Source organism: Pseudophryne corroboree, chromosome 2 (assembly GCF_028390025.1).
Source record: "Pseudophryne corroboree isolate aPseCor3 chromosome 2, aPseCor3.hap2, whole genome shotgun sequence".
Lineage (NCBI taxonomy): Eukaryota > Metazoa > Chordata > Amphibia > Anura > Myobatrachidae > Pseudophryne > Pseudophryne corroboree.
Genome location: NC_086445.1, coordinates 985,665,341 through 985,909,133, shown reverse-complemented (window position 1 = coordinate 985,909,133; position 243,793 = coordinate 985,665,341). Strand labels below are relative to the sequence as shown.

General features: G+C 46.2%; 1 protein-coding gene and 1 long non-coding RNA gene across 3 annotated transcripts; one reads left to right on the top strand and one right to left on the bottom strand.

Moving 5' to 3' along the window:
* Nucleotides 1–267: 267 nt before the first annotated feature.
* Nucleotides 268–79,660, bottom strand: LOC135050180 (uncharacterized). The gene is made up of 3 exons (XR_010241564.1): nt 79,590–79,660; nt 564–629; nt 268–398 (listed from the first exon to the last, which is right to left on the bottom strand). It is a non-coding gene; the product is annotated as an uncharacterized LOC135050180 (long non-coding RNA).
* Nucleotides 60,717–147,747, top strand: HUNK (hormonally up-regulated Neu-associated kinase). 2 transcript variants are annotated; one of them, XM_063956400.1, is made up of 11 exons: nt 60,717–60,874; nt 80,780–81,020; nt 118,564–118,856; nt 121,681–121,736; nt 122,301–122,436; nt 123,883–124,010; nt 131,295–131,430; nt 134,513–134,681; nt 134,889–134,972; nt 137,753–137,915; nt 142,692–147,747. In XM_063956400.1, the coding sequence occupies exons 1-11, from the start codon at nt 60,771–60,773 to the stop codon at nt 143,357–143,359; spliced, it is 2,178 nt and encodes a 725-aa protein (XP_063812470.1). In that variant the 5' UTR covers nt 60,717–60,770; the 3' UTR covers nt 143,360–147,747. The 2 variants fall into 2 exon arrangements, with proteins under 2 accessions (XP_063812470.1, XP_063812471.1); XM_063956401.1 differs by lacking the exon at nt 60,717–60,874 and adding an exon at nt 80,171–80,185.
* Nucleotides 147,748–243,793: the final 96,046 nt, after the last annotated feature.

Genomic DNA, 243,793 nt, shown 5'->3' with positions numbered 1-243,793 from the left:
AAGGGGCACTACTATGGAATGGCATAACATGGATGGGCAATACTGTGTGACATAACGTGACTAAGGAGCACTTCATTGTGGTGTCATTTGAATTTTGGGTACTATGGTGTAGTCACGCCATTTCCCAGTGAGTTATATCAGTGTCCATCCTGCCCGTAACCTCCAGCCACTGTCACGCCCTGCCCTGTCTCTGGTTTTCTGACCCCAATCACCTAAACCCCCACCCCCCCACACTCCCCATCACTCTCGCCCTTTCCAAATCTTGCTATGGGGCCCATAGAGATGAAGTTATGCCCCAGATTCTTCGCCTGGTATAGAAAAGGTTACAGTAGATTGCCCCTTGCCAGAATCCTCTCTGAAAAAGTGTGCATGAGGATCATTCCTTGGAACGTAGATTGCTGTGAAAGAAGAAATGTATTACTGTAAAAGCCGTCCAAGTTGCTGATGCTATGGAAACAATCTGTTTTTTAATATCACTTGAATGTTTATTTATAAGACATAAAACAAATATTGTCTAGACCAAATCTTTGGACAGCGGAGTAAAGGCTTCGGAAACATCTTACCTGTGCATTCGTGTCCATTATTCCACCTCTAGTTATTTCCTCTGTATTGTACATTTGAGAAAGGCTCTTTTGAGGACCAAAATTAGAAAGAAAGAAAAATTACTACATCTAGCCACCAGAGGGTGCTGTTGTACCATAATATATATATATCAAACCTTTTATTTTTTTATTTATTAACAGTTTCTTATATAGCGCAGCATATTCCGTTGCGCTTTAGAATTAGAACAACAGTAATAGAACAAAACTGGGCAAAAACAGACAGGCATAGAGGTAAGAAGGCCCTGCTCACAAGCTTACAATCTATATAATCCTCTTTGTACAGTACACATAACATCACATATCTTGTCTCTTTCTTTACTCTCAGACCCTCCTGACACTTGGCAACATTGTGGGGTGATCATATCATACAACCCATTAAGAACCTAGCAATCTGGTGGACCATTATGCAATAGGTAGCATCCATCCTTGTGTATCAATGCCTATTTCCCTATAGAGTGTAAGCTTGCGAGCAGGGCCTTCCTACCTCTATGTCTGTCTGTTTTTACCCAGTTTTGTGCTATTACTGTTGTTCTAATTGTAAAGCGCAACGGTATATGCTGCGCTATATAAGAACGTGTTAATAAATAAATAAATATACCTTAACTTTTATTTGCCTTTTACTGTATATTGCCAATACAGTAAATATGGGTGTGGTATACAAGATCTACATGCGATAGGGTGAACCCATATGGTAGACCAGGCATTCCCAACCGCGGTCCTCAAGGCACACCAACAGTGCAGGTTTTAGTGATATCCAGGCTTCAGCACAGATGGTTAAATCAAATAACTGAGGTACTAATTAAGTCACCTGTGTTCAAGCCTGGATATCACTAAAACCAGGACTGTTAGTGTGCCTTGAGGACCGTGGTTGGGAAACACTGTGGTAGACAGACAAAAGGTTAACATGAAAGGTCGATACTGGAAAAGGATCCTTCACAAGTGTTTTCCAATGCTAGCCTTTTGGTGGTCAGTTGCTGGTGAAGGGTAATCACTAGGAATTCCAGCTTAGAACATGTTGTGTTGGTCAATTTGTATCAGTAGTTTTTGGGGGTTTTGTTGTCCACACTCCCCCATTTAAATTACAGTGGGACAATAAAGAAGGAAAGGAGATTTATGTTACAACATATAGATAAAGACAAATGACTTTTAAAAAATTAAAAAACTTTTAAAAAATTGGATTAAATAAACCAAAACTGTATTAAATTAAGCTTTAGTTCAAATTTGTGTTGTTTGTCTACTTCTTCCTTCTTCACCATGTGGCAAAGTTTCCATCCCTAGAATCTCAATTTTGGTTACTACCCAAAATCAACAGACCACATAGCCTGGCATGGTTGGGAAATTACTTGTTGATTTCTAGGCCACCCCATTACCAAGAGCGGCACTTACAGGGGCACTAAGGGGGAGGGGGTGCTGGGCCTGCTAGGGAATATTCCACACCCGCAAAATAGTACAGCCTCGCCCCATCAGTGTAAGCGACAGCCGCAGTTTCTGCAGTGTTCATGTGACAGAGCGAAACCACAGCCATGTGCTTAGCCTACACGGTTCCAGACCATGTTTGCCAACTCTCCCAGAATGCCTGGGAGAGTCAGGTAATTTGAGGGGCTCTCCTAGACTCTCAAAAGAACAGTTGATTCTCCCAAAGGCTGCTGAAGATAATGGAACTATGGGGGTTGTAGCACAATAGAGGCAGGCTGCTGGAGATTCTGGAACTGGGTGCTGTGGCACAATAGACGTCGGCTGCTGGAGATACTGGAACTGGGTGCTGTGGCACAATAGAGACAGGCTGCTGGAGATACTGGAACTGGTTGCTGTAGAACAATAGACAGGCTGCTGGAGATCCTGGAACTGGTTGCTGTAGCACAATAGCGGCAGGCTGCTGGAGATACTGAAACTGGGTGCTGTAGCACAATAGAGGCAGGCTGCTGGAGATACTGGAACTGGTTGCTGTAGCACAATAGAGACAGGCTGCTGGAGATCCTGGAACTGGTTGCTGTGGCACAATAGAGGTAGGCTGCTGGAGATACTGGAACTGGGTGCTGTGGCACAATAGAGGCAGGCTGCTGGAGATACTGGAACTGGTTGCTGTAGCACAATAGCGGCAGGCTGCTGAAGGTACTGGAACTGGGTGCTGTAGCACAATAGAGACAGGCTGCTGGAGATCCTGGAACTGGGTGCTGTGGCACAATAGAGGCAGGCTGCTGGAGATACTGGAACTGGTTGCTGTAGCACAATAGCGACAGGCTGCTGAAGATACTGGAACTGGTTGCTGTAGCACAATAGCGACAGGCTGCTGGAGATACTGGAACTGGTTCCTGTAGCACAATAGAGACAGGCTGCTGGAGATCCTAGAACTGGGTGCTGTGGCACAATAGAGGCAGGCTGCTGGAGATCCTGGAACTGGGTGCTGTGGCACAATAGAGGTAGGCTGCTGGAAATAATGGAACTATGGGGGTTGTAGCACAATAGAGGCAGGCTGCTAGAGATACTGGAACTGGTTGCTGTAGCACAATAGAGACAGGCTGCTGGAGATCCTGGAACTGGGTGCTGTGGCACAATAGAGGCAGGCTGCTGGAGATACTGGAACTGGTTGCTGTAGCACAATAGTGACAGGCTGCTGGAGATACTGGAACTGGTTCCTGTAGCACAATAGAGACAGGCTGCTGGAGATCCTGGAACTGGGTGCTCTGGCACAATAGAGGCAGGCTGCTGGAGATACTGGAACTGGTTGCTGTAGCACAATAGCGACAGGCTGCTGGAGATACTGGAACTGGGTGCTGTAGCACAATAGAGGCAGGCTGCTGGAGATACTGGAACTGGGTGCTGTAGCACAATAGAGGCACGCTGCTGGAGATCCTGGAACTGGGTGCTCTAGCACAATAGAGGCAGGCTGTGTGCCTGATTCAGAGCAAGGCCAGATTAACAATGAGGCGAATGGCGCTCCAGCTCCAGGTCTCCACATAAAAATAGGGCCATCATCATGATAGCATTTTTTTGTTTTTATATTTCAATTTTTTATCACAACACCAAATTTCCACGATGTACATAATAACCCTGTTGTCAATAAAGTCAACATTTACAAACATTGTTGCAGAACATTTTATCTTCATTCAATCGAATATATATGAATACATACTTTGAATGTTATTTATTATCACATATTTTACAAGCTCACAGTCATTGGGGTATATTTACTAAGCTCCCGATTTTGACCGATTTGGTGTTTTTTCTTCGAAGTGTCATCTCGGGAATTTACTAATCACAAATCTCAGCAGTGATGAGGGCATTCGTATTTTTTTTGCGACACAACTTCACAAATACGAATGAATACACCATCGGTCAAACGCAGCTGTGTAGGTATAATAATTTACTATTCATTCGGATTTTTAATCTCTACCGTGAAAGTGCATTTGCGGCCGTGAAAAAAAGCGAACCGTAAAAAAACACAGGAAAAAAATAGACCTGCTTTTGAGAAGCGTGTTTACATGTGTTTCAAATTCTACATTAATCACACCTGCATTTTTGGCCCTTTAAAAGGGACCCAAGCACATTTTACAAATCTCTCACTCTGAGATGGCTGCTGCCGTGTGTAGTACTGATTTTTTGTTTGCTGGGGGATACCTGAGACTGCTCCATCAGGCTAGAAGAAACCAGGGCCAGGAAACTGAACATGGTCAGCAGGTTGTACAGGTGCCGCGGAGGCTGCGCAGGCCTTGTTTGTTTAGGGGGCGTTTAAACTTAAACGCATTGGCCGATGACCAGGTCATACAGATGTTCCGGCTAAATAGAAACAACATTTTCCGTCTGTATGACCTTGTCAAACTACACCTTAATAAAGACATACAGTCAAAATGCTCTGCTGGACAGATTGAGAATGGCAACATACCATCTTGTAGGAGTAGCAGTATTGCTGTGGGTTCCATAAATCCCAGGAGGGACCCAACGGTTTCATTTTGAACATCTATGACTTGCATGAAAATCCTTCTAAATCCCCATTGGGAGGTTGAGAGGACCAGAAGCAACCCATACAAGTGTAAAAGTTAGAACGTCAACTGACTATAATCGCATTCTGAGAACAGAGGAGTGGACTAAATAGACGACTTTGGGGGTCATTCCGAGTTGTTCGCTCGTTATTTTTTTCTCGCAACGGAGCGATTAGTCGCTAATGCGCATGCGCAATGCCCGCAGTGCGACTGCGCCAAGTAAATTTGCTATGCAGTTAGGTATTTTACTCACGGCATTACGAGGTTTTTTCTTCGTTCTGGTGATCGTAATGTGATTGACAGGAAGTGGGTGTTTCTGGGCGGAAACTGGCCGTTTTATGGGTGTGTGCGAAAAAACGCTACCGTTTCTGGGAAAAACGCGGGAGTGGCTGGAGAAACGGAGGAGTGTCTGGGCGAACGCTGGGTGTGTTTGTGACGTCAAACCAGGAACGACAAGTACTGAACTGATCGCAGATGCCGAGTAAGTGTGGAGCTACTCAGAAACTGCTAAGAAGTGTCTATTCGCAAATTTGCTAATCTTTCGTTCGCAATTTTGATAAGCTAAGATTCACTCCCAGTAGGCGGCGGCTTAGCGTGTGCAAAGCTGCTAAAAGCAGATTGCGAGCGAACAACTCGGAATGAGTGCCTTTGGTTGAACTATATTACGGAGTTTAAAGTGACATTGGATGACCTGTGCCACCAGCCTTGTGGTTATCCATAACTTTTTACCCCACAGGAGAGCTTGTTTCATGTTTGGTTTATTATGAGCTTCTTTCATGTTTGGTTTATTATATGTTTCTCTGACGTCCTAGTGGATGCTGGGACTCCATCAGGACCATGGGGATTAGCGGCTCCGCAGGAGACAGGGCACAAAAATAAAGCTTTAGGATCAGGTGGTGTGCACTGGCTCCTCCCCCCATGACCCTCCTCCAAGCCTCAGTTAGGTTTTTGTGCCCGTCCGAGCAGGGTGCAATCTAGGTGGCTCTCCTAAAGAGCTGCTTAGAAAAAGTTTTTAGGTTTTTTATTTTCAGTGAGTCCTGCTGGCAACAGGCTCACTGCATCGAGGGACTTAGGGGACAGAAGTGAACTCACCTGCGTGCAGGATGGATTGGCTTCTTAGGCTACTGGACACCATTAGCTCCAGAGGGATCGAACACAGGCCCAGCCATGGAGTCCGGTCCCGGAGCCGCGCCGCCGACCCCCCTTGCAGATGCCGAAGATTGAAGAGGTCCAGAAACAGGCGGCAGAAGACTTTTCAGTCTTCATGAGGTAGCGCACAGCACTGCAGCTGTGCGCCATTGTTGTCAGCACACTTCACACAGCGGTCACTGAGGGTGCAGGGCGCTGGGGGGGGCGCCCTGGGCAGCAATGTATTATACCTTTCTTATGGCTAAAAATACATCACATATAGTCCTTGAGGCTATATGGATGTATTTAACCCCTGCCAGATCTCACAAACTCCGGGAGAAGAGCCCGCCGAAATAGGGGGCGGGGCTTATTCTCCTCAGCACACAGCGCCATTTTCCTGCTCAGCTCCGCTGTGAGGAAGGCTCCCAGGACTCTCCCCTGCACTGCACTACAGAAACAGGGTAAAACAGAGAGGGGGGGCACTTTTTTTGGCGATATTACTATATTTAAGCTGCTATAAGGATACAACACTTATATAGGGTTGTTCCCATATATATTATAGCGCTTGGGTGTGTGCTGGCAAACTCTCCCTCTGTCTCCCCAAAGGGCTAGTGGGGTCCTGTCTTCAATAGAGCATTCCCTGTGTGTCTGCTGTGTGTCGGTACGTGTGTGTCGACATGTATGAGGACGATGTTGGTGTGGAGGCAGAGCAATTGCCGGTAATGGTGATGTCACCCCCCAGGGAGTCGACACCGGAATGGATGGCTTTGTGTATGGAATTACGTGATAATGTCAGCACATTACAAAAATCAGTTGACGACATGAGACCAGTTAGTACCTGCCCAGGCGTCTCAGACACCGTCAGGGGCTGTAAAACGCCCTTTACCTCAGTCGGTCGACACAGACCCAGACACGGACACTGAATCTAGTGTCGACGGTGAAGAAACAAACGTATTTTCCAGTAGGGCCACACGTTATATGATCACGGCAATGAAGGAGGCTTTACATATCTCTGATACTGCAAGTACCACAAAAAGGGGTATTATGTGGGGTGTGAAAAAACTACCTGTAGTTTTTCCTGAATCAGAGGAATTGAATGATGTATGTGATGAAGCGTGGGTTAACCCAGATAGAAAAGTGCTAATTTCAAAAAAGTTATTGGCATTATACCCTTTCCCGCCAGAGGTTAGGGCGCGCTGGGAAACACCCCCTAGGGTGGATAAGGCGCTCACACGCTTATCAAAACAAGTGGCGTTACCGTCTCCTGATACGGCCGCCCTCAAGGATCCAGCTGATAGGAGGCTGGAAACTACCCTAAAAAGTATATACACACATACTGGTGTTATACTGCGACCAGCCATCGCCTCAGCCTGGATGTGGAGTGCTGGGGTGGTCTGGTCGGATTCCCTGACTGAAAATATTGATACCCTGGATAGGGACAGTATTTTATTGACTTTAGAGCAATTAAAGGATGCTTTTCTTTATATGCGAGATGCTCAGAGGGATATTTGCACTCTGGCATCGAGAGTAAGTGCGATGTCCATATCTGCCAGAAGAAGTTTATGGACGCGACAGTGGTCAGGTGATGCGGATTCCAAACGGCATATGGAAGTATTGCCGTATAAAGGGGAGGAATTATTTGGCGTGGGTCTATCGGATCTGGTGGCCACGGCAACTGCCGGGAAATCCACCTTTTTACCTCAGACCCCCTCCCAACAGAAAAAGACACCGTCTTTTCAGCCGCAGTCCTTTCGGTCCTATAAGAACAAGCGGGCAAAAGGACAGTCATATCTGCCCCGAGGCAGAGGAAAGGGTAAGAGAGGGCAGCAAGCAGCTCCTTCCCAGGAACAGAAGCCCTCCCCGGGTTCTGCAAAGCCCTCAGCATGACGCTGGGGCTTTACAAGCGGACTCAGGAGCGGTGGGGGGTCGACTCAAGAATTTCAGCGCGCAGTGGGCTTGCTCACAGGTGGACCCCTGGATCCTGCAGGTAGTATCTCAGGGTTACAGGTTGGAATTCGAAGTCTCCCCCTCGCCGGTTCCTAAAGTCTGCTTTGCCAACGTCTCCCTCAGACAGGGCGACGGTATTGGAAGCCATTCACAAGCTGTTTTCTCAGCAGGTGATAGTCAAGGTACCCCTCCTACAACAGGGAAAGGGGTATTACTCCACGCTATTTGTGGTACCGAAGCCGGACGGCTCGGTAAGACCTATTCTAAATCTGAAATCTTTGAACCTGTACATACAAAAATTCAAGTTCAAGATGGAGTCACTCAGAGCAGTGATAGCGAATCTGGAAGAAGGGGACTTTATGGTGTCCCTGGACATCAAGGATGCTTACCTGCATGTCCCAATTTGCCCTTCACACCAAGGGTACCTCAGGTTCGTGGTGCAAAACTGTCATTATCAGTTTCAGACGCTGCCGTTTGGATTGTCCACGGCACCTCGGGTCTTTACCAAGGTAATGGCCGAGATGATGTTTCTTCTGCGAAGAAAAGGCGTATTAATTATCCCTTACTTGGACGATCTCCTGATAAGGGCAAGGTCCAGAGAACAGCTGGAAGACGTAGTAGCACTAACCCAAGTAGTGCTGCAACGGCACGGGTGGATTCTGAATTTTCCAAAATCTCAATTGAACCCGACGACACGTCTGCTGTTCCTGGGAATGATTCTGGACACGGTTCAGAAAAAGGTGTTTCTTCCGGAGGAGAAAGCCAGGGAGTTATCCGAACTTGTCAGGAACCTCCTAAAACCAGGAAAAGTGTCTGTGCATCAATGCACAAGAGTCCTGGGAAAAATGGTGGCTTCTTACGAAGCGATTCCATTCGGCAGATTCCACGCACAAACTTTTCAGTGGGATCTGCTGGACAAATGGTCCGGATCGCATCTGCAGATGCATCAGCGGATAACCTTATCGCCACGGACAAGGGTGTCTCTTCTGTGGTGGTTGCAGAGTGCTCATCTGTTAGAGGGCCGCAGATTCGGCATACAGGACTGGGTCCTGGTGACCACGGATGCCAGTCTGAGAGGCTGGGGAGCGGTCACACAGGGAAGAAACTTCCAGGGAGTATGGTCAAGCCTGGAGATGTCTCTTCACATAAATATACTGGAGCTAAGAGCGATTTACAATGCTCTAAGCCTGGCAAAACCCCTGCTTCAGGGTCAGCCGGTGTTGATCCAGTCGGACAACATCACGGCAGTCGCCCACGTAAACAGACAGGGCGGCACAAGAAGCAGGAGAGCAATGGCAGAAGCTGCAAGGATTCTTCGCTGGGCGGAAGATCATGTGATAGCACTGTCAGCAGTGTTCATTCCGGGAGTGGACAACTGGGAAGCAGACTTCCTCAGCAGACACGATCTACACCCGGGAGAGTGGGGACTTCATCCAGAAGTCTTCCACATGATTGTGAACCGTTGGGAAAAACCAAAGGTGGATATGATGGCGTCTCGCCTCAACAAAAAACTGGACAGGTATTGCGCCAGGTCAAGAGACCCTCAGGCAATAGCTGTGGACGCTCTGGTAACACCGTGGGTGTTCCAGTCAGTGTATGTGTTTCCTCCTCTGCCTCTCATACCAAAAATACTGAGAATTATACGGCAAAGGGGAGTAAGAACGATACTCGTGGCTCCGGATTGGCCAAGAAGAACTTGGTACCCGGAACTTCAGGAGATGCTCACGGAAGATCCGTGGCCTCTACCTCTAAGACGGGACCTGCTTCAGCAGGGACCGTGTCTATTCCAAGACTTACCGCGGCTGCGTTTGACGGCATGGCGGTTGAACGCCGAATTCTAAGGGAAAAAGGCATTCCGGAAGAGGTCATTCCTACACTGGTAAAAGCCAGGAAGGAGGTGACTGCACAACATTATCACCGCATTTGGAGAAAATATGTTGCGTGGTGTGAGGCCAGGAAGGCCCCCACGGAGGAATTTCAACTGGGTCGATTCCTACATTTCCTGCAAACAGGATTGTCTATGGGCCTCAAATTGGGGTCCATTAAGGTTCAAATTTCGGCCCTGTCGATTTTCTTCCAGAAAGAATTGGCTTCAGTTCCTGAAGTCCAGACTTTTGTAAAAGGAGTACTACATATACAGCCCCCGGTTGTGCCCCCAGTGGCTCCGTGGGACCTTAATGTAGTTTTGGATTTTCTCAAATCCCATTGGTTTGAGCCACTCAAATCGGTGGATTTGAAATATCTTACGTGGAAAGTAACCATGCTACTGGCCCTGGCTTCAGCCAGGAGAGTATCAGAATTGGCGGCTTTATCGTATAAAAGCCCATATCTGATTTTCTATTCGGACAGGGCAGAACTGCGGACGCGTCCTCAGTTTCTGCCTAAGGTGGTGTCAGCGTTTCACCTGAACCAGCCTATTGTGGTGCCTGCGGCTACTAGCGATTTGGAGGATTCCAAGTTGCTGGACGTTGTCCGGGCATTGAAAATATATATTTCAAGGACGGCTGGAGTCAGAAAATCTGACTCGCTGTTTATACTGTATGCACCCAACAAGCTGGGTGCTCCTGCTTCTAAGCAGACGATTGCTCGTTGGATTTGTAACACAATTCAACTTGCACATTCTGTGGCAGGCCTGCCACAGCCTAAATCTGTCAAGGCCCATTCCACAAGGAAGGTGGGCTCATCCTGGGCGGCTGCCCGAGGGGTCTCGGCATTACAACTCTGCCGAGCAGCTACGTGGTCGGGGGAGAACACGTTTGTAAAATTCTACAAATTTGATACCCTGGCTAAAGAGGACCTGGAGTTCTCTTATTCGGTGCTGCAGAGTCATCCGCACTCTCCCGCCCGTTTGGGAGCTTTGGTATAATCCCCATGGTCCTGACGGAGTCCCAGCATCTACTAGGACGTCAGAGAAAATAAGATTTTACTTACCGATAAATCTATTTCTCGTAGTCCGTAGTGGATGCTGGGCGCCCATCCCAAGTGCGGACTGTCTGCAATACTTGTACATAGTTATTGTTACAAAAAAATCGGGTTGTTATTGTTGTGAGCCGTCTGTTCAGAGGCTCCTACGTTTGTCATACTGTTAACTGGGTTCAGATCACAAGTTGTACGGTGTGATTGGTGTGGCTGGTATGAGTCTTACCCGGGATTCAAAATCCTTCCTTATTGTGTACGCTCGTCCGGGCACAGTATCCTAACTGAGGCTTGGAGGAGGGTCATGGGGGGAGGAGCCAGTGCACACCACCTGATCCTAAAGCTTTATTTTTGTGCCCTGTCTCCTGCGGAGCCGCTAATCCCCATGGTCCTGACGGAGTCCCAGCATCCACTACGGACTACGAGAAATAGATTTATCGGTAAGTAAAATCTTATTTTATGTTGGGTAGTGGGTGATTACTACCAGGAGACAGAGCTGCACCTTCACAGAAGCACAGGAGATAATGTTTGCTTCTTTCTCTGGGACCCATTTATCAAGAACTGCATATCTGGGCACGTTCAGTGGAACCCTCCCACTGCTAACTATGCAATCTGTAGCCCATAGGCCTCAACGGGCTATCGGTAGCTGCAGGGACCAATCTCCAGAATGCTCCGCATTCAGGCCCTACTAGAGTGGGGGAGTTATATGGAAAAAATTTCCCTGGCATGGGGCCTGGTAGTTTAGCTCTCTCCACTTTATCACTCTCCAATGCTTAGTAAATCTGCCCCAATACCAAAATGGGGCCACATAATTTGAAAGAATTACATAATATCTGGGCGACTCCACATTTACAGGTGTAATTATGGGCGTGATAGGGCATGTAATGCTCTCCAACCGATATATGGGCAGCATAGTGTAATATTGTCCAGTGCGGCCCCACCCCTGAATTTGTGATGTCATATAAGAGAGATGGACCACAGAGGTAGAGAGTGGAGCAGCTCTACACAATTTGGATGCTCCGAGCCAGTGGCGGAACTTGTGATTGATGGGCCCGGGTACAGAAATATAAGTTGGGCCCTCCTCCTCCACGCCAAGTTCACAATATGCCACATGGCAGTGGGTGACAGAAAGAGGCAGAAGGTGACAATGGAAGGCAAGGGGAGGTAGAAGATGCAAGGGGTGACATGGAAAGACAGTGGGTGACAGATGTACACGCATCATGTTATGTGTGGTGTGGGGAACAGGGGGCATGTACCTTGATGGAGGCAGGAACACAGCGGCCTATGCTCTGTTTGTGACGGGCCCGCACCCATTGTGCTTTCCTCAGTTTGGCGCTCGGTCAGGCAGACTCTGACAGTGCCAGTTACAGTGGTTGTGAGCTTCCTGTAATTCACATACAACAGTGAATCAGAGAAAATGTACAGCTGTCTGTTACATAGAGGCAGTACTGTATGTAGCTGTGATCATCAGCACTGATAGATGGCAGGACTCCTCGATCAGTCCAGCACACACAAGGTCAGCCCTCCTCCCTAAGGTAAGGGGTCAGGTCCCCCAGGCAGTGTGGTCCACCTTGCTTTCTGCACTGGGCCATTCATACGACATAGGGTGGCCAATCCCGGGATTTAGGCCAAAAATAGGCCAGGATTCAATCCCGGGATTGGAGGCTCCAATCTCGGGAATTGAGGGATCAGGTGGCCCTTTAATGTTGGGCAGCGGTGAGCGTCCTCAGTTGATTTGTCTGCGGGGCGGGTGGGGAGAGGCGGGGTTAGCGGACACACAATGAAGAAAGCCAATCCTGGGAATCCCGCCATTGACCATTTTTCAATCCCGACACCCGGGATTGAAAAAATGACCCGGGATTGGCCACCCTAATACGACATTGCTCAAAATGGTCTGTGGGGAGGGGCCAGGGGATAACTCATTGCTGTTCTTGGGCAGCAGTGGGCCCCGGTGCAATGCACCTGCTGCACCAATGGTAGTTCCATCTCTGCTCCGCGCAGCATTGCAGCAATGCTACTGACCGCATTCCAGGCACCCTGTTAGTCAGATGCAGATCCCATGGTGCATCGAAGGTTACTCACCAAGGGACCTGTGCCCTGGGTGATAACACTACTTGCACACCACTCCCTATGGCCTTGGAGATTACGCTAATCACCAGGCAAAAATCTCTATAGGGGTACAGTGGTGTATTAAAAGAGGATACCCCCCTCTTTCAAACAAGGATCCCTCCATCTTTCTATCTTATACAATGGGGAAGATAGAGGGATGTAAAATCTTTTTAATTTTTTTAGCATTACACTGCCATAAGTATGCATTCGTACCTGCGGGACCTTCCTGTGGCTTCCAGAATGTCCCCACTGGTCATCCGGACTGGTGGGGAAAGTTACATTTGTTTATTTTTTTTATTACCTCCTGGAAAAGCAGATTACGAGTCCCATTCATCATTCACAGTTTATTTATACATGCATATGATGACTAGGACTCCTTCACAGCGAAGAGGTTAAAGTACTGTTTCTCATCGAGGGGGAGATTTATCAAGTCTTGCAGAGAGATAAAGGTGGTCATTCCGAGTTGATCGCTCGCTAGCTACTTTTAGCAGCAGTGCAAACGCATAGTCGCCGCCGACGCGGGAGTGTATTTTCGCTTTGCAAGTGTGTGAACGCGTGTGCAGCCGAGCGGGACGAAAAAGTTTTTTGCAGTTTCTGAGTAGCTCTGGACTTACTCAGCCCTTGCGATCACTTCAGCCTGTCCGGTCCCGGAATTGACGTCAGACACCCGCCCTGCAAACGCTTGGACACGCCTGCGTTTTTCCAAACACTCCCTGAAAATGGTCAGATGACACCCACAAACGCCCTCTTTCTGTCAATCTCCTTGCGATCAGCTGTGCGAATGGATTCTTCGTTAAATCCATCGCCCAGCAACGATACGCTTTATACCCGAACAATGCGCCTGCGCATTGCGGTGCATACGCATGCGCAGTAGTAACCTGTTCGCTGCGCTGCTAAAAACGGCAGCGAGCGAACAACTCGGAATGACCCCCAAAGTGTAGAAGTTGCCCAAAGCGGTTCAAGTGGAGAGAGATAAAATACCAGCTAATCAGCTCATCATTTTTCAAACACACCCTGTAAAATGAGATAGGAGCTGATTGTTTGGTACTTTATCTCTCTCCACTTTATCTCTCTCCAAGCTTTGATAAGCTTAAAAAATCTGCCCCTCTATCTATATCCTTATAGTCACATGCAACGAGGAACCAGAATTAGAGTGGGTGGAGGAGGAGAGCTGCCGCTGGCTATGCTGCCGGGTTTCCGCCACCTTGTCCCCGCCACCACCTGTGTGCCGGCACCTACGCAGTATCGGTGACCGTACTGCTCATGCTCAAAACCCCGGCATCTATGGACTGCATCGGCTGCAGTCCGTAGAAGCCGTCTAGGGCTGACAAGGCAGGGTGTGACTGCCTACAGGAAGCCAACTGTCAAAGTCAGAAAAATATCACGCTACACACTGCCATATTTGCACCTCATGCGAGTGCCTGTTGCACGTTCATGAGCCCTGCCGTGCGTGCGCCTACTCGCCGTTGCGGGCACCCGCAGGCGCACTGTGTGCGCATTTACGGTAGAGTTTATGTGCGTCTAGCGGGCGACTCGTTCGTAACATATTTTAACTATATAATGTATTTTGTAGATTATGGTCCCTTTGATAGAATCTGAAAGTTTAGGTAATATAGCATGTTCATAGACAAAGAGATCCCTCTTTGTTTGATACGAAGGGTCAGACAGAGGTTACACAGTGGTGTTTAGTATCCATCGGAAGAGTATTTAATTAGCAATATTCCGGTGTTGGTTTGGAGCGGATTAATCGCTCGTGCGAATAGTTATGGACATAAGAAGTTTATGGACATTTACTATTATTTGCACTTTATTATCCATGCGGCGGGAAACCTAGTTTCCCACCCACCTGAGCAGTTGGAAATAGTCACAGCCCACCTGTATGAATCAACCTATGACCTTTTGTTATAATGCGAAGACGAATTCCTGTGTCCAATGAACAATAAGAATATAGGGACCATTGTACTGTATTGTGTGTAGTGTATAAAAGGACAAGCCGATCTGGGCCAGCTCTCTATTCTCTTCAACGGTTCTCATTGCTGATAATCGGGAGCTGGATATCCAGAGGCGCATGCGATTGTTTCCCTTTGTGCGTAAGTTTCTCTGCAATCATATTGTCTTTATTGTTATAAGCCATTCCCTCTCGTTCTCTCTCATTCTCTCTCTCTCTCTCTCTCTCTCTCTCTCTCTCTCTTTCCCCCTTAAAAGTGATTGTATCTTTATTGTTTTTTATGTGTAGTTACTTGGTTAGATATTCTATGTTATTTTGGTAGTGTATAACTTGTATTGTATTATTCTTTTGCGATTGAACGTTCACTCATTTCCTTAAAAGGCGTTAGACCCTTAGACCGGTATTTGACTGTTTATTATATTGCTAAGGGGTTCTCTGAGCGTCACATACGCTCATACAGCTTTTAAACTAACAAGGTTACATTGTGTTGCATTTACACCTTATCACTGCACAAGGGTTTACAGCATAAGTATATTGTTTATAGTATAGTTGTTAAGGTTTAACTCTGTGAGCGTCAGCGCCGCTTGTGATCTCCTCGTGGTCCCGAGCGTCCGTTACGCTAATAGCGAATCATTACGGTAGTCGGCAGCCTATAGCGTGCTTGCCTGTGCTCTCTTAGCCGTGAGCGAACGTGACGCTCGTGCGTCTCGACCACGGCTAAGCGATTGTTACGCAACGTGCGTACTCTTACGGTATTCCTTACGCCAATAGCGTACTGTGTTCTTAGACCTTTTAGAGGGATTTAAGTAAGATAAATATATTAGGCTTTATCAATTGGCGGCTCGTCCGTCCTTCACATATCTGCACTAGGTAATTTCAGCAAACATTATCCATCAGCAAAGGGCGGGAGGTAATATTCCTCGTCGTGCTGACCGGATAAGCGTCTGCTTCGCTTAGTAAAGGGTGCTGAAGGAATCCGGAACCGGAGGTAAGAACAATACGCTAGTATCTTTTTAAAACTGTTTATTTCTGTCTTGCGTACGCACGCACGCATATATCTGCATTTCTTTTCATTCGTATATTTTCATATATCACTCTCCTGTTTGCCATTTTATAATTTATAACGTGCTAAGAAAGATTTGTTGCTATTAGTAGTTAAAGAATAAAAGTAATACATTAAGGGGTAATTTGTAAAGCACGCACACAGCTCTGCCTAGGATACAAGGAGAGATCTGTGTGGTGTTCGGTAGATGATCACGGGTAAGGATCATCTACATTGATAAACGTGTTAATTGTGTTTCGGTGGACATATCTGGCTGGCGTACACGGGTCTCTAACAAAAGGGTGAGACAAGCGTACGCTAGACAAAGGCCGACGCACGCAGCGTATATTACGCAACGGAGCGTCTGGGTACGCCCACGTAACTCAAATCACACGATAGTATTATTTTAACAGGCGAAAAGGAAGCAACGCGATAAATAGCGCAAGTCAATTTTAGTGTCCGAACTTTAAGCTAATAGAACCTTCTCCAATTTGCGACTCATCTGGTCTAAAGGAAAGAAATTTCTGCGCAGAAATAGAAACAAAAGTAAAGTGTACATGTGGTGAGTGAGTGTTTGTATATATAAGTTTCTACAATTTTTTTGGATTGAACCACAAGAAGTCGAGTTCTCGTGAGGAACATACATGTAAGTGACGTGCATGGTGGCTTGGGAGGCATCCCTTGTTAAACATCCATTGAAGCTCTGGCTGAAGGAATTCGCAGCAGAAATTTTCGATTCCACTGGTCGCTCCGCACATAAGATTAGTTGCTTGTGTGCCGAACGATTGTACCGCACGTAATTGTGTGCATTAGTTAGTAATCTGACCCAGTACCATTTGCGTACGCTAGGGGTCATAAACGCTATTTGCACATTCTAACGTGATTTGTGTAATTTTTTTTATTTTAAGGGAGGTTCGCTGGTCACTCGGGAACTATCCAACAACCGATACTTGCTGGGTACTGGTCCAACACGCCCCAGTAAGTAAAGGTTCATAGGGGCCCTAGGTTGGGTACAACAGCTCTGGATACAGTGATTGCAGTACTGGCCAACGTGGGCGAGGAGTGAGTGGAGTACTCGGTAAACTTCGCCGCCGGCCTGCCCCGGACATCTTGGTTTTTGTAAGGGTTCGCTGAAAACCCTGATTTGAAGGTCAGAGGTAGTAAAAGCAACACCTGCAAGTTATGGGGGCCAGTTATTCAGGTAGGGGGCGATCAACCTTGGTTCGGGTTGATTTAGTAAACCGACCAATCGGGTCGGCAAGGTATGTAATGTGTGAAAAATACGGTTCACACACAGGGGTTTTATGTGATGAATGGGAAAGAATGACTGTACATGACGGGGAGAAGTTCCCAAGAGTAGGCAGCTTTAGCCCAGATGTGTTACTAAATCTAAGGAGAAGGATAGGTCTCATTAAATCAGCAAAGAGACGGATCAAACATTATGACTATTTAAAATTGTGGCAACAGGAAAGTGAAATGCAAAGAAGTTTAACTGACATATCTGACTCTCATCTTGGGAGGAGAGACATGGCAATGGAGAGGATTATGGTTGCGGAGAAAGGCACAATGTTGTACGATAAAAATGCACTTAGTAACTGTATTAAGAATGAAAGTGTAAAATGTAATAATGTTTATGAAAATGAAAGTGTAAAAATTACAAATGTTAACCCGTGCAAGTCGCACCCCATGTCAAACTTCCCTCAGGACTACAAGCAAGAAAGTGAGCCCAGCACGATGTCGGCACCTTTACCAGCAGCCATCACACAAGACATCCAGGTGGACACGACCAAATCGGTAAAGGCAGTAATCGAACCCCCTAACGGAGGGTCAGGTGAGGTCGTGTCCACAGGTACGTACAATGTTATATATCACGCACAAACAAATGTACCCCATATTGTAGAACCAACGCAAGATGATGTAGTTGAATGTGATCCTGTCAGGGTGATCACAGTCCCCAATGGGAAGACTGACGATCAGGGAATCATTCCCGTCGGGGACAGTGCAATGCGCTGTCTCTGGTCCCGGACCGAATTGAGATCAATTATGTCTGAATTTCCTGATCCTAGGAAAAATCTAGTCGCATGTCAAAGGTTTATTAAAGACCTAGGAAACGCCACAGAACCCACCAACAAAGATTGGCGGACAGTGCTGAGGGCATGTTTGCCCTCCAGTGTTGACCCTGCGGAATTTATTACTGATTGTCAATTAGACACAGAAGTACCTCAAACGGAGGAACACAATCAGGAATGTATTAAGCAGATTAACCGACAGTTAGAAGTATATTTCCCTGCCGTTGTCAAGTGGAATGAAATTTTCTCCATAAGACAAAACGAAGGGGAAAGTATTTCTAATTATTTCAATCGAGCACTGCAAGTAATGGCTAGAAACACTGGGATCACAGACATCAAAACTAATGCACAGCATAGAGAAATAGCGGTTAAGGTATTAATGAATGGCTTAAAGGAGGTATTGAGAACTAGGATACAGACCACCAACCCAAACTGGAGAAATATCTCGGTGGCCGCATTAAGAGAGGCCGCTATTGATCATGATCAGAATATCACCAGATACAGGGAGTCACAAAGTGATAAGTTAATGGCCGCAAGTATACAGGCCCTAACCACAAGACCACTCCAGCATAAGCCCCACACCACTGCGAGAAATTCAAATGTGGAAGTCTGTTACAATTGTCATAAAAAGGGACATTTTGCACGAGACTGTAGAGTGAAAAATACACAAAAATCATATCAACCCCCTAGACAACAACATAACCATGATATCCAAGGAATCAGGGAGGTACAGGGAAAGCGGTTGATGGTGATGAGCATCCAAGCGTTTGAGGAGGCATCAAATCAACCAAAACCTCAGGTCACTGACACTTGGAAGAAGCCCAGGGTTTGTTATCTTTGTAAAAGAGAAGGGCATTATGCCAGTAACTGTAACAGCCCACATAAAGTCAGACCCCCTAGACAAGAACATGAGCAGAGTTATGATACACAAAATCGTAATCAGATACCACATATGTAAAATTTTGAGTTACACCTATAAGTTGCAATCAGGAAAGGTGATCACTAGGACTGATGGTAAGCCTGAGGTTATAGTTAATAAATTGGGAGGTCATTCCCTGAAGACACAGGAATGACCAGGTGAAACGTTGTAAATGTATCTGTGAAATGTTTTTTTCTCTCCCCATCTCTGACGATTATTGGTAGGACTCAAACATTGCATATCTACTTGGTCTTTGCAGAAGTCTACCAAACCCCAGCATGACCTACCCACATCAATGTATCCTGGCCAGATACAAAGGGTGGAGTATGGAGGTGCTGGTGGGAGGGACTGCGCAAGGAATCCATTTGGACATGTAGATAGGACAGCCTGATGATGATCTGACAATGTTTTAAAATGTTTGAAAAAAAAATTTTTTTTCCGGTTGTTGTTCATTGATGGTTTAGGTAATATATATATATATGAATTGTTCTCTCTCTCTTTTGTTTTTTTTTTTGTTTTCTCTCTTCTCACTCATGTTTTCATGTTTTAAAGATGGTATGTCACCCATCAGTTAGACAAATGGTAATGCAAGATTTTTGCTCCGTACAGAGAGATCGCTGGTTTGGAAGGAATATTGCATCACCGGAATGTTCGTTTGGAAGACTGAGAGACAGCACCTTTGAGATGACAGCAGAACAAGAAGAACGACAAGACTAGAGAACTAATTATAGTAACAAGTTTCTCTCCCCCTCAAACTGTTTTTCTGTACCCCCATTACAAATTTCTCCTTTTCTCCTCCTGTAAGATGGACTCGCCTCGAGAGACTGTGAGCCGTGTTTTCATGTTGACCCTGATGTTGACCAGAGCAGTCTGTTTCGGTGAGAGTACCAGTGAGGTCGAGAAAGGATCCAGAATGGATTTCTGATGACTGAGACGGAGGTGTAAATTTCCAATAACAACACAATCACCGAGCAAAGGCGAGTACCGGAAAACGATCTAGCAGCCATGTTATTTGTAGACAATTGTGAAGGATTGTTAGCTGAAGAAAACTGTATCTGTAGGCATTGTGACAATGTAATTGAGGATGGGTGCATTAAGAAATGCCAATCCAGTTTTAATATCCATATGGATAGGCATCCATTGAGTGACTATCACTCCTTAGTGGGTAAAGTACTAAATCAAACAGACTGTTGGGTATGCTCTCAAGTACCTCAAAGTCACAGCAAATCAGGACTAGTACCATTTCCTTTAACGATAGGGGAGGTACTTGAGTTAAGTGGTGGGAGGCAGGTGGACAAGAGGTTTAATATCTCTAGTCCTCCTAGTTTGAAGCTCCACCAATACCATGTGGATAGGTCCTTAGTGTGCTTTAACATTTCCAATCCCCGAAAGCCGGGAAATTGGGAAGTGTCATGGAATAACGAAACCATTACATTATCACATAGAGCCGATGGATTGCCTACAGATACAGAACTTATACGCCACTTAGCCGGTAGTGGAAGATATTTCCCATATAGGTATACCCTAGGAAGTAGAACCATGAGAGTTGGAGAGGTATCACCAGGATACTGTGCACATATCGTACAAACTGATACGTGTACTAAACAGATGGGAGAATTAGGGTTAGGAAATTTCATATGGAAAATGTGTAATATGGTTATGTCCTACTCCGTCCCATATGTTCTCCCCGATGATGCATATGTCATATGTGGGAGGAAGGCGTATAAGTGGCTTGCCCCAAACTCAGAAGGGTTATGTTATATTGGAAAAGTACTGCCTGAGGTAATGACTGTATCACATACTAAAATGAAAGATATCCACCGCGGTGCCCAAGCTCCTTATACTCACACTCATTACGAGCACATCGTTAAACGCCACCTAATAGAAAGAACAGAGCATCCGGCCTCTGATCTGATCCATGAATCCATCGGGATTCAGGTTCTACTCGCGTTAGATATCACTCGTACCGCCAGAGGAGTGATGAATTATAGATACATATCAGCGCTTGCAAATTTATTAGACAATATCACTGAAATGTATGACGACACTTTTAGGTATACCGGAAGGGAGCTCCAAGCTTATAAAACAACTGGTTCAGCATAGGATGGTTCTTAATTATCTCACAGCAGTGACAGGCGGATATTGTGTCACACTGGCAACGCAGTACGGCGTAAAATGCTGCACTTATATTACGAATAGCACCGAGGACCCGGTCGAGGTCATAGACCAAAAGATGGACGACATTCTCCAATTAAAGTGGGAATTCCGCAGGAGACACAATCTCACCCTTGCTGCTGTGGGTAATGAGCTGACCGGTTGGGTGTCATGGTTGAACCCGCGAAATTGGTTCTCTGGTTTAGGAGAATGGGCTCAAGGAATTATAATGGATGTAGGGAAATTTCTTCTGTGTATCTTGGGTGTTGTCATATCGATTGGTTTGATATTTAAATGCGTTCAGGCTTTAACGAAGTGTAAACGAAGTACCAAGGTGATGAGTCTAAGGAGTGAGGATATTATAATTCCAATGGATGTGATTTATGACCCAACGATAGAGACAATGTTGTGATGAAAATGTGATTCCACGGTCCGTTTCTTTCACCCGTTTCTCCTTTGTTTTTCTCCAAGGTAAAAAGACCCGCTTGGAAGAGGATTTTGACGACCTTGTATGCAGACAACAGATGGACTAAAGAAGAATTTGACAACCTTTTACACAGACAACTGATGGACTATGCCATAGACCCCCATATCCCTAGTACCTTTAATTTTACGCTAGCCCAACACTTTTTGTAAGTCTATGGACATTGATAAAGCTTTGCTTGCGTTTATTGGCAAAAGCACAAAGAGACTACAGTCAACATGTACATCGAGACAAGACAAGACCTCAATCGGCAAATGTATATTAAACTCACATAGTTTATCACTGCATTTACCATAATTGTTTCTTATCTTCATCTCTACAACCTTCAGGTAATGACACACATAGTCGATAGGGAACACAGGCACAGATATCAGCATTCACATATCCCCCAATCATGTATCATCAACTAAAATGTGCTCCCCCATTTTGTTGCAACCAAAAGCCGAAGAGAGCTCGGTAAAGTTTGACAGCCCATCCACAGACCCGTACCACGGGATAAGAAGGAAATCAAATGTATACTTCGCAATACCTCGAAGCTTGATTTAAAACACGTACGGCACGATGATACATGACCCCCCCAAACATGGATTCATACACACATGCTTCTGCTATCTCACTAGGTCATACCCTTTTCCTACCTTCTCCTCTCCTCCCCTACCCAATCATAGAAATGTATTTACACATGACATATATTTTTCTCTTTTTGAAATGTTTTAGAAAGTGGCAGTTATTGGTGACTGCCAAAGGGTGGACTGTCAAAGTCAGAAAAATATCACGCTACACACTGCCATATTTGCACCTCATGCGAGTGCCTGTTGCACGTTCATGAGCCCTGCCGTGCGTGCGCATACTTGCCGTTGCGGGCACCCGCAGGCGCACTGTGTGCGCATTTACGGTAGAGTTTATGTGCGTCTAGCGGGCGACTCGTTCGTAACATATTTTAACTATATAATGTATTTTGTAGATTATGGTCCCTTTGATAGAATCTGAAAGTTTAGGTAATATAGCATGTTCATAGACAAAGAGATCCCTCTTTGTTTGATACGAAGGGTCAGACAGAGGTTACACAGTGGTGTTTAGTATCCATCGGAAGAGTATTTAATTAGCAATATTCCGGTGTTGGTTTGGAGCGGATTAATCGCTCATGCGAATAGTTATGGACATAAGAAGTTTATGGACATTTACTATTATTTGCACTTTATTATCCATGCGGCGGGAAACCTAGTTTCCCACCCACCTGAGCAGTTGGAAATAGTCACAGCCCACCTGTATGAATCAACCTATGACCTTTTGTTATAATGCGAAGACGAATTCCTGTGTCCAATGAACAATAAGAATATAGGGACCATTGTACTGTATTGTGTGTAGTGTATAAAAGGACAAGCTGATCTGGGCCAGCTCTCTATTCTCTTCAACGGTTCTCATTGCTGATAATCGGGAGCTGGATATCCAGAGGCGCAAGCGATTGTTTCCCTTTGTGCGTAAGTTTCTCTGCAATCATATTGTCTTTATTGTTATAAGCCATTCCCTCTCGTTCTCTCTCTCTCTCTCCCCCTTAAAAGTGGTTGTATCTGTATTGTATTTTATGTGTAGTTACTTGGTTAGATATTCTATGTTATTTTGGTAGTGTATAACTTGTATTGTATTATTCTTTTGCGATTGAACGTTCACTCATTTCCTTAAAAGGCGTTAGACCCTTAGACCGGTATTTGACTGTTTATTATATTGCTAAGGGGTTCTCTGAGCGTCACATACGCTCATACAGCTTTTAAACTAACAAGGTTACATTGTGTTGCATTTACACCTTATCACTGCACAAGGGTTTACAGCATAAGTATATTGTTTATAGTATAGTTGTTAAGGTTTAACTCTGTGAGCGTCAGCGCCGCTTGTGATCTCCTCGTGGTCCCGAGCGTCCGTTACGCTAATAGCGAATCATTACGGTAGTCGGCAGCCTATAGCGTGCTTGCCTGTGCTCTCTTAGCCGTGAGCGAACGTGACGCTCGTGCGTCTCGACCACGGCTAAGCGATTGTTACGCAACGTGCGTACTCTTACGGTATTCCTTACGCCAATAGCGTACTGTGTTCTTAGACCTTTTAGAGGGATTTAAGTAAGATAAATATATTAGGCTTTATCACAGCTCTCTGTTAATCACAACCCGGTCTGGCAGTACCGAAGGGAGAAAACACCTCCCAATGGGACTGCCCCGTGTGTCTGTGATTGACAGGCAGGACCGTCAATAGGAAGTCACTGCCAGGCACAGTCTCACAGACTGCATCTGGCTTCACTGACAGTGAGCTGGGTAGCAAATGTTACCTGGGGGAGGGGGTCCTGTAGCTCATAGGTAAAAACCGCCACTGGTCCGCATTATCCAAGAGTTTGAAGATTCTAGTTTTTAAACAATTACTTGTACATTTTATAATCTATTGTGGATCTACTGCATGTGAGTAAATCATGCAAATCATGTTCACAGGAATAAATATAAAATGAATAACTTACCCATCATGCAGTCTCGCACCGTCTCTTCACATGCTTCCATACAGTGAATGACTGTCAGAACTCTGATTGGTGGATAGCTTGAGGCATCCACCAATCAGCTTGCTTACAACCATTCACTGTCTGGCTGCAGGCTGGGAGGCAGGTAGAGAATGGTGCCTGGCCGTTCTGCTTGTGTGTTATTCACAATCGGAGCAACTGGGCGGCATTCTATACCTGTCTCCAAAAAAGCTCTGGAGGCACCAGCCCGGCCTGCCTCTGCTCAAAGGCCCCTAGAATCGTGGGGCCCTGGGCAGCTGCCCAGCATGCCTATACATTAAAATTGGCCTGCAGCTACTCGCACATCTCTGCATAGGGATCAGTGGGGCAGATGTATTAACCTGGAGAAGGCATAAGGAAGTGATAAACCAGTGATATGTGCACTTACCTGCCATTTCTCTAGGTACTTTTCCTATCTGGATGTGAGGACACAAAGTTCTCGGCTGAATGAGCCTTTAAAGATTAAAAAAATTTCTCTCCCAAACTCAGTCTGACAGAAAGATGTTCTTGTTTGTAGTACAAGTGACTGACGTTTTCCTCAATAGAGCAGCAAGGACATGCAGCAGCTTCAGCGGCTATATTTAGCTTCATAAGTGGTGAATCGGTTTTATCTCTTGTTGTCAAAGAAACCTGGAGTGTATTGTTCGCACATTACCATGGTATCCTACTTGTTCCCCTCCTTGAACGGACTACAGGCTTACTTACCGCATGCATACTGGACCCTTGTCCTGTACCAGAGACCCAGACAGTTATAAAGAAATCATGCCCACCATGGTCCTTGAACAGCAATAACAATCTGGCCAATTGCTCTGTCTATTTCGAAGCCGGGCACGGCTGGGTGATGGCTCTGTGCAAGCATGGGAGGTTGTTCACACTAATGGGTAAAACCATGTGCACTGCAGGGGGGCAGATGTAACATGTGCAGAGAGATTTGGGTGGGTTATTTTGTTTCTGTGCGGGGTAAATACTGGCTGCTTTATTTCTACACTGCAATTTGGATTTCAGTTTGAACACACCCCACCTAAATCTAACTCTCTCTGCACATGTTACATCTGCCCCACCTGCAGTGCAACATGGCCTGTATTAGGCATTAGGGGCTATATTTACTAAAGTGTGGATTCATAGAAGTAGAGATGTTGCCCATAGCAACCAGTCTGATTCTAGCTATTATCTTCTAGAAGGTGCCAGATAAATGATAAGTGGACTCTGATTGGTTGCTATGGGCTACATCTCTACTATAAACCCGCAGTTTAGTAAATATACCCTATGGGTCTGGAACTGAGCACCTGTTGGCAGAGCTGAACGCTTGTTCTGTACATCAGGTACTCCTTACCAAATAAAGCGCATAAGAGGGTGACTTTCTGCCATGTCCTTTGGCATAACACGGGGGAGGCGGGGCCACCACCACCAAGACGGCACCCTGGCAGCCAAAGGCAGGTGCCATGGGGTTAGCGATGGTGCTGCTACGAGTGCCTTGTGCCCTGGGCAGCTACGCTGCTCACACACCCCTAGTTTGGCCCTGCCCTTTACCCCAACAAGTCTTATTCTGTGTACTGTTCATGTCATGAGGTTTATGTAATAAATGTTCATTACTATTGTTACTGTACAGTCTAGGCATATCGTGAGGAGTCACTGAGGATATCTGCTCTATGGAAAGCGCTGTTGAAGTCGAAAATATTATTGTCACACGCATCAAGTACAAACACCACACAGATTGCCTCCATGCGCGTACATGTTCTGCCGTACGTGCACATGCCCGCAAGTTGCGTATAATCGCTCACGCGGTAGTGCGTATTAGCGCGTGGTATGAGTAATTACGGTAGCATATGTATTCACATGGAAAAGCCACAAAGACACATTTCATATTTAATCCACATAGTGCACGATTTACACATAGCCTACATGCACCACACCAGCGAGTTACACTTGCTTAAAAGGTACAATAACAAAAGGATTCACCTTTACAGGATATGAGGGGACAGAATTAGGTTAGGAGGTGGTGTTTGGTATCCAGCTGTAAGGTATTTTAAGAGCAATATTCCGGTAGCAGTTTGCAGAAGATAGCACGCTCTTGCGCATAGATATGCGCAGGAACAGAATATTAATATTAACTGTATTTACTGTACTCCTGATATTCGGCGGGAACCCAGTGGAGACCAACTGCAAGTACACCTGGACCAGGCACAACGCCCCCCTATTCAAACCGACCTATGACCCCTCCTGTACTGTAAATGACCAGCCCTTTGACCTATGGGTGAAGAGATTACAGTTTCTATTGTATCATGATTTGGACAAATGTATAAAAGCCACGCTGCCTGGCCGGTCATACACATTCTCTGAAGGTCATCTATCTTGATTGACTGAGGACCGGAACCGGGTGGCGCTGGCAAAACAAACGTATGTATCATTGTTTGTAGCCTTTTCTCTTATTGTGTTTGTATTATCGTTGTAACCCCCTTTGAGTAAATAACTGTTGGTGGGTCGGATCCCAACATTTTTAAATAAAATTGGTGTCGTGTTCCTTTCCTGCTAAAGGTTTAAAGTGTATTTCAGCCACACGTGTAGCTGCATTGTGCTTACAGCATGTCGGTGTGTGTGTACGCAAAGTATGTACTTAGTACGTCCATTGCGGCGTGAGTACGCAAAGTGCGTACACGGTACGGGCCTGTGTACGCTAAGTGGGTAAAAAGTACGTAGGTTAAGGATTATATTCCGCGGCCGCAGCGGCTCGAACTTTAGTGTAAAAGGTATTGCTTTTTCATCCTGTAAGTTAATCAGCTTTAACAATTGTGGGCTCAGTTCGGTTTTTCACACACTCATAGACTTGCAGACCATAAAACAGACTTTGATCTAGCAACAAAGGGTGGAGACGCATCTTTAGGTAAACCTTTTTCTGGTTGCTTGGGTGTTTTAAAACCCTCTATTGTGTTGTTAGATAACGTCTGTACTGCAGTCTTAAGAAGTGCTGATGTAACCCGGAGGACACAGGAAAAAAGCTATTTAAAATCTGTTTGTAAAATTTTGGGCGCGAAAAGCGTACACAAAGCGTACCGATACTTTGCATACTCTCTCACATATTGTTGCCATAGGTTATTTCAGTCATTATAGATCTGTGTGAAATCGGATACATTTGTTTGCTATATAAATATTTGAAATAGTGTGTTAAGGGTGTAATTGTAAAACACAAAACGCAGTTCCGGCCTGTCGTTTAGGTTAATACGGAAAAAAATGTGTGTTGTGTTAGTGAGTGATAGTAGTTTTTATTGCTCACATTTATAGAGATTGTGTGGTCTACTGATTTGCGAACGCACGTTTGTACACGTGGTACGGACAAAGTACAGGAGCGCGCAAGTGGCGTAAAGGCACGCGCGGTCGCGAGTTTACGCAAGGTTGCGTAGGATTGCGGGCGCAAAGTAAAACTACGCAATAGTTTGTTCAATTAAAGGCGGGATAGTATACATTTAATACAAATAGCACATAACTATCCGATTTCAAAAGCAGATTACTGTAATATTTTGTTTAAACTGTACTACCTTTGGGGTAAAGTAGCCGGTCAAAGGGAGTGATATTTTCTGTACAGAAAAGAAAAAACACTGTGTATCTGAGTGAGTGAAAGTAAGAGTGAGTGGAGCTGAACCCCAGAAATTCGGGTCCCGTGGGAACACTGGGTTAGTAGAGGCCGGGCGGCGTAAGGTTCACTACCTTATGTGAATACATAAAGAGAGAAATACGCAAATCGTGAGGAGACTTGCACAGGAGCGTGATAGGGAATCGAGAATTGTGATAGAATTGTGAATTGAAGTAAAGGTTTTGTGTTACGCTCTGGCTGAGGAGCGCAGCTTGTGAATTCGACTCCCGCGATCGTAGGGCATATAGATAACTAGTATCTATAGGCTGTGCGATTGAACTGCACGTCCGTGTATTCTACACAGCACAACGTGATATTATTATGTCATATGCGCTGTGGGGAGCACACGTAAACGTGATTGTGTAAACAAGGGGTTATTTGCTTTACAGGAAATATCCCTGGTGGGCTTCCACTAGAAAGGGGGATCGATAGGTTGTTTCTCTCCCTACAAAAAATTCCAGTGGAAGGATACCGAAAAGGAATTTTTCGCTGCCTCTCTCAGGAAAATATTCCAACAGAGCCTCCACCGAAAGAAATTGCGGTGCTGTAAGGTCTTATAGGAGCCCTAGGTTGGGTACATCGCCTTCCACTATCGACAGTGTATTGTAGTACTGGCCAACGTGGGCGAGAGCGGGTGAAGAGTGCTCAGAAGACTTTCACTGTCTGCTTGCATTGTGTAGTTTGGTAATATGGGAGCCAGGTGCTCAAGTGAGAGACGTTCAGCAGCGAGGGTTCAGGCTGGAGAGTTGCGGCCCAGGGGGTCAGGAAGGTTTATTATGTGTGGGAAATATGGTCCACACGCGGAGGCTTATTGCAATGAATGGGTACGTATGACTGCTGAAGATAGGGCATCATTCCCTAGGGTGGGTAGCTTTGAACCAGCGGTACTACAGAATGTAGGTATTAGAATATGTCTGATCAAATCTAGAAAACAGAGGATCAGACATAACGACTGTTTAAATCTGTGGCAGCAAGAGGGGGAGGTACAAAAGGAACTGGCTCGCACAGCGGGGTCCAAACCAAGCAGGAATGTGAGTACGAACACACCATTACCGACACAGGTCGAAGGGGAGAAAATGGCTACAATCAATGGTGCATTGGAAAATGATAGGGACATTCATGTAAAATTTATTAACCCTAACCCATGTATATTGTACCCTGCCCTAAGTTCTCTCCAAGGTCATAGGTCAGAGGAAAATGATGCATCCATCTCACTCTCAGCCCCCATCCAGGCAGCCACCTTGAAGGAAACTCAAGTGGTCCCGGCCCAACCAACGAGAACAGTGACGGTGTCTCCCACTGAAAGGACTGGTGAGATCACAGCCACCGGTAAGTGTGAGACTGTTCCTTACACAGAGACAATAACACCTCACAGTGAGCAAAGTAGGAATGGAATGGCTGGGTTACATCCTGTCTTCGTGTGATAGGCCCCCTGTGTGTGAGAGTGCAATCGTACCTGCTTTATTCAATCGACGCCTGCGGTTCTGGGACTTCTCCCGTTTTCTTCTTTAGGAGCCTGTGGCAGAAGAATGATCACCCCAAGGAGGACCCCACCGATAAAAGGAAAATCAAATGGGCGGTGACAACAAGTTTATTTAACCAAGAAGGACAACCACCTTTTAATGACCTCGCGTGTCGTTTAGCGAGTCAATCATGCTTCAGAAGGCACACTGCGGCGCATCACATAACATTTGCATCATAGCATACACGTGATCACATATCATTTGCATAATCAAGATAACCTTTATCACATATCAGTTGCATAATTAGCATAAACGCTCTCTAAAGCTCAGAAGAAATCCCAAATGTCCTTTTAACTAGGAGGGTGCAGGAATGTCCAGACCGTATATTAACACACCACTAGATGGCGATAGAACCTTGAATAAAAGAAAGTCTTTAACTTGAAACACAATCCGGAGAGATCTATTAAGCGTCTCTGTTTAGGAGGACTACAAGAGTCATGTGATGTGAATGACCCGACTGCAGGGGGACCAGCGTGGTGAGCTTGTACCAGCCTTAAGATAACTTTAGTGTAGGTTTCCTCTCAGGGGGTGAGGCATGAGATATGAAGTGCCTCAGTAATAGTTAGGGCACTAATTCTGGCTTTATCCTTGAGGGTAATACAAATAGGCCCTTCTGCATGGGCTACTATGGGGCAGGCCAGAAGTTTTCAGTCTTATCAGGGCCCATGGGTGAGGAATGAGGGCTTAGCTAGCTTGAGTGTCAGTAGGTGGTGTACTCCCCTGGCTTACCCCAAGTCTCAGGCAGGCAGGTGGCTCCACACTTACGGCTGCAGCGTCCAACCAAGCAGGGCTCTCCCTTCAGTGTAGCTCTCCCCCTTGGCGGGTCCCGGCCCGCGGGTAATGTCTGCGGCTGGTGAGCGGGTGACCGCTGACAAGCGGAGTTGATCTGTGGGTCTCAGCTGCGGCTGGCGGCTCTGCTTCCTCCTCCTCTCGGCTCCCGGCAGTGTGACCTCCCCGGCGGCCACGTGACGTCGCCGGCTCTCTCCAGCAGCAGAGAGGCCGGCGGCTGTAGTCGGGTCCCGGCTCTCTCTCTCCAGCCGCTGTCAGCGCGGCGGTGCGCAGCGTCAGGTCCTGCCTCCCCGCCAGCGGCTCTCCACTCCCTGCTGCAGCGGTCAGCGGCGCTGGGCTCCTTCTCTTCCTGGCGGCTCCCTCCGATCCCCTCCGCACGCAGGTCAGTCCAGCCCTCCTGGCAGCGCGGCAACGCTGCTATTTTTAAATGGGTCCTCCCCTCTCTGCTTCCGCGCCAAAAGCGGCCAATCCTGCAGGATTCCAGGGTTTCCCGCTTTCTGGCATCCGGCGGCCGGCCCTGGGTCCTAATGTCCCATCTATTACAGGCACCAGGGAAGGGGTTTTAACCCTAAAAGTGCCTGCCACGTAAAAGTCCCTCAGGCAGTACTGGCTGCCATTAGGGCTGCATGACATGCTGCAGGGATACCCCCACAAGGTATCACATTCGAAATAGTAACTCCCAATAGGAGGACCGAGTCAGGGAATAACCTTCACCAGGAATAATGCAATGTATTGCCCGTGGACTAGATCAGAGCTGCGGTCAATCATTTCAGAGTTCCCCGATCCCCAGAAGCATTTAGCCAGATGTCAGAAGTTTATCAAGGATCTGGGTAATACCCATGAACCTGCAAACAAAGATTCGCAGTGTGGCAGTACGGGTGATATCTGAGGAAGCCCCTACCTATAGTGAAGGGACGGACGACAATATTTGTCAATAATTTCAACACGGAATCCAAGTTCATCAATACAGTTGCCAAGAGATACTGGCCGATCGTTAACTCGGATCCTTCTTTGAAGGCCTTACAAGGGTCAAGACTCATGATGGCATATAGAAGAAATAAGAACTTGAAGGACTGGTTAGTTCACAACAACATTGAAACTCCAATTGAAAGTAATAAAGAGCATTTCCTTACCAAAAAGGCAGGCAGCTACAGGTGTATTGGGTGCACAACGTGCCGATATTTGGAGACCGGGAGTTATGTGTTACACCCATATTCGGGCAAGAAAATGCCTATCCATCATGTCTTGATGTGTACCACGAGATATGTTGTGTACCTGATTCGCTGTCCCTGCAGTCTTGTCTATATTGGGAAGACGACATGCACTCTACGAGAAAGGATGACAGCACAGATCGGCCATTCGCATGGCCCTGGAGGGAAAACCGGTCGACCAGCCAGTTGCACGGCACTTTAAAGAGAAGAAACACACATTATCCTCTCTAGTGTACAAGTTAATTGATCATGTACCGCCCTCCCTTCGAGGAGGGGATAGGGACAGGAAGCTGTTACAATTGGAGGCGAAGTGGATCCATCGAATGAACTCCGTCGTTCCATACGGTCTGAACGAGACTTTGTCTTTTTCCTGCTTTCTTTAAATTAGAGGCAGCAAGAGGTTGTTATCATCATATTCTGGTAGAACAGCTGGTGTTGATATTGACCAAAACATGTTTTTTCTCATGTGCAATAACCCTTTGTTTGACAACAAGATGAGCCCAGGGCTATAGGGTCACAGGGGGTTAATTCATCAGGGTTAACACCATTAGCAACAAGCAAGTGGATTTAGAATTTAGATAAAGGCAGGTACAAAGTGCGAGGGTCTTTCCCGCATACACCATACCTTTTAACAAATACATATTAAGCACTTGCTGATATGCTGCTCCTGATGTCCTTATCAGAAGCAGTGGCATACTGGATTAGCCAGTTGCGGCCATCGGACATGTCGATACAGTATTATCTTATTATTATATTTTCAGCATAATATCACTGCACCAGGTAGTGCTCCGCACCACCTTTTTAATATTTTTAATATTTATACAGCACTTATTATCTTTGATTCCCACTGACACTGTTTCTTTTAATTCATCCACATCATGTGGTCTTATCTCAATATATCATCTCATCACAAGAGGCTCAGTTCTTGTTCATAACGCACACCCCTATTGCACTGTGCTTGTGTTGATGTGTTTTTTCATGTCACTGTGTTGGTATTTTTGTTTTTTGGTTTGTGCATTATGTCGCTTTGTTTACAGATCCCCTTGGTTACCGCATGGCGTTTCCCTGACAACTGGAGAGCGGAACAGGCGCTGCGTTCCACCCGCCGGCGGGTGACGTGATCACGTTGTCTGGGTATCACGTGACCGGAGATGCTGGGACGGAGTGTGGGCGCGCGCTAGGTGATGTCATCCGGTGAGGCCAGGCGGCGTCCGGAAGCGCAACCGGGGATACTGGACAGAGCACACTATTTAAGGTATGTTTTTGTCACTGTACACCTGTTCTTGATAAAAGTCTCACGACTGAAACGTTGAACGCAGGGACGATGTCCGTCTGATTATTCCCAACAACAAATCTTGTGAGTGCCGCCCGTTGGTGTGTATATATATATATATATATATATATATATAAATAGGAAGGCGATGAAGCAATCAGCGGCACTCAGGGGGTCTTAATCAATAAATAACTGTATTGAAAAATTCACAGCATGAAGCCCAACGTTTCGGGACTGGCACGTCCCTACGGGCGCTCGTCACACCGTCGTAAGAGGCTACGCCCCTTAACCCTTGCACACCCTTGTGGTGTGCAATATTTTTATTATATGGGAGTATTACCTCCAATCATAATTGTGTGAGTGGTTAAATACGGACAAAGGGCGTGCGATGGTTAAGGGGTCATAGCCCCTTGCAACGGCGTGAACAGCGCACGCAGGGCCTGATGAATAACCTAGTAGGTGCTTTGGTTGGGGGAGTGGCTGGTGCGGGGAAGATGATGGGATCCGGGGGTGCCGCGGGAGGGGCGGTTGCGGTGGTGCCGCAGGTGGGGGAGAGGCTGGTGCGGTGGTGCCGCAGGTGGTGGTCCGGAGCCACTGCGGGTGGGGGAGGAGCAGTTGCAGGGGTGCCCCGGGTGGGGGAGGGGCGAATGCGGTGGTGCGGCGGGAGGGGCGTGTGCGGGGTTGCTGCGGGTGGGGGTCCCGTACAGGGGGCGTTACGTGTGTAAGTGGCACTGGTACAGGGGGTGTTACGTGTGTAAGTGGCACTGGTACAGGGGGAGTTACGTGTGTAAGCATCACTGGTACAGCGGACGTTACGTGTGTAAGCGGCACTGGTACAGGGGGCCTTACGTGTCTAAGCGGCACAGATACAGGGGCGTTACGTGTCTAAGCATCACTGGTACAGAGGGCATTACGTGTGTAAGCTTCACTGCTACGGGGAGCGTTACGCGTGTAATCGGCACTGGTACAGGGGGCGTTACATGTGTAAGCGTCACTGGTACAGGGGGGGCGTTACGTGTGTAAGCGTCACTGGTACAGGGGGGGCGTTACGTGTGTAAGCGTCACTGGTACAGGGGGTGTTATGTGTGTAAGCATCACTGGTACAGGGGGCGTTACGTGTGTAAGCGTCACTGGTACAGGGGGGGCGTTACGTGTGTAAGCGTCACTGCTACAGGGGGTGTTATGTGTGTAAGCATCACTGGTACAGGGGGCGTTACGTGTGTAAGCGTCACTGGTACAGGGGGCGTTACGTGTGTAAGCGTCACTGCTACAGGGGGTGTTTCTTCTGTAAGCGTCACTGGTACAGGGGGGCGTTACATGTGTAAGCGTCACTGCTACGGGGGATGTTACGTGTGTAAGCGTCACTGCTACAGGGGGCATTATGTGTGTAAGCGTCACTGGTACAGGGGGCGTTACGTGTGTAAGCGGCACTGGTACAGGGGGCGTTACATGTGTAAGCGTCACTGCTACGGGGGATGTTACGTGTGTAAGCGTCACTGCTACAGGGGGCATTATGTGTGTAAGCGTCACTGGTACAGGGGGCGTTACGTGTGTAAGCGGCACTGGTACAGGGGGCGTTACGTGTGTAAGCTTCACTGCTACAAGGGGTGTTACTTATGTATGGTCACTGGTACAGGGGGGCGTTACATGTGTAAGCGTCACTGGTACAGGGGGCATTACATGTGTAAGTGTCTCTACTACAGGAGGTATTATGTGCGCTGTGCCTTTGTAAAGTATGCAAGGGTGCAAATTTATAGTTTGCAGGGGGGCGCCAAACACCCTAGCACCGACCCAGACTGCACACCCACTGCACTGCACAGCACTGTCACCTTTTACATTGATTCAGCGTCTAGATATTACCCTCCATGATATCACCCACTCTATCTGTTACATTAGCCATCTCGGGGCTTCCAGGCCGGCAGCCCAGGTGCTGTGTTGCGGAGTCAGGGCCTCTGGGAATCTGGGTGTGGCTGTGGTGGGGGGGCACTTCTGTGACATCACACGCAGAGGCTACGGGGCTCAGAGAGTATGCGGCGCAGGGAGGGCTATGAAAGCCTTCTGCTGCGCCGCTTTCATACACATCTATGCTGGTGGCCGCAGCAGCTTTTGTTACACCTGCTGCGCAGCTAGGCAGTGGGGATTGTTGATGCGGGAGGGGGCAGGTGGACTGGCAGCAGGACATAGGACGCTGCAGTGAAAGGATGTTTTTTCCCCTATGTACAGCGCAGAGACTTGCTGCAGATGCAGTGGCATACCCTCCAGCTGCACCTTTTTGGCAGGTACAATCCCTTTTTTTTATGGTCTGTACCGATTTTTGACTCTCCAAGCTTCCATTGAAAGTATAGGAAAGGGGGCGTGGCCAAGGGGGTGTTCCCGTGGTCATGCCCCCTTTTCGAATTTGTATCAATTTTTATGTGTAAATTGTTGGAGGGTATGATGCTGCAGATGCAGTGGGCCTATTTTGGGGTGTGGGGCTGGAGCTGCAGCTCCATCAGTCCCATTGCTAATCCTGCTCTGTGAAAACACAGCAGGCAAAGAGCAGAGCCTCCCATTGGATGTAACCTGTGTGGGAGGGCTTTCTCGCCCAATCAGCTGTGGACTGGGTGTGATAGACTTGCCACTAACCCAATGAGAGATGCGTTATACACACAGGCACAAAGTCACAGATCTGGGCTATTATATAGGAGATATATACATATATATATATATATATATATATATATATATATATATATACACCCAGAACATTAACTTCACATTTTAATTACATTAAAAAAGTTAATTCAGCCTGTCTTACTTTTGCACTGCTGTGCTGATGGGAAAGACAAGCTGTGACGAGTGACACACACACACACACACACACACACACACACACACACACACACACACACACACACACACACACACACACACACACACTGCACAGGAGGAGAGCACTTTCCTCTCTCTTCTCCGCCGGGTACAACAACCTTCCTCCCGCGCCGAGGCTGTACATGGCCAGGATCCCGCCTCCTTCTTACCCTGCAGCCTGCGCTCCAACCAGTCAGGAAGCCGCAGGCTGCAGATTCAGTCATCATTGGACAGCGGCGCCATCGTTCGGACCGGCTGCCCAGTAAAAGTCTGCAGCGCTGGCGCGGCTGCAGTTGTTTGACGGCAGTCAGTGGGTGAGCAGGACGAGCATCGTCGCAGATCGTATCGGTGATAGAGATCCGATCTGCGGTGGGTGACGGGGGGCCCTCTCACACCATGGGGCCCAGGGGTACTTATCCCCAGAGCCCCCCCCCCTTGATCCGGCTCTTGGTATATATTCATAACAGAAGGTCTGGCGCCCAAAGAATATGAAAAATTATATATAAAGTGTAGCCCGCGGTGTCTCTGACTGATGCTGCATAACTGTGTATCCCTGTTTTCATATGTATCCGGGCTCTAGCTCAACCTTAATTAGGTCATCAGTCAATACGATGACCACTAATGGTCGACATGGGCATTAGGTTCAAATGGTTGACACACATATGATCGACAGTTGTTTTTTTTATGCAAGGAGACGCGGTACACTAATTGAGGTTCCCTGTACTCTTACGAAGAAAACTACACACAAAAAAGTGTGCCAAACTTTTTTGTGTTGACCATTTGTAATGTCAACCTTTTGCATTGTCAACCTTTCACATGTCGACCCAATGACCAGGTCTACCTTTTGACCATGTTGACCTTTGCCATGTCAACCATTAGTGGTTGACCTAATTAGGGTCAACCTAGTGATGAGTGATCCATACCCAGTTTCATGTGTGTGACTGTTATAAAGCTGCATAGCTAGGGTCCCCCTTCTCAAGTATTGCCCACACCCTGGCAAGCTAGTCTGCTGCAATGGGGCGTGTATCACAACCAAATGCACCCTGCACCACACTGCACACTGAAGGGGGCTACATAAAGATAATAATTATACTGACCTGTGAAGCGGTTCTGTTTATTTGGTGAAATAGGCACACAGTGTTCCGGCCAGTAGTCTGAGATAATTATTGGTGCAGCGAGCATCAGAGAGAAATGTTTTTTAGTTTTTATTATGTTTTTTTTGTTAGTTTTTGAAGAACCATGCCCCTTTACTCTGCTGAAGCTAGCATACAGTATCTGCTGATAGCACAGATAGTGGAGGGACAATCATCATTTCCAGTTGCTAGATGGGTATTGAAATGGTGCAATGGACATGAACTGACGTTAAGATGGCCGGCATCAGATGAGTGGTCTATGACTGGAGGCTGTTACTGTGCTCCATGCTTACCCCACTGGATGGTGATGATGCAGACCTTGGCCCTCATTCCGAGTTGATCGGTCGCAAGGCGAATTTAGCAGAGTTACACACGCTTAGTCTACGCCTACTGGGAGTGTATCTTAGCATCTTAAAAGTGCGAACGAAGTTTACGCAATATTGCGAACAAAAAAAACTTAGCAGTTTTAGAGTAGCTCCAGACTTACTCTGCCTGTGCGATCAGTTCAGTGCTTGTCGTTCCTGGTTTGACGTCACAAACACTCCCAGCGTTCGCCCAGACACTCCCCCGTTTCTCCGGCCACTCCTGCGTTTTTTCCGGAAACGGTAGCGTTTTCAGCCACACGCCCATAAAACGCCGTGTTTCCGCCCAGTAACACCCATTTCCTGTCAATCACACTACGTTCGCCGGTGCGAACAAAAAGCCGTGAGTAAAAATCCTTTCTTCATAGCAGAATTACTTAGCGCAGTCGCAGTGCGAACATTGCGCATGCGCTCTAAGCTGATTTTCACTGCGATGCGAAAAAAAAGAACGAGCGAACGACTCGGAATGAGGGCCCTTATTCAGTTATTTATGTTATGTCATGTTTCTAGCTTCTAAAAAAGTTCTGGTTACCAAAAATACTAACTACAACTGAGGTCCCACTGATATCAGTATACAAATGTCTCTGGATAGCCCACAATTCCGTCAACATGCCCAGTTACGATCACTTAAGCGACTTTACCTTATTTGATGACAATTTTATTTTCCTTTATTCATTACCCACTCATTTACTAGCCACCCAGTTGGTCATGTCATTGATAAGCAGGTCAATCAGAGGATTATGGGTAGAGATTAGGGTTAGAGAACATGCAAGATCACAGCTCTCACCCGGAAGTGACGGTCATGTGACCGCTGGGACCCTGAAGCTGCGCTGGAGCTGCTGTGGGCCGCTAAGATCATGTAAGTCACTGCTTGGCAGTGGCGGCTCCAGAGGAAGGGCTGCAGTGCAGTCCAAATTTGAAATAGGGGAGTCACACCAACTGCCACCAACTGTCATTCCAAACTGACTCACTGGCAGTTGGTGTGGCTCCCCTATTTGAACTCTGGACTGCGCTGCAGCTCCACCTCTGGAGCCGCCACTGCCAAGCAGTGACTTACATGATCCTAACGGCCCACAGCAGTGCCAACGTGGCTTTCGGGTCCTTGGTGTCACGGATGTATAGTAGACGAGGACCCATACCGTGGGATTGGCAGAGACTCTGAACTGAGGCGCGGAGTCTAACGTGCCAATGGTATTCACCAAGGACCCCCACAAGGAGATCTGGTCGCTGCCCTCGGTCTGGGTTTCCGAGTACAGGGGCTGGTATGCACTGTCAGATACTGGAGTACGCTTAATGGCTTGCAGACACTAGAGAGGCAAACTGCAGGAAGCCGGTCAGCAGCAAAACGGATGGAAACACAAACAGATACCAGGAACGGAGCAGGAACTGTAATGGAGTACAGCAGACTGGAATCTGGAACAGCACAGAGAATAGGAACCAGGAACATAGTATTCACGAGGAACACAAGAGAACAAGGCTACTGCTGGAGTAAGGTTTGGGGGCCTAAACTCTGGTACAGCAGTGCTCCCAGGGTCTTCCTTTTATAAGTGGAGTTCAAATTTGGTGATGGCACATTTTGGCCCACCTGTCTCTTTAAATCTCACACAGGTACGTGACCCTACAGGAGCCGCAACTGCCTGTACACTGTAGCAGCCAGAGAGGAGCAGCTGACAGCTGGGTGGATCAATGCAGCTGGCACCGGGGACCTGCTGCATACCGCCTAGCTGGAACCATCAAAGACCATTACTGCAGGACCCGGTAAGTGAGCGCCAGGGTCCAGCTCGCTGTGACACTTGGTAGTCATGGGCAGAGCCGGCCATAGGCAAACTAGGCAATTGCCTAGGGCATTTGATATGCCTAGGGGCATCATCAGCTTCTGCTGATTAAAATGATATGCGGCATGCCTATATTCTGTATGTAGCATTTCATATGCAGATACAGCCACAGTCTCACACAGTATATTGGCATGCTGCATATCAGTTTAATCAGCAGAAGCTGCTTGTGCATCCTAGCCACATAGCAATGCAAATAAGATGCATTTTCATTAAAAAAAGAGTGCCCGACGTTAGCATTGATGCAAGCAGAGGCAGAGGTCACAGTGTTAGTGGAAGTGTGAGTGCTGTGTGCATGTGAGTGGGTTGGTTGTGCAGTAGTGTTCAGAATATGTGTAAGGAGCATTATGTGTGTCATGTAAAAATGCATTAATAATGTGCAACATATGTGTAAAGGGCCACTGTGTGTGTCATTATGTGTATAAGGGCATTAATAATGTGCGGCATATGTGTAACAGGGTACTACTGTATGTGTGTCATTATGTGTATAGGGGCACTAATAATGTGCAGCAAATGTGTAGCGGGCACTATGTGTGTCATTATGTGTATAAGGGCATTAATAATGTTCGGCATATGTGTAAGGGACATTATGTGTAAAAGGGCATTGATAAAGGTTGTCATAATGTGTAAGGTGCATTATGTTTATAAGGACATTAATGTGTCTCATATGTGTAAGGGGCATTACTGTGAAATTGTGTATAAATGCATTACTAATGTGTGGCATTATGTATATAAGGTGCTCTACTATGTGGCGTTGCAAATAGAAAGGGCACTACTGTGTCGTCTAATGTGAATAAAGAGCAATAGGGTGTGGTGTAATGTGAATAAGGAGCAGTTCAGTGTGATGTAATGTGAATAAGGGGCTCTACTGTGAGGAGTAACGTTTATAAGGTAAAGTGATACTACTGTGGGATGTAATATGAATTATGGACACTATCGCAAGATAAAATGTGAATAAAGTTGCAGTACTGTGTGGCGTAATTGGATTTGGGGTTACTATTGTGTGGCCATGCCCCTTCCCAGCGAGAAGATGCCCCTTTTTGGGCTGTGCGTCAAATGTGCGAACTGTTCCTATTTCAAATATAGGGGGTACAAGGACTGCTATGGGTGAGGGGCGATGGTGCTGGGAAAGAGGTGCAAGGTCAGAGGCAGAACCAGCGGTAGTGCTAGGGGGCACCAGCCAAAATCTTGCCTAGGGCATCATATTGGTTAGGGCTGGCTCTGGTCATGGGGCATATATGCACAGGCTCCTACTCACCCGTTGAAGTGAAGTTGTGAAGTGCTCAGCACACTCATTCCCCAGTGAAATGCAGTGAGATCTTAAATATGCTCCGTTAATATTATTCAGGGATATGTAAAACTATTTAATAATTTCCCTGAGGACATTGATTTAACACAGATGTGTCCCTGTAATAGCAGTTTACTATTACACGTATTAATTCACTGTAGGTATATTACTGCTATCTGATTATAATAAATCCTATCTCGCTAAGGAGTCACCTGAGATGTCATGTAGTGCCTCATGTAGTGCCTCCAGGCTACGGTGAGAGAAAGCAATGACTACTTTCTCAGCCTCTGCTCTGTTTTCAAAACAATCCAATATTCCCTGAAGTTTTAAAGGAGAAATAATTTAAAAGGTGTTTAGCCTTTTAAATGATTGCCCCTTTAAAACAACAAGAAGACTATTCGGAAATTCTCTGATACATGCAAGTCACGGCTAGTGCACTGGCATATTTACAACGGGTGCAGTGTGTGCGGTGCACATGGTGTCCAGGGGGGGTCCACAACCCACACCCTGCACCCATCTTTTATACTCACGCTCCGGAGTACCCCACTGGCGGCAGCATCTCTAAGCAAATCTCCGGTAAATGGCGCGGTGGCCATTTTTCCAGAGATTTGCACATGAGCAGTAAGGAAATCTCTGGGAAAATGGCTGCTGCGTCATTTTCCCAGAGATCTGCGCATGCGTACTAGACTCTGGGACAGCGCTGAGGTCCCCTAGTGCGCAGAGTATACATCGCTGCCGGCTAGAGAGGAGGGGGCCCAGACGGAGTCTGCACATGGGCCCCCTCCTCTCTAGAAGCGCCTCTGGGCTACTGCATTTCCCCGTTGCCTCATATCTCACCCCCAGACCTATCTCTCATTGATCGGGTACACCTGGCCATGTCTGTGTTTACGTTTTTTGATGCAGTTGCCCATCTGTCACTTGATACTAATGCTGCTAGAAAGCCCTTCACTGGCGTACATCTGTGTCTGAACTAGAGATGTGCACTTGAAATTTTTCGGGTTTTGTGTTTTGGTTTTGGGTTCGACCGCGTTTTGGCAAAACCTCACCGAAATGTTTTTGTCGGATTCGGGTGTGTTTTGGATTCAGGTGTTTTTTTAAAAAAAACCTAAAAAATAGCTTAAATCATAGAATTTGGGGGTCATTTTGATCCCTAAGTATTATTAACCTCAAAAACCATAATTTCCACTCATTTTCAGTCTATTCTGAACACCTCACAATATTATTTTTAGTCCTAAAATTTGCACCGAGGTCGCTGGATGACTAAGCTAAGCGACCCAAGTGGCCGACACAAACACCTGGCCCATCTAGGAGTGGCACTGCAGTGTCACGCAGGATGGCCCTTCCAAAAAACACTCCCCAAACAGCACATGATGCAAAGAAAAAAAGAGGCGCAATGAGGTAGCTGTGTGAGTAAGCTAAGCGACCCTAGTGGCCGACACAAACACCTGGCCCATCTAGGAGTGGCACTGCAGTGTCACGCAGGATGGCCCTTCCAAAAAAAACTCCCCAAACAGCACATGACGCAAAGAAAAAAAGAGGCGCAATGAGGTAGCTGTGTGAGTAAGCTAAGCGACCCTAGTGGCCGACACAAACACCTGGCCCATCTAGGAGTGGCACTGCAGTGTCACGCAGGATGGCCCTTCCAAAAAACACTCCCCAAACAGCACATGACGCAAAGAAAAATGAAAGAAAAAAGAGGTGCAAGATGGAATTGTCCTTGGGCCCTCCCACCCACCCTTATGTTGTATAAACAGGACATGCACACTTTAACCAACCCATCATTTAAGTGACAGGGTCTGCCACACGACTGTGACTGAAATGAAGGGTTGGTTTGGACCCCCACCAAAAAAGAAGCAATTAATCTCTCCTTGCACAAACTGGCTCTACAGAGGCAAGATGTCCACCTCATCATCATCCTCCGATATATCACCGTGTACATCCCCCTCCTCACAGATTATCAATTCGTCCCCACTGGAATCCACCATCTCAGCTCCCTGTGTACTTTGTGGAGGCAATTGCTGCTGGTCAATGTCTCCACGGAGGAATTGATTATAATTCATTTTAATGAACATCATCTTCTCCACATTTTCTGGAAGTAACCTCGTACGCCGATTGCTGACAAGGTGAGCGGCGGCACTAAACACTCTTTCGGAGTACACACTTGTGGGAGGGCAACTTAGGTAGAATAAAGCCAGTTTGTGCAAGGGCCTCCAAATTGCCTCTTTTTCCTGCCAGTATAAGTACGGACTGTGTGACGTGCCTACTTGGATGCGGTCACTCATATAATCCTCCACCATTCTTTCAATGGGGAGAGAATCATATGCAGTGACAGTAGACGACATGTCCGTAATCGTTGACAGGTCCTTCAGTCCGGACCAGATGTCAGCATCAGCAGTCGCTCCAGACTGCCCTGCATCACCGCCAGCGGGTGGGCTCGGAATTCTGAGCCTTTTCCTCGCACCCCCAGTTGCGGGAGAATGTGAAGGAGGAGATGTTGACAGGTCGCGTTCCGCTTGACTTGACAATTTTCTCACCAGCAGGTCTTTGAACCCCAGCAGACTTGTGTCTGCCGGAAAGAGAGATCCAAGGTAGGTTTTAAATCTAGGATCGAGCACGGTGGCCAAAATGTAGTGCTCTGATTTCAACAGATTGACCACCCGTGAATCCTTGTTAAGCGAATTAAGGGCTCCATCCACAAGTCCCACATGCCTAGCGGAATCGCTCCGTGTTAGCTCCTCCTTCAATGTCTCCAGCTTCTTCTGCAAAAGCCTGATGAGGGGAATGACCTGACTCAGGCTGGCAGTGTCTGAACTGACTTCACGTGTGGCAAGTTCAAAGGGCAGCAGAACCTTGCACAACGTTGAAATCATTCTCCACTGCGCTTGAGACAGGTGCATTCCACCTCCTATATCGTGCTGAATTGTATAGGCTTGAATGGCCTTTTGCTGCTCCTCCAACCTCTGAAGCATATATAGGGTTGAATTCCACCTCGTTACCACTTCTTGCTTCAGATGATGGCAGGGCAGGTTCAGGCGTTTTTGGTGTTGCTCCAGTCTTCTGTACGTGGTGCCTGTACGCCGAAAGTGTCCCGCAATTCTTCTGGCCACCGACAGCATCTCTTGCACGCCCCTGTCGTTTTTTAAAAAATTCTGCACCACCAAATTCAAGGTATGTGCAAAACATGGGACGTGCTGGAATTTGCCCAGATTTAATGCACACACAATATTGCTGGCGTTGTCCGATGCCACAAATCCACAGGAGAGTCTAATTGGGGTAAGCCATTCCGCGATGATCTTCCTCAGTTGCCGTAAGAGGTTTTCAGCTGTGTGCGTATTCTGGAAACCGGTGATACAAAGCGTAGCCTGCCTAGGAAAGAGTTGGCGTTTGCGAGATGCTGCTACTGGTGCCGCCGCTGCTGTTCTTGCGGCGGGAGTCCATACATCTACCCAGTGGGCTGTCACAGTCATATAGTCCTGACCCTGCCCTGCTCCACTTGTCCACATGTCCGTGGTTAAGTGGACATTGGGTACAGCTGCATTTTTTAGGACACTGGTGACTCTTTTTCTGAGGTCTGTGTACATTTTCGGTATCGCCTGCCTAGAGAAATGGAACCTAGATGGTATTTGGTACCGGGGACACAGTACCTCCAACAAGTCTCTAGTTGGCTCTGCAGTAATGATGGATACCGGAACCACGTTTCTCACCACCCAGGATGCCAAGGCCTCAGTTATCCGCTTTGCAGCAGGATGACTGCTGTGATATTTCATCTTCCTCGCAAAGGACTGTTGGACAGTCAATTGCTTGGTGGAAGTAGTAAAAGTGGTCTTACGACTTCCCCTCTGGGATGACCATCGACTCCCAGCAGCAACAACAGCAGCGCCAGCAGCAGTAGGCGTTACACGCAAGGATGCATCGGAGGAATCCCAGGCAGGAGAGGAATCATCAGAATTGCCAGTGACATGGCCTGCAGTACTATTGGCATTCCTGGGGAAGGAGGAAATTGACACTGAGGGAGTTGGTGGGGTGGTTTGCGTGAGCTTGGTTACAAGAGGAAGGTATTTCCTGGTCAGTGGACTGCTTCCGCTGTCGCCCAAAGTTTTTGAACTTGTCACTGACTTATTATGAATGCGCTGCAGGTGACGTATAAGGGAGGATGTTCCGAGGTGGTTAACGTCCTTACCCCTACTTATTACAGCTTGACAAAGGCAACACACGGCTTGACAAATGTTGTCCGCATTTCTGTTGAAATACTTCCACACCGAAGAGCTGATTTTTTTGGTATTTTCACCAGGCATGTCAACGGCCATATTCCTCCCACGGACAACAGGTGTCTCCCCGGGTGCCTGACTTAAACAAACCACCTCACCATCAGAATCCTCCTTGTCAATTTCCTCCCCAGCGCCAGCAACACCCATATCCTCCTCAACCTGGTGTACTTCAACACTGACATCTTCAATCTGACTATCAGGAACTGGACTGCGGGTGCTCCTTCCAGCACTTGCAGGGGGCGTGCAAATGGTGGAAGGCGCATGCTCTTCACGTCCAGTGTTGGGAAGGTCAGGCATCGCAACCGACACAATTGGACTCTCCTTGTGGATTTGGGATTTCGAAGAACGCACAGTTCTTTGCTGTGCTTTTGCCAGCTTGAGTCTTTTCATTTTTCTAGCGAGAGGCTGAGTGCTTCCATCCTCATGTGAAACTGAACCACTAGCCATGTAAATAGGCCAGGGCCTCAGCCGTTCCTTGCCACTCCGTGTGGTAAATGGCATATTGGCAAGTTTACGCTTCTCCTCCGACAATTTTATTTTAGATTTTTGAGTCCTTTTTTTACTGATATTTGGTGTTTTGGATTTTACATGCTCTGTACTATGACATTGGGCATCGGCCTTGGCAGACGACGTTGATGGAATTTCATCGTCTCGGCCATGACTAGTGGCAGCAGCTTCAGCACGAGGTGGAAGTCGATCTTGATCTTTCCCTATTTTTGGAACCTCAACATTTTTGTTCTCCATATTTTAATAGGCACAACTAAAAGGCACCTCAGGTAAACAATGGAGATGGATGGATACTAGTATACTTATGGATGGACGAGCGACTGCCGACACAGAGGTAGCTACAGCCGTGGACTACCGTACTGTGTCTGCTGCTAATATAGACTGGATGATAATGAGATAAAATTAAAATATATATATATATCACACTAGTACTGCAGCCGGACAGGTATATATATTATGTAATGACGGACCTGCTGGACACTGTCTGTCAGCACTGCAGACTCCTAAAGTAAGCTACTAGTATCAAGAAGATAGAAAAAAAAACCACGGGTAGGTGGTATACAATTATGGATGGACGAGCGACTGCCGACACAGAGGTAGCTAGAGCCGTGGACTACCGTACTGTGTCTGCTGCTAATATAGACTGGATGATAATGAGATAAAATTAAAATATATATATATATATATCACACTAGTACTGCAGCCGGACAGGTATATATATTATGTAATGACGGACCTGCTGGACACTGTCTGTCAGCACTGCAGACTCCTAAAGTAAGCTACTAGTATCAAGAAGATAGAAAAAAAAACCACGGGTAGGTGGTATACAATTATGGATGGACGAGCGACTGCCGACACAGAGGTAGCTACAGCCGTGGACTACCGTACTGTGTCTGCTGCTAATATAGACTGGATGATAATGAGATAAAATTAAAATATATATATATATCACACTAGTACTGCAGCCGGACAGGTATATATATTATGTAATGACGGACCTGCTGGACACTGTCTGTCAGCACTGCAGACTCCTAAAGTAAGCTACTAGTATCAAGAAGATAGAAAAAAAAACCACGGGTAGGTGGTATACAATTATGGATGGACGAGCGACTGCCGACACAGAGGTAGCTAGAGCCGTGGACTACCGTACTGTGTCTGCTGCTAATATAGACTGGATGATAATGAGATAAAATTAAAATATATATATATATATATATATATATATATCACACTAGTACTGCAGCCGGACAGGTATATATATTATGTAATGACGGACCTGCTGGACACTGTCTGTCAGCACTGCAGACTCCTAAAGTAAGCTACTAGTATCAAGAAGATAGAAAAAAAAACCACGGGTAGGTGGTATACAATTATGGATGGACGAGCGACTGCCGACACAGAGGTAGCTACAGCCGTGGACTACCGTACTGTGTCTGCTGCTAATATAGACTGGATGATAATGAGATAAAATTAAAATATATATATATATCAAACTAGTACTGCAGCCGGACAGGTATATATTATGTAATGACGGACCTGCTGGACACTGTCTGCAGAATGCGTTTATAAAAACACCACACGACGAGTGTTTAACTTTTTCAGGCAGACAATCACAATATACTGGTGGTCAGCAGACAATCACAATATACTGGTGGTCAGTGGTCACTGGTCAGTCACACTGGCAGTGGCACTCTGGCAGCAAAAGTGTGCACTGTACTTAAAATATGTACTCCTGCTATAACTGCTCCCCAGTCTCCCCCACAATTAAGCTGTGTGAGCAGTGAGCACTCAGCACAGTCAGATAATGATATACAGTATTACATATGATGCAGCACACTGGGCTGAGCACAGATATGGTATGTGACTGTGTCACACTGTGTATCGTTTTTTTTTCAGGCAGAGAACGGATTAATTAAACTGGTGGTGGTCACTGGTCACACTATCAGTAAGTAGTACTCCGTCCTAAGCAGACAATCACAATATACTGGTGGTCAGTGTGGTCACTCGTCAGTCACACTGGCAGTGTGGCACTCTGGCAGCAAAAGTGTGCACTGTACTTAAAATATATTATTTATGTACTCCTGCTCTAACTGCTCCCCAGTCTCCCCCACAATTAAGCTGTGTGAGCAGTGAGCACTCAGCACAGTCAGATATACAGTATTACATATGATGATGCAGCACACTGAGGCTGAGCACAGATATGGTATGTGACTGTGTCACACTGTGTATCTTTTTTTTCAGGCAGAGAACGGATTAATTAAACTGGTGGTCAATGGTCACACTATCAGCAAGTAGTAGTACTCCAGTCCTAATATGCTCCCCAAAATTAGTAAATACTAAATAGTGTCTCTAACTCTCTACTCTCTTCTCTATAAACGGAGAGGACGCCAGCCACGTCCTCTCCCTATCAATCTCAATGCACGTGTGAAAATGGCGGCGACGCGCGGCTCCTTATATAGAATCCGAGTCTCGCGATAGAATTCGAGCCTCGCAAGAATCCGACAGCGGGATGATGACGTTCGGGCGCGCTCGGGTTAGCCGAGCAAGGCGGGAAGGTTCGAACCTGCCTCGGACCCGTGTAAAAAGGCTGAAGTTCGGGGGGGTTCGGATTCCGAGGAACCGAACCCGCTCATCACTAGTCTGAACGTGTAAGTATTGAGACGCCCAGTTCCCCAGTCATATTCTGCTTGATGCCTATAGCTGCTCTATTGAAACGTGCACCAGCCGTATGCAGGTGCAGATTACCCTTGTGACTATGGCCTCCTATGTGAGCGATTCTGTGTCTCTGGACGCTACCACTATCAGCAACATGCCCGATGATCCACCCATAAAACACCAATAAGACGAACCATCTCCACGCGTCCACCCAAGAACGTCCAATACATTTTCTAAACATTTCTGAGACCGTGCGGCTCCTGCGCACATTAATCGCAACTGCAGATGCATGCATAGAAGAGGAAAGACACTCCACTGTGTCCGGACCTGGTGTAGTAGGGTATGCCGGCGGCCGGGCTCCCGGCAACCAGCATAACGGTGCCGGAATCCCGACCACCGGTATACCGACAGCTGGGAGAGCGCAAATGATATCTATTCTCCCTCCAGGGGTGTCGTGAAACTCCAAGAGGGAGAAAAGATGTCGGTATGCCGGCGGTTGGGATTCCGGCGCCGGTATGCTGGTTGTCGGGAGCCCGGCTGCCGGCAAACAAACGACCACCCGTCCGGACCAGCAGTGTGTCTGTCTCTTAATCAACTTCCAAGACATTCTCAGCTCCATTATTACAAAACCAAGGAGATGCTTCTCATGGAAACTAGAACAATGATAAATCCACCTTTACATTTTTGTGACTCTCCATCTTTCACTGATGACTTAAAGAAACATTGCAAAAAAAGTTACATTGCAAAGACCCTAAGGGACAAGATTAAACAATCAAGACGGCAGACAACTTTCAGCCAAGGTCCTGGTTAAGGATTTGAGGGGACGTACTAAGGGGGTCATTCCGAGTTGATCGCACGCTAGCTATTTTTAGCAGCCATGCAAACGCATAGTCGCCGCCCACGGGGGAGTGTATTTTCGCTTTGCAAGTGTGCGATCGCCTGTGCAGCCGAGCTCTGCAAAAACTTTTTGTGCAGTTTCAGAGTAGCTCTGAACTTACTCAGCCCTTGCGATCACTTCAGTCTTTTTGGTGCCGGAATTGACGTCAGACACCCGCCCTCAAAACGTCCGGACACGCCTGCGTTTTCCTTACCACTCCCAGAAAACGGTCAGTTGCCACCCATAAACGCCTTCTTTCTGTCAATCACCTTACGATCGGCTGTGCGTATGGATTCTTCGCTAAATCCATAGCTCGCCAATGATCCACATTGTAGTATCCGTACGACGCGCGAGCGCATTATGGTGCATAAGCATGCGCAGGTGAGACCTGATCGCAGCACAGCGAAAATCAGCGTGCGATCAACTCGTAATGACCCCCTAAGTCTTGAAGAGCGATAAAGTCGCAGCCAATCAGCCGCTAACTGCCATGTTACTAAAATGCAACATTACCCGCCATCTGCTGTAAAGAACAAAACAACAACAGTTTTGAGTACTATTAGGGACTGAGGTGCAGATTCACACAGCAATTAGGATTTGGAGTGAGTACAGGCCGCTGAGGGGACCATGGGACTGGCCCAAGGTGGTCCGTCCCATTCCACCCCTGAAAGTAAGTCTGGTTTGGCCTCCTGGATGATCTGTAATTGTGCAGGCATCAAGCATCCGAGATGATCGCAGCAGCAAATTTGTTAGCAGTTGGGCAAAACCATGTGCACTGCAGGTGTGGCAGATATAACATGTGCAGAGAGAGTTAGATTTGGGCAGACCCACTAATTGGATTGGGGATTGGGGATAGACCCACTAATCGGACACTGTCCCGATGTCCTCCCACAGCAGGCCACAGTGTCCTGAGGGAGGGGGGTAGGTTGGGGGAGTCTTTGATCAACACTGCATGTGCATGGTATCTAAACAGTGCAGGGAGATGAGCCTGGGGGCTGCTCAGCTGGGCGCACCCCAAAAATGATGAAACGGGGGGGGGGGGGGGGGGGGGTTGTGCCATGAGGCCACTCCCCCATCCAGATTACACCACACACCCTTTTTGGTGGCACGCTTTTCCGGTGCCTTGATTTTGACTACTGAATTGGAAGTCGGCACATCTGTCCTTATGGATGCCGCACACAGACACAGAACAAATTTGGACGCAGTGCAATGTGTGGTATGCGGTGCAGCCCACAACTACATATATTGCCCGCTTTATAGTATGCAAGGAAATGACCTGTGAACTTCCTTTGGCATGTTCATTCTACATTTGCCATGAATTTTATCCAATCCCACGCCCATTTCCAAAATCTAGGATCCCAGCGGGGAAATAAAACATTGGATAATTAAATGTAATTATTGATTTACTGAAGATAGCAGTGTTAATTTCACTTGGTAATACCAGATGGATGACAAGTATTTATAAAAAAGAAGAGTCTCTATTCCTCTACAACAGGGAAAGACGCCATCTGGTAGCCGGCACATTTTGTTGCTTGGTTCAAGGAAGAAGTTAACACCGTAGTAACCGAACTTGCTTCAGAATATGGGAATAATGCTCCAACTGCATCCTCTCCACTTTCTTCTAGAAGGAAACTCAAAACTTTAAATTTACCATCTGATTTTTCTTTTTATAGCAGGGAGCATGTGAGTATTGTCACAATCCTGTCTATTTAGCTTTTTAACTTACCTCTGCCATCTGCCCTGCAGTCTTCCTGAAGGTGCACCTGTAAGTTCTCTGTCTGTGAAGCCTGCAGACTTCTGATTACAGCAGAGTTTGTATCCAGTTAGAAGTGCTAGACCTGAACTGCAGAGTTCATGGGAATGATTGTTTCCATTTCCTTTTGCAGAAACAGCAGTTCCCTTTGCAAGTCCTCTGTAAGCAGAATGCTAGAGTTCAAAAATCGGCCCTGGGAGAAGCCATGACAGTACAGATCAGCTGACCGGTAAGGATACAATCAGGAGTCAGTCAGTGGTCAGATGACTCCTCTGACCAATCCCAGAGTGCCCAGGGGTATGAAGATGGAAGCAAGGAAGAAACAAGTAACTACAGACCAGTAAGCCTTACATCAGTAGTAGGGAAAGTAATGGAAAAACTATTAAAAGAACGAGTTGTGGAATATCTTAAATCAAACAACTTACAGGATCCAAAACAGCATGGATTTACTGGTGGGAGATCATGCCAAACAAATCTTATTGACTTTTTTGACTCTGTGACGAAAATAATAGATCAAGGGGGAGCTGTAGATGTAGCATATCTAGACTTTAGTAAGGCATTTTACACTGTCCCACATCGCAGACTGCTAAATAAACTTGAAAGCGTGTGGGTGGATTATAAAACAGTTAAATGGATAAGAACCTGGTTGCAGGATAGGAACAAACAGTTGTAGTAAATGGAGTGCAATCTATGGAGGGAAATGTTACCAGTAGAGATGTGCACTTGAAATTTTTCGGGTTTTGTGTTTTGGTTTTGGGTTCGGTTCCGCGGCCGTGTTTTGGGTTCGACCGCGTTTTGGCAAAACCTCACCGAATTTTTTTTGTCGGATTCGGGTGTGTTTTGGATTCGGGTGTTTTTTTCAAATAACACTAAAAAACAGCTTAAATCATAGAATTGGGGGGTCATTTTGATCCCAAAGTATTATTAACCTCAAAAACCATAATTTCCACTCATTTTCAGTCTATTCTGAATACCTCACACCTCACAATATTATTTTTAGTCCTAAAATTTGCACCGAGGTCGCTGGATGACTAAGCTAAGCGACCCTAGTGGCCGACACAAACACCGGGCCCATCTAGGAGTGGACCTGCAGTGTCACGCAGGATGGCCCTTCCAAAAAACACTCCCCAAACAGCACATGACGCAAAGAAAAAAAGAGGCGCAATGAGGTAGCTGTGTGAGTAAGATAAGCGACCCTAGTGGCCGACACAAACACCTGGCCCATCTAGGAGTGGCACTGCAGTGTCACGCAGGATGGCCCTTCCAAAAAACACTCCCCAAACAGCACATGACGCAAAGAAAAAAAGAGGCGCAATGAGGTAGCTGTGTGAGTAAGATTAGCGACCCTAGTGGCCGACACAAACACCGGGCCCATCTAGGAGTGGCACTGCAGTGTCACGCAGGATGGCCCTTCCAAAAAACACTCCCCAAACAGCACATGACGCAAAGAAAAAAAGAGGCGCAATGAGGTAGCTGTGTGAGTAAGATAAGCGACCCTAGTGGCCGACACAAACACCGGGCCCACCTAGGAGTGGCACTGCAGTGTCACGCAGGATGGCCCTTCCAAAAAACACTCCCCAAACAGCACATGACGCAAAGAAAAAAAGGCGCAATGAGGTAGCTGTGTGAGTAAGATAAGCGACCCTAGTGGCCGACACAAACACCTGGCCCATCTAGGAGTGGCACTGCAGTGTCACGCAGGATGGCCCTTCCAAAAAACACTCCCCAAACAGCACATGACGCAAAGAAAAAAAGAGGCGCAATGAGGTAGCTGTGTGAGTAAGATAAGCGACCCTAGTGGCCGACACAAACACCTGGCACATCTAGGAGTGGCACTGCAGTGTCACGCAGGATGGCCCTTCCAAAAAACACTCCCCAAACAGCACATGACGCAAAGAAAAAAAGAGGCGCAATGAGGTAGCTGTGTGAGTAAGATAAGCGACCCTAGTGGCCGACACAAACACCGGGCCCATCTAGGAGTGGCACTGCAGTGTCACGCAGGATGGCCCTTCCAAAAAACACTCCCCAAACAGCACATGATGCAAAGAAAAAAAGAGGCGCAATGAGGTAGCTGTGTGAGTAAGATAAGCGACCCTAGTGGCCGACACAAACACCGGGCCCATCTAGGAGTGGCACTGCAGTGTCACGCAGGATGGCCCTTCCAAAAAACACTCCCCAAACAGCACATGACGCAAAGAAAAAAAGAGGCGCAATGAGGTAGCTGTGTGAGTAAGATAAGCGACCCTAGTGGCCGACACAAACACCTGGCCCATCTAGGAGTGGCACTGCAGTGTCACGCAGGATGGCCCTTCCAAAAAACACTCCCCAAACAGCACATGACGCAAAGAAAAAAGAGGCGCAATGAGGTAGCTGTGTGAGTAAGATAAGCGACCCTAGTGGCCGACACAAACACCGGGCCCATCTAGGAGTGGCACTGCAGTGTCACGCAGGATGGCCCTTCCAAAAAACACTCCCCAAACAGCACATGACGCAAAGAAAAAAAGAGGCGCAATGAGGTAGCTGTGTGAGTAAGATAAGCGACCCTAGTGGCCGACACAAACACCGGGCCCATCTAGGAGTGGCACTGCAGTGTCACGCAGGATGGCCCTTCCAAAAAACACTCCCCAAACAGCACATGACGCAAAGAAAAAAAGAGGCGCAATGAGGTAGCTGTGTGAGTAAGATAAGCGACCCTAGTGGCCGACACAAACACCTGGCCCATCTAGGAGTGGCACTGCAGTGTCACGCAGGATGGCCCTTCCAAAAAACACTCCCCAAACAGCACATGACGCAAAGAAAAATTAAAGAAAAAAGAGGTGCAAGATGGAATTGTCCTTGGGCCCTCCCACCCACCCTTATGTTGTATAAACAGGACATGCACACTTTAACCAACCCATCATTTCAGTGACAGGGTCTGCCACACGACTGTGACTGAAATGACGGGTTGGTTTGGACCCCCACCAAAAAAGAAGCAATTAATCTCTCCTTGCACAAACTGGCTCTACAGAGGCAAGATGTCCACCTCATCATCATCCTCCGATATATCACCGTGTACATCCCCCTCCTCACAGATTATCAATTCGTCCCCACTGGAATCCACCATCTCAGCTCCCTGTGTACTTTGTGGAGGCAATTGCTGCTGGTCAATGTCTCCGCGGAGGAATTGATTATAATTCATTTTAATGAACATCATCTTCTCCACATTTTCTGGATGTAACCTCGTACGCCGATTGCTGACAAGGTGAGCGGCGGCACTAAACACTCTTTCGGAGTACACACTTGTGGGAGGGCAACTTAGGTAGAATAAAGCCAGTTTGTGCAAGGGCCTCCAAATTGCCTCTTTTTCCTGCCAGTATAAGTACGGACTGTGTGACGTGCCTACTTGGATGCGGTCACTCATATAATCCTCCACCATTCTTTCAATGGGGAGAGAATCATATGCAGTGACAGTAGACGACATGTCCGTAATCGTTGACAGGTCCTTCAGTCCGGACCAGATGTCAGCATCAGCAGTCGCTCCAGACTGCCCTGCATCACCGCCAGCGGGTGGGCTCGGAATTCTGAGCCTTTTCCTCGCACCCCCAGTTGCGGGAGAATGTGAAGGAGGAGATGTTGACAGGTCGCGTTCCGCTTGACTTGACAATTTTCTCACCAGCAGGTCTTTGAACCCCAGCAGACTTGTGTCTGCCGGAAAGAGAGATCCAAGGTAGGTTTTAAATCTAGGATCGAGCACGGTGGCCAAAATGTAGTGCTCTGATTTCAACAGATTGACCACCCGTGAATCCTTGTTAAGCGAGTTAAGGGCTCCATCCACAAGTCCCACATGCCTAGCGGAATCGCTCCGTGTTAGCTCCTCCTTCAATGTCTCCAGCTTCTTCTGCAAAAGCCTGATGAGGGGAATGACCTGACTCAGGCTGGCAGTGTCTGAACTGACTTCACGTGTGGCAAGTTCAAAGGGCAGCAGAACCTTGCACAACGTTGAAATCATTCTCCACTGCGCTTGAGACAGGTGCATTCCACCTCCTATATCGTGCTGAATTGTATAGGCTTGAATGGCCTTTTGCTGCTCCTCCAACCTCTGAAGCATATATAGGGTTGAATTCCACCTCGTTACCACTTCTTGCTTCAGATGATGGCAGGGCAGGTTCAGGCGTTTTTGGTGTTGCTCCAGTCTTCTGTACGTGGTGCCTGTACGCCGAAAGTGTCCCGCAATTCTTCTGGCCACCGACAGCATCTCTTGCACGCCCCTGTCGTTTTTTAAAAAATTCTGCACCACCAAATTCAAGGTATGTGCAAAACATGGGACGTGCTGGAATTTGCCCAGATTTAATGCACACACAATATTGCTGGCGTTGTCCGATGCCACAAATCCACAGGAGAGTCCAATTGGGGTAAGCCATTCCGCGATGATCTTCCTCAGTTGCCGTAAGAGGTTTTCAGCTGTGTGCGTATTCTGGAAACCGGTGATACAAAGCGTAGCCTGCCTAGGAAAGAGTTGGCGTTTGCGAGATGCTGCTACTGGTGCCGCCGCTGCTGTTCTTGCGGCGGGAGTCCATACATCTACCCAGTGGGCTGTCACAGTCATATAGTCCTGACCCTGCCCTGCTCCACTTGTCCACATGTCCGTGGTTAAGTGGACATTGGGTACAGCTGCATTTTTTAGGACACTGGTGACTCTTTTTCTGAGGTCTGTGTACATTTTCGGTATCGCCTGCCTAGAGAAATGGAACCTAGATGGTATTTGGTACCGGGGACACAGTACCTCCAACAAGTCTCTAGTTGGCTCTGCAGTAATGATGGATACCGGAACCACGTTTCTCACCACCCAGGATGCCAAGGCCTCAGTTATCCGCTTTGCAGCAGGATGACTGCTGTGATATTTCATCTTCCTCGCAAAGGACTGTTGGACAGTCAATTGCTTGGTGGAAGTAGTAAAAGTGGTCTTACGATTTCCCCTCTGGGATGACCATCGACTCCCAGCAGCAACAACAGCAGCGCCAGCAGCAGTAGGCGTTACACGCAAGGATGCATCGGAGGAATCCCAGGCAGGAGAGGAATCGTCAGAATTGCCAGTGACATGGCCTGCAGGACTATTGGCATTCCTGGGGAAGGAGGAAATTGACACTGAGGGAGTTGGTGGGGTGGTTTGCGTGAGCTTGGTTACAAGAGGAAGGGATTTACTGGTCAGTGGACTGCTTCCGCTGTCGCCCAAAGTTTTTGAACTTGTCACTGACTTATTATGAATGCGCTGCAGGTGACGTATAAGGGAGGATGTTCCGAGGTGGTTAACGTCCTTACCCCTACTTATTACAGCTTGACAAAGGCAACACACGGCTTGACAAATGTTGTCCGCATTTCTGTTGAAATACTTCCACACCGAAGAGCTGATTTTTTTGGTATTTTCACCAGGCATGTCAACGGCCATATTCCTCCCACGGACAACAGGTGTCTCCCCGGGTGCCTGACTTAAACAAACCACCTCACCATCAGAATCCTCCTTGTCAATTTCCTCCCCAGCGCCAGCAACACCCATATCCTCCTCATCCTGGTGTACTTCAACACTGACATCTTCAATCTGACTATCAGGAACTGGACTGCGGGTGCTCCTTCCAGCACTTGCAGGGGGCGTGCAAATGGTGGAAGGCGCATGCTCTTCACGTCCAGTGTTGGGAAGGTCAGGCATCGCAACCGACACAATTGGACTCTCCTTGTGGATTTGGGATTTCGAAGAACGCACAGTTCTTTGCGGTGCTTTTGCCAGCTTGAGTCTTTTCATTTTTCTAGCGAGAGGCTGAGTGCTTCCATCCTCATGTGAAGCTGAACCACTAGCCATGAACATAGGCCAGGGCCTCAGCCGTTCCTTGCCACTCCGTGTGGTAAATGGCATATTGGCAAGTTTACGCTTCTCCGACGACAATTTTATTTTAGATTTTGGAGTCCTTTTTTTACTGATATTTGGTGTTTTGGATTTTACATGCTCTGTACTATGACATTGGGCATCGGCCTTGGCAGACGACGTTGCTGGCATTTCATCGTCTCGGCCATGACTAGTGGCAGCAGCTTCAGCACGAGGTGGAAGTGGATCTTGATCTTTCCCTAATTTTGGAACCTCAACATTTTTGTTCTCCATATTTTAATAGGCACAACTAAAAGGCACCTCAGGTAAACAATGGAGATGGATGGATACTAGTATACTTATGGATGGACGAGCGACTGCCGACACAGAGGTAGCTACAGCCGTGGACTACCGTACTGTGTCTGCTGCTAATATAGACTGGATGATAATGAGATGAAATCAATATATATTATATCACACTAGTACTGCAGCCGGACAGGTAGATATATTTATTATGTAATGACTGATGACGGACCTGCTGGACACTGTCAGCTCAGCAGCACCGCAGACTGCTACAGTAAGCTACTATAGTAGTATGTATAAAGAAGAAAGAAAAAAAAAAAACCACGGGTAGGTGGTATACAATTATGGATGGACGAGCGACTGCCGACACAGAGGTAGCTACAGCCGTGGACTACCGTACTGTGTCTGCTGCTAATATAGACTGGATGATAATGAGATGAAATCAATATATATTATATCACACTAGTACTGCAGCCGGACAGGTAGATATATTTATTATGTAATGACTGATGACGGACCTGCTGGACACTGTCAGCTCAGCAGCACCGCAGACTGCTACAGTAAGCTATTATAGTAGTATGTATAAAGAAGAAAGAAAAAAAAAAAACACGGGTAGGTGGTATACAATTATGGATGGACGAGCGACTGCCGACACAGAGGTAGCTACAGCCGTGGACTACCGTACTGTGTCTGCTGCTAATATAGACTGGATGATAATGAGATGAAATCAATATATATTATATCACACTAGTACTGCAGCCGGACAGGTAGATATATTTATTATGTAATGACTGATGACGGACCTGCTGGACACTGTCAGCTCAGCAGCACCGCAGACTGCTACAGTAAGCTACTATAGTAGTATGTATAAAGAAGAAAGAAAAAAAAAAAACCACGGGTAGGTGGTATACAATTATGGATGGACGAGCGACTGCCGACACAGAGGTAGCTACAGCCGTGGACTACCGTACTGTGTCTGCTGCTAATATAGACTGGATGATAATGAGATGAAATCAATATATATTATATCACACTAGTACTGCAGCCGGACAGGTAGATATATTTATTATGTAATGGCTGATGACGGACCTGCTGGACACTGTCAGCTCAGCAGCACCGCAGACTGCTACAGTAAGCTACTATAGTAGTATGTATAAAGAAGAAAGAAAAAAAAAAACCACGGGTAGGTGGTATACAATTATGGATGGACGAGCGACTGCCGACACAGAGGTAGCTACAGCCGTGGACTACCGTACTGTGTCTGCTGCTAATATAGACTGGATGATAATGAGATGAAATCAATATATATTATATCACACTAGTACTGCAGCCGGACAGGTAGATATATTTATTATGTAATGACTGATGACGGACCTGCTGGACACTGTCAGCTCAGCAGCACCGCAGACTGCTACAGTAAGCTACTATAGTAGTATGTATAAAGAAGAAAGAAAAAAAAAAAACCACGGGTAGGTGGTATACAATATTATATATATATTATATACAATTATATATATATATATATATATATATATATATTAAACTGGTGGTGATTATTAAACTGGTGGTCAGGTCACTGGTCACACTATCAGCAACTTGCAAGTAGTACTCCTAAGCAGACAATCACAATATATATTATACTGGTGGTCAGTGTGGTCACAATGGCAGTGTGGCACTCTGGCAGCAAAAGTGTGCACTGTACGTTATATGTACTCCTGAGTCCTGCTCTCAGACTCTAACTGCTCCCCACTGTCAGTGTCTCCCCCACAAGTCAGATAATACAGTCACACTATCTATCACTTCAGCAAGTAACTAGTCTAGTACTCCTCCTAATGCTCCCCAAAATTACTACTGTGTCTCTCTCTACTGTCTCACTCTCTTCTCTATAAACGGAGAGGACGCCAGCCACGTCCTCTCCCTATGAATCTCAATGCACGTGTGAAAATGGCGGCGACGCGCGGCTCCTTATATAGAATCCGAGTCTCGCGATAGAATCCGAGCCTCGTGAGAATCCGACAGCGGGATGATGACGTTCGGGCGCGCTCGGGTTAACCGAGCAAGGCGGGAAGATCCGAGTCGCTCGGACCCGTGTAAAAAAACATGAAGTTCGGGCGGGTTCGGATTCCGAGGAACCGAACCCGCTCAACTCTAGTTACCAGGGGAGTACCCCAGGGATCTGTACTTGTTCCAGTTCTCTTTAATATCTTTGTTGGTGACATTGCAAATGGTATTGAAGGGAAAGTATGCCTTTTTGCAGATGATACAAAGATATGCAAAAGGGTAGACACACCGGGAGGAGTAAAACAAATGATTGATGACCTAGGTAGGCTTGAGAAATGGTCAAGAACGTGGCAACTACAGTTTAATGCTAAAAAATGCAAAATCATGCACTTGGGTCTCAAAAAACCCAAAGGCAAAATATAGTATCAAGGGTACTATAATGGAAACTACTTAGGAGGAAAGGGATTTAGGAGTCACTATTTCAAGTGACTTGAAGACAGGAAAGCAATGCAACAAAGCAATGAGAAAAGCAAGTCAGATGCTCGGTTGCATAGGGAGAGGAATCAGTAGCTGGGAAAAAAAAAGTAATAATGCCACTGTATAGGTCATTGGTACAGCCCCATCTGGAATACTGTGTACAGTTCTGGAGACCATATCTCCAGAAGGATATACATACATTAGAGCAGTGGTAGCCAACCCTGGTCCTCGAGAGCTACCAACAGTTCACGTTTTCCAGCTTACATGGCAGGTGCACATGTGCAGTTATTACTAACTGTCACATTTTAAAAGATCCACAGGTGGATTCTGTGAGGAGACCTGGAAAACGTGCACTGTTGGTAGCTCTCGAGGACCAGGGTTGGCTACCCCTGCATTAGAGAGTGTACAAAGAAGGGCAACTAAAATGGTGCATGGCCTACATCTCAAAACTTACCCGGAAAGGCTAAAAGATCTTAACATGTATAGTTTGGAGGAGAGAAGGGAAAGGGGGGACATAATAGAAACTTTAAAATATATAAAGGGTCTTATCAAAGTTCAGTAGGGAAACATTCTTCAAAGGAAGAGAAGTATTAGAACTCAAGGACATACACTGAGACTGGAGAGGGGAGGTTCAGGGGAAATTTAAGGAAAAAATTACTTCACAGAAAGAGTAGTGGATAAGTGGAATAGCCTCCCATCAGAGGTGGTAGAGGCTAAAACTGTAGAGCAATTTAAACATGCTTGGGAATGGCATATGAATATCCTTACAAAGAATTAAGGTTCAAAAAGGGTTGAGATTGCCTAAAGGATAAAAAAAGGAGTCAGACTAGATGGGCCAAGTGGTTCTTATCTGCCGTCAAATTCTATGTTTATATGTAAAGATCCTTCAGAGGCACTTCCTGGTTGACAGTGCTTTGTTGTCTTCAGAGCTACGGTAAGCTGCTTTGTGGCTTCCTGCATTCACATAGAGACAACCTCCATCAAGCCATGCCTCCCAACTTCTGAAGCTTTGAAGTGGGAACATGGTGCCTCGGAGGCGCGCCTGCGGCAGAAAAGGGGGCAGGGCCTCATTGCCTGACTTCAATTTTTTTCATTTTGGGGGCGTGCCCACTGCTCCCTGAGCAGCTGGGCGACCCAGCTCACATCCCCGTACTGTTAGATGCCGTGTGCACCTCAGAGGGAGATAAAGTGAAAAAGTTGCCCATCAATAGAATGAAAATATGCTGACTAGTTGCAATAGACAACGTCTCCACTTTCTCAATGGCTTAATACATGGCCCCCCAAAATGTTCCCACATTTTAAATTCTACACAGTTGAATCTTGTTTGACAGACTTTACATGCAATTGATTCAGAAACCTGGAACGCCTTGAAGACAAGTTGTACTGGCAATGAACAGGTGCTTGGGAATGGTTTAAATAAGGTGCTCTGGGCAGAGATTGGATACTGGAATCATGTGAGGACTAAAACCTCTGTGACTGTCCTCAATAGTGTCAGCAAAATGACAGGCAAGATGGGGGCACCCATGCAGCTCTAGAGTGCAGGAACACTATCATTTATATCAGGGTCATCCTGTGATGCCTGGCCAGTGGGGACATACCAGCCAGTAAATTGGCAAAGTAGTAGGAGGGTCTGAGTACCCATAGACCCAAATCTAACTCTCTCTGCATATGTTATATCTGCCCCACCCGCACTGCACATGGTTTTGCCCATTAGAGGAAAATGTTGTTTTGCAACCAACCTTGAATTAGACCCATAGTATGGTAATGGTAGGTTTCTATCTCTTGTTTCCATTATATTGCAATATTTCCCTTTTTATGCTTCAATAACAAACTGTGTCAGCAGCCATTCCTAGCCACAGAAGACACAGTAAATCCTACCTACATCTTATTTACAAATTACCTGCAAGACCTCGTCTGGAGTATTTCAGAATTTAAGGTTATATGTCTGAAACCCATTATAAGATTAAAACCCAGCGTCTCAGCCGCTGTGAACCATTATTACCTGGAGTCCAATATTTTGCAACCACTTACAGTGAACAATCAAGCTGTCGTGCTTTGTGTGCACATAATGCTTTTATTCTCTCCAGCTGTGCATGATCACGATGTACATATCCCCACTATTTTGTTGTCTCCATCCAGTGTTCCTATCCAACCGTTGCCAGGCAACAAGAAACCAATGCCTGTTTCCCTGATCTATAACACGGCCTCTGTTAATATGCAGGAAATCTAAGTTGATAATGTGACTATTTCTGACCAATCAGCGCCATCGAGCATTGTATTGTTGACTGGATCTGATTTTCTTATATGTGAAGGAGGCTGGGTACAGGGCTGCACATCCACTGATGCAGCTCAGCTAGTCACATCGTAGAAACCATGGTTGTATTAACTACCCTGAGATCAGCCTGCATCAATGAGAACAATGGCAAAGATCAGATACAATTGGACTGGAACGTGGAAGAGGATGAGCTGGGCAACAAGTAAAGTTTTATTATTATTATTTAATTTATTTTTACGTCATTTTGCATCGTGCCTTTGTCATATATTAGATGTGGAAGAATATTTTTCTGCTCATCATTGTGTCAGTTGCAATACTTTTTTTTGTTTCATGTCGGCATCCTATTCCTGTGCATTACATGCAAATGTCATGGTAGCACATTGTTTTGTTTCCGCTCCCTACTATTGTTCATGCAGCGTCAGGTATATGAGATGGAAATTGCATGCTCCTGGGCTGCTGGGTATATGTCCTGGGGCACATCAATGGCATTTTATGCTAAGCATCTTCTGGGATCAGAGATGAGTTGGCATGTGTCTGCTTTACACTTACAGGGATATAATATCCAACATGTAACAATTCCCCCACCCAGCATGTAATAAGTGCAGCCACACATACACGACAAGGATGCACGGACTAGACAAAAGAACAGCCTGATGATATATTCAGGGCTTCAGCTTTGTCACAGTATGAGACCCCTAGGGTACAGAATATTTGGCTTCTTGGCGCCACGTTGCCAGCTCTGTGTGTAACGTGTTTCTCTTAATGACAGCATGGCATGATTCCAGTTTGTACTGAATGAGACACTACGCCCCATCTTTTAAGACTGCTTTGTATTGTCACTGATCTCTAAGATTGTCTTCATTGAGAAAGCGATAATTACCAGCAATTATAATAATAATAATAGCAGCAGCTGCATAGAGATGTGAGTTGTGCAAACATCATTGTAATCCTGACTCTGTGCTTGCAGTACCAGTATCCCTCTAACAATGATTGCATATATTACATCTTTTATATATATGTTTTGTTTTTCAATTTTTTGCATGCAGGGTAAATGCTGTCACTGCATGCAGGGTAAATACTGTCTGCCTTTGCATGCAGGGTAAACACTGGATGCCTTTTCATGCAGGGTAAATACTGGCTGTCTCTGCATGCAGGGTAAATACTGTCTGCCTTTGCATGCAGGGTAAATACTGGATGCCTTTTCATGCAGGGTAAATACTGACTGCCCATGCATGCAGGGTAAATGATGGCTGCCTCTGCATGCAGGGCAAATACTGCCTGCCCCTGCATGCAGGGTAAATACTGCCTGCCTTTGCTTGCATGGTAAATGCTGGCTGCCTCTGCATGCAGGGTAAATGCTGGCTGCCTCTGCATGCAGGGTAAATGCTGGCTGCCTCTGCATGCAAGGTAAATGCTGGCTGCCTCTGCATGCAAGGTAAATGCTGGCTGCCTCTGCATGCAGGATAAATGCTGGCTGTCTCTGCATGCAGGGTAAATACTGGCTGCCTCTGCATGCAGGATAAATGCTGGCTGCCTCTGCATGCAGGGTAAATGCCGCCTGCCTCTACATGCAGGGTAAATACTGGCTGCCTCTGTATGCAGGGAAAATACTGTCTGCCTCTGCATGCAGGGTAAATATTGGCTGCCTCTGCATGCAGCGTAAGTACCGGTTGCCTTTGCATGCATGTTAAATACCGACTGCCTCTGCATGCAGGGTAAATACTGGCTGTCTCTGCATGCAGGTTAAAAAAAATGTCTGCCTCTGCATGCAGGGTAAATACTGGCTGCCTCTGTATGCAGGGTAAATACTGGTTGCCTCTGTATGCAGGGTAAATACTGGCTGCCTCTGCATGCGGCAGGGTAAATACTGGCTTCCTCTGCATGCAGGGTAAATACTGGCTGCCTCTGCATGCAGGGTAAATACTGGCTGCCTCTGCATGCATGTGGGTTGGAGCCGTGTACAAAATTCCAGGTGTGACCTGGCATTTAATCTGAAAGCCCTGAGGCTGCCCCTCCTCCAGTGCAACATGTTTTGCAAGGTGCAAATTAGCAACTCTTTTCCGCTTAGCTTTTGTCTGTGGATCAGCGACAGCACGTTCTGCTCTCACTCTTGGTACTGGTAGTGGAATCAATGTATGAACTTTGCATTTAGGCACAAACATTGCACTGAATCAGGGCTTGCAAAGGTTTTCTGCAGCATTGATCAGTATCTAGCAGCAACTGGCGGCACATGCTAGTATAGAATTTAAAACCAGACAAGTGGACTATACTTGCTGAATTCCTGCAACTGTTGCTAAAGCAACAGACATCTGAATTCTCTGTAATATGTCAGGGATCTTGTTTAACATCATATGGCAATGGGATTGCTCATTAGACAACATCTAAAGTCTGTAATCCTAAAGGGTACTGTCCCTACTGCAGTCATCAAGGATAATATCATGTAAAATTTGGGCAATGTGCCATATTGATCCACATGTTTGGTAATAATCTTTTTGGATGATACAGAACTTGGGTGTCTGACATCAACGATGGAATGAAGTTATGTTCAAACTACATAGATCCCTTCTAAAATTCTAAAAGGCACTGTGACTTTCTAATGTTCAGAAACTACCATGTGCAATAATAAATCTTGCAGACTATTTCACACTTAAAAATCAGGAAATATTTTTTTTATTATGATTTATTTAACCACCTAACATGCTTAACTAAGGTGGGCTGATTCTGAGTTGGAAGCCAAGCAACAACAAAAAAAACTGTGCACATGGAAAAACCATGTTGCAACGTCGGAGGTGCCAATATATTTATTGTTTTTGCATGCAGGGTACATACTGGCTGCTGTTGCATGTAGCCCACATATTCTGGAGAGCTTTATTTCCCCCCTGCAATTTAGATCTTAGTTTGACCACACCCCTCTCACATCTACGTCTCTCTGCACATGTTACATCTGCCCCCCAGCAGAGCAATATGATTCTACCAATGTGCAGTTACTTGCTTGTTAGCGATATCTCCTGGTTGGCCCTGCTGTAGTGCTGACAGAAGACATCTCTAGCGATGCCATGGCATCCTTTGTCGCGCCGTTGCCCCCTGCGTCGGCAAGCGTATATATGCACTTGCCAATGCAGGGTTACGTCACCCGTCAGATCGGCTCGGTACACACATTTTATAAGGGGAGATTCAAATGTTTGAAAAGTCAGTTGGGAGTCTGTTTTTTCCTATCTAATAGACAGGAAAAATCAACACCAAACCGACTTTTCAAACATTTGAATCTCCCCCAAAGTGTCTACCCCGCTTTACTCATACAGTACAGTCTATAGGGAACATTGCAAACCTGAAATCATCTGTGATTTGTTTAAATGAAAGGAATCTGTTTTCTGCTACCTTGTATAAATTCCTCATATCTCAAAGCACCCACTATCAGCATGTTATAGTGGTTCTCAAACTCGATCCTCAGGATCCCAAACAGATCATGTCTTCCAGGTCACCCAGCAGCTGCACTGTGTATCACCAACTGTCACATTTATCACTGGTCCATAGGTGACCTGGAAACCATGAACTGTGTGGGGTCCTGAGGACAGAAGAGGGGCAGATGTATTAACCTGGAGAAGGCATAAGGAAGTGATAAACCAGTGATATGTGCAAGGTGATAAACGCACCAGCCAGTCAACTCCTGTCATTTTGCATATTGGAGCTGATTGGCTGGTATGTTTATCACCTTGCACTTATCACTGGTTTATCACTTCCTTATGCCTTCTCCAGGTTAATACATCTGTCCTAGTTTGAGATCCTGTGATATAGAGGGTATAAAGGTATAAAGGTCGACATAAGAAATGTCAACATGAGTTTTTTTCATTTTTTTGGTGTTGAGTTCTTCGTAGAGTGACCGGGAACCCCAATTAGTGCACCGTGTCCCCTCGCATGGCTCGCTTCGCTTCGGGCAAGGTTACCATTCCCAATTGTAGTCCACGTGGATAGTAAAGTACGAACAAGTTGAAAAGAAATTGAAAAACTCATGTCGACCTATCACATGTCGACCTATAGACCATGTTGACCTAGCAACCCTGTCGACCTACTGCAGGTCGACCAATAGTGGTCGACCTAATGCCTGTTGACCTAACGACGGTATCCCTGTGTAGTATACATTTTTATGTACTGTGCCCTTGTTACCGTTGTACATTATAACATCATGTGTACTGTGCCTTTTTTTTTTACCATGTGCATCAGTCGATCATAGCACAGACCACATACTATGTTGCAGCCATGTACATAATGACAGAAATGATTTTGCTGTTAGATTAGAGAAAATAGAATATTACTAGTAAATCTGACCCGGTGTACAGGAGTGCCCTCAGTCCGCCCCTTCCTAATCCCTTCCCATGGTGTTACCATGGCCGCAACTAGGGGGGGGGGGGGGGGGGGGGTTAGGGGAGCTGGCGACCTGGGCGCCGGATTTGGAGGGTGTAACACTGACTCTTACCCTGTTCCCAATACAGTGGTCCTCTTCTTCGGCTGGTCTGTCTGGGCTGACCCATCGCCACTTTGTAGATGGATGCATGCTGCAGCACCACTTGACACAGACAGGACAGTTTAGGGCATTATATAACACACATTACACTTGCAGACTGACTGCATGTTAGTGTGATAGCAGGATACTGTGATCTGCTAGTTAGCAAGCAGAGAAGCTTCATTCCAGCAGATATCATTTTCGATTCATACTGTAAAACAGTTTATAAGAGTATTGCAAACTTTTAACTTGCTTATTGGAGCTGCAGCGTTAGAATATGTGCCTTGCAAATACTTCTGATCACACGTGCAAAGGGCTATGTGGCTAAGGGGGTCATTGTAACTGATGGGATCTATTTCCGTACCCTGGGCCATGTACATGATTTCACTATGGTTAAACAGGGATAGTAAGAGCATGTGTCCTGGCAGCAGAGAGTAAGGGCACTCGAGGAACTGTAAAAAGAGCAGCACATTATCACTTGTGACCACTAGGCTGTGCTAGTGCATAACATAAGACAGCCAGGTGCGCCAAGACTGCAGGCAGCGAATTCTGAGAAGAACAAGAACACAAGCAGAAGGAGGAGAAGAATCGTTTCCTCAATATGCCAGGATGTCTTGGAAATCAAATCGGTGTAATTTTTTTCTTCTTCTCATTTTCTGTGAACTCCAGACTTTCAGACATCTGATGGATGTGCGGAATAGTAACATCTTGCAGAACGCCTTCTCATGCCCGCAGCACACAAAGGAACAGTTTCACATTCCTCATGTAACATAATTGTGTTACAAATTTATTTATTTTTTTCATATAGATTTGCCAGCAGCAATGTCCAAGAAAAGTACTCTTCACCTACTCACCTACTTTTGTGAAACTTAAGTGCTGGCCCCATGAATTAAACAGGTCACGCAGATCTCCTGATTACCGGTGATCCCTGAAGCGAACATGGTCCCCATATTCTAGCATGAGGATCTCATTTCCCAATTCATCCAAGTCCAAAAAAAGAGACAGAATTTTCAGAATCTGATTGTGAGAACATACAGTATGCTATCTTCAGATGGCTTCTATTCTGGAAGCCCCGCTCGTACGTACGGGAAGGAACCCTGGGTTGTGAAGAGGGATACATTCGGATCCCTCGGCAGCCCGTCGAATCCCCATACGCATGTGCACTAGCCCTGCCGAGTCAGACAAAATGCATACATGTGCTCAAGTGCAGAATTGTACGCAGCCTACCAAGTACAATGAATACTCTTAAGGGCCCCATACACTACAACGATATGTCTGAGGCTGAAGTCGGAGGCGATTTCCCTTGAACTCTCCCAGTTGCTTCCCGGGAGTGGTTCCATACGATTCCATACGATTTGGTACATTTTGCATGCGATATATCTTATGCGATCCCAGCCATTCCAGCGGGAACCGACATATCATGAGTGCAGCACTAACGATCTAGGGGAGCCAAACCGACCCTCACGGGAACACGCATCGGATTGGATCGGATCGGAAACACCTCCAAAATGCCAGATTTCACCCGATATATCGTCCCGAATGGCTGAAATTGGATGAAATCGGGCATTATCGTTCTAGTGTATGGGGCCCTTTACACCTAATTCTGCAGAGCCCACAGTTGCAATGAATTTTGCCTAGGTGAAGATGCCACGCCGCAGCCCAGTTACTCCTCCTCAGTTGTTAGCCTTGATGTGTAATGATAATTCAGTATTCTGTGGAGCCCTGAGATTATATAGGGCCTTGTTCAGCTTCAGTTGTAGTTCTGCGACAGTAGCTGATCTGCAAGAGCCGCCCAGCATGTTAAATGTCCACCCAGCCCACAACAAGCCACCCACCGACGTGTTCGCATTTCTGCAAATGTAGCCGCAGAATTGCAAATGCATTGCAAAAAAACGCCCACCGTCTGTCAATCAGCCTGCAAGATGCGATTGCAGAAGAATTGCAAATTGTGGGTCATGCACACACAATGCGTTTGCAGCACATGCGCAGTCGTCCAATAATCATCCGATTTGCGATTTCGCTAAATTGCGGCCCTAAGCTGAATAAGGCCCTCAGTGCATACACACATGGGAGTCGCACATTTATTACTGCACTAGTTTCTGGCTACTTACTATACATGGCCGACAGCGCACTTTGCCAAACACAGATACTGCAGTAAGACTCATGTAGACTAGGACAAATTGTGTTGCAACAAAATGTTCTCTACTTCTGAAAGGCCTATTGTCTCCTTCCACTTTCCCAGGGATTCCCTTCTTTCCTTATCACCAGTGGGTTGCACAGCGTGTGCCCTGCTATTTCAGAGTGGTAATACATCAGGAGCTGCGCTCTTCTGAAATAACCTTCGGCCCTGTAATTCTCCGTTGTGTTGTATAGAAATGACTGTGATTTTGCAAAGGCACACCCAGTAATTCTAACTTCCATTTTCCAAACTGCTTCTCAATGCGCTGTGTGCGTACAGCTGTGTATTATTCATCTGCTGTAAATAAGAAAGAAATCATTCCATGCTGGGTAGCAGAAAATAAACAGTTCCGCTTTGTATCCGCTGTATTGTGCCTTCTGCAGTTCTGCTACACTTAACTTTCTATTCTTTCCTAAAAGGCTGCAGTATTCTAAGCAGCTACAGAGAGGCCTGCCTGCGGTAGCTCCTTCTGCAATAAAGAATAATGGTGTGCTTGGTAGAACATAAAAAGAGATGAGCAACATTTTCAAAGCCGGAATATTTGTCTGATTCTGCATTGGGCAGTGATATGCCGCAAGTTTTTCCAGTGTTCTCCATGGAATTGACCCTATCATATTCGGTCAGCCTGCACATTATCCTTATTATACTCTTGAATCAGGGCCGTGACTAGGGGTCTGCGGGTGATGCAGCCGTGCAGGGCCCAGGGGGGCAGCCCCGTCACTACTGCAGGACATCTGCATTTGGCTTGCAAGGTGCCTGAAATGCCATCCTGCACCGTGTAGTGCCAGCCAGGGTGTCAATAAGGTGCTCTTGGCACTCTGCGTAGAGGTCTCTGCTTTGTGCTGGTTCCAGTGGCCCCACCCCCACGACGTCACGTGTTAAGGGGATGCCACAGGGCATATTTTAGCCCCGCCCAGAAATAAGTGACGGTTGCAAAATACTGAATGCAGAATTTACAAATAGAGTTATACATGCCTAATCTCCCGAAACTCAGGTGGCTCTCCAGGACGCCTAGAAGAGTCATGTCTACCAAAGGCTGCCCGCTGCCTCCCGCTTCCGGCACAGCCCACCTGGTTTCCCCCTCCCACAGGGGGCAATCATAAAATTGGAAAGCAAGGTTAGAGTGCCTTTCCATGCAACAATTAATCTAAAACCTCGCCAGACACCCAGGCAAATCCGCCTTTTCTGCGAGGGAAATCGATTTGCGCAGAATTGTGCAGCAACTTCTCTGCCAGAAAGCAATGATACTCTACAAAGCCATTGCAGTGTGCACCTATTGCCACTAGATGGCTGTATAGTTGATGTATGAAAAGAACTGACAAGTGGTTTTAAAATCACTGGGTTCAGTTTATGAACCTGCGTTGTGCTGTTTGTCAAAGGGTTAAAGCCAGAGAAATTGGAGATTTCTCCATCCTTTTTATCGATAGTTACTGCTGTCCCTAAAGACCTATATAGGGACACAGAGTTATCCTGAGGCTTCGCTGGATAACTGGCGGGCTAAACAACTTAACGTGTGCACGGATGGCAGCCCCATAGGTGCATTTAACATTACACTTTCACCGACTGCGATCTATGGGGGTAATACAGACCTGATCGTAGCAGCAAATTTGTTAGCAGTTGGGCAAAACCATGTGCACTGCAGGTGGGGCAGATGTAACATGTGCAGAGAGAGTTAGATTTGATGGGTTATTTTGTTTCTGTGCAGGGTGAAAACTGGCTGCTTTATTTTTACACTGCAATTTAGATTTCAGTTTGAACACACCCCACCCAAATCTAACTCTCTCTGCACATGTTATATCTGCACCCTCCTGCAGTGCACATGGTTTTGCCCAACTGCTAACAAATTTGCTGCTGCGATCAACTCTGAATTACCCCCTATACCTACAGCATCGCCTCAGTGGATAGATAGATGAATGGGGGGGGCAGTCTAATTTATATCCATAATCTTAGTAATGCGAACACCTCGGCCTGATTGACAGGCAGGGGCATTTTTTGCGGGGCGGTGTTGCGGGTAAAACGGGGATGGGAACGTTTTCGGGGCGGAGGTAGGGGGGCATCCACAATTCAGTGATTCATCGCTTCCGGGTATTTGCATGCTGGGCGGCCCCCAGAACGTGATCGCAGGCACTTTTGCTAAAATAGCAAAACTGCAACTGAAGCTGAATAAGGCACTATGGGGATAATTCAGATTTGATCACAGCAGCAAATTTGTTAGCTAATGGGCAAAACCATGTGCACTGCAGGAAGAGGGGTGGGGGCAGAGCCGGCCGTAGGCATAGGCAAATGCCTAGGGCATTTGGTATGCTTAGGGGCATCAGCAGCTTCTGCTGATTAAAATGATATGCGGCATGCCTATATTCTGTGTGTGACTGCGGCTGTATCTGCATATGAAATGCTATGTTGCAGTGTATTGCTGGTAATCACCGTAATGTAGCATTTCGTATACAGATACAGCCACAGTCGCACACAGAATATAGGCATGCCACATATCATTTTAATCAGCAGAAGCTGCACCCGACGTTAGCAGAGCTGCCAGCTGACTCATGCCAGGCATCTCCATCAGAACTAGCGGCGGTGCTAGGGGGCACCAGCCAAAATCTTGCCTAGGGCATCATATTGGTTAGGGACGGCTCTGGGTGGTGGGGGGCAGATATAACACCCAAATCTAACACTCTCTGCACATGTTACATCTGCCCCACCTGCAGTGCACATGGTTTTGCCCAGTAGCGAACAAATTTGCTGCTGCGATCAGATCTGAAGTAGGCCCATAGTACTCTACATCCACACCTCCTTTTCTTGTTTGTTTGTTTGACACGCAGATAATCCCTGCACTGCTGGGAAAAAAGGGTCAGTATAGGTATAGCTTAACATAACAGACTCCAAATGATAGTATACCCTAGCTGGGAATTCTCATAAGAGTCTCCTTCCCATTCCAAATGTTGTAACAGCTGGTAACACTCAGTAATGATCCTGCCATTGGAAAGAGAATCACATTACTCTCGTATACCACAGGTTATGGTTTGTTTCCTGAAATTAGCTTATAAGTGTAATTAAGATCTGTTCTCTTTCCACTTTTAGAAACTGACAAACAAACTTACATTAGGAACTCATCCAGATTCATTAGTTTATTTCTCATACACAGGTAATTAAAGAGTAATCCCTCACAAGCAATACAATTATAATTCTATCTGACATGCAGCTTCCCCTGGAAAAGCTATTGTAATTTAATTTATACCTAGAGAAATCTGTAGTCTGTAACATTACAAAGAGAAGATAAGTGTCTGTTAAAAGCCTGTGTTCTACATTCTGAAAATGTATAGTAATAGTCCATTGTTCCATCGTTGCTTCCTGCCTGTGGAAAGCAAATTGTTTCTAACACGGTCACACAAAATGCTGCCTCCTTCTCATAGTCTCACTATAGTAGCAGAGCGTGGGGCAGAGAGATGCGTCTTACAGCGGAGCGTGGGGCTGAGGGATGAGGTATGTGTTTTACAGCGGAGCGTGGGCGCTGAGGGATGCGTCTTACAGCGGAGCGTGGGGCTGAGGGATGCGTCTTACAGCGGCGCGTGGGGATGAGGAATGCGTTTTACAGCGGAGCATGGGGCTGAGGAATGCGTTTTACAGCGGAGCGTGGGGCTGAGGAATGCGTTTTACAGCGGAGCGTGGGGCTGAGAGATGCGTCTTACAGCGGAGCGTGAGGCTGAGGGATGCGTCTTACAGCGGAGCGTGGGGCTGAGGGATGCGTCTTACAGCGGAGGGTGGGGCTGAGGGATACGTCTCTCAGTGAAGTGTGGGGCTGAGGAATGCGCCTTACAGCAGGGCATGGGGCTGAGCTATGCGCCCCATACTCCGCTGCAAAGCCCCATACACACGGCAAGGTGGGCTGTCGTGGCCGCCACTGACTATATTGTGCCCGGAGGCATGTAGTCAGTATCGACCCACTATATTTTCTTGCAATGCTGATCCTGCGGGGTCACGCATCGGCATCGCAAGCTAATACACACGGTGCGATATGCACTTTGTTTCACATCGCATGGAAAATCGCACCGTGTGTATGCAGTTTAAGACACATCCCTCAGCCCCACGCTCTGCTGTGTCTTACAGTGGAAAGGGAGGCTGTGATGTGTCTTACATCAGAGCGTGGGGCTGAGTGATGCGTCTTACATCGGAGCGTGGGGCCGAGTGATCCGTCTTACAGCAGAGCATGGGGCTGGGTGATGTGACTTACATCAGAGCGTGGGGCTGAGTGATGCATCTTACATCGGAGCATGGGGCTGATGGATGTGAAGATTGTGTCGTACAGCAGAGCATGGGGCTGAGGGATGTATCTTACAGCGGAGCGTGGGGCCGAGTGATCCGTCTTATTATTTATTTATTTATTAACAGTTTCTTATATATGTCTTACAGCAGAGCATGGGGCTGGGTGATGTGTCTTACATCAGAGCGTGGGGCTGAGTGATGCATCTTACATCGGAGCATGGGGCTGAGGGATGTGAAGATTGTGTCGTACAGCAGAGCATGGGGCTGAGGGATGTATCTTACAGCGGAGCGTGGGGCTGAGTGATGCGTCTTATAGCGGAGCCTGGGGCTGAGGAACATGAGGATTGTGTCTTACAGCAGAGCGTGGGACTGAGTGATGCGTCTTACGTGGAGCGTGGGGCAGAGGGATGCGTCTTACGTGAGGCGTGGGGCAGAGGGATGCGTCTTACAGAGAAGCGCGGGGCTGATGGATGCGTCTTACAGCAGAGCGTGGAGCTGAGGGCTGCGTCTTACAGTGGAGCGTGGGGCTGAGGGCTGCGTCTTCCAGCAGAGCTTGCGGCAGATGGATACGTCTTACATCTGAGCGTGGGGCTGAGGGCTGCGTCAGTGGAGCACGGAGCTGAGGGATGTGAGGATTGTGTCTTACAGCTGAGTGTGGGGCTCAAGGGAGGGTGCGTCTTACAGCCCAGATATAGTACATTTCTGTTGTAGAACATTTCTGTAACGCTATAAGCAATGATACAGAATGTTAATTATTGCAGCTACATGATAAGTAGACTTCAGGTGCTTTGAAAAAACGAAAACATTATCTTATTTATAAAGAACAATAGAAACTACTACAAGTTCATTAGGATAAATGTGTATTTAGGAATCACTGTATTACTGGGAGTGGGAGCCACCATATTCTATTTGTCAGAGACTTTTCCAGCGAGTACCGGCTACACAGGATAATGAGCCACACATAGGTGTGACTGGTGGGGTAGTGGCTGCTATGGAGCCCACCAGTTACACTGCCCTGTGTAGCTATGCCCTTGCTGCCACAGAGGGAGATAGCGCAGGGTCTGTGGATAGAAGCATTAATACATTGACACAAATGTTACCGCAGACAAATGCTCACTGCAAAAGACACAGCAAACAAAACACATATGTGCAACATGTCTCTACACGATACAAAGATCATACATCCAGCTTGTTATTCTCTCCTTCACTACACGCACCTTTGTCTGCCACTACATTCTTACTGACATACGTAGAGGTAATAGAAAATGTGATCTTTTCACAAAACAGTAAGAGGGAGATGTACTAAGCTTTGAAAAGTGATACATTTCACGGTGATAAAATACCAGCCAATCAGCTCCTAACTGCCCTGTTACATGATGAGTTTGAAAAATGACAGTTAGGAGCTGGTTGGTTGGTACTTTTATCACCGTGCGAATTTATCACTTTTCAAGGCTTAGTACATCTGGCCCTAAGACTGGAAGCACAAGACTTTTAGAATTGGATGGATATACAGCGCCATCTATAATCCAGAAAATGTGTGCCAATAATGATTCGCTAGGTGCCATTGAGTCTCACAGTTTACACCTACTTCCGGATACTTGGAAACCGGCGGAAAATCAATCGGCACCTGGTTTTGCGAGATAGCCGCAAATGCACCTCCAACCTTCTTCCGAATTAATCAAATTACACTTTTTTCCTACAATGCCGCTCAGTTTAGCTTCACTCATGCAAGTTAGGATGTATCACGACCGTCTATAGTTTAGGTGTCAACCAGTGAAAAGAGTGGAAAATTGGATAAGCGGAGACATTGCCAAAATGGACCAGCTTATACCTATCATATTATAGAATGTACTATATTAATGCTACCTTGAAGCTGGTTGGTTGCCATTGGCAAATTCTTCACTGGTCCACTTCTCCACCATTTCACTGCTTGATACATCACCCCCAAAGGCTTGTGCCTTACGGTACACAGTGGAACGTCTCGCCACCTGCCCTTACCAAGAAATTACCTCAATATACCCACATCATCCCATAGGCCATTGCACTCTTGAAGTCACTGCCATCTTAGTCTGAAATGCATGTACCACCTAGGGATTGGCATGGCTGCCACCATCACAGTCTTGTATCCGATGGATCATCCACCGTTTCATTACATTCATTCAGCTGCGGACACCCGGAAACTTTTTCTGGCTTCAGTCGCACATGTGCACTAATTAACCATCGTTGTTGCAATGGCGGCATCACCGCCATGATTAGACGGCCATCTTGTAATAGCCATCTATACTGCCACCCTGTGTCGGTGCTTAAAAATAAGCGGGTGATGTCACCAAGGAACATTTGTGCAGGTTACATTTGGTAACGGAGTCCTTCAGACTGCAGCGGAGTTTCTGTATATTTGAATACAGACACAAGAACAGGAGACTGCCTGCTGCTATATATATAAAAATAAGGGGATATGTTCTAAGGGGTGTGGTATGGTATGCCGGGCTCCTGGCGACCAGCATACCGGCGCCGGAAGCCCGACCGCCAGCATACCGACAGCGTGGCGAACGCAAATGAGCCCCTTGCGGGGGCTCGCTGCGGGCACGGTGGCGCGCTACGTGCGCCACGGTATTTATTCTCCCTCCAGGGGGGTCGTGGACCCCCACGAGGGAGAAAAACTGTCGGTATGCCGGCTGTCGGGATTCTGGCGCCGGTATACTGTACGCTGGGATCCCGATAGTCGGCATACTGAAGACCACCCGTTCTAAGCCAGGATGTGGGCAAGTATGCTTTATCACCGTCCATTTTATCACTTTCCAAGGCTAAGTACATCTGCCCCTAAGTAATTACCAGTCCCTTTGTTGCCCTATATGTCAGATGGACTGCTCTCAGTGACCAAATACACTCTCGCTTAAGCACTGGCTTGCTTATAAATCAACTGTTACTGAAACACAGGAATCGCTATAAATTGACATATCACCCCGACGATATATCACATAGGACCGTTTTTCTCATAAGATGATAAAATCACCTGTTCTTAGTTAAGGTTTCAGTGGTGTAATGGGATGTACTACATAACACGTTGCGGGATTATTAGAATTCGCACTAGAAGAGTGTTATTGTGTGCTCCAAAAGCGCGATCACACTCTTTAAATGTGCAAGCGGAGTGTCTGGAATTAACCAGCTATAACACTAGATTTCTAGTTTTCTCCGCAAGTTGCTATCTCTTATCTACAATACGCATAGAGCTTGTGGAGGTAATTCAGAGTTGATCGCAGCAGCAAATTTGTTAGCAGTTGGGCAAAACCATGTGCACTGCAGGTGGGGCAGATGTAACATGTGCAGAGAGAGTTAGATTTGGGTGGGTTATATAGTTTCTGTGCAGGGTAAATATTGGCTGCTTTATTTTTACACTGCAATTTAGATTTCAGTTTGAACACACCGCACCCAAATCTAACTCTCTCTGCACATGTTACATCTACCCCACCTGCACTGCACATGGTTTTGCCCAACTGCTAACAAATTTGCTGCTGCGATCAGATCTGAATTACCCCCTGTGTTTGAATCTCTTTGCCACCGCTGCAAATGTAAAGTCAATAAAATGAGCGCCAGAAAACAGACGATAATCTCAGGGCACAAACACTAACTGGAGTAATGGAAATAAATGTGCAATGCATTTACATTTACTTGGCTGGCCTGCTTGGAACAGATCCACCGACCGCCAGCCCCTAAGGCTTTTTACACATTAACGACTCATCCCATGGTGGGAGGGCTCATGTATATTGCTGTTTGAGAAGGCGGTTCTGCCACTGCTGAACCTTGCACTTCAAAAATGATCAACTATAATGAGTTTTCTCACAGTCCCTGTGTTAAATTACTATTGAGCGAGGCTATGTACACTACACACTGGTGTTTGCCTCCGCTTACACACATTTACTGTTCAGAAAAAAAATGTGACTGTTAGTGGAAAATTAAGGAGGGGATGTATCGGTGCTTGAAGAGAGAGAAAGCGGAGAGAGAGATAAAGTGCTATAAATCAGCTTCTGCCATATTACAGGCTGTGGGCGGGATGTACTCTAAGGGAAATGCAGCCAAAAAAAATTTGTATACTTTCGCTTGGACCCGATGAATTTCTTCTTGCATTCCTGAGAGGGATCCGGCTGTATTCCTCCCAGTTTTCCCTGCGATGCATGCGTCATTCTGCACCTGGGACTTACCGGAAGAGCCGTCCTTCGTGATATTCTCTGTATATATAGGCGTTGGTAATGTTGGGATGCATCACATCCACGATGAAAGACGTAGTTCATCCCGTCCTGTGTTTGAAAAATTATAGGAGCTGATTGGTTGGTAATTTATCTCTCTCCAACGCTTAATACATCTCCTCCTTTTTCTGTTTTAACATTGGGAGTAAATCACTCATCATGGAGAATGTTGACACCTTGGCATCCCTTCATCCACTGGATATAAGGCTGATGTAAATCTAAGGAAGCACCAACGCTGTACTGTATAAAATGAAGCCACAACCGGATTGTTTTATTAAGGATTCCGCTTAATGCTGAGCTAGAGCTTAATAAAATAAAACATAATGAAAAAATGTTATTAAGAGAACAGGCCTCAGAGATAAAATGTCAGGAGACCAGTCACAATACCGACGCCTGTACCCCACACCCTCACAATCCCGACAGTGGGCAGTCCACGACACCCATAGAGTGGGATCAGAACCTCTGGCTTAGTTGCGCTCGCCCCCCCCCCCCCCCTTCCCAATCTCCACCGGGCATCTAAAAGCCGGGACCCGCCGTTGCTATGGTGACCGGCGGTCTCCTGACTCCAACCCGAATAACCCTATAAATGACTTTTGAAGAGATGTACTAAGCCTTGAAGAGAGATCAAGTATTGGGAGATAAAGTACCAGCCAATCAGCTCCTACCTGTCATGTTACAGGCTGTGTTTGAAAGGGGAGACAAGGTGATTGGTTGGTACTTATGCTCAACTTTATCACTCTCTGAGGCTTAGTAAATCTGCCCTTTTGTCCCTATGCTGTAAACTGCTGCATACATGTTGTTGTGCCATAAACATATACATCAATACAACAATGGTGTAATAATATGATATATATAAAAATGTTGTAACGCTATTCTCATGTAAAATTGCTGGGAATGATCTGATTTTGTACCTACGTCATTTTGAAAATGCCTCCTGACGCCTGTTATCCATCATGTTCTCATGTGCTATTGAAACGTACACTTCCATTTGTTCAGCATCTGTAGTCAAACCATACATCAAAACCCTGATGACCTTATGTGGCTGTAGTGTACATCGTTCTCACTTAGCACAAACCAGATGTACCTCTGATCCCTCACAAACAAAACTCTACCAGGAAACCTGGACTGGCTTCTATTCCAAAACAAGACCCATCAGCACACATGTGCAAATGGTTTATGATGTACAGGGGGTGTTATGGGTTCTTGCTCAACACATTGCTAAATCCTACTGTTTACACACACACATAGTCATGGAATTAGCGTCAAAGGTAGCAGTATATGGTCACTGACACAGCGGCTAATTCAGATGGAGGTGCTATCACTCCCATGGAAGCAGCAGTGATAGCACTTGTATGGTAATGCAGCAGGAGGCGTATATTACAAGCAGACACAGCAGCGGATCACTGACACACCATCTGGCTGCCTGCGGCACACAAGCCGCCCATCACAGAGGCCAGGAAATCTCCGTCCAGCGACGGAGATCCCTGGCCTCTACCTTCTTCCTCCTAAACAGCACCGACATGCTTCTATTTTGGAAAAAGGAGGCCTTCGCTAACCCCCCACTCCCGAGACGGCAGCAGACTGTCAATCCTGTGTCACAGAGAGGGTAGTTTGCGCATCAGGAAGCAGCTCAGTCCATAGCTGAATAACCCCCCCCCCCCAGTGCTTAGGTGCAAAATAAGGGTCTCCACCGATTTTTGAACATTGATGCAAAACCAATTGTACACAGGCCCCCATGTTTCTTAAAACACCAGAGTCCATGGTTTCTAGGCAACTAGTACACTTTGGAAACAACATAATCAGAAATGTAAATGCTCATTAGGCCTTAGTGAATTGTAGGGTGTGTTAGCAGAAACTACTCTAGAACCATTATTAAGGCGTCATACACTTTTGACCCTTTCGGTTGACAAATGCAACAGTTCCCAACGAGTAATATTAAGATAAGTTGAGCATACTTTGAGACAAGTATTGTTCTCTGCTGGGTCTACTAATGATCAAAGAAGCCGGCTGTGTACCATGCCAGTGGGGTTCAATGTTAAATAAAAACAACAACCAAAAAGTTGCATCTCCACAAAAGAAAAAGCAGCCAACCCCCGGCTGCCTATCACCTCTGCATTTACACGCTAATTATAGAGGCGCAACCTCATGCATGTTAAATGACTCTGCACCTTTTGTTCCTCAGTTTTACCTGCTTCTAGACTGGTTTCAGATGTTTACTCGCATAAGGGCATGGGAGTTTTAGTAATTTGCTTCAGCTGAAAAAATACTGTTGTAACAGAACAATTTTGCAGCCAAAGCTGCACATGGGCAGTACCAGTGATAGAGGGGGTCATTCCGAGTTGATCTCTCACTGACGATTTTCGCAGCGCAGCGATCAGGTAAAAAAAATGGTAAAACTGCGTATGCACCGCAATGCGCAGGCGCGTCGTACAGGTACATAGAGGATCGGTGCTGGGCAATGGATTTAGGGGGTCATTCCGAGTTGTTCGCTTGCAAGCTGCTTTTAGCAGCTTTGCACACGCTAAGCCGCCGCCTACTGGGAGTGAATCTTAGCTTATCAAAATTGCGAACGAAAGATTCGCAATATTGCGAAAAAACTTCTCTGTGCAGTTTCTGAGTAGCTCGAGACTTACTCTGCCAGTGCGATCAGTTCAGTGCTTGTCGTTCCTGGTTTGACGTCACAAACACACCCAGCGTTCGCCCAGACACTCCTCCGTTTCTCCAGCCACTCCCGCGTTTTTCCCAGAAACTGTAGCGTTTTTTCACACACACCCATAAAACGGCCAGTTTCCACCCAGAAACACCCACTTCCTGTCAATCACATTACGATCACCAGAACGAAGAAAAAACCTCGTAATGCCGTGAGTAAAATACCAAACTGCATAGCAAATTTACTTGGCGCAGTCGCACTGCGGACATTGCGCATGTGCATTAGCGACTAATCGCTCCATTGCGAGAAAAAAATACAGAGCGAACAACTCGGAATGACCCCTAGTGAAGATTCCATTCTCACAGCCGATCGCAAGGAGATTGACAGGAAGTGGGCGTTTGTGGGTGTCAACTGACCGTTTTCTGGGAGTGTTTGGAAAAACGCAGGCGTGTCCAAGCGTTTGCAGGGCGGGCGTCTGACGTCAATTCTGGACACGAACAGGCTGAAGTGATCGCAAGGGCTGAGTAAGTTCAGACCTACTCTGAAACTGCACAAAATGTTTTTGCAGAGCTCGGCTGCAAAGACGTTCGCTCACTTTCAAAGTGAAAATACACTCCCCCGTGGGCGGCGACTATGCGTTTGCACGGCTGCTAAAAGTAGCTAGCGAGCGATCAACTCGGAATGAGGGCCAGGGTACATATAGACAGACTGTTTCCATAGATGTATCTCCCTTTGGAGAGACACGCCAATAAGGAACGGCATAAACAGCGTTAGTCAGACCAGAATTAACATGACCCACCACCACATCTATGCAATGCAGTCCGATGATATCATCGTACGAAACCACTGGATTAAAATGTACACTCTACTTGTGGCTATGTATGGAACATGGTGTCATTACTCATGTTAAAGAAAACAACAGCGGCCTGTAGTGGAAATCTAGGCAATCTGAGCCCTGTAAAAAAAAAAATAATAATAAAAAAATAAAATGAAAAATAATAATATATATATATATATATAATTTATTTTTTTAAAGCAAGATTTCCTCTCGTGTATATTTAATGCAGGCACTACTTAACTCACCACAACATTGCACTCACAGAAGCTCCCGCATCACGGCAATAAAGGCATCACACAGCCGGTGGGATATATATGTAGACAGGGGCCTATAAAAAATGAAGCCTGCGTACAATTAGCTGGTAAATCACACTGTGGCTCTGCAGCCGCAAGCCCCTGGGAATGCCCTGTAACACAACAAAGGCAAGCGTTTAGCATTAGCGGGCCACTACGAATTTAGCTTGCCCACCTAAGCGACTGCCACTTTTTATAGTTTAATCCCATCTCGTCTGTTCCTTCCACACGTTGCATTCATGTGTGCAAAGTGCAGTCTAATGTTTTCCAGGGATCAGGGTTATTTCTAGAATAAGAAAATAAAAATCTAGGCTCTTATTTATCAATGAGTGATAAATTTCACTGTGAGTGATAAATTGCACCAGCCAATCAGCTCCTAACTGACATGTTACAGACTGTTTGAAAAATGTCAGTTAGGAGTTGATTGGCTGGTGCAATTTATCACTCACGGTGAAATTAATCACTCATTGATAAATAAGGGCTAGTGGTTTGTTTGTTTTTCACCTCACACAATTATGTTGGCATCCAAAGACAAAAAGATACCTCAGGTTGCCCTTTTCATGCCCAGGGTTGTCCCTGAGGCCATGTAATGACCAGTGCATTGTGTATTTTTGGTAGAAGGGACAGAGGAGAGGACTCAGGAGGGGTGTGTGGTGGAGGAGGAGGAAGCAGTGGATTTTGGGCTGAGTGCAGGAGGAGGGGGAAGGATTTGAATAGGGGTTTTGCAGCACAGTCAGTGTAGCGCTCAGATCACATCTGTTCCCGCCGCCTGTGATGGGATTATATTACTGCAGAGAGTGAATGAGGCTTTAGACAGGGAGAGCCTCAGTGCCTGCACCTCTTTCCTGCCTCTCTCTCCTCTGTACATTCATTTCATTCCCACTGCTGCTGCTACTACTATCAGGCTGGGATCATGTGCAGCCACCCACTCCCACTATAGTAGCATTTGCTCCATTGCTAAAAACTAAAAGGAGATTGCATTACATTGCATGGCTGCAGTGGCTGGACATTAGGCTGCCCGGGTTCCCTGCCACATACAGACACACAGACCTTTGTATGGCTGCTGCCCCAGTTCTGCTGGGGTCACTCACTGGCTGACTGCTGGGGCTGATCACTTGTCTTGCTCTGTGTCCCCCCTGCAGGATGCCGGCCGCTGCTGGGGACGGGCTCAGCGAATCTCCCCCCAGGTTCCTGCTGGGGGAGAAGCCCCCGGTGCAACTGGAGGACACCTTCCTGCCGGCCTCTGTGAGCAACGTGTCCCGGGAGAGCCTTCGCAACTTCCAGCACACCAAGAGAGTGGGCAACTACCTGATCGGGAAGAAGCTGGGAGAGGGCTCCTTCGCCAAAGTCCGGGAGGGTCTCCATGTGGTGACCGGAGAGAGGGTAATTATTTATTATGTTACATGTATGAGTGATACAGTGCATGGGAGAGGTGGTGCCCTTTACTGGAACTGCAATGTCTGTATGGTCCATATAAAAAGAATAGTGTGTGTGTGTGTATATATATATATAATTGCCATGCAAATTGTATGAATTTATTACTGTTAATGCCATGAAAAATGTTTATATTATCTACATATGTTTTTATACAGATTGATATTATATAGTTGTGTATATACGGCGCTGCGAAACACTTGTGGTGCCTTTATAAATCAAATGTAATAATAATTGTTTGCAAGGTGATGCTTACTACATAGAAACCCAGCTCAGCTCTTGATTTTTACACGAATAGTATAATATATACGTTCTATATACAGATGTGTCCACATACACCTATGTTTAAATTGCGCCATATATCCCCATTTGGCGTGCCACAGACTCAGCGACTTAGCCGTGCTATGCGAGATGGAATTAGTATTCCGGCTGAAGGGATGCCGGCTATAAGGATTCCGACAGCGGCATACCGTCAGCCGTAATACCGGCAGCGAGTCCCCTCGCGGGCTCGCTGCACTCAAAATGCTTCAGACCCACCACCCGACTGGGAATACTGGGGAGCAGTCGGTATTCCGACCACTGACAGTTTACCTGCTGCTGGGATTCCGGCGTCTGGATCCTGAACGCCGGGATCCCGACAGCTGATATATTAACTGCATCCCGTGCTATGCCATTTTTTTTCATAAGATATGCACCTTTATCCGCAACTGTGTATCAACTCCTTTGCGACAAAATACTAACCCTAAGTACATAGCACATTAGGAGGCCGATGCAATTCAGCATGGTAAGAATAGCACTGGGATGGAGGTCCCGGGGCTATTCAATTGACAGCTCTGCCCAACTAAAGGATTTCTGCTCTTGATCCGATGTGTGAGCAGAAATCTGACTAAACTAGTGCCGCTATGCTGTTTTCTGCCTTAGAGCATGCGCAAATAGCATCACGGCCTCCATTTAAGTCAGATAATGGCGGTTACCGTGACTAAACACCTGGCTTATGGCACAGTAACTGATATCCCCTGACTAAGTGCCGGGCACAATTGCATAGCTCCGGGACCTCCTTCCAGGTGCTATTCATATCACGCTGAATTGAATCGCACCCTATGATTGAATTAAGTTGCAAAATTCAGGAATAAGTACATCATTGAGGGCAAGGGTCAGAGGTCCTGTTTGAATGTCTTGCACCACGAATCGTTATGCTTAATGATTGACTTTATGCCTACTCCGTTGTGTTAAAGATATTAATCCTTAGTACCTAGTACGTTCTAAGCAAATTTGTTTTAATGACTGTATGTTAATCCCGTATCGAATGTCTGTGGTCTTAGGTGAGCAAGGTTTGAATAATCAAAATAAAAATGATAAAAATAACTTTTTATTTAAAAACTTCAAAACTTTTTGACGTTGACTGTAAATAATCCAGAAACTTGTTGCTGGCCCTTATTTACTGTCTTTCCCTAGGGAAGACACTGAGCGTCTGCTACAATCAGACATCATGATTTTCTCTCTAACAGTAAATCTATTAAGAATCCAGTCAAAATATATTAAATCAGGTGCGTGGGGAAGGCTAATGAATTTCTTTCCCGAGAGATCCTGACTCTGGCTGGGAGCTGTAACCTTTCCTCAGGGTCAAGTCATTGAAACCACAGTCCGCTACTAAAGCCACCCGGCCCTCCTGGCCACTTGCAGTTTAGAGAGGGGTAATTTAGACTGGGGTGGTCCCTGTTTTGGAGGAAGTGCCTGAAGCTGTTTCTGTTACGTGCTCCTCCGGGTGCTATTATATTGCACACCTGGTTTAACAGAATGGATAATAATGCAGCAGTGGCTGACTAAACACATGTTAAGTAAGTGATCTACTGTGTCCCTTATATACAACACCGCCCTAAAAGACCATGCCAAATTTTTCATGCACTGGTCCCCTCCACCCTTCTCTGTTCATCGCTTACTCCTATTCGCCTGATTTGCTCCGAGTGTTGGGAAATGCGCCGTTTGTGAAATATGTCCTGATACCATGAAGTAATAATAGGCAAAATATTTCTTATCTGTCTAGAATATAATTCACAAGTGATTATAAACATTGTAATCCCTATCATTATTACAAAACGGCTATTAAAACAACACAAGCGTACTGATACCTGATTTTCAAGCTCGCATTTCTGACCCTAGGGGAATATTTGGGATCACACAGAGGCTGCAGCTTCTTTGAAAACATTTTCTGCCCTGACCTTGGCGTAGCTTTAAAACTTCCTGGAAAGTTTTCTTGCTCTTAGTTTTTTAGCAACTGAAAAAATACAGTGTAGCTCGGTGATTGTGGGTGGCTACTGTTTGCAAGTCCAGAAAATGTTGCCCTGATCCATATATTTAATTCTGCTCTTTTCTCATGCACCTATTGGGACAAAGTCCATGTTTTATAAGCTACATAAGTAGCAGTTTGGCCATAGGGCCTAATTCAGACCTGATCGCTGCTGCTGTGCGTTTGATCAGGTCTGAACTGCTCCGGTGCGTGCCAGACAGTCGACGGCTGTCTCAGCCCTGCGATCGCCTCTGCCTGATTGACAGGCAGAGGCGGTCGCTGGGCGAGAGGGGGCGGGCCAGCTGCGTTTAGCTGTTGTTTAAGGGGTATGGTCCGGGCAACGCAGGCTTGCCCGAACCGTTGGGGGGGGGGGGGGGGGGGGGGGGGGGCGGTGGCTGCATGATGTCGCACGCAGGAGCTGCGCTGGTAGGGAGCTACTCATCCAGTACAAAGCATCGCCGCTGTGCGATGCTTTTGTACTCGTGCGACGGGGCAGGGCCTGACATGCGGGGCGGCCTAGCCCTGTGCTGGGCGTCCCCCCGCATGTCAGGGAAGCTGATCATAGATGTGATAAATGTAGCACATCTACGATCAGGTCTGAATTAGGCCTATAGTCTGGATACTACGGTACGTAACAGGCTGTGCAGATTTCTGTGTAGGAAGGTGTAATAAGAGAGGCTGCCCCCTACTGGTCATCCAAAGTGCTCATCGGAAACATGTGCCATGTGGTGACTGCTAATAGTACTTAGTATTTATACCAGGCATGTCCAAACTGCGGCCCTCCAGCTGTTGTGAAACTACATATCCCAGCATGCCCTGACACAGTTTTGCTGTCAGAGAATGCTAAAGCTGTGTCAGGGTATGCTGGGATGTCTAGTTTCTCAACAGCTGGAGGGCCGCAGTTTGGACATGCCTGATTTATACAGTGTGTATTACTGATCACTATCCCCGTTCCCGCAATAGTCATGATCCGTTAAATGCTGCGTAAGGCAGTGGTGTTCTGCTACAGCCTTAAAACACACTGAACAGGTCATGTTTTCAGGATTTCTGCCTGTGTAAATAGGTGGGATAATTACTGACTCAGAAAAATAAATGAACTCGCCTGTGCAGGATTATCCGTAAAACATGTCCTGTGAGTTGTATGCCAGTGGTGTAGGGTAACACACCATCGGCTGGAACACAAGTCCCTACTGACAGGAAGGAAATGTGATGTACTCAGTATTGTGTTCAGCAGTGTATCCTGAGCTTGGGAAAATCGCACTCTCTTGAGCAAGTACTAGGGCGCTTCAGGGGTCCTCCGTTCAAACCTTGGGGTCAGTAGGATCTCTTAAGGGTGCAGCGCCCTTAGGTCAGTGTTTCCCAACTCCGGTCCTCGACTCTTAACAGTGCATGTTTTACAGATCTCCTCAGTATCGCAATTAAAATAATTAGCATCATCTGTGAATTTTTAAAAATGTCAGCCAGTAACAAATACACCTGTGGACCAACTTGGAGATCTGTAAAACATGCGGTTTTGGGGGTCCCTTAGGACTGTAGTTTAGGGCCCCATACACTAGAACGATATGTCTGAGGCTGAAGTCGGAGACGATTTCTCTTGAACTCTCCCGGGAGTCGTGCCATACGATTTGGTACATTTTGCATCTGATATATCGTATGCAATCCCAGCCATGCCTGCGGGAACAGACATATCACGAGTGCAGCACTAACGATCTAGGGGAACCGATCCGACCCTCACGGGAACGCGGATCGAATCGGAAACACATCCAAAATGCCCGATTTCACCCGATATATCGGCCCAAAATTGGCTGAAATCTGGCATTATCGTTCTAGTGTATGGGGCCCTTAAGGAAACACAGGGGTCGATTCAATTCACCAACAGTTGAATAGCGCCGGGAATTAGCTCCCGGCGCTATTCAATACAGCACCAAGTGACACTAATTGTTGGGAATTCTTCTCTAACCCCCCGGGGGATGAGAGAGGAAATCCGACAAAAGTGCTGCCGCAAGGCTGATTCTGTCGGGAATCAGCATCGCGGCGGGGGGGGTGTTTAAGTCAGAGAATGCCCGTTCTCCCGACAAAACAACCTGTTAAGTCTGGGAGAATGGGCATTCGCCGACTTAACTTGAGCTGAATTGAATAGTGCCGGGAGCTAATTCCCGGCGCTATTCAACTGTCTGTGAATTGAATCGACCCCACTGACTTCAGTGTTCTATATTTTGGCAGCCAGACTCCAGGGATTTGCCTGTTCTAGCTTACCCTGACACTAACAAACCTAGCATTGCTCTGTTAATGTCTGTGTTCTTTACATATATAATAATATTCTCACTGCACTGGAATTCTGAGCTTTTCATGTAAAGGTTGTTACCGATTCCACTTCGGTAAACTGCTCAGTTTCCGTCTATGGGGGAGATTCATTTGTTTGAAAAGTCAGTTGGGTGTCTGTGTTTTCCTGATTATTAGATAGGAAAAAACAGACACCCAACCGACTTTTCAAACAATTGAATTCCCCCCATGTGTCACAGTGCACTGTACACAGCGGTCACCCCATTTCACAAATATTAATTATTGACGGTAAATAAATGAAGCACTAAATACAGTCATATGGATACTTGCTAAACCTTGGCTTTAAGCGCTGGATTTAAAAAGACGATAATACATGCAAAATATGGCATATCACTATTGCCTTTTTTAAATTTCTTCCTGAAAGCCGGTAAAAATTGGTGGCTTTGAAAAAAAAAACCCTGATATTTAGTAACTATACCCCGTAATGTATATTTGGTTCTCTTTATGAGAGATGCTGCTTGTTACAAGCCTCCTGTCCGTCATTCTATAATCGTTTTGTCTGTCTGGCCAGGATCCAGGCCCCTTATGTAATGTTATATTCTGTGTACATCCTATGGCTGGGTTCCAGTGGATCTCTCAAGAAATGACCAAATGCTTTTAAACCTTTCAGTCCTTGTTAGTAGTTGAAGTGTTACAGATATTCTGTCTGCCGCACTCACCTCCACTAGTAATCCCGCACCTGGGAAGACTTTACTCTGATCCATCCATTACGGTCTTAAAGCCATCTCGGGATAATTCTTTATGGTGGGGCAGAAGTTCACGAATATACAGGATTAGGCTCCAGACATAACATAGAGACTGCTTTAGATTTGATAGTAAAGTGGTTACTCGAAGATCTGTACAGCCTAAATGGGGACTCCTAAGTCTCCTTTGTTAGTTGTCCATTGCGGTAGACCGGAAGTATTGGTTAAATATAAAAACAGTTATGATTTCATAGGTTGCAGCAGTACATTAGTGTTTGGTCCACACCAGGGGCAGATTTAGGAGGGATCAAGCCACCCTTAGGCACAATCTTTTTGGCTCTGGTCCTGATTTTGGTGAGAATCTGCCCCTTAAGTGCCTTTCCTGAACTAAGAAACCTCCTCTTCTGGGCTCCTGAATTGCACCTGCTCTTTAGGGAGGATTTAGGGCGGTCAGACCACCCATAGGCACAATAATTTTGGCTGACCGTGCCTCCTTACCCCCCCCCCCACACACACACACACCTGATTTTGGTGAGGCTCCGCCTCCTAGCTGCCTTTACCGTGCTAAGAAACCTCTTCTGGGCTCCCCTTGATGCTTTATGGGATGTAGTTTTGTTCTGTGTCCAATTAACCACGGCTGAATTGGGGCACTGGAAAGCTCTATTGCAGGTGAACTTCTGTGTCACCCCTAGCTAGAGGCCCCCCTAGGCATGTGCCTTAAGTGTCTAGTGGAAATTCAAGCACTAGTGATTGCCGAGCCTCCGTGATACCACCAATTCCTAGTAAATGAACACACTACAATCCCATGAAAATACCCTTTTCTGACCACAAAATGTCTGTCTGCACATTTTTATAATGTATGCAAACTTTTACATTTATTTGTTAACTGCAGGGAGTCTGCAAGAATTTTCAGTGTATATCCTTTTTTTTGCACCTTTCATCGTAGAGAAATTGTATATCAAATGACTTCAAAATTTCTTTATACATTCATGTGGCTGCATCTATTAAATTGCAGCTTATTCTTCCTTTTTTATAAACCTATTTATAGGTTTATGTCATTTTCTAGCCTAACTCATTTTTTCCCCCCAAGCCTAAGGTAACCAAATCCTATCTTGGTTGTTCAGAGTTTCAAGCACCTTTTCATGAAATGCCGTCTAAAAATAGATGCCTGATACTGGAGTTTAATGAGATGATTCAGAATCGGCTGAGGCCTTGTATACCGTGCGTACTTCTGAGAGGGTCGAAAAGGCTATTGACGGTGTGCACTAGGTCCTGTGTGTCATATCCTTCGTCATAGATGTACAATTTCCTATGTCTGAAGGTAGAACGTTCAATAAACCTTGACAACTTTTCTATTGTCCACTGAATTCTGCGGCTGTAAGTGCTCTGCGTCCTCAGTATAGATATTACAGATAGAATATGCCTTTTGATTGGTTGCTAAATATAAATGCCTTATGCTCCTCTCTCGGAGCTGTGCAGCAAATGATCTTAAGGTTACCAAGGTACCACAGTGTCGCAAATGGATTAAAGCGAGACTCTCCTACATTGGCGTGGCAGGAACAGCATTATGCTGTATTGGGGATGGTTGTGAGGCCTCATCCGAATGCAGTGTGTTTGCTTATTGTACAGTGTTACTGTGTTTGCGCCAATATCCAGCTGGATACGCCCAATGTAATATAGGCGGCGCTGTCTGGCAATTGGCCTAATGTCTCGCAGTGTGTGGCTATAAGATAAGCCAGTTCAGTACGCCTTGATCAATTTAGGCCGTTGTGTTTTAAGGTTTTTATCGCCGTCCACTTTATCTCTCTCCAAGGCTAGATACATAGACAATTTATCTCGCTCCACTTTATCAATCTCCAAGTCTTAGTACATCTGCCCAGAATGAGAAAATTATAAGTAATCAGTTTTGAAGCCATCACCTATTGCATTGAGTGGAGAGGATTCGGCCATTAAGTGGGCTACTAACTAGAGGGGTCTATGTACTAAACCTTGAAGCGAGATAAAGAACCAACCAATCGGCTCCTAACTGCCATGTTACAGGCTGTGTTTGAAAAATGACAGGAGCTGGTTGGCTGGTACTTTTGTCTCTGCCCACTTTAGCTCTCTCCAAGGAATAGTAGATAGACACCCAGGGTCTAGTGCACAGTTTCCTGAATCTGGTCCTTGCCCCGTCCTCCCCCTGCAGCTCATGTTTTCAGGATTTCATTGTTCATGCACAGGCGAGCTAGTTTACCTGGTGGAGCCAGTAATTTATAGTTTCTGCTTCCACAGACAGGAATCTGCAATATGTGGTTACTTTGATTAGATGACCGTTGCTCTTTAAGAGCTAACTAGAGCTTGGGTCCAGGGACCAAAAGAAAACATGTGCCTTCATATCTTTGTACATCTGACAGACACCCACTGATTTTAATGGACACAGATGACTTTTTGTTTGGAAATTGTGACTCTTGCTGCAGATTTGACTGACGCTTCAGTGTTTTGTCTATTTTTGCCACCGTAGCATGTCGGAGAAGTGAGCCTGTCTCTTGAAATTCTAGCCATAATATACCGGTACAGTATCTATCTATCTATCTATCTATCTATCTATCTATCTATCTATCTATCTATCTATCTATCTATCTCCTGTAATATATTTTTTAGCCCGGTCTTGATGAGCAGCCAACATTAGTTCCCCAGACCACTCTGGTTATGTTAGTTGCCATTTTTCTGCTAAATTCATAGAAAATATCCTTTGCAAACAAACCAAAGGCCAAGATTTCCTCAGTATGTCTAACTCGCACTGTGTGGTCCTAATCACATCAGTCTCCGAGGATCCCAAAGTGAAAATACTTAGGTTTGTGTCAAGTTTTCCATTATGGGACATTTTATCCCACACCCACTGGAGGCAGCCATTTTGTGCACCGTGGGATGGAACAAGGCACAATGAAAGAAAGTACATGTGAACATAGAAATTGACTGACTGTAGAATTTCAGCACCAGCTTGCTCGCTTCTTATGTAAGAGTACATCTTCTGTAAGCTATGTTAGCTCTTGGCTGCAGGTCCTGTTAGATGACACATAACTCACCTGGAAATCTCTGAGGTGTACTCCTGTTATGTAACTTGATGCAGGTAACTGGTGCATGAGGAGATTTATATATAAGCCTCTTGATGAATCGCTTCCTCATCATGTCCGTGATTAATTCCATCGTTCCCGACAGTTGGCTAACGCATGTTTACTCTGGCTTCATCCAGTACACATCTCCAGCCGGCCCTTGGCAGATGCCTCCCCCCAAGTGGTTGAAGAAACACTTAACTGACCACAGACTCGAATACTGATCTGAGGATGTGAGACTTCAAAACATTGTGTATGTGTTTAACTTTCTACTCTGTGTTCTAGGAGGGTGATCTGTAGCTGACTCTTGCTGTAAAGCAAACTGTGGGATTTATTTATTTTTAGTGGTGGGACGTTGCAATATTCTAAAATAAAGCTGAAATGTAAAGTAATTACAGAGGTAACCTCCAGAGCTCAGAAGTGAGTAGTATAAAGGAAAATTGCATCACCTGAAGACTAGGATGGGAAGGCACCATTTTTAATGTCTCCTGACAGGCTATGGAAGTTGCAATGCTATATGCACTGGTGCTTGTGATGTGTGGATGGATGAGGCAAATTATACCACATATGTGGTTTTTGGGAACAATGTAGCCCATCCCTGCCTCAGTGATGTCAGTGGTTAAGAGAGAATTGATAAATCACATTGTCTTAAATGTGGGGGTTCGTCTTCAAAATGCTTGCTTCCAATGTGTGTTTGCACTACCTGTACTTTTAAAATGGAAAAAAGTAGGGCTAATGCAGCAGCTGCGCGAAAATATGCAAAAACCTCTGATACCTGGATTTTTTCCAGCCGCTCCCTGTGAGTGCCCCCAAATGGTTCCTGATTGTCATTCACTTTGCAAAAAAAACTCTCTTCGACCTACCGCCATTACAAAACGGTGACGCAGTGTGACTTAAGTCGCAAGCACAGTCGGATGATCGCTCATCTGCATAAAACTCCATAATCTCTACTTTAACAGAAAATTGGAACCTATTCAATTTTTTTTTTTTTTTTTTTACCTCATGGTTCTAGATCTATATCAGTCAGCAGCCTGCACAGAGAAACTAGTGTGTGTGCGTGCACACTTCAAGGTGTCGCCATTAGTGGAGGCAATGAACTACAGATTGTCTAGAAACATGAATAGAACAGTGACCACCTCCTTAATGATTAAAATAAAGTAATTTATTATTTGTTTGGACAAAACATTTCCCAGAAATTGAATAACCATTTATTTTTATTATTTCTCTGACGTCCTAGTGGATGCTGGGGACTCCGTCAGGACCATGGGGAATAGCGGCTCCGCAGGAGACAGGGCACAAAAGTAAAAGCTTTAGGATCAGGTGGTGTGCACTGGCTCCTCCCCCTATGACCCTCCTCCAAGCCTCAGTTAGATTTTTGTGCCCGGCCGAGAAGGGTGCAATCTAGGTGGCTCTCCTAAAGAGCTGCTTAGAGTAAAAGTTTTGTTAAGTTTTTTTATTTTCAGTGAGTCCTGCTGGCAACAGGCTCACTGCATCGAGGGACTTAGGGGAGAGAAGTGAACTCACCTGCGTGCAGGATGGATTGGCTTCTTAGGCTACTGGACACCATTAGCTCCAGAGGGAGTCGGAACACAGGTCTCACCCTGGGGTTCGTCCCGGAGCCGCGCCGCCGACCCCCTTGCAGATGCCGAAAAGTGAAGAGGTCCAGAAACCGGCGGCAGAAGACTTTTCAGTCTTCATAAGGTAGCGCACAGCACTGCAGCTGTGCGCCATTGTTGTCAGCACACTTCATAGCAGCGGTCACTGAGGGTGCAGGGCGCTGGGGGGGGCGCCCTGGGCAGCAATGATAGTACCTTATTCTGGCTAAAAATACATCACATATAGCCCCTGGGGACTATATGGATGTATTTAACCCCTGCCAGGTCTCAGAAAAACGGGAGAAGAAGCCCGCCGAAAAGGGGGCGGGGCCTATTCTCCTCAGCACACAGCGCCATTTTCCCTCACAGAAATGCTGGTGGGAAGGCTCCCAGGCTCTCCCCTGCACTGCACTACAGAAACAGGGTTAAAACAGAGAGGGGGGGCACTTATTTGGCGATATGACTATATATATATTAAAATGCTATAAGGGAAAAACACTTATATAAAGGTTGTCCCTGTATAATTATAGCGTTTTTGGTGTGTGCTGGCAAACTCTCCCTCTGTCTCCCCAAAGGGCTAGTGGGGTCCTGTCCTCTATCAGAGCATTCCCTGTGTGTGTGCTGTGTGTCGGTACGTGTGTGTCGACATGTATGAGGACGATGTTGGTGAGGAGGCGGAGCAATTGCCTGTAATGGTGATGTCACTCTCTAGGGAGTCGACACCGGAATGGATGGCTTATTTAAGGAATTACGTGATAATGTCAACACGCTGCAAGGTCGGTTGACGACATGAGACGGCCGGCAAACCAATTAGTACCTGTCCAGGCGTCTCAAACACCGTCAGGGGCGTTAAAACGTCCTTTTACCTCAGTCGGTCGACACAGACACGGACACTGACTCCAGTGTCGACGGTGAAGAAACAAACGTATTTTCCTTTAGGGCCACACGTTACTTGTTAAGGGCAATGAAGGAGGTGTTACATATTTCTGATACTACAAGTACCACAAAAAAGGGTATTATGTGGAGTGTGAAAAAACTACCTGTAGTTTTTCCTGAATCAGATAAATTAAATGAAGTGTGTGATGATGCGTGGGTTTCCCCCGATAGAAAATTATTGGCGGTATACCCTTTCCCGCCAGAAGTTAGGGCGCGTTGGGAAACACCCTTTAGGGTGGATAAGGCGCTCACACGCTTATCAAAACAAGTGGCGGTACCGTCTCCAGATAGGCCGCCCTCAAGGAGCCAGCTGATAGGAGGCTGGAAAATATCCTAAAAAGTATATACACACATACTGGTGTTATACTGCGACCAGCGATCGCCTCAGCCTGGATGTGCAGCGCTGGGGTGGCTTGGTCGGATTCCCTGACTGAACCCTTGACAGGGACAGTATTTTATTGACTATAGAGCATTTAAAGGATGCATTTCTATATATGCGAGATGCACAGAGGGATATTTGCACTCTGGCATCAAGAGTAAGTGCGATGTCCATATCTGCCAGAAGTTGTTTATGGACACGACAGTGGTCAGGTGATGCAGATTCCAAACGGCACATGGAAGTATTGCCGTATAAAGGAGAAAAAGACAACGTCTTTTCAGCCTCAGTCCTTTCGTCCCCATAAGGGCAAGCGGGCAAAAGGCCAGTCATATCTGCCATGGGATAGAGGAAAGGGAAGAAGACTGCAGCAGGCAGCCCATTCCCAGAAACAGAAGCCCTCCACCGCTTCTGCCAAGTCCTCAGCATGACGCTGGGGCCGTACAAGCGGACTCAGGTGCGGTGGGGGGGGTCGTCTCAAGAGTTTCAGCACGCAGTGGGCTCACTCGCAAGTGGACCCCTGGATCTTACAAGTAATATCCCAGGGGTACAGATTGGAAATTCGAGACGTCTCCCCCTCGCAGGTTCCTGAAGTCTGCTTTACCAACGTCTCCCTCCGACAGGGAGGCAGTAGTGGAAACAATTCACAAGCTGTATTCCCAGCAGGTGATAATCAAAGTACCCCTCCTACAACAAGGAAAGGGGTATTATTCCACACTATATTGTGGTACTGAAGCCAGACGGCTCGGTGAGACCTATTCTAAATCTGAAATATTTGAACACTTACATACAAAGGTTCAAATCAAGATGGAGTCACTCAGAGCAGTGATAGCGAACCAGGAAGAAGGGGACTATATGGTGTCCCGGGACATCAGGGATGCTTACCTCCATGTCCCAATTTGCCCTTCTCACCAAGGGTACCTCAGGTTCGTGGTACAGAACTGTCACTATCGGTTTCAGACGCTGCCGGTTGGATTGTCCACGGCACCCCGGGTCCTTACCAAGGTAATGGCCGAAATGATGATTCTTCTTCAAAGAAAATGGACGATCTCCTGATAGGGGCAAGGTCCAGAGAACAGTTGGAGGTCGGAGTAGCACTATCTCAAGTAGTTCTACGACCGCACGGGTGGATTCTAAATATTCCAAAACCACAGCTGTTTCCGACGACACGTCTGCTGTTCCTAGGGATGATTCTGGACACAGTCCAGAAAAAGGTGTTTCTCCCGGAGAAGAAAGCCAGGGAGTTATCCGAGCTAGTCAGGAACCTCCTAAAACCAGGAAAAGTGTCAGTGCATCATTGCACAAGGGTCCTGGGAAAAATGGTGGCTTCTTACGAAGCGATTCCATTCGGTAGATTTCACGCAAGAACTTTTCAGTGGGATCTGCTGGAAAAATGGTCCGGATCGCATCTTCAGATGCATCAGCGGATAACCCTGTCTCCAAGGACAAGGGTGTTTCTTCTGCGGTGGCTGCAGAGTGCTCATCTACTAAAGGGCCGCAGATTCGGCATTCAGGACTGGGTCCTGGTGACCACGGATGCCAGCCTGAGAGGCTGGGGAGCAGTCACACAGGGAAAAAATTTCCAGGGAGTGTGATCAAGTCTGGAGACTTCTCTCCACATAAATATACTGGAGCTAAGGGCAATTTACAATGTTCTAAGCTTAGCAAGACCTCTGCTTCAAGGTCAGCCGGTATTGATCCAGTGGGACAACATCACGGCAGTCGCCCACGTAAACAGACAGGGCGGCACAAGAAGCAGGAGGGCAATGGCAGAAACTGCAAGGATTCTTCGCTGGGCGAAAAATCATGTGATAGCACTGTCAGCAGTGTTCATTCCGGGAGTGGACAACTGGGAAGCAGACTTCCTCAGCAGGCACGACCTCCACCCGGGAGAGTGGGGACTTCATCGGGAAGTATTCCACATGATTGTGAACCGTTGGGAAAGACCAAAGGTGGACATGATGGCGTCCCGCCTGAACAAAAAACTGGACAGGTATTGCGCCAGGTCAAGAGACCCTCAAGCAATATCTGTGGACGTTCTGGTAACACCGTGGGTGTACCAGTTGGTGTATGTGTTCCCTCCTCTGCTTCTCATAACCAAGGTACTGAGAATTATAAGACGTAGAGGAGTAAGAACTATACTCGTGGCTCCGGATTGGCCAAGAAGGACGTGGCACCCGGAACTTCAAGAAATGCTCACAGAGGACTCATGGCCTCTGCCGCTAAGAAGGGACTTGCTTCAGCAAGTACCAGGTCTGTTCCAAGACTTACCGCGGCTGCGTTTGACGGCATGGCGGTGGAACGCCAGATCCTAAGGGAAAAAGGCATTCCGGAAGAGGTCATTCCTACCCTGGTCAAAGCCAGGAAGGAGGTGACCGCAAAACATTATCACCACATGTGGCGAAAATATGTTGCGTGGTGTGAGGCCAGGAAGGCCCCACGAAGAAATTTCAACTCTGTCGATTCCTGCATTTCCTGCAAACAGGAGTGTCTATGGGCCTCAAATTGGGGTCCATTAAGGTTCAAATTTCGGCCCTGTCAATTTTCTTCCAGAAAGAATTGGCTTCAGTTCCTGAAGTCCAGAAGTTTGTCAAGGGAGTATTGCATATACAACCCCCTTTTTGTGCCTCCAGTGGCACTGTGGGATCTCAACGTAGTTCTGGGATTCCTCAAATCACATTTTAAACCGCTCAAATCTGTGGATTTGAAATATCTCACATGAAAAGTGACCATGCTGTTGGCCCTGGCCTCGGCCAGGCGAGTGTCAGAATTGGCGGCTTTGTCTCACAAAAGCCATATCTGATTGTCCATTCGGACAGGGCAGAGCTGCGGACTCGTCCCCAGTTTCTTCCTAAGGTGGTGTCAGCGTTTCACCTGAACCAGCTTATTGTGGTACCTGCGGCTACTAGGGACTTGGAGGACTCCAAGTTGCTAGATGTTGTCAGGGCCCTGAAAATATAGGTTTCCAGGACGGCTGGAGTCAGGAAAACTGACTCGCTGTTATCTTGTATGCACCCAACAAACTGGGTGCTCTTGCTTCTAAGCAGACGATTGCTCGTTGGATTTGTAGCACATTTCAACTTGCACATTCTGTGGCAGGCCTGCCACAGCCTAAATCTGTCAAGGCCCATTCCACAAGAAAGGTGGGCTCATCCTGGGCGGCTGCCCGAGGGGTCTCGGCATTACAACTCTGCCGAGCAGCTACGTGGTCGGGGGAGAACACGTTTGTAAAATTCTACAAATTTGATACCCTGGCTAAAGAGGACCTGGAGTTCTCTCATTCGGTGCTGCAGAGTCATCCGCACTCTCCCGCCCGTTTGGGAGCTTTGGTATAATCCCCATGGTCCTGACGGAGTCCCCAGCATCCACTAGGACGTCAGAGAAAATAAGATTTTACTTACCGATAAATCTATTTCTCGTAGTCCGTAGTGGATGCTGGGCGCCCATCCCAAGTGCGGATTGTCTGCAATACTTGTACATAGTTATTGTTACAAAAATCGGGTTATTATTGTTGTGAGCCATCTTTTCAGAGGCTCCGCTGTTATCATGCTGTTAACTGGGTTCAGATCACAGGTTGTACAGTGTGATTGGTGTGGCTGGTATGAGTCTTACCCGGGATTCAAAATCCTTCCTTATTGTGTACGCTCGTCCGGGCACAGTATCCTAACTGAGGCTTGGAGGAGGGTCATAGGGGGAGGAGCCAGTGCACACCACCTGATCCTAAAGCTTTTACTTTTGTGCCCTGTCTCCTGCGGAGCCGCTATTCCCCATGGTCCTGACGGAGTCCCCAGCATCCACTACGGACTACGAGAAATAGATTTATCGGTAAGTAAAATCTTATTTTTTACCCTGCCATAGGGACCAAGGGCATGGCCAAATTATCCCAGTTATTTTCAAACCAGGACTATTTGGAGAAGTGACGTATTGTCCCCGCATAGTGTCCCTTTATAAATATCACATAAAGGAAAGGTACTTGTTCATTCTTATTAGAACGCTACATTGAAATGGTCGAGTTATAGCTATGTAAAGGCAGGGCGCCCACTCACTGTGCACTCTCCTTCTGCTTAATGACTGTTTATAATGTAGATTATTCTGAGTTAGACCTTTTTTCGTAATGGATTTCTAAAATTAAACCGGTAATTATGTGAGATTAATGGGATGGCTAATAATAAATTCTGCACAACAGAAACTGATTTAAATAGTTTTTTATTTCTGCCATCCATTCATTCTGGAACCTTGTGCGTATTTTTTGTGCCAGTGAGAAAGCAATTGGAGTGTGTCAATTTTTAGCAGACACTGACGTTACTGAGCCTCTTTGTACCAGACACGCACAGGATTATAGAAGGCTAGAAAGTGACCAAATCCTTGAGCTGTGCAGGCTGCAGCCAGTTCAGAAATCAGACACGTTGGCTTAAAACTGTGTCACTGAGACTCTGGGTGTACCTACATGCAGCCCAGGCGGTGATTGTGACGTGAACAAATACTTAGGGGGAGACTTGTCAAAGCATGCAGAGAGATGTACTAACCAATCAGCATCTTGCTGTCATATTACAGGCTGTTTGAAAAATGACAGGAGCTGATTGATTGGTACTTTATCTCCTTTTACAAGCTTTGATAAATCTGCCCCTTAGGCTTTCCATTTGCTAGGAACTATCAACATCACGAAGGCATGGGGGAAGGCAATAATGAATTGATGGGGCAAGGCAATAAAGAGGCGACAAATAAAGTTTTTGAATTCATAAAGTCACTAGTTGCCCTAGTGAACTTGTAGGCTGTATTCACACGAATATAGATTCAGGTTCAAAATGGCGGCTTCTTTTGGTTGGCGAAGGGTCTACTTTAGGTTATCACAATGCTGTTATAGTATTTTATAGCTTCATATATATAACTGAATTTGTACATGTTACACGTAGTTTTTTTTTGTGTTTTTATTTTGCCTCTTTATGCAGACAGATATTTTTGTTCACCGAATCTTTTGTACTTTTTTTCTGGAAATAGAAGAGCAAAAAACAATCTGTTTTTCAGATCATAAATGAGATTCTTTTATATCATTTTTTCCCCCCCCAATAACACCTGTAAATTGAAAAGCTGAGATGTGTAATCGGGCTCTTGAGCAACTGTGTTGGTTTTTTTGTTTTTACGTGAATTAATTTTGTGCAGTTTATGCATATGGAATACGCACAACAGATGGTTGTCATTCTTAATTTGCATACCGTGCCACTTGCACCTTCTAAGCACGATATGAGAAAATGTACCGTCTTGTTTAATACCTAGGGCATCCGTCACGCGCACCTGTGTGCGCATCTTTGGCCAGTTGCACGTCTGCGGCTTTCAGCAGATGCTCTTCCCTGGCGTACAACCGTGCAGATCTGAATGTGCATTGACTGCGACTTCCACTTGCACCATTGCAATTTGCAACAGCCCCGTGTTAGGTGCAGAATCTCCATCAGAGTATGGCGTCCAGAGTGAGCGATTGTGCTTCTGCGTTCGCAGCCACTACAGCGACCTGGCCACGACACTCCCACAACGCGTCCATGATCCCCATGCTTAAGCTTAGACACCTACGTTTGACTGCCCAGGAATGCACTAAACGTTTTCAAGACTTTTCAGAAGTGTGCAACTCAAACGCAATTGTGCACATACTCTGGGTTTATGTGCAGTGTGACTTTTTAACACATACGCAAAATTAAAAAGAATCGATCAGCTGCGTCCGACTCAGACTCAACCCTATAGGCCCTCATTCCGAGTTGTTCGCTCGCTAGCCACTTTTCGCAGCAGTGCACACGCTAAGCCGCCGCCCTCTGGGAGTGAATCTTAGCTTAGCTGAATTGCGAACGAAGTATTCGCAATATTGCGAAAAGACTTTTCTTGTCAGTTTCTGAGTAGCTCGAGACTTACTCTTCCAGTGCGATCAGTTCAGTGCTTGTCGTTCCTGGTTTGACGTCGCAAACACACCCAGCATTTCTCCAGCCACTCCCACGTTTTTCCCAGAAACGGCAGCGTTTTTTTCACACACACCCATAAAACGGCCAGTTTCCGCCCAGAAACACCCACTTCCTGTCAATCACACTCCGATCACCAGAACGAAGAAAAAACCTTGTAATGCCGTGAGTAAAATACCAAACTTCTTAGCAAATTTACTTGACGCAGCCGCAGTGCGAACATTGCACAGTTAGCGGAAAATCGCACCGATGCGAAGAAAAATAACGAGCGAACAACTCGGAATGAGGGCCTTAGTGCGTTAGATTTATTTGATGAGCCACCAGCTTTTTATTTATTTTTCTATGGTGGCCGGTTGATGTTTTCCCCTTCATCAGTTGTGGTGTTCATATTCAACTCCCTGGCTGCTGCTGTGTTCTGCTTGTGGCCGGCCTCTCGGAGAAGACGGCGACAGCCGGAATCGCACATCCGTATGTTGCAACCAATGTCTGATGTTTTTGCCAATGATAGTGAGAGGAAAGAGATGCTCCCTGCATCGATGGTCATTCGTTGATGATGATAACATCGATGTTAATGCTTTAATGTCACCATCCAAGATTTATCAACATTTCTGCCCATGACAACCAATCTTGACAGGCTGCGGTCATTTTGGTGCTGAGTGGGGTTGGCGACGGGAGCGTTTTACAAAATGGGAGCATATCGACCCTGTTTTGTAGACGTGCCAAGGACAGGGTCTGCACCTTACTAACATCTGCATTGTGGTTTAGCCGAACATCCTGTGTGACCTGAGGGTTCATGCAGATGATTCGATGGACTCAGCAGCGGATCACAGAAGTCCGTAATGGGCGTCTTTTAACTAAACTCAAGGCGCCTCCTGCGGCTTTTGCATATTTAGGCACAGCCGCTATGCCCAGCTCTGAAGCAGGCCTTTTACTGGAAAGCCAAGGAAGGGGAGAACCTGTTCTTCATGAGATTATCGCCAGACGAAGGCTTCCTATCCAGATAGAAGGGATCAGAAAAGTATTATATTTAAGATTATAATACATTTCTAAAAATTTTTTTTTTTTTTTTCATTTTTTTTTTTTCATTTTTTTTTTTTTTCATTTTTTTTTTAATTCAGTTTGGTCTAGAAAATAATCTCTGACTAAGATGTTTAGTTTTTCTATTAGAAACTCTCCTGCTATTTTAACGTGAAAAATACATTTCAATGTGTGAGGAGAGCGGACGTTTCCAAATTGCTAACAGAGGGAAATAGCTGGGTAAACTCTCTGTGGCTTGTTTTTCTTTCGGATAGAGTTTCGCTTCTAGCCGAAACCCTCTCATTATTAGGGGCTATCAGGTTGCTGCTTTCCGTTCTATACAAAAGACAGATTTTTCAAGGGCAGTATCTGACTTCATGGGAATGTATGGAAAACTTCCAAAAAATGAAATGTAATATTACAGATGGGTTTGATAAGTTTCTGCTAGTAGAGTCTGCATTTCTAGTCTAAGGTGCTCCTAAGAACAGAATATATATATATATTTCCAATGGCAATGAAAGGAAAAGTTGTGATCTAGGCACGAGATAATATACAGTAGAACCTTAATCGGAAACTTACAATTTGTTATTAAACTCCTAAATTCCAGAATTGCAGAGAAATCCCTGGGTTTATTTACACCAAGACACTTATTTTCCAGCACCAAGGAAAGTTTGCCTGGAGCTTCCATGAAAAGGTGAAAATTGTGCAGCTACTGTCCTACCCCTTGCAACAAATCGGGAATGTCTTTTAATTTTCTTTACAGAATTTGGTTGCTATGGGTTGCATCAAATTTTTGGCAAGTTTACTTGTGCATCACTTTCTTAAATGTGTTTTAAGGAGGGGGATATTGTTTAAGTGGACAGCACAGTGGTTAGCAATGCAGCCTCACCATTCTGAGGTCTTGCATTTTGATTCCAACCAAGGCCCTATCTGTGTGGAGTTTGGATATTTTCTCTGTTAACATGGTATTTGTTCCAGGTGTCTGGTGACCTCCCAAAGAGTCCAAGAACATATTGCTAGGTTAATAAAAAAATAATAATAATAAAAAAATAAAATAATTATATATATATATATATATATATATATATTATACAGTGTATATATATATATATATATATATATATATATATATATATATATATATGGGCAGTACGGATGGTGTAATGGTTAGCATTACTGCCTCACAGCACTGAGGTCATGGGTTCAATTCCCACCATGGCCCTAACTGTGTGGAGTTTGTATATTCTCCCTGTACTTGCGTGGGTTTCCTCCGGGTACTCCGGTTTCCTCCCACGATCCAAAAATATACTGGTAGGCTAATTGGCTCTCAACAAAAATTAACCCTAGTGTTAATGTGTGTGTGTGTGTACATGTGATAGGGAATATAGATTGTAAGCTCCACTGGGGTAGGGACTGATGTGAATGGCCAAATATTCTCTGTAAAGCGCTGCGGAATATGTGTGCGCTATATAAATAACTGGTAATAAATATATATATATATATATATATATATATAATATTATATTATAATATAATATAAAAAAATTTTTTTTGTGTGTGTGATTGCCAGGGTGGCACCTGTACACACCCTGGATTCATAACTCACCCTCTGCAAGTATGTATAGTACTTCAGGGAGCAATTCAATTACATCATTCTGCATTTTACCTCTCACCCAGTAGGCTATACCGTATGTACACTGCGATGTGTAAGATTGCATGCAATTTAATTTACCTCTTAGAGGACAATTCAGTTATTTTCCCCCGGAGACTGGCACTAGTGGGTGCCTGACGGAGCAATTCAATTGTTGCTCCGTTTGGGCACGAGAACAAATTTCTGCTCGCCGCCTCCTGAGGTTTGCAATTACGCAGTAGGACTCCCGGGTTATAAACCCAGAAGTCCTTACATCGCGAGGGACAGCTCTTACCGGAATATTCTGATTATTAGCATAGTCCTCACACACCTACGAGTAGGTCATGAGATCAGTAGAAGTACGTTTTGCTGATGTCCAATTCTCGGTATAAGGTCTGGCAGCGCCAGCTCAGGTTCTCGCCCCAGGAGCCTTGTCTGTACAAGCAGTTTCTGCAGAACTCTGAAAGCGTGTAATATTTCACACACCGCCAGGCCATGCCTGTGTGATGTGACAGCCTCAGATGTGTAAGTATAGGTCTGACCTCATTCAGTGTGGTTTTCTTGGGAAATAGCTACCTTACTGACTTGTGAGGAGTTTCAAAGTCTGCAGTAAAGACACTGTGTGAAAGATTTGTTTGTGGGGAAAGTTCAGCTTTAATTTGAAACCGTGAAAAAGTTTCTGTGAGTCCTGTTTATTTTGTGGGCTCCAAATGGAGCTTGGATCGTTTTCCCGCTATAGAGAGACAATGGAGACACTTTCTCTGGTACTAATACTGTCATTTATTGGCAATCCTTTAAAAATATATATATTTTGTAAGTAAAGTAGAGCTAAACTGAGACAATAAAAATGTTTGTACTTCCATTGATGGGGATAGACTTTCAAAGAAGTTTAGCAGCATGCAGTAGATAACTTTAGACACCTCCCCCTCCCCTTTTTTTTTTTGTCTTCTTTCAAGGCTCAGAAAGAAACAAAATGTGGCAGTTATCTAGACTGATACAACTAGATGCAACACAGGTGTCCGGTCTGATAGGCACCTGACTGTAGCAATTTGTTCTCCCACAAATGAGAGTACCAGCTTTTCCTCACCCAGGTTTATTTATACCCCTTTCAGACTAGCAAAAATGTACCGGGTTATTGCACGTGAATGCACATCAACCAGGGATTTTGCTTAGTCTGAATGGATCCTAAAGCAATATCCCGGCTCGAGCGTCCCGGCATTTCATCCCAGGTCGCGACCTGGGTTGAAGCCGGAATTGACCCGGGATGCGTGCAGTGTGGATGGGTAAGCCGAGTCACGGTGACCCGGCACCCGTTCTCTGCATAGGAGGAGGCGGCGCTTGGAGATGATCATCTCTAAGCGCAGCCTCCGGTAGTGTCAGCTGTGACGTCACCAAACCGGCAACATGCTGGGTCGGGCCACAAGTCTGAAAGGGGTCGCACCTGGGAAGCACACGTGTACACATTCCCAGGTGTGACCCGGCTATACATGTCTGAAAGGGGTATTACACGCTGCTGAATTACAAAGTCGCATATACAAAGGAATGTCCGCAGTAGGTCAAATGCATATTTATGTAGGCAATTGTTTATATTGGGGGTTAGTTGCTTCTATTTCTCTTCCCCTTTTTTTTATTCTTTAGAATTATTTTATATAGATATATATGGAGAGAGAGAGATGGGGATTCTGCATCTATTTACTGGATTTATATGTACTATAAAAAATAAAATAAATATATATTAATTTTTAAGCCTTTTTTTGAACTTTACAACACTGGCAGCTAAGCGGAAATAAAATAATTGTTTTAGGCAGCTGACCTACTTATCACCCCCTGACTTGTTCATCAGCCGCGATTGGGTGCAACAGGCAACAGGCCGGAAGCCTTTTCCCGCAGGAGCACTGCATCTCGCTAGTTCTCTACATCTGGGCAGACGGAAGGAATATCACTAGTGACATACGGAACCGTAACACTTTTTCTCATACAGCTTTCTCAGCAGGGATCGTGACGACTGCTACACTGGTCATAGAAACATCTTTTGTCCTCCGACTATTAGTCATTGCTGGATTGATGGACATTTGCATCTGTCCAGCATCTAGTGATTATTCTGTGGCCCGCTTAAACTGCTCTCGCCCTCTGGTGAACTTTGTACACTCACCCCTGGTGCTTTGCCCCGTGCTAAGTTCACCAGAGGGCGAGTGTACAAACAGCACCAGTCAGTAAGGGGGACACTTGTCAATCCTTATGCTTGGCATAAAAACTACAAGTACAGTATCTGCCCGACCCAATAACTGCAGATCAAGCAGACAATTGTAGAGTGTATGCACACGGCAGATTCTAAAACTTAGATCAGTTGAGAATGCCCGATCGTCCAGCATGTTCGTCCAATGCAATATTTTCTAAGTTGAAACCGGCACTGTGCAATGTATGCACTGCCGTGGCTGGCCGACGGACATCTCCCCTGTTCCTTTTCAGGGAGGGTACGGGGAAATGACTTCTCCCCAGGGGAGGAGCGCAGATGTAAGGCCAATACACTCTGAGAGATCTCAGTGTGTGCCAATGATATCTGCCAGTCTGTTTAAGGTTAATGTTTGATACACTTCCCCCCAAAATACCACAAGCAATATGTTTCTACAACTGTATAACCGAACAGGACAGACATCTAGAATTTAGAATATTTTACATTTAAAAAAAATAATATAAATATCTCCTATATATTTGCCTTAATCTGTGACTCTGTGTCCGTAACGCTGGGCGGAGTCAGAGCTGGGCGGAGTCAACTGCATCTGCTGCAGGGAGCTACCCCATACCCAGCGCCAGCAGCAGTCAGGTGCAAGTCCCTACCTTACAGTATAGGAGGTGAGGATGGCCACTAGCTGCCGGCTGCTGTGCCTGTCCCCCCCCCCCCCCAATCACCTGTGACAGCGGGCTGTGTGCTGTGCAGTGCGGGTCCCGAAAAGGGGGGGGGGGGGGGGGGCTATGGCGTCACGAAGGGGCGGAGCTACACGGGGCCAGACAGCTGAACAGTGGTGGAATCAGCATTGCAGTGACGGCCAGCCAGACTTGGTAAGTGGAGGGTGAGAGAGAAATGTGTGTGCGTGTGTGTATATAGTGGGTGTGTGTGTGTGTATATATGGTGGTGTGTGTGTGTGTGTATATGGTGGGGTGTGTGTGTGTGTATATATATATATATATATATATGGTGGGGTGTGTGTGTTTGGATATATGTGTGAATTGTGTGTGTGTGAGGTATGTCTGTGTGTGCGCACTTTATGGACGCCACTGCTGGGGGGGCCATTACATGCAAGGACGCTACTAATATAGGGGTGGCATTACGTATAAGGACGCTACTAATACAGGGGGGGCATTACGTATAAGGACGCTACTAATATAGGGGGGGCATTACGTATAAGGACGCTACTAATATAGGGGGGGCATTACGTATAAGGACGCTACTAATATAGGGGGGGCATTACATATAAGGACGCTACTAATATAGGGGGGGCATTACGTATAAGGACGCTACTAATATAGGGGGGGCATTACGTATAAGGACGCTACTACTAAAGGGGGGGCATTACGTAGAAGGACGCTACTACTATAGGGGGGGCATTACGTAGAAGGACGCTACTACTATAGGGGGGGCATTACGTATAAGGACGCTACTACTATAGGGGGGACATTACGTATAAGGACGCTACTACTATAGGGGGGGCATTACGTATAAGGACGCTACTACTATAGGGGGGGCATTACGTATAAGGACGCTACTACTATAGGGGGGGCATTACGTATAAGGACGCTACTAATATAGGGGGGTCATTACGTATAAGGACGCTACTAATATAGGGGGGGCATTACGTATAAGGACGCTACTACTATAGGGGGGGCATTACGTATAAGGACGCTACTACTATGGGGGGGCATTACGTATAAGGACGCTACTACTATGGGGGGGCATTACGTATAAGGAGGCTACTAATACTGGGAGGGCATTACATATAAGGACGCTACTACTGGGAGGGCATTACATGTAAGGATGCTACTACTACTGGGGGGGCATTATGTATAAGGACGGTACTACTACTGGGGGCACATTATGTATAAGGATGCTACTACTACAGGGGTGGCATTACGTATAAGGACGCTACTATTACTGTTGGGAGGCATTACATATAACTGCTACTACTACTGGGGGGCATTACGTATAAGGACGCTACTACTACGGGTGGGGCATTACGTATAAGGATGCTACTATTACTGTTGGGGAGCATTACATATAATTGCTACTACTACTGGGGGGGCATTATGTATAAGGACACTACTACTATTGGGGGGGCATTACGTATATGGACGCTACTACTACGGGTGGGGCATTACGTATAAGGACGCTACTACTACGGGTGGGGCATTACGTATAAGATGAATAAGATTGTGCTACATTGTGGCGTAATTTTAAAGGGGGGTACTATTGTGTGGCCATGCCCCTTAGTTGTGAGACCACACCACTTTTCCCGATGCACAACAAAGGAATATTGGAGGGCGCAAAATTCATAGTTTGCAGGGGGGCGCCGAACACCCTAGCACCGGCACAGGCCACCAGTAGCAAAAGTACACCACGGCCACTGACACTATCTGCAGGGAGGGGAACAGCGCTGATATGGAGGGTACTTGCAGGCAGCGAGTCGCCGCCCGCAGCTCCTCTCCCACCTACACACCATACCTGCCGCCTGACACCCACACCCCAGGGAGAGGGTGCTAGCTCAGGCACCGCTAGATCAGCATCTGCAGCATACACACAAGGGCTGCCATGCTCAGCGGCAAGCGGTGCGGAGCGGAGCATGTGTAGCGGGACAGCGCCCGGACGGGACACGCACTAATCAACATTGCTGCTGGGCCGGAGCTCCCTCCGTCTGCAGCCTAAGGACGCGCGCCGCACCTCTCCAGGGAAACACCATGCCTGCCCGCCCACAGGGCTCCGGACGCTTACCTATGCTCCACGATCACAGCAGCTGACGCTGCCATGCAGGATGGAGGAATGACGCCCGTCAGACGGGGCGGACAGTGTGCGGCGGAACGGGGCCAGGAAGGAATGCTGACCACGACCCATTGCTGCTGGGTCTGAGCTCCCTCCCTCTGCAGTCACCATCTCACAGCAGCAGCCTGGACGTTAGTGGCCACCACGACCCGCACATCCTTACCTCACACATACCTCACATATACCTCACATACCTCACACATGACAGCAAAGGTACACACACTGTGACATCACACCTGTAGCCCACCCCTATATCTGCTAAGTACTCCCCGTCACTATGCCCTGTCACCCTCATCCTGCTCTCTAACTGCCTGTCTGTGTACTGGCCTTCACCCCTCTTTCTCTAACGTCCTAGTGGATGCTGGGACTCCGTCAGGACCATGGGGGATAGCGGGCTCCGCAGGAGACAGGGCACATCTAAAAAAAGCTTTTAGGTCACATGGTGCGTACTGGCTCCTCCCCCTATGACCCTCCTCCAAGCCTCAGTTAGGTTTTTGTGCCCGTCCGAGAGGGTGCAATCTAGGTGGCTCTCCTAAAGAGCTGTTTAGAAAAGTTTTTTTTTAGGTTTCAATCTCAGTGATTCCTGCTGGCAACAGGATCACTGCATCGAGGGACTTAGGGGAGAGATTTCCAACTCACCTGCGTGCAGGATGGATTGGAGTCTTAGGCTACTGGACACTTAGCTCCAGAGGGAGTCGGAACACAGGTCAGCCTGGGGTTCGTCCCGGAGCCGCGCCGCCGATCCCCCTTACAGACGCTGAAGAGACGGCAGAACGGAGGTCCGGAAAGCAGGCGGCAGAAGACTCCTCAGTCTTCTTGAAGGTAGCGCACAGCACGGCAGCTGTGCGCCATTGTTGTCACACGGCTCACTGACTCAGTCACGGAGGGTGCAGGGCGCTGCTGGGGGCGCCCTGGGCAGCAATATAATTACCTTTAGTGGCAAAATAAATACATCACATATAGCCATTAAGGCTATATGTATGTATTTTAACCCAGGCCAGTTTCTTAAAAACCGGGGAAAAGCCCGCCGAAAAAGGGGCGGAGCTTATTCTCCTCAGCACTCAGCGCCATTTTCCTGCTCAGCTCCGCTGGTGAGGAAGGCTCCCAGGTCTCTCCCCTGCACTGCACTACAGAAACAGGGTAACAAAGAGAAGGGGGGCATAAATTGGCGATATTTATATATTAAGAGCGCATATATAGTAAACAACACCTTCTAGGGTTGTTTATATACATTTATAGCGCTTTTGGTGTGTGCTGGCAAACTCTCCCTCTGTCTCCCCAAAGGGCTAGGGGGTCCTGTCTTCGATTAGAGCATTCCCTGTGTGGCTGCTGTGTCGGTACGTGTGTGTCGACATGTATGAGGACGATGTTGGTGTGGAGGCAGAGCAATTGCCGATGATGGTAATGTCACCCCCTAGGGAGTCGACACCGGAATGGATGGCTTTAGTTATGGAATTACGTGATAATGTCAGCACATTACAAAAGTCAGTTGACGAAATAAGACGCCCGGCAAACCAGTTAGTACCGGTTCAGGCGTCTCAGACACCGTCAGGGGCTGTAAAACGTCCTTTACCTCAGTCAGTCGACACGGGTACCGACACAGATGAATCTAGTGTCGACGGTGAAGAAACAAACGTATTTTCCAATAGGGCCACACGTTATATGATCACGGCAATGAAGGAGGCTTTGCAGATCTCTGATACTGCTGGTACCTCAAAAAGGGGTATTATGTGGGGGGTGAAAAAACTACCTGTATTTTTTCCAGAATCAGAGGAATTGAATGACGTGTGTGATGAAGCGTGGGTTAACCCCGATAGAAAACTGCTAATTTCCAAGAAGTTATTGGCATTATACCCTTTCCCACTAGAGGTTAGGGCGCGCTGGGAAACACCCCCTAGGGTGGATAAGGCGCTCACACGTTTATCAAAGCAAGTGGCGTTGCCGTCTCCTGATACGGCCGCCCTCAAGGATCCAGCAGATAGGAGGCTGGAAACTACACTGAAGAGTATATACACACATACTGGTGTTATACTGCGACCGGCAATAGCCTCAGCCTGGATGTGCAGTGCTGGGGTAGTGTGGTTGGATTCTCTGACTGAAAATATTGATACCCTGGATAGGGACAGTATTTTATTGACTCTAGAGCAATTAAAGGATGCTTTCCTTTATATGCGAGATGCTCAGAGGGATGTTTGTACTCTAGCATCAAGAGTAAGCGCGATGTCCATATCTGCCAGAAGAAGTTTATGGACGCGACAGTGGTCAGGTGATGCGGATTCCAAGAGGCATATGGAAGTATTGCCATATAAAGGAGAGGAATTGTTTGGGGTCGGTCTTTCGGACCTGGTGGCCACGGCAACTGCCGGCAAATCCACTTTTTTACCTCAGACCCCCTCCCAACAGAAAAAGACACCGTCTTTTCAGCCGCAGTCCTTTCGCTCCTATAAAAAGCGACCAAAAGGACAGTCTTATCTGCCGCGAGGCAGAGGAAAGGGTAAGAAAGGGCAGCAAGCAGCCCCTGCCCAGGAACAGAAGCCCGCCCCGGCTTCTACAAAGCCATCAGCATGACGCTGGGGCTTTACAAGCGGACTCAGGAACGGTGGGGGGTCGACTCAAGATTTTCAGCAATCAATGGGTTCACTCACAAGTGGACCCGTGGGTCCTGCAGATAGTATCTCAGGGTTACATGCTGGAGTTCGAAAGGTCTCCCCCTCGCCGGTTCCTAAAGTCTGCTTTACCAACGTCTCCCTCAGAAAGGACGTCGGTTTTGGAAGCCATTCACAAGCTGTATTCTCAGCAGGTGATAGTCAAGGTACCCCTCCTACAACAGGGAAAGGGGTATTATTCCACACTATTTGTGGTACCGAAACCGGACGGTTCGGTAAGGCCTATTCTAAATCTGAAATCCTTGAACCTGTACATAAAGAAATTCAAGTTCAAGATGGAGTCACTCAGAGCAGTGATAGCGAATCTGGAAGAAGGAGACTTCATGGTGTCCTTGGACATAAAAGATGCTTATCTACATGTCCCGATTTACCCCTCACACCAAGGGTATCTCAGGTTCGTGATACAAGACTGTCATTATCAGTTTCAAACGCTGCCGTTTGGGTTGTCCACGGCCCCTCGGGTCTTTACCAAGGTAATGACCGAAATGATGGTTCTTCTACGAAGAAAAGGCGTATTAATTATCCCTTACTTGGACGATCTCCTGATAAGGGCAAAGTCCAGAGAACAGCTGGAAGTCGGTGTAGCGCTAACACAAGTAGTGCTTCAGCAACACGGGTGGATTCTAAATCTTCCAAAATCTCAATTGACCCCGACAACACATCTGCTGTTCCTGGGCATGATTCTGGACACGGTTCAGAAAAAGGTATTTCTCCCGGAAGAGAAAGCAAGGGAGTTATCCGAACTTGTCAAGAACCTCCTAAAACCAGGAACTGTGTCAGTACATCAATGCACAAGAGTCCTGGGAAAGATGGTGGCTTCGTACGAAGCGATTCCATTCGGCAGATTCCATGCACGAACATTTCAGTGGGATCTGCTGGACAAATGGTCCGGATCGCATCTGCACATGCATCAGCGGATAACACTGTCACCGAGAACAAGGTTGTCTCTCCTGTGGTGGTTGCAGACTGCCCATCTGTTAGTGGGCCGCAGATTCGGCATACATGACTGGGTCCTGGTGACTACGGATGCCAGCCTACGAGGTTGGGGAGCAGTCACAAAGGGAAGAAACTTCCAGGGCGTGTGGTCAAACCTGGAGACGTCTCTTCACATAAATATACTGGAGCTAAGAGCGATCTACAATGCTCTAAGCCTGGCAAAATCGCTGCTTCAGGGTCAGCCGGTGTTGATCCAGTCCGACAACATCACGGCAGTCGCCCACGTAAACCGACAAGGCGGCACGAGAAGCAGGAGTGCAATGGCAGAAGCTGCAAGGATTCTGCGCTGGGCGGAGAATCATGTCGTAGCACTGTCAGCAGTGTTCATCCCGGGAGTGGACAACTGGGAAGCAGATTTCCTCAGCAGACACGACCTTCACCCGGGAGAGTGGGGACTTCATCCAGAAGTTTTCCACATGATTGTGAACCGTTGGGAAAAACCAAAGGTGGACATGATGGTGTCTCGCCTCAACAAAAAATTGGACAGGTATTGCGCCAGGTCAAGAGACCCTCAGGCAATAGCTGTGGACGCTCTGGTAACACCGTGGGTGTACCAGTCAGTGTATGTGTTCCCTCCTCTGCCTCTCATACCAAAGGTACTGAGAATTATACGGAAAAGAGGAGTAAGAACAATACTGGTAGCTCCGGACTGGCCAAGAAGAACTTGGTATCCGGAACTTCAAGAGATGCTCACGGAGGATCCGTGGCCTCTACCTCTAAGAAGGGATCTGCTTCAGCAGGGACCTTGTATGTTCCAAGACTTACCGCGGCTGCGTTTGACGGCATGGCGGTTGAACGCCGGATTCTAAAAGAGAAGGGCATTCCTGAGGAAGTTATTCCTACTTTAATTAAAGCCAGGAAAGAAGTGACCGCACAACATTATCACCGCATTTGGAGAAAATATGTTGCGTGGTGTGAGGCCAAGAAGGCTCCAACGGAAGAATTTCAATTGGGTCGATTCTTACATTTCCTGCAAGCAGGATTGTCTATGGGCCTCAAATTGGGGTCCATTAAAGTTCAAATTTCGGCCTTATCAATTTTCTTCCAGAAGGAATTGGCGTCAGTGCCTGAAGTACAAACTTTTGTCAAAGGTGTACTACATATACAACCCCCAATAGTGCCTCCAGTGGCACCGTGGGATTTGACCGTGGTTCTAAATTTTCTCAAATCTCATTGGTTTGAGCCTTTAAAATCGGTAGATTTAAAATACCTTACATGGAAGGTAACCATGCTGTTGGCCCTGGCTTCAGCCAGGAGAGTTTCGGAGTTGGCAGCTTTGTCATACAAAAGCCCATATCTGATATTCCATTCGGACAGGGCAGAATTGAGGACACGTCCTCAATTTCTCCCTAAGGTGGTTTCGGCATTTCACTTGAACCAGCCTATTGTGGTGCCTGCGGCTACTAGCGACTTGGAGGACTCCAAGTTACTGGACGTTGTCAGAGCATTAAAAATATATATTTCAAGGACAGCTGGAGTCAGAAAATCTGACTCGTTGTTTACATTGTATGCACCCAACAAGTTGGGTGCTCCTGCGTCTAAACAGACGATTGCACGTTGGATATGTAGTACAATCCAACTTGCACATTCTGTGGCAGGCCTGCCACAGCCTAAATCTGTAAAGGCCCATTCCACAAGGAAAGTGGGCTCATCCTGGGCGGCTGCCCGAGGAGTCTCGGCATTACAACTTTGCCGAGCAGCTACGTGGTCAGGGGAGAACACGTTTGTAAAATTTTACAAATTTGATACTCTGGCTAAAGAGGACCTAGAGTTCTCTCATTCGGTGCTGCAGAGTCATCCGCACTCTCCCGCCCGTTTGGGAGCTTTGGTATAATCCCCATGGTCCTGACGGAGTCCCAGCATCCACTAGGACGTTAGAGAAAATAAGAATTTACTTACCGATAATTCTATTTCTCATAGTCCGTAGTGGATGCTGGGCGCCCATCCCAAGTGCGGATTGTCTGCAATGCTTGTACATAGTTATTGTTACAAAAATCGGGTTATTACTGTTGTTGTGAGCCATCTGTTCAGAGGCTACTTCGTTTGTGTTATCATACTGTTAACTGGGTTCAGATCACAAGTTGTACGGTGTGATTGGTGTGGCTGGTATGAGTCTTACCCGGGATTCAAGATCCTTCCTTATTGTGTACGCTCGTCCGGGCACAGTACCTAACTGAGGCTTGGAGGAGGGTCATAGGGGGAGGAGCCAGTACGCACCATGTGACCTAAAAGCTTTTTTTAGATGTGCCCTGTCTCCTGCGGAGCCCGCTATCCCCCATGGTCCTGACGGAGTCCCAGCATCCACTACGGACTATGAGAAATAGAATTATCGGTAAGTAAATTCTTATTTACACCATCACCAACCCTCACTAACTACCACAGAGACTATGTGCACTGATATCTGCCCCTCCACCACCTGCAGCGCCCCTGGACCCCTCCCCATCCCCCGCACCTGCCCCTCCACCACCCGTGGCACCCCCACCCACTGCGCCTTCGGATTCCCTACCCCACCCGCAGTGTCTTCCAAACCCCTCCCCCATCTGCAGCAGCCCCTCCCCCATCCGCTGCACCCCCGGACCCATCCCCTGCACCCCCACCCCTCCAGCAACCGCAACACTTTCGGTCCCACTACCCCACCCGCAGCACTCACCCCACCACCAACCACTCCACCTGCGGACCCCTACACCACCTGCTCCTCCACCACCTACAGCCCCTCCCGATCCACCGCACCCTCACCCCCCTCCCTCCCTCCCCCACCCGCAGCGCCTCCAGGCCCCCTACCTCACCCGCAACACCTGCACCCTTCTCCACCAGCAGCGCCTCCGGAACCCCTCCCCCATCCGCAACAGCCCCTCACCCGCCTCCCCCACCCACAGCACCCCCACCCACAGCACCCCCACCCCTCCCGCATCCCCTGACCCCCTCCCCATCCGCTGAACCCCCGCACTCACCCCTCCCCCATCCGCTGCACCCACTGACCCATCCCCTACACCCCCACCTCTCCAGCAACCGCAACACCTTCGGACCCACTACCCCACCCTCAGCACCCACCCCTCCACCACCCACTGCACCTCCGGACCTCCTACACCACCCGCTCCTCCACCACCTGCAGCCCCTCCCCATACACCGCACCCCCACCCGCAGCGCCTCCAGGCCCCCTACCTCACCCGCAACACCTGCACCCTTCCACCCTGCAGCGCCTCCGGAACCCCTCCCTCATCCGCAACAGCCCCTCACCCGCCTCTCCCCCACCCACAGCACCTCACCTCTCCCACACTCCCGGACCACCTCCACCATCCGCTGCACCCCCGCACCCACCCCCTATCCCACCCGCGCACACACCCCTCCACCACCTGCAGCACCACCAGACCCCCTCCCCCATCCACCGCAAATCCACACACCTGTCCCTCCACCACCCGTGGCACCCCCACCCATAGCGCCTACGGACCCCACACCTCAACACACACGGACCCTCCCTCCTCCGGACCCCTAACCCCATTCACTGCACCCCCCCGCCTCTCCCACCCGCAACGCCTCCACACCTCCTACCCACCCGCCACACCCTTTCCCACCCGCAGTACCTCTGGAACCCCTCCCCCATCCAGCCCAGCATCTGCCCCTCCCCCACCTGCCCCTCCCCCACACACAACGCCCCCCCGGCCCCTTCCCCCGGTACCCACCCGCGGCGCCTCCAGCCCCCCTATGCCACCCGCCCCTCCACCACCTACATCACCTCCGGACCCCCTCCCCCATCCGCCACACCCCGCATCTGGCTCTCCCCCGCCCGCTGCACCTTTGGATCCCCTACCCCACCCACGCAGCAGGCCCTTCCCAATCCGCATCGCCTACACCATTCGCAACAGCACCGCACCCCGCCACTTCCCCACCCACGTTACCCCCGCATCCACCCCTCCCCCACCCACCGCGCCTACTGGACACCTCCCCCATCCACTGCACACCCGCACCCACCCCTTCCCCATCTGCAGCGCCTTCGGAACCCCTCCTCTATCCGCAACAGCCCTGCAGCTGCCATCCCCCACCTGCAACACCCCTGCTCCTACCCCACCCACAGCGCCTTCATACCCCCTCCCCCATCCGCGGTCCCCAAACCCCTTCCTGTTGCAAGGGACTACGCCCCCTTCACCATCGGAAGGCCTTTCATTGTGCAATATTCAAACACTAACAAAACTAGGAATGCAGGGAATACTCCATATATTGAACCCCAGAAAGGCGTGCAGGGGTTAAAGGGGCGTAGCCCCTTCCGACGGTGTGAAGAGCGCCCGTAGGGCGCGATGAAGCACCTAGTGTGTGTATGTGTGTGTGTATGTGTGTGTGTATGTGTGTGTGTATGTGTGTGTATATATATATATATATATGTATATATATATATATATGTATGTATATATATGTATGTATATATATGTATATATATGTGTATATATATATATATATGTGTGTATATATATATATGTGTATATATATATATATATGTATATATGTATATATATATATATATATATATATATATATATATATATATATATATATATATATATATATATATATATACATTTTGTTAAAATATATATGTATATAAAGCAACTTGTATTGTCTTAAGAGGCTTGTAAGCCTAAACAGAGGACAGATCGCCCTAAAATATACCATCTTCATAGTATAAGTAAAGAATTAGATAATTTATCAATAATAGTATTGAATAAATTAGCAAAAGTATATTGGTAAAAATAGCTTAATAAGGAAACCTGCACATATATTTGATGTGATCTGGCACCCGTTGTAAAGGAGCAATATAAATGACTCCTTTATATTATTATGAAGACCTGTGTTACAGTTGTGTGCTTTGTGTACAGTGTAATGCCTCTTTGTCTCTGTATGCACTAATTGAGCTGTCCGCCACATTCTGCGCGCATCACGTAATCTCCCCGTGTTCTAAAGGTATTATTCATCCATAATTGAGTAATACTGGAATCAAATATGTCCTTACAAGGCTGCCACGCCGATCAGCCTGCCAAAAATGCTTGGACTATGCGCTAGTGCTGGCTCTTGAGGTTTACTACTCTCCAGCAAAAAATTATTTTTTTTGTGTTCAATTTTTTTTTCTTTCTTGTTGTTGCTATAGTGTATCCATATGTACTGTGCGTAGCGTGGCGAGCGCAGCGAGCCCGCAAGGGGCTCATTTGCGCTCGCCACACTGTCGGTAAGCCGGCGGTCGGCCTCCCGGCGCCGGTATGCTGGTCGCCGGGAGCCCGACCGCCGGCCAGCCGTAGTGAACCCCTGCACGGGTGGTCTTCTGTATGCCGGCGGTCGGGCTCCCGGCGCTCAGTATACCGGCGCCGGGAGCCCGACAGCCGGCATACCGACACTTATTTTCCCTCGTGGGGGTCCACGACCCCCATAGAGGGAGAATAAAATAGTGTGGCGCGCGTAGCGCGCCACCGTGCCCGTAGCATGGCGAGCGCAGCGAGCCCGCAAGGGGCTCATTTGCGCTCGCCACGCTGTCGGTAAGCCGGCGGTCGGCCTCCCGGCGCCGGTATGCTGGTCGCCGGGAGCCCGACCGCCGGCCAGCCGTAGTGAACCCTTGGTTGCATGCACACAGCCAGCGGGCAACCCCTGCGCACAGCCAGCCTGTGTGCAGCACGGGTTCACTACGGCTGGCCGCCTGTGCGCAGGGGTTGCCCGCTGGCTGTGTGCATGCAACCAATTCTTTATGACTGTTGCCCGCTGCACTTGGGTGGAACCTGTACATTAGGTACATGCAGATGTTGTATGTTTTGCAATTTTCCTTTACATGAAACTTGTATTGCTTGAGGTTATATTTAATTGTTTTGTTCATAAACTTGTTTGTTTCAATGTGTTCTTCCTCTGAATTGTGCCATTTCTTGAGCGCAGTAATAGGGGAAAGGGGGAAGGGGGGGGGGTCGGTGAGAGGTTAAAAGCCTATATTGCTAAATTATTAAAAATAAGTTGCTGGATTCATATCCTTTTGAACTGCTGAGTTTATTTACCACAAATACTAAATTATTGATAAAATCCACATGAATCTAGAGAGGCTATGGAAGACTGAATGTGTTTGTGAAAGATTTGAAATATTTATAGGCGGCCTGTGTAATTCGCCAGCAAGGCGGCCACTGTAACATAACGCTGGGATTCGCCGCCGCTCTACAGCTAATTAAAACAATCAGCAGTTTATACACTGATGGTCTGTAATGCCTTTTGGCTCAGTTGGGGTCTGGTGTTTTAAACATTTATAATCCATTTATTTCTCCACAGTGTCAGACTATGGAAACTTAAGTAGCCCTTTATTTATATTCCCAATTGGTTAAACAATGAATTAATTTTAACACTGTAAATCGTAAGGATATAAGAAGTCATCAGGGAATAGGATATTACCTTGTATTATTTATCAGCCACCCAATTAAAGGGCTAATACTATTAAAGTACAGGGTGATTCAAAGGGTGTGGATCATCAAATTGACAGTGTTTAGGTCGACAATGTTAAGGTCGACAGGGTTTCTGGGTCGACATGTGGTAAGTCGACAGGTCAAAAGGTCGACATGAGTGTTTCACGTTTTTTTGGTGTCGTTTTCTTCGTAAAGTAACCGGGAAGCCCAATTAGTTCAGCGTGTCCCCTCGCATGGCTCGCCATGCTTCGGGCAAGGTGCCTCACTCCGCTGCCGCTTCGCTCGGCACAGATTACCGTTCCAATCGTAGTCCAGGTGGATCGTTAAGTATCAAAAAGTTTTTAAAAAGAAAAAAAAATGTGAAAAACTCACGTCGACCTTTTGACCTGTCGACCTAGCACATGTCGACCTAGAAACCCTGTCGAACTTCAGTCACCTAGTTACTGTCGACCTATAGTGGTCGACCTAAACAGTGTTGATCTTCAGACCGGATCCCGATTCAAAAGTCACAGTACACCCTTTTGTTTCAAAAACTGTGCAGGAAATGGGAAAACGGAATACTCCAGTAAGGTATGGGTGAGGTGGGCTTTCTTTTAGAGTATGTACCGAACAAGGGCGCCATCTTGAATCTAAGTCAGTTTTCCCATTTCCTGCACAGTTTTTGAAGCAAAAGGGTGTACTGCGACTTTGACAAGGGTGTACTGCGACTTTTGAATCACCCTGTACAAATGACCAGAATTTTTAACGCTACAGACAACATTCATAAAGGGAATTTTGCATAAATACAAATACCATAGCACGGCTTTCCATGTTTCACATTGCATATAGCTTGGATAGATAGCAGAGTGTAAGCTTAGTGGCCAAAAGCAGCTGGCAACAGGTTCCTTCAATGAGATTGCTGGCTGTGTGTAGGGAAATATATACCCTTAGTCTTAAGTTCTTTCCAGCCATATACTTAATTCTTGTACAATTTCTGTCCGTATGTATGTACATCCTCCTCAGAGGGAATACAGGCTTACTACAGGTTTTGGTTCTTTTCACGCTATTCCATTGGTGTTAATCATGTTTGTACTATCCAATATGGCGACTGAACCTGGTGATAGGCCCACGCCCTCTTCTACCTGCTCCATTGTGCAGTGTTATTGGATGCTACCTTATGTGTTTCTTGTAGTCTAAATTTTGCCGCAACTTTGCTCATACTCTACCTACCTTTTGAGCCACTTAGTTATATAGTCGTTGTTTCTCATACATCACCAGTCCAGACTCTGGATCGCTGACACATATTCCAAGGCAACTAAAACATGCACATCTGCTGCATGTTAGAAATACATGGCTAACAAGCAGTGAATGGAATATGACCAGCCGAGCAGTCTATTTACTAATGGAACAAACCAAAGTACCAGAATATTTTACTTTTATTTTATTTACTTTTATTTTTTTAAGTATCAAACTAGAATTATTTTATTTATTTATTTTATTTATTAAGGGTACTGTAGTCTGTATCAGGGCAGGCAACATCCGGCACTCCAGCTGCTGTGGAATTAAGCATCCCAGCATGCCCTAACAGCAAAACTGTGGCAGGACATGCTGGGATGTGCAGTTCCACAGCAGAGTGCCAGACATTACTTACACAATGCCTGTTATTTGGTTTCACAAAAGTTCATTGAAAAACATGTTTTCAGTTGGAAAGTTCATACTGTAGTAGATCGCTGTTGCTTGAGGAGAAGTTCTCTATTTTCTCTCCTCCTTTAGGACTAGTGGTTGCTTTCCCTGTGCAGTGCATGTTGCCCAGGGTCCTGTTTAGATCGGATTATAGTCCTAGCATAGTATAGAACAGCAGTCCTGTCTTGCTATATAGGCTTCTCCGCAGCCTCTGGGAGATTTCTCAAAGTTGGAGATCATTTTAAACCTAAAGTGTTCTTTTTTTTTTTTTTTTTCTCTCCTTCCTCCTCTTCCTTTTTCTCTCTCTCTCTCTCTCTCTCTCTCTCTCTCTCTCTCTCTCTCTCTCTCTCTCTCTCTCTCTCTCTCTCTCTCTCTCGCTCTCTCGCTCTCTTGTACATTACCCCATTTTACTCGAGTGATGATAGATGGGCTTTCAAATATTTTTACTCGCAGGATTTTTGCTTTCATTCCCCAGCATTTCAGTCCTTTTAAGTGCTTCGGGAAAGAATCGGAAAGTAAGTTGCCTGGTAAGTGCAACATCTCTGGGGAATTGTCCCTGCAGCTGAGAATGAAACGCATTACATGAGAATAGGCTATTTTTTTTTTTGGGGGGGGGGGGTTTGGGCAAACCGCTTTGAATTTTATAGTGTTATTATTGTAGCTGGCGGTTGCAGTGGTCACCGGTATCAAGAGACCCTTTTTTCCTGTAAAGTATAAATAAATAAATTAAAAATCTATAAAATAAATATATGACCGTCCTTATGTAAAATGTGTTAAGCAGTTCAAAGGAATCATTCAAATCGATGTCTTCTGCAGGTGGCTGTGAAAGTGATCGATAAGAAGAAAGCCAAGAAGGACACTTACGTCACCAAGAACCTGCGTCGGGAGGGTCAGATCCAGCAGATGATCCGACACCCCAACATCGCACAGCTGCTTGACATCTTAGAAACCGAAAATAGCTATTATCTGGTCATGGAGCTCTGTACCGGGGGCAACCTAATGCATAAAATCTATGAGAAGAAGAGACTGGAGGAGCACAAGGCCCGAAAATATATCCGGCAACTGATTCAGGCCGTGGAGCATCTACATCGGGCAGGCGTTGTACACAGGTGACTAGAATCATTGTCCAACCTCACATTTCTCCATTTCCACGGACATTGATGCAGTGTGACCGCTGTGCAGTAGGGAAGGGGGGGGGGGAGAGAGAGTGGGAAGTATCGAGCATAAGAGGACAGGTGGAGGCCTTGCCCATAGCAACCAATCAGATTCAAGCTAGCATCTAGCGAGTACTGATTGGTTGCTAAAATGCATCCATTTTTACTATGTTTGGAGTATGACCCATTATCCTTTAATTTTAATTATGAAAAGAAACTTGAAAGAGATTTTGGAGTTGATGTAGCAATCGGGGAAACCAGTTGGTCGAAGCATCTAAAACAGCTTCTACGTAGCATTTTGAAGAATGTCCTTGATCAATGCTTCCTCAAACCTGATTGGTTGAATGGGCAACTTCTCCAATGGTCCACTTTTCCACTCTTTTCACTGCCAACCAATAAGCTCCTGTCATATGTCAAACATAGCCTGTGAAATGATAGTCAGGAGCTGATTGGCTGGTGCTGTTTTGCATTACAAAATATGAATTATTGTTATATTAAGTAGGGTTGGTATTTACATGCTAGTCATTTTAAATGAGGCATCATTAAGCAGAGTATAAGATCTTTTTTTCCTCCGCAACCCTTTGTGCGCATGTTATAATTGTCTCCTAAGTATGCGGTCGTTTCCCATGAAAAAAATGGCTTCTCTTGAGGAAGAAAATAGGCCATTTATGTTAGACGCCATTGTTAAAAATGGCACCTAGCAGTTTTAGTGGTTGGAAATTAGTCTGGAATCTTTCTGAATGTGTTCGAGTTGTGTGAATGAAGCAATGAGTCACACTTACTGTCGGCAGAAAGATCACAACTTGGATGGGAAGCTTTCATTATTCATAAATTCATGCTGGTAAGTGGTTCTCCAGGCATGAAAGACAGGCGCTCTGAATACAATGGAAGAGGAGTCACGACAAGAGCAGGATTTACCTGGCTCTTTTGTTGAAGTGACTGAAGTTATAAATAGAATAATAGACCGGGGACTTTGAGAAATAATATTCTGGGCACTGGAAGCGCTCCAATCGTTTCCAGCGTGTCTCATATTCAGTGCGAGCTTTGGAGGCTAGATGAAAGTTTGCAGACCTCAATTTGCTGTGACGCGAGGATGCACAGTATATTTTCTATGCGCAGTATAATTACTGTCCTGGCAGCACCATCGTAATAACAATCTATAAGCAGATAGCGGTTCCATTGTCATTCTTATTTCTCTATTGTAGATTTGTGGCAGGGGAAATTGTGTTTCTACTTATAGCTACACACCCTTGTTGGTTTAATCCTTTTACATTACTCGTATACCCATGATATTTGTATTCTAATCCCATTGTAATATCCCGTTGTATTGAATTTGATGTGGTTCATTAATTTGCCACTGTCCTAATTTCCCGAAATTTATCTCGGCACAATCTGCTTCTCTGGTTATTACATGTCTGGAAAATATTATATTCTTTTTTTTTTTTTTTAGTTCAGATTTTTTTAAAATATTTTTTATGGTCATTCAGAGTTTGTATTATAAAAGCAGAATAGTAAATGTCTGGGGTTTCTCCACCCCAAAAAATTAATCGTACTATGCTGGAATTGCTTTGATGTTTTACCACTTAGGGGGGTATTCAATGCTTGTCGGAAACTGCCGTCTTGTCGGAAAGATGGCAGTATCCGACTTTTTTTTAGGTCGGAAGGGGTTCTGACCTATTCAACAGGGCAGCTTTTTTTCCAACAAGTTGGCAATTCTGACTTGTCGGAAAACGCGTGGATCTGCGGATTTTGCCGCGGATCCACGTGTTTTGTCGGATTCCGCTGCCAAATCGACAGGTTTTGGACCCGGTTCCGACAATGTCAATCCGACTTAAAAAATAAAAAGTCGGATTGGCATTGTCGTGAACGGCCAAATCCTGTCTGATTTGGCCGCTCATTGAATACTGAGATGTCGGATCCTTTCAGTCGGAAAGGATCTGACATTTATTGAATACACCCCTAAATAGGGATTCATTCTGCATCCTGGCGGTCTGGATTCCAGTCGTCATGTGACGGACGCCGAAATCCCGACACTATTCGGGAGATCGGCGCCAGAACCCTGACAGTTATTGCTTTTGATTAGTGAACGGTCAAGAGTTACTTTACATAAAGTAAGACAGATTTACTAAAATGTCTAAAGTGGGAAAAAAGGGTAGATGTAACCAATAAGATGCCAGCTCTTATTTATCTGGTACAGTATACCAAATGATAGCTAGAATCTGGTTGCTGTGGCAACAGTTTTGCTTTTCCATTTTAAACCTTTAGGTGAAAATACCCAATATTTTTATTTTTTGCAGTTGTTATTATTCATACTAGTTAACAATCAATACATTTCTGTTCAGGAAATATAATGAAGTCCATTCATCTAAGTATAGAGTAGATAATTATTAATTAACACACAAGTTAAAGTGGATGTAAATATATCCAATTAGTATTGTAGCTATATATAAAAAATAAAAAAAAGGGACTACCGATCTAGAAAAAAAGCCACTTTTTGGGTCACCAAACCATGACACGCTTCAAACTGTTTAGAAAAGGGAGCACCAATGAAAACTCTGGACATTATAATGATTGTGTATTTAATAAAGCATTAGGAACGCTGATCTCTGTATGTTTTGTGGCGAGGCTCGCTACGTGGATAAAGACTAGCAATTTCCCCATTACCAAATAGAGCCTCCGTTCTCCAGTAATGACTTGTAATCTCTCTTGCGTTAACCCCTCCGGGGTCACCGCTTCTCATTGCCTGCGCTCACTCTTTAATTCTTTGTCTTTCCCGCAGAGATTTGAAGATTGAAAATCTGTTACTGGATGAGAACAACAACATCAAACTCATTGGTATGCAAATTCCTTAATGAGCTTCCCATTAGCATTGTAGTCCTCAGTTTACACTTGATCTGTCCTAGCAGAGATTACAATCAGCAGCTCGTTTCACCCCAGCAGCGCTTGTGTGACCCCTTTGTGCTGCGTTTCCTCTCCTGCACCCGAGTGCCAACTTTCTTTGCTGACTGTGCAGCTATTTGTTGGCCCATGGGATTCATTCTGTGCCCTCTTACTGAAATGTGTTCACTGTAGATTCCTTGCAATACACTGGGGCGTACGATGTGTACCCTCCCCTGGAATGTTTTGTGTGTGTGTGTGTGTAATATATATTTATTATAATGCGTTTATATTATGCTCTGATCACTACCTTATGTTTTAAATGGGAAGGGTTATTTTATGTGATTGGAGGCGTCTTGGCAGTTGGGTTTCCGCTCATTCATGCGAATAATCTATGGCCACATTTGCCCCCAGGAAACTCCCGGTCACATTCTAGGCGTGTAAGCGAGCACTGTACTGTGTGTGATGACTGCTGAGCTTATTCGGCCGACCATTAAACCATTTGACTGTGTTTGTTTGCAGATTTCGGGCTCAGCAACTGCGCCGGTATCTTGGGTTATACCGACCCATTCAGCACACAGTGTGGGAGTCCGGCGTACGCGGCACCTGAACTGCTGGCGAGGAAGAAATACGGGCCCAAAGTGGACGTGTGGTCCATGTAAGTTTTTTTTTTTTTAAGATGAAGATTTACTATAGTGTTTTAGTTACTGCATTAAACTGTCACAAATGTCGTTTCTGTTTGATTCAAATACCCGAGGAGGTGCTTTATTTCTTATTTCTGCTGTGTGTGTATCTATGGAGGTATCTAATGAAACGTGACCGTGTTTAGTAATTATGGGGACATTAGAATCCCTCGCAGCCGAGAAGAGATGTATGCTTCCTGCTAGCAACACAAGAGAGCAGAACTAAGCAATGTTCTACTGGAGCAAGGAGCAGACAAAGATCTCCCATGTACCAAATCTATCACAGAGCAGCCTTGCTGAGACGCCATGCCCATATACACACACTGAAAGTGGGATGTACATAAACAGTCCGTGAGGCCTTTGACCTCTCGGACGTATAAATGTCCTTCAAAAGTTAGCACTCCATCAATGCACACAATATGTGGTGTGCAAGAAGTGACGAGCGCTCTCTCCTTCTGTCACTTCACTTTTTTGCAGTCTCTTGTTCTCTCATTCTTTCTATTACTTCACCCCTCCCCCCCCCTCTCTCTCTCTCTCTCTCTCTCTCTCTCTCTCTCTCTCTCTCTCTCTCTCTCTCTCATGTACTAAACCTTGGAGAGAGATAAAGTACCAGCAAATCAGCTCCTGTAATTTTTCAAACACAGCCTGTAACAGGTCAGGTGCTCATTGGTTGGTACTTTATCTTTCACCAAGGCTTAGTACATCTCTCTCTCCCCTCCCGCACCCCCTTCCCCTCCTCTATCTTCTTTCTCTCCCTCTTTACGTAAACTAATTGTGGTGTGTTATTATTTTTATCATTGCTATTCTTGTACCTATTTTAATTGCACATATCAACAGAATGTTAAATGCTGATTTGTGTTAATGCTATATTAGTGTCACTCAGCAGCATGGTGTAAGCAGCGCGAGGTTACTATGGAAACGTAATATAGAAGGGATGCAGAATACTGTTGTATGGAGGATGCTTCACACTGGGCTATGGAACGTGTGATCAGCACTTACTAGCTACAATAATAATACTGAAAAGCCCTTAACACTATTTAGCCCTATATTTGTCACTACTGCTGTCCCAGATATTGCCGGGGGGCCGTCCGTCATCACCAGGTCTCTGCAGGTCACCTAAGGTTACTGTAATAATAGTACTCGGTACACCATGCTGCTGCTAGTAACACGGACATGCCTCTAAGTACAGTTGCATCTTTGCTTGTATTAGTTTCCAGGCGCTGTTGTACAGAGTATTTAAGAAAAGACATTAGGCCGCTTGTTTCTCTTAGTAGAGATATGGGGGTATTACAGGAACATCACTGCGGCAAGCCAGGGAGTGGGTGGGGGCAGCACCTCTGTCACTTGTTATGAATGCTGTGCAACAAAGTCCTCCTCCTACCTAGGCCTAACCTGTCTGATCACCCTTTTTATTTTTCAAGTGGCGTTAACATGTATGCCATGCTGACTGGCACGCTGCCCTTCACCGTGGAGCCGTTTAGCCTGAGAGCCTTGTATCAGAAGATGGTAGACAAAACCATGAATCCGTTACCCACCCACCTCTCTCCTGGTAAGTGCCGCCACTTCTTGGAGGCCATTCACGAGCTAGCAGCGTGGGGCAGTCACGTGTTCCGCCAGGCTTTCAGTCACTGCAGGCTGCGAGTACTTTCTGTAATGTCTGTATTGCTGCAAGAGGGGGGTTATTGTGAAGGAAATTAGCCGGCGTGCAAATGCCCAGAGTGTAGTTTGGATGGTCTCTTACAGATATTTTATTTTTTGTTTCATTGTGGTAACTAGTTAAACCGTAATACATCAATATTTGTGTATTCTGCAGCTTTTGTCTTTTAGCATATTAGCCAGTATAGCCAGTTACATTTTATGTTATACAAGTATCTTACATATTGTGGATGAATGGAAGATCATTAAGAATACCTTACATTGAGATCAGAATTGAATAATGCAAAAACAGTGGGCGCAGAAGTCACCGACATCGTCTGTTCTTTGGTACCTGAGATCGGTAGAGTGATCATAATGTGAAATATTAGTATAGATAATGCACTAATAATTAATATGTTAATCACTTACTATAAATGAATTATTTGTTGATAAATATTATTAATCTGGACATTTTAGATGTTTGGATTTAGTGCAATTTTCCATAGTTTTGGGGGTACAACCTCAATTAGTACTAAAATGCTTTTAAAATAACTTGTTTCACCCATAGTGCCCCAACCTTTCGTTTCCCTCATTTAACTGGTTAGCAGCACACCTCACATTAATGGCGGAGATGTACTAAGGCTTGGAGAGTGATAAAGTGGAGAGAGAAACTAAAACCAATCCGCTCCTGCCACTTTTTCTCTGTCCTCCATCTGGGGGACGCTGCGCCGTTACTTGTGGGTTAGAGGTGTGTGGTAGTGGAGTTTGGCACAGAACTATCAAAAGCTGACTCCTCCCCCCTCTAACCCCTCCCATCTCCTTCCTGCTCAGCCCTGTTCAGTTTTAGTTTTGTGCCTGTGGGGTACAGACACAGTTTTTATTTCTCTTTAGATTTTTTTTTTTTTCACAAATACCTAGTCCCTGTTTACAGGTGACAGGTATAACAGTGGAAGGGGTTAGTATCCCATTCCAGACTGCTGCATGGAGGCCACTATACCTTGGTCACTGGGGCCTTCAGAGAGAGAGAGAGAGAAGAAAGCAGCATCAGGTACTGGACAGCCACAATCTGTCATTGACAGTATTGGGCTGACCCTATTTTCCTATTACTAATGGACATTGCATTGTTCCCCCGCCGCTACCAGCACCCCCCCCCCCCGGAGCGCGCGACCATCCACAGACAGCCCGGATGGCTGAACTGGGGTGGAATGTGATGTGGAGGACTGTGGTTAGGTCCGGGAGGGTGTTATTCACTCCCTGGACCGTGGCTGTGCTGCCGTGACAACCGCTCTGTGTAGCGGCGCACGGGAGCCGAACTTCCGGTTTTGACGGAGAGTGAGAGGAGTGACGTCAGGCGGGCAGAGCCGTCTTCCCGCTCAGCTCTGCCCGCGCGCGCGCTGCTGGTCACGGCGCCATCTTCTCTGCCTGCAGACAGGGGGACGCTGTGCTACGGAGGGGGATTACATACACAAAACCGCAAGTATAAAAGGGGGGGGGATCACAGTGTCTCCTCTAGTCCGGTGGGCTAAAGCAGCATGTTAACAGAAACATAAGCACATTCTCGTGGGTTTGAATCTCAGAGATATTTGTTAACAAACTTGGGGGACAGGACATAGTACACCAGAGTAAAGGATGACCAACAAGCCAGAGAAACCTACAAATGGAAAAACAACCTCAGTGGTTTATTTCTCATGTTCACAATGTGGCACAAAGCTGGCTAAGGGGAGTGCTGATGCAGGGACCCTCTGTACATCATGCTCGGGTGCACCAGCGGCAGATCAGCAGGCCAGATCCACAGATCAGTCAATGCCCCCTTGGGTCAAGGCCATGGTGGATGCAATTTCAGATTTGCGTCAGTCAAGGTCGGAAGCAGCTTTGGCCCAGACTCAGGTGGAACCGCTGTGGGCCCAGAATATGGGAAAGTGTCTCACTGATTTGACTCAGTCTGTAAATAAATTTGTAAATTCGGCCAGTAGTTCGGCGGCTTCTAAACGAACGCAGCCGTTGCCCGCTATTGCATTTCCGGGAGAGGAGTTGGATACTCTGACATCTCCATTGGAAGAAGGGGAGGTAGATCCTGAATGGGACGAAAATTCGGCTTGGGAAGATGAGGATTTATCTACTAGTTCAGGTGTTAGGCTACTAATCGAAGCCATTCGTCAGACCCTTAATATTCAGGATGAGGCAGTAGCCGAGACTTCTTCCTCTTTCTTCAAACGACAGAAGAGACAGGTTACTGCCTTCCCTTCTTATTCGCACTTTGCGGATATTTTAAAAGAACCCTGGCTAAAACCGGATTCGCGTTTCCAAGCTCCTAAAAAGTTAAAATTTCTATATCCTTTTACAGAGGAGGATACAAAATTTTGGGAAACTGCCCCAAAGGTAGACGCTCCTATTTCGCATTTAGCAAAAGCTACGGTTATTCCGTCAGTACAGTCTGTGACTTTAAAAGACTCTACCGATAGGAAGATAGAAGCATTACTAAAATCTATGTTTTCCTTATCAGGTGTCTCTCTCCGTCCAGTTCTGGCGAGTGCCTGGGTGCTTAAAGCCGTTGATGAGTGGCTTGCACAGGTTGTATCTGGGATGCAGTCAGACGATCCGTCGGAGGCCATTCAATTAGCAGAACAGATTTCTGAGGCCCTTACTTACGTGGGTGAAGCCTTATTGGATTCGGTGGCGCTACAGTCCCGTGTTTCTGCCTTAACAGTATCCGCAAGACGATCTCTTTGGCTTAGGGTTTGGAATGCTGATTCGGACTCAAAGCAGACCTTGACGGCAGTTCCTTTTGAAGGCGAATTTCTCTTTGGATCAGAGTTAAAGAAGATAATTTCAGATACTACGGGAGGAAAGAGCCCTTTCCTTCCGTCTGCTCCTAACAAACCAAAACCTACAAGATTTCGGTCCTTTCGTACGCAGGGCAGAGGTAACTTCCAGTCCTTTCGACCCTTCTCCAGATTTCCACGGAGGGGATCATTCAGAGGTAGAGGAGCTCAGGCTACTCGCAGACCGGCCAGTAAGCCTGCCGACAAGCCTGAGGCATGACGCTTCGGGCCCTCTGGAGGGATCAATACAGGTTGGGGCTCGTTTACTACACTTCAGGGAAGTGTGGCTCCTATCGAAACCAGATCGGTGGGTAATAGGGGTCATTTCCAGAGGATATATGTTGGATTTCGAAGAGACAGTCCCAACCCGACTATTTGTCACACCTCTCCCAGACGACCCCTCCAGACGTCAAGCTCTCCTTCAGGCAACAGCAACATTATTACAAAATGGAGTAATCCTTCCGGTCCCAGCTCCTCAGAGAGGTCGGGGCTTTTACTCGGGTCTTTTTCTCGTAGACAAGCCGGACGGTTCGTTTCGACCCATTCTAAATCTAAAAGCTCTCAATCCGTACCTTTCATCCCAAAAATTCAGGATGGAATCCATTCGCTCCATTATCGCAGCCATGGAGCCAGGGGAATATTTGGCTTCAATAGACATAAAGGACGCATACCTACATGTTCCAATTTGGACAGGACATCAATCCCTTCTGAGATTTGCAGTAGGTCAGTGGCATTTTCAGTTTCGGGCCCTTCCCTTTGGTCTCTCTACGGCTCCCCGGGTTTTTACGAAGGTCCTGGGTCATGTCGTCGCAGTTCTCCGTTGCAAAGGGGTCAACATCACCCCATACTTGGACGACCTGTTGATCAAGGCCCCGTCACCGGAGATTCTCACTCAGAACCTGCGTCTAACGATAGAGACTCTACAGTCGTTCGGGTGGATAATCAATTTTCCAAAGTCGTCTTTACTCCCGTCACAGAAAATGGTTTTTCTGGGTCTTCTATTCGACACCAACAGCCAGAAGGTGTTTCTTCCTACAGACAAGATTCAGGACTTACAAGCCAGAATCAGAACCCTGTTAAAATTGCCGGCAGTGTCAGTCCTCAGATGCATGCAGGTACTGGGCAAGATGGTGTCCTCATTCGAGGCAGTTCCATACGCCAGATTCCACGCCCGACCTCTTCAAGCTCAGATTCTCCACTGTTGGACTCGGACGGATTCACGTCTCGAACTGCAGTTGATACGCTTGTCGATAAGAACTCGTCAGTCGCTCTACTGGTGGCTTCACAGTCACAATCTGAGGAAGGGTGCGCCGTTCACGGTCTGGTCTTGGATGATGGTAACCACGGATGCAAGCCTCAGCGGTTGGGGAGCAGTGTTCCAGACTCATCATTTACAGGGGCGCTGGAGCAATCAAGAGTCAAAACTACAAATCAACATTCTGGAATTGAGAGCGATCCGGTATGCTCTCATTCGGATTCAGACCATGGTGCAGGGCCATCCAGTTCGGGTGCAATCCGACAATGCCACGGCAGTGGCTTACATCAACAAACAGGGAGGAACTCGCAGCTGGTCCGCAATGAGAGAGGTTGCTCAGATTCTCACGTGGGCGGAGCATTGGATTCCCGTGATTTCAGCAATTCACATTCCGGGAGTCGAAAACTGGGAAGCAGATTTTTTGAGTCGTCACACGATTCATCCGGGAGAATGGGAACTTCACCAGGAAGTGTTTCTTTCTCTAGTGGATCGCTGGGGAATGCCAGACATAGACCTGATGGCGTCACGCCTCAACAAAAAACTTCCGGTTTACGGATCAAGAACTCAGGATCCTCAAGCATTTCTGATCGATGCACTAACAGCTCCGTGGCAATTTCAGCTGGGTTACGTGTTCCCACCAATTCCACTGCTCCCACGTCTACTCCAACGCATTCGGCGAGAAGGCCTTGCAGTAATTCTGGTGGCTCCGGATTGGCCGTGCCGACAGTGGTACACTCTTCTAAGCAGCATGGTCGTCGGAGATCCCTTTCGCCTCCCTCTGCGACCAGATCTTCTTCTTCAAGGACCTTGTCGCCACCCAGATTTAAATCGGCTGGCTTTGACGGCTTGGTTCTTGAATCCAACATTCTGAAGGCAAAGGGTCTTTCTCGTGCGGTTGTTCAGACAATGATTCGGGCTAGAAAGCCGGTGACTTCTGGCATTTACCATAGAGTATGGCGTATTTACATTGCTTGGTGCGAGAAAAGGAACTTGACTCCGCATTTGTTTAGACTTCCTCGCCTGCTCTCCTTTCTCCAGGAGGGTCTTGACAAAGGTTTAAAACTTTCTTCCCTGAAGGGTCAGGTTTCGGCCTTGTCGGTCCTTTTTCAAAAGAAATTAGCAATCATCCCAGAGGTTCAAACATTCCTGCAGGGAGTACTTCGAATTCAACCACCTTTTGTTCCTCCGATTCCTCCCTGGGATTTAAACTTGGTACTTAAGGCTCTTCAAAAGTCTCCATTTGAACCTCTAGAATCTGTGGAACTACGTTATCTAACACAAAAAGTTGTTTTTCTTTTGGCGATTGCCTCAGCTAGACGAGTGTCTGAGTTGGCGGCTTTTTCTTGCAGGCCGCCCTTGTTAGTGTTTCATGAAAATCGGGTGGTGCTGCGGACAAAGCCTTCATTTCTTCCAAAGGTTGTTTCAGCATTCCATTTAAATCAGGACATCGTTCTTCCAGCTTTTAATCCGTTATCTTCTCAGGGGGAGGATTCCCATTTGGCTCTCTTGGATGTTGTTCGGGCCTTACGTATTTATTTGTCTCGCACGGAGTCTTTCCGTCGTACGGATTCCTTGCTGGTATTGATTGATGCTCCCAAACGAGGTTGGCCTGCCTCTAAGAACACTGTGGCCCGTTGGGTAACTTCGGCCATCAGACAGGCTTACGTGTCCTCAAACGTTTCGGTTCCTGACTCAATTAGGGCTCATTCGACTAGAGCAGTTGGAGCGTCTTGGGCTGTTCGCGGTGGTGCATCTGTTGAGCAACTATGCAGGGCGGCGACCTGGTCGTCAGTCCATACGTTCACAAAGTTTTACCGGTTTCATACTTTTGGTTTGGAGACTGCCTCTGTTGGGCGTCGTATTTTACAGACTGCTATGCCGTCAACGTCTCCCTCCTCTCATTAGCTTGCTTTGGGAAGTCCCACAAGTAACGGCGCAGCGTCCCCCAGATGGAGGACAGAGAAATTGGGATTTTTGTTTACTTACCGTAAAATCTCTTTCTCTGAGTCCATCTGGGGGACGCTGCGATCCCTCCCATAGTTTGTCTGGTTTAATTGGTTAATTTTTTATTCTGGTCTATCTCCTTTGGCTTGGCTAAACGTTAACTGAACAGGGCTGAGCAGGAAGGAGATGGGAGGGGTTAGAGGGGGGAGGAGTCAGCTTTTGATAGTTCTGTGCCAAACTCCACTACCACACACCTCTAACCCACAAGTAACGGCGCAGCGTCCCCCAGATGGTCTCAGAGAAAGAGATTTTACGGTAAGTAAACAAAAATCCCAATTTTTTATACACAGGGGTCTATTTACTAAAAGCCGTGGATGGAGATAAAGTGGCCAGAGATAAAGTACCAGCCAACCAGCTCCTAACTGTCATATCACAGACTGGGTTTGACAAATGACAGTTAGGAGCTGATTGGCTGGTACTTTACCTCCGTCCACTTTTTCTCCATCTAAGGCTTAGTAAATAGACCACAAAGTCTGTAACATGAGTTAGGAGCTGATTGGCTGGTACTTTTTATTTTTATTTTTTTTATCTCCCTTTGTTTTATCACTCTTCAAGGCTTAGTACATCTGCTCCAGTGACTGTGGGGGAGATAAACCAAACATACTAAGAGAACAGGTGGAGAAGTTGCCCATAGTAACCAATTAAATACAGGTTTTCATTTTAAAAAAAGTACTTGAAACTGATAGCTTGCTATAGGCAACGTCTTCACATTTCCTCTTTTAGAAGACTTGATGCATCTCCCCCTGTGTAACCAACAAGCTCAGTGATCAGGTTTGTTTTTGTACATAAGAAGGCTTTGGTTTATAGGAGAATTAATGGAAGACGGGTCTATTCATGAAGCAGTGAAAAGAGTGGAGAAGTGAGCCTGTGGAGAAGTTGCTCACGGCAACCAATCATCTGCTCCATACAATTGTATAGTATGCAAATTATAAATGTTACTTCAATGCTGATTGGTTGCCATGGGCAACTTCTACCCTTGCTCACTTCTCCACACGTTTTACTGCTTCATGAATAGACCCCCTAAAATAGGTAGTACAGAGATAATGCAGTTGCATAAATCCCCATATTGGCTAATAATTTTGTTATTTAATTCTTCCCCTTTTGTTCTGTCTTTCAGCTGCTGCTAATTTCCTGCGTTCTCTGCTGGAACCGGATCCACTCAAAAGGCCGACCATCCAGCAGGCGCTGGCGAATCGATGGCTTAACGACAGCTATCACGGAAAAGGGCCTCACACATTCACTTATCCAAATAGGTAGATCCAGCAAACTCTTCCTTTAATACTTTCACATGCGGGTGTTGTAATTAGGCGTTCAGTACAAATTCTTTAACACTGATAATCTATAAAGTAGTGTGAGCAAACGGACCTGTGTACTCTCTGCCCTTTTGTGCTTAATACCTGTACTGCAGGGCTGCTCTAAGGGTACACTTTGAGCTCTTTATCTAATGCCTGTCTGTGACGGGGCCTTTAGTTGTAAAATGATTGATGCTTCCTATTGAAGCCTCAAGGCTGGCTTGCCCAAGTGCTCTTTAATTATCTAACAGAATTAAAGAAAACTATTTGTGCCCCAATTTCCAGGATTTTTGTGGTCTGATTCTTAGGAATAGACGTTTCTGAAATATTTACTGTGTAGATAATTCTCTTTCTGGATGACGTGCGTGTGTGTGCTAAACTTATAATTCGTGTCGGAGATGCCTTTAGGCATGAGATGGATTCAGCAGAATTCTAATAATAGTCTTCCGCTGGCCTTAGGGAAATACAGCGAAGGTTAAAAAGTGATAGTAGTCTAGAGAAGTCCTTTTATTATGCTAAAGGCACCTAGTTCGTTTAATGTCGTCGTGGCTTGCAACATTTGAGAAATTTTATTTTTGGGGGGATATTCCCTTTTGCTCCTTCTGTAAACTGGCTGCTCCAACTGGAAAACTGGAGAATAGCCTTCTGGCCTGTCATTTATGTAAACCCTTATTTCCATATGACTTCTCTCATTTAGTGGGGCAGTCTGTATAGTGCCTCACTTGGTTTTGGAAAAAGCCTATTCCCCACCAATGAGGCTATACAAGGTCAAAACAGGGTGTTTGTAGGTGGGTGGCATTAGTAAGTCTCATGTTAAACCCCCCCCCCCCACCGTAAACGTGATTAGACAGAGAGGACTATTGTGTGAATTGAATTACCCACAAGTCCATTCTCCATTTTTGAAGGCTAGCTTATAGATCCTCCCAACTCTACAAAATAATCCGCAATAAGTAAGCTATTACTGTTTATATTGTTATTGGGTTTTTTTTTGTTTAATAGGGCGATCTGCAACAATATGTATCTTAAAAACAGGTTTGAGTGTTGGGTCCATGTAAAAAGAAAAAAGGTTTTCATACATATGATGGGGTTCTCAGTACACTCAGTAATCGCACGTCTCCTCTTCATGTATAGATTTTTCGGACTTTACACTGTCCTCTTTGTTTGCCATCAAGCACACAGGTCTTCGGGTTAATTGCGGGTTATCTCCTCGCAGTAAGGCAGTGCTGCTGTTCTTCACTGTCTGCATTCAGTTTGGTGAATGGGAAAAAAAAGCTTGAGAGACTAAAGTCTAAATTATAACTAGCTTGTGTTTCCACAACTTCTCAAACTCTGAAATTCTGGCCCAGATTTATCAAGCTTTGGAGAGTAATAAATTGCAGGGTGATAAAGTACCAACCAACCAGCTCCCATCTGCCATGTTTGAAAAAAAAAAAAAAAAATGACAGGAGCTGATTGGTTGGTATTTTATCACCATGCAATTTATCACTCTCCAAAACTTGATAAATCTGGGCCCCTGTGAAATATTAGAGGACCAAAAAAAGAGATGTCACTAATTGCAACAGGATGGTGTGATATTACTATGAAATGTCACATCTCTTATATATCCTTTTTTATGTGAGCCTAAACAACCAAAGAGCATCTCCATCCAGAAAAACTGTCTGATAATCGTATTAACATAATTTATAATCAAAGTTTTAACAATTAGCAGTCGTTAAGTCGCCTACAAACGTCTCTCTGATCAGCGCTTTGCCTGCTTATGTGTTAAGGCAGTTTTCTTTTGACGGGATAATCAAGGGCAGGTCTGGTACCTTTTTTTAATTGCTACATAAACGATATTAGCAGGGGTCCTACGTGCCTGATAGATTTTCCCCAGAGCTAGCAGTGTTTTATAGTAGTGCTCACTTGGAGCGGGTTATTAAGCAGATCCAAACACCTTCCAGCGACATTTATAAAGGCAATTAAGAGCAACCGATTTTCTTTTTAAAATGCAGCTATATTTTCTTTGTAAGGAGCTGAGCTCTGTGGCTCTGTTACAGACATACTATAATCAGGCTAATGAACGATCCAGGGGGTGTAGTAATGATGATAACAGATGCATTACATCTCAGGAGAGCATCGGACTAGATTATTAATGTAATCAGGGAGCAATAGGTCAGAATGCCTTTAAGGCCGTAATTAAAGGTAATATAGGATATCTTATTATCCCTTACACAGCTGTCACACGGAGGCCTCTTTCTGTGGTCAGTAGTGTCCTTTAGGAAGATGGACTCAGAACCAACAGTTGTGACACGCTGGAACTTGTGGAATGCTTGAATGATGCATGGTCCGCCATAATGGGACCGTTGTATAAACACGCAATATGCTCCATTTTATGTAGGAACCCTCCACAAATAGTGCAATATGGGTCATAATGTTCTGCATACCTTCAGCAGATGTGTTCCACCGAGGGATTGCCATCCCTGCTCTTTACCTCATAGAACTTGGGGACAGGGCTTCATGGATGTGTCAGGGGCGGAGCTAGGTTCCGTGTTCCGGCACCAAGTAGTGGGGGGGTTAAAAGCCATTGAGGAATGCTGTACCACTGATGGTGGTAAGAACCATTGGTTCTTACCATTGGTGGTTCGTGACCATCAGTGGTCGATGGGCAACCCTAGTTTCACCCCTGAATTGCCAATAGTCTATGCCTGGACTTTAGTTACAGTAGATCTTGTAAAAGCCAATATAGAGGACAGGTTTTTTTTATATGTCAGCAGAGAACTGCATTTGTATGATATAATTTCATTAGCTTACTTGGTTGGAAGGTGGTATACTGTACATTACTCTTTGCTTGGCCCAGGTTTAATGATAGAAGTAGCCCCACAGCATCAAATTGCCATGGAATGTAATCGCTGCTTTTAAAAGATCTATAAAGGGTCTATTGTGTTTCTAGTGATTGACCTTTTAGTGTAATTCCCGTGTATCCTGGCGTTACATCTTGTATTACACTGATCTGCCTGTATCCGTGGCACATGTGTCAATGTCCTGGTGTTTTCCTGCCACCTAGGATCCACCTTGAAGATCTGAGTCAGAGTGTGGTCCGCCACATGTCCGAGAAGCTTGGCTACAAGCACAGTGACGTCATCAATGTCATCCTCTCAAACCGCGCCTGCCATACCCTCGCTGTCTACTTCTTGCTGAACCGGAAACTGGAGCGCTACCTGATCACCATGAGGGTAGGCCTATCTTTACTGTTTGCTTGTGCCTTCTGCCTTGTTCGTCTTACACATGACTGAGCTGGATGTTTGTATGGCCTCTCTGGATGGAGGGGAGGGGGGGATTTAAGAGAGGCTGACTTGGAAGCAATGATTTCCACAATCACACTGCTTTATCTGCTTTAACTGCTGTGATCTGTAATTAACATCTGTTTCCTTTCATGCCAGAAACCCGACATTAATGACAACGTTTGCCACAAGAACCAGATGCACCAATCCGAGAAATACAAGTCCAATAAGAACTACTACGAGGTGAGAACCCCAGTCATCAGGGTTACCTTTCCTAGAATAAGAAAATGCAGTGTGCACACTAGGGGGGTTATTTACTAAGCCGTGGATGGAGATAAAGGGGCAGATGTATTAAGCCTGGAGAAGTGATAAAGCAGTGATAAGTGCAGGGTGATAACGCACCAGCCAATCGGCTCCAATATGTAAATTTACAGTTAGGAGCTGATTGGCTGGTGCATTATCACCCTGCACTTGTATAAAGCCTGGAGAAGTGATAAAGCAGTGATAAGTGCAGGGTGATAACGCACCAGCCAATCGGCTCCAATATGTAAATTTACAGTTAGGAGCTGATTGGCTGGTGCGTTATCACCCTGCACTTGTATAAAGCCTGGAGAAGTGATAAAGCAGTGATAAGTGCAGGGTGATAACGCACCAGCCAATCGGCTCCAATATGTAAATTTACAGTTAGGAGCTGATTGGCTGGTGCGTAATCACCCTGCACTTATCACTGCTTTATCACTTCTCCAGGCTTTATACATCTGCCCCAAAGTAAAAGCTTATCTCCATTGAAGGCTTAGTAAATTGACCCCACCCCTATGTCTTTTAAAAGGGTCATTGTGCTAAAATACTGTTTATGAAGAGCTGGCCTTGTTGATTATGGTGAGAGGACTCGGATGTCTGAGAGAGATGCTTTGTTTAAAAGTTATTGGGGCCGATGTATTAACCTGAAGAAGGCTCAAGGAAGTGATAAACCAGTGATAAGTGCAAGGTGATAAACGTACCAGCCAATGAGCTCCCATATGCAAATTGACAGTTAGGAGCTGACTGGCTGGTGCGTTTATCACCTTGCACTTATCACTGGTTCATCACTTCCTTATGCCTTCTCCAGGTTAATACATCCGCCCCACTGTTTGGCGAGGACTTCTGATCAATATTTTGCCTGCGGGGGCACTGTTGTGTCGTGCTTTTGGCTGTTATTAAAAAGGATTGTCCACTTATAGACAGCATGGTCCATTTTTCCTAAGGACCACCAAACTTCACCAAACACTACCATATGTGTGTCACGTCCCCTGACACTGCTGTCATTACTTGACCCCAGCGTTTGACAGGACAGAGAGAACTTCCTATAATGGGAGGAGTGTAGTGACTTTGACACCTGATTGGCTGATCCCAACTCCTGTCAATACAGGTGGAACGTTTCCTATCCTCATTCCACTACTGATAGTAACTTTTGCTCCGTCCTCTGTACATTGAGCCTGTGACCGGTCATGGCGCAGATGTGGCTCCAGTGATTGTGCAGTGCGCAAAGTAGGATTGATGCACAGTAGGTCACCATCATTATGGTTTATTTGTGGGATGCCACAAAATTCTACAGCGCCGTCTTAATTTCTAAATCACGAATAGACTAGGTTGATAGGGCCCTGTTCTGGAGACCTTACAGTCTGTCTTTCAACATCATTACTTTCACACACAGATAAAATAACCATGACAGCAATACACACAAACATTAAGCCTAGAGCAAGAAACCAGCATTGCAGAACATAAGCCAGATGCTCCATTCATTGGCACCGATAAGGAAACTTCTAGTGTTTCAGTCACTATGTAGGAAGAGCAGAACTCTACGCGATGTGGTTCAGTGGTCTCTGCGCTGGCTCAGGATGTTATACAATAGCCAAGTGATGAAATGAGGCTGGGACTTGGCAGCGGGAGCGTGCCTCAGCGATGGTCCGCTTCCTCTTCATTGAGAAGGGAAGAGGAGATCGGAAACTCCTCCTAGAGTTCTACTCTCTAAAGAAATGAGAGTGAATGGGACACATCCTCCATCTCCCCTTCTCCTGACTGACCTGTGCAGTAACCTCAGGGGAGGCCTGACTCGCTGCAGCATACCACCAAGTAATACACCTCCTCCTCCTCCTTCATTAACAATGACTGACACTCCGCACTGACAAATCATTGCAGCCAAATAACCACTGCTTATAAGCCGCACCAATATGAAACATTCTGCTACATGTAATCATTTAGCGACGTACACCGGGAACAGCCTTGTACGATGTACCAGTATTCATGTAGCCTATCAAATCACTAGGGTACAGTGACACCACCTTGTTTGTTGTGTAATGGGGGCACACAATGGATTTAGCAGCTTTATTTGGGTCCCTCACCGCCGATTTGGACATGTGCATCTTGTAACATTATTACAACTGGTTGATGGAATGGTATATTGCAGTGTGTGTCCGTACGTATATCCGCAAGACTATACTGCTGTGACATCATACTGTATATACCCCTTCACCGAGGGATTTTATCCTACGCTCTTCTGAAATACTATTAGAGTTTAGCAAACTAAATCTTTAACTTTTCCAAAGTCCATTGTTCTCCATTGTTTCTTGAACCCAGCACTGTGCATATTTGCTGGAAGTGCTTCAGATAAAGCTAGAACAAACGCACACTGTGGCTTTTTAAGAATCTCTCCCTTTTTAAAAATAAAAAATACTTCTGTTGACATTCCAGCAATGTCCTTATTAGAAGCCGTATGCCCCGCAGCAGCGATCTGGCGTCCAGTCCCAATAACTTTGGAATGTGTGGTAGTTACTAAGAAGTAGAGTTATGCGGGAGTTTTTCGTGCCTGTCAGTCATCGCAACAATACAATACTTGTGATTTATTCATGTAATTTCTCAGTGTGACAGTTTAAACATCGCTTACGTCTCTTTTCCTGTAAACAGCAGTTAGATGCGATTCTGTGTAAACCTCTTACATTTATCACTTGCTCTGACAATGAGGTGTACTCTGTTTTAATCATCAGGACCGAAAACCTAAGGATACAGAAAAACGCAGCGAACAGCGCTCTGGCGAGAAGAAGGTGGAAAAATGCTCTCCCTCCCACCGCCAGCTGCCCTGTCTCATTACACAAGGTCAGAATGGCAAGCCTCATGTTAAGGAACGGAAGTCGTCCAAGTCCGAGCGAGGTAAGCGTCTAAGTCCGCCTGTGGCAGCGTGCGAAAATCTATGTACAGCAGCCAGAATGTTTTTATACTTATTGCTCACAAGGATGAGATGTTTCTATGAAAACAAAGCATTCTGCATAATTTTATATCCTTAAAACGTGTGTGTATGTATGTGTATGTATGTATATGTATGTATATATGTATATATATATATATATATATATATATATATATATATATATATATATATATATATATATATATATATATATATATATATGAAATAGTGGTAGTACGGCGCCACAGGTTTATGTAAGTAGATTATATATAGGGTTATAACAATAGACCCAACCGTAGACACTCCTTTTTAGGTATAAGGTGTCAGCTAGCCTCCAAGCAGATTAGGCAGGGATAAGCTGTCTAGGATTTAAAAGTGAAAAAACAGGGGGATGGGGGCGACAGCGACCAACGGTGTCTAATGGTTTTTAGATAAGATATGAAGAAGTGGCTGGATACGTTCAGATAAAATTATAAAATTCTTGGGCCCTTGATGAAGTCTGATGGACGAAACGCGTTGGGTGTACCTCTAAACTGACCCTCCATTTTAAAGATAAGCATTGTATTTTTATCTTTTTAGAATATTGATATTTTTATTCTCATGTTTTGTGTATCCGTTTTTAAAAAAATTTTTTTGATGTATTCTTAAATATTACCCTATGCTTGTAAACTTTTATCCCACCCTTTTATTTTATAAATTAAATTGAATTTTATAATTTTATCTGAACGTATCCAGCCACTTCTTCATATCTTATCTAAAAACCATTAGACACCGTTGGTCGCTGGCGCCCCCATCCCCCTGTTTTTTCATACATATATATATTTGAAGCCTCGGCAACCGACCTGAATGACTTGACAGACACTGTCACATCCTACATCAGCTACTGTGAGGACATGTGTGTACCTACCAAGACTTACCGCATTTACAACAACAACAAGCCCTGGTTCAATGCCCAGCTCAGGCAACTTCGTCGAGCCAAAGAGGAGGCCTATAGCAGCGGTGACAGAGCACTATACAACCGTACTAGGAACTCTCTGACTAAAGGAATTAGGCTAGCAAAAAAGCGGTTCTCGGACAAGCTGACAAACGATCTCTCCACCAATGACCCCGTATCTGTATGGAAAGGAATGCAATCCATAACCAACTATAGGAAAACATCAAAGTCCACCGCCATGCACCAAGACCTTGCAGATGAACTGAACCACTTTTATTGCAGGTTCGCAAAAGAAGTCCCCTGCAACCCAAACAATCACCTCTACGATGCCCCGAACACCAACGGCCAACCCCAGGCACTGCAAGTCACCCAAGAAGAGGTGGAGGCATTGTTCAAAAGGACCAAAACCAGGAAAGCTCCGGGTCCTGACGGAGTGTCACCATCTGCCCTAAGAGCATGTGCGGGTCAGCTCGCCCCCATATTCACCAAGATCTTCAATAAATCGCTGGAGCTACAGAAAGTCCCTTCCTGCCTCAAAAGGTCTACTATAGTCCCGGTCCCCAAGAAACCCACTATCGCGAACCTGAACGACTACAGGCCGATAGCACTGACGTCTGTGGTCATGAGAACGTTCGAGCGTCTGGTTTTGAATCACCTGAAAACTGTGACTGGCCCCCAACTGGACCCCCTGCAGTTCGCCTATCGCTCGAATCGGTGTGTCGAGGATGCAGTCAACCTGGGCCTGCACTACATTCTACAGCACCTAGACATTCCCGGTACCTACGCGAGGGTCCTGTTTGTCGATTTCAGCTCGGCCTTCAATACAATCGTCCCCAGCATCCTCCACCCCAAATTACTTCGCCTAGGGGTCCCAGAAGCTACCTGTTCCTGGATAATAGACTTCCTGACAGATAGGACACAGGTGGTGAAAGCGGGGGAATTCACCTCTCAAGCGCGGTCCATCAGTACAGGGGCCCCTCAGGGCTGTGTCCTCTCACCCCTGCTCTTCTCCCTGTACACAAATGACTGTACCTCAGAGGCGCAATCAGTAAGGATCATCAAATTCGCCGATGACACCACCGTCATCGGCCTCATCAAGGATGGGGACGAATCTGCCTATAGACGGGAAGTAGACCGGCTGGCCCAGTGGTGCATCCACAACAACCTTGACCTCAACCCCCTCAAAACTGTCGAGATGATAGTGGACTTCAGGAAGAAGTCATCTAGTGCACCTCCGCTAACGATTGCTGACAGTGTGGTATCGCTAGTGGACTCCTTCAAGTTTCTAGGGACCACAATCTCCAGGGACCTTAAATGGGGGTCCAACACTGACGCCACTGTTGGGAAAGCGCAGCAGAGGTTGTTCTTCCTCAGGCAACTAAGGAAGTTCAACATCCCACAGAAGCTCCTGCTCCTCTTCTACTCCGCGATTGTGGAGTCGGTTCTGTGCTCCTTGATACTCGTATGGTACAGCTCCGCCAGCGCGAGGGTCATATGCAGGCTCCAAAAGGTGGTCAGAACCGCAGAGAAGATCATCGGGGCCGACCTTCCCTCAGTCCAGGACCTGTACTTGTCCAGAGCTAAAAAGCGGGCAATGAAGATAGTAAAAGACCAGCTACACCCCGGCCACAGCATGTTTAACTTGCTTCCTTCAGGCAGGCGTTACAGGGCTGTCCCCGCCAGATCCACCAGAAGCCTCAAAAGTTTCTTTCCCCAAGCTGTCCGCCTGCTGAACTCCTGAACATTGACTGACTAGACGTACATGTAACTCACTTGTGTCCCTACGGTATACCTATCTGTGTAACTTTACTTGCCCCCCCCCCCCCCCCCCCACACACACACACACACACACCTGCTTACCTGTTACCTACTTGGCTGTTGTATAGCAAACCGAAGACAAATTCCTAGTATACGTAAGTATACCGGGCCAATAAAGCTGATTCTGATTCTGATATGTGTGTGTGTGTATATATATATATATATATATATATATATATATATATATATATATATATATATATATATATATATATATATATATATATATATATATATATATATGTGTATATATATATATATATATATTTATTTATTACTTTTTAATCAGACTCTGCAGTCGAAACGTAGCATGTAATACAGTTTTTAATTGCATCTCCTTGTCCGCGGCCAACCTGTATCAAGTTGTCCGGCCTTTCTCGTTGCCCTTCCTTCTCTGTCAACTCCAGCAGACCTTGGCGAGCAGCCCGCAGAGCTGGAGAGCCGCCTGTATGCCAAGCGATAACCTCTCAGATCAGCCGATGAAACAACTGTTCTGATGGTTTATCATTCAGCGTTTGGACTTGGCGAATAATCGTAACAGCCTGGAAATGGCTGGAAAAAAAACCTGTCTGGATCTATCTGATTTGGTTATCACACCTGTCCGATCCGCCCGACCCTTGTTCACTCCACACAGTGAACATTGTAGACTATCTCCATTCACGTACTTTGCAGTGCAGAGTATAAAGTCGCCCCGATTATCAGGCTGTTCCCAACCTCGTCTGTGTAGGCTGCACTGTGGCAGCTTAAGCTGGTTCACAGTCTTTTACAAAACTGATGATATGGAAACTGTTCACTTTTCAGTGTCGCTGGTATTTACATTACACCCTAATCACTCGTATAAAATAAAAAGTATGATTTGCAGATTGCATTGTTCTCAGTGTGTGGGGGGGTGGTATCCATTCAGAAGAGATGTGGGTATATTTCCTTAACTGCTATCCTCCTGATCATGGGTCTTCAACCTGCGGCCCTCCAGCTTCTGTGGAACTACACATCCCAGCATGCCCTGCCTCAGTTTAAGCATGCCTTAATAGCAAAACTGTGTCAGGGCATGCTGGGATGTATAGTTTCACAGCAGCTGGTGGCCACAGGTTGAAGACCCATGCCCTAGATCAGGGATGGGGAGCCCTCGGCCTTCCAGCTGTTTTTGAATTACACATACCAGCATGCCTTGCTACAGTTTTGCTATTTGGCCATGCTAAAACTGTTGCAGGGCATGCTGGGATGTGTAGTTCAACAACAGCTGGAGGTCCGAAGGTTCCCCATTCCTGCTCTAGATACACCCTAGACATGTATGATGTATGTGGGAGAATAATATATAAGGACCCAGTATCTGCAGATTAGGGGACCCTGGCACGTGCCCATGAATTTGTATCTGTTTGTATCAAGTGTGTCCGTGTAAAATTCAGTGACCGAACTACAGTATGAGCATATAGCGAGGCGGAGCACTTAATGCTGCCAGTCTGCACCCACGGATACTCTTCATGCTCACACCAGGTGGGTACGTGACACTGACTGTTGTCCAAACTTTTTTGCAAATTGAGAAATTGTAGAAACGGGTTTGAGGGAATTATGCTTTGGTGTTATTGTAGAAATGTTCTTCAGTTTGTTTTCTTTAGTATTGGGGTTTATTCAGAGTTGTTAGCAAACAAACAAAGTTAGGAATTGGGCAAAACCATGTTGCACTGCAGGTGGGGCAGAAGTAACGTGCAGAGTTAGATTTGGGTGGGTTATAGTGTTTCTGTGCAGGGTAAATACTGGCTGCTTTATTTTTACACTGCAATTTTTAGTTTTCAGTTTGAACACACCCCACCCAAATCTAACTCTCTCTGCACATGTTACATCTGCCCCACCTGCATGGCAACATGGTTTTGCCCAATTGTTAACTTTTTGTGGTTTGCTAACAACTCTGAATAAACCCCCATTACACGAAAGTCTCGCTTAGTTTTTCTTTTTTTCTCCGATACTTATTTTATATTGTTTATTGCAGACTCTGTTGGTGGGTTAAGCCCTTTCCATGAAGTCCGACTCAACAAGACTGCGTGCATCACCTCCTGCTCTCTGGAATACCTGGAAATGCAAAGCCCAGATCCAAGAACTCCGAAGATAATGAGACGTCAAGACTCCCACTCGCAGGAGACGGTGAACATGAACATGGGAGGTCAGATGAGGTCGCCTCACCTGAATGTCGTCCGCTCTTTCGAGTCTGTGAACCGAGAAGACCAAATAGAATCTCTGTCTCCGTCTCACCAGTACCGAGTCATAGATTCGCCGGTGTCCTTCTCTCCCCGTCACTCAAGCGAGAGAACTCTATCCCCAATCTTTCAGTTTGACAACACAACCCCCGTGAAGGCTCACTCCACACTCTCCTCTTTCACGTATGAGGACAAGAGCAGCCCATCCAGCTCCGAGTCCATGTCCCCAACTTCTCCCCACTCCCCGTCCGGTAACAATAATGTTTCTGGGAACTTAGGGAGCCCAAACTGTGTCAGAAGCCGAGGTCGGTTTCCCATGATGGGTATTGGACAAATGTTGAGAAAGAGGAGCCAGGTCACCTCTCCCAAACCAGAGAACTCCCTGGAGTCTCGAATGCCCGCATTGCACCAAATGAGCCCCGGGTACGCCAGTTTTAACTCATCTGACAACGTGTTCTGCTGATTGGACCTCTTACAGGGACTGCGCTATAGTTCTGTGGGCTAACCCAGCAGAAAATGACGATATACTTGTAAATGTACATTTTGTAATATTTCTCATTGTAATAAGATCATTTGTATGGGTTTTTGATTGAGACCTTGGGACTGTCCTTTCCAGTGATGCCAGTGACACTGCTGGTACGATATGTGTTGTATTTGTTCATGGCAAACTTTCCACGGACGTTACTTATATGTTTATATGCATTTCCCCGGACTTCTGGCATGCAAAAAAGCGCTGCTATATTGTACAATACACTATCTACCAAGGACCACGCCTGACTTCTTAGCTGTCTCCTGAAATGGCCACGGTGGACTATGGTCATTTGGAAAAACCTAAAGAACTGGAAAAACTTAAGTGCAGCAAACATCTTCTGTAACGTGTATTGCAAACATCATTGTTCTTTCATTCCATCGTCCTCTTCGCCAGATCGTTGTTCCGTCACTTTTGTCTTTGCAGTCTTCTTTCTAACACAAATATTTTGTAGCTCTTTAATGACAGGACTGGTAAAAGATTGTTTGGAGTTTAGGTTGGTTTGTATTGTTGTTGAACTTACTGGTGTCTGAGGATTGTGTGATACAAATGAGGAAAGGCTTTGATTTTACGAAAGGTTCTAATTTAAATTGATAAAGGTTACGCCAGTTTTTGTGAGTGAAAGGATCTGAGAAAATACAAAGTGTTACTTTACCCTGCAGCACTCCAATATGGCGTTGCAATTTTCTATCCTGCTACATTGGCCTTGCAAATCTGAATTCGACAGTACAGGCCTAAGCCTGATGCAAAGTGGGCTCATCCCTTCTAGTGGTGGCAGCCATTTTGTACCAGTATACAAGTCATTATTGACATCACTGTGCTGTGGTGGAGGTGATCAAACTGTAATAAGAGTAAAGAATTTGGGAGAGAGGTATCTCAAAGGAGACATAAAGGTACCAAGCAGTTGGTATTCTAACGGACACTGTACAGGTTGTGTTTGAAAAATGAACGTTAAAAGTCGATTGGTTGGTACTTTATCTCTCTCTCTCTCTCTCTCTCTCTCTCTCTCTCTCTCTCTCTCTCTCTCTCTCTCTCTCCAATCTTTATTTGGTTACACACCTAGTTGCTAAAGTGGTTTTGTCATCACTTTACAGTGAAGGTGGCCATTTTGTGGGCTGATGCTGCATTTCACCTACAGGTTCATTGGAAACATTGACGGGTCATTGTGAGGCACAAAGTAAAGCCAGTTGCAGAATTAGTTTTATAACTAACCATTTTATTCCTAGTAATAGGCGGTTTATATGCTGAGAACACACAATGGCGAGAGGCCAAAACTTAGAAGTGTCTGTGGAACACAAATTCCTCTGAGGCTTGAGCGGAGTTAGTATATATAAGAATTACAGCCTATCCCCCTGGAATTTTGTTTTGCAAAACAAAAATGTGAATCTAGACAAACACATCCAGCTTTCTTAGACTCATCCGCCGAGAGATGCTGTGACAAATGATGACAGAAAGCAGGCTTTGCAGTAGTATTCCATTACGGTTAGTTATCCGTATACTATTGCACGAGCCACCGACCATGAATACAGAAGTATGTCTGTTTATCGGGAGGCCATGCATTGTCGCTGACTTTTAACAAGATGAAATTCCGGTGAGCCAGGTACATCGCAGCGTTACCGGTCTTGCTGGGAGGTGAAGCCTTGCTGTAATCGCCAGGGGACGTTAGGCACTATTTTACCGTGATCCTTACAATGTGAACAAAGATAATTACTGTCTCTGCTGCATTACTAAACATTTGTCTTAGATGTTGTACAATGTAAGGCAAGAATCTTTCCGTAATTCTCTGGAATTGCTGCTACAGGTCCGACGCACTTAATGACCACTTTGGTTGGGCATGCAATGAGTGACGGCTTCAATACAAGATAAGCCACAGTCTTTGGGGTTATTCCAAGTTGATCGCAGCAGGAAATTTTTTAGCAGTTGGGCAAAACCATGTGCACTGCAGGAGGGGCAGATATAACATGTGCAGAGAGAGTTAGATTTGGGTGGGTTATTTTATTTCTGTGCAGGGTAAATACTGGCTGCTTTATTTTTACAGTGCAAATTAGATTGCAGATTGAACACACCACACCCAAATCTAACTCTCTCTGCACATGTTATATCTGCCTCCCCTGCAGTGCACATGGTTTTGCCCAATTGCTAACAGAATTCCTGCTGCGATCAACTTGGAATTACCCCCTTTGTTAGGCAGGTTTATACAGCCCAGCACTACCTATGGATCAAAACCCAATAGGAAAAGTGCATCATTTACTGCAGTTGTCGCGCTGTACTGGATCAGTTACTACTAATTTGTTATAAACCTTCAGTAAAATGTATGGCCATAAGCCAGCATGACCTTAGATGCCCTCGGTGGTGAAATGATTCTACAGGATGGCAGAAAATGCAATTGGTTCTCACTGTGACACAAATCATTTTAAATACCATCAGAAAGAGCAGCACAAAGCGGATATTCTAAATATTCATCATTTCTCTTCTACATCCAGTCTAAAGTTCAGTACTTATAGGGGCATAAGTAGCAAACCTTGGAGAGAGATAAAGTACCAACCAATCAGCTCCTTACTGTCATGGTACAAGCTGTGATTGAAAAATGACAGGCGCTGACTGGTTGGCCCTTTGGGGCACATCGTTCACAGCTTGGAGAGAGATTAGCTAGGGTATTCAATCATCCGCAAATTCGTGGCAATTTTTCGCCCGAAAAATTTTTGCAAAAATTGCTGCGAAAACGCACCGTTTTTCGACCTATTTAATTCCAAACGGGTTTCACGTGAAAATTCTTGCAGTGAAAAGTGCAGGTGAAAATGGGGAAATCAGCCTGTACCCCAAAAAATGCTAAACTAACATAGGAAAACATAAGAGAAGTGTGTTAGAGAATCACATTAGAGCGTTTTTGGGGACTTAAATTGTGTGAAATGGCTGTTATATGCATTTTTTTAAAAATGCAAAAAAATGATAGAAAGCAAGTTTTTTTGAGCAAAATAAATGCTCTCATTAAATTTGGGGTACATGAAAATGGGTATAAGTATATATTTGGGTCATCTTAGGGTAGTAAAATAAAAAAAGTGGAAACAGACCGATTACTCCCATCTGCAAGCCTAAAAACACCTGTCTCACTCATAAAGCACCCCAATATACCTGTCCCATACTTGAACCCCAATTTCCATCACTTTGTACTTTCACCCCAAAAATGACATGTCATTATTGGCCAATTAAAAATAATTAAAAACTTCAACGTGCCTAATTAGTCATTAAGGGGGGGTGTCCCAGGAGTTCTGTACCATATCCAAGCATTTTTACCTTAAAATAGTGACTTTTCCCAACTTTTCACCTGCTTCAGAGTAGGTGAAGTGAAATTAGTGAAAAAATTATCACCGATAAATTTTCCATGCAAATTGAATAGGCTGTAATTGCGTTTCGCGGGATAAGTCAGTTTTTTCGCGCGAAAAGTCCGTTATCGCTGCTAATTGAATATACCCCAAAGTACCAACCAATCTCTCATTTTGCAAACACTGCCTGTAAACTCAGAATCTAATTGGTACTTTATCTCTCTCTGCAAGCTTTGATACATATGCTTCTCTCTCTCTCTCTCTCTCTCTCTCTCCAAACTGGGATAAATCTCCACTATAGTCAGTGTTTCTCAACGATAGTTGAAAGCAACCAGAATGTCCTACCAGACCCTCCGGCATGGCATGCTGGGACTTGTAGTTCTGTAACAACTGCTCTAGAAGATAATGAGAACGGTTTCTAATACCAAATTCAAATGTATAGAAGAAAAGAAGCGATTTAAGACGGCACATTTCCCGAACATATGGTTTGTTCTCACAATAAATACAGGTTTCTGTGCAGTTGCTTTTGCAGCTATCACAGCTCCCTGCGTTTTGAAAGGGGCTTGTGGGAATCAGCTGGAATTTGTGCTCCTAATAACAGTCTGTGTCAGGATTTTTATTCTGAGTGTGTGTTTGTAGAGGACAGAGAAGCGCGACGCTGGCTCGGCCAGATCAGATGTGTCAGCTGTGTATACTCTGATGAATCCTCGCTCCCAGTTTGAACTAAAGAATGTTTTTAAAGATGTTAGCAATTTGGGCAGAAATATGTGAACATATTACATGAATATGTAATTAGCGCTTATTGTTGGGAGTTGCTGAAGATGTAGCAGAATGAACATGTTCCTTTTCGATCTCCTCACCATATGTACCATGAGCCATGAAATGTGGTTTGTTTCCTTGTAATACGGAAGACATTCCGCCATTGTACCTTCTATTTAATTCACATTTATTTTCTATTGTAATTGAACTGTTTTCATAAAATCACAATTTGCTTAAGAATGCTGTCTTGCTTGTTTTGTATCAAAGGGGACCTTCATTATTTTGGAACAGATTAATCATCCAATGATGATCTATTATTAGCCGGCTTTACCTGGTAGTCGCGCTTTACTGCCTAAAACAGCCGCCAATCTTCCGTCATGGAACTTAAACGAAGAAAAACAAATTGGTGTTAGCAAACCTAACATATAGCAATAACAGCTGAGTAAGCTCTGAAATTTACACCATAAAGACAAAAAATGCAAACAGTGCTAGTATGTATGTATGTGTGTGTGTGTGTGTGTATATGTGTATATATATATATATATATATATATATATATATATATATATATATATATATATATATATATATATAATAACAGAACGTTAAACAAGCATCTGATATACCATAAAAACAATTGATTACGATTGGTTAATCATTAAAAACGAATAAAGACTCCAAAGTTTTAAGAGACCTGAGATGAAGTAGTAAAAACAGTTGGAAAAGATTCAGGGGGAGATGTACTAAGCAGTGATAAAAGTGAAGAAGTTGCCCACGGCAATTAATTAGCATTGCTGTAACATTTATAATTTGAATACTATAAAAGTATACAGAGCAGCTGATTGGTTGCCATGGGCAACTTCTCCACTGGCTCACCTCCACTTTTATCACTGCTTAGTACATGTTCCCCTTACTCTGTATAATGCAATGTTGTAGGAGTCGGGCATTAGCGAAGCAGATAATTACGTTATCTTCTCCGTTAACCTTTTTCTACATAGAGTTTCTGTATGATTTAAGTGACAAATTGCTTGCTAAATAGACCCCTAACTACCTGATCTGACTGCAACTCCATAGTGGTGTAAACATACAGGGTCTCCCCGTCCTATGATAAAAGCAAGCGGTAAGCACTGTGCAGTAATACCAGCATCGGGTAAATTATCATCGGCTGCTCCACGGAGATCTGCGCTCGTGTTTTTCTACTCCTCTATGGGGTGCAAGAAAAATGTTCTAACAGACTGGTGGTGGTGTGCCTTCACCTGACCGTTCAGCAGGTAGTGCACAGTGCCTCCGCAATAGTTTTGCCACTAAAGTGCCCTTCTCCTCAGCCGGTGCCATCTTCCCAGTGAAATTTGTGTATTAGAGTGCAAATACTCTGACACAGTTCCAGAGTCTTTGGGAAGATGGTGCCTGCACATTGAAAACAAAGATATCGCTGAGAAGATGGCGCTGACCATAAGTATAGGTATACTCGGGAGGGGGCAGAGGGCAGCGGACCCTGGTCCCTCTAGCGGCCCGGACCTGGGTAATTGGTACCAGATCCCCACCCCTCTCGGCGCCATTAGTCACCATTAGACCACCAAGGGTGGACTCTGGTTAATGTGGTATCCGGACTCCAGGTCGACAACAAAAAGGTCGACACACCTTAGGTCAACGCCATTTGGTCGACACACCTTAGGTCGACATGGGCAAAAGGTCAATATGGAAAAAGGTCCATGTCGACATGAGTTTTTCATAATTTTTTTCTTTTTTGGAACTTTTTCATACTTAACGATACATGTGGACTACGATTGGAACGGTAATCTGTGCCGAGCGGAGCGAAGGCACCATGCCCGAAGCATGGCGAGCGAAGCGGTGCACTAATTGGGGTTCCCGGTCACTCTACGAAGAAAACGACACAAAAACCCCCAAAAAAACTCATGTCGACCTTTTTCCATGTCGACCTTGTTCCTGTCGACCCTTTGTCCATGTCGGCCTAAGGTGTGTCGACCAATTGGCGGCAACCTAAGGTGTGTCGACCTTTTTGTTGTCGACCTGGAGTTAATGTCACAAGTGGAAAAATGCGTATTTCCATGTGGCACTCACCCCCGAACTCACTATCACCCTCTCAGCGCCACCTGTCACCATTAGACCACCAGGGATGTTCTGTCAACATTCTAATGTCGGCATTTCATCAGTGCCTACATAATGAATCTGGACGACTTGGGTCAATACCAACAGTGGAAATATGCAAATTTCCATTTGGCACTTCCTGTATGAGTTTATAACAAAGCATCAGTACAGTCACATAGCACTGACAAATATCCCAGCTGTATAGCTCTCTCCAGGTTCATATGACATGAAGAATCACATAGAATAAACCTAATATACAACATATCCTTACATATATATTTTATATAAAAGGCTTTTTACATTAGGGTCTCATTTCCCTTTCACACAGGAAAATAAATCTCAGCAACAGTTCCTATGGAAACGTGTCTTCAGACTCTTCTGCGCTAATAAGAGATAAACATTAGATTGTTCTGTGTCTTAATTAGATACAAAAGTAACAACTATTTCTGTGGGTTTTTTTTTGTTTTGTTAGTGGCATCTTAGGTAATAAAGTGAAATTGCAGCAATTAACCATATGAACACTAGCGATACATAGAGGAGAAGCCAGCGGGATGGGGGACATCACTTGCCCACGTGGATACTTGGGAGTACAGATTGTACAGGACCAGTCCTTGGAAGAATTTCATTTGGGCTTTATTCAGAGACATTTACACAAATCTCCGATGTTTAATGATCTGCACATGTGCACATCAGGTCATGTGATGTCAGGTAAGTGACAGTCTGCAACCATTTGGGGCATGCAGGTGGACCTCCAGAAAAAGGAGGCGTCAGCCCCATTTTCTGGGCAAGTCAAAACCAGTGGCGACGATGCAGTTTCACTGGCCCCGGCAGCGAGGTTTTAACGGACATCCTGAGGATATTCAAATGTCCAATGTTAAGGCAGAAGATCCTGCAGCTCTGGCCGCAGCCCTTCCATCTCACCTCTTCCACCTGACACCCCGTCCCACAGCTTACTATCAGTTATTATACATGGCTCGAGCTAGTTTATGGTAGAGATGAGCGGGTTCGGATTTACTCTGTTCTTAACTCCAGAATTATCGCCATTTCATATTTTTTGGATATTTCTTATTGGCTATCCAAAACACGTGACGTCCGATAGCTAATAAGGAGATTCGGGTAAATCCGAGTAAAACCGAACCCGCTCATCTCTAGTTTGTAGCGGTCGGTTAGTCACTGGGGAGACTTGCTCCTCAACACGATCAGGGTCTGAAGTTGTAATTAGGAACCTCTACCTACCTGTTTTGCACATAGGGGTAGATGTAAGATCAGGTCGTTAGGAGGGAGAAGTGATATCAGCGCAGTTATGTGCTCTGATGCCGCTTCTCACCATGGGCGGGATGTATCAACATACATCGCCGCCTATCGCAGCGATGTTGATCGCATATGTACTAACATATGCAATCAATATCACAATGTAGTGACGGAGCCCCCCCCGCGATACCTGTGAGGTGGTCTGCGGGGGGTCTCCATCACCTCCCGGGATCTTCACCTGCTCCCCTGCCGGGAAGCAGGCTGTCCCCGGTGCCTCCTCCTCCCCCCTACAGCCGGAAGGACCTCCAACTGCATTGCTAGGGGGAGGGGGAGATTACTTTCCAGGTCCAGACTTCCTGGAGGAAGGTGGGACGGGGGGTACGGGGGTCGGCGGTTGCTGCGGCCGGTGAAGAGAAGCCCATAGGCTTCTATAGGGTATTGGGTATTGCCATCCAGAGATGGCGATACCCTCATCAGCGAAAATGCAGCGGTCGGGTGATAGTACATACGAAAATGCGATAAAACCCCCTTAGGTACATCCTGCCCCATGTATGAATGCAGGATGTCTGCTCAGTGACGGGCGCTACATGCCCATGTTTATGTAGGCGGTGGCGCTGCTGTCTACAAGATAGTGACAATATGCAGGGCAATGTATGAACGGTGAGTGGCACTGACCTTCCGACACCTGCAGCTACATGTTTCGTTGCCCATACACCACAGCCAGAACAAGCGCTGCATGCACTAGCGCCGGCCGGGGGGCAGACACAACGCATCAGCACTAGGCTGATGCACTGTGGGGGGTGGGCTCTGAGAGCGATTGTCGGAGTGGGGCGTTTTTATTGTTAATATATTAAAATCTCTGCTTCTGCTTCCTGATTCACCTTGGTAAAGAGGCGAAGCAGGAAGCGTTATATCTGGCGATAAGTGAGGTTATAATACATTTACCCCAGCAATTCTGGCCGCTCTCTCCGATCAGAGATCGCATGTGAACATCTGCTGGTATTTTGAGTGGGACTCAACTATGCGACCGCACCTTCTCCAGCCCTCCGCTTCTAGAGCAGCCATCATCACAGTCATTAGCTTTTACACCAGCCCCATCTTTGGTGCTGGAGATCGGCCTGAAATAGGATTGATCCTTGTATACACACAGTTCAGAAAAGGATACAACTCTGTGTAAATTGCTATTCTAGGGCACACACCCCGTTACTGCCCTTTTGCCACCCTGTAAAGTCTATCCAGTCAAAAAGGCGTTGCGTATGAATCAGAATCACTCATAAGTAGTTTAAGATGCTTGTACAACCTACGATGCATATGCAGTTTGCCCCCCCAAAAAATCTGCTGTCAGAATTGCGTGCAACTGAGAATAAGGCTCACTGTGCACTATAACAATCCCGCTGGCTTACCCTTTTATAGCCTGACATTATTCCATTCTAATTGCAACAGTTATACACAATGTTCTCCATGAGACAAGCCGTCTAAGGCAGGGATGGGGAACCTTCGGCCCTCCAGCTGTTGTTGAACTACACATACCAGCATGCCTTGCTGCAGTTTTGCTATTTGGCCATGCTAAAACTGTTGCAGGGCATGCTGGGATGTGTAGTTCATCAACAGCTGGAGGGCCGAAGGTTCCCCATCCCTGGTCTAAGGCACTACAATGCTTTGCAGATTATTACACATGAACTTTACCACGATAACATCCCCATGCTACCTTCACTAGTCAATGCATCTGAACCTTTCATTCACTTCCAAGTCCTCATGTCAAGGTGGTGTTCCCGGAGAATGTTATAAGACCTTTCAAAAGAATCATCTCATTGTGCTTGGAACGTATGTGAAGCAAATTCTTCCTCTAGACCAGAGGGTCCCAACCTCGGTCCCCAAGTACCCCCAACAGTTCACATACCTCCCAACATTACCCTCCCCAGGAGGGACACAATGCTCTGCTTCTGGACTTTTCTCTTAATTAATGATTGCAGGCACCTGTGTTGAACAGGTTAATGGATAAGAAAGGTGTTTCACCACAGGTGATGGCAATTATAAATTAAGATGGAAGTCCAGGAGCAGAGCATTCTGTCCCTCCTGGAGAGGGTCATGTTGGGAGGTATGAGTTCATGTTTTCCAGGTCTCCTCAAAGGATTGCAAGTGAAATCATTTGCTCCACCTGTGGGTCTTTTAAAATGCGTCTGTGAGTAATGAATACACCTGTTCAACTGCTAGGTGACCTGGAAAACATGAACTGTTGGGGGTACTTGAGGACCGAGGTTGGGAACCACTGCTCTAGACATTCTTAGAACCAATGGTGTGGTAATAGCTAATCCTAACAAAGGTCCATCAGGTACTCAAACTAAGAGCCTACATCATTGACTAATGGAAACTTTTGAGCTACTAAGAGTTAACCAAACTGGGATACTTCATCCATCATGATTAAACTGGATTTATTACATTTTGGAAGACTACATACATAGAACATTCATCCACCAAGACTTGGCCCCACTGAGATTGTTAGCTCCTGATGCACAAAAGCATTATACAATGGAAACTGCCAATATGAGATCAGCCCTATACCAACTAGGATGAATGCTAGCCACACAAATACGCCATATTGAAATGGACACCAATATCAAAAAAATTGTAAAAGAGAAGCCTTTCACATTGGGGTTAGGAACCGCCATATGGCGGATTGTGGAGAAGGAGGAGCTCCTCTTTGAAAAATGTAATTCTGGTATTAATACAGTTTAGAACCTGAGGAGCTCGTACTAGAACCTAATTCTGATAACGCAATCTGCAATATGATTTACAAATCGAGGCATCAACAGTCCGGGACCCTGAACTGAACCTTCCCTGGGATGACCTCCCTTTTTCCACTCTCTTTTACTGAAAACAGTTGCTCTACTTTCTGCTGGCATCTGCCTCTGGGCTAGACGGTACACAGGATATGTTGACAGCTTTCTAAACATTTCATGTCTCTAATTACAATTGTTCAAATACTAAATAAAAGTTATACAATGGAATCTGATAAGGTTCTCGGTATTGGCAGTTCCAACAGGTAATATGTGCCAGCAGTGTGTAATAGAGGTCAGTCCACGCGATGAGTAACTTAACCAAGATCGGTTTATTAACCAGGCAGGTAGAGATGCAGAGTAACACAGGATTAATGCAACAGGTTCTACAGATCCAGCCAGTAATGTGAGAGGGTTAATGTAGGTGGTGTGCTGTATGGAGAAGCAGTATAGTATATAGCAGTGGGGACACAGCGCTACTCAGCAGGGTCTGCATCTTTTGTACACAGTCTCCGTCCTGAGACACTCAGGGGTAGGTCCTTCCTTAATGGATGGAGCTGGAAGACACGTGACTAGCCATGCTGACGCAGTAGTGCATCCAGGTTGGCCAGGACAAAAGTTGCTCTGTTCCTAGTATGGGTTCCCAGCAGCAAACGAAGAGTCAGCGTAGAGCTCTTTCCTCCAACAATAAGCAGGGATGGGGGGGTCTTGATAAAGCTTTCGAAGAGCCCACTTGGCCTATGGTCTGCCGATTGGTGAGGTCCTTTAGTGGGCAAAAACGTGCCACATCAGATATTTTAACACTGGTTTGCCTTGTGTGACTTTCTAACATGAAAGGCATTGGCTAACTTTATAAATAATTTCAATATTCCATTGCGCTTTATAATTGGACACTATAATAAAGCAAAACTGGGTAATAACAAAGTCATAGAGGTAGAAGGGCCCTGCTTGCAATCTTACTATCTGTAGGGAAATAGGCATTGATACAAAAGGAAAGTCACCATGGGTCCACAGTTTTTTGTTCCTAGGCACAACATGGTTTATTAACCTAAACCCTTTATCTATTGTTCTCAGTTGCAATACAATACAGAGAACAATACAGCAGGGGATTAAGTCCATCTACCCAGTCTCAATTAATCCTATTAGAGGTCAAGATAAATATGGACCCATCTATATCTATTGCATAGTTGTCCACCAGATTGCAAAGGTTCTCAGTAGGCTGCCTGATATCACATCACAGCAATGATGAACCTTGGTCAGAAAGAAGGGAAAGTGAAGAAAGAGAAAATATGTGGAGGATATGTGTGGACTGTGCAGTGGAGATATAATTGGATAGGAAAGCTTGTGAAGGTTGAGTGAGCGGTTCTGGAATGTGATATTACTCTTGTCAGCTTTCCCTCATAATCTCCTGCATGGACTACTGCAACCTCTACCTAACTCTGACTTCCATGCTCGCGCTTCAGTCTGTCCTAAATAGTGTGGCGTCCCACTACTCTAAAGGGTTAAGGCAGGGGCGGATTGGGAACAAAAAGCGGCCCTGGAAAAATTTGTACTAGTGTCCCCACATGGGCAGCACCAGAGGTGTAAGGTCTAGCCATGGGCCATGGCAGCAGCACGCTTTCCCCAAGACTTTCCAGATAGTGGGCATGTCCAGCATCAAGGGGGAAGTTAAAAAGAAATAAAATTAAATGTTATGAGCACATTATATGATACATCTTCAGAATTTAGGAAACTATATAATTCTTTAGAAAGATGTATTTTCTTGCTTATTACACCAACTGTATCCCAATCACTATTCACTCAATCTTATATGTCAGCCAAGCAGGCAGACAGAGCATACACTAGATCATCTGCAATCACAGGCTATGTGGCAAAGTAATTTTCATATATGCAAATTATTTTGCATCTTATTCATTATGTCTATAAAAAGGACCACATGTCCTCAAACAAAACAGGCCCCACGGGTGCGTCGGCCCACCGGGAATCTTCCCTGTAAACCCTATGGCCAATCCACCTCTGGGTTAAGGTATAATGGTCAGTTCAGATCTATGTGTTAGGAAGTGACAGTAGTGGGGAAGTTTGTAGGCATGAAGCACCTCTGGGTGTAAACTTGGAGGGGTACCCCTATAGGTTAGCGGGGTGACCAGGCAGTGGTGTCAAGTGTGTGGACTCCGGACCGACCCTCTCCGCCACAGGGAACGGCGTGTCCCGAGGTGTCGCCTTGCTCCAGGCATTCCTTGGTCACCGATACCCTGGGGTGGGGGGGGTCACGGTCTTCACCGCACTCGTCCAGCAGCTGTTGTCCGGTGACGCTGTCCCTCTCTGCTTCCTGCTTCCATCTGGCTTGGTCACGTGATCGGGTAGCTTCACTTGTCCGGATTGGCTGCTGTCTTCCGTCTGTGTTTTAGAGAAACGTAAAATGAAGCTCTGTGTTTGTAAGGTATAAATGTCTGTAAAAAGTCCGGTAATGATTATTTGTGGTATTGGTTGTGCTCCTACGCATATCGGCTCTCCTAGGCCTTCGTCAGGGAGTCAATGACATAGAGAGGGACAGCGTGACCGAACCACAGCCGCTGGACGAGTGCGGTGAAGAGAAACGGGAGCAGACGCTGAGACAAAGAGCAGGAGGAGCAGGTAAGACTCTGTAAAGTGGACCATCGGTGCAATGGACAGATCTATTAAGATCTGAAAGCTGTTGCCCCTTGTCCACTTAAGACCGTGACCACCCCAACCCAGGGTATCGGTGACCAAGGAATGCCTGGAGCAAGGCGCCACCTTGGGACACGCCGTTCCCTGTGGTGGAGAGGGTCGGTCCGGAGTCCACACACTTGCCACCACTGCCTGGTCCCCCCGCTAACCTATAGGGGTACTGCTCCAAGTTTACACCCAGAGGTGCTTCCTGCCTACAAACGTCCCCACTACTGTCACTTCCTAACACATAGCTCTGAACTGACCATTATACCTTAACCCAGGGGTGGCCAGACTTTTGGAGTTGGCGATCTGCTCTGAAAGCTAAAAAGCTTTTGTGATCTACCTAGGAGTAATAATAGTGTGTGCCGCAGGCGCGCGCACAAAAGAAGGGGCGTGACATAACAAAAAAGTAGGCGTGGTATAACAAAAAAAGGGACGCAGCCTTGCTGCACAGAGTATAATGACTGTCTCGCACGAAATAACACATTGGCCCCCACAGGTAAAAACCTCAAACACATATGCCCCCACACTGCCAGAAACACATATGCCCCCACAGTGCCATGTGCCCACAGTGCTAGATATGCCTCCACAGTGCCAGATACAGATATGCCCTCACAGTGCCATGTGCCCACAGTGCTAGATATGCCCCCACAGTGCCATGTACCCACAATGCCAGATATGCCCCCACAGTGCCAGATATGCCCCCACAGTGCCAGATATGCCCCCACAGTGCCATGTGCCCACAGTGCCAGATATGCCACCACAGTGCCAGATATGCCCCCACAGTGCCAGATTACAGATATGCCCCCACAGTGCCATGTGCTCGCAGTGCCAGATATGCCCCCACAGTGCCAGATATGGCCCCACAGTGCCAGATTACAGATATGCCCCCACAGTACCATGTGCCCGCAGTGCCAGATATGCCCCCACAGTGCCAGATATGCCCCAACAGTGCCACTTATGCCCCACATTGCCAGATATGCCCCCACTGTGCCATGTGGCCACAGAGCCAGATATGTCCCCATAGTAGTGCTTACCGTGCTGTGTGAAGAGCGCAGCGCGTGCTTCTCCTGCCTGCCGCCCTGCCCCTCAGTCTGATCTCCGGCGGTGACGGCAGCGTGTATATCTCAAATCAGGCACCGGTCCGCGAGCTCTGATTGGCTAACGAACCGGCGCCTGATTTGAACTATACAATCCGCCGTCACTGCCGGAGACCAGACTGAGGGGCAGGCAGGAGAGGCGCGGCTTCGGGTGGATGGGTGGCGGATCACGATCGACTGTTTGGCCACCCCTGCCTTAACCCTCTAGAGTAGTGGGACGCCACACTCTAAAGTGAACTTTGTATACAAAGTACACAACATCGAGGCACAACCAATATATATAATTCTGTATGATTTTTACCTTGCATGATTTTTGTGTGGTTTGCTGTTATTACTATCATTTTTTGTTATTATTATTTTTTGCTTGTTTTATCACATAAGAATCATTACAGTAAAGGTTACCATGATTATTACTGAGTCATATTGTAAATTTCTGCACAACAGTCTCAAGGCGCCTTAACAGACCTCTTTTAGATTTATATTTACTCTGAAGCTTATTAGGGGGTTAGAGTGCTGCCAAAACATATACACGTTATTGTGTGAGCGCAAGTGTATTCATATTTCCTTTCAGAATGCTCCACAGTGCCTTAACACCCATTCCCACCCTACCAGTGGAATACCCACCTGAGGCAATAGCAGCATTTGCCTCTGGGTGCCATGCGCTTGTGGGTTTTGTGGGGAAGGAGGCAGCAGGGGATATTAATACCTTGTTCCACGTACTGCCTGTAGCATTAGAGAGGCCTTGTGCCACGTACTGCCTGTAGCATTAGAGAGGCCTTGTGCCACGTACTGCCTGTAGCATTAGAGAGGTCTTGTGCCACGTACTGCCTGTAGCATTATAGAGGCCTTGTGCCACGTACTGCCTGTAGCATTAGAGAGGTCTTGTGACACGTACTGCCTGTAGCATTAGAGAGGCCTTGTGCCACGTACTGCCTGTAGCATTAGAGAGGTCTTGTGCCACGTACTGCCTGTAGCATTAGAGAGGCCTTGTGCCACGTACTGCCTGTAGCATTAGATGGGCCTTGTGCCACGTACTGCCTGTAGCATTAGATGGGCCTTGTGCCACGTACTGCCTGTAGCATTAGATAGGCCTTGTGCCACATACTGCCTGTAGCATTAGAGAAGCCTTGTGCCACGTACTGCCTGTAGCATTAGAGAGGCCTTGTACCACCTACTGCCTGTAGCATTAGAGAGGCCTTGTGCCACATACTGCCTGTAGCATTAGATGGGCCTTGTGCCACGTACTGCCTGCAGCATTAGAGAGGCCTTGTGCCACCTACTGCCTGTAGCATTAGAGAGGCCTTGTGCCACGTACTGCCTGTAGCATTAGATGGGCTTTGTGCCACGTACTGCCTGCAGCATTAGAGAGGCCTTGTGCCACGTACTGCCTGCAGCATTAGAGAGGCCTAGTGCCACGTACTGCCTGTAGCATCAGATGGGCCTTGTGCCACGTACTGCCTGCAGCATTAGAGAGGTCTTGTGCCACGTACTGCCTGTAGCATTAGATAGGCCTTGTGCCACGTACTGCCTGTAGCATTAGAGGCCTTTGCCACATACTACCTGTAGCATTAGAGAGGCCTTGTGCCACCTACTGCCTGTAGCATTAGATGGGCCTTGTGCCACGTACTGCCTGTAGCATTAGAGAGGTCTTGTGCCACATACTGCCTGCAGCATTAGAGAGGCCTTGTGCCACGTACTGCCTGTAGCATTAGAGAGGCCTTGTGCCACATACTGCCTGTAGCATTAGAGAGGCCTTGTACCACCTACTGCCTGTAGCATTAGAGAGGCCTTGTGCCACCTACTGCCTGTAGCATTAGAGAGGCCTTGTGCCACCTACTGCCTGTAGCATTAGATGGGCCTTGTGCCACGTACTTCCTGTAGCATTAGAGAGGCCTTGTGCCGCGTACTGCCTGCAGCATTAGAGAGGCCTTGTGCCACCTACTGCCTGTAGCATTAGAGAGGCCTTGTGCCACGTACTGCCTGTAGCATTAGATGGGCTTTGTGCCACGAACTGCCTGTAGCATTAGAGAGGTCTTGTGCCATGTACTGCCTGCAGCATTAGAGAGGCCTTGTGCCACGTACTGCCTGCAGCATTAGAGAGGCCTTGTGCCACGTACTGCCTGTAGCACTAGATGGGCCTTGTGCCACGTACTGCCTGTAGCATTAGAGAGGCCTAGTGCCACGTACTGCCTGTAGCATTAGATGGGCTTTGTGCCACGTACTGCCTGCAGCATTAGAGAGGCCTTGTGCCACGTACTGCCTGCAGCATTAGAGAGGCCTAGTGCCACGTACTGCCTGTAGCATTAGATGGGCCTTGTGCCACGTACTGCCTGCAGCATTAGAGAGGTCTTGTGCCACGTACTGCCTGTAGCATTAGATAGGCCTTGTGCCACGTACTGCCTGTAGCATTAGAGGCCTTTGCCACATACTACCTGTAGCATTAGAGAGACCTTGTGCCACCTACTGCCTGTAGCATTAGATGGGCCTTGTGCCACGTACTGCCTGTAGCATTAGAGAGGTCTTGTGCCACATACTGCCTGCAGCATTAGAGAGGCCTTGTGCCACGTACTGCCTGTAGCATTAGAGAGGCCTTGTGCCACGTACTGCCTGTAGCATTAGAGAGGCCTTGTGCCACCTACTGCCTGTAGCATTAGAGAGGCCTTGTGCCACCTACTGCCTGTAGCATTAGAGAGGCCTTGTGCCACCTACTGCCTGTAGCATTAGATGGGCCTTGTGCCACGTACTTCCTGTAGCATTAGAGAGGCCTTGTGCCGCGTACTGCCTGCAGCATTAGAGAGGCCTTGTGCCACCTACTGCCTGTAGCATTAGAGAGGCCTTGTGCCACGTACTGCCTGTAGCATTAGATGGGCTTTGTGCCACGAACTGCCTGTAGCATTAGAGAGGTCTTGTGCCATGTACTGCCTGCAGCATTAGGGAGGCCTTGTGCCACGTACTGCCTGTAGCACTAGATGGGCCTTGTGCCACGTACTGCCTGCAGCATTAGAGAGGTCTTGTGCCATGTACTGCCTGCAGCATTAGAGAGGCCTTGTGCCACGTACTGCCTGTAGCACTAGATGGGCCTTGTGCCACGTACTGCCTGCAGCATTAGAGAGGTCTTGTGCCACGTACTGCCTGTAGCATTAGAGGCCTTTGCCACATACTACCTGTAGCATTAGAGAGGCCTTGTGCCACCTACTGCCTGTAGCATTAGATGGGCCTTGTGCCACGTACTGCCTGTAGCATTAGAGAGGTCTTGTGCCACGTACTGCCTGCAGCATTAGAGAGGCCTTGTGCCACGTACTGCCTGTAGCTTTAGAGAGGCCTTGTGCCACGTACTGTCTGTAGCTTTAGAGCGGCCTCGTGCCACGTACTGCCTGCAGCATTAGAGAGGTCTTGTGCCACGTACTGCCTGTAGCATTAGATGGGCCTTGTGCTACGTACTGCCTGTAGCATTAGAGGCCTTTGCCACATACTGCCTGTAGCATTAGAGAGGCCTTGTGCCACCTACTGCCTGTGGCATTAGCTTAACCTCCCTAGCATAACCCTAATGTCAACGTTCTGGCAATGTCGACATTTCACCTGTCAACACATAGCTTTAACAGTGTCTATACCATTTGTGTGTGTGTTAAGCACAGGTAGATTTGGAGATATTCCAGATTTGAACATAATTGCATTTCTGCAATCTAAGTAAAGAATACAATAAATGGTTAAAAAGCTTAGTTTAAAAATGAATTTAGGTTATTTAAACAATTAAAGATTTAAAGCCATAAAGCCATAGAATTTTCCGAAAATTGCACTTTAAATTGGCTCTTACATACTGCAGGGTATAGGCAATAATGGTCAGCGCGGCTGTTAAGTTTTACTGCCATGAACAAATCTCCCTGAGTAAATGAGTAAAGCCTTTAAAAGCTAGATTAAAGTACGAATGCACTTTTAAAAAATATCACCTTTTTTGGCTCGGCCGGATTTACCAGGTTATTCTGCAATGTAATTACATTGTCATTATTGCTTAGGCTGTACACAACCCTGAGACTTATGCTAATACCTGAATTAACCATTCAAGTGGCAGAAAATGAAAGGGAAAACGTCAGCAACGACAGTTGTGATAAATATAGGGAATTAGTGAATGGCATGGGAAAGGGACAGCAACCGTCCCTGCCTTATGATAAGACAAACCAGAAGCACGCCAGAACTGCTGTAATGAATTCTCAATTATATTAGCAAAAATACATTTGTAGTAATACTACTTTGTCTGTCTTGTGAATATTACTACAAAAAAGTCCATAAAGTGGACTTTGATCCTAAATACAGAAACACGCTTTCACTAATTACCCCGCTATGTATATTGGGGGTCATTCCGAGTTGTTCGCTCGCTAGCAGAGTTTTTAGCAGCCGTGCAAACGCTATGCCGCCTCCCACTGGGAGTGTATTTTAGCTTAGCAGAAGTGCGAACGAAAGGATCGCAGAGCGGCTACAAAGTTTTTTTGTGCAGTTTCAGTGTAGCTCAAAACCTACTCAGCGCTTGCGATCACTTCAAACTATTCAGTTCCTGTTTTGACGTCACAAAACCGGCCAGCGTTCGCCCAGCCACGCCTGCGTTTTCCCAAACACTCCCAGAAAACGGTCAGTTGCCACCCAGAAACTCCCACTTCCAGTAAATCTCCTTGCGACCGCCAGTGCGACTGAAAGCGTCGCTAGAACCTGTGCAAAACCACGATGCTCTTTGTACCTGTACGCCACGCGTGTGCATTGTTGTGCATACGCATGAGCAGTTTAGACGTTTTTTTTAAATGATCGGTACACAGCGAACAACGGCAGCTAGCGATCAACTCGGAATGAGGGCCTATGTCTCTTTTATTGCTGGTTTACCTCAATTTGTTAAATTGCATCTTGTTGGTTGTTACCTGAAGACGGGACCATATACACCAGTGGACACAAACAAGTGTCTCTCATTCACTACTAATAGAATTTTTTTTTTTTGAAAGACACAAAATACTCCCTTCTGAACAGTTTTCAATGGAGTGCTCAATCCAGTGATCAACATACAATACAGCCACAACTGGCATATATACAATACAGTGATCAGTATTCATTCCAGACAGATAACATTCTAATTATAAATATACAATACAGGGGGCATTCTAGTGCCCAGTATACAATACAGAGGCATTCTATTGACATACTGTATATAAAATACAGATAGCATTCTGTTAAACAATGTACAATACAAATAGCATTCTTGTGAGCAATATACAATACAGAGATTAGTTCAGTTCCTATGCTCTGACCAATCAGCGCTGCCCTATGCATTCATATGCAGAGTGTCCATGAGTGACCTGTCTTTAACAGCGCAGCCCCGAAAGGGACAAGTGGTGTCGTCTCATGTGTTTTCTTTTCATTTTTTTTGTCAAGCACCTTTGATGCCAGCACAGAATGAAGAGAACCCATTCCATGAGTAATAAATGGGTAAACGAGGGGTGTGGGTAGAGTTTGTTCTGTGGTATGTGTATCCTGTCTTTAGAATATTTTTATAATAAGTGCCATCATGCCCTGGAAGCCTTGCTGGGACCAGTAGTATGCGTAAATAAACAATATTAAATAATAACAATATTATTTACTATTATTATTACAACCGCCACCCTGGGGAGTAGGGGAATAGCCCAGGGCTTTTGACCCTGGTTGTCCTCATGGAATGAGGACCCCATTTTCTGTAGGGTCCCCACTTCCCTAGGATTACAGCCCCTGAGGGGGTGATATTTTGGTTGGGGGGGGGACCATTCCATACCTCCCAACTGTCCCGATTTTCGCGGGACAGTCCCGTTTTTTTTGGGTCTGTCCCGCTGTCCCTCCCGCAGGCCGCAGTGTCCCGCGGTGGGGGGGTGGCAGTTGGGAGGCTCCTGATCACTTGCCGCTCTGCTTAGTTCAGAGCAGAGCAGCGTTTATTCCAATGAGGCAGAGGGACTGGGGGCATGCCAGCAGCTCACAGAGCGCTGGCCGTGCCCCCACTATTATGAAAATTGGAGGCGTGGCTCGGGATCTCGTCACCCACATGAAGCCACGCCTCTCTTCATTAGGCCTCGCCCCCTCCTTACAAGATCTGAATGTTGGGAGTTGCCATTCTATAGTGTCACAGCCCTGTGATATCCCCTATTTTTCACTATTTTTCACTACCTAGACTTTGAGGCCTAGGGCTGTTACTCATTTTTGTGTGTGTTTCCCTCACTTTTTAAAAAGAAATAAATATATAATTAAGCTTCAAACTAGAGATGAGCGGATTCGGTGACATCCGTGAGCCAATAAGATGCCGTTTTGAGAACCGAGTAAAACCGAGTAAAACCGAACCCGCTCATCACTACTTCAAACTCGCCGTGTTTTAACGGGATCAGTATGTAATCCCGGCGCACGGGATGCCGGCTGTCAGTATACCAGAATGCTGGCGGGGGGAGCGAGCACAATGAAGCCCATTGCGGGTTCGGTGGCGAGCTTTGCTTGCCACGGGTTATATTCTCCCTCTATGGAAGACAGCTGGGATGCTGACGAGCGGTATGCTAACCGCATAACTTTTCTAATAGCCTGCACAGATCAATAGGATTTCTGCAGGTTTTTAAAACCCGGCAGGTTTGCCGCAAACTTTAGGCGGTTTTGCCGCGGTGTAGGAGTTTTTAAACTGTCACTGATCATTGGCGGGTTCTGTTTAGAAGGTCAAACCAACCTTTAGTAAAGGCTGACTTTCAGAACTTTAGAACTTGCTGTCAAGAAGCGGAAGGTCCTGTAGGTTGTAAATGCCTTGCAATTAGCTGCTTAGTAAATCTTGCCCGATGTGTTTCTCCACAGTGTGGTTGCAAGATTTTAGAGACCTCGGCCTCATTTCTTTAAGTGACCTCTAATTGGCCTGCAAATCTGAATTAAAAATATCTAAAATACAACAAATAGAATCTTCCAGCCACTACACTGAACTCTTTCTGTTTCATTCTTTGGATTGTGCAGTTTTATGAGGTATAAATCAGTAACGTGTGTTCAGTGTTAGAGTGTTTATAGCCTATTCCATACATGAGATCTGAATTGGAACATAACCGTAACAATAATTACTGCATAGCCTGGAACACAGTCGTGTCTTTCAAACTCTCCCAGGCTTTAAACCCAAACCGCATTCATAGAAGTACTGACATCTCTGCAATAATCCCAGCCGGCAGATGAGACAATGAATAGAACAGGGGGTCTTCTGCCAATAGCAACCCTGCGTTATGCAGCATACTCGCCTCTTCTGCTGACAAGTGACGCCATTAAACTGAACCAGCTCCCAGATAAAGCAATAGGTTCAATGTTTTGCTGCCAGGATGTCAGTGGATTAGAATCTAACCAGTGTACCGGTTTGGACTGCTCTGGTAAATAGGCGCCAACTTTGCTAAGCCTCACACGTCTGTGTGGCTCTCATTCTGAATATTGCACACATATATCTATAATAAAACGTGTACGTTACTAGCTTCCAATACAATCGCTGGTATTGTTCTATCAACAATGTATAAAGCCGTAATTGTGCATATGCCGAAATGCAGGGCAGTCTTAACAGCATAGTTGGCCCTGGGCAAAGCAAAGCACCTGGGCCCCTAGTCACCCATTCATGGGAAAGAAAAAAAAAATCATAACTTACCTGTTCTGCGGTTCCGCACCATCTCTACACATACTCCATTCAATGAATGGCTGTCAGCACTCTGATTGGTGGACAGATCCAGCCATCCACCAATCAGTATGCTGTCAGCCATTCACTGTCTGGCTGCAGGCGTGGAGGGAGGTAGAGAGAAATGCTCCTCGGCCCTCTGTTTGTGGATTATACACAATCAGTGCCTCCGGGCAGCATTGTCTAACTGCCTCTCAAGAAGCTTCAGAGGCCCATACAATCGTGGAAGCCATGCTCATACATTAAGATGGGACCGCCACAATGGTCTTGAGACGGCAGTCACAGAGAGGATCTATTTGAAAAGTGATTGACAGTCAAGGACAGCTTGAGGGCAGTTACGGGGGGTGGCACCAAATACGTACACGTGTCACGACTGCTATCAGAGCATGTCTCAGCACGCGTCTACAACCTGTACGCAGTTACATTGGCTCGCGTGGTGTTCAGAAGTTCGATAATCGATGATCTGTGCATATTTGTACGCAGACGATGGGATTCGCAAAGCCGCCAGTGGTCATCTCAATACGAATCCAGATGACTACAGCTTTTGCAAATCTCTGAACAGCATCTGCATGCACATTTTCAACTGCGTCGGCTTTACTGAACATCTCTCACTCAAGCTCAAGGATGAGGCTCGATGCTGCCAGTTGCCCTCCTTCCTCTCCTGCCACCGGGACTAGACTGGTCCATAGGGTTATAGGTGAAACCTCTGGTGGTCCCCACTGCCTCCGGTGGCCCACACCTTCCTTTAGGGATCAGGATCCAAAATGTGAACTTGAACTATACGTTATACATATATGTTACCTTATACTACACAGGACTATGGTGTATTCTCTACAGTGCATTGCTGTTATTAATATGATACATTATCATGCATGGACTAGCAGTGTTTACATATTTATCAAGGGGCCCAGACATGAACTCTCTAATGGTTAGCCAAGCCTCTGTGTTGGCTGGCCCCACCCACTCTGTAGACCAGCCACAGCCCTAAACAATGGGGTCCTACCGCTGCATTACCCTAGATGGTCCTTCATGCCCCAGTCCGACGCTGCCTGCCAGCAATCACCTCACACAGTCACTTTACACTGCACATGGTAAGGAGGGCAGAGGACTGGTGTCACCTATTGCAGGGCATGTGAGGGGAGGATTGGCCTCATGTCTACCACCCATTGGGTTGTGCCACTGGCCATGAGGTACTGAAGAAGAGTATTCTAAGTAGGAGCAAATCATCTGCCTATTTTGCTCTCACACAATAACTAAATTAAACATCCTAACTCTCACAGTTTAGGCAGGGAACATTCCCACGTGCGGGCCTACGCAGTGACGGATTCAGGGGGGGCACCCAGGCACGTGCACACCCCCCCTGTCGTTTTCTTCTGGATCCGCCCTTGGGCCTACGTTTCAGGACTTTTCCTGCATTGGTGACCGTTTGGAGATATCATATGTCCTACTGAGTGATGCACCTTATGTACCAGTAGTACCAGCACCAAGTGTGCACAACATTGAAACAGTTTTCTCAGATAATAGGAAGGATGTGGCTTGTTTGCGGACAGCTGTTCCTGAAGTACTGTATACACTACCAGGAAAAGGGGCACATCCTCACTGTGACACGTCCCTGCTAGCTTTACCATGCCCCTATGTGGCACACTTTTCCCTAAATCCATACCCTCCAACACTGTACCCTCGAAAACCAGTACAAATTAGGAAAAGGGGCGTGGCCACTGGTAAAGGGGGAATGGCCACGCCCCTGTTCCTATACTTTCTATGGAGATTTAGTGAGTAAAAAATCTGTACAAAGCCCTTTTTGGCCGGTACAGACCATAAAAAAACGGTACTGTACCCACCAAAAAAGGTACAGTTGGAGGGTATGTAAATCATTTGTCACGGATTTTGCCTACTTACATTGCTATCTTCCATCACTGAGGCTAGGGTATGTAGTATGACGTTGGTAGTGTCTGTATGGAAATGGACCTGGTATGTACAGCCAGGGCTGTTGAAACAGCCAGCGGGCTTGGGTACTGAAGGGGGCAAGGCCTAATCCAGGAGACACGGCAACACTCCTTCCAGACAAAAATATTACTGAATACTAGGCATGATGCTTGTGTCCCACTCAGTAGCTGGACCGGTCCTTCCGCCAGGCTTCTCCAACAAGCCGAGGTAATTAGTACCTGTTCCCCTCCGTCTCGGTGCCCCTGTGTACACCAGCGATGGGAAGATGTACGAAACCGAGGAGAGAGATAAAGTGACCAGAGATAAATACTAGCCAATAAGCTCCTAACGGTCATGTGGCATGCCGTGTTTGAAAAATGACAGGAGCTGATTGGTTGGTACTTTATCAAAGGCTTAGTACATCTGTCCCTCAGGCTACAGTCCAGAAACATACTGAAACTTTAATGTCAGTGACGTGTGTGTGTGTGTGTGTGTGTGTGTGTGTGTGTGTGCGCGCGTGTGTTTGTGGGCCTGATTCAGACCTGATCGCTGCTGTGTGTTTTCGCACAGCGGGCGATCAACCATTAACTGCGCATGTGTATGCACTGCAGTACGCACGCACGTCACCAAACAACAACAGGCATCACCGGTCAGCGAGAGGCTGGTGCGAAAACTGTAATTGCACAGCCATTCGCATGCTGATTGACAGGAAGAGGCCGTTTGGGGGTGGTAACTGAGCATTTTCTGGGAGTGTCAGGGAAAACGCAGGCGTTCCCAAGCGTTTTCAGGGAGGGTGTGTCACGACAGCTCCGGCCTCGAACAGCCTGTTCTCATTGCACTGTAGGAGTAAGTCCTGGGCTGCGCACACACTGCATACACATGTGAAAACCAGCCACTGGTGAGTGAGGTGCGAACGGATCTGCAGCTGTTCGCTGACTGAGGTTTTTTTTTAGGAGCTCGTCGTACACATGCGATCACACACTTGCATGGCGAATATACACTGCCCTTGGGCGGCGACTATCTGATTGCAGGTAGGGAGGCCAATCCCGGGATCGGGATCGGCGGGATCCCGGGATTTGGGCCCAAAAATGCCGGGATTTGAATCCCGGGATTGGAGCTTCCAATCCCGTGATTCAAGGGATTACAGTGCGCATGTGCGGGAGGGTGGGTGTAAGTAATGACACTTACTATTAGGCGTGCGGCCGCGGCAGCCATGGACAAGCTGAACGCGGCAGCACTTCAAATGTAGCGCCGGCCGCCAGCCAATCAGAGCTGGCGGCTCGGCAGCCAATCAGGGAAGCTGCCGCAGCTGCGGCAGCCAATCAGGAGCCACTGCTGCGACCGCTTCCCTAATTGGCTGCCGGTCCGCCAGCTCTGGTTGGCTGGCGGCCGGCGCTTCATTTGAAATGCTCCCGCGTTCAGTGAGTCCATGGCTGCCGCGGCCGCCCGCCTAATAGTAAGTGTCATTACTTACACCCACCCTCCCTCTCGCGCCGCTACCAACCCTTCCGCGCCGCTACCTACATCCTCCCTCCCGCACCACTACCTACACCCACCCTCCCGCACTGCTATCTACCCCCTCCCTACCTCCCGCACCGCTACCTACACCCTCCCTACCTCCCGCACCGCTACCTACACCCTCCCTACCTCCTGCACCACTACCTACACCCTCCCTCCAGCGCTGCTCCCTACAACCTTCACTGGTCCCTACTACAATCCCGGGAATCCCGGGATTGACCGTTTTTCAATCCCGAATCCCGGGATTGAAAAAACGGCCCGGGATTGGCCTCCCTAATTGTAGGGCTACAATTTTAGTAGCCTAGCAATCAGGTCTGAATCACCGTGTGTGTGTGTGTGTGTGTGTGTGTGTGTGTGTGTGTGTGTGTGTGTGTGTGTGTGTGTGTGTGTGTTTGTGTAGTAGAGATCTAGGCTGTAAGCACCTCTGAAATGATTAAACTGCCTCATTTGTTGGTGTTATAAAAACATAACGCATAAAATGCCAAATAATCAGATGACAGTGCGCAAAAGAATTCAGCTGCAACTATGGGCAAAAAGTACACCATAAAATCTAGTCATAAAAAGAAACTGTATGCCACAGCTTTGTCACAGTCAGGCGATGTGTGAATGAGCTACGTGTGAGAAAATATTAGGAGCACTAATGAAGCCTAATTTGCATTTTAACAGGTACGTACGTCAAGTTCAGTTGAGTGCACACATACTAAATTCTCCCTGACAGAAGCAGCAAAACTGGCCCGTGTCCTGGGGCGCTGACAAGAAGACGAACAAGTTGGATTCGCAGAGAAGCACGGTACAATATGTCTATTTAGAAGTGACAGAAACTAAAAAAAAATTAGAAAGAACATGTTAAATTGAGTAAGAAGAAAAGCTATAAATCATTTCCCAGCGTAGCCATAACAACCTCAGAGACTTACGTATTCCATAGATCGTGTGCTATTACTGCTGATAAATTTAGGAGCTTTGAGCGCCCGTCAGAATCGTTATATAGAATTTAAATAACATTTTCAGAAGATGCATTTTAAAGATGCAGTGTGTCTCAATAGACATTAATCTGCAGGTATACAGGTATCAACACTCAGGGCGGGATTTATTTACATCGCCGCCCCTCGCCGCTCATCACAGTGATTTTAATCGCATATGTACTAACATATGCGATTAACATCGCAATGTGGTGACGGAGCCCCCCCCGCGATACCTGTGAGGTGGTGTGCGGGGGGTCACCATCACATCCATGGGTCTCCACCTGCTCACCTGCCGGGAAGCAGGCAGCAGGCTGTCCCCGGTGCCTCTTCCTCCTCCCTGCAGCTGGAAGGACCTCCGGCTGTGTTGCTAGGGGGAGGAGGAGTTTAGCTTCCGGGACCAGGGCTGCCTGGAAGAAGGTATGCCAGGGGGAGGGGGGGTTGGCGTCTGCGGCGGGGGGTGGCGGAGGTGGTGGGTTGCGGCGGCCGGCGTTAAGAAGCCCATAGGCTTCTATAGGGTAACACCATCAAAAGATGGCGATACCCTCAGGGGCGAAAACGCGGCGTCCGGGGGTTAGTACATATGAAAATGCGATAAAACCCCCCAAAACGGGGGTTTTATCGCATTTTCCCTTTAGTACATCCCGCCCTCAGACTGTTCTGTAGCAGATTCACTCACATCAACCTGGAATTGCGCTGGGAGTAGCACAGGTGCAGAGCCTAACAAGCCCCCAAAAACCACCAGGGAACCTTGCTGCACATTCAGGTGTGACGTGCTAGGTTAGGAAGGATTGGTTGCCAATCCGGGACTGATACACAAGTGGACTTCGAATAAGCCAAAAGGATAACTAGTCAAGATGGATCAGAACCAATAACAGGAACAGTTCGCCAGATACACAGGATTAGGATCAGGATACAGGGAACTGGGGCCCTCATTCCGAGTTGTTCGCTCGCTAGCAGATTTTAGCAGCATTGCACACGCTAGGCCGCCGCCCTCTGGGAGTGTATCTTAGCTTAGCAGAATTGCGAATAGAAAATTCTTAGCAGTTTCTGAGTAGCTCGAGACTTACTCCTACACTGCGATCAGCTCAGCCTGTTTCGTTCCTGGTTTGACGTCACAAACACGCCCTGCGTTCGGACAGCCACTCCCCCGTTTCTCCAGCCACTCCTGCGTTTTATCCTGGCACGCCTGCGTTTTTCCGCACACTCCCAGAAAACGGTCAGTTTCCGCCCAGAAACACCCACTTCCTGTCAATCACACTCCGATCACTTCAACGATGAAAATTCTTCGTTCGGACGTGAGTAAATCTACTAAGTTTTGTGCTAAAATACTTAGCGCATACGCACTGCGTACCATGCGCGCATTTTTGCCTTAATCGCTCCGTTGCGAAAATCGGCAACGAGCGAACAACTCGGAATGACCCCCTGGGTTCCAGGACTGGAAAACAGCCAAGCAGGCATAAAACAGGTGTGAATCATTGGGTCGACCAGTATTAGGTTGACAGTCAATGCGTCGACCCAATATGGTTGACATGCAACTGGTCAACAGGGTGAAAAGGTCAACACAGTCAAAAGGTCAACATTAAAATGATCGACACAATAAATGTCAACACATCTTTGCTTTTTTTTTTGTGGGGGGGGGGGAAATTTCATTTTCAAGGTAAACAACATGTAGTCCCAATTAGTGTACTGCTTCGCTCGCCACATTTTGGGCAAGGTTACTGTTCCCAGTCGTAGTCCATGTGGATGATAAAGGACGGAAAAAAAAAAAAAAAAAAAAAAAAAACTAAAACTTGTGTCGACCATTGTTACAGTATGTTGACAATTTGAACCTGGCGACCTTATGTACCTGTTAGTTTTGAATGGTTAGTGTATGAACCGGGCGCTAATCTGTGCAACCACATTATAGAATTCTATTTAGTCGTGGGATGGTGAGAAACTATAATGGTATTACCCAATAAATGGAACTCCAAATGCCGAGGGGGCATTGGGTTATATGAATTTCACAAATAAACCTCCCATGTAAACGGTGAATGCTGGGTTAGCACTATTTGAATGGCGTAACCAACAAAGAGAATACACTGGTATTTAAAACAAATGGATAAAACCATTTAATAAATCCTTAAAACCTGCGTTTCGGGACCTGTAGTCTCTTCTTCAGGGCTTGTATGATGCTCATGTCATGGTGGCCACTTAATATAGAGAGCTAGTTGATTGAATGATTGCACAGAACCGGAATAAATGGATATTTCCGGTCTGGAAGTGACCAGAACCGGAAGTGGCTGGGCGTCATAAAAATAATTTTTGTATTGTGTCAAATAACTTGAACTATATAGAGGGATCTGCAATGATATGTATTATTGCAAAACTGGAGCTTCTATTAGCTCCACAGAGGATATTACTGGTTCAGGCGGCCGATGATGTCACCAGAAGTGACGCGGCCCAGACCCGTGACCAGAAGTGGGGCAAGGTGGATGTCTTACTTGGCCGGTAACGTCACCGGAAGTGAAGCGGAAGTGTCGCGGCTGTGACGGGAAGTGGGTCATGGTGTCGATTTTTTGACCACATGGCGTACACATGATGTTAATAAGTAGTAAATGCGGGTAAATGTGTGTTAACCTTTTACACGTTGACATTTTGTACAGTCAACCATATGGGGTAGACCTATTAACTTTTGGCCTAATACTGGTCGATGTATCATCCGATACAACATAAAACCAATAGCTTAGAAGACACCACAAAACATGATTGTTTTTTTTTTAATATATGAAGAATAAAATAGTAACCATCAAATTGACTGTATCAAGCAGCAGTTTTGCCAACATGCGTGCTGGGTGAGGCTGGGGGCTGCCCAGCTGTTCCCAGACTGCTGGGCAGCCCCCAGCGTGATAAGAATAGGGGCATGATGCGCAGTCACCCTCCCTAAATTATCTGCATCAGGTGGCGTGGCCTCACTCGTCTTACTCATTTTTCAGCCCAAGAGTCCCTGCACCATCCTTCCAAATATTGGGAGGTATGCTTTTGTGTATGTGTATGGGGAGGTGGCAAAGCCCACCATTCGCTAGTTCTGCCACTGTGAAGAGGACCTGCTGCAAGGTGAGTGTGCAGCCTCTGGAGGGAGATGGCACAACGGAGTAGTGGTGGCAGGGTGGGTTGTAGCAGCGGGTAGCGCTGTGGGACACGGTGGCAGGGAGGGGACGGGGCAGTACAGAGTGTGGAGTGGAACAGAGCGGAGCAATGATTGTCCTTATTGTAACTGTATTATGATTCCTCGCCTTCTGTTTGGCCAGTCAGAAGTTTTACAGTGTTTTTGTGGTGCCTTTTTCCAGATGTTTTTGACCAGAACATCAGTGATTTGGTAATTTGTAAGATTGCGATGGTGGTTTTAAAAACTCCTAATAGCAAATCCTTTTGTAATCCTCTACTTAGTACATTAACCCCCATGTCGGAATTGGGGGGCTGGGAACTCCACATACTTTTATATTACATTTACAGATTATTTATTTTGTTGCTGTTGCAAACTTAACTAAAATCTTGCATTTTTTTCTTGCGATAAACATCAATTTCGGTTATAGCATTCACTCCTTACTCTCTCTCCTGCTTTTTATTTTTGACAGTTAGGAGCTGACTGGCTGGTACTTTATCTCTCTCCACTTTATCTGTCTCCAAGGCTTAGTACATCTCCCCCTGTATGTTATGAGAGTATAACTCAGCAGATGATGGCTTCAGTATGGGGAGGCTGCACAGACATCTCACGTTTGTTTCCTCTCCCTAAAGCCGAGAATGAAACACATCCTCCCAAGAGCACTGGATTTATCATCAGCGAAGACTGGTTACAGGACCAAACCCTGGATTCTGTCACATGCATAAATCAGAACAGTGACTGATTGCACAAATAAAATATAAAAGCAATCAGTCAGCACATAATGGCTTAATTACATTAGAACTCTGAGCAGATGAGACATCGAGAAAGGCCTGGTAAATACGGGTGGCGACGGGTTTCAGCAACCACACACTGTGCTACAATGTATACACAGGCGTAATGTTATGGGGCCCATACATCTGCAACTGATGGCAGCAATTCCCGTTCTGCCGACAGATGGCTTGTGGGATCATAGAAATCTAACATGTTAGATTTCCCAAACTTGCCGATTCCAACAAAAAAAATGGTTGGGATCGATGAGTTGGGGATTTTTAATATGTTGAATTTTTAGGATCAACTGACAGTTTGTCGATCATCGATGTCTGCCAATTGGTGGATCTGCATTGGAGTAAAGCGGCGTTGCTGTATGGGCCGCATTACTGTTGGAAACAATGCTATGATATTATTGCACTTACAGAAGGAAAGGAGAGCTCAGCTGTACGTCAGAGGCCCTCACCAGATTATTAACAAACAGTAATAAACACGAGACTGGGTAATAACTGGCAGACAGGTAATAGAGTCGTTTTTAAACACCTGTTTATCTAATTTATTGAGAGCATTAATGTAATATTAAAAAATAAAAAAAGCAGCAGGCTGGTCACTTAGGGAAAGAGGGTGCACGGCCAATGTGCAAATTGTGTGGCAGATTATGTGTAGCTGGTGTTCAAGGGCAACTGGAGGGTCTCTGGATAAGCCACTGGAGGGTCTCTGGCCAGCCTTCCAAGGTGCTCTTGTCACATGCCGGACTGGCGGTCCCATTTACCATACTCATCGCTGCCAAGTTGACTGGATGTGCCCCATGCAATGTGACTTCCAATAGTTATTTGTTTTCACATGTGGAGTTGTCACTATGGAAACATGGAGGCTGCCATCTTATGTTAAGTCATCTGATGGTTTTTCAACCAGTCGTGCAACTGATTCTTGCTCATGACTCCAGTGGCCTAATTATTATACAGTACTATACTATGAAGCGTTTTTGTTTTCTTGCAGGTCCAATTAAGAAGACAGTGTAGGTTATTTCTTTGCTATATAATTAATGACTACACCAGGAAGCACCTCTGGAGTTTTCACAAGAATTGTGATAGAATGTGAATAAGGAAAGAAAAGTGCAAATCAAAGTGTGTCCCACTGTGTCTTCATCTATATATATAAAAGGCAAATACCACTGACTCATCGCAAAATCTCCTGAACCATAAGTACTAGGAACTTGAAATTTGGCCAGTAGCTTGCTCTTGTGATGTAGGCACCCACTAACAGTGGCGGATCCAGGGGGGGGGGGGGCACTCGGGCCCGTACCCCCCCTGTCATTTCTGTCCTCCGTCCCCGTTCTCCCCCTGCGCCGCACAATGACGGGCGCCCGCTGAGATTGTGTTATCAGCGGGCGCTCGTCTCCCTGCACAGCGGCAACCGGAGGCAGGAGCTCAGTACTGAGCTCCGGCTTCCGATGCTGTCACTGTGCGCTATGGGAGAGACGTCAGTCATGACGTCTTTCTCATAGTGCTGAGTGACTGAGGAGCGGATGCCCAGGGAGGAGGAGGACTGCAGCGGCGCGGGAACGGGGCTCGGTAAGTATGTTTTTTTCTTCCTTAATGCAGCGGGGGCATCTCCTGGGGGCAAACTACGGGGGACATTACTACTGGGGGGGCATCAACAAGGGGCATTACTACTGGGGGGGCAAACTACTGGGGCATTATAACTGGGGGGCATCTACTGGGGGCATCACTACTGAGTGGTCATCTATTGGAGGCAGCTACTGGGGGACATTTTTACTTGGGGCCATCTACTGGGGGCATTACTACAGGGGGGTCATCTATTGGGGCAAACTCGTAGGGGGCATTATTACTGGGGGGTCATCTATTGGGGGCAGCTACTGGGGCATTATTACTGGGGGGCATCTACTGAGGGCATTACTACTGGGGGGTCATCTATTGGGGGCAGCTTACGGGGCATTATTACTGGGGGGCATCTACTGGTGGCATTACTACTGGGGGGTCATCTATTGGGGGCAGCTACTGGGGGACATTTTTACTGGGGGGCATCTACTGGGGGCATTATTACTGGGGGGCATCTACTGGGGGCATTACTACTGGGAGGTCATCTATTGGGGGCAAACTCACAAGGGGCATTACTACTGGGGGCAAACTACTGGAGGGCATTATTACTGGGGGCCATCTACTGGGGGCAAACTACTGGGGGACTATTACTGGGGGCCAACTACAAAGGTGCCAACTACTGGCGGCGTAACTACAGGGGCATTACTACTGGCGGCTTAACTACAGGGGCATTACTACTTGGGGGCTAAACTACAGGGGGGACAAACTACTGGGGGCTTAACTACAGGGGCCAAACTACTGGGGGATAACTACAGGGGCCAAACTACTGGGGGCTAAGCTACAAGGGGGCATAACTACAGGGACTAAATTACAATGGGGCAAACTACAGGGGGGCATTACTACTGGTGGCTAAACTACTGGGGGCATTACCACTGGGAGGCTAAACTAAAGGGGGGGGGGGGTAAACTACTGGGGTCATGACTGCAGGGGAATTACCACTGGGGGCATAATGACTGGGGGCATTACTACAGGCAACATTACTACTGGGGGCAATACGGGCATTGCAAAAGGGGCACCACTACTTGGGGGTCTATATAAGGGGCACTACCAGTACAGTGGACATTGCATAATGAGCGCTACAACTGTGGGCATTGTATAAGAAGCGCCACCTCACATGCACCGAAGCCGCACGCAAATGTACTTGTCCCTTCCATGGTGCCCCCCCTATCATTTTCTTCTGGATCCGCCCCTGCCCACAAAGAAGGGATTTTTCAAAATTCCACCCGCAAAGGGGTTAAAAGCGGTGAAATAATTCCCCCCCTCGCAGAGACAGTCCACCCAGCCGGGGCTATAAAGAATACATGGTGCCAGCAATACCAAGTAGCAGAGGGGGGAGTACACAATGCTCTGTTCATGGACTTCATTGCAGTGGCAGTTGCAGAGCACTTCATTATTCAAATAGGGGAGCCACATCAACTGCTACCTCTAAACACTGTCAAACATTGCTGAGTGTGGCTCCCCTATTTGAACAATGGACTGTCACTGGCAAGGAAGTGCAGCCTTACGGTTCAGGAGATTTTGTGATGAGTCAGTGGTATTTGCCTTTTATATATATAGATTTCAGATATAAGTACTTAACCAACCTATTTCCAATCAGGAGAGGCTAGTGTCTCAGTTATCAGAGGTTAACCTGTCACTTGAACTAAACATTGCCGAACCACTCAGAGAGCAATAGAGGAAAGGAGACATAGGGGCATATTCAATTGGTGTCGAATCCCTTGTTTTGTCGAAAAACAGGGCTTTTTCGACAAAAAAACCCATGTCGAATTGGATTCGATAATTCAATACGGCACTTTTCGACAAAAAACCTGTTGGATCAGTTTCGACTTTTGACTTTTCGACAGTCGACTGTCTGTAATGTTAAAAAGCCGGCATTTCGACAAAAGTATATTCAATTGAAGATTGTCGAATCGGTATCAGTGCTTTTCGACGTGACTTTCGAAAATTTAATTGCACCAAGTTTTTCTGTCGTTAGCTGACAAGAAATTTTAAATACTTCAATTTTTTATTTTATTTCTAATAGCATATATATTTATATTTGAAGTAATTATATAATTGTTTTTTGGATTTATGACCCACATTATTATATTTAGATTTTTTCCCCGAATATTTTTTTCTGTACTGGGCCGAGGGAAGAAATGTACCCATGATTCCACAGTTTTACCCAGGTTACACTTCTCCAAAGCCACTCCTATGCTTGAGACTTCAGGGAGAAGAGCAGCTATTACAGTCAGCTCTCTTGTGAAATGTTTTTTTAAGGGCAATCTGCGTTTTTAACATATAGATCATATTTTTTTACACTGACTACAATAATGGAGCCTTTTTCTGACCAGATTGTGATGTTCATGCTCGTGGCAAGTGTGGATAATGAACAGGCTCTTGAAGATCAGGATCGTGGTCAGCAAATGTCTGATTAAGTGAGTCAGTGCATGCATCATTTCCACGTCCACGCCAGTATCGCACTAGGAGTGTACTGGAGGATCTCTCCGAGTTCGAGGTGATACAAAATGATCGCTTATCGGCTCATGAAATATATTCTCTATATGATCTGTTGGAGCCAGACCTGGAACCTCGGGCACAGACAAATTACGCAGTCAGTGGTTTCCAGAAACTGCTGGTACGTTACATTTTTTGGCGTCAAACACATTCCACCCTACTTTGTCTCAAACATTCATTTTTTCAAAGCCGACACTGTCGCGCTGTATAACCCAGGTCATTAAGGTGTTCCGCAAATTAACGACCCAGTTCATTACATTTCTAGATATGGACAGCGGATGGCTTGAGATCAAATTAGGCTTTTACAATATATTTAAATTCCCCAATGTTCTGGGTGCGATTGACTGTATGCATATGCAATTCAGACCGCCACGGAATTCGGAAGAATGTTATTGTAACCAAAAATGCTTCCATTCCATGAATGTTCAGGTGGTCTGTGATGCAGAAATGAAGTTTACAAACCTTTTTTGTGGGATTTCCTGGGTCATCTCTTGACTCCTTCATCCTAAACCAGTCATCGCTGTTTCAACGATTTTGAGACAGGAAAAATGTCAGATGGATGGCTGTTAGGTAAGACTACTTTTTTTTTTAATATTACCCACTATTTTTCTTTTTTCCATAGGCGATGCGGGTTATCCTAACAAACCTTGGCTCTTGACCCCATTGTCTAATCCTGTAGGTGAAGCCCAAGAACGGTACCAAGAGACACACATTACATCGCGGGGAGTAATTGAGCGTGCCTTCAGTGTACTTAAAAGCCTGTTTCGAAGTATAGACTCTTCCGGTGGTGCTCTTTTATACTCACCGGCGAAGGTTTGTGGCATAGTTAATGCATGTTGTATCCTACACAACATTTGTGTCACAAACCGTTTGCCGGTGACTATTCGTCGCAGGGCTTTCCGCAACGGGAACCGTTCTTCTGCTCCACCTGTGGGTATGGATGAAGGAGATGAAGCTAGAAGTCATTTAATCCAGACATATTTTTCCTCAGCCTGTGAGTATACTTGTATTATTTGTATTTTCATGTAAAATCAGTGTGTCATATTTTTAATTACATTAATGTCTTTTATTATTTTTTTTTATTCCAGAGTTTTGTTTTGTTGACATTTTTATCCCCAAGTTGCATCCTGTTGATGGGTTCCCGTTGTTGATTTGCCAGTTGGGTTTGTTTACCCCTTTTTGGATTACTGTTTTTTACGGATTCCTTTTTGAATTCCTGTTCCTGTTGACGGCCTACTTGTGCTGTGGACCTCCCCCACTGCCATGTTACAAAGAGACCCTTCAGGTGAGATGCAGGGACCCAACCTCCCTATTGTCAGTGTAACCTGTGTGTTTGTGCATTGTTGCTGGTACCTGTTGTTCTTTTTCAGGAGGGATGACACGCTTTCAAGTACCTTGAAATTAATCCTTTTTCTCTTCCACAGGTTTCACGGAGTAGCCGTCCCAAGGCCAAAGTACCCTCTCCGGTGTAAAGTGATGCTACAGTCCCCCTTCTACCATGATGGCCTACTTGTGATGTGGACCTTCCCGCCACTGCGTTGTTACTAAAGACACCCTGCAGGTGAGATGCTGGACCCCAACCTCCCTGATGTCAGTGTTACCTGTGTGTTGTTGCCTGCAGCTGCTCTTCTTCTTTTTCAGGAGAGATGTCACGCTGTGAAGTACCTTGCAACTAATACTATTTTCCTCTCTTCCACAGGTTTTTCCTGGAATGTACTTCCATGACCTTGATCATCAAAGTGGACAATGGAGCTAAGACCCTCATCCCCGCTACCATGCCGACCTACCTCAAGACCTTCAATACCCCCACATCCCTTAAATACCCTATTGTAAATTACATTTACTATATTTTAAAGAAAAACACAAAACTTCTAAATTGAAACTTTTATTGAAGAAAATTAAACAGTTGTATTTTGTATTGTTCATAAGAAATATTTTTTTGTAATAAAACAAAAAAGAAGTGTTCTTCTTCATACATTCCTTGTTCTTGTGTAGATATCTGAAAAAAAGAAAAGAAAATCAAACTTAAGTAAAGGGCACTGTAATGATGTCACGTTCACATTCCTTTTCCTGGAACATTTGTGGAACCACACAGCACAGCCAAAACCCATTGCTGGACTGTGTGGTTCCCCAAGTGCAGGCGGGGCAAAGTGGAAGAGTCGTGGTGCCAGTAGTCTGCACTTTGCCATGCCCGCACTTGTGGAACCACACAGTCCAGCAATGGGTTTTGCTGAACTGTGTGGTTCCCCAAGTGCAGGCGGGGCAAAGTTTGTGTAAGTATGTGTATAGTGAAACATGGCATTACTCACCTTTGAAAGCACACCACGAACAATGCTGTCCACGCCTCTTTGTCAACCATCCCTATGAAGAATTTAAAAAAATACTAGTGAATGCTGAAGCTACACAAAAGTGAATGTTCAAGTTACACAACTTTTAACCTAAGGTGTATTTATTAAAATAAAAATGTGGTATCAGATTATTGCTCTTTGGACCATCATATATATAACCACAAGGAGCTTTCATCATTTACCACACTCATACATGCCCACGCATGTATGTCTACACATAGCTCCTTGGTAGTACCCGGTCGGGGGTGGATGAGAAGAATACATATTAAATTAAAACAATACAAAGAAAAAAACAAACTAATGGAGGGAGAAAAGGAGAAAGCAGCAAAATTAACATTTGAAATAATGAAAAAATATGACTGCGCTATCGTGTGTGGGGGCTATCCTGATCCTCTTCTTCCTGATGTGGTGATGGTGTCCTTGGCGGCTGTTGAGAGCGTTGTACTGGCCCTGGTGGCCACGCTGGTGTAGATGTTGAGGCCAGTTTTGGTGGTGGAGGCATCCTGTAGATGGGGTACATCCCTGTATACCCTTGGTACTGCTGTGACTGTCCATACCATGGTTGTGGTGGAGCAAGGGCAAGAGACGTCAGTGTGGCTTTTGGTGGCGAATGTGGTGGTTGACCAGCATGTTGTTGAGCTGGCTCTGGGAGTTTGTCGTAGATCATCTGGAGTGTCGTTGCAATGATCTGTGCGCTGGCTGTGGAATGTCGCTGGCTCTCCGACATGTTGTGAATGCTGTGTGACTGGAAAGCCGTGTTTTCCACCAGTTGGTTGATGGATGTGACCAGAATGTGAAGGATGTCCACAGTCTCCCTGTGATCTTCGAGCCTGGTCTTTCTGATTTCAGTCGTTCTGTCGGCCATGGCCTTTTGCATTTCAACCATACCGGTGGCCATCTTCTCCATTTACCCTCTGAACCCTTGAAGGATCCTGCCCTTGCTGAACATCTGTCACCAATTGCATTTGTGCAGCTGAAAAGAAAAGTAGAAATAAATTAGAAGACATATTCCTACATATGTTTTAAGGTTCACAAACGTTTACATTTTAAAAAAAAAGTTATATTTATCTAATTACTTACACAGGGATGTGGAAACTGCAGGCTGCTGCACATCCACCTCGTTATACATACATAGTAACATAGTATCTGAGGTTGAAAAAAGACAATTGTCCATCGAGTTCAACCTATTTGTGGTCTCCTATGCATGATGATTTGACTAAAATTTCTGACTGATGCTGCTGTCAGCCGTTGCATTTTATCCCTATTTATAGTAACTATAATGCATGACTATGCACCATACCCCTGGATATCCTTATCCATTAGGAATTTATCTAACCCATTCTTAAATGTGTTGACAGATTCCGCCATTACAACTCCCTCGGGCAGGGAATTCCAAACACGTATTGTCCTTACCGTGAAAAAGCCTTTACGACGTATTGTGCAGAATCTCCTCTCCTCTAACCTGAGCGAGTGTCCACGAGTCCTCTGTGTTGATCTAACCAAAAAGAGGTCCCACGCAAGCTGTGTCTATTGTCCCCTTATATATTTGTAGATGTTGATCATATCCCCTCTTAGTCTCCGCTTTTCCAATGTAAACATGCCTAGTCTTTCAAGCCTTTCCTTGTATTCCATCGTCTCCATGCCCTTAATTAGTTTGGTCGCCCTCCTCTGTACCTTTTCTAGCTCCAGGATATCCTTTTTGTAGTACGGTGCCCAGAATTGTACACAGTATTCAAGGTGTGGCCTCACTAGTGATTTATATAACGGGAGTATAATACTCTCGTCCCTAGCATCAATACCCCGTTTTATGCATGCTAATATTTTATTAGCCTTCTTTACTGCAGTCCTACTTTGGGTACTACTGCTTAGCTTGCTATCTATGAGGACACCTAAGTCCTTTTCCAGTACAGAATCCTCTAATTTTACCCCATTTAGAAGGTAGGTGTAATTTTTGTTCTTGTTACCACAGTGCATTACCTTACACTTGTCTGTGTTGAAGCGCATTCTCCATTTGGCTGCCCATGCTTCTAATTTAACTAAATCGTTCTGAAGAGACTCGGCATCCTTCTCTGTATTTATAGCCTTACACAATTTGGTATCATCTGCAAAAATTGACACCATGCTCTCTAGACCTTCTGTTAGGTCGTTAATGAAAATATTGAACAATAGTGGTCCTAATACTGAGCCTCTGAGCCTTGCGGCACACCACTTAGCACTTCAGTCCAAGTTGAAAAAGATCCATTAACCACAACGCGCTGCTCCCCATTATCTAACCAGTTTTTTAACCCAAGTGCATATTGTGCTTCCTAGCCCTGATTCTTGTAGCTTGTAGATAAGTCTCATGTGTGGTACAGTATCGAACGCTTTGGCAAAGTCTAAAAAGATTACATCCACGTCTTTACCCTGATCTAGGTTTGCGCTTACTGTTTCATAAAAGCCAAGTAAGTTGGTTTGACAGGATCTGTCCTTCATAAACCCATGTTGATTCCTTTTAATGACCTTATCGACTTCAAGGAACTTCTGAATACTATCTCTAAGAATACCTTCCAATACTTTCCCCACTATAGATGTAAGACTAACTGGTCTATAATTACCTGGTTCAGCTTTACTTCCCTTTTTGAATATAGGCACTACTTCCGCTATACGCCAGTCTTTGGGAACCATACCTGATATAACTGAATCCTTAAAGATCAAAGATAGCGGTTTTGCCAGTTCAGAGTGAAGCTCCATTAGAACCCTGAATACCATCGGGCCCTGGTGATTTATTAATCTTTAAATGTTTTAATCGGTCACAGACTACTTCCTCGCTTAAATAAGTACCTATCAGTGGGATATTCTCATTATTGAGATTGTGTGTCAGTCCCTGAATTGGGTCCTCTCTAGTGAATACTGTTGAAAAAAACTCATTTAGTGTGTCCGCTATGTCATTATCATTTTTGCTTAAGACTCCCAACTTGTCTTTTAAAGGGCCTATACTCTCCTTCTTTAATCTCTTGCTATTAATGTATTTAAAGAATTTTTTGGGATTCGCTTTGCTTTCCTTTGCTACTAGTTTTTCAGTTTCTACTTTAGCCGCTCTTATTTCCTTCTTGCAAATTTTGTTACATTCCTTATAGTGCTGAAATGACTCTGCTTCCCCGTCAGATTTGTATTTTTTAAATGCTCGCCATTTCTTGCCCATAAGTTCCTTAACCTTTTTGTTAAGCCACATCGGTTTATGATTTTTATTCCTTTTTTTGCTGCTCATAGGAATAAATTTGAGTGTATTTTTATCTAGCAGGAATTTTAGTACCTCCCATTTCTCTGTAGTATTTTTTCCTAAAAACAAACCTTCCCATTCAATATCCCTGAAAAATACCCTCATCTTTTCAAAATTTGCTTTGCTAAAGTTTAGAGTCCTAGTTGAGCCAGTATAGGGCTGTTTATGGAAACTGATATTGAATGTGACCATATTGTGGTCGCTGTTTCCTATGGGTTCCCCTACTATAATACCTGATACCAAATCCCCATTGTTTATTAATACCAGGTCTAAGATTGCATTGTACCTAGTTGGTTCCTCAATTAGTTGGACTAAGTAGTTATCATTAAGTGTGTTTAAAAACATATTGCCCCTAGCAGTATCACGAATCGTTTTTCCAGTTTATCTCTGGATAGTTAAAATCTCCCATCACTACTATGTCTCCTACTCCTGCTGCTCTTTCAATTTGCTTTAGTAACAATTCCTCATCAGATGCGTTGATACCAGGCGGCCTATAGCATACACCCAATACTAACTTTTTTATTCCGTTTTCCCCGCATGCAATTTCTACCCATAATGTCTCGACAGTGTCTACAGTCCCCTCCTGAATATCTTCCCGTATATCAGGTTTTAAAAACGGCTTTACGTAAAGACACACCCCTCCACCCTTTTTATTTAGTCTGTCTCTCCTAAACAGTGTATAGCCCTCTAGATTGACTGTCCAATCATGAGATTCATCCCACCAAGTTTCAGTAATGCCAATAATATCATACTGTTTGCTTGCTGCAAGTATTTCTAGTTCACCCTTTTTACCAGTAATGCTTCTGGCGTTTACATACATACAACTAAGATAAGTATTTTCACTTGCGTTAGGGACATCTTTCACCTTATGTAGCAATGATGACCTGTAATCGTCATTGGTTAGTGCTTTCTTAAAATCTCTTTTAGTACCCATGTTAGTAACCTTACCGCCTGCTCTTACCCTCCCCCCAACTTCTCCCCCATTTCGTTTACTACCGCCATCCCCACTATTCTCACTGCACGACCCGTAGTTTCTAGCTAAACCCTCCCCCCAGGCTCCTAGTTTAAAATCTCCTCCAACCTTCTAACCATCCTTCCCCCCAGCACCGCTGCCCCCTCCTCAGTCAGGTGCAATCCGTCACGACAAAAGAGATGGCGCCTGACTGAGAAGTCCGCCCAGTGTTCCAGGAACACAAACCCCTCTTTCCTGCACCAATCCCTAAGCCACACATTTACCTCCCTAATCTCCCTCCGACTCTTCCTGTAACAGGTCCAGCCTAAAGTAGGGACCAATCCCTGACACGAATCCGCTGCTGGTCTGTGGCACCTCTGTTTGCAAAAGTACTCCCAAAAAACATAAGTTAGTAAACAATAGAAAATGGTGACCAAAAAAACAATGGATTCATATATTAAACTTCTGCATCCTGTGGTGCCGCTGCTCCAGGAGCTTCTCTGGGCCTCAAATCTGGAGACATTTCTTGGATACGGATTGATGCGTCGGCACGGCTGTCATCAAACCCTGGAAATGTCTCATCAGTTAACCCTGTCGACTCAAACAGGTCAGGTGATGGGTCCACATTATAAAGGGTGATGTCTGCTTCTTGAGGATCTTGGGTCACAGTCTCTGAGCTCCTGGAGGATTGATCACGAGCTGGTGATGCCCTGCGCGCAGGTGATGTACTGCGTACTGTTGAAGTTTGGCGCACAGGTGCTGGTCTGGGCGCTGGTGATGTCCGGCGCGCAGGTGATGGTCTGCACACTGGTGATGGTCTGCGTGTAGGTGATGGTCGGCGCGCAGTTGATGGTCGGCTCTCAAGTGATGGTCGGTACGCTGGTGATGTCCGGCGCGCAGGTGATGGTCTGCGCGCTGGTGATGTCTTGCGCGCAGGTGATGTCCTCTGGGCAGGCGTGTCTAGGGGAAATAACAAACACATTAGAAAAGAAAATAAATAATAGTTTAGTACAGCACATTTAAATGTATTCTTACCATCACGCCTCCTTTTGGACTGCTGGGCTCCCGCCATCTTCCGTCTTCTGGGTGGTTCTTCCTCCTCGGGAAAGCCAGCAGTAGTGTTCACTCCGGGGGACGGGCAGGGCAGGGCGCGGGTCCGTGAGGGGCACAAGCATGCGCGTGGCATCGGGGCGTGGCCATTCAAATAGGGGGCGTGGCCACTTGCACGTATTACAAGTGGGCGGTTCAGTCCACAGACGGGGGGTGGGCGGCCGGCGGCATCACTGTTGGGGGTGTGCCTAGCACCTACGGAGGTGCTGGGCTTCCCCCAAGCTCTCTGACAGCGTGAATGGATGCTGCGCGCATACGCGCGGCATCTTTACACGCTGAGAGGGCAGAAAGCGGGCGGCTATTTTAGCATGGCGCCGCAGAAAGGGCAGGGCGGGTTTTGCCCTTAAAAAATCGGGCAGGGCGCGGCGCCCTGCTAAAAAAGCCTAGCATGAACACTACAGCAGGACAGGTGGAGTCCACACCTCCTTGAACTCCTTGGACCATGACAGGGTTCATGCGCCTTTTTATAACTTCCTCCCAGGCAGCCACTTGAAATTCAGAGCCGGACCACCTCCGGTTGCTGTCTCATGTTGGCGCTGAATCCCCATCTTTTTCTTGGTCTGTCTACGGCAATCACTGTAACGCTTCATGCAGTTTCTGGTGCTCCGGCAGTTTCCAGATACTGCAGTGACATTATCTGCGATGGTCTCCCAGATCTTCCTCTTTGTCTTTGCTGCTGTTGTCTGTGCCCTTGGTCCATACAGAACGTCGTAGGACCTGTCGACGCCATCTACTAGGACACAGTTTTCCACCTCGGTGTACCGGGGTCCACGCGGATTCTTCCGTCCTGTGTCTTCTCCAGAGGCTTCCTCCTCTGACTGATCATCTGGTTGGCTTCTTGCCTTTTAGGAAAATAAACATGCAATTAATACTATCACAATGATCTGTAGGTGTCCCTGGGAGTGTGTCAGTGTCCCTGGCAGTGCGCAAAGATACCTGTAGGTGTGCCTTGGGGTGTGTCGGTGTGCCTGGCAGTGCGCAAAGTGGCCCATGGGTGTGTCAAGTTGGATGCTAGTGTAGCTGCAGACGCTGAAAGTAATCACCTGTCTTGGCCTTTTCTTTTTCTTTCTACGGCTTTGTTGGTCCCTTGATGACTTCAGCTGCTCGCTGGATGCCTGCTCGGCCATCTCCTCCTCCTGGGTCGGGGCCCACTCCTCATTGCTGTCCAGCAGTTCTTCTGAGGAGTGGGGGGAAGGGGGGGGGGGGTACATATGTACCCCAAAAAAAACAACCAAACACCCCAAAAATAAAATACAGAGCCACGCACCTCACATTACATAATTCATTTTTTTAAAAAGTCCACTAAAGGCACCCCTGCACCCCAACATGGCATGCTGCAATTAAACCAGTGCTCAAGCATGACCAAAAAAAACACATGAACACATAAAAAAATGATAAACCACACCCAAACAACCCAAAAGGCCAGTAAAGGCACCCCTACACCCCAACATGGCATGCTGCTAGTAAACAGTGCTCAAGCATGACCAAAAACACACATTAGCACATAGAAAACATGAAAAGCCACACCCAAACAACCCAAAAGGCCAGTAAATGCACCCCTGCATCCAAACATGTCATGCTGCAAGTAAACCAGTGCTCAAACATGACCAAAAAACACACAATAGCTCATAAAAAAACATGAAAAACCACACCCAAAAGGCCAGTAAATGCACCCCTGCACCCCAACATGTCATGCTGCTAGTACACCAGTGCTCAAGCATGACCAAAAACACACATTGCAAAAAAAACATGAAAACCTACACCCAAACACAAAACTCCACTGAAGCCATGCAGAATTAAAAGCTGGACCTTAATACACACCTGTACACATTTGATACATACCCCAAACACACCCAAGAAGCACCACATGTACAACTCATACCCCCCCCCACCATCACCCAAACGTTACATGCTGCACTCATACCTCATACAAAACAATAGCCAAGCATTCAAAACAGCACCAATATACTACACAAGCACCTACATGAAACGCCATACACATGTTGTACTTACCTAAAAATGTCGAATTCGGACCAAAAACGACTCCTCTGGGGTGGCTGAAGGTTTTCTGTCCGTCCTGGATGAAAGTCTGCTGGGTGTAGGTTCACAAAAGTGCACGATACCACAGCAAGGAAAGACAAATTGTTCACTCTGCAGCTCCTCACTCTGTTCTGCAAGTTCACAAAATGGCTGCTAAGCATGCAGCACACAAGCCAATTTATACGAAGACAAGAGCGGGAAGTCGAATCCAGGCCGCCCACTATGCGACCATTGGTCCCTTTTCGACCGGAGGCGTGTCAAATCTATTTTGTATTGAATATGTCGACTTCAGGGCACCAAATGGAGGGTTTCGAATGCTGTCGAATATCAAAACTGTCGAATCCACTGCGGGATTCGACACCAATTCAAAATACCCCATAGGGATATATTCAATAAGAGTCAGATCCATTCCGACATGCATTTGTCGGAATGGATCCGACAGGACCTATTCAATGAACAGCCAAATCCGACATGATCCTATCGGATTTGGCCGTTCTCGACAATCATACCGACAGTTTTTAAAGTCAGAATGATTGTCAAAGGACACTGAACAGGCGCCCTCCTGCTCCGTCCCGCTAGCAGGTCATCGCAGCGGGGAGAGCAGGGAACACTGCAGCAGTGTAGCAGGAGCTCACGGAACTCACCCGTCTCTTGCTGGAGGTCCCGGCTCGGCAGGTAACAACCCCTCCCAGCACCATCACCTCTCCTGTCCTCCTCACCCACCCGCCGGTCCCCACACCCCTCAAAACAACGCTTGCCCATCTCAATTTCTCAATCTGACCTTTTTAAAAGTCGGACTGGGATTGTCGGAAACGGGGCCAAAACCTGTCGGATTTGGCCCCGTTTCTGACAGAAGCATGCAGATCGGCGCCTATTCCGCCGATCCACGTGCTTTCCGACAAGTAGGATTTCCCGACTAGTTGGAAAAAATGAGGCTGATTGAATAGGTCGAAACCCCTTCCGACCTATTCCAGTCGGAAACTGACGTTTTTCGGACAACACTGCAGTTTCCCACTCTAATTGAATATACCCCATAGATATTTTAACTCTTAAATGCATTAAAGGAAAGCTTGCTAGTCAGCAACTGCTTATCTGCTGTGTAAAGGGAAAAGACAGCTCTCCCAGTGACCATGGGCGGGATGTACTAAGCGGAAAATGCGGTAAACTCCCTGTTTACCGCATTTTCCTGATGTACTAACCCCCGGCCGGCAGGACAGCACCTATGGGCTTCTCTCCGCGGCGCTGTGTGAGGGATCCGATCGGATCCCTCCCAGCATGCCCTGCGGCCGCCCCCGTCACCCCGCGCATGCGCAGACTGACTCCTGGGGCCGAATCCCGGAAGTCAGGCTGCCGCTGCGCATCGCGGAGGACAGCTCTTATCGGAAGAGCTGTCCTCCGCAATGCTGATCGCATATGTTAGTACATATGCGATCAGCATCGTGGCGCAGGGCGGCGATGGGCGGCGATGTACATTAGTACATCCCGCCCCTTATGTGTTGTGTGAAAATCTTTATCTTTTTACCTCAAAGGAGGAGCCCTAAGGAGAGCGAGAAGCTAAGCAAGGAGACCTAGGGCCCTATGAAATTAAGTCAGCCTATCCCTGCAAACAGTGTCGGACTGGGGCATGAAGGGCCCACTGGGGAAATACAGTAATTGGGACCCATGATTAGAGGTGTGGACAGCCTCCAGATAGGGTGTAGCCAGCCAACACAGAGGGTTGGCTAACCATTAGAGAGTGTATGGACTGGGCCCCTTTATATATATTCCATGCATGATAATTTACCAGATTAATGTACTGTAAAAAATATATCATAGTCCTGTGCTGCATAATGTAACATATGTATAATGTATAATTTGAGTGCACAGTCTAGAACCTAATCCCTAGAGGAGGGGGTAGGCCCTCAGGCAGTGGGGCCCACTGGGGGTTTCCTTGTGCCCCTGTGGGCCAGTCCGACACTGCCAGCAAACCTTACATTATTAACTTATAGCGGGCATAGCTTGGCCTGTTGTCCCAGCATTTACAGCACTGGACAGGGCAGCATCAGAGGCGAGACCAGGCAGAGAGGGAGGTGGATTATTCTCCTCAGAGCCAGCCTTTTGACATCATCAATCCGGGAAGGCCCGCTCGGAGGTGCGGCCTGACAAAGATTGGCATAGATGAACCAGTTAACTTTAGGTATACCCCATTGTCCAGAAAATAAGACACAGAGACTATAGATTCCCGTAAAATAAAATCCGTTTATTGTTTTGGTGTGTTCTCGGACGGTTTCATAGAGGGGCATTGTGATGCTACCATTTCTTAACAACATCATACCACAAGTGAGCCTATTTTAAAGCGGTACTAAATTTGCTTAAATACCAGCGCTTTTCATCTCCTTGTGATTATACTTGAAATTCTGTAGTGAAGCACGGGTATCCAGCTAGTTTCTATATAAGAACTAAATTGTTAATAAATTGTGTGTGTTAATCATGCGAATGCTTATAAATAAGGGCACATACTGTACATAACTGATAAGTTAACATTATATATATTGGTCACGCATAAACCTGCCATTATAATCCAGTGGGATCAGATATAATGGTCCGGATGTAATGACGCCCGAGTTTGGCGGCCATGCGGGATGCCGGCCGAACTTGAATGTTTTTTTAAAGGGGCAATCACTGCCAACATAACGGTTTTGTCTTGTAAGTGATTTCCCCTTAAAAAAAAGTCTGAGTTTGGCCGGCATCCCACACGGCCGTCGAATTCGGGAACAATGAAGAAATTGTCAAGTATGTAGTGTAAAGATCTACTTACAAACGGTTGACGTGATCGACATATTCGCTGTCTACCCAGCTGACGTACTCAATAATTCACAGGTCCTACGGCCTCTATCACTTCATAAGGGCCTTGCCAATGTGCATTCAATTGTATTAAGTGGGCACCAGGACAAGTACTTTGTTACATGGATTAAAGGTGGCCCAGGTATCGTAACACCTCTTTTGTAACCCTTGTGCTTGCTTTAGCTGTTGCTTAACCAATGGACCGATCCACTGTAATCAGTCATACAAATGGGCCACAAACTGTATCACATTTGATTCCCTAGGTCCCTGCTGTTATAAGGTTTCTTTGAGAATATACAAGACTCCTCGGGGTTGTCTCCCAAATAACAGCTCAAAGGTACTGAACCTGTTGATGCCTGGGGCACCTCCCGTACAGCAAACATGAGGTAAGGGAACAGGGAATCCCACTTCAGACACCACTTTGTATTGATCCGCTTACAAACGAATTGCTCTTCACACCGGTTGGCTTAGTTAGATGGCTTCTTTACTCATCACAAATGTTATAACAGCACATTTGTATATATGAGATTGCTTCCTGACACTAGCTATGTTCTACCAGCCCTAGCTATCGTCCTGTTGCTAGTCATCATAGGAAGCTCTGCCCGCCGGTTCCCACAGTCTTTTATCCGGTCCACATGTCCCAGACCAATCACACCAACATAGTGCAGCTGTGTGTGAAACCTTGTCCTAGGGAGTGAGTCCTGTTCTGGACATTAGAACATGGCAAAGAACCCTCTTTGCCACAGTAGTTACTGCTTTTGTGGGAGAACCCTATGCTTGTTGTTTGTGGTAACTAGTGATGTGCACCGGAAATTTTTCGGGTTTTGTGTTTTGGTTTTGGGTTCGGTTCCGCGGCCGTGTTTTGGGTTCGGACGCGTTTTGGCAAAACCTCACCGAAATTTTTTTGTCGGATTCGGGTGTTTTTTTCAAAAAACCCTAAAAAACAGCTTAAATCATAGAATTTGGGGGTCATTTTGATCCCATAGTATTATTAACCTCAATAACCATAATTTCCACTCATTTTCAGTCTATTCTGAACACCTCACATCTCACAATATTATTTTTAGTCCTAAAATTTGCACCGAGGTCGCTGGATGGCTAAGCTAAGCGACCCAAGTGGCCGACACAAACACCTGGCCCATCTAGGAGTGGCACTGCAGTGTCAGACAGGATGGCCCTTCAAAAAAATTGTCCCCAAACAGCACATGATGCAAAGAAAAAAAGAGGCGCAATGAGGTAGCTGTGTGACTAAGCTAAGCGATCCAAGTGGCCGACACAAACACCTGGCCCATCTGGGAGTGGCACTGCAGTGTCAGACAGGATGGCCCTTCAAAAAAATTGTCCCCAAACAGCACATGATGCAAAGAAAAAAAGAGGCGCAATGAGGTAGCTGTGTGACTAAGCTAAGCGACCCAAGTGGCCGACACAAACACCTGGCCCATCTAGGAGTGGCACTGCAGTGTCACGCAGGATGGCTCTTCAAAAAAATACTCCCCAAACAGCACATGACGCAAAGAAAAAAAGAGGCGCAATGAGGTAGCTGTGTGACTAAGCTAAGCGACCCTAGTGGCCGACACAAACACCTGGCCCATCTAGGAGTGGCACTGCAGTGTCACGCAGGATGGCCCTTCAAAAAAATACTCCCCAAACAGCACATGATGCAAAGAAAAAAAGAGGTGCAATGAGGTAGCTGTGTGACTAAGATAAGCGACCCAAGTGGCCGACACAAACATCTGGCCCATCTAGGAGTGGCACTGCAGTGTCACGCAGGATGGCCCTTCAAAAAAATACTCCCCAAACAGCACATGATGCAAAGAAAAATGAAAGAAAAAAGAGGTGCAAGATGGAATTGTCCTTGGGCCCTCCCACCCACCCTTATGTTGTATAAACAGGACATGCACACTTTAACGAACCCATCATTTCAGTGACAGGGTCTGCCACACGACTGTGACTGAAATGACTGGTTGGTTTGGGCCCCCACCAAAAAAGAAGCAATCAATCTCTCCTTGCACAAACTGGCTCTACAGAGGCAAGATGTCCACCTCCTCCTCATCGTCCGATTCATCACCCCTTTCACTGTGTACATCCCCCTCCTCACAGATTATTAATTCGTCCCCACTGGAATCCACCATCTCAGGTCCCCGTGTACTTTCTGGAGGCAATTGCTGCTGGTGAATGTCTCCACGAAGGAATTGATTATAATTCATTTTAATGAACATCATCTTCTCCACATTTTCTGGAAGTAACCTCGTACGCCGATTGCTGACAAGGTGAGCGGCCGCACTAAACACTCTTTCGGAGTACACACTGGAGGGAGGGCAACTTAGGTAGAATAAAGCCAGTTTCTGCAAGGGCCTCTAAATTGCCTCTTTTTCCTGCCAGTATACGTACGGACTGTCTGACGTGCCTACTTGGATGCGGTCACTCATATAATCCTCCACCATTCTTTCAATGGTGAGAGAATCATATGCAGTGACAGTAGACGACATGTCAGTAATCGTTGGCAGGTCCTTCAGTCCGGACCAGATGTCAGCACTCGCTCCAGACTGCCCTGCATCACCGCCAGCGGGTGGGCTCGGAATTCTTAGCCTTTTCCTCGCACCCCCAGTTGCGGGAGAATGTGAAGGAGGAGCTGTTGACGGGTCACGTTCCGCTTGACTTGACAATTTTCTCACCAGCAGGTCTTTGAACCCCTGCAGACTTGTGTCTGCCGGAAAGAGAGATACAACGTAGGTTTTAAATCTAGGATCGAGCACGGTGGCCAAAATGTAGTGCTCTGATTTCAACAGATTGACCACCCGTGAATCCTGGTTAAGCGAATGAAGGGCTCCATCCACAAGTCCCACATGCCTAGCGGAATCGCTCTGTTTAAGCTCCTCCTTCAATGTCTCCAGCTTCTTCTGCAAAAGCCTGATGAGGGGAATGACCTGACTCAGGCTGGCAGTGTCTGAACTGACTTTACGTGTGGCAAGTTCAAAGGGTTGCAGAACCTTGCACAACGTTGAAATCATTCTCCACTGCGCTTGAGACAGGTGCATTCCACCTCCTTTGCCTATATCGTGGCCAGATGTATAGGCTTGAATGGCCTTTTGCTGCTCCTCCATCCTCTGAAGCATATAGAGGGTTGAATTCCACCTCGTTACCACCTCTTGCTTCAGCTGATGGCGGGGCAGGTTCAGGAGTGTTTGCTGGTGCTCCAGTTTTCGGCACGCGGTGGCTGAATGCCGAAAGTGGCCCGCAATTCTTCTGGCCACCGACAGCATCTCTTGCACGCCCCTGTCGTTTTTTTAAAAATTCTGCACCACCAAATTCAATGTATGTGCAAAACATGGGACGTGCTGGAATTTTCCCAGATGTAATGCACGCACAATATTGGTGGCATTGTCCGATGTCACAAATCCCCAGGAGAGTCCAATTGCGGTAAGCCATTCTGCGATGATGTTCCTCAGTTTCCGTAAGAGGTTGTCAGCTGTGTGCCTCTTATGGAAAGCGGTGATACAAAGCGTAACCTGCCTAGGAACGAGTTGGCGTTTGCGAGATGCTGCTACTGGTGCCGCCGCTGCTGTTCTTGCTGCGGGAGGCAATACATCTACCCAGTGGGCTGTCACAGTCATATAGTCCTGAGTCTGCCCTGCTCCACTTGTCCACATGTCCGTGGTTAAGTGGACATTGGGTACAACTGCATTTTTTAGGACACTGGTGACTCTTTTTCTGAGGTCTGTGTACATTCTCGGTATCGCCTGCCTAGAGAAATGGAACCAAGATGGTATTTGGTACCGGGGACACAGTACCTCAATCAATTCTCTAATTCCCTGTGAATTAACGGTAGATACCGGACACACGTTTAACACCACCGCAGCAGCCAAGACCTGAGTTATCCGCTTTGCAGCAGGATGACTGCTGTGATATTTCATCTTCCTCGCAAAGGACTGTTGGACAGTCAATTGCTTACTGGAAGTAGTACAAGTGGTCTTCCGACTTCCCCTCTGGGATGACAATCGACTCCCAGCAGCAACAACAGCAGCACCAGCAGCAGTAGGCGTTACATTCAAGGATCCATCGGAGGAATCCTAGGCAGGAGAGGACTCGTCAGACTTGCCAGTGACATGGCCTGCAGGACTATTGACTTTCCTGGGTAAGGAGGAAATTGACACTGAGGGAGTTGGTGGTGTGGTTTGCAGGAGCTTGGTTACAAGAGGAAGGGATTTACTGGTCAGTGGACTGCTTCCGCTGTCGCCCAAAGTTTTTGAACTTGTCACTGACTTATGATGAATGCGCTGCAGGTGACGTATAAGGGAGGATGTTCTGAGGTGGTTAACGTCCTTACCCCTACTTATTACAGCTTGACAAAGGCAACACACGGCTTGACACCTGTTGTCCGCATTTGTGTTGAAATAATTCCACACCGAAGAGCTGATTTCTTTTGTATTTTGACCAGGCATGTCAATGGCCATATTCCTCCCACAGACAACAGGCGTCTCCCCGGGTGCCTGACTTAAACAAACCACCTCACCATCAGAATCCTCCTTGTCAATTTCCTCCCCAGCGCCAGCAACACCCATATCCTCATCCTGGTGTACTTCAACACTGAAATCTTCAATTTGACTATCAGGAACTGGACTGCGGGTGCTCCTTCCAGCACTTGCAGGGGGCGTGCAAATGGTGGAAGGCGCAAGCTCTTCCCGTCCAGTGTTGGGAAGGTCAGGCATCGCAACCGACACAATTGGACTCTCCTTGGGGATTTGTGATTTCGAAGAATGCACAGTTCTTTGCTGTGCTTTTGCCACCTTAAGTCTTTTCTTTTTTCTAGCGAGAGGATGAGTGCTTCCATCCTCATGTGAAGCTGAACCACTAGCCATGAACATAGGCCAGGGCCTCAGCCGTTCCTTGCCACTCCGTGTCGTAAATGGCATATTGGCAAGTTTACGCTTCTCCTCAGACGCTTTTAATTTTGATTTTTGGGTCATTTTACTGATCTTTTGTGTTTTGGATTTTACATGCTCTGTACTATGACATTGGGCATCGGCCTTGGCAGACGACGTTGATGGCATTTCATCGTCTCGGCCATGACTAGTGGCAGCAGCTTCAGCACGAGGTGGAAGTGGATCTTGATCATTCCCTATTTTTTTAACCCCCACATTTTTGTTCTCCATATTTTAATGCGCACAACTAAAAGGCACCACAGGTATACAATGTAGATGGATGGATAGTATACTTATTATTATTAATAGATGACGAGTGACTGACGACACAGAGGTAGGTACAGCAGTGGCCTACCGTACTGCTATATACAGTATAATAAATGGACCTGGTGGACACTGTCAGCAAACTGCTAAACTAGTATAAAGAAAAAAAGCCACCACAGGTATACAATGTAGATGGATGGATAGTATACTTATGGACGACGAGTGACGACACAGAGGTAGGTACTGCAGTGGCCTACCGTACTGCTATATACAGTATAATGGACCTGGTGGACACTGTCAGCAGACTGCTAAACTAGTACTACTAGTATAAAGAAAAAAAGCCACCACAGGTATACAATGTAGATGAATGGATAGTATACTTATGGACGACGAGTGACGACACAGAGGTAGGTACAGCAGTGGCCTACCGTACTGCTATATACAGTATAATGGACCTGGTGGACACTGTCAGCAGACTGCTAAACTAGTACTACTAGTATAAAGAAAAAAAGCCACCACAGGTATACAATGTAGATGGATGGATAGTATACTTATGGACGACGAGTGACGACACAGCGGTAGGTACAGCAGTGGCCTACCGTACTGCCATATACAGTATAATGGACCTGGTGGACACTGTCAGCAGACTGCTAAACTAGTACTACTAGTATAAAAAAAAAAAGCCACCACAGGTATACAATGTAGATGGATGGATAGTATACTTATGGACGACGAGTGATGACACAGAGGTAGGTACAGCAGTGGCCTACCAAACTGCTATATACAGTATAATGGACCTGGTGGACACTGTCAGCAGACTGCTAAACTAGTACTACTAGTATAAAAAAAAAAGCCACCACAGGTATACAATGTAGATGGATGGATAGTATACTTATGGACGACGAGTGACGACACAGAGGTAGGTACAGCAGTGGCCTACCGTACTGCTATATACAGTATAATGGACCTGGTGGACACTGTCAGCAGACTGCTAAACTAGTACTACTAGTATAAAGAAAAAAAGCCACCACAGGTATACAATGTAGATGGATGGATAGTATACTTATGGACGACGAGTGACGACACAGAGGTAGGTACAGCAGTGGCCTACCGTACTGCTATATACAGTATAATGGACCTGGTGGACACTGTCAGCAGACTGCTAAACTAGTACTACTAGTATAAAGAAAAAAAGCCACCACAGGTATACAATGTAGATGGATGGATAGTATACTTATGGACGACGAGTGACGACACAGAGGTAGGTACAGCAGTGGCCTACCGTACTGCTATATACAGTATAATGGACCTGGTGGACACTGTCAGCAGACTGCTAAACTAGTACTACTAGTATAAAGAAAAAAAGCCACCACAGGAATACAATGTAGATGGATGGATAGTATACTTATGGATGACGAGTGACGACACAGCGGTAGGTACAGCAGTGGCCTACCGTACTGCTATATACAGTATAATGGACCTGGTGGACACTGTCAGCAGACTGCTAAACTAGTACTACTAGTATAAAGAAAAAAAGCCACCACAGGTATACAATGTAGATGGATGGATAGTATACTTATGGACGACGAGTGACGACACAGAGGTAGGTACAGCAGTGGCCTACCGTACTGCTATATACAGTATAATGGACCTGGTGGACACTGTCAGCAGACTGCTAAACTAGTACTACTAGTATAAAAAAAAAAGCCACCACAGGTATACAATGTAGATGGATGGATAGTATACTTATGGGCGACGAGTGACGACACAGAGGTAGGTACAGCAGTGGCCTACCGTACTGCTATATACAGTATAATGGACCTGGTGGACACTGTCAGCAGACTGCTAAACTAGTACTACTAGTATAAAGAAAAAAAGCCACCACAGGTATACAATGTAGATGGATGGATAGTATACTTATGGACGACGAGTGACGACACAGAGGTAGGTACAGCAGTGGCCTACCGTACTGCTATATACAGTATAATGGACCTGGTGGACACTGTCAGCAGACTGCTAAACTAGTACTACTAGTATAAAGAAAAAAAGCCACCACAGGTATACAATGTAGATGGATGGATAGTATACTTATGGACGACGAGTGACGACACAGAGGTAGGTACAGCAGTGGCCTACCGTACTGCTATATACAGTATAATGGACCTGGTGGACACTGTCAACAGACTGCTAAACTAGTACTACTAGTATAAAGAAAAAAAGCCACCACAGGTATACAATGTAGATGGATGGATAGTATACTTATGGACGATGAGTGACGACACAGAGGTAGGTATAGCAGTGGCCTACCGTACTGCTATATACAGTATAATGGACCTGGTGGACACTGTCAGCAGACTGCTAAACTAGTACTACTAGTATAAAGAAAAAAAGCCACCACAGGTATACAATGTAGATGGATGGATAGTATACTTATGGACGACGAGTGACGACACAGAGGTAGGTACAGCAGTGGCCTACCGTACTGCTATATACAGTATAATGGACCTGGTGGACACTGTCAGCAGACTGCTAAACTAGTACTACTAGTATAAAGAAAAAAAGCCACCACAGGTATACAATGTAGATGGATGGATAGTATACTTATGGACGACGAGTGACGACACAGCGGTAGGTACAGCAGTGGCCTACCGTACTGCTATATACAGTATAATGGACCTGGTGGACACTGTCAGCAGACTGCTAAACTAGTACTACTAGTATAAAGAAAAAAAGCCACCACAGGTATACAATGTAGATGGATGGATAGTATACTTATGGACGACGAGTGACGACACAGAGGTAGGTACAGCAGTGGCCTACCGTACTGCTATATACAGTATAATGGACCTGGTGGACACTGTCAGCAGACTGCTAAACTAGTACTACTAGTATAAAAAAAAAGCCACCACAGGTATACAATGTAGATGGATGGATAGTATACTTATGGACGACGAGTGACGACACAGAGGTAGGTACAGCAGTGGCCTACCGTACTGCTATATACAGTATAATGGACCTGGTGGACACTGTCAGCAGACTGCTAAACTAGTACTACTAGTATAAAAAAAAAGCCACCACAGGTATACAATGTAGATGGATGGATAGTATACTTATGGACGACGAGTGACGACACAGAGGTAGGTACAGCAGTGGCCTACCGTACTGCTATATACAGTATAATGGACCTGGTGGACACTGTCAGCAGACTGCTAAACTAGTACTACTAGTATAAAGAAAAAAAGCCACCACAGGTATACAATGTAGATGGATGGATAGTATACTTATGGACGACGAGTGACGACACAGAGGTAGGTACAGCAGTGGCCTACCGTACTGCTATATACAGTATAATGGACCTGGTGGACACTGTCAGCAGACTGCTAAACTAGTACTACTAGTATAAAGAAAAAAAGCCACCACAGGTATACAATGTAGATGGATGGATAGTATACTTATGGACGACGAGTGACGACACAGAGGTAGGTACAGCAGTGGCCTACCGTACTGCTATATACAGTATAATGGACCTGGTGGACACTGTCAACAGACTGCTAAACTAGTACTACTAGTATAAAGAAAAAAAGCCACCACAGGTATACAATGTAGATGGATGGATAGTATACTTATGGACGACGAGTGACGACACAGAGGTAGGTACAGCAGTGGCCTACCGTACTGCTATATACAGTATAATGGACCTGGTGGACACTGTCAGCAGACTGCTAAACTAGTACTACTAGTATAAAGAAAAAAAGCCACCACAGGTATACAATGTAGATGGATGGATAGTATACTTATGGACGACGAGTGACGACACAGAGGTAGGTACAGCAGTGGCCTACCGTACTGCTATATACAGTATAATGGACCTGGTGGACACTGTCAGCAGACTGCTAAACTAGTACTACTAGTATAAAGAAAAAAAGCCACCACAGGTATACAATGTAGATGGATGGATAGTATACTTATGGACGACGAGTGACGACACAGCGGTAGGTACAGCAGTGGCCTACCGTACTGCTATATACAGTATAATGGACCTGGTGGACACTGTCAGCAGACTGCTAAACTAGTACTACTAGTATAAAGAAAAAAAGCCACCACAGGTATACAATGTAGATGGATGGATAGTATACTTATGGACGACGAGTGACGACACAGAGGTAGGTACAGCAGTGGCCTACCGTACTGCTATATACAGTATAATGGACCTGGTGGACACTGTCAGCAGACTGCTAAACTAGTACTACTAGTATAAAAAAAAGCCACCACAGGTATACAATGTAGATGGATGGATAGTATACTTATGGACGACGAGTGACAACACAGAGGTAGGTACAGCAGTGGCCTACCGTACTGCTATATACAGTATAATGGACCTGGTGGACACTGTCAGCAGACTGCTAAACTAGTACTACTAGTATAAAGAAAAAAAGCCACCACAGGTATACAATGTAGATGGATGAATAGTATACTTATGGACGACGAGTGACGACACAGAGGTAGGTACAGCAGTGGCCTACCGTACTGCTATATACAGTATAATGGACCTGGTGGACACTGTCAGCAGACTGCTAAACTAGTACTACTAGTATAAAGAAAAAAAGCCACCACAGGTATACAATGTAGATGGATGGATAGTATACTTATGGACGACGAGTGACGACACAGAGGTAGGTACAGCAGTGGCCTACCGTACTGCTATATACAGTATAATGGACCTGGTGGACACTGTCAGCAGACTGCTAAACTAGTACTACTAGTATAAAAAAAAAAAGCCACCACAGGTATACAATGTAGATGGATGGATAGTATACTTATGGACGACGAGTGACGACACAGAGGTAGGTACAGCAGTGGCCTACCGTACTGCTATATACAGTATAATGGACCTGGTGGACACTGTCAGCAGACTGCTAAACTAGTACTACTAGTATAAAAAAAAAAGCCACCACAGGTATACAATGTAGATGGATGGATAGTATACTTATGGACGACGAGTGACGACACAGAGGTAGGTACAGCAGTGGCCTACCGTACTGCTATATACAGTATAATGGACCTGGTGGACACTGTCAGCAGACTGCTAAACTAGTACTACTAGTATAAAGAAAAAAAGCCACCACAGGTATACAATGTAGATGGATGGATAGTATACTTATGGATGACGAGTGACGACACAGAGGTAGGTACAGCAGTGGCCTACCGTACTGCTATATACAGTATAATGGACCTGGTGGACACTGTCAACAGACTGCTAAACTAGTACTACTAGTATAAAGAAAAAAAGCCACCACAGGTATACAATGTAGATGGATGGATAGTATACTTATGGACGACGAGTGACAACACAGAGGTAGGTACAGCAGTGGCCTACCGTACTGCTATATACAGTATAATGGACCTGGTGGACACTGTCAGCAGACTGCTAAACTAGTACTACTAGTATAAAGAAAAAAAGCCACCACAGGTATACAATGTAGATGGATGGATAGTATACTTATGGACGACGAGTGACGACACAGAGGTAGGTACAGCAGTGGCCTACCGTACTGCTATATACAGTATAATGGACCTGGTGGACACTGTCAGCAGACTGCTAAACTAGTACTACTAGTATAAAGAAAAAAAGCCACCACAGGTATACAATGTAGATGGATGGATAGTATACTTATGGACGACGAGTGACGACACAGCGGTAGGTACAGCAGTGGCCTACCGTACTGCTATATACAGTATAATGGACCTGGTGGACACTGTCAGCAGACTGCTAAACTAGTACTACTAGTATAAAGAAAAAAAGCCACCACAGGTATACAATGTAGATGGATGGATAGTATACTTATGGACGACGAGTGACGACACAGAGGTAGGTACAGCAGTGGCCTACCGTACTGCTATATACACAGTATAATGGACCTGGTGGACACTGTCAGCAGACTGCTAAACTAGTACTACTAGTATAAAAAAAAGCCACCACAGGTATACAATGTAGATGGATGGATAGTATACTTATGGACGACGAGTGACAACACAGAGGTAGGTACAGCAGTGGCCTACCGTACTGCTATATACAGTATAATGGACCTGGTGGACACTGTCAGCAGACTGCTAAACTAGTACTACTAGTATAAAGAAAAAAAGCCACCACAGGTATACAATGTAGATGGATGGATAGTATACTTATGGACGACGAGTGACGACACAGAGGTAGGTACAGCAGTGGCCTACCGTACTGCTATATACAGTATAATGGACCTGGTGGACACTGTCAGCAGACTGCTAAACTAGTACTACTAGTATAAAGAAAAAAAGCCACCACAGGTATACAATGTAGATGGATGAATAGTATACTTATGGACGACGAGTGACGACACAGAGGTAGGTACAGCAGTGGCCTACCGTACTGCTATATACAGTATAATGGACCTGGTGGACACTGTCAGCAGACTGATAAACTAGTACTACTAGTATAAAGAAAAAAGCCACCACAGGTATACAATGTAGATGGATGGATAGTATACTTATGGACGACGAGTGACGACACAGAGGTAGGTACAGCAGTGGCCTACCGTACTGCTATATACAGTATAATGGACCTGGTGGACACTGTCAGCAGACTGCTAAACTAGTACTACTAGTATAAAAAAAAAAAAGCCACCACAGGTATACAATGTAGATGGATGGATAGTATACTTATGGACGACGAGTGACGACACAGAGGTAGGTACAGCAGTGGCCTACCGTACTGCTATATACAGTATAATGGACCTGGTGGACACTGTCAGCAGACTGCTAAACTAGTACTACTAGTATAAAGAAAAAAAGCCACCACAGGTATACAATGTAGATGGATGGATAGTATACTTATGGACGACGAGTGACGACACAGAGGTAGGTACAGCAGTGGCCTACCGTACTGCTATATACAGTATAATGGACCTGGTGGACACTGTCAGCAGACTGCTAAACTAGTACTACTAGTATAAAGAAAAAAAGCCACCACAGGTATACAATGTAGATGGATGGATAGTATACTTATGGACGACGAGTGACGACACAGAGGTAGGTACAGCAGTGGCCTACCGTACTGCTATATACAGTATAATGGACCTGGTGGACACTGTCAGCAGACTGCTAAACTAGTACTACTAGTATAAAGAAAAAAAGCCACCACAGGTATACAATGTAGATGGATGGATAGTATACTTATGGATGACGAGTGACGACACAGAGGTAGGTACAGCAGTGGCCTACCGTACTGCTATATACAGTATAATGGACCTGGTGGACACTGTCAGCAGACTGCTAAACTAGTACTACTAGTATAAAGAAAAAAAGCCACCACAGGTATACAATGTAGATGGATGGATAGTATACTTATGGACGACGAGTGACGACACAGCGGTAGGTACAGCAGTGGCCTACCGTACTGCTATATACAGTATAATGGATCTGGTGGACACTGTCAGCAGACTGCTAAACTAGTACTACTAGTATAAAGAAAAAAAGCCACCACAGGTATACAATGTAGATGGATGGATAGTATACTTATGGACGACGAGTGACGACACAGAGGTAGGTACAGCAGTGGCCTACCGTACTGCTATATACAGTATAATGGACCTGGTGGACACTGTCAGCAGACTGCTAAACTAGTACTACTAGTATAAAGAAAAAAAGCCACCACAGGTATACAATGTAGATGGATGGATAGTATACTTATGGACGACGAGTGACGACACAGAGGTAGGTACAGCAGTGGCCTACCGTACTGCTATATACAGTATAATGGACCTGGTGGACACTGTCAGCAGACTGCTAAACTAGTACTACTAGTATAAAGAAAAAAAGCCACCACAGGTATACAATGTAGATGGATGGATAGTATACTTATGGACGACGAGTGACGACACAGAGGTAGGTACAGCAGTGGCCTACCGTACTGCTATATACAGTATAATGGACCTGGTGGACACTGTCAACAGACTGCTAAACTAGTACTACTAGTATAAAGAAAAAAAGCCACCACAGGTATACAATGTAGATGGATGGATAGTATACTTATGGACGACGAGTGACGACACAGAGGTAGGTACAGCAGTGGCCTACCGTACTGCTATATACAGTATAATGGACCTGGTGGACACTGTCAGCAGACTGCTAAACTAGTACTACTAGTATAAAGAAAAAAAGCCACCACAGGTATACAATGTAGATGGATGGATAGTATACTTATGGACGACGAGTGACGACACAGAGGTAGGTACAGCAGTGGCCTACCGTACTGCTATATACAGTATAATGGACCTGGTGGACACTGTCAGCAGACTGCTAAACTAGTACTACTAGTATAAAGAAAAAAAGCCACCACAGGTATACAATGTAGATGGATGGATAGTATACTTATGGACGACGAGTGACGACACAGCGGTAGGTACAGCAGTGGCCTACCGTACTGCTATATACAGTATAATGGACCTGGTGGACACTGTCAGCAGACTGCTAAACTAGTACTACTAGTATAAAGAAAAAAAGCCACCACAGGTATACAATGTAGATGGATGGATAGTATACTTATGGACGACGAGTGACGACACAGAGGTAGGTACAGCAGTGGCCTACCGTACTGCTATATACAGTATAATGGACCTGGTGGACACTGTCAGCAGACTGCTAAACTAGTACTACTAGTATAAAAAAAAGCCACCACAGGTATACAATGTAGATGGATGGATAGTATACTTATGGACGACGAGTGACAACACAGAGGTAGGTACAGCAGTGGCCTACCGTACTGCTATATACAGTATAATGGACCTGGTGGACACTGTCAGCAGACTGCTAAACTAGTACTACTAGTATAAAGAAAAAAAGCCACCACAGGTATACAATGTAGATGGATGGATAGTATACTTATGGACGACGAGTGACGACACAGAGGTAGGTACAGCAGTGGCCTACCGTACTGCTATATACAGTATAATGGACCTGGTGGACACTGTCAGCAGACTGCTAAACTAGTACTACTAGTATAAAGAAAAAAAGCCACCACAGGTATACAATGTAGATGGATGAATAGTATACTTATGGACGACGAGTGACGACACAGAGGTAGGTACAGCAGTGGCCTACCGTACTGCTATATACAGTATAATGGACCTGGTGGACACTGTCAGCAGACTGCTAAACTAGTACTACTAGTATAAAGAAAAAAAGCCACCACAGGTATACAATGTAGATGGATGGATAGTATACTTATGGACGACGAGTGACGACACAGAGGTAGGTACAGCAGTGGCCTACCGTACTGCTATATACAGTATAATGGACCTGGTGGACACTGTCAGCAGACTGCTAAACTAGTACTACTAGTATAAAAAAAAAAAGCCACCACAGGTATACAATGTAGATGGATGGATAGTATACTTATGGACGACGAGTGACGACACAGAGGTAGGTACAGCAGTGGCCTACCGTACTGCTATATACAGTATAATGGACCTGGTGGACACTGTCAGCAGACTGCTAAACTAGTACTACTAGTATAAAAAAAAAAGCCACCACAGGTATACAATGTAGATGGATGGATAGTATACTTATGGACGACGAGTGACGACACAGAGGTAGGTACAGCAGTGGCCTACCGTACTGCTATATACAGTATAATGGACCTGGTGGACACTGTCAGCAGACTGCTAAACTAGTACTACTAGTATAAAGAAAAAAAGCCACCACAGGTATACAATGTAGATGGATGGATAGTATACTTATGGATGACGAGTGACGACACAGAGGTAGGTACAGCAGTGGCCTACCGTACTGCTATATACAGTATAATGGACCTGGTGGACACTGTCAACAGACTGCTAAACTAGTACTACTAGTATAAAGAAAAAAAGCCACCACAGGTATACAATGTAGATGGATGGATAGTATACTTATGGACGACGAGTGACAACACAGAGGTAGGTACAGCAGTGGCCTACCGTACTGCTATATACAGTATAATGGACCTGGTGGACACTGTCAGCAGACTGCTAAACTAGTACTACTAGTATAAAGAAAAAAAGCCACCACAGGTATACAATGTAGATGGATGGATAGTATACTTATGGACGACGAGTGACGACACAGAGGTAGGTACAGCAGTGGCCTACCGTACTGCTATATACAGTATAATGGACCTGGTGGACACTGTCAGCAGACTGCTAAACTAGTACTACTAGTATAAAGAAAAAAAGCCACCACAGGTATACAATGTAGATGGATGGATAGTATACTTATGGACGACGAGTGACGACACAGCGGTAGGTACAGCAGTGGCCTACCGTACTGCTATATACAGTATAATGGACCTGGTGGACACTGTCAGCAGACTGCTAAACTAGTACTACTAGTATAAAGAAAAAAAGCCACCACAGGTATACAATGTAGATGGATGGATAGTATACTTATGGACGACGAGTGACGACACAGAGGTAGGTACAGCAGTGGCCTACCGTACTGCTATATACACAGTATAATGGACCTGGTGGACACTGTCAGCAGACTGCTAAACTAGTACTACTAGTATAAAAAAAAGCCACCACAGGTATACAATGTAGATGGATGGATAGTATACTTATGGACGACGAGTGACAACACAGAGGTAGGTACAGCAGTGGCCTACCGTACTGCTATATACAGTATAATGGACCTGGTGGACACTGTCAGCAGACTGCTAAACTAGTACTACTAGTATAAAGAAAAAAAGCCACCACAGGTATACAATGTAGATGGATGGATAGTATACTTATGGACGACGAGTGACGACACAGAGGTAGGTACAGCAGTGGCCTACCGTACTGCTATATACAGTATAATGGACCTGGTGGACACTGTCAGCAGACTGCTAAACTAGTACTACTAGTATAAAGAAAAAAAGCCACCACAGGTATACAATGTAGATGGATGAATAGTATACTTATGGACGACGAGTGACGACACAGAGGTAGGTACAGCAGTGGCCTACCGTACTGCTATATACAGTATAATGGACCTGGTGGACACTGTCAGCAGACTGATAAACTAGTACTACTAGTATAAAGAAAAAAGCCACCACAGGTATACAATGTAGATGGATGGATAGTATACTTATGGACGACGAGTGACGACACAGAGGTAGGTACAGCAGTGGCCTACCGTACTGCTATATACAGTATAATGGACCTGGTGGACACTGTCAGCAGACTGCTAAACTAGTACTACTAGTATAAAAAAAAAAAAGCCACCACAGGTATACAATGTAGATGGATGGATAGTATACTTATGGACGACGAGTGACGACACAGAGGTAGGTACAGCAGTGGCCTACCGTACTGCTATATACAGTATAATGGACCTGGTGGACACTGTCAGCAGACTGCTAAACTAGTACTACTAGTATAAAGAAAAAAAGCCACCACAGGTATACAATGTAGATGGATGGATAGTATACTTATGGACGACGAGTGACGACACAGAGGTAGGTACAGCAGTGGCCTACCGTACTGCTATATACAGTATAATGGACCTGGTGGACACTGTCAGCAGACTGCTAAACTAGTACTACTAGTATAAAGAAAAAAAGCCACCACAGGTATACAATGTAGATGGATGGATAGTATACTTATGGACGACGAGTGACGACACAGAGGTAGGTACAGCAGTGGCCTACCGTACTGCTATATACAGTATAATGGACCTGGTGGACACTGTCAGCAGACTGCTAAACTAGTACTACTAGTATAAAGAAAAAAAGCCACCACAGGTATACAATGTAGATGGATGGATAGTATACTTATGGATGACGAGTGACGACACAGAGGTAGGTACAGCAGTGGCCTACCGTACTGCTATATACAGTATAATGGACCTGGTGGACACTGTCAGCAGACTGCTAAACTAGTACTACTAGTATAAAGAAAAAAAGCCACCACAGGTATACAATGTAGATGGATGGATAGTATACTTATGGACGACGAGTGACGACACAGCGGTAGGTACAGCAGTGGCCTACCGTACTGCTATATACAGTATAATGGATCTGGTGGACACTGTCAGCAGACTGCTAAACTAGTACTACTAGTATAAAGAAAAAAAGCCACCACAGGTATACAATGTAGATGGATGGATAGTATACTTATGGACGACGAGTGACGACACAGAGGTAGGTACAGCAGTGGCCTACCGTACTGCTATATACAGTATAATGGACCTGGTGGACACTGTCAGCAGACTGCTAAAACTAGTACTACTAGTATAAAGAAAAAAAGCCACCACAGGTATACAATGTAGATGGATGGATAGTATACTTATGGACGACGAGTGACGACACAGAGGTAGGTACAGCAGTGGCCTACCGTACTGCTATATACAGTATAATGGACCTGGTGGACACTGTCAGCAGACTGCTAAACTAGTACTACTAGTATAAAGAAAAAAAGCCACCACAGGTATACAATGTAGATGGATGGATAGTATACTTATGGACGACGAGTGACGACACAGAGGTAGGTACAGCAGTGGCCTACCGTTCTGCTATATACAGTATAATGGACCTGGTGGACACTGTCAGCAGACTGCTAAACTAGTACTACTAGTATAAAGAAAAAAAGCCACCACAGGTATACAATGTAGATGGATGGATAGTATACTTATGGACGACGAGTGACGACACAGAGGTAGGTACAGCAGTGTCCTACCGTACTGCTATATACAGTATAATGGACCTGGTGGACACTGTCAGCAGACTGCTAAACTAGTACTACTAGTATAAAGAAAAAAAGCCACCACAGGTATACAATGTAGATGGATGGATAGTATACTTATGGACGACGAGTGACGACACAGAGGTAGGTACAGCAGTGGCCTACCGTACTGCTATATACAGTATAATGGACCTGGTGGACACTGTCAGCAGACTGCTAAACTAGTACTACTAGTATAAAGAAAAAAAGCCACCACAGGTATACAATGTAGATGGATGGATAGTATACTTATGGACGACGAGTGACAACACAGAGGTAGGTACAGCAGTGGCCTACCGTACTGCTATATACAGTATAATGGACCTGGTGGACACTGTCAGCAGACTGCTAAACTAGTACTACTAGTATAAAGAAAAAAAGCCACCACAGGTATACAATGTAGATGGATGGATAGTATACTTATGGACGACGAGTGACGACACAGAGGTAGGTACAGCAGTGGCCTACCGTACTGCTATATACAGTATAATAAATGGACCTGGTGGACACTGTCAGCAAACTGCTAAACTAGTATAAAGAAAAAAAGCCACCACAGGTATACAATGTAGATGGATGGATAGTATACTTATTATTATTAATGGATGACGAGTGACTGACGACACAGAGGTAGGTACAGCAGTGGCCTACCGTACTGCTATATACAGTATAATGGACCTGGTGGACACTGTCAGCAGACTGCTAAACTAGTATAAAAAAAAGCCACCACAGGAGTGTTTTTCAGGCAGACAAACGTATACTGGTGGTCACTGTCAGCAAAACTGTGCACTGTACTCCTGCTATAGCTGCTCCCCAGTCCCCACAATTAAGCAGTGTGAGCACTCAGCACAGATATATCATGCAGCACACTGAGCACAGATATGGTATGGAGCATTTTTTTCAGGCAGAGAACGGATAAAAAAAAACTGGTGGTCACTATCAGCAAAACTCTGCACTCTACTCCGAGTCCTAACAGCTGCTCCCCAATCCTCCCCACAATTAGTAATAAAACAAGCAATCAACTGTCTCTTCTACAATTATAAACGGAGAGGACGCCAGCCACGTCCTCTCCCTATCAATCTCAATGCACGTGTAAAAATGGCGGCGACGCGCGGCTGCTTATATAGAATCCGAATCTCGCGAGAATCCGACAGCGGGATGATGACGTTCGGGCGCGCTCGGGTTAGCCGAGCAAGGCGGGAGGATCCGAGGCTGCTCGGACCCGTGTAAAAAAAGGTAAAGCTCGGGTGGGTTCGGTTTCTCGGAAACCGAACCCGCTCATCACTAGTGGTAACCAGCTCTAAAGAACTGATAATGCTTTTTATACTATTTTTTTTTATTTTATACACTTTGCCCCACCTATTTCTGAGTGTGAAAAAACTGGTTGACGTTCACTTGCCATTTAACACACTTTATTAAACTCCTTTCATCCCTCCTCTAAGCCTTGTTGATGCCTCTGGCGCAATGACTGAGTTTATATATGTTATTGAACTGCCACAAGCAATGAAACTCTGATATGAAATGAGAGGCAGCTCTTAGAAGCAAGATCAGAGGATGACTCAAATGGGCTCAGCTGGGCTAGAATAATGTATTGACATGAGGTACAGTTGTCTCACCTGTTTAGTTCCAGACCAGTGGATGTAAGTGTGAGTTTTAGAATTCTCTACCGCAATGGAACCATTGGCAGACAAAATCCCCCTGTTATGGATAAATTCTGTCTTTCCATAGATGGGGAGGGCATATTGCGTCCTATTTACCCCATACTTAACAGAACACATGTGGGGGCACCCTTGCGTGAGTACAATGGGCTGATTCAGAGGTGGACTCAGTGAATGGCTGTCAGCTTGCTTATTGGTGGATGGCTGGAGCTTTCCACAAATCAGAGTGCTGACAGCCACTCACAGTATGGAAGCATGTAAAGAGACAGCACGGGACTGCAGCAGTAGCATTTTATGATTTATTTTAATTGGTTCCCAGCAATGGGTATGTAGGGGCCCCAGTGCGATGCTTTGCCTAGGGCCGACTATGCTGTTAAGATGGCCCAGTGTGCAAGGTCTGAGACGCCCAATGTTATCAACTGTAATACCACCTGGTGCATCTTTAAAAGCCACCATTGGTCAAACCATGGGGGTCATTCCGAGTTAATCGCTAGCTGCCGTTGTTTGCTGCGCAGCGATCAGGCTAAAAATCAGCATTTCTGCGCATGCGTATGGCCCGCAATGCGCACGCGCGACGTACTTTCACAAAAAACTATGCAGTTTCACACAAGGTTGAGCGACTCTTTTCAGTGACTCTGCTGATCGGTGAGAGATTGACATGAATGGGCGTTTAAGGGAGGTAACTGACCGTTTTCCGGGACTGTGCTAAAAAACGCAGGCATGTCAGATGAAAACACAGGCGTGCCTGGGGAAACGGAGGAGTGACTAGCCGAACGCAGGGCGTGTATGTGACGTCTAAACAGGAACTAAATAGTCTGAAGTGATCGCAAGGTAGGAGTAGGTCTGCAGCTACTCAGAAACTGCATGAAAATATTTTGGAGCAGTTCTGCGAACCGTTCTGCTAAGCTAAGATACACTCCCAGAGGGCGGCGGCTTAGCCTTTGCATTGCTGCTAAAAGCAGCTAGCGAGCGATCAACTCGGAATGAGGGCCCATATGCACTATAGCAGGTGCATATTTATAGTCTGAGTATGGCCTCCAAAGTGAATGACTGAGGGCCTGTGAAAGCAAATTTCAGCAACACTCCATAAATCTCTCATAAAATGAACCATCACTGTGCGTCTATTTAGCCACCTCCTAGTCAGGGCCGGATTTTCTGATATTTGTTCGGGATGCAAAGAAAAATCCACAAATAACTTCAGCTGAAATACAGGACTCTCTGAAAAAAAGTGGTGTGGTTGTTTCAAGATGCACAATAAGGAGGCATTTGAAGAAAAATGGGCTGCATGGTCGAGTCGCAAGAAGAAAGCCATTTCTACGCAAATACCACAAAGCATCCCGCTTACAATACTCCAAACAGCACAGAGACAAGCCTCAAAACTTCTGGCTTGATGAGACCAAAATTGAACTTTTTGGCCACAACCATAAACGTTACATTTGGAGAGGAGTCAACAAGGCCTATGATGAAAGGCAGGGCCGGTTCTTGCCCTTGTGGCTCCCCGGGTAAAAATATGGGCGTGGCTTCATATGGGGGCGTGGTCAGTTACGCCCCCATTTGTGCCCCTGTAGCGCAGCTGGAAGAAAAATAAAAATAAAATAAAAGTATACTTACAATCCCCGCTCCTGATTCCAGACCTCCTCCTTCGCCGGTGCCGCTCTTCTCCAGTCCTCGGATCTATGGGAGAGACGTCATTACGTCTCTCCCATAGCACAGCATAGACACTAGAGGTCAATTATGACCCCTAGTGTCTGTGCCACTATGCTATGTGGTGCGCGATGATGTCATCGCGCACCACACAGCAAAGGCCCTTTCCATGAAGAGAAACTAGACGCATAGCATATTCAACAATATTCCCAGGATCAGACCCTTTCTCACTCAGGATGCTTCTAAGTAGAGATGAGCGCCGGAAATTTTTCGGGTTTTGTGTTTTGGTTTTGGGTTTGGTTCCGCGGCCGTGTTTTGGGTTCGACCGCGTTTTGGCAAAACCTCACCGAATTTTTTTTGTCGGATTCGGGTGTGTTTTGGATTCGGGTGTTTTTTTCAAAAAACCCTAAAAAACAGCTTAAATCATAGAATTTGGGGGTCATTTTGATCCCAAAGTATTATTAACCTCAAAAACCATAATTTACACTCATTTTCAGTCTATTCTGAATACCTCACACCTCACAATATTATTTTTAGTCCTAAAATTTGCACCGAGGTCGCTGTGTGAGTAAGATAAGCGACCCTAGTGGCCGACACAAACACCGGGCCCATCTAGGAGTGGCACTGCAGTGTCACGCAGGATGTCCCTTCCAAAAAACCCTCCCCAAACAGCACATGACGCAAAGAAAAAAAGAGGCGCAATGAGGTAGCTGACTGTGTGAGTAAGATAAGCGACCCTAGTGGCCGACACAAACACCGGGCCCATCTAGGAGTGTCACTGCAGTGTCACGCAGGATGTCCCTTCCAAAAAACCCTCCCCAAACAGCACATGACGCAAAGAAAAAAAGAGGCGCAATAAGGTAGCTGACTGTGTGAGTAAGATAAGCGACCCTAGTGGCCGACACAAACACCGGGCCCATCTAGGAGTGGCACTGCAGTGTCACGCAGGATGTCCCTTCCAAAAAACCCTCCCCAAACAGCACATGACGCAAAGAAAAAAAGAGGCGCAATGAGGTAGCTGACTGTGTGAGTAAGATAAGCGACCCTAGTGGCCGACACAAACACCGGGCCCATCTAGGAGTGGCACTGCAGTGTCACGCAGGATGTCCCTTCCAAAAAACCCTCCCCAAACAGCACATGACGCAAAGAAAAAAAGAGGCGCAATGAGGTAGCTGACTGTGTGAGTAAGATAAGCGACCCTAGTGGCCGACACAAACTCCGGGCCCATCTAGGAGTGGCACTGCAGTGTCACGCAGGATGGCCCTTCCAAAAAACCCTCCCCAAACAGCACATGACGCAAAGAAAAATAAAAGAAAAAAGAGGTGCAAGATGGAATTGTCCTTGGGCCCTCCCACCCACCCTTATGTTGTATAAACAGGACATGCACACTTTAACCAACCCATCATTTCAGTGACAGGGTCTGCCACACGACTGTGACTGATATGACGGGTTGGTTTGGACCCCCCCCAAAAAAGAAGCAATTAATCTCTCCTTGCACAAACTGGCTCTACAGAGGCAAGATGTCCACCTCATCATCATCCTCCGATATATCACCGTGTACATCCCCCTCCTCACAGATTATCAATTCGTCCCCACTGGAATCCACCATCTCAGCTCCCTGTGTACTTTGTGGAGGCAATTGCTGCTGGTCAATGTCTCTGCGGAGGAATTGATTATAATTCATTTTAATGAACATCATCTTCTCCACATTTTCTGGATGTAACCTCGTACGCCGATTGCTGACAAGGTGAGCGGCGGCACTAAACACTCTTTCGGAGTACACACTTGTGGGAGGGCAACTTAGGTAGAATAAAGCCAGTTTGTGCAAGGGCCTCCAAATTGCCTCTTTTTCCTGCCAGTATAAGTACGGACTGTGTGACGTGCCTACTTGGATGCGGTCACTCATATAATCCTCCACCATTCTTTCAATGTTGAGAGAATCATATGCAGTGACAGTAGACGACATGTCCGTAATCGTTGTCAGGTCCTTCAGTCCGGACCAGATGTCAGCATCAGCAGTCGCTCCAGACTGCCCTGCATCACCGCCAGCGGGTGGGCTCGGAATTCTGAGCCTTTTCCTCGCACCCCCAGTTGCGGGAGAATGTGAAGGAGGAGATGTTGACAGGTCGCGTTCCGCTTGACTTGACAATTTTCTCACCAGCAGGTCTTTCAACCCCAGCAGACTTGTGTCTGCCGGAAAGAGAGATCCAAGGTAGGTTTTAAATCTAGGATCGAGCACGGTGGCCAAAATGTAGTGCTCTGATTTCAACAGATTGACCACCCGTGAATCCTTGTTAAGCGAATTAAGGGCTCCATCCACAAGTCCCACATGCCTAGCGGAATCGCTCCGTGTTAGCTCCTCCTTCAATGTCTCCAGCTTCTTCTGCAAAAGCCTGATGAGGGGAATGACCTGACTCAGGCTGGCAGTGTCTGAACTGACTTCACGTGTGGCAAGTTCAAAGGGCATCAGAACCTTGCACAACGTTGAAATCATTCTCCACTGCACTTGAGACAGGTGCATTCCACCTCCTATATCGTGCTCAATTGTATAGGCTTGAATGGCCTTTTGCTGCTCCTCCAACCTCTGAAGCATATAGAGGGTTGAATTCCACCTCGTTACCACTTCTTGCTTCAGATGATGGCAGGGCAGGTTCAGTAGTTTTTGGTGGTGCTCCAGTCTTCTGTACGTGGTGCCTGTACGCCGAAAGTGTCCCGCAATTCTTCTGGCCACCGACAGCATCTCTTGCACGCCCCTGTCGTTTTTTAAAAAATTCTGCACCACCAAATTCAAGGTATGTGCAAAACATGGGACGTGCTGGAATTTGCCCATATTTAATGCACACACAATATTGCTGGCGTTGTCCGATGCCACAAATCCACAGGAGAGTTCTAATTGGGGTAAGCCATTCCGCGATGATCTTCCTCAGTTGCCGTAAGAGGTTTTCAGCTGTGTGCGTATTCTGGAAAGCGGTGATACAAAGCGTAGCCTGCCTAGGAAAGAGTTGGCATTTGCGAGATGCTGCTATTGGTGCCGCCGCTGCTGTTCTTGCGGCGGGAGTCCATACATCTACCCAGTGGGCTGTCACAGTCATATAGTCCTGACCCTGCCCTGCTCCACTTGTCCACATGTCCGTGGTTAAGTGGACATTGGGTACAACTGCATTTTTTAGGACACTGGTGAGTCTTTTTCTGACGTCCGTGTACATTCTCGGTATCGCCTGCCTAGAGAAGTGGAACCTAGATGGTATTTGGTAACGGGGGCACACTGCCTCAATAAATTGTCTAGTTCCCTGTGAACTAACGGCGGATACCGGACGCACGTCTAACACCAACATAGTTGTCAAGGCCTCAGTTATCCGCTTTGCAGCAGGATGACTGCTGTGATATTTCATCTTCCTCGCAAAGGACTGTTGGACAGTCAATTGCTTACTGGAAGTAGTACAAGTGGGCTTACGACTTCCCCTCTGGGATGACCATCGACTCCCAGCAGCAACAACAGCAGCGCCAGCAGCAGTAGGCGTTACACGCAAGGATGCATCGGAGGAATCCCAGGCAGGAGAGGACTCGTCAGAATTGCCAGTGACATGGCCTGCAGGACTATTGGCATTCCTGGGGATGGAGGAAATTGACACTGAGGGAGTTGGTGGGGTGGTTTGCGTGAGCTTGGTTACAAGAGGAAGGGATTTACTGGTCAGTGGACTGCTTCCGCTGTCGGCCAAAGTTTTTGAACTTGTCACTGACTTATTATGAATGCGCTGCAGGTGACGTATAAGGGAGGATGTTCCGAGGTGGTTAACGTCCTTACCCCTACTTATTACAGCTTGACAAAGGGAACACACGGCTTGACAAATGTTGTCCGCATTTCTGGTGAAATACTTCCACACCGAAGAGCTGATTTTTTTGGTATTTTCACCAGGCATGTCAACGGCCATATTCCTCCCACGGACAACAGGTGTCTCCCCGGGTGCCTGACTTAAACAAACCACCTCACCATCAGAATCCTCCTGGTCAATTTCCTCCCCAGCGCCAGCAACACCCATATCCTCCTCATCCTGGTGTACTTCAACACTGACATCTTCAATCTGACTATCAGGAACTGGACTGCGGGTGCTCCTTCCAGCACTTGCAGGGGGCGTGCAAATGGTGGAAGGCGCATGCTCTTCACGTCCAGTGTTGGGAAGGTCAGGCATCGCAACCGACACAATTGGACTCTCCTTGTGGATTTGGGATTTCGAAGAATGCACAGTTCTTTGCGGTGCTACTGCTTTTGCCAGCTTGAGTCTTTTCATTTTTCTAGCGAGAGGCTGAGTGCCTCCATCCTCATGTGAAGCTGAACCACTAGCCATGAACATAGGCCAGGGCCTCAGCCGTTCCTTGCCACTCCGTGTGGTAAATGGCATATTGGCAAGTTTACGCTTCTCCTCCGACAATTTTATTTTAGGTTTTGGAGTCCTTTTTTTACTGATATTTGGTGTTTTGGATTTGACATGCTCTGTACTATGCCATTGGGCATCGGCCTTGGCAGACGACGTTGCTGGCATTTCATCGTCTCGGCCATGACTAGTGGCAGCAGCTTCAGCACGAGGTGGAAGTGGATCTTGATCTTTCCCTAATTTTGGAACCTCAACATTTTTGTTCTCCATATTTTAATAGGCACAACTAAAAGGCACCTCAGGTAAACAATGGAGATGGATGGATACTAGTATACAATTATGGATGGACTGCCGAGTGCCGACACAGAGGTAGCTACAGCCGTGGACTACCGTACTGTACTGTGTCTGCTGCTAATATAGACTGGATGATAATGAGATGTAGTATGTATAAAGAAGAAAGAAAAAAAAAACACGGGTAGGTGGTATACAATTATGGATGGACTGCCGAGTGCCGACACAGAGGTAGCTACAGCCGTGGACTACCGTACTGTGTCTGCTGCTAATATAGACTGGTTGATAAAGAGATGTAGTATGTATGTATAAAGAAGAAAGAAAAAAAAACCACGGGTAGGTGGTATACAATTATGGACGGACTGCCGAGTGCCGACACAGAGGTAGCTACAGCCGTGGACTACCGTACTATGTCTGCTGCTAATATAGACTGGTTGATAAAGAGATGTAGTATGTATGTATAAAGAAGAAAGAAAAAAAAAACCACGGGTAGGTGGTATACAATTATGGATGGACTGCCGAGTGCCGACACAGAGGTAGCTACAGCCGTGGACTACCGTACTGTACTGTGTCTGCTGCTAATATAGACTGGATGATAATGAGATGTAGTATGTATAAAGAAGAAAGAAAAAAAAAACACGGGTAGGTGGTATACAATTATGGATGGACTGCCGAGTGCCGACACAGAGGTAGCTACAGCCGTGGACTACCGTACTGTGTCTGCTGCTAATATAGACTGGTTGATAAAGAGATGTAGTATGTATGTATAAAGAAGAAAGAAAAAAAAACCACGGGTAGGTGGTATACAATTATGGACGGACTGCCGAGTGCCGACACAGAGGTAGCTACAGCCGTGGACTACCGTACTGTGTCTGCTGCTAATATAGACTGGTTGATAAAGAGATGTAGTATGTATGTATAAAGAAGAAAGAAAAAAAAACCACGGGTAGGTGGTATACAATTATGGATGGACTGCCGAGTGCCGACACAGAGGTAGCTACAGCCATGGACTACCGTACTGTACTGTGTCTGCTGCTAATATAGACTGGATGATAATGAGATGTAGTATGTATAAAGAAGAAAGAAAAAAAAAAACACGGGTAGGTGGTATACAATTATGGATGGACTGCCGAGTGCCGACACAGAGGTAGCTACAGCCGTGGACTACCGTACTGTGTCTGCTGCTAATATAGACTGGTTGATAAAGAGATGTAGTATGTATGTATAAAGAAGAAAGAAAAAAAAACCACGGGTAGGTGGTATACAATTATGGACGGACTGCCGAGTGCCGACACAGAGGTAGCTACAGCCGTGGACTACCGTACTGTGTCTGCTGCTAATATAGACTGGTTGATAAAGAGATGTAGTATGTATGTATAAAGAAGAAAGAAAAAAAAACCACGGGTAGGTGGTATACAATTATGGATGGACTGCCGAGTGCCGACACAGAGGTAGCTACAGCCGTGGACTACCGTACTGTGTCTGCTGCTAATATAGACTGGTTGATAAAGAGATGTAGTATGTATGTATAAAGAAGAAAGAAAAAAAAACCACGGGTAGGTGGTATACAATTATGGATGGACTGCCGAGTGCCGACACAGAGGTAGCTACAGCCGTGGACTACCGTACTGTACTGTGTCTGCTGCTAATATAGACTGGATGATAATGAGATGTAGTATGTATAAAGAAGAAAGAAAAAAAAACCACGGGTAGGTGGTATACAATTATGGATGGACTGCCGAGTGCCGACACAGAGGTAGCTACAGCCGTGGACTACCGTACTGTGTCTGCTGCTAATATAGACTGGTTGATAATGAGATGTAGTATGTATAAAGAAGAAAGAAAAAAAAACCACGGGTAGGTGGTATACAATTATGGACGGACTGCCGAGTGCCGACACAGAGGTAGCTACAGCCGTGGACTACCGTACTGTACTGTGTCTGCTGCTAATATAGACTGGATGATAATGAGATGTAGTATGTATAAAGAAGAAAGAAAAAAAAAACCACGGGTAGGTGGTATACAATTATGGATGGACTGCCGAGTGCCGACACAGAGGTAGCTACAGCCGTGAACTACCGTACTGTGTCTGCTGCGACTGGATGATAAATAATGATATAAAAAATATATATATATCACTACTGCAGCCGGACAGGTATATATTATATAATGACGGACCTGCTGGACACTGTCTGTCAGCAGAATGAGTTTTTTATTTTATAGAATAAAAAAACACCACACAAGTCACACGACGTGTGTTTAACTTTTACAGGCAGACATTCACAATACAATATAGTATACTATATACTGGTGGTCAGGTCACTGGTCAGTCACACTGGCAGTGGCACTCCTGCAGAAAATAAGTGTGCACTGTTTAATTTTAATATGTACTCCTGGCTCCTGCTATAACCTAACTGCTCCCCAGTCTCCCCCACAATTAAGCTGTGTGAGCACAGTCAGATATTATACATAGATGATGCAGCAGCACACTGGGCTGAGCACAGATATGGTATGTGACTGAGTCACTGTGTATCGTTTTTTCAGGCAGAGAACGGATTATATTAAATAATATAAAACTGCACTGGTGGTCACTGGTCAGTCACTAGTATAACTAACTAATACTATCAGCAAAATTCTGCACTCTCTGTCTGAGTACTCCTCCTAAGCTCCAGTAAATGAAGTGTCACTGTCTCACTCTGTCACTAGTATAACTAACTAATACTATCAGCAAAATTCTGCACTCTCTGTCTGAGTACTCCTCCTAAGCTCCAGTAAATGAAGTGTCACTGTCTCACTCTCACTCTCCTATCTATTTCTTCTCTAAACGGAGAGGACGCCAGCCACGTCCTCTCACTATCAATCTCAATGCACGTGTAAAATGGCGGCGACGCGCGGCTCCTTATATAGAATCCGAGTCTCGCGATAGAATCCGAGCCTCGCGAGAATCCGACAGCGTCATGATGACGTTCGGGCGCGCTCGGGTTAACCGAGCAAGGCGGGAAGATCCGAGTCGCTCGGATCCGTGTAAAAAAAGCTGAAGTTCGGGCGGGTTCGGATTCCGAGGAACCGAACCCGCTCATCACTACTTCTAAGACCCCTATCCACTCACTGGTCATCTCCAGACTCTAATAGACTAATAGAAAACTGTAATCTCCTATCTGGTTTCCCTGACAACCGCCTCTCTCCACTCTAATCAATCCTCAATGCTGCTGCCCGGCTCATCTTCCTCCCCAAACATACTACATCCTCTCTCTTATAAGCCCTTCACTCACTAAACTTCCCCTTCAGAATCTATTTCAAGCTTCTCACACTCACTTACAAAGCCCTCACCCACTCCTCTCCCATTTACATTTCTGACCTTATCTCCTTTAAACACTCCTGCCAATCTTCTTCGCTCTGCTAATGCACGCCGTCCTATCATGCCCACTGATTACTTCTTTCCACTCCTACCTCCAAGATTTTACACGTGCTGCTTCTTTTCTCTGGAATTCTCCCCCTCTCCCCCTTAGACTCTCCACCTCTCTACAAAACTTCACCAACCCATCCTAAGCCCTCTGTCCCATGCCCACTTTCTACCCCATCTGTGTCACCCCTGTCTGCCCCTCCCCTTTAGAATATAAGCTTTCATGAGTAGAGCCCTCTCCCATCATGTGCTTTTCCTTCTCACACTTAACCTACAGTATCTTCTTTTCAATACTCCCTTCCACAGCACCAAATCCCTCGGTTTTCTGCCACCCTGATACTTATTTCAGTGTCGTCAGCTGATGCAGAAATGTTTATATACCCTGTACTTGTCCTATATAGTATGACTGTAGACACTGTTTTCTTGTTGGCTTATTGTCTATGTACTCTGTAACTGGGCGCTGCGGATCCCATGTGATGCCATATAAGTGAAGGGTAATAATAATTAAGTGCAGCACCATTTGTTTGTTGTGTAAAGTTTGAGACTGCTGGTTGCAGTAGCGTAAATTCGTCCCAGTAGCCCGGAGGCGAGATAAATATTGGTGCCCCCCCCCCCCCCTATATTTAGATAAGTGTGTGTGTGTGTGTGTGTTGTTCTGAAAAAAAAAACATATATACTGTATATATACATTTCATTGTCTTTTATTTTAAATCACACATTTCTTAGCAGTTATACCCAGGATTAGAACCCATGACCCGTTACACTGCAGCAGACACTTTATTGATGGAGTTATTTGTTACTGTACGGGAAGCATGAGAATTCTAACTATATGAAGTTACGTGTAATTGTCAGAGAAGTAACTTCATATAGTTAGAATTCTCATATTTCCTATACAGGAGCAAATAACTTCATCAGTAGGGTGTCTGCTTCCAGTGTAATAGGTCATGGTTTCTAATCCTGGGTATGACACTTGTAAAATGTGTATCTAAAGTATAATAAAAAAGGGTGTGATTTGTAAGGTACAGGGACCAGTGAGGCAATTGGCTACTGATAAGAGAGTAGCAGCTATCCACTTAATTTAATGGTGTCACAGAATGGGAGGAGAGGGGACCCCTTCAGAGCAGGAGCCCGGCGGCAGATGACTCCGTTGCCTCCCAGAGTTATGCCTCTGGCTGGTTGTATCTATAAGGGATAGAGAACCAATTACATTAATTGTTTAATTAGCACCTGATTTCTTTTCCCATCTCTCCACAACGGCTCTGCAGCTTACTGACAATACGCAGGTCCACAGATGAAAGAAAAAGGTGATGATGTTTTGCTCCCTCTGCAATTCACATGCCCCAGTACGGGGTGTGTGGATCATAGGGACGACCACACGTAGTTCAACAGTCATTAGGTCGACCGCTATTGGTCGACAGTGACTAGGTCAACACTTGAAATAGGTCGACACGGTCATTAGATCAACATGAACAAGATCTACATGGAAAAAGGTCGACAAGTGTTTTCTTTAAAAAACATTTGGTGTCATTTTCTTCGTAAAGTGTCCGGGAACTCCAATTAGTGCACTGTGTCCCCTCGCATGGCTGGCGGGAAAGGTTACTATTCGAAATCGTAGTCCACGTGGATCGTAAAGTATGAAAAAGTTCAAAAAAAGAAAAAAATGAAAAACTAATGTTGACCTTTTCTCATGTCGACCTAGTGACCATATCGACTTATAGACCATGTCGACCTAATGTATGTCGACAAATAGTGGTCGACCTAATGACTGTCGACCTATAGTGTAGTAGACCTAGAGACTGGATACCCAGTGCAGGGCCTCTCCACACATTCCGGCCCGGCCGGAGGGCGACAATCTAGTTGTTTGTTTTTACAAAATTTCTGATAATTTGAAGAACAAGATGTTAAAAGGCCATCATAATTATGTCTACTGCAATATATTCAGAATATTTTAAGAATTTCAAGTGTTTTCAGATGTGATTGTCATGTCATAATTTACAGTCTGTGAAACATAACGGTGACAGGTCTGCTCTGATTACAGCCAGATATGACAGAACTTCAGTCACATTACCCAGAATGCCTTGTTATGGAAAACTTTGGATAAGGTCATCTTCATCTGAACAGAAGACACCATTGTGATCCCTGGAAACACAAACCCTCTGTTTTGTAGAATCAGCCTGTATGCAGGTAATGATCCTAACAACTGCAGCCTGAATTAAGTCCTTGTTCCCCCTTTCATCTGGGGTTTGGCTGCTTTGATGCATGGTGAAATAATCTGCCGCAATTGCAGCTCTCTCACAAGGGAACAGACATGCATAAGCGCACTACAGGTAAAATTACTTGTAGCTTCTGAGCCAGCTTGTGATCCCAGCAGTGTCGGACTGGCCCACAGGGGTAAAGGGGAAACCACCGGTGGGCCCCACTGCCTGGGGACCCACCTCCTCCTCTGGGGATCAGGTTCCAGACTGTGCACTTGAATTATACATTATACATATGTTACCATATACTGCACAGGATTGTGGTGTATTTTCTATTTTGCATTGCTGTTATTAATCTGGTACATTATCATGTATGCACTATCAGTATTTACTATATAAATATATCAAGGGGCCCAGACCATGCACTCTCCATTGATTAGCCAAACCTCTATAGCAGCTGGCCACCCCCACTATGGAGAGTGGTCACACCCCTAAGCATAGGCCCCTACCACTGCATTGCCCTGGTGGAACCTTCATACCACAGTCGGTCACTGGATCCCAGCATTACTGTACTATAAACCTATTGTCTTTATTACTTTACTCGCAGTACTAAAACCACAGTATATATTTATAGCCTCAGCATTCAATCATTTTATTGTGCTGCTACCGGGTGGTCGGGATCCCAGCAGTCAAAATACTGACGTCGGAATCCCGACAGCCGACTCTACTCGGAATGCTGACACCATCAACCTGATTAGGGTCATAATTCTGGTGCCGGAATCCTGACCGCCAGAATCTCAAATAATCGACCTGGTATGCAGCATCTTCTCTGTGGCAGCACAGCACTGTGATACCCAGCTGTCACCAGGGGCGTTTTAAGAGAGGGAGGTGCCTGCGTGCAACCTCCGACCGGGCCCTTCCCTCTCTTGCCATCAGCACTGAGCTGCACACCTCATCTTGCCCCCATATTTCCCCGGACTCATGCAATTTGCATGTGGCCCTGTGAGGGTGCAAACATAAATCTGCAAGCCTGTGGCTACCATATGTGTGGCATTAGCTGCACTTTCTCGTGATTGAAATAAGCTCTAGGAACACAAAAGAGGTAAAAAGAAAATAGAAATTAACCCACAACTATAAAAAAATGAGAATTTTATGACATGCAAACTAGTGGGCGTGGCATGTAGAAAATATAGAAAGTGTAAATGGAATGGTGAATACGGAGGTGTCGCATATCCCAGCATGCACGGCAATAGATGTGCCAATACGCAGGTTCTGTATACATAATGAATGTGATGGGTTTCTCATTGTCATACTTTATTCTCCCTCACAGATAAATAGTAACAGGTGACAGGTCCGTCTTTCACCATCACCATCCGATTTGAGCAGCATATAATCATTAACAGAATGCGCATATTTATGTGTAACGTGACCGATAGATTTATAGTAATGTGCTGAGCGTGTGTAACAGTAAATCAGTTACTCACACTAAGGTGCTACAAGAGGTTGTAACTTCCCCATAACAGCGTCCTGAGCTTCTTACGGGTGGTATGTGATTTTATGTTTTCATGTAACTATGCATAAGCGAGATCAGTACTAAATCCCGCTGGACGGGATCCCGGCAGTCGAAATACCGACGTCGGAATCCCGACAGGGGTGGCGAGCGGAACGCAGCCCCTTGCGGGCTTGCTGCGCTCTTCCCGCTGCGGGCACGGCACACTAATTTATTCTCCCTCTATGGGTGTCGTGGACACCCACGGAAGGAGAATATGTCGGGATTGTGCCGGTCGGGATTCCGGCGTTGGTATTTCGACCTCTGGGATTCCGTCCGGCGGGATCTTGACCGCATCCCGCATAACCAATGTTTATATATAATCAGTTACTTACAGATGTTTCCTCATACACTGCGGTTTTAGTTGCATCAAACTACCGCTCTCAGTACCAGATCCTGGGCGACTCGATCACGCCAGGCCTCTCTTGTGCTGAAAACGCGCGTCTTATTCGCATATTTAAAACAACTGTGAATAAAAGAACTAGTCTGCTATCTTCAGGGACGGATTGGGATCGAACACCAGCCCGGGAAATTTATGGAAGTCTGTTGAGGGGGTGGGGTCTGTCAAGAGGGTGGGGTCACTCCTCAGAGGTCCTGATTCTGAAATGGACACAGTTGGGGCCTCCTTTGCTTTACGCTATGTTAATAATTACCTGCGACTTTATGCATATGCTGCTACAATGCCCTTCCCTGATGTACATCTGTACGTCTGAATATACAAGGACTGATATGCCCACTTTCACTGTCTACTGACACTGCTGTCATGCCTTTATTCTACTTCTGATTTTATTGATTTTTCATTCTATAAACCCCTTTTTTTTAACCTTATATGTTTCAAAGTAAAAGGAGGGGGAGCACACACTACATATGGCACAGTACATGGAGGGAGAACACACTCATACTTACTTTGCTGACCCCTCCTCCGGGAGGAGGCAGCATTGTAGGTGCATGGAGGCGTGCTCGGCAGCATGATGGGCAGTCCAGGGGGCGTGGCTGCAGGGAAGTGGACAGTCCGTGGGAGTGTCATCAGGGTCGCGTCATCGTGGCTCCGCCCCCCACTGTGCAGTGCCAAGAAAAGATGTGCTGTATAGCGGGGGGCGGAGCTACGATGAGCAAATCGTGTCATCGGACCCCCTCGGACCTCCCACTTGTTCTCTGCTGAGGGCGGCCGAGGAGGGTCGTGGAGTGGCTGCAGGGAAAGCGGGAGGCTTGCCCACCATTCCGGGAGCCGGGAGGGCCATACGATTTTTGGGAGTCTCTTGCCCATTCAGGGAGGGTAGGCAAGTATGAACACACTACATACAGCACAGTACAGGGAGGGGGAGCACACACTACATACAGCACAGTACAGGGAGGGAGCACACACTACATACAGCACACAGTACAGGGAGGGAGCACACACTACATACAGCACAGTACAAGGAGGGAGAGCTCACACTACATACAGCACAGTACAGGGAGGGAGCACACACTACATACAGCACAGTACAGGTAGGGAGCACACACTACATACAACACAGTACAGGGAGGGAGCACACACTACATACAGCACATTACACGGAGGGAACACACACTACATACAGCACAGTACAGGGAGGGAGCACACACTACATACAGCACATTACATGGAGGGAGCACACACTACATACAGCACAGTACAGGGAGGGAGCACACACTACATACAGCACAGTACAAGGAGGGGAGCACACAGTACAAGGAGGGGAGCACACACTACTGTGATGTTAGTGTATTAGAATGCTTAATATTTGTAGACACTCCCTTACTAATAGGTGTAAGCCTCAATCTTTAGTGATGGTCCTTAGGACCAGGAGGATGATGGGAAGTGGGTGGTCCAGTGTGCCTGGAGTTGGTGATGGAATAAACAGCACAGCAATGAACTCACATGTCTCTGTGTCCTTATGACTGGATTTACAAACATATGAACAAAACATGGTGTCAGAAGAAGTTTAACTTGGACTGCTAGTGCTCTCAGAGTGTGAAAGAATCCTGCAGCAGTCTGTAAGGCTGTGATACTCAGTGTTTGCCGTGTGCTCCTCTCTTCAAACAGTGAGTAACCATAGATAAACTAGCTCCTCCAACAGGCATGCTGCTGTCTGGTAACTTGTCTGAAAACTGGAAAAGATTTAAGCAAAGGTTTAATATATATCTTGCTGCATGTGGAGCTGATACAGAGGCTGACAAAACGAAGGCATCCATTTTCCTCCATGTGATAGGAGAGGATGTGCTGGACATTTATAATAGTTTTCAGTTTGCTGAGGGGCAGAATATGGTGCTATCTTCTATAATGCAAAAGTTTGAAGATTACTTTTTGCCAAGGAAAAATGTGACATATGCAAGATATAAGTTTTTCACATGTGATCAGAAGTCTGTAGATGGATTTGATCAGTATGTTACAGAGCTGCAATCACTCAGTAAAACCTGTGAGTTTGGTGATTTAAAGGATTCACTGATTAGAGATCGTATTGTCTGTGGAATACCTGATAATGGACTCAGAGAGAGACTGCTGAGAGAGCAAGACCTAACACTAGAAAAGGCAGTGACTATGTGCAGATCTGCAGAAATAACTAGATTTCAAGCCAAAAAGTTACACAAGGAAGTTGATGCTGCTGTCCATGTAGTACAGAACACAGAGCCAAGCAAACCTCCATTCTCAAGAATGAAGCAGTCTAAGCCACAGTCTAATAAGGAAATGTGTAGTAGATGTGGAAATGCTCACAATCCTAAAATGTGCCCGGCTTATGGTAAAACCTGCATGAAATGTGGTAGACTTAATCACTTTGCCAAATGCTGTAAAATTAAAAGTGAAACAACTAATGTGCATGCAGAGGAATTCTTTGTGGATTGCACTGAACTTTGCAGTGCAGATAAGAAAGAATGGATTGTCCCTTTAACTGTGAACGAGATTGTCATTCCCTTTAAGCTTGATACTGGCGCGCAGGTGAATTTAATATCGTTTCAAGACTATAAGACTTTTAGAGTAAAACCTAAAATTCATCTAGCCAAAGTGAAAGTTACAAGGTACACTGGGTAGGAAATTCCTATGAAAGGTACATGCTTAGTGACACTGAAATATAAGGGACAACAGTTTAAAACATTTCTACTAATTGTGGATAAAAATGTGCAACCGATTCTAGGATTAAGTTCCTGTGAGAAACTTAGCTTGCTAAAGAAAGTTTTTATGGTGACATCACAAGTAGAAGATGACTGCAAATCGATGTTTACAGAATACAGAGACTTGTTTGAAGGTCTAGGTTGTTTGCCTGGAGAGCATAAAATAAATATAGACACGCAAGTTTCTTCAGTGATACACCCCTGTAGAAAAGTGCCGTTTGCGCTGAGAGAAAAACTGAAACAAGAGTTAAATCGCATGGAAGCCTTGGGTGTGATACAGAAAGTTGATGAGCCTACTGAATGGGTAAGCTCCTTAGTAATTGTTGAAAAGAAAAATGGACAACTCAGAATATGTCTAGACCCCAGAGATTTAAACAAAGCTATTAAACGAGAACATTTCAAACTACCAACCAGAGATGAAATCATGTCGCAATTTGCGGGAGCAAAATGGTTCAGTAAATTGGACGCATCTTCAGGATTCTGGCAAATGAAGCAAGATGAGGCCAGCTCAAAGCTTTGTACATTTAATACACCAGAAGGTCGATACAGATTTCTTCGACTACCATATGGAATATTGTCTGCTCCAGAAGTATATCACAAAAAGGTACACATGATTTTTGAACATATTCCAGGTGTGGAAACAATGATGGATGACATTATTGTCTGGGGATCTACAAAGGAAGAACATGATTCTAGATTGAGACAAGTAATGGAACTTATCAAGAAAGTGAATCTAAAGCTAAACAAGGACAAATGTGAATTTGGCGTGAATACACTTACCTTTATGGGCGACGTGGTCTCTGATCAAGGTGTAAAACCAGACCCAAGGAAAATATCAGCCATAGTGAACATGGAACGTCCTAACAACAAAGACGACGTCAGAAGATTCCTAGGAATGATTACTTAGGAAAGTTTATTTCTCAACTCTCTGAATGAACAGCCTCTCTTAGATGGTTGTTGGACAAAGATAACGAGTGGATGTGGTCACATGAACAAGAAGAAAGTTGGCAAAACTTGAAACAGATCATTACAGAGCAACCAATGCTAAAATTCTTTGATCCTGCGAAAAGAATAAGAATTTCAGCAGATGCTTCACAATTTGGCCTAGGCTCAGTGCTGTTACAAGAACATGAGGATACATGGCAACCAGTAATCTATGCATCAAGAGCACTGACAAGTGCTGAAACAAGGTATGCTCAGATAGAAAAAGAACTTCTAGCGATCACATATGCATGTGAGCGATTTCATCAGTTTGTGTATGGTCAAACATTTACAGTGGAAACTGACCACAAGCCATTGGTAGCTATCATGACTAAATCATTACATGACTGTCCCATGAGAATTCAACGAATGCTTATCAGACTACAGAAATATGATGTACACTTGCTGTACTGTCCCGGCAAATACATGTACATTGCTGATACACTTTCTCATGCTGTGGACAAAAGTGAAGGTTCCAAACGTCTGATGGATGAAGAGATAGAAGCCTATGTTCATTTGATCGTAGCTTCTCAACCAGTGTCTCTTGCAAGACAAGAACAGATTAGGAAAGAAACTGAGACAGATGACACAATGAAAGTGTTGAAAGATATCATTCTGGAAGGTTGGCCAGCAGAAAAACATCCGTGCCCGCTGTCTATTCATAATTATTGGATGTACCGCAGTGACCTTACAGTTGTCGATGGTATTATTTACAAAGGCAATAGGTTTGTCATACCTGCACGACTAAGAAAAACTATGCTGTGCAAGATACATGAAGGCCACTTAGGAGAAGAAAAATGTAAGCGGAGAGCGCGTGAAGTTATGTATTGGCCAAGAATGAACCAAGACATAGCACAGACTACAGCTACATGTGAATTATGTCTTACGTATAGAAACAATAAGTCGAGCCACTGAGTCCTCACGCAGTGCCAGAGAGACCGTACCAGAAAGTTGGTGCAGATTTGTTTGATTGTAATGGGAAAACGTACATTGTTGTGACTGATTATTACTCTAACTACCCTGAGGTGAAGACACTACTTACAACTACTAGTAAAGCCGTAATCAATTGCATGAAGTCAATCTTTGCAAGCATGGTGTTCCTATGGAAGTGTTCACTGACAATGGTCCTCAGTTTTCCAGTGCCGAATTTAGACAATTTGCTGAGGAGTGGGAATTTGTTCATACTACGTCAAGTCCCCACTATCCATGCTCAAATGGGTTGGTGGAAAGTTCAGTAAAAACTGTAAAGAGTCTCATGAAAAAAGCTCAAGAAGGTAAAGAAGATTTCTACAAAAGTCTTTTAATCTACCGCAGTACACCTTTACAGAATGGACTTTCTCCTGCACAAATGCTGATGGGAAGGAGGATTTCGAGCAAATCTCCCGATACATGATGAACTGCTTAATACACATAACTCAGCGTTGGTCAGACTGAGTAAGGAACGTCAACAGGCGAAACATAAACTGTTCCATGACAGGCGAACAAAACGCTTATCTGATCTAAAATCGTGTGACCAAGTCCATCTCAGAGATCACGAAAAAGGTATTTGGGTGCAGAAAGGTATTGTGCAAGCACAAATAGCACCAAGATCTTATACTATATGTACAGAGCATGGAACAGAAGTAAGAAGAAATCGGGTGGATTTAAGATCTCAACCTAACCATAATGAAGACAACATGACTGAAGAATACCCTTCATCTGACATGTATGATGATCCTTATAATGGTGAACAAACCACGATTCTAGAAAGGTCCAACATGGTAGATGAAACACAGACTGTGTATGAAAGACCCAAAAGGGAAATACACAGACCTGAGAGATTCATTGAAACGTGTTAGAGGATGTTCTTAATATGACATTGTCAATTGTTGCATTGAAGTGTACTAGGACCAGGGGGATGCTGGGAAGTGGGTGGTCCAGTGTGTAGTGTGCTTGGAGTTGGTGATGGAATAAACAGCACAGCAGTGAACTCACATGTCTCTGTGTCCATATGACTGGATTTATAAACATATGAACAAAACAACTACATACAGCACAGTACAGGGAGGGAGCACACACTACATACAGCACAGTACAGGAAGGGAGCACACACTACATACAGCACAGTACAGGGAGGGGGAGCACACAGTACACACAGCACAGTACAGGGAGGGGAGCACACATTACATACATCACAGTACAGGGAGGGAGCACACACTACATACAGCACAGTACAAGGAGGGAGAGCACACACTACATACAGCACAGTACAGGGAGGGAACACACACTACATACAGCACAGTAAAGGGAGGGAGCACACACTACACACTACATACAGCACAGAACAGGGAGGGAGCACACACTACATACAGCACAGTACAGGGAGGGAGAGCACACACTACATACAGCACAGTACAGGGAGGGCGCACACACTACATACAGCATAGTTCAGGGAGGGAGCACACACTACAAACAGCACAGTACAAGCAGGGAGAGCACACACTACATAAAGCACAGTGCAGGGAGGGCGCACACACTACATACAGCATAGTTCAGGGAGGGAGCACACACTACATACAGCACAGTACAGGGAGGGGGAGCACACACTACATACAGCACAGTACAGGGAGGGAACACACACTACATACAGCACAGTACAGGGAGGGAGAGCACACACTACATACAGCACAGTACAGGGAGGGAACACACACTACATACAGCACAGTACAGGGAGGGAGCACACACTACATACAGCACAGTACAGGGAGGGAGCACACACTACATACAGCACAGTACAGGGAGGGGGAGCACACACTACATACAGCACAGTACAGGGAGGGAGCACACACTACATACAGCACAGTACAGAAATGGAGCACACACTACATACAGCACAGTACAGGGAGGGAACACACACTACATACAGCACAGTACAGGGAGGGAGCACACACTACATACAGCACAGTACAGGGAGGGAGCACACACTACATACAGCACAGTACAGGGAGGGGGAGCACACACTACATACAGCACAGTACAGGGAGGGAGCACACACTACATACAGCACAGTACAGAAATGGAGCACACACTACATACAGCACAGTACAGGGAGGGAGCACACACTACATACAGTACAATACAATACAGGGAGGGGGAGCACACACTACAACAGCACAGTACAAGGAGGGAGAGCACACACTACATACAGCACAGTACAGGGAGGGAACACACACTACATACAGCATAGTACAAGGAGGGAGAGCACACACTACATACAGCACTGTACAGGGAGGGAGCACACACTACATACAGCACAGTACAGGGAGGGAGCACACACTACATACAGCACAGTACAGGGAGGGAGCACACACTACATACAGCACAGTACAGGGAGGGAACACACACTACATACAGCACAGTACAGGGAGGGAGCATACACTACATACAGCACAGTACAGGGAGGGAGCACACACTACATACAGCACAGTACAGGGAGGGAGCACACACTACATACAGCACAGTACAGGGAGGGAACACACACTACATACAGCACAGTACAGGGAGGGAGCATACACTACATACAGCACAGTACAGGGAGGGAGCACACACTACATACAGCACAGTACAGGGAGGGAACACACACTACATACAGCACAGTACAGGGAGGGAGCACACACTACATACAGCACAGTACAGGGAGGGAACACACACTACATACAGCACAGTACAGGGAGGGGAGCACACACTACATACAGCACAGTACAGGGAGGGAGCACACACTACATACAGCACAGTACAGGAAGGTAGCACACACTATATACAGCACAGTACAGGGAGGGAACACACACTACATACAGCACAGTACAGGAAGGGGGAGCACACACTACATACAGCACAGTACAGGGAAGGAGCACACACTACATACAGCACAGTACAGGGAGGGAGCACACACTACATACAGCACAGTACAGGGAGGGAGCACACACTACATACAGCACAGTACAGGGAGGGAGCACACACTACATACAGCACAGTACAGGGAGGGAGCACACACTACATACAGCACAGTACAGGGAGGGGGAGCACACACTACATACAGCACAGTACAGGGAGGGAGCACACACTACATACAGCACAGTACAGAAATGGAGCACACACTACATACAGCACAGTACAGGGAGGGAACACACACTACATACAGCACAGTACAGGGAGGGAGCACACACTACATACAGCACAGTACAGGGAGGGAGCACACACTACATACAGCACAGTACAGGGAGGGGGAGCACACACTACATACAGCACAGTACAGGGAGGGAGCACACACTACATACAGCACAGTACAGAAATGGAGCACACACTACATACAGCACAGTACAGGGAGGGAGCACACACTACATACAGTACAATACAATACAGGGAGGGGGAGCACACACTACAACAGCACAGTACAAGGAGGGAGAGCACACACTACATACAGCACAGTACAGGGAGGGAACACACACTACATACAGCATAGTACAAGGAGGGAGAGCACACACTACATACAGCACTGTACAGGGAGGGAGCACACACTACATACAGCACAGTACAGGGAGGGAGCACACACTACATACAGCACAGTACAGGGAGGGAGCACACACTACATACAGCACAGTACAGGGAGGGAACACACACTACATACAGCACAGTACAGGGAGGGAGCATACACTACATACAGCACAGTACAGGGAGGGAGCACACACTACATACAGCACAGTACAGGGAGGGAGCACACACTACATACAGCACAGTACAGGGAGGGAGCATACACTACATACAGCACAGTACAGGGAGGGAACACACACTACATACAGCACAGTACAGGGAGGGAGCATACACTACATACAGCACAGTACAGGGAGGGAGCACACACTACATACAGCACAGTACAGGGAGGGAACACACACTACATACAGCACAGTACAGGGAGGGAGCACACACTACATACAGCACAGTACAGGGAGGGAACACACACTACATACAGCACAGTACAGGGAGGGGAGCACACACTACATACAGCACAGTACAGGGAGGGAGCACACACTACATACAGCACAGTACAGGAAGGTAGCACACACTACATACAGCACAGTACAGGGAGGGAACACACACTACATACAGCACAGTACAGGAAGGGGGAGCACACACTACATACAGCACAGTACAGGGAGGGAGCACACACTACATACAGCACAGTACAGGGAGGGAGCACACACTACATACAGCACAGTACAGGGAGGGAGCACACACTACATACAGCACAGTACAGGGAGGGAGCACACACTACATACAGCACAGTACAGGGAGGAAGCACACACTACATACAGCATAGTACAAGGAGGGAGAGCACACACTACATACAGCACAGTACAGGGAGGGAACACACACTACATACAGCACAGTACAGGGAGGGAACACACACTACATACAGCACAGTACAGGAAGGGGGAGCACACACTACATACAGCACAGTACAGGGAGGGAGCACACACTACATACAGCACAGTACAGGAAGGTAGCACACACTACATACAGCACGGTACAGGGAGGGAGCACACACTACATACAGCACAGTACAGGGAGGGAGCACACACTACATACAGCACAGTACAGGGAGGAAGCACACACTACATACAGCATAGTACAAGGAGGGAGAGCACACACTACATACAGCACAGTACAGGGAGGGAACACACACTACTTACAGCACAGTACAGGGAGAGAGCACACACTACATACAGCACAGCACAGGGAGGGAGCACACACTACATACAGCACAGCACAGGGAGGGAGCACACACTACATACAGCACAGTACAGGGAGGGAGCACACACTACATACAGCACAGTACAGGGAGGGAGCACACACTACATACAGCACAGTACAGGGAGGGAGCACACACTACATACAGCACAGTACAGGGAGGAAGCACACACTAGAGATGAGCGGGTTCGGTTTCTCTGAATCCGAACCCGCACGAACTTCATGTTTTTTTTCACGGGTCCGAGCGACTCGGATCTTCCCGCCTTGCTCGGTTAACCCGAGCGCGCCCGAACGTCATCATGACGCTGTCGGATTCTCGCGAGACTCGGATTCTATATAAGGAGCCGCGCGTCGCCGCCATTTTCACACGTGCATTGAGATTGATAGGGAGAGGACGTGGCTGGCGTCCTCTCCATTTAGATTAGGAGAGAGAGAGAGAGATTGACCTGAGGCTGATACTGTAGAAGAGAGTGCAGAGTTTAGTGACTGACCACAGTGACCACCAGCAGTGCAGTTGTTTTATTTAATATATCCGTTCTCTGCCTGAAAAAAACGGTACACACAGTGACTCAGTCACATACCATATCTGTGTGCACTGCTCAGCCCAGTGTGCTGCATGCCTGCATCATCTATGTATATATTATATATCTGACTGTGCTCAGCTCACACAGCTTATAATTGTGGGGGAGACTGGGGAGCACTACAGTGCCAGTTATAGGTTATAGCAGGAGCCAGGAGTACAAGACAGTCACATACCATATCTGTGTGCACTGCTCAGCCCAGTGTGCTGCATCATCTATGTATATATATTATATATCTGACTGTGCTCAGCTCACACAGCTTATAATTGTGGGGGAGACTGGGGAGCACTGCAGTGCCAGTTATAGGTTATAGCAGGAGCCAGGAGTACATATTATATTAAAATTAAACAGTGCATACTTTTGCTGCAGGAGTGCCACTGCCAGTGTGACTGACCAGTGACCTGACCACACTGACCACCAGTATAGTTAGTAGTATACTATATTGTGATTGCCTGAAAAAGTTAAACACTCGTCGTGTGACTTCACTTGTGTGGTGTTTTTTTTTTTATTCTATAAAAAACTCATTCTGCTGACAGACAGTGTCCAGCAGGTCCGTCATTATATAATATATATACCTGTCCGGCTGCAGTAGTGATATATATATATTTTTTATATCATTATTTATCATCCAGTCGCAGCAGACACAGTACGGTAGTTCACGGCTGTAGCTACCTCTGTGTCGGCACTCGGCAGTCCATCCATAATTGTATACCACCTACCCGTGGTTTTTTTTTCTTTCTTCTTTATACATACATACTACTACATCTCTTTATCAACCAGTCTATATTAGCAGCAGACACAGTACAGTACGGTAGTTCACGGCTGTGGCTACCTCTGTGTCGGCACTCGGCAGTCCGTCCATAATTGTATACCACCTACCCGTGGTTTTTTTTTCTTTCTTCTTCATACATACATACTACGACATCTCTTTATCAACCAGTCTATATTAGCAGCAGACACAGTACAGTACGGTAGTTCACGGCTGTGGCTACCTCTGTGTCGGCACTCGGCAGTCCGTCCATAATTGTATACCACCTAACCGTGGTTTTTTTTTCTTTCTTCTTCATACATACATACTACGACATCTCTTTATCAACCAGTCTATATTAGCAGCAGACACAGTACGGTAGTTCACGGCTGTAGCTACCTCTGTGTCGGCACTCGGTCCATAATTGTATACTAGTATCCATCCATCTCCATTGTTTACCTGAGGTGCCTTTTAGTTGTGCCTATTAAAATATGGAGAACAAAAATGTTGAGGTTCCAAAATTAGGGAAAGATCAAGATCCACTTCCACCTCGTGCTGAAGCTGCTGCCACTAGTCATGGCCGAGACGATGAAATGCCAGCAACGTCGTCTGCCAAGGCCGATGCCCAATGTCATAGTACAGAGCATGTCAAATCCAAAACACCAAATATCAGTAAAAAAAGGACTCCAAAACCTAAAATAAAATTGTCGTCGGAGAAGCGTAAACTTGCCAATATGCCATTTACCACACGGAGTGGCAAGGAACGGCTGAGGCCCTGGCCTATGTTCATGGCTAGTGGTTCAGCTTCACATGAGGATGGAGGCACTCAGCCTCTCGCTAGAAAAATGAAAAGACTCAAGCTGGCAAAAGCAGTAGCACCGCAAAGAACTGTGCGTTCTTCGAAATCCCAAATCCACAAGGAGAGTCCAATTGTGTCGGTTGCGATGCCTGACCTTCCCAACACTGGACGTGAAGAGCATGCGCCTTCCACCATTTGCACGCCCCCTGCAAGTGCTGGAAGGAGCACCCGCAGTCCAGTTCCTGATAGTCAGATTGAAGATGTCAGTGTTGAAGTACACCAGGATGAGGAGGATATGGGTGTTGCTGGCGCTGGGGAGGAAATTGACCAGGAGGATTCTGATGGTGAGGTGGTTTGTTTAAGTCAGGCACCCGGGGAGACACCTGTTGTCCGTGGGAGGAATATGGCCGTTGACATGCCTGGTGAAAATACCAAAAAAATCAGCTCTTCGGTGTGGAACTATTTCAACAGAAATGCGGACAACAGGTGTCAAGCCGTGTGTTCCCTTTGTTAAGCTGTAATAAGTAGGGGTAAGGACGTTAACCACCTCGGAACATCCTCCCTTATACGTCACCTGCAGCGCATTCATAATAAGTCAGTGACAAGTTCAAAAACTTTGGGTGACAGCGGAAGCAGTCCACTGACCAGTAAATACCTTCCTCTTGTAACCAAGCTCACGCAAACCACCCCACCAACTCCCTCAGTGTCAATTTCCTCCTTCCCCAGGAATGCCAATAGTCCTGCAGGCAATGTCACTGGCAATTCTGACGAGTCCTCTCCTGCCTGGGATTCCTCCGATGCATCCTTGCGTGTAACGCCTACTGCTGCTGGCGCTGCTGTTGTTGCTGCTGGGAGTCGATGGTCATCCCAGAGGGGAAGTCGTAAGCCCACTTGTACTACTTCCAGTAAGCAATTGACTGTTCAACAGTCCTTTGCGAGGAAGATGAAATATCACAGCAGTCATCCTGCTGCAAAGCGGATAACTGAGGCCTTGACAACTATGTTGGTGTTAGACGTGCGTCCGGTATCCGCCGTTAGTTCACAGGGAACTAGACAATTTATTGAGGCAGTGTGCCCCCGTTACCAAATACCATCTAGGTTCCACTTCTCTAGGCAGGCGATACCGAGAATGTACACGGACGTCAGAAAAAGACTCACCAGTGTCCTAAAAAATGCAGTTGTACCCAATGTCCACTTAACCACGGACATGTGGACAAGTGGAGCAGGGCAGGGTCAGGACTATATGACTGTGACAGCCCACTGGGTAGATGTATGGACTCCCGCCGCAAGAACAGCAGCGGCGGCACCAGTAGCAGCATCTCGCAAACGCCAACTCTTTCCTAGGCAGGCTACGCTTTGTATCACCGGTTTCCAGAATACGCACACAGCTGAAAACCTCTTACGGCAACTGAGGAAGATCATCGCGGAATGGCTTACCCCAATTGGACTCTCCTGTGGATTTGTGGCATCGGACAACGCCAGCAATATTGTGTGTGCATTAAATATGGGCAAATTCCAGCACGTCCCATGTTTTGCACATACCTTGAATTTGGTGGTGCAGAATTATTTAAAAAACGACAGGGGCGTGCAAGAGATGCTGTCGGTGGCCAGAAAAATTGCGGGACACTTTCGGCGTACAGGCACCACGTACAGAAGACTGGAGCACCACCAAAAACTACTGAACCTGCCCTGCCATCATCTGAAGCAAGAAGTGGTAACGAGGTGGAATTCAACCCTCTATATGCTTCAGAGGTTGGAGGAGCAGCAAAAGGCCATTCAAGCCTATACAATTGAGCACGATATAGGAGGTGGAATGCACCTGTCTCAAGCGCAGTGGAGAATGATTTCAACGTTGTGCAAGGTTCTGATGCCCTTTGAACTTGCCACACGTGAAGTCAGTTCAGACACTGCCAGCCTGAGTCAGGTCATTCCCCTCATCAGGCTTTTGCAGAAGAAGCTGGAGACATTGAAGGAGGAGCTAACACGGAGCGATTCCGCTAGGCATGTGGGACTTGTGGATGGAGCCCTTAATTCGCTTAACAAGGATTCACGGGTGGTCAATCTGTTGAAATCAGAGCACTACATTTTGGCCACCGTGCTCGATCCTAGATTTAAAGCCTACCTTGGATCTCTCTTTCCGGCAGACACAAGTCTGCTGGGGTTGAAAGACCTGCTGGTGAGAAAATTGTCAAGTCAAGCGGAACGCGACCTGTCAACATCTCCTCCTTCACATTCTCCCGCAACTGGGGGTGCGAGGAAAAGGCTCAGAATTCCGAGCCCACCCGCTGGCGGTGATGCAGGGCAGTCTGGAGCGACTGCTGATGCTGACATCTGGTCCGGACTGAAGGACCTGACAACGATTACGGACATGTCGTCTACTGTCACTGCATATGATTCTCTCACCATTGAAAGAATGGTGGAGGATTATATGAGTGACCGCATCCAAGTAGGCACGTCACACAGTCCATACTTATACTGGCAGGAAAAAGAGGCAATTTGGAGGCCATTGCACAAACTGGCTTTATTCTACCTAAGTTGCCCTCCCACAAGTGTGTACTCCGAAAGAGTGTTTAGTGCCGCCGCTCACCTTGTCAGCAATCGGCGTACGAGGTTACATCCAGAAAATGTGGAGAAGATGATGTTCATTAAAATGAATTATAATCAATTCCTCCGCGGAGACATTGACCAGCAGCAATTGCCTCCACAAAGTACACAGGGAGCTGAGATGGTGGATTCCAGTGGGGACGAATTGATAATCTGTGAGGAGGGGGATGTACACGGTGATATATCGGAGGGTGATGATGAGGTGGACATCTTGCCTCTGTAGAGCCAGTTTGTGCAAGGAGAGATTAATTGCTTCTTTTTTGGGGGGGGTCCAAACCTACCCGTCATATCAGTCACAGTCGTGTGGCAGACCCTGTCACTGAAATGATGGGTTGGTTAAAGTGTGCATGTCCTGTTTTGTTTATACAACATAAGGGTGGGTGGGAGGGCCCAAGGACAATTCCATCTTGCACCTCTTTTTTCTTTTATTTTTCTTTGCGTCATGTGCTGTTTGGGGAGGGTTTTTTGGAAGGGACATCCTGCGTGACACTGCAGTGCCACTCCTAAATGGGCCCGGTGTTTGTGTCGGCCACTAGGGTCGCTAATCTTACTCACACAGTCAGCTACCTCATTGCGCCTCTTTTTTTCTTTGCGTCATGTGCTGATTGGGGAGGGTTTTTTGGAAGGGACATCCTGCGTGACACTGCAGTGCCACTCCTAAATGGGCCCGGTGTTTGTGTCGGCCACTAGGGTCGCTAATCTTACTCACACAGTCAGCTACCTCATTGCGCCTCTTTTTTTCTTTGCGTCATGTGCTGATTGGGGAGGGTTTTTTGGAAGGGACATCCTGCGTGACACTGCAGTGCCACTCCTAAATGGGCCCGGTGTTTGTGTCGGCCACTAGGGTCGCTAATCTTACTCACACAGTCAGCTACCTCATTGCGCCTCTTTTTTTCTTTGCGTCATGTGCTGATTGGGGAGGGTTTTTTGGAAGGGACATCCTGCGTGACACTGCAGTGCCACTCCTAAATGGGCCCGGTGTTTGTGTCGGCCACTAGGGTCGCTAATCTTACTCACACAGTCAGCTACCTCATTGCGCCTCTTTTTTTCTTTGCGTCATGTGCTGATTGGGGAGGGTTTTTTGGAAGGGACATCCTGCGTGACACTGCAGTGCCACTCCTAAATGGGCCCGGTGTTTGTGTCGGCCACTAGGGTCGCTAATCTTACTCACACAGTCAGCTACCTCATTGCGCCTCTTTTTTTCTTTGCGTCATGTGCTGATTGGGGAGGTTTTTTTGGAAGGGACATCCTGCGTGACACTGCAGTGCCACTCCTAAATGGGCCCGGTGTTTGTGTCGGCCACTAGGGTCGCTAATCTTACTCACACAGTCAGCTACCTCATTGCGCCTCTTTTTTTCTTTGCGTCATGTGCTGATTGGGGAGGGTTTTTTGGAAGGGACATCCTGCGTGACACTGCAGTGCCACTCCTAAATGGGCCCGGTGTTTGTGTTGGCCACTAGGGTCGCTTATCTTACTCACACAGTCAGCTACCTCATTGCGCCTCTTTTTTTCTTTGCGTCATGTGCTGATTGGGGAGGGTTTTTTGGAAGGGACATCCTGCGTGACACTGCAGTGCCACTCCTAGATGGGCCAGGTGTTTGTGTCGGCCACTAGTGTCGCTTAGCTTAGTCATCCAGCGACCTTGGTGCAAATTTTAGGACTAAAAATAATATTGTGAGGTGTGAGGTATTCAGAATAGACTGAAAATGAGTGGAAATTATGGTTTTTGAGGTTAATAATAATATGGGATCAAAATGACCCCCAAATTCTATGATTTAAGCTGTTTTTTAGTGTTTTTTTAAAAAAACACCCGAATCCAAAACACACCCGAATCCGACAAAAAAAATTCGGTGAGGTTTTGCCAAAACGCGGTCGAACCCAAAACACGGCCGCGGAACCGAACCCAAAACCAAAACACAAAACCCGAAAAATTTCAGGCGCTCATCTCTAGCACACACTACATACAGCATAGTACAAGGAGGGAGAGCACACACTACATACAGCACAGTACAGGGAGGGAACACACACTACTTACAGCACAGTACACGTATAGCACTGCATTACATGTATAGCACCACACTACACGTACAGCACCGCATTATACAAATGGGTGGTCTTCAGTTTGCGCCCGGCCGGGCTCCCGACGACCAGCATACAGGCGCCGGAATCATGACCGCCGGCATACCGACAGCTTTTCTCCCTCTTGGTGGTCCACGACCCCCCTGGAGGGAGAATAGATAGCGTTGCGCCACCTTGCCCGCAGCGTGGAGAGCGTAGCGAGCCCGCAAGGGACTCATTTGGGCTCACCCAGCTGTCCTTATGCCGGCGGTCGGGACTCCGGTGCCGGTATGCTTCCCGCCGGGAGCCCGACCGCCAGCATATCATACTACACCCATACAAATAACACTACATAATGATAACACGAATAGCACCGCATTACATATGTAGTCACCGCATTACATAAATAGGCCTAGTATCATGGACAGACATTGGGCAGCTATTGGACTGAAGGACTTTGCATTAGAGATTGTCCCAGGACTGGCTGTGAGTGTAGCCTGATCAGCTGGCATCCTGAGAACAAGGTACGTCCTGCTCCTGTCCAGTCCCCAAACCATACGCCTTAGCCCTTACACCATCATGATAATGCAAATAATGTAATTAAAAATAACCTCTCTGCCGGGTCCCCTTCAGTGCTCAGTTGCCGCTCTGGCCAGCCCAGTGAGAGTGCGGGAGCTAAGGTGGGGGCGGGTGTAGTGAACCCGATTCCGATCATCGCTATGCTGCTGCTCCCAGGCCGGGCTCATTGAAGAGACCTTTGGCCGGGATCAGGGAGAGGATGCTGCTAGGCTGGTTAACTTTCTCCAGGTCCACCGTTGGTAGGACAGCTTCACCACTTTTCACAGCTAGTGGCACCTGAAAGTTCTCGCTAGCCTAACTTCTGGATTGCGTTCCAATGAACCGCAAGTACTAGAAACAGTGTGAGCCAGCCCAGCCTGAGTGTGAATCGGCCTGGCTGAGGGGGATGTGGGACCAGCACATCGGAATCTGTCATGGTGTCCTGGAGGGCCAATCTGCCCCTGGCTATCTTACACTGATCAATTTGATGAGCAACATTTGTACATCTGTGTGTGACAGAGTCTGAATCTGTGGGCCTAATTCAGATCTAGGGCCTAATTCAAACCTGATCGCTAGCAATCTAACTCTCTCTGCAAATGTTATATCTGCCCCCCCCTGCAGTGCACATGGTTTTGCCCAACTGCTAAAAAATATCCTGCTGTGATCAACTTGGAATTACCCCCCATGTGCACTGCAGGGGGGGAGGGCAGATATAACATTTGCAGAGAGAGTTAGATTTGGGTGGGTTACTTTGTTTCTGTGCAGGGTAAATACTGGCTGCTTTCTTTTTACACTGCAATTTAGATTGCAGATTGAACACACCACACCCAAATCTAACTCTCTCTGCACATGTTATATCTGCCCCCCCCCCCCCGCAGTGGTTTTGCCCAACTGCTAAAAAATGTCTTGCTGCGATCAACTTGGAATTACCCCCAATGTACAATGCAGCTGCCACAGCTTTTTCTCACACTAAGGGGGTAAGTCTGAATTGATCGCGGCAGGAACTTTGTTAGCAGTTGGGCAAAACCATGTGCACTGCAGGGGAGGCAGATGTAACATGTGCAGAGGGAGTTAGATTTGGGTGGGTTATTTTGTTTCTGTGCAGGGTAAATACTGGCTGCTTTATTTTTACACTGTAATTTACATTGCAGATTGAACACACCACACCCAAATCTTAAGGTGTGTACACACGGTAAGATCTTTTCTTCCGATTCTGACTATATAGTCAGAATCTGTAGAAAAGATAGTGCAGATCGCAAGGTGACAGTCACCTTGCGATCCCGATCCGATGCCGATGCGCGGCCCCGCGCGGTCGGCATCGGCCGAAAAAATAGGCTGTGCAGGCAAGTCAATCCTGACTATCTCTATAGAAGAGATAGTCAGGATTGACACTTAGGCAAAATCGCACAGAACCAGGATCGCAAGCACACTCATTATGTGCTTGCGATACTGGCTAAGTGCCGACCCGGCCCCCCCGTCGCACAGTGAGAATTGGATAAGTCCGAATCTCACCGTGTGTACACACCCTAACTCTCTCTGCACATGTTATATCTGCCCCTCCTGCAGTGCACATGGTTTTGCCCAACTGCAAACAAAGTTCCTGCTGCGATCAACTCAGAATTACCCCCTAAGTTCCATTGCGCTTCATCTGCGACTTTGTACGTCTTTAAAACTAATACCGGTGCGTTTAAAGTCACAGCCCAGCACCTCTAGTACCCTGCGAGTGGTGTTTCGCTGCGTCTGCGATGCAGTTAAGATGAAATTGAAAGAAAAAGACTGTATGTTACACCTCTCGGGGCAGTTCAGTCACACCGGGCATTTTGCTACGTATGATGCTATGTGTATGTGGGCACATCTATATATAGCGCACAGATATTCTGGAGCATGTTACATTAATATTTCGCTTTGACATCTGTCCCTGCCCCTGTGTAGCTTACAATCTATATAGAGGCAGATGTATTAAGCCTGGAGAAGTGATAAAGAAGTGATAAGTGGAAGGCGATAATAACGCACCAGCCAATCATTATGGGTTTAAAAAATGACAGTTAGGAGCTGATTGGCTGGTGAGTTATCACCTTCCACTTATCACTTCTTTATCACTGCTTTATCACTTCTCCAGGCTTAATACATCTGCCCCGATATTCTCTACCACATGCACACACATATACACTGGGGCTCATTTTTTTTGTCAGATTCCAATTAATTGACCAGTATGTTATTGGCGTGTGTGAGGAAACCGGAGCACCAGACAAAACCCTTGCAAAACCAAGGAGAACATGCAAACTCCACACACAAAAAGCCATGGTAAGAATCTAAAGCAAAGACCCTGTGCTACCTGAGGCAGTAATACTGACCACTACTCCAACTGTGCTACTGACGTATATACATATGACAAACCCTTTAAAGCATGATTTGAGTCATTAGAGTGCTTTATTGTGTGTTCTAATACATCAGACATATATTTCTGCATGTAGCCTTGGTCTGAGAGACATATAATGAATTGATGGTATCCTGTGTCAATTGTTTCATGTGGGATTATTTACAATAGAAAAGATTTTTTTGTTTTTTTTGTACAGTTTGGCCCTCATTCTTCCGAGTTGATCGCTCGCTAGCTGCTTTTAGCAGCAGTGCAAACACTAAGCCGCCGCCCTCTGGGAGTGTATCTTAGCTTAGCAGAAGTGCGAACGAAAGGATCGCAGCATTGCTACAAAGAAAAATTGTGCAGTTTCAGAGTAGCTGCAGACCTACTCCTACCTTGCGATCACTTCAGTCTATTTAGTTCCTGTTTTGACGTCACAAACACGCCCTGCGTTCGGCCAGCCACTCCCCTGTTTCCCCAGACACGCCTGCGTTTTTATCTGGCACGCCTGCGTTTTTACACACACTCCCCGAAAACGGTCAGTTACCACCCAGAAACATCCACTTCCTGTCAATCACTCTGCGCCCAGCAGTGCGACTGAAAACATCGCTAGAGCTTGTGTAAAACTACATCGGCTTTAGTGAAAGTACGACGCGCGTGTGCAGTGCGCCCCATACGCATGCGCAGAAATGCCGTTTTTTGACCTGATCGCTGCGCTGCGAATGAAAGGAGCTAGCGATCAACTCGGAATGACCACCTTAATCAAGTAGACTTTAGTATCTAGTAAGGAAATATATGCAAGATATGGGGAAATTGCTAGAACTGTATCTGATATTAATAACTATCAGAGACAATAACAGTATTTCCTTGGCTGGGACACTGAGTTTCTGCCACTTTATATTACTGGTTATTTTCTCACGGAGAGAGAGCTACAATTAAGACAGCTGCTGATGCATTCATCACAATGCTATGAATAATTAAGTTATTTTAATATATTACCAAGCTGGCATCAGCTTAATCTACCGAACATGAAGCTAAGTT

What these genes read in the sequence shown, in the direction of transcription:
- HUNK (XM_063956400.1), top strand. Translation starts at nt 60,771, where the DNA reads ATGGTTGTATTAACTACCCTGAGATCAGCCTGCATCAATGAGAACAAT. An exon ending in GAGGATGAGCTGGGCAACAA is followed by an intron (nt 60,875 to 80,779) that starts GTAAAGTTTTAT and finishes TCCCCCCTGCAG; the next exon opens with GATGCCGGCCGCTGCTGGGG. An exon ending in CGGGCAGGCGTTGTACACAG is followed by an intron (nt 118,857 to 121,680) that starts GTGACTAGAATC and finishes TCTTTCCCGCAG; the next exon opens with AGATTTGAAGATTGAAAATC.